At 41.7% G+C, this 260,039-nt stretch overlaps 3 protein-coding genes and 1 long non-coding RNA gene across 8 annotated transcripts; 2 read left to right on the plus strand and 2 right to left on the minus strand.

Moving 5' to 3' along the window:
• Nucleotides 1-4,700: 4,700 nt before the first annotated feature.
• Nucleotides 4,701-24,000, minus strand: emc8 (ER membrane protein complex subunit 8). The gene is made up of 5 exons (XM_072595905.1): nt 23,785-24,000; nt 16,696-16,772; nt 14,614-14,683; nt 13,567-13,661; nt 4,701-10,134 (listed from the first exon to the last, which is right to left on the minus strand). Exons 1-5 carry the CDS (start codon nt 23,986-23,988, stop codon nt 9,975-9,977), a joined length of 606 nt encoding a protein of 201 aa, XP_072452006.1. The 5' UTR covers nt 23,989-24,000; the 3' UTR covers nt 4,701-9,974.
• Nucleotides 24,001-41,503: 17,503 nt separating this feature from the next.
• Nucleotides 41,504-56,791, plus strand: cox4i1 (cytochrome c oxidase subunit 4I1). 5 transcript variants are annotated; one of them, XM_072595908.1, is made up of 6 exons: nt 41,504-41,587; nt 46,554-46,600; nt 46,769-46,848; nt 49,178-49,342; nt 53,233-53,364; nt 56,525-56,791. In XM_072595908.1, exons 2-6 carry the CDS (start codon nt 46,593-46,595, stop codon nt 56,659-56,661), a joined length of 522 nt encoding a protein of 173 aa, XP_072452009.1. In that variant the 5' UTR covers nt 41,504-41,587; nt 46,554-46,592; the 3' UTR covers nt 56,662-56,791. The 5 variants fall into 5 exon arrangements, 4 of the variants coding, with proteins under 4 accessions (XP_072452009.1, XP_072452011.1, XP_072452010.1 ...); XM_072595910.1 differs by having other exon boundaries at nt 41,529-41,547; XM_072595909.1 differs by lacking the exon at nt 41,504-41,587 and adding an exon at nt 42,078-42,373.
• LOC140496312 (uncharacterized) lies at nt 50,071-73,739 on the minus strand. Its single transcript, XR_011964237.1, has 3 exons — nt 73,525-73,739; nt 57,540-57,779; nt 50,071-52,120 (listed from the first exon to the last, which is right to left on the minus strand). It is a non-coding gene; the product is annotated as an uncharacterized lncRNA (long non-coding RNA).
• dusp22a (dual specificity phosphatase 22a) lies at nt 72,420-192,098 on the plus strand. Its single transcript, XM_072595906.1, has 7 exons — nt 72,420-72,660; nt 89,594-89,627; nt 96,548-96,630; nt 115,319-115,368; nt 147,227-147,301; nt 147,438-147,609; nt 191,393-192,098. The coding sequence occupies exons 1-7, from the start codon at nt 72,640-72,642 to the stop codon at nt 191,597-191,599; spliced, it is 642 nt and encodes a 213-aa protein (XP_072452007.1). The 5' UTR covers nt 72,420-72,639; the 3' UTR covers nt 191,600-192,098.
• The last annotated feature ends 67,941 nt before the right edge of the window (nt 192,099-260,039 follow it).

Below are 260,039 nucleotides of genomic sequence, written 5' to 3' on the forward strand. Positions count from 1 at the left end.
TTCTGTATGAAACTATTAAACCATCAAGTAAGCGAGGAGGAACATTGACTTGATTACTTTCAAAAACAGGATTATTGGTATTTCTCCGTTTAAATCAATTTGGTACAAATCCATGTGGGAATATTGAATAAAATATAGGATCGTATTAAAATCAGACAAGGCAAGTCGAAGGGGAGAACTTTGAATGAGTAACAGCAAATAACTATTCAACAATTTCACAAGTCCATGAAGCTAAGTATGCCGGCAGATGAGAAGTTCAAGTACAAGTCATTGGCTGTGCCACCTGTCCTCATATTTCATGAATTCTTGGTACATTAGCATAACTCCTGTAAACCTTTTACAATTCCATTACAAAATATCATCTTTCAGCACGTTGCTGATCTTGTCCGCACTGCCCCAACCTTCCCATCTTTCTTTGGCATATCCCCTTCAGAAAGTCATGACTCGTGCTTCAGGGTGGTTTTCTATCCAAGCAATGTTCTTCACGAGCCCAAACAATAGGAGAAAGATACAGGTGAAAGACCATAGCTGATCATCTTTTTCTCATCTGACATCAATTTACATGTTTAGTAGAAGCATGCAAATTATGTGGAGAAACACTGACTAATTTAGAGTCATAGAACTGTACAGCAGGGAAACTGACTCTTTGGTCCAACTCATCTATGCCGACTAGATATCCTAAATTAATCTAGTCCTATTTGCCAGCATTTGGCCCTTATCCCTTTGCACCCATCCTATTCATATACCCATCCAGATGCCTTTTAAATGTTGCAATTGAAAACATTGCCGCTTAGGTCCCTTTTAAATCTTGTCTCCCCTCCCCCCCCCCCCCCCCCCATCCTCCCCACCCACCTTCAATCTATGCCCACTAATTTTGGGCTCCACCGCCCCAGGGAAAATACTTTGTCTATTCACCCTACCCATGCCATTCATGATCTCATAAACCCGAGGTCACCCCTCAACCTAATTCTCCACGGAAAATAGCCCCAGCCTATCCTGTCTCTCCCTAAAGCTCACTCCCTCCTACGCTGGCAACATCCTTATAAATAGTTTCTGAACCCTTTCAAGTTTCACAACACCCTTCCTATAGAGGAGATTAGAATTGCATACAGTATTCCGAAAGTGGCCTAACCAATGCCGTGTACAGCCACAACATGACCTCCCAACTCCTGTACTCCATACTCTGACTAATAAAGGAAAGCCCACCTAACGCCTTCTTCATCATCATGTCTACCTGCAACTCCACTTTCAAGGAACTATGAACCTGCACTCCAAGTCTCTTCGTTCAGCACCATTCCCCTGGACTTTACCATTAAGTGCATAAGTACTGCCCTGATTTGCCTTACCAAAATGCAGCACCTCACATTTATTATTCTCCTTCCTAATCTATTACTACAAGCTCAAACAGCATTCCATCACGATGAAACCAAATAAAAGCACAGCCAAACTACCAAATTAGAGACCTTGTTAATTTAGAGATTACCATTACACCTAAAAAAATGTTTACGAGAAAAAGGTAGCTCCACATCTACAGCTCCTGTGCTTTTCATATGAATCTCATGCAACTTCAAAAGTTGGCAGCATTGTTGATATTTTTATAAATACAAGTCTTTTGTGCAGATTTATCAAGTACCTTTCACTTTAAGGTCATTCTAAAGTGTACTTATAATAAATGTAGTTCTTTTGAAATTGTTGTAGGAAATGTCTACCAATTCATAAAGTCTACAATCAGAAATTAATTAAATGATAAGATTTTATTTGACAATGTTAGTTGAGGGACAAATGATAGGTTGAACAGTGGGCAGATTTCCCCTGCTCTTTGACAAAGACACGGAATGTAAAATAACCCATACTACTAAGGGCAGCCAGTTTAATGGCACATCCAACAGACCAGTGCTCCCTCAACTCTTCACTGGAGCAACTGCTTAGACTTTGCTTCTAATCCCTGCAATGCGATTTCAAAAAGGACGTTGTGAAACTTAAAAGGGTTCAGAAAAGATTTACATGATGTTGCCAGGGTTGGAGGATTTGAACATTCGGGCGAGGCTGAACAGGGTGGGGCTGCTTTGCCTGGAGCGTCAGAGGCTGATGGGTGACTCTATAAAGGTTTCTAAAAGCAGGAGGGGCATGGATTGGTTAAATAGACAAGGCGTTTTCCCTGGGGTGGGGCAAGTCCAGAACTAGAGGGCATAGGCTTAGGGTAAGAGGGGGAGAAATTTAAAAGGGAACCAAGGGGCAATTTTTTTCATGCAGAGGGTGATGTGTGTATGGAATGAGCTGCCAGAGGAAGTGGAGGAGACTGATACAATTGCAACATTTAGAAGGCATATGGATAGGTATGTGAGTAGGAAGGGCTTACGAGGGGTATAGGTAAAGTGCTGGCAAATAGTACTTGATTAGGTTAGGATATCTGGTTGGCACAGACGAGTTGGACCAAAGGGTTCATTTCTTTGCTATATATCTCTATGACTCAGTCAAGTCATTTACCCACTGAACCAGGTAAATGCTAGTGCTCATTGAATATTTTTTATTAAGTCCATGATTAGAGAGAGGAAAATCCTTTTGCCTTTCCTCATGTGGAAAACCATTGTTTGGTTGGTTGCGAATGAACCTCTGAACCCTACTTAGAATTCTCATGGGGTGGAAGCTAAAACTCAGTTGGTGGCATTTCTGCCAGAGGCAGACGTTGTAGATTCAATCCAGACACTTGTGCACAGAAATAACACAAGTGCAGTACAAAGCAGGTTTTCCCTAAATTCAAGGGAGTTGGAGGGAGGTCTTACTGCAATTTTACAAGGTGCTGGTGAGACCACATCTGGAGTACTTCTGTTTCTATTTCTTATGGGTGTTGAACTATTGAAGGTATCATTCAGATGAAATGTCAAAATGAGGCTGTTGTCAAGTAGATTGAGATCATGCCAGGGGATTTTTTCTTTTTAAGTAAACTTACCCCAGGTGTCTTACCTAATGAATGTTGATTGATCAATCAATATCACTGAAATTATCTGGTGGTCATCACATTGCTATTTGGCAGCTTGGTGTGTAAAATTCACTATTTCTTGCATTACAAGTGATGAAATTTGCAAGTTTAAAGGAATTGACCATAAAATCATTTAAGATGTCAAGATTGTGGGAGGCACTAGATGAATGTAAATCTTGTTTTCTACACAGTATTGCGTTGGGATGTTGATACTAAATTATTGATACTTAAAACAAACCAAGAGCACATGCATATCCAACTGCATCCACATACCTATCACAAACGTAGAAAATAGTAGCAGGAATAAGCCTTTTGGTTGTTCAAGCCTGTTCTACAATTCAATATGATCGTAACTTATCATCCAACACTGTACCATGGTCCCTCCTTCTCCCCATAACCTTCAATCCCTTTTGCCCTAAGAACTATATCTCTAGTATAGATGGGTGAATTGTTTCATCATCTCAACCAAATAAAAACCATATCATCGCCTTCACCCAAAGATAGCTGTAGCTCAGGACACATTTGTACAAATATCTTATCCTTTAGGCCTAGTGGGGAATTATTCAAAGTCTCAAAGTACACCAAAATACACAAATAAGCCATTCAATACATTTACACTGTACTTTAACATCCATCCTTAACCATCAGGACAACTCTCTATTTCCTTTCACCTCATATGCTGGCTGGTCTCATCCCCTTAACATATTTACACTGGTCACCTCAACTAAACTCAGTGATGGAGAATTCCATAATCCTCTCCAGATCGACAAGTTTTTTGAGTGTTCACAGATTCCCGAGACAAGGATAATGGTTCTGTATGTTGGTTTTCCCACATATTGGACATTGTCCAAAATTATTAGAAGCTTCAATAATAAAAACTCTATTAAGTCACCCCTCAGGCTTCCTGGAGCTTGTTAATTATTTCCTGATAATTATATTCAAGTTCTAGTATTGTTAGAAATGTTCTTTACAAAGAACATGAAGGTGCTGATGTGGGTGGGAAAGTACAGACAGATAATCATCGGACTGTAAACATAACAGCACAGCCGTGATGCTTTCCAGAAGGAGACACTCATTAGTTTATGAACTGAAGGGACAACTTGATGTCTTTCCTCCTGTCTTTAGCTCAAAATGCCCCCTTACCTCAAGATCAATTGTCATATTCCAGATTCAGTTCTGTGCAACTCAGAAAATCAAACATTACATTACCAAAAGGCTGCTGAATTTTCTATCACAGTAAGAACAAAAAAAAAGCTGCAAGTGCTCATACATTTGTGGAGGGGGAAAATATTGACTATGATTGCTGATAACTATAATAGCTGAGCTGATTTTAAGCTGTGGAGAAGCTTAAAAGGTTGTAAAGGGTGGGGAAGAACAAACAGAAGTACTGATTTAAAACAGTTCTCTCCAATGTTTATACAATTCTGACAAAAGATGAACCTAAAATGTTTACACTCTCCCACACAGCAACAAGCATTTCTGGCCTTTTTGGTTTCCATTGCAGAGTTCCAGTTCTGCAATATTTTGCTTTTGTCTTATTACTGACAGTTATTTTTTTTTTCCATTTGATTCAACTCCTGCACTTAGTTTTTTTTTGTGGCTTGATATTCAATCCAGGCTCTCCAAACTTACAAATAAATATATAACTCCAGATTCTTTTAATGCTGAATTATCCAACTTGAAATTAATCTTTGTAGCACATTTAGTAAATAATGTCAAATTTCCATTTCAATCCTTTATTGAGGTTTCATCACAGTCTTAAAAGTGACAGCATTGATGTTAATGTATTACAATTTGGTCTATGTATCTTCCATATAATTGAGTATCAGTGAAGTACAATGAAACATCTTTAAATTGCCACACTTGAAGTTTACCCATTTGAAAAGATGCTCATTGAGATGGAGGTTGATACTTGGACCATATTTTATTTATTAACCTATTCAGGCAGCAAGATACAGGTCCAGCCTGAGGAAAAAAAACACTACAACATCTTCAAGACAATTCAGCAGGTGGTCATATCTAAGTGCAAATGCAAAAGATGGAATCCATCCCTTGCTGAGTACACAAAGGCAAGTAACAATCAAGACAGAGGTCCAAACTCAGGCTTACTAGTGGAGTATTTGCACAACCATCACTTTCATCAAATTGGGATTCACGCACTGTGTAAGTTAGATACATAGCCATTTACAGAGGGCCATGTATAACATGTGCTAGAGCAACTGGAACAGATTCTCACTATCCTGTGCCTTCTGGTTTCAAATATTTCTGCAAGTCAGCTGTCCTTCAAGTATAAAACAGGTTCAGCTTCAGCTTCAGCCAACCCCCTTCGGGCAAGCTACTGCATGTTCAAACAACCTTGTGTATTAAAGATTTTTGTAACAAAAGGATCAATAACAAGTTTGAGGGTAGAATTTAGTTATTGAGCTAGCACTGTCCTCCCCCACTCCTCCAGCCACCTGGAAAATTAAGGTTAGCTTCTGACTCTGCACTTGTCTAATTGGTCCAAGAGGCCAAACACTAGTCAACTGGCCATTATCAAGTGATTGCTGCAAGTAATGCAGAGGCCTTTACCAGGGATCACTCTAGATCCCCAGAGACAGCTTCATTGCTTGGAAAGAGCAATAAAAAGAAAGATGGGGCCAGATTCAAGGATAGTGGGTGGCCTTCAGCACCCACAGCATGAATGCCCGATAGCAAGGGATCCAACAGACCAATGACTAAGCCAACAGGATTTGCTCCACAGGATGAAAAGAGTGAGATATCCATGCAAGTCCACTGAAACCCTGAACCACCACTGAATGCCTATTGGCTCATTAATGAGACACATTGCTGAGTGTAATTGACAGTACCCTCATTCTCCCACTAAATTAAGGATAGTTTTCTGACACCATCAATCTGCTGCAGAATTAGCAAGCAGACTGACTTCCTAATAGAACATTGGTATGCGTTACGGGGGAGTGAACACAGCTGCAAGGATGTCTCACTGCAGCTGTACAAGACATTACTGAGACCATGTGGATTCTGTCTCCGCATCAAAAAGATATAGACAGAGGAAGTTCAGTGTAGGCACACGCTGATTGGTCATTCAAGGTGAGATTGAGTTGGCTTGGTGTGTATTCAGCAGAGATAAGGAGGATGAGAGAAGTGGATTGAAACAAAATTGATACTTGTGAAGAGACTAGATATACAGGATAATGTTCTCCATAGCTGGGGTGTAGAACAAGAGGTCATGATCTCTGGATACAGGTAAGTCATTTTGGCCTGAGACAAGGAGAAATTTCTTCAGAGGGTTATGATTGAGGAATTCTCTACCACAGGAGACCAATATGCAAGAATGTATTTAAGATTAAAACAAATGGGTTTCTAGAAACTAAATGCTTCAAGGGGCACAAAGAGAGCTAGAGTACAATGCTTAATATGATCGTGGCTGATCATCCTAACAGCAGAACAGATTTGCGGGCTAAATGGCCGACACTTTTATTCTTTCTTACTGTGTTTTAGATGTAGATACTCATGTTCATTCTCCTAACTATCCCATCACCATGTCTACTCCACTGAGCTATATTCGACTTTGCCCATTAGGTTTGGATGGCCTGAGAGGTTTAAGAAAATGAGGACTGCAGATGCTGGAGATCAGAGCTGAAAAATGTATTGCTGGAAAAGTGCAGCAGGTCAGGCAGCATCCGACGAGCAGGAGAATCGACGTTTTGGGCATAAGCCCTTCTTCAGGAACAATTTACAGGTACCTAGATACAGTGGCTTTGTACATAAAGACTTGCAAAATAAAAATAAATGGAAGTGAAAATAATCATCTCAGTATGTAACAGTTCAGGAATTATAGCGTACAAAATAATGCATTAATATAGTGCCTTTCACAATAATGGGGCATCCCAAGTCTCTTGACTGATAATTAATAAGCACAGTCACTGCTGCAGAAAAATGCAGCAATTTGCAAGAGGCCTGAAATAACCAGATTAAAAAAATATCATGGGAGTTTGAGAGATAGTTGCTGACAGAAGAGCTTGATTTGTTTTCAAGTGTGAAAAGATTTTTAAATTTAGAAACAGCAACCCCAGGGATGGAGGAAGATCAGGATTCTAACAAAATGCTGTTGCTAAAGTACACTACTGATACAACACTTCAAATTGTCAGGTAAGGTGGTGGAGATCTGTGGAGTGTTGTGAACAAATTCGGGAGCTACCACAGCACTACAATAGAAATTAAGAGCTCAACTGCATGAGGTGACTGCAGAGCAAGGCTTATGCCCATTGTCCTGCCAGGGTTTGATACAGCAGAGTTAGACACTGTCATAGGCAAGTAGGATTAAAATTTGGTTGCTCCTGTAAAGAACACCACCAGCACAAAACTAATTCAGGTGAATGCTGCACTTGTTTTAAAGGGCTAATTCTTTGGAACTAAAAATCAGTAGAGCGATCTTATCCAAAAAGAACAATGATCAACTCAAATTTGAAATAAAAACTGTGCCAGAAACATAGCAGGTCACTCAACACCAAGGAAAAGACAAGAGACACAGTTAACATCAAAATTCATCCCCACAACCTCAAAGGAGTGCAACTGAAGCTGTACATGTGGATGGTGTTTTGTGAACACTCATAACAAAATTGCAGGGCAAACTCAATCATGCAAAACTATCATGGATACACCAACAAGTTACGTGTCACAATATGCTTTCAACAACAAAAGCAAATCCAACTACCCAGCAACTTGCCATGATGGACCATTTTCAGAAATGGGTAGGCTCTCATCCTGAGAAAATTTAATCAATCTCCAATCCATTGGAATTCAGAGCCTGCCTGGTAGCAAAGATGCAACCGTTCCCACAACAGAGAACTTAAAGCATCTTTTCTAATATCACAAACAGCAACTTTACAAACACTGATTGGAGTTACAATGCCTGACGTATAGGCAGCAGGGAAACAATACATTAGTACTCAGATGTGCTGTAATCAAATAGGAACCCTGTTTAGTATGCTCCACTTAGTAGCCTAGGAAAATTTGCAGGATTATTTTTGCATTTTTACAATCAAATGTTTGAAAGTAGTTGGTCACAAGGCTAAAGGCAGCTCAACTGCTGGCAGCCCTGCTTAATGAAAAGGTTGGAGGCAGTGATTTTAAAAATGCAAATACTGTACATGCAATGTCCTTTAGTTTTAAATTGTTTTAAACGAACAGCAGAGTGGCTTCTGTTTCCATTATTCATCTCCCACGCTGCCACAGAAACAGAAACGCAAGTTCAATTCTGAAGACTTGGAACATTCCATGCATTTACTTAAAAATAATTTGGAGAACAGAATTTGAAAAAGGGCATGAGCTCAAAGTCAACATAAATATACATGCCATGTACTGATGCTTGGATTTGATATTGTTCTTTCTGTACTGTTCAGAAAGTACTACAAATCTGTGATTAAGAATCAAACATGGGCCAGAGTTGTAAAACCCATAAATGACCTTAAGAACAAATGGGACAGTTAAACAAAAAGCTCAAGCTTATACAATGGGTTATGGGAGGGTATCAAACTGCATAAGAATTGTAGTAAGCACTTTAAATTAAATTCAACTCTTCAAATAATAATTTGTACCATTTAGCTTATTACTTGGTGCTACAGTATTAACCGTTGGAGATGGGGAACAAAAAGAGAAAACTAGATTTTGAAAGCTGTCACCCCTGCACTCAAAATGACCAGAATAATGTGAAGCTACCAAAATAATTACAGAATAAAACCAACTCAAAACAATGTTAAATCAATCCTGTACCATGGGATTTGTTCAACATAAAAATAATGTACAAGTCAGTTGCTCAGATGACAAGTAACATACAGATACAGCAATCTGCATTATGCTGGTTGGTAAATAAAGCTGATATTGAAACATGAAAATCATCTCTCATGGATGAAACTTATAGTACATTTTAAACTAAACCTGCACAGATGTTTTATTATAAAATGGTTTCATTCATGGAGCTTTAAATAAAAATGTTAACGTTTTTACAACACAAAGGATAGGACTCTTATTCATACAGATGTCTAATGGTTGTGCAGCCAGTAACTTGCAATGTTGAGTGCAATTTCAAGAATTCAAAGTTCAGACTTTGGTGCTGTAATATCTAGGATTTCAGTTACAAATTTAAAAAATGTAACTGTACTAAATATTTTGCAAATGTGAAAACATTTGAGACTCTGATTTATACAATATTTCACAAAGTTAGAACTTTCCAAAATGTTTCACACCTAGTGAAGTACTTTAAGTAGTTACTGTATTAAATTCAAATCACATTAATTTTGCAGTTAATTTATTGCAACATACACCATTGCACTTTTGTACAAAATGGAATTGAATCCACGACTTATTCAATTTTGAGTACCTGTGTCTAGGTAAAAGTTTTTCCATTTCATACAAGCTTAAGCTGCATGGCAAAAATAACGCCATTATTTTAGTGAGAACAAATTAGTTGTTATCTTTTCTTGTTATCACCCCACCAATTTATTTGCAAATTAGAGTCAAATCTCAAATTGGGGCTGAATCACATTAGCAACTACAGTAATAAAATTAACCAAACATGCTGCAGGATATTCAGACAAGTTTAAACTTTCATTTAATCAAATATTCTAAAAGTATTTCATTTTAAACAGACAAAAATGTTGAGGGTGCAAATGTTAAAAAATTACACATAATTCACTTGTCTCCTTTTGAAATACCCAAAGTTTGATTTATGACTGAAACTATTAACTAAAATATGTTATTTCATCACAAACTTATTGTCCTGTTGTGAATACCAAGAGATCTATGGCTCAATTATTAGAAGGCATAAATCTTATCTCTCAGCACAGTACGCTGGTATGCTTATTGTTTCCATTCTTTAGTGAATTAGCACTCATCAGGTTTCACATTCATTAAGGGTCACCCTTTGTCGTCAAAAGCAGCTGCAGGTCCCCAGCTACCAAAAAATGCCCTAGAACATTCTTAGAAAGCTGTCTCAGCAAAGGTGAAGAATAGATTTGTTGATCTCTGGGTTTGTCCAGTCATTCCTGAGATCATCCATGTGGTTATCAAAATCCACTAAGGAGTCATAGGATTTACCATCCAGGAGACAGTTCATGATTCGCTGCACCTCTGACCAATCTTCACAAAAATCACTGAAAAAGAAACAAAAATCAACTAAATGCACACAAAACATGACAAGTTGTAAATGCACAGTTCATTTCAGGTGGTATCAACTAGTGATGGGGAACATGTCCTTACAATCCTATTATCCCTAAAGAAGGTGCTTCCCTCTTCCCCACCAAGTCTTAGTCAAAATTCAGACTAAAAAGTATACAAGGACTAACCAATGTCTTTTTTTTTCTTCAAATGTGGAAGAAAATACCTTTTACTGAAGGAAAGATGTACTCAAAATAAAGAACTCAAAACACCAGTTAAAAAACCCATAGAATTTTTAAATCGTTGAAGACCAATAGTGGTTTACAACATCTGACAAATGTGTTTTCAGGATCCAACTGTCAGATTCGACTAAACTAAAAATATTGCCTCCTGCTTCTTTCAAGCCATGAAAAATATTTTTAGATAAAAAAATCTGTTTACCTTCAACTACTTTCCATTAAAAAAGACACATGCTAAATGTTAGCTTATCCACTTATTCTCATCTTAGACATTTTATTTCCCAACTTGGAAACATCTACCACATGAAGGTCAGTGTTTAATACTTTACTTGTTACTTACTTCAAGCAGTATATCCTATTTACTTGCCAAAAAAATGCATTCCTACAGAAACCATATTTCTGTAAACGATTGAAATGAGCAAAGGTTTCTCCATATAGTCTTGCAATTACTTCTATGAAACTAAAAATATAGTTTTGCATGTGGTAAATTAAGATTAGAACATGGCTAGAAGTTTAATATTAATGTATGACCAAATGCACCTTTCACTGTTATTGAGCGGAGACAAGTTCTTTTTAAAATAAAACATAGAACTTCCATATAAATGAAGGCACAAGAATAGTAAATTCAGAGGCCCTCCAAGGTAAATCTCTTCAGTTCAGAAACCCATTGTTTGGAAAGATTAGTTTCTTGGAAATTGAATGTGCCCATAGCATTGTTTTAGTAAGTACTTGGTCACAGAAATATGAAAGATTTTTGTACTTGGATCAGTAAAATAAATTTTCTTTATCAAAAAGTAAACAGTGGATGCTGGACATCTGATACAAAACAGAAATGGATGGAAATAGTTAGTCATCAGATTAGACAATATTTGTGGAGGAAGATGCAGTTAACAATTCAGGTATGTGACCCTTTATTAGAAGCTGGAAAAGTAGATATGTAACATATTTTAAAGTATGGGTGTAACGAGGAGAAAAAGGTCGGTCAGTGATTGGGTGGAAGACAGAAGAGAGAGTTCTCTAGTCCTAAAGGGATTGGAGATTGTGAAGAAAACCAAAAAAAAAGTGCTTATTACTAGCCTGTTGCTGGCTGAATGCAAGAAAAACCAAAGGAAATGGGAATGGAAAACAAATGGGGAAGAGATGTCTGAAATTGCTGAATGCTACATTCCAGCCTCCACACAGACTCCTGGCCTAGAGGTGAATCAGGAGCAGACTGCCAGGTGGAATGACTTATTTTGAACACTTTCATTTTCTAATTTACTTCTTTAATTTTGTACTTTTGTACCTAGGAATGCTGTGAAGGTCTAAAATGCTAGGCTTTTCATTGCTTTATTTTTCAAACCTTTCCCTAAGAATTTGTACTTCAGAATCTTTATCTAGGTACATTTGTACTAAGATGGTGCTGCAAGTGACAACTTGTAAATTGGTCACTATGCTCATCAGAATTATAAGCATGGAAACAGACCCTTTGGTCCAACTCGTCCATGCTGACCAGATAGCCTAAACTACTCTAGTCCCATATCCCTCAACCCCTCCTATTTATATACCCATCCCGATGCCTTTAAAATACTGCAATTGTACCAGCCTCCACCACTTCCTCTGGCAGATCATTCCACACATGCACCACACTCTGCATGAAAAAGTTATCCATTTGGTCTTTTATATCTTTCCCCTCTCACCCTATGCCCTCTAGTTCTGGACTCCCCCACCCCAGGGAAAAGACTTTGTTTATTTATCCTATCCATGCCCCTCATGATTTTATAAACCTTGATAAAGTCATCCCTCAGTCTCACTCCAGGGACAATGGCTCCAGCCTATTCAGCCTCTCCCTGTAACTCAAATCCTCTGATGCTGGCAACATCCTTGTAAATCTTTTCTGAACCCTTTCAGGTTTGACAATATCCTTCCAATAGCCATGTGAATACATGCAACAATAAAGCTAATTCTAATACTAAGAGCACAATGGAAAATCAAAATGCCTAAAACCTCATGGTCACATTTGCAGAGCTAATGGAGGCATTTTGCAGAGTGGAATGGCTTGTTTGTGTCTTTTACACTTGTTTTGGTCCCAGTCAGCAGCACACCTGCTCCAGGTACACCTTTTATGTTTTGGTACCCTAACACCTTTGGCCCTGGAAGGCTAGCTTTTCTGTCATTGAATCTCTCCCATCTTTTATCCTTGTGCTACCCATTCCTTGCTCAACATATGCAACTTTGCCCAATTCTAAAAGATCAAAGACTTGAAATGTTAAGTTAATTTTTCCATTGGTGCTGCAAAACCCGAGCATTTTCAGGACTTCTGTTGTTATTTTAACCAATTTTTGTGTTATGTAACATTTAATCACTTAGGTAAATATTTAGACATACAGTGCTTTCCAGTTTCCCTCTGTGTGGTTAGGGCATTCTATAATCCAGAAAATTCAAAGAAAAATTACTTGGTCCCTAGAATTCAGAACAGGAGCAGATGCATATATGTTTTTTAAAGATGTAGGCACTGACATATTCAAGTTAAAAGCAAACATTCTCGTTAGCAAATCCTAGATCATAGTTTTAAATTATTTGATGATCAATTTCTAATGTGTTACTTTAAAGCAGGCCATTCCCCTGATATGTACAACAGCCTCTTCTGCAGACTGCACAAGGATACATTCTAGATGTGCTTAATCTGTGTAAACTATTCACATCTATACTATTAGCTTTCATTTTTAAAGGACTAGAAAGACAGCTTGCAGTTAAACGAGCTCCTTTCACATCCTCAGATATCCTAACTTTGTCACAATACTTAAAAACTGGCTGTTAAATATGTTGGAAAAATTGGCAGCTGATTTGCACATAAAGATCCCACAAACAGCAATGACAAAATCACATACTAAACTGTGTTTAAGTCATATTAATGAAGATATAAATGGAGCCAGCACACTGGCTGAATTCCCCTGTTCTCCAAAGAATGCCAGGTACAAACCTATTTGAGGGGACAGTATATCTTTCAGTCTTATTGGACAGTGCAATGCTCCATCAGATTTTTTGCTCCACTCTATAGAGGAGGACTTCATTTAAATCACTTTGATTCAAAGAGTGCTCTCACTAAGCCATTGCTGATGAAACCAAACAAGAAATCCACCATCTGTAACAATACAAGTGCAACACAAGTTCAATACCCTTGTCTGTTTCACTGGAGTAAAAACTCACATGTTAGGGTCTTTGCATCGCCATTTATTTTCATGGTGTTCATATACTACAATTGATTGTTCTTCACACTCCATAGTAAATTTGAGATTGTCCACCTATTTAAAAAAAAGGACAAGACTTAGCACTAGAAGTCAAATATTACAAACAACCCTGTAGATTAATATCTGAAATGGATGAAAACTTAGTTTTCCCTTCTCTTAAATCAGCTCTGACTAGTGAAAGTGCTCAGACTTGCTCAACTACAAGTACTGGCAGTGATCCAATACCCTGTCCCAGTGCCCATGAAGATCTGCCAGAGTAGAAATGAAATCCAGAAGTTGGTTTCAAATATGATCAAGTTCAAAAGCAGAATTTGTACAGGGCCCTGGTGAGACCGCACCTGGAGTACTATGTGCAGTTTTAGTCTCCAAATTTGAGGAAGGACATTCTGGCTATTGAGGTTCACAAGGTCAATTCCCGGAATGGGCGGACTATCATAGGTTGAAAGATTGGAGTGACTGGGCTTGTATACACTTGAGTTTAGAAGGATGAGAGGGGATCTGATTGAAACATATAAGATTATTAAAGGATTGGACACAGTGGAGGCAGGAAGCATGTTTCTGCTGATGGGTGAGTCCAGAACCAGAGGACACAGTTTAAAATTAAGGGGTAGGCCATTTAGGACAGAGTTGAGGAGAAACTTCTTTACCCAGAGAGTGGTGGATATATGGAATGCTCTGCCCCAGAAGGCAGTGGAGGTCAAGTCTCTGGATACTTTCAAGAAAGAGCTGGATACAGCCCTTAAAGATAGTGGAATTAAGGATAATGGGGATAAGACAGGAACAGAATACTGATTGTGGATGATCAGCCTTGATCATAATGAATGGTGGTACAGGCTCAAAGGGCTGAATGGCCTACTCCTGCACCTATTATCTATTTCAATCCATATTTGAACGTTTTCCAAAGCTAACATTTCAGTAACTGTCTTGAAAGTCAACACACTGAATTAACACTTCTTCCTCTGCAACTTATGCAGCAAGATACACGAGAAATCGCACAGTACTGTACCATGATTAGGGCAGCATCACTGAAGTTTTCTGCAATCCGAGAGGCAACCCTTTCAGCAACCTGGTTTGGGCTGCAAACAAAAAAAAAAAATAACGGAAATTACAACAAAACTATCAGCCTGACACATGCTGCAGGTTTTTCCTCACTGGGGTCAGAAATGTACAAGGCATCACTGTTGGGGCAAAATAAAACACTGGACACTCATTGGCACTACTGAATACTCATGACAATTATTCTAAAATACAAACTTATAACAATGCAATTATTCTCATTTCACATTGAATTGATTTAACCAGAGTAAATGGCCAAGGATGCAGTCAGGTCTCAAGACTGTGGATCTCTACCTATTAGAACTATCTCACAATAAGATCCTCAGAGGAGACAATGGTTTGAAGCACAGTCCCCAGGAGGGAAGCTCAACAAACTGTGAAAGCACTGCAACATTAATGCAAACACAAATTAAGCCTTTAAAATGTATAACTCAAAAACCAGTGTGACTATTTTATTACTCCCCCCACCCAAATTTTAGATCAACAGTATCCCTACACATATTCTGTGTGAACAAGCCTGTGCAGGTGGTGTACACAGGCATAATACTGAACCTTACATCTGAAAACAGGTAAAAGACTAAAACATGCAAGTTGATAACGAAGGCACAATACTTAGATTAATGTTGCCGAGTACAAATGAAGCAGTGGTTTTCGTGTTGGGATCAAGTCATCAGAATTATACCACAATCAAAACATCTGACACAAAACATGAAATGTAGGGTGTCATGCTGGGATCTACTCAAGTATTTCTTACTTTCCATTAACACTCATTTCTCAGACAGTAATATTTCAGCATGTCAAACATTTAAAAACACAATCTTGAGTTCTGGGAGAATTGTAATCATGAGACCACATACACAAAGACTTGCAGGTAAAATAAACCCAAATAATTAGGGTCCTAAATCAGAAATAGAAGATAGAAAATAATGGTGTGAACACAGGCCTGTAGCAGGCAATCTGATTGATACATTCAACAGAAAGAGAGGAAAGAGATTTAAAATCACAAGATTTGACTATGAGAACATGAAAGGATTGGCTTTGCATTTTATTCTACTTTTTTAAAAAGCTCATGACAGAAACACATCAGTTGGTCTCAGGCCTTTGACAACATCATCAAGCAAACAATCAAGAATCCGTTCAGTGATTGTTAAACAATAGTCACAGAATCAGACTCCAGGATGTGTCTGGTCCTGATCCACATCGAGCCCTTTAGAATATTAAAAAACTGGGCTCAGTTTACGAACACAAAAACTCGATGCTTAGATCACACATTAAGTGTGTTTGCCTCTGGTTCAGCATAATTACAAAATTCCCCATAACAAACCTCTATATATTTAAAAAAAAAATATGCGTTGGGCATTTGCCTGTCAGAACAAGCAAAGGCTGTACACTGAACCATCAGAAACATTGCAAGATAGGGACTTGGGACAGATTAAAGATTTCCCAAGCTTTGTCAGAGCACTGCCTATTAACAATGCCAGCAGATGCCTATTACTTTTGTAACCTCTCCACTTCACTGCTTCCTTCCAATTGCTAGCACCCAGCCCAGAAATCATTCCTGTTTTATCACTCAATATGTAGTAATTACAGGTACTATAAAGTGTGAACTGTGGCACAATTGCACAAACCTTCCTAAAGTGTCTCCAACTCAAAACAAAAAGAAAGGCACAAACAGTGACTCAAGAGGTGCATTCATGGACCTTTGGGTGCTGAGCCCATGGGATATAGTTTTTTTTAAATATTGAGCTTGTGAATCATCTTACCTCCCCCCCCCCGCCCCCCACTCTCTTGGGTACATAATCCAATAACAAACAGGAAGCCAAGCCAAGCATGTTGTTTTTGTACATTTCAGGTGCATTAATTGCTGAATCTCATTCACAGGAATTGATCAACCATCCTCCCTAATCAAAGAGGGTAACAGGCAGAGAAATGTGAAAATTTGATAACATTTTAGTTAAAAGTTAAGCTTAAGACTTTTAAAACTTGTTGGTACAATATAGCTCATTCCGCATCCATCACAACATTTACACACCTGGTGTCCTTCATACGCTCATTTGCCTGGTAATATCCTGCTATTATGTAGTTATTCTCTTTGCACCAAGAGTCAACCTGAAAGCAAAATGAATAAAAGAAATTTAGAAAATAGCTTTCTGTAGAGTACCAGCAGTTATGAGAGAAAAAAATTACGGTATTTTATTTCATGCATTATATTTCACAACTCTTTGGGTCTCCAATTTCCAGAGAAGATCCTACAAAATCTTCAGGCTTTTAAATAGAGACTGGATTGAGTTGTCAGGGGCAAGCATACATACAACATGAACAGATAATCAGAGAAACATTGCTGTTTCGCAATATTTGAGGGGTGGAGATGGGACTGCAGAAGAGAAATGGAAGAAATGGATAGGGTGACCCAACAATCTCAAAAGCAACTTCGGGATAGCTGAGAAGAGACTGAAAAGCAGCGACAGTTCCACAGGATCAAATGTTACTTTGGCTGTTGTAAACTTAGCACTATGACCAGTGCAGAAATCAGGTGGGACAGGACTGAATGTGAAGTGACGGAGGAGTGCTAATTCTGTGATTGAGGCGAATGCTTGCTTTGATCCTGGAAAATGAAGGTCAGGGATTGAACAGCGCTTTATGGTCTAAAGAATATGAAGGGCAATATAACCAAGGTGCATAGAAGCAATTAAAGACTGATCATACGCAATATATGAATTCAAAGTTTGGTAGAAGATTTGTAACCACTCGTTGTTGTGGTTCTGTTCAAGACAAATTCCCAGCTCGGCGAACAGAACCACAGCAGTATATGAATGGCAGAAATGACTCCAGGGACTGAATGATATTATGCTGCTCCTTTTCTTTTAAAAATGGCAAAGGACTAAACTGGAGGTAGAGTGAAAACATGCACAACATTTGGGGGATAGGATAGCTGCCTTCCAAGGCAAAAAGCATAGTCAGTGAATGGAGGCACTATTCAATAACAAACCTGGGCAATTATGGATTGCAATCATCTTGACAAATTTCAGATGGCAAAATCAAGGAGGCAACTGTGTAGAGTAGGAAAAGGGTTATGAAAGAGGAAATGGAGTGAAAAAAGTTGTGTTGTCAAGAATGAAAAGTAATCTAGAACAAGCTATTTACTGATTGACAGTAGGAAGGTTTAGATGAAACTACGGACCTGAACAGTTTAGGAGAATCCTAAAGGAGAGAAGGATTGTGTGTTACATCTGAACATGACTTAGCTGGAGTAGCAGAAACATTAGCACTGATGCGCAAACATGGCAAGTATTTTCAAGTATCTAGCTAAGTTTACATGAGCCATTTAAAAAAAAACTAACGGAGGACATAGGACAGTGCACAGTGCAAGAGACCACACTTAAGGGACTGTCTGAAATGGTGGAGTTATCAGGGAGGTTAAACAGCTGTAACAAAAACATGTTATTGTCATAATGTTTGAGAGAATGACATCTAATATGCTTTACCGTTTTGTCAGTGTGACACCCTCTCTAACCCCAATTCATTATCCAGTTTCCATGTGATTAATAGAAAGAGTGATTAGAAGATCCCAAGTCCCAGCGTCTGCAGCTTATGCCAATTCTCATCCAAAGAAACTTGCCTAACTTTATCAGTTATTTTAAGAAAAGGTACTTGCCCCAACAACTTTACTCAGCAATATACTCCTTGAAGCAGATCTTTTCTGCCACCACCCTGCCATCCACCCCCAACAAACCTACCTAAGTGAACCAATTCTCACCTTAGTAATTGACTCTTGACTTCAGTTTATTCATTTGAAAATCTTAAATCATATCCCAACCTCTGCTTCACTAAGAAATCCAAACCAGTGAACATGTTTTCTCTCCATTCCCTTATACGTTAGTTCTTCATGGTACCTTGCCCAGTTAAGTCACATCATTCTTAGAGAGTGAGTACCAGACTTGTATGGAATTCAAAGGCCTTGGCATTGTTCAATTGAGGATGGTTTGGATCTACATTGTCTTTTGCAATTTAACATGAATTAATCGAGTTATTGGCTTAAAGAGGAGATGCTTATCTCATTTCACCAGTCAATAATTTCCCTGTTCACCCTGTATTTCTTTGGCTGTCCTGTATTCCCAAAATATAAAAACGTAGTTATCTGCATTAAAATTGCACATAGAAAATTTCTGCCCACATCCCAATTCGATCTAAATTCATCATCGCTGGTTAAGTCAATTGAGCTCAGCTCACTGTGGGACTGCACTTTATACATCCTTCCATTCAGAATAATTCCCAGTTACATGTACCAACATACATGAATGACAGGCAGTAAGAGCAGGAGAAATTCCTAGCCAGTCATGCTATAGCTCCCAGCTGCAACATGTGCCTACTGCCACATCTACTTCCCTCCAGAGGGATCTGTGAAAGCACTACAACGCAAACCCAATGCTTTCCCCCCCCACCTACCCCAACTCAGTCAGCCAGTTTAGTGGGGGGCTGTCAATATCAATTCCATTTATCTCCTGGACTAGACTTCTCATGAGACACCTTATCGCAACAAAGTCTGTCCATCATCTTAAAAGACAAGTCAAGAGTGTGATAGAATATTCTTAATGTCCTGAGGAGCAAAGCTTCAAGCAGCTGGACAACATCCTGGTCAAAGCAACCAGTTTGACTGGGAGCTCATATACCAACTTCAATATGCAATCCCCTCAAAGTGGCAGCAGAGTGCATCATTTCTAAATATGAGCAGCAATAATTCAAGGTTCCTCAAACAGCATTTTCCAAACCCATGACCTGAACCAGGAGGTGGCAGCAGGTACACAAGACTACCACCACTACCTGCAAGTTCTCTTCCAAGCTACATACCATCCTGACTTGGAAGCATACCACTGTCGTGGAGTCAAAATTCTGGAACTTCCTATCCAACAGCACTGAGGGTGCCTCCCATCATCAGTGGTTCAGAAAGTAGCTTACCACTGCCTTCTTTGGGACAATTACAGATATACAACAGATACTGACCTAGCCAGGGACACACTCATCCAAAGAACAAGAAAAAAAAACATGGATTTCAGAAGTGAAGCATTCTTCGCGATAGTCTCCATATGCAATAAGGCACTATACAAAGAATATCTCTATCAGTCCTGCCTAAATGGAGTGTTGGGTTTTTAAGATTAATCAGCACTGATAGCAATACTTTAGAACATTTTACAACATGCATTTACAACACTTGGCAAAAGTCGACTTTTCGGACAGAAGCCCTTCATTAGGAATGAAACTTTTCTAGCACCACTCTTCCACTCTGACCTCCAGTATCTGCAGTCCTCACTTTCTCCACAGGACAGATTTGATAAAGTGATCAAGGCAAGACTGATAAAGGAAACTCATGTTGGAAAAATGTTTACAATGAATCGGAGAACTAAGATTTAGAGGGAATTCCATAAAATATGAAGATTCTGACAAAAGCATTAAAAGTCTGCCTTCAAAAACCAGGGTGAAAGGAGGAGGGAGAAGATACTCAGGTGGCAACAGCTAAAAAAGGAAGATATCCGGTTGGAGAACAGTATTTAGGTAAGGGGGGGGGGGGGGGGGGGGTCAAGCAATAATGATATTTTAAGAGTGATAGAAATAGCATTTTGAGCTACAGAATACCAATATAGATTGTCATATGGAGCTTAATATGAAACAGAATGGAGATCTGGGCAACTAGCAAGAAGAGGAGAACCCAGTATTAGGGTGTTACTACATATGACAACTGATGGAACGCGTGGGGTGGCGGGGATAGGGGAAGAAAACAACTGACATGGTCAAATGAAATATGTGGAAATACATGAATTTGCAGCTGGAGATGATACAGGGGCTAAAGCTCAGCTCAATCGCATTTGACAAGCACCATAATAAAACCTAGATGTTGTGGTAAGCAGTAAATGAAGATCACTTGTTTTTTCCATCCATCCTCTGGGTTTTGTTAACTGCAACTTGCAAGTTAGAAACTGGATACAGTACACTGCCCTCTACAGGAAATCTGGGGAACTGATTGTCATCAGATCTCGACCAAATCAAATTGAACAAACAGATTATGCAGTATCTGAACCATCTATACGGCGGCACGGTGGCACAGTGGTTAGCACTGCTGCCTCACAGCGCCAGAGACCCGGTTTCAATTCCCGCCTCAGGCGACTGACTGTGTGGAGTTTGCACGTTCTCCCAGTGTCTGCGTGGGTTTCCTCCGGGTGCTCCGGTTTCCTCCCACACTCCAAAGATGTGCAGGTCAGGTGAATTGGCCATGCTAAATTGCCCGTAGTGTTAGGTAAGGGGTAGATGTAGATGTAGGGGTATGGGTGGGTTACGCTTCGGCGGGGCGGTGTGGACTTGTTGGGCCGAAGGGCCTGTTTCCACACTAAGTAATCTAATCTAATATACCTAGAATGTTTAATTCAATGTCAATGCGTTTAAAAATAACTGAAAAGAGAAGTGGAAAGGAAGATGTGATTAAGAAAGTTAAAGGAAAATGTCCAATAATTGAAGGTGGAGGAATAAGACTCCACATTTTCAACATTAGAGAAGTTGCTCAGGAGGAGAAGAGACCGATCATGCTGGTAAAAATCCATTTATCTTTAAAAGTGCCTACTTATCACAAAATGAGAGGTGTTGCATTTTAGTAAGGCAAATCAAGGTAGGACTTATACATTTAATGGTCGGGTGCTGGGGAGCATTGCCGAATAGAGATACCTTGGGGACTGCATGTTCATGGATCCTTGAAGGTGGAGTCACAGGTAGACAGGGGAGTGATGGAGACATTTGGTACACTTGCCTTTATTGGTCAGTACACTGAGTATAGGAGTTGGGAGGTCCTGCTGTGGGTGTATAGAATAGCTTAGGCCACTCTTGGAATAATGCGTTCAATTCTGGTTTCCCTGCTATAGGAAAGATGTTGTTAAACTTGAATGGGTGCAGAAAAGCTTGGGAGGATGATGCTGGGATGGAGTGTTTGAGTTAATAGGGAGAGGCTGAATAGAGCTTGGGCTATTTTCTCTAGAGCATCGGAGGCTGAGTGACCTTACAGAGGTTTATAAAATCATGAAGAGCATGGATAGATGAACAGTCAAGTTTTTTTTTCTCCAGGACAGGGGAGTCCAAAACTCGAGTTTAAGATTAGAGAGGAAAGATATAAAAAGGGACGTAAGGGGCAACCTTTTCACACAGAGTGGTGTGTGTATGGAATGAGCTGCTAGGGAAAGTGGTGAAGGCTGGTACAATTACAACATTTTAAAGACATCTGGATGGGTACGTGAATAGGGAGTGTTTAGAAGAATATGGATCAAATGGTGGCAAATAGCGCTATATTAATTTAGGACAGTATGAACAAGTTGGATCAAAGGGTCTGTTATATGCTATTCAACTCTGACTTTAAGGTATCAGCAAGGATTAAGCAAGAGTGGCCCTAATTTCAGCCCAACATCCAGACTTCTGCATTAATTGAGAATGTCTGAAGAATCAAATTCACTGCTCAGATGACTCCTTAAATTTGAGTTTTGACAGCCACCATTTTATCCTTAGCCAGAAATCTAAATGGATTGCTTTGGTCATCCTTGTGATCATCTGAAGGAGACAGAGACTCATCCAAGACTTAATCCTTAAGTGATTATTTTCAAACAGAATTGAAAAGTAATTAGAACTGGTTGTCAGCAGCAAGTGGAATCAATGTCATGTTTGCTGGTGACACTACCAACTAGTAATGAGAAAAATGAGGTACAGAAATGTTAGTTATGAATCTATAAATTATATGTGGGGAAGGCCATTCAGCTCCAGTGTTCAATATGATCATTGCTAATCTGATTATAATCTCAAATCTGCATTCTCCCCTATCCCTGAAAAGCAAGGACAGGAACAGTTAACAAGGATTGAATGCACCTCTGACTTTAAAATATTCAAGGACTCTCTTCCTCAACATCACTTGGAAGCAGAATTTCAAAGACTCTCAATCCTCAAAAAACAAAAACATCCCATTTCTGTTTTAACGGAGTGACTCCTAGTTTTATATTCTCCTGCAAGAGGAAACACCCTCTTCACATCTAAGAGGACCAATCAGCAAAAGGTAGTTATTTTTCAGATCCACAGAGAGCCCAAGTTACTACAATAACAAACAAAAACAGAAATTGCTTGAGAAACTCAGTATGTTTGGTGCATCTGTAAAAAGTTTTATATCCAGTGATCTTTCTTTCATATGACCCTTCACAGGAGTGTCACAGGACTCAAGGTTAACTACTTTCTCTTTACAGGTGCTACTATACAGGCTGAGTTTCTCCAGCAATTTGTTTTTGTTTATTTCAGATTTCAGCACATGCAATTGTTTGGTTTAACGACAGTAATGTAATTTTTTGTGCATGTCGTAAACTAGAGTTACAAATAATGACAACAGAGATGCCAACACTTCTTTCCATCAGATGCCTGACTAGGAAACCTGCCTGCTCAAACTGGCCATTTGAATCTGTAGGTTGATATGCTGTTTGGCAGCTTTATGTAAAAAACATGCTGTGACCAAAGTCCATGCCAGGACTTGAAGTTTCAGGCTGAGAGGCAGATTCAGTACATACTGAATCAAGACCTCCAGGTGTCATTCTAAACAATGTGAAAGAAATCAAAATTACATCAACTAAGCACAAACTACTTCTCTAGAAACAGTATGGAATTGCAAAGACCTATATTTAGGTAGGATGCGATTACATCCTCCACCAGCACTTAGACACATAACATACAGCAAATCAAAGAGATTCCAACTTGGAAACATTTACACATGAAATTCTAGTGATGACACTGGTGTGCGGATGTTTGCAGGTTTATGGAAAATGCTGGAAATCCAGAACAGGTGAGGCGAAGATAGGTTAACATTTTGAACTGGGACGAAAGGGAAAAGGGGGGAAAAAAAGTGGCATTTCCGAGTACAAAAAAAAGAAAGCCTCTCCTTCCTCTCGACCCCCTCTCATACAGGTACTCCAGACTCTGGCAGCAACGTCCCTTTGGCACAACATGAGCCACAAGAGGTTAGCCTAGGACTCCGATGCTGCCAGGCCTGCTGCTGGGGAGGGGGGGGAAGACAGTTCCCAGCAGCTTCCCTCTGACCGCGCTGCTCTTCTCTTACCAGAGTCAGGGCCACCTCCAGCATGGGTGCGAGGGCCAGGGTGCCATGGAAGAGGGGGACGCAGTCCACGAAGAGGACGGGCTGGCCGTCCTTCCTCTTGTGCTTCTCGGCCACCAGGATGCCGTTGACGGCGCAGTGCGGGTACTTGGCGGCGTGCAGCAGCATCTTGCAGTAGGCCTGGGTGGTGAGTCTGAACAAGGTCATGGCCGCGGGTGGGGGGTGGGGGAGGGGAAGAAGGGTGTGTATGTGGGAGTGGGGGGGGGTGGGGGGAGTGGGAGTGGGGGGGGTGGGGCTGTAGTGGGAGTGGGGGTGGGGGCAGTGGGAGTGGGGGGGGTAGTGGGAGTGGGGGGTGGGGGGGGTAGTGGGAGTGGGGGGTGGGGGGGTAGTGGGAGTGACGACGACGCCGCCGCCCTCTCTCCTTCCCTCAGGCCCGGCCTCTGCGAGCCTCCTCGAGTTACTCGATCGCCTGTTAACGCACGGTCATTGCCCGCCCGCTCCCTTTCTCTCGCTCTCCCTCGGGTTGGGTGCGGTGGTAGGGGGGGGGGAACACACGGCCTCTCACATTCCCCTCCCCCTCACCGATCTCGGATACCCGAATCCCCGCCGCACGCTCTGAAGGCAGCACCAGCTCCACTCACCAGGCCCCGGCGCCCATTCACCGGTAACCGCCGTAAACTGTCAAAGAAAAAGTCGCAAAGTCTCCAGTCGCGGCCGTGACAGTTTGAGGGCGGGGCTTCTGTTATGGACCAATAGTAGCGAGGTGTCCATTTTTAATGACCAATAGGAGTAAGGGAGCAATACTATCTAGACCAATAGGATTGTAGGTCTATATTTATTGACCAATAGAGTCGAGGGACCTGCCTCTAAGCACCAATTGGAACAAAGGAACTATTTTCTATTGACCAATCGGATTATCGCGCTATATATATATGATCCAATAGTGTTGGGGCCTATTTCTAAGGACCAATAGTAATAAAGGAACTATTTGCTATGGACCAATAGGATTGCGGGGTCTGTTTTTATGCACCACTAAGAATACATCAGACACTTTTATTGACCAATAGGATTGAGGGGTCTATTCTATGGACCAATTGGAACAAAGGAATTATTTTCTATGACCCCAGACGATTAGCCGAACCAGAAGGATTGAAGGGTCTGTTGTTATGCCCCAATAGGATTGAAACATCTAATATTATCAACCAATAGAATTCAAGTGTTTGTTTCCATCGACCAATAGCGTTAAAGGATCTATTTTAACGCCCCAATTATATTGAAAGATGGTGGATTCTTGCCTGAAGCTCGATTCTCCTGCTCCTCAGAAGCTGCCTGACCTGCTGTGCATTTCCAGCACCATCGCAGTCCCCACTTTCTTCCAGTCCATTGAAAGGATGATTTGTTTCGACCAATAAGATTAGAGGACCATCTTGATAGCCCAATGGAATATGAGAGGCGGAAGTGGGTACTACAGATGTTGGAGATTATAGTCTAGATTAGAGTGGTGCAGCAAAAGCACAGCAGGTCAGCCAGCCTCCACATAGCAGGAAAATCGACGTTTTGGGCAAAAGCCCTTCATCAAATGGGAGTCTAGTTGTGATGAGCCAATAGCAGATGGGAACGTATGGAGTAAGAAGTGAAGTTAGTTTAGGCCTAGTTTAATGGATCAGTGAATAACCTTTTACTTTTATCACACTAGAATCCCTACAGTGTGGAAGCAGGTCCTTTGGGTCAACAAGTTCACACTGACCCTCTGACGAGTAACCCACCTAGACTCATTTTCCTACATTTATCCCTGACTAATGCGCCTAACACTTTAGCATAGCCAATTCAACTGACCTGCACATCTTTTGAATCGTGGGAAGAAACCAGAGCACCAAGAGAGAACCCATGCAGAAATGGGGAGAATGTGCAAACTCCACACAGACAGTTGCCTGAGGCAGGAAGTGAACCCGGGTCCTTGGCACTGAGAGGCAGCAGTGTTAACCACTGAAGCCACCATGCCACCTGTTACTTGCTGGATCAGTAATTTGATAGGCTTTTCCTGTTAGACTAATTAGGCAAAAAATACTATTTTGACATGAGGGAAGGGTCAATTTCCACAGACCAATATGACAGAGTCAGTTTTGATGGACAAATACACTTTAATACAATAATTCAAAATCACACAACACCAGGTTAAAATCCAGCAGGTTTATTTGGAAGCACTAGCTTTCGGCGAGTGGCTTCTTCATCATTAAATACAATATTTTGTTATACTAATAAGAGAAGTGGACCAATTTTAATAAACCATGAACCATAAATGCCTAAAAACAGCCCCTTTTTGATGGTCTCATGGGAAATGTGGTTTGTCCCAAGGACACCAAAACATAAATCCACACAAATGTTTATTTAGCGCATTACCAATGTAAGAAAACAGTTAATAACTTCTGAACTTAACAAAATTCTATATGAACAAGAGCAAAGGAGCCATTGCAACCAGATTACAATGTCAAGTTAGTTGGGCATCTTGCAATTTCTTCACAAAAAGCATAATACTGCAGATGTTGGAAATTAGAAACAAAAAAAAGATGCCAGAAATAGTCTGGAACTAGTCAGAACTAGTTGGAAAGAAACAGCAAAGAGCCAAGACATCCATTAGTCTGTTGAAACAAGTGTACACAGGGGAAAAAAATTTACTTGAAGAGGTATTAGAAATCCTGCAGAGTGTGAAAATAGATAAGTCCCCTGGGCTGGATGGGATTTATCCTAGGATCCTCTGGGAAGCCAGGGAGGAGCCTTTGGCATTGATCTTTAAATCGTCATTGTCTACAGGAATAGTGCCAGAAGATTGGAGGATAGCAAATGTGGTTCCCCTGTTCAAGAAGGGGAGTAGGGACAACCCTGGTAATTATAGACCAGTAAGCCTTACTTCAGTTGTTGGTAAAGTGTTGGAAAAGGTTATAAGAGATAGGATTTATAATCATCTAGAAAAGAATAATTTGATTAAGGATAGTCAGCACGATTTTGAGAAGGGTAGGTCGTGCCTCACAATCTTATTGAGTTCTTTGAGAAGGTGACCAAGCAGGTAGATGAGAGTAAACCGATTGATGTGGTGTATATCGATTTCAGCAAGGCGTTTGATAAGGTTCCCCACAGTGGGCTATTGTACAAAATGCGGAGGAATGGGATTGTGGGAGATATAGCAGTTTGGATCAGAAATTGGCTTGCTGAAAGAGGACAGAGGTGGTGGTTGATGGGAAATGTTCATCCTGGAGTCCAGTTACTAGTGGTGTACTGCAAGGGTCAGTGTTGGGTCCACTGCTGTTCATCATTTTTATAAACGACCTGGATGAGGGCGGAGAAGGGTGGGTTAGTAAATTTGCAGATGACACTAAAGTCGGTGGAGTTGTGGATAATAACGAAGGATATTGTAGGTTACAGAGAGACATAGATAAGCTGCAGAGCTGGGCTGAGAGGTGGCAAGCGGACAAGTGTGAGGTGATTCACTTTGGTCAGAGTAACCGGAATGCAAAGTATTGGGCTAATGGTAAGATTCTTGGCAGTGTAGATGAGCAGAGAGATCTCGGTGTCCATGTACACAGATCCTTGAAAGTTGCCACCCAGGTTGACAGGGTTGTTAAGAAGGCATACAGTGTTATAGGTAAAAACAATGCCTGCAGATGCTGGAAACCAGATTCTGGATTAGAGTGGTGCTGGAAAAGCACAGCAGTTCAGGCAGCATCCGAGGAGGAGGAAAATCGACGTTTCGGGCGAAAGCCCTTCATCGGGAATACAGGCAGAGTACCTGCAGGGTGGAGAGATAAATGAGAGGAGGGTGGGGATGGGGAGAAAGTAGCATAGAGTACAATAGGTGAAGAGCTTTTCTGCAGTCATTGTTTTTACCTAGTTGATTTTAACCCTACTATGAATCCTCTTGCAAGGACGCCTGCCTTGAAGAAGTTTTCTTCCTCTCTCTACAAGAATCTCAGGGAATCCCTCTCCCACTGTAACTCCCAGGTCATTTCCTCCGCCCTGAAGCTCTTCACCTATTGTACTCTATGCTGCAGCTGTACAAAACCCTGATGCGGCTGCACTTGGAGTATTGTGTACAGTTCTGGTCACCGCATTATAAGAAGGATGTGGAAGCTTTGGAAAGGGTGCAGAGGAGATTTACTAGGATGTTGCCTGGTCTAGAGGGAAGGTCTTACGAGGAAAGGCTGAGGGACTTGAGGCTGTTTTCGTTAGAGAGAAGAAGGTTGAGAGGTGACTTAATAGAGACATATAAGATAATCAGAGGGTTAGATAGGGTGGACAGGGAGAGCCTTTTTCCAAATATGGTGATGGCGAGCATGAGGGGGCATAGCTTTAAATTGAGGGGTGATAGATATAGGACAGATGTCAGAGGTAGTTTCTTTATTCAGAGAGTAGTAAGGGTATGGAATGCTTTCCCTACAACGGTAGTAGATTCACCAACTTTAAGTACATTTAAGTTGTCATCGGACAAGCACATGGACGTACATGGAATAGTGTAGGTTAGATGAGTTTCAGATTGGTATCACAGGTCAGCGCAACATCGAGAGCTGAAGGGCCTGTACTGCGCTGTAATGTTCTATGTTCTAACTGTATTTTCTCATATTTGTTTGTCAAATGTATATTTGCACATGAGAAAGGAATGCCAAGCACTTGTAGTTTCTGCTATTGGTATTTTAAAGTTCTAGAATTGGTTGATCCCTTTATGGCCATTGATCACAGCAGAGTTTTAAAGAAAATTATGAATGAATTATATTTTCACAACACTTCTGCATACAACCAAGTACAAGGCTTGTGGTTCTGTACATGTTTATATGAATTCAGGATGAATGGACACAGGAATGTTATGATTTGGCATGGAAGATATGGGGGGGGCTAAAGGAGGTACAGTGGATGGGCATGGCCTAACATGGAAGATAGGGGGATCTTTGGGGGTAGGTAGGAAAATGTTTTTTGGCATGTATTGCGTGAGCAGCCACTGGATGTGGGCGGGCAGTATGAGTTAGTTCAGGGGCATAGGTTAAGAAGTCTTGAAGTTATTTTTCAATGGTACCCTCTTCTAAACTCCTCTGAGGGGCTGTGGACCACAAGTTCTCAAAACATTGGTTTGACTCCAAGAAAAATGTGAGGGCTAGGATTTGGGTATTGTGCAATAGAACCAGCCAGTCGTGAGTGTTAGTAGTTGGTTCATTGCAAGCATGGTAGGACTTTGGCATATGACGGGAGACAACCAATGGTGGAGTGATTTCAAATAAAGGTACAATAAGTCTCAGGGATACAACCCACAAATTTGTGTTAAATGGAGATAACTGAGGAATATCTCAAAAAATTCAATTTGACTACAAATGTGTTTGAGGTCAAAAATGAAAAATTGATCATGTAAAAATGTGGTAAATGTCTTTATTTTTCAATTTCTTCAAATATTGTCTTGGATTAGCTTGGCAGGGCAATGAAAACTCTTGGGGGTCATATCTGGAAAACATCCAGAAATTTTCTTTATCTTCTTAGTGATTGCCTTCAGATAAGTGTGGGTCAGTACATTGTCTTAACATGTAAGTTAAACATGACCCTTGAGTATTTGTCATGAAATGAGAAAACCTGGAGACTTTATCACTTCACATAGGGAAAGAGGCAGGTGGGTAGGTCGGTGTTCATTGGACTATTCATGGTCACCAGCCTCCTCAGCTGAAACATGTACTGCAATCATGATTGCTTTATCTATTAGTTCCTTTGAGCAGTATGATGTTTTCCATCGACGCTATGTTTCTGTGGTTGTTCCTTAAAGTTATAGAGACATGGAGATGTACAGCACGGAAACAGACCATTCGGTCCAACTCGTCCATGCCGACCAGATATCCCAACTCAATCTAGTCCTATTTGCCAGTACCCGGCCCATATCCCTCCAAACCCTTCCTTTTCATATATCCAGATGCCTTTCAACCGTTGCAATTGTACCAGCCTCCACCACTTTCTCTGGCAGCTCATTCCATACACATACCACCCTCTGTGTGAAAATGTTGCCCCTTAGGTCTCTTTTATATCTTTCCCCTCTCACCCTAAACCTATGCCCTCTAGGTCTGGACTCTCGCACCCCAGGGGAAAAAACTTTGTTTGTTTAACCTATCCATGCCCCTCATGATTTTATAAATCTATATAAAGTTCAACTCTCAGCCTTTGATGCTCCAGGAAAAGCAGCCCCAGCCTGTTCAGCCTCTCCCTACAGCTCAAATCCTCCAACCCTGGCAACATCCTTGTAAATCTTTTCTGAACCCTTTCAAGTTTCACAACATCCTTCTGATAGGAAGGAGACTAGAATTGCACACAATATTTCAAAAGTGGGCTAACCAATGTCCTGTACAGCCGCGACATGATCTCCCATCTCCTGTCCTCAATACTCTGACCAATAAGACCTCTTCACTACCCTATCTACCTGCGACTCCGCTTTCAACGAACTATGAACCTGCACCCCAAGGTCTCTTTGTTCAGCAACACTCCCTCAGACCTTACCATTAAGTGTATAAGTCCTGCTAAGACTTGCTTTCCCAAAATGCAATGCCTTGCATTTATCTAAATTAAACTCCACCTGCCACTTCTCAACCCATTGGCCCATGTGATCAAGATCCCATTGTAATCTGAGGTAACTCTCTTCGCTGTCCACTACACCTCCAATTTTGGTGTCATTTGCAAACGTACTAACTGTACCTCTTATGCTCGCATCCAAATCATTTTTGTAAATGACAAAAAGTAATGGACCCAGCACCGATCCTTGTGGCACTCCACTGGTCACAGGCCTCCAGTCTGAAAAACAACCCTCCACCACCACCCTCTATCTTCTACCTTTGAGCTAGTTCTGTATCCAAATAGCAAGTTCTTGCTGTATTCCATGAGATCTAACCTTTCTAATTAGTTTCTTATGGGGAACCTTGTCAAATGCCTTGCTGTACTCCATATAGATCACGTCCACTGCTCTGCCTGGAATTTCCATGCTATCCTTTTCCAAATGAGCAAAAACAACTTCATCATTGAGTTGGTTGGTCTCATCCTGCACCATCATGTTCTTGGTATTTGTGCATTTGTCGCCTCTTTGAACCCAGAAGCAGTAGGCAATTGTAGCTTCCATCACTGTCTTCCATGCCTTCTTCATGAGCAGTTGGGTTGCACCTTTTTGATGGCCTTGGTCACCTGAAAGATCAGCTGCCTACAGCAGTAGAGCAAGCCTTTTTGTCTTCACTTCACTTTATCTCCAATCAATGGCTCTATTAATCTCCTCTCAGGCTGAGCCAGAATGTCTGAACATTCTGTCAGAGTGATCTTGATGTCAAATGATGCTTGACTGGTTTTCTTTTCACTTTGGTGGGCAAAATTCCCATTAGGCTGCATGGCCACAAGGAAAGTCCACACATGCTGATCGACATGCAGGTGATGGAAGACACTACCACACATGGACCTGCATAGCACCCAAAAAAACTAGAGGGCACATAGCTAATATGGCATAACTCCATTCTGAATGGTGGGTGCTGTCATCAGAAAAACATGCTTGAATTTGGCTAATCTGAAGTTACCAGTTTGAATCATCAGTCCTGGCCATCATTCTATTGGATTTATTATAATTCTGGTAGGAATGACAACTTCTCCCAACTACCATTCCAGCTTATCTGAATTTGATTGTCAATTTACAGTAAAATCACGAATGCTCAAGCATCAGTTTTGGAGGCTTACAGCACTGAAGAAAATGACAGAGAAACAAGGTGGCGAGGCATGTTCTAACAAGGAGGAACATCTTAACATTAAGATTTTTGATGAATCAGGAGCCAGTGTAAATAAATGAGCACACAATGGTGGTGGATGGGCAGGTGGTTCATTGGTGAACAAGATTGTGTGCAAATTACAACACAGGCATTTCAGGCAATCTTAAATTCAAAGAGGGTTGCATGTGAGAAGCTGCCTAGATATATATTGGAATAGGTGAAAGTGAGGACTGCAGATGCTGGAGATTAGAGTCCAGAATGTGGTGCTAGAAAAGCACAGCAGGTCAGGCAGCCTTCCCTGAAACATCGATTTTCCTGCTCCTCGGATGCTGCCTGACCTGCTGTGCTTTTCCAGCCCCACACACTTGATACATTAGAATAGACTCATTTCTAACTCCCTTCTATCACTCAACCCCATCTGTATCTCTTCAATATCTTCAATATCGTGATCTTTCCATATAGAAATTCTCTTATCCTCTAAACCTATATTAACTCTCTCCCCTTTCCCTCAACCTCTTCGATACCATCTTGCCTCTCTTCTCTACCAATTCAGTTGCTTTGTTTTTCACCAGCCATTTTGCTAAGGTCATGCTGGCACTTTTTCACCAGCTCCATCACAGTTTTTCACTCTTTTTAGTCAAGTGTAGCATTTCCTTCCTCATAACCGGGGGCAGCCAAACATTTCATCTTCCCCCAATTCCATTTTTAAAAATTCTCTGAATGTCTCTTTTCTTTCCAAACATCATCCCCATCTCTTCCATTCGTATTCAACCGCTCACACTGCATTCCATTGTCTCCTCTTTTACTGCCACTTATTTACCCCACCTTCGCCTCCTGTCTAATAAAGGTCATGATTGAGAAAGTCTATAGTCTTAAAACTTGTCCTTAAACATTTAGACTAAAATGTAATGTTGAATTATGGAACACCTTTGCTGAACACTAGAAAATAGACAGGCAGGTAGGCTCAGAAAAAGGGGGGAACCCAAGTTATGCAGAAGATAAAAACACTGGTCGTACTCCTGCTCTCCATTCGTTAATACACTTGAACAACTGAACATTTGATAATACTCACTGTTTACAAGGTTCAGCTCTCGCTCTGAGTGGACTCATCATTCACTCACTGAAGTGCACTTTTGGAACTCCTTTTAGCGTTCATTGCATATGCAAAAACAAAGCCTACCCATATTTATCCAATGATTGGTATGGACATTGTGCACTCGTACACATCTTACCACTTTTCACCCTTCACCACGAATTACCTTAAGTAGGTGATGAATGGAACGCCCACCAACATGTGAATCAGTACGGAGCAAAGGGTTGAGGAAAAACAAAACAGGACTTATATAACATCTTCCATCAACACATTTGTGGTGTGGTCTAGATTGCTGGGAGACCTTATTCCTGCCTGGGGTGTTGAGATGGCGCTAGATCAGATAACTGACCTTGCGTAAGACATAGAAAAACTTGCCAACTTGACTGCCCATGCTCTCAAGCTGGTGAACAAAGAGTTACAGGAGACCTGGATGATGATGCTTCAGAATCGGCTCGTGCTAGATTTCCTCCTTACCAAAGAAGGAGGCGCTCATTCAGTCATTGGCCCGCAATGTTGCACCTACATTAATGATTTCTCAAAAGACATTTTGGATGACACAGATGTTATCAACAAAACGGGTCAAGACGCAGGGAAGATACCTGCCCTATCGTCGTCCAATTCATGTGGATGGAGCTTTACTTGCTGGCTATGGTCGCTGTGTGGATGGACCATATGGGACATACTGATAGTCTTTGGTCTCATCCGAGGAATATACATTATTGTCCACTTATACGTGAAATGGACCATACGTTGCTTTTTGCCGAAGTCATAGAGGAATCTGGTTAATCGACCCTTGTCTACCCCTGTACCTCCATGCCTGAACGTCCATGCTGAAATTCAGTATCTTTCAGACTCTGAGAGAAGATGACTCACCAGAGGAGGCACTTGACTTATTGAGAATACAAATTGATTGAATTGACTAATTGTATTTATATAAGCCAAGTAGTTGTCATGAAATGACAAAAGGAGGGAATGAGAAAGTCTATAGCCTTAAAATATGTCCTTAAACATTTAGACTAAAATGTAATGTTGAATTATAGAACACATTTGCTGCACACTAAAAAATAGACAGGCAGGGAGGCTCAGAAAAAAGGGGAACCCAAGTTATGTAGAAGATAAAAACATCTCTGTGGAAGCTGGAGAAGTGATTGCTGGGCCTCTTGCTGAGATATCTGTATCATCGATAGTCACAGGTGAGGTGCCGGAAGACTGGAGGTTGGCAAATGTGGTGCCACTGTTTAAGAAGGGCGGTAAAGACAAGCCGGGGAACTATAGACCGGTGAGCCTGACCTCAGTGGTGGGCAAGTTGTTGGAGGGAATCCTGAGGGACAGGATGTACATGTATTTGGAAAGGCAAGGACTGATTATGGATAGTCAACATGGCTTTGTGCATGGTAAATCATGTCTGACAAACTTGATTGAGTTTTTTGAAGAGGTAACAAAGAAGATTGATGAGGGCAGAGTAGTAGATGTGATCTATATGGACTTCAGTAAGGCGTTCAACGAGGTTCCCCATGGGAGACTGATTAGCAAGGTTAGATCTCATGGAATAAAGGGAGAACTAGCCATTTGGATACAGAACTGGCTCAAAGGTAGAAGACAGAGGGTGGTGGTGGTGGAGGGTTGTTTTTCAGACTGGGCGCCTGTGACCAGTGGAGTACCACAAGTATCGGTGCTGGGTCCTCTACTTTTTGTCATTTCCATAAATGATTTGGATGCGAGCATAATAGGTACAGTTAGTAAGTTTGCAGATGACACCAAAATTGGAGGTGTAGTGGACAGTGAAGAGAGTTACCTCAGATTACAACAGGATCTGGACCAGTTGGGCCAATGGGCTGAGAAGTGGCAGATGGAGTTTAATTCAGATAAATGCGAGGTGCTGCATTTTGGGAAAGCAAATCTTAGCAGGACTTATACACTTAATGGTAAGGTCCTAGCGAGTGTTGCTGATCAAAGAGACCTGGGAGTGCAGGTTCATAGCTCCTTGAAAGTAGAGTCGCAGGTAGATAGGATAGTGAAGAAGGCATTTGGTATGCTTTCCTTTATTGGTCAGAGTATTGAGTACAGGGGTTGGGAGGTCATGTTGCGGCTCTACAGGACATTGGTTAGCCCACTGTTGGAATATTGCATGTAATTCTGGTCTCCTTCTTATCGGAAAGATGTTGTGAAATTTGAAAGGGTTCAGAAAAGATTTACAAGGATGTTGCCAGGGTTGGAGCATTTGTGCGATATGGAGAGGCTGAACAGGCTGGAGCGGTTTTCCCTGGAGCATTGGAGATTGAGGGGTGACCTTATAGAGGTTTAAAAAATTATGAGGGGTATGGATAGGATAAATAGACAAAGTCTTTTTCCTGGAATTGGGGAGTCCAGAACGAGAGGGCATAGGTTTAGGGTGAGAAGGGAAAGATATGAAAGAGACCTAAGAGGCAACTTTTTCATGCAGAGGGTGGTACGCGTATGGAATGAGCTGCCAGAGGAAGTGGTGGAGGCTGGTACAATTGCAACATTTAAGAGGAATTTGCATGGATATATGAATAGGAAGAGTTTGGAGGGATATGGGCCGGATGCTAGCAGGTGGGACTAGATTGGGTTGGGATATCTGGTCGGCATGGACAGGTTGGACCGAAGGGTCTGTGTCCATGCTGTGCATCTCTATGACTCTATCTGTGCTCACCAAGTGATAACAGGATGCTCTAAGGCAATTAAGAACATTTGCCTTAACATCAGTGAATCTGTGTAAACAGGACACTGAGTAATAACATTCACGGCTGTTCCCTTGTGAAATGAATGTCAGAGTTTGATTCTGACCTCAAAACAAAACTCGGTACTATCAAAAGCCGTGTAATTGACGGTCAGGTCCTATCAATTATAATGGATTCTTATCACCCCTTGTAAGCTAGGCTGAAACAGAGGAAAACATATCTTTGCTTTTACAAGTCCTTAACTTGAGAGTTCAAAAGGAACTAGAGAGAGAGAGAGAGAGAGATAGAGAGATCATTTTAGTAACTGGGGCTGCCAGCAGAAAATTAACTCTTTATGTTTACCTGCTATGGATTGAACTTAATTACATTTTTGAGATTTTATGATGATTTTGAGTAGCTATTACTAGTTATGAAATGCAAACTCTGTAAAAGGTAATATTAATGAAGCTTTAATTTACTTGCTGATCTTGCAGACCATCCTATAGACTGCCCCACTATCAATTCTAACTAGTCAGATCTTATGTCTTATTTGAATTTGAATCACAACCCCGAAAAGAAAGCATGTTTAATTCACAACTAATGAATCAGTTTAAATACAACCTTATAGTAACATCTCAGCCTCAGGCACAGATGATTCTGTGCTTAAGAGTAAAAGCAGGAGTCTGACCGAGCTTAAAAAGTATTCTAAACCTAACATTGAAGAGATTCTGGCACAATGTGTCTGGAAGTCATTTTATGTTCAAAACTTTTGTTATCCTTGCTAAGAAGCCATTTTGTAAAAGATTGTATCTGACATGTGAGATGTGCAAGGTTACCTTATGAACTCTCCAATTAGCTCAGACTGGTACCTCGTTATGATACTAACTTATCTCAACAGGCGCCTAACAGCTGGATTTGTTTATCCCACCTGATGAATGGCTTAGGGCCTGTAGGAGTGATTAGTCGAGCGTACACAGACCCGTCAATTAACTTCCCTTCCTTACGAATTGTTGTCTTTCACTGTTGTCTGCCTAATTAAGAACATGCAATGTTTTTGTAAACTTTTTGTATAAAGGAAGACACTTTGTGTCAGTACATCGGAGTAGCCTGCTGGGCTCTTGAAGAGCTGGTGCCCTACTCTTTTGGGTTATTAGAACCTACTTAGTTGAGCTTATAGGTATCAGTGTTATGTTGTAATAGTAATGCTATTGGTAAATAAAGGGGATGACTAAAATTAAACTAAACTGTCTGTAAGAGTCTTCTATTCCAAACTGTCAATGAGAATGATCTCCGGGATGAACAAAGAGAGGCTTACAGGTTGAGTCCATAAGGGATTCCTTGGGTCATCTCAAATCTGTACTTCAACATAATCTGTCACAACTGTGCTTCCAGCACTAATGGCTCATACACGTTGTAGATGAAGGGTTGGTTTACTCACAATATTGTTCCCACCTCCATCTGTCAGCTTCTCACTAATCTAGTCATTAGATATGGGTTTTGTTATGGAGGCTGGGCTAGCATTTGTTACCCTGGAATTATTTATCCTGGAACTTGCTCAGGCCATTTCAGAAGGCAGTTTAAGAGTCAAACAAATTACTTTGGGTCAGGAGTCACATACATAGGAAGGATATCAGATTTTCTTCCCTAAAAGGCATTAGTGAACCAGTTGGTGGTAATTTAATGGGCATCACAATTGAGACCGACTTTATATTGCAGGTTTTTTGAATAGCAATGATGGAATTTGAACTTGTGTCTGGAGAACGAGCCTGGGACTCCTGGATTAGTCCAATGATATTGCTGCTATGCCACCAAACCCTCTCCCCACCATCCAAAAGAAGTAATTACTGTAAAATTAATCAAGGCGTGGGAACCAATCGATTTAATACTAATTCCATGTCTGAGGCTTCAAAGTAAAGCCTAACCTTTTTTTTTAAGTGGAAAGCTGTGAATGGAACACAGTTCTCTGTGAGAACATCTTTTTTATTACAGCATAATGACAGACTCATTGTAGCTCAGTTCTCTTTAAACTTCTGCCAAGTATTTCCTGAAATGTGGCAAACAATCCTTGGAAACTAAATAAAAGAATCCAGTTTCCAGAATTGATATCCCTCACAAAAACAGATGCGCTAATGAACTCAGCTAGTTAGTGTAACCCTGTAGACATCCCACAGAGGTTTTAGTAATTAGATTGCTCTCATCAAATTAGACACATAATGAATCACAAATGTTCCATCAAAGCAGCCCAATTAATATACTGTTGTCCAGTGATATTTATACTCTGGCTTAAAACATTTGTCTCCACATCACATTTCAACTCTGGCCAAGTCATTGCTTCACAGACATGACACATCTGGAGAGACTACCTCACTAATTTCAGTACTTGACATCTCTGGATTTAGAATATTTATTCGGATATGCTCCAATGAGGTGAAAGAGATGCACTTGACATAAAAGCAACATATGACCAAGTGTTGCATCAAGAAGCCATCGTGAATCCAAGAATGGTTGAAGAGACTATGTGAGTGTCGTTCATTGCTGTCTCTGAGTCATCACCAATGAACACAATAAATACAGTCTGTACTGTTACTGCAATCTACTTGTTTTTAAACCATTCTGACAGTTTAATACTACAGCATAAAACTGTGTCAGGGTACAAACAAATCTGCCTCAGACTCATTACTGAGACTTTGGTATTACTCACACTAATGAGGGAGAGCTGGCTGGGCTTCAGTCAAGCAGCTAGGTCTGTCCTTCTTCTCTGAACTCTGTGCTCAAGATCCTGCTTCTGCAATAGTTATTCCTAAGTTACATGGCCGATGTATTCAAAATACTTATTTTTATGTGTTTTCTCTTTCAAAGTTCCATAAATTTTGATTCCTACCCAAAGACCCTTGTGACTCTAAGACCATCCATCCAAGGGTTGTATAGAAAAGATACATCTGTCTCACTGTCCTGCCTTCTTTCTTTAATTTAGAAGTCTAGATAACCACAAAGGTCAAGCAGCCTTAGGCAGCCCCAAAACACCAAATTCCTGCTTAATGAGCAATGCTTGGCTCTGTTGTTCACAGCAATTGTTCCTCTGAAGTTGGCCACTTTTTCCCATCAACATTGTAGATTCTTAGCGGTTCACGATTCTGGTACAGTGTAGGAATTAAATGCAACAATACAGTTACATTTCACCCTTTTTATCCCATCAGCGTCCACATATGTATTCACCATTGCTGGTCTGACCCATTCCTTTCATGAGTCAATGCTTACATAGTTTACATACACAGTATTAATCATTACATTTTATAACATCTGCACTCAACTCCATACATTGTCACAGTAATTTAACTGACGCTTGGTCTGTGTTAACCATATAACCATCCTGTTATATTCAATCCCACATACAGATGGTGAGGATATTCCATACTCACTCCACTCACATTCTATATGAGGATATCTCAAACCCAGATCGTAACATTGTGTACAAGAATATCTCACTCCCAGTCCATATAAACTTGGTATGAATATTTCTCACACCAAGAACATATGCACGCTATGTAAAGATATCTCACACCCAGTCTAAAGACACAATATGAAGCTTTCTTACTCCTAGTCCTATAGACACTCTGTATGAGGCTATCTCACACCCAGTCCATATACTCATTGTATGAGGATATCTCACACCCAGTCCATATACTCATTGTATGAGGATATCTCATACCCAGTCCATATACTCATTGTATGAGGATATCTCATACCCAGTCCATATACTCATTATATGAGGATATCTCACACCCAGTCCATATGCTGTTTGAAGATATCATTCAAGATGGCGTCAGAATAACAGGGCTGAGCCCAGGTCTTGTCCACTTGTGCCTGCATTTTTTTAAATGTTGCTTTGTTTTTAACTTCTGCTCTTTTTCTTTACTTTTCTCTTTGTTTTCTTTTTCTTTAAAGACATTTGCAGTGATTCAGTGGCATTTGCACTGCAGTGAGACTGGGATGTGCATGGATTGGTAGCCTCCCGGCAGTTGGAGATGGTGGCGGGATGGGAGACAGTGGCTTCCCGAGTGGCAGAACAACATTGGCAGCGATAGGGGACCTTTTGTGTAATGACGACAGCCTCCAGGCTAGTCCTGGTTGCCTGCATAGTGGATGAGTTTTCCAAACACCTTCATGGAGATAAGTCTTTAGACTTTCCGATCTGGATGTTTTCTTACTTTATGGCTCTTTTTCAAATAAAAATTGTGTTGTTTTTAAATTCTGGTTTTGTAACTAAGATGATGCTGAAGATTGGCAATGTGTCTGCTCTTTTCACTGTACTACTGTATTCCTATACTTGAGTACACATGACAATAACATTTAATTTTAATCTCACACCCTGTACTATATATACTTGATGAGGATATTTCAAAGCTAGTGCACATACACAATTTGGATGAGGATATCTGACACCCAGTCCACATACAATAGACTACAGGTGCAGGAGTAGGCCATTCGGCCCTTCGAGCCAGCACCACCATTCATTATGATCATGGTTGATCATCCACAATCAGTATCCTGCCTTATCCCCATAATCCTGGATCCCACTATCTCTAAGAGCTCTATCCATCTCTTTCTTGATGTACATACATTCTGGATGTAAGACCATAAGACATAGGAGTGGAAATTAGGCCATTCAGCCCATTGAGTCTGCTCTACCATTCAATCATGGCTGTAAAAGTTTCTCAACCTCATTCTCCCACTTTCTCTCTGTAACAGTTGATCCCCTTGACAATCAAGAACCTATTTATCTCTCTTTTAAATAGACTCAATGACCTGACTTCCATAGCCTTCTATGCCAATGAATTCCACAGAATCACCGCTCTCTGTCCAAAGAAGTTTCTCCTTATCTCTGTTCTGACAGATCTTCCTTTTACTCTGAGGCTGTGTCCTCGGATGCTAGTCTCTCCTGCCAAGGAAACATGGATGAGGATCTCTCACAGTCACTGCATACACACTTTGTGACAAGATTTCACACCCAATCCATATACACAATGCATAATGATCTCTCACACCCAATGCCTATAAACTGCGTGGATATATTTCTCACCCAGAACATACATGCTCTACAAGAGGATATATCACACCCAAGGAATGTACTCACTCTGTATGGGGATATCTTACACTCGGAGCTGAAAAATGTGTTGCTGGAAAAGCGCTGCAGGTCAGGCAGTATCTAAGGAACAGGAGAATCTTCAGGAATCTCACATTCAGTCCATATACATTCTGTATGAAGATATCTCCCACCCAGTGCATGTACACACTCTGGATGAGAACATCTCATTCCCAATGGTGTGCACACTCTGGATGAGAATATCTCACACCCAGTTCATACACACATTTTGTAAGGAAATCTCACACCCTGTCCATATTCACACTTTATAAGGATATCTCACACCCAGGCCACGTACACAGTGTATGAAGATATCATACACCCGAACCTTGCAGATATTTTATGGGGATGTTTGACATCCAGTCCAGAAACACATTTTATAGGAGTGTCTGATATCCAGTCTGTATACACCCTTTATGAAGATATCTCACACCCAGTCCATATACACCCTATATGGTGAAATCTCACACTCAGTCCATATATATCCTACATGGTGAAATCTCACACCCAGTCCATATACATCCTACATGGTGAAATCTCACACCCAGTCCATATATATCCTATATGGTGAAATCTCACACCCAGTCCATATACACCCTATATGGTGAAATCTCACACCCAGTCTGTATACACCCTTTATGAAGATATCTCACACCCAGTCCATATACATCCTATATGGTGAAATCTCACACCCAGTCCATATACATCCTAAATGGTGAAATCTCACACCCAGTCCATATATATCCTATATGGTGATATCTCACACCCAGTCCATATACATCCTAAATGGTGAAATCTCACACCCAGTCCATATACACCCTATATGGTGATATCTCACACCCAGTCCATATACATCCTATATGGTGAAATCTCACACCCAGTCCATATACACCCTATATGGTGATATCTCACACCCAGTCCATATACATCCTATATGGTGAAATCTCACCAGTCCACATACATCGTGTATTTGAATGTGTGCGCAACATACACCCCCTACCGTTCGCTCCCTGAACTGCTGCCTGCCGCCTGGGATGCCATTTGACCCTGACTTCCGGCGGGGTGGCGTCAGTTCCGCTCTCTCCTCCCTCGGTAACTGGCTTTCCCGTTGCTGTGGTGACTGATCGCTCGAGTGAGTGGCCGCCTCTCTCTGTCAGTCCGGGGCCTCGGCCTGGGCGGGGGGTGGCGACGGTGGATTTAATCCGCGGTGGCCGCCCTCCCGCCTTCGGGAGCCGCTGGAGCAGGGTCTCAGGCCTAGGGCGTGGGGTGTAGGGGGGTAAGGGGTGTAGGGTGTATAGGGGGTAGGGTGTGTAGGGTGTATAGGGGGTAGGGGGTATAGGGTATAGGGTGGGTAGGGGGTGTAGGGTGGGTAGGGGGTGTAGGGTGTATAGGGGGTAGGGGGTATAGGGGGTAGGGGGTATAGGGTATAGGGTGGGTAGGGGGTGTAGGGTGGGTAGGGGGTGTAGGGTGTGTAGGGGGTATAGGGTATAGGGTGGGTAGGGGGTATAGGGGGGGTAGGGGGTATGGGGGGTGTGGGGGTGTAGGGGGTTGGGGTTGGACGTGGGGGGTTGAGATTGGGACGGGCCTGTCTGACCCAGGGAGGGACATTGAGGGGGTGATCAGTGACCCGACTGCCCCATTTCACAAGGTCTGTCAATGAGGGCAGTAACTCTGCGACTTCAGCACGGTGGGACTGACTGCAATTAAACTGAAATAACCCCACCCTCCTTCCCCGCTCCAAACACATCGATTATATCAGGGTGAGGGAGGTTAGTTATTCTGGGCACTGGGTGAGGCAACATCAGCAGCAATGTGCACAGCGTCGGTCACACAACGGTGTTGGAAGTGGTCCACAAAAGTTTCATCAGTTTGATATCTGGAATTCCCGAGGATGTCCCATCGCACACAGTGAAACTATGTATTTGCCATTGAGCTGTCTGTCTTTTCTTGCAGCCTTTAACGACTTAAATCAGGATGTACATGTCGGTATTATTGTAAGGAATTACGGAGCCAAATGTATTTTTCTCTCTCCAGCACTGAGGTGTTTATCATGAGATGGACCAAATATTATTATTCTGAAACCCTGCTCATCTGATATAATCATTCCTTAGTTCCCCCAGGCTAATCTGATGTCAGCGGGTTTTCTGAACAGATCATGTTTGAAAGAATGACGATACTTTCAGTACAATTATCGACTAATAATAAGGTTGGAGTGCAAGATTTGAGAGCAGAGCATAAGTATTTGTCAGGATTATTTTAAATCTTCAAACTAGAATTCGTTACATAATTAGCAGTTGACATTTGAAATATTTATTAATCTTTTGATATTTTATTGAGGTTAAATTGCAGGCATAGCTAATGGATCATCCATTATATGCACTTTGACCTTTCACCCTAGATGCTGGCAACATGAGTTGTCTACAACAGCCCCAGTTGAAGTCATAGAAACAGGTGTAGGTAGGCAGTGCTGCCCAACACAATACTGCAGCCTTTTTTTGATTTAGGAAGAAAGTACACTGAAATGATAAAGTCTACTCCAAATATCTGCTCCTTCCTCATAGAGTCATAGAGATGTAGAGCACGGAAACAGACCCTTCTGTCCAACTCATCTATGCCGACCAGATATCCCAACCCAATCTAGTCCCACCTGCTAGCACCTGGCCCATATCCTATTCATATCCCCATCCAGATGCCTTTTAAATGTTGCAGTTGTACCAGCCTCCACCACTTCCTCTGGCAGCTCATTTCATACTCGTACCACCCTGTGTGTGAAAAAGTTGCCCCTTAGGTCTCTTTTATATCTTTCCCCTCTCACCCTAAACCTATGCCTCTAGTTCTGGACTTCCCCCACCCCAGGGAAAAGACTTTGTTTATCCTATCCATGCCCTTCATGATATCATAAACCTCTATGAGGTCATTCCTCAGCCTCCAATGCTCCACGGGAAACAGCCCCACCCTATTCAGTCTCTCCCTAAAGCTCAAATCCTCCAATCCTGGCAACATCCTTGTAAATCTTTTCTGAACCCTTTCAAGTTTCTCAACATCCTTCCAATGGGAAGGAGACCAGAACTGCACACAATATTCCAACAGTGACCTAACCAATGTCCTGTACAGCCGCAACATGACCTCCCAAATTGTATTCAGTACTCTGACCAATAAGAGAAAGCATATCAAATGCCTTCTTCACTATCCTATCTACCTGCAATTCAAATTTCAAGGAGCTATGACCTGCACACCAAGGTCTCTTTGTTCAGCAACACTCCCTGGAACCTTACCATTAAGTGCATAAGTCCTGCTAAGACGTACTTTCCCAAAATGCAGCACCTTGCATTTATCTGAATTAAACTCCATCTGCCACTCCTCAGTCCATTGGCCCATCTGATCAAGATCCCATTGTAATCTGAGGTAACCTTCTTTGCTGTCCACTACACCTCCAATTTTGGTGTCATCTGCAAACATGCTAACTATACCTTCTATGTTCACATCCAAATAATTTATATAAATGACTAAAAGTAGTGGACCTAGCACCAATTCTTGTGGCACTCCACTGGTCACAGGCCTCCAGTCTGAAAAACAACCCTCCACCACCACCCTCTGTCTTCTACGTTTGAGCCAGTTCTGTATCCAAAGGGCTCGTTCTCCCTGTATTCCATGGGATCTAACCTTGCTAACCAGTTTCCCATGGGGAACCTTGTTGAATGCCTTCCTGAAGTCCATATAGATCACATCTACTACTCTGCCCTCATCAATCCTCTTTGTTCCATCTTCAAGAAACTCAATCAAGTTTGTGAGACGTGATTTCCCATGCACAAAGCCATGTTGACAATCCCTAATCAGTCCTTGCCTTTCCAAATACATGTACATCCTGTCCCTCAGGATTCCCTCCAACAACTTGCCCACCACCAACGTCAAGCTCAATGATCTATAGTTCTCTTGTCCTTACCACCCTTCTTAAACAGTGGCATCAAGTCAGCCAACCTCCAGTCTTCCGGCACCTCACCTGTGACTATCAATGCTACAAGTACCTCAGTGAGGGGCCCAGCAATCACTTCCCTAGCTTCACACAGAGTTTGAGGGCGTACCTGATCAGGTCCTTGGGAATGTACCCACTCTTGTATTTCAAGACATCGAGCACTTCCCCCTCTGTAATATGGACATTTTTCAAGATGTCATAATCTGTTTTGCTATGTTCTATATCTTCCATGTCCTTTTCCACAGTGACACTGATGCAAAATACTCGTTTAATATCTCCCCGATCTCCTGCGGCTCCACACAAAGGCTGCCTTCCTGATCTTTGAGGGACCCTATTCTCTCCCTAGTTACCATTTTGTCCTTCATGCATTTGTAAAAACCCTTTGGATTTTCCTTAACTCTATTTCCCAAAGCTATCTCATGTTCCATTTTTTCCCTTCCTGATTTCCCTCTTAAGTATACTCCTACTGCCTTTATATTCTTTTAAGGATTCACTCGATCTATCTTGTCTATAACTGACATATGCTTTCTTCTTTTTCTTAACTAAACCCTCAATTTCTTCAGTCATTCAGCATTCCTTACACCTACCAACCTTTCCTTTCACCCTAACAGGAATATACTGTCTCTGGACTCATTTCTGAAGGCATCCCATTTTCCAGCCGTCCCTTTACCTGTGAACATCTGCTCCCGATCAACTTTTGAAAGTTCTTGCCTAGTGCCATCAAAATTAGCCTTCCTCCCGTTTCAAACTTCACCTTTTAGATCTGGTCTATCCTTTTCCATCACTATTTTAAAACCAATAGAATTATGGTCGCTGGCCCCAAAGTGGTTCCCCACTGATACCTCAGTCATCTTCCCTGCCTTATTTCCCAAGAGTAGATCAGGTTTTACACTTTCTCTAGTAGGTACATCCACACATTGAATCAGGAATTCTTCTGTGCAGTTATTGCTTATTTGTTGCTGGCATGCATTTTGCAATTTAATTTTGCTTTGTTGCCCTAGAACCATGATGGATGTTAATTTTACAGGATTATTTACCTCTGTCTTTATTATAGTACCTTTTTTAATGATTGTGGTCTAGTCTACCAAGTGTGAGCTACAAGTGTCAGTTCAAATGAATTACATGTAAATTGGGAAATGAAAAATCACAGAATCAAATAATTATAATTTATTACAGTAGATCTTTTGGCGAAATGATTAAACTGGACACACTGGATTGTATAGGAACGTTACAATATAATTTCACTTTAGCATGGGTGTCTGTCTAAAATTATCCATAAGTCAATACAGGGTTTTCTTTACAACTCTGCTGCAGATATCTATTGCTAACATAAAGTTACCTTGCAAGAATTGCATTTGATGTTTATTAATCTGAATGCTCAGATTATGTGTGTTATATTTTTGTGTATTTACACATACCTTTACTTTGCTATAAGACCATGGTTAAGTAGTCTGCAGTAAAACTGGAAGGTTTTTCTGAATTTAGAAGGGAGGACAATCGAGGAAGTGATTGTGGTCAGGCTGTGAGAGGTTTCCCTGTCCCTTACATTACTTTCAACCATTATTCATTACACTTAATCTCTGAGGAGTTATATGTAATTGATCAATGTCAATAATGATCTTTAGCTCTACAGCTTACAACTCTTGTAATGAAGTTGTTAAGGTGCAAAATTTGACCTGGGAGAGCGTTAGACTGAAGATTTACTGGTCCCTGGTTCAATCCCAGGTTTCAGTACGAAGAGCATTTCCTGACCGCTCCAGCCTTTGTTTACCTAGGTTCAGGGTGAGAGGGGAAGGAAATAAAAGGGACCTCAGGGGCAACGTTTTCATGCAAACGGTGGTGTGTATGTGGAATAAGTTGCCAGAGGAAGTGGTGGGGGCTGGTGCAATTACACCATTTAAAAGGCATCTGGATGGATATATGAATAGGAAGGGTTTAGTGGGATCTGAGCCAAGTGCTGGAAAATGGAACTAGATTAGGTTAGGATATTTGGTTAGCATGGATGAGTTGGACTGAAAGGTTTGTTTCCATGCTGTACATCTCTATGACTTTTTCATTAATGGAAGAAGCTTGGAATTATGAATGTGACTGGATGTATTTAATATGTTGAGTTTTGGTTTTACAGGTGAATCTTCATTTCTCAACATTGGTCTTCCACTTTTTTATGAAAAGGTGATCTTTAGAACTTTGGCCTTGATTGTGAATTGTTAAAGCGTTGGTAGTTTGGAACTGGAACTACGTGGTGTACTTGATGCTTCAGACTTTTACTTTATAAAACTTTCTATTGTGTCACTGACAGACACACGACTCTGACAAATGTTCTTTGTAAAATCTTTGCAGAATGTTGACTTTAAGAGCTCGGAGCCTGATCACCAAGTGTGGAATTTCTACTTCTGTTTGTATCCAAGCCCGTGGACGTAGTAAGTTGTAAAACAATTGTGGTTGGAGGATCTAAATTCTAGTGCTACATTTGATGATCCAATATTGATTGTTTGCATATTCTGAATCTCCATTGCTGATTCTTCGTCTTAATTCACAACCTTAATGTTGCATGTTTTGGTAACAGATAAGATTTCAATAAGGTTTGTTTGGTTTTAATACAATGTATATTGTCTATATACCATAAAATTGATTATGTTTTGGGTGATACCACATTTTATAATATTTTATTGACCTTTGCCAGGTAAATTTCAGCTATCCATAATTTACTGAGATACCTCTCCTTTCACTTTGTGAAGGAGCAGTCGCAGCATATTTGCATCAAAATTAGTCTAGATATTTCTGTGCCTAACCTTTTTGAAAAGATGCCTAAATTAAAACAAGGAGCCAGTTGTATAGAGCTTGGATTAATAGTCAAAGTGTTTAGCTAACTTTATTCAGTCAAAATTTGCATACTTATGTCAGTGTTCAGCGAGTGAATTATAGCTGTGCTGAAAGTTTGAAATGTGTTTTGATTTGAAAAAAGATAACCTTACAATTGCTAATCTTTATAGCAGAGACAGTGGTACTTAGGAGCAGGCCAATCAGCCCCTCAAGTCTGTCCCTCCATTCAATGAGATCATGGCCGATCCATAGCTTAATTCCATATTCCATATTGGCCCAACTCCGTATAATTCACCTTGGCCCATATCCTTTAGTAACAAAACTTTAATCTAAAATCTCTAATTTAAAATTAATAACTGATCTAACATCAACTGTCATTTGTGGAAGAGAGTTCCAAACCACTGCCACCCCTACTGTGTCGGAATGTTTCTTAACTCCTCCCCTGAACAGTCTGGCCCTCATTTTTAGGTTTGGCCTCTTAGTTCTAGAATCTTCAAACAGTGGAAATAGTTTATCTTTGTACTGCTAATACTCTTCAATGGTTTTGATTTGGGCAGGTGATTAAGGTGCAGTGCTTTTGTTTTTTGTGCAGCTATGAAGATGCTGTAACTTGTGTGTAGCCTTTGCGGGTATTTTGAGTCAGTATGAGGGTGCGTAAGCTTGTCTGAGCGTTATTGAGAACCCTTTACATTGTCTTTTGGAGTTGAAATACTACCTACGACAGGGTTAACATCACTCAACTCCTACCACATGCACAGCTAACATCCTAATCTTAAATTTGCAATGAGTGTATCATGAGAATGGTACCTGTGTTTAAAAGAAATTATTCTGTTGACAGACCTGAAAAGTAACATACTCACAAGGACTGGACATCTGTTTGAATATTTTAACTCTGCAGTATCCAATTGCACAGAGTGTATATCTCTAATCATTTTGTATCTACTTCATTAGCCAGATGTTCAAAGCTGGGTTTCCAAATACTAATTTAAAATGCCGTCAAGGTGTGGTTGTTGGATTCTTATTTGCACTATTTCATCTTTCATGCAAACTGCTCGGGACCACCTTTACTTTTCCGTTTTAGACAGTAATCCTTGAACATCTCTAATCACGAAATCCAGTGTGTCATCATTGTAATTGCAATAAATTTTGTTCTTTTGTGGACCTTTTGAAATGTATGCTAAATGTGCTTCAGTGCTTTTGTGCAGTGCAGTGCACAGAATTAAGTAATCTAAATGTGGACTGACAAAACCATAATCTCAAGATATATTATAGTGTTCTGCCTATATTCTCCTGCTTCAATTGTTTTACCACATTTACCTGTCTGGATACTAAAAGTGATTAATCTTCTTCATTCTAAGTATCTTCCTCTTTCAGTCCTTTTTTTAAAATCTTGTATGTATTAGCACAATGTGGAAAACATCAAGTTTTACATTTAAATTAAATTGACTTTTCAAGCCCTTTTCTATATTGTACGCTCCATTATATTTTTAGTGTGTTAAGGAAACCTGAACTTATGTTGGAAATCCATATTTCGATTGTAAATGTAGATCAGAAACTCTAGCATTCTTATCAAAATACAATCTTATCAAAAACACAAATAGCAGGAAAATCACTACAATCATTAACTTATAGACTGAATATAGCAGATGATAAAACGCAAGTGAAACTAGTCACTAAATTATAATTTAGCCAGAGGCTTTTGCTTAGCACTCTTTGCAAGTGATGTGAATACTGAACTGTATGATAAATAACTGGTTTCAGCATATTTTAACCAAGATTTACAGATATTTATCAAAATACTACAGAAGGAAACCCATGAGGTGATCAGAAATATTTTTAACACTGCTTTTCCTTTGTGGGTGTGTATGCCTGTTTTTAATGTTATTGTGTGCTGATGTAATTGAGAAATGTCCTGGTTTTCTGTAGGTGTAGCAAAAGTTGGAGCATGTTCACTTTCACCTTACTATGATCGTAAAGATGAACCACTTACTGCTGTTGACTTTGTGGAACAACTGTCCAGAGATCAAAAGTCCCTGAAGGAGAAGGAGAAAAGTTCTTGGGTTTCTCTTTCCACTGATGAGAAGCTGAAGTGTAAGTAACTGAAATGGTGTATAAACTGTATGTTGGCATTGAACCTGTCTGAGTAGTGGGAGTAGTTGAGGAGGGAGAATGCGGAGTAATTAATTATGGAGGAGAATGTGGGGCAAGAGAGGATGGAGACTGATTTTGCTCCATTCACTTATGATTTGACTGCATGGATTGCTAGGTGGCTTTGCTTAGTACAGGACATGAATATACTCAAGGAAGAGATCTGTTTACTTGAATTATTAATATCCAGAATCAAGGTCTGAAAGCTCATGTTAGTATGTCTTGAGCCTCATTCACTGGCAACGGAAGCATTTTAAAGTTATCGATTGTTTTCACCATGCCTGAAGGTGCTGAGAAATCTCTGTAGGCACAAACCTGTCTCAGATGTCAAATTCCTGATATCTATTTGGTGAAGAAATAGATAGAAGTCAGTCTTTACTCAGTTTTAGATTTGTTCATAGTGAAATACCATAACTGTATAGGTCCTATCTCTATTACCCAACTCCAGTGTCAGTAAATGTTTCACTAAAATAAGACAAAAATCTGCTAGTAATCTGAAATAAAAACAAAAATTGCTGGAGAAACTTAGCAGGCCTGGCAGCATCTGTGGGGTACAACAGGGTTAAAGTTTTGAGTCTAGCCACCCTTCATCAGAACTCATTCTGTTAACTCTGTCTCCAGATGCTGCCAGATCGGCTGAGTTTTCCATCAATTTCTGCTTTTGTGTCAATAAATGTTTCTGTATTTAAAATTATCAGCCTATTTGGACATGTTATGACACAACTCTAAATATTGCTACCCTGAAAGTTTCATTCTCTGATTGACAGTTAGAGATCCAGATCTTCACCACGAAAGTTAATCGACCTGCTTTGATATACAACTGGGATAATTAGGAGTTGAACCTGGACCTTCTGGCCCATTGTGCCACATTCCCTGATTGCTTGATATATTTTCATCCAGCGTATTGGGACATACTTTGGCGCATCTCTGGGCCAGGGTGGTCTTGAACTTGTAACTTGTAGCCCCGAAACAGGGGCAATAGCATTGTGCCATAAGACCCATTCCAGTAGGCAAGCTTAATTAGTCATCATAGTCAGTTTGCTGTGTCTGTCTCTACTGAACCTTAATTGACCAAGTACTTCTTTGTGAGTCTTGATGATTAATGGGCTATTTGACTGTGGAGACCATTACAGAAGTTCAATCCATCATCACCTGGCATCATAGTACTATTTTGGGGTAGATTCATTCGACAGTATTAAGTATTCTTGGGATAAGTTAGGGCTGTTTTCCCCGCAGTGACGGAGGCTGAGGGATGACCTTATAGAGGTTTATAAAATCATGAGGGGCATGGATAGGATAAATAGGCAAAGTCTTTTCCCTGGGGTTGGGGGGTCCAGAACTAGAGGGCATAGGTTTAGGGTGAGAGGGGAAAGATATAAAAGAGACCTAAGGGACAACTTTTTCATGCAGAGGGTGGTGCATGTATGGAATGAGCTGTCAGAGGAAGTAATGGAGGCTGGTACAATTGCCACATTTAAAGGGCATTTGGATGGATCTACGAATAGGAACGGGTCAGAGGGGTATGGGCCAGGTGCTGGCAAATGGGACTAAATTAGGTTAGAATATCTGTTGGCATGGATGAGTTGGACCGAAGAGTCTGTTTCCATGCTGTACATCTCTATGACTCTGACTCTAAGTTCAGAGAATTTCACAGAGTTGAATGACAGCAGTCAGCCTATCGATGATGTGCTGATGGTTTTCAAGAACAATGCACTGTCTTCAAAGTATTTCCATTTCCATTACTGTGAATTTTCCTTGTCCTGCACCTTGTAGCCCGCTAGCTAGGCTTGGAATTTAGATCGATAGGCCTTAAAATTGCTCAAGCTCAATGAATTATATATATTATATTTGAATAACTGCAGGTATACAGATGATTTTCAATACTAATTGCAGAATGTTAAAGCTGTGCATTTAAACAGAACAACGACCACAACCAAAATAATTTTTGATAATCTTGTCAATGTTTTACAGTTGATCCTCCACTCAGTTCATCCCTCCAGTAATATTCAGATAGGATTCATTTGAATCAAAGTTGATGTTTTAACTGTCCTCAGTAATTGCAAACCATTTGTTTTTATTCACTCGTGGAACGTGGACGTCGCTGGCTGTTCAGCATTTTATTGTCTGCCTCAAGTTGCTATTGAGAGAGTGGTGGTGAGCTGCCTTCTTGAATCATTGCAGTCCACATGATGTAGGTTGATCTATAAAGCCTTTTGAGTGGGAATTCCAGGAGGCCATTAATGTGGAACATGCAGACATGAGATTAATAACATAAGAAATAGAAACTTGCAGAGGCGATGCAGCCTTTTGAGTCTTTTCACCCATTCAATATACTATGACTGGCCTGCTTCATCTCCACCTTCTTGCGCGATTCCCTTGTTCCTTATTGTCAGTGGTTTCCAAATAGTCATTGATCTCAGTCATTGAATATACCCAACAACCAAGTATGCACACTTCTCTGTGGTAGAAAAGAATTTGCTCTGATGTCAATAGGAAGTGGCTGACTCCTTATTGTGAGACTGTTCTATGCTTCCCAGTCAGGTGAATGATCAAGCATTAAGCATCTTAAAAATTTTCTTTCAAAAGGATCGCCCTTCATTCTTGTTGATATTGTGCTAAGTATCTGAACACTTATTTGTGTCCTACCTTTCTACCCCTTTTCATCAGTCAAATGTATCCTTAATTTGATATTTAATTTTCAGGCTTCTTTCCAAATCATAACTGAAATATGAAATTAAAAAAAAGACAATTACTTGGTTACATATTTTGAAATATTTGTGTGGCAGCTGATTTTTAAAATCCACTGCATTTTTTGTTTGCTTCTCTGAAGTTCTTTCTCCTTTGTGGTTCTAAGAATTAGATGTATAGGAACAAAAGTACACTATTTAGCTGCTCAAACCTGTTCTTCCATTCAGTAAGATTATTGCTGATTTATAACTCCATTTATCTGCTTTTGGCCTATATTGTTTAAGGCCTTTGCTTGACAAAAATTTGTCTAGCTCAGATTTCCAAGTGACAACTGACTTAGCCTCCACTGCCAATTGTGAAATAGTGTTCAAAGCATCTATCACCCTTTCTGTGTAGAAGTGCTTTCTAATATTGCTCCCAAATGGTTTAGCCCTAATTGTCAAGTTATTCCCCCTAATTCTAGAACCCTCACCCAGTGGAAATAGTGTATTGGGCAATGGTTATGAACTTGTTCCAGGGCTTTTGGTGATAATTAATTGATTCTTCAAAGTGAAGAGCCCTTACATTGAGACAAAATGCAAAATTCTTCTCCATCTCTCCTCAAGTGCAATACCTGACCCACGCATGGCCTTTTCTTTTCTAGTAGCCTGGCACACAAACAAAATAACTTCTAACAAGCAGGTGGAAGTGAATAAAGTTGTCTTCAGAACATATTGATTGTGTAACTATACTTTATTGCATTTTGGTTTTAAGCGTAGAGTAATGCAGAACTAAAGATGGTCATTTGACCCAGTGCACCTGTGCTGGCTTCCTGAAATTGTTTTTGGGGTAGTCTTATTCCCATTGCCTTATTTCTTCAGCAATGTAACTTTTTCCCCTTTATTATTTATCCTATTTGCTTTTGAAAGTTATTAAATCTGCTTCCACCATCCTTTCAGGCAGTCTGTTCCAGCTCATAATGTGCTGCATTACAAAATAACTTCTCTTTGTGGCTCTCGTTCATCTGGTAAATAAGGCGTCCAATGGTTTCTGACTGCCGTCGGAAGCAGTTTCTTATTATTTCATCAAATGTTTTCTCATTTTGTTCACTTATATTAAAGCTCTAACCAAATTCTTATTCAGATAGTTTTTGTTTATTTCTTCAGTATATCGCATTCGCTTTCACCAAAGCTTTGTGGAAATGGGCGAGGGATCAAATGAATGGAAATCTATTATTGGTGGAACTTTATTCCTGTTAGGTTTAACTGGACTGTATTTTGCCTGGCAGAAAATGTATGGTAAGTGAAGCTAAGTCAGCTGCATAAGATTAGTGAAGTTATGTAAATGATGGCACTGAATGATACCCTGTATTGGGAAGACTGGTTTGACGCTGCAGTTTGCTTACAAATCAAGGCATTTTTCAAATTTTATTTTTCTTCATTATTTTCCTGGGATGATAGTGTTGTCCATCGTCAACTGTCTTTGAACGGACTGGCTTGTTATACCATTTCAGAGGTCAGGTAAAAATCAGGCATTGTTATATCTGAGTCCCTTGCAGGCAAGACCAGGATACAATGGCAGATTTCCTTCCCGAAAAGGATTTTAGTGAACCGAATCACTTTTTATGACAGTCAGTATTTTCGTGCTCACCATTACTGTGACTTGCTTGCAATTCCAGATCTTTATTCATTGAATTCAAGTTCCACCAGTTGCCTTGGAGAGATTTGAACCTATGTTTCCGGAGCATTAGCCTTAGGCTGTGGACTCCTTGTCATGTCACAGTACACCACATTTTCTGTGTAAATGAAATTTTCAAGCCACAGATTGGTTAAGGGAGATTGTACAGCAGATCAGGGAGTGGTAGGTTGTGCTGATTATTGAGGCCAGATTGGAGCATTAATGCTGACATGGATTGTTGAGCTGGGTTGGGTATGTGCTGTATATTCTATATAGTAATTCTGCATCATTTCAATGTCAAAGACTTCATTCTATTTCCAAATGTCTGGGCATATGAAAATGTCATTGAGTTAGGAATATGAACATTTATACTTCTCATTGCCACAGAAAGGCTGCAACATCAACATCATCAAGGATCACAACCACACCAGTAACACACTCCTACAACCTGTTCCGTCAAGCAGAAGATACAGAAGCTTGAACACATGCACCAACAGGTTCAGGACTGGTTTCTTCCCTGCTGTTATTAGATTGATGAATGGACTCTCTAATTTCAAATAATGTTGAGCTTCTTAATATTGCTCTGTGCATCTCCTGTGCATTGTTGCCTGTATGCGTCACTCTTTCTAAACACCCTATGATCTGTATACCCCTGCTTACATTGATCTGCCTGTAGCGCTTGCAAACAAAGCTTTTCACTGTACTAACACACACATAGAGACATAGAGATGTACAACGTGGAAACAGATCCTTCGGTCCAACCCGTCCATGCCAACCAGATATCCCAACCCAATCTAGTCCCACCTGCCAGCACCCGGCCCTATCCCTCCAAACACTTCCTATTCATATGCCCATCCAAATGCCCCTTAAATGTTGCAATTGTACCAGCCTCCACCACTTCCTCTGGCAGCTCATTCCATACACGTACCACCCTCTGCGTGAAAAAGTTGCCTCTTAGGTCTCTTTTACATGACTACAATACATCAAATCAAAACAAAATCACTGGCAACATTTTCTATTGTATAAAACTGTCAATATTCCCTTCCTTTGCTGTAGTGACACATGTGCTTTATGAAGTAAACATGCCTATAATAAAACAAATTGAAATCCTACCATTGGTAAAGGTCAAATCACTAACAAGCCGGCAAGATTTCCAAGCAGAGGAATTACATATCTATATAGAGTCATAGAAATGTACAGCATGGAAACAGACCCTTTTGTCCAACTTGTCCATGCTGACCAGATATCCCAGTCCCATCTGCGACCACCTGGACCATATCCCTCCAAACCCTTCATATACCTATCTAGATGCCTTTTAAATTTTGCAGTTGTGCTATCCTCCACCACTTCCTCTGGCAGCTCATTCCATACATGCACCACCCTCTGTGTGAAAAAGTTGCCCCTAGGTCTCTTTTCTATCTTTCCCCTCTCACTCTAAACCAATGCCCACTAGTTCTGGACTCTCCCACCCCAGGGAAAAGACCTTCTCTATTTATCCTATCCATGCCCCTCAGGATTTTATAAATCTCTGTAAAATCACCCCTCATCCTCCGATGCTCCAGTGAAAACAGCCCTAGCCTATTCAACCTCTCCCTATAGCTCATATCCTCCAACCCTGGCAACATCCTTGTAAATCTTTTCTGAACCCTTTCAAGTTTAACAACATCTATCCGACAGGAAGAAGACCAGAATTACACGCAATATTCCAACAGTGGCCTAACCAATGTCCTGTACAGCCGCAACATGACCTTCCAATTCCTGTACTCAATACTCTGATTAATAAAGGAAAACTTACCAAACACCGCCTTCACTATCTACCTGCGACTCCACATTCAAGGAGCAATGAACCTGCACTCCAAAGTCTCTTTGTTCAGCAACACTCCCTAGGACCTTACCATTATGTGTATAAGTCCTGCTATCCTTTGCTTTCCGAAAATGCAGCACCTCAAATTTATCTAATTTAAATTTCATCTGCCACTTCTCAGCCCATTGGCCCATCTAATCAAGATCCTGTTGTAATCTGAGATAACCTTCTTCGCTGTCCACTCCTCCTCCAATTTTGGTGTCATCTGCAAACTTACTAACTATACCTCTTAGGCTCATATCCAAATCATTTATATAAATGACGAAAAGTTGTGGACCCAGCATCGATCCTTGTGGCACTCCACTGGTCACAGGCCTCTAGTCTGAAAAACAACCCTCTATCACCTCCCTGTGCCTTCTACCTTTGAGCCAGTTTTGTATCCAATGGCTAGTTCTCCCTGTATTCCATGAGATCTAACCTTGCTAATCAGTCTCCCATGGAGAACCTTGTCAAAAGCCTTACTGAAGTCAATGTAGATCACATCTACCATTCTGCCCTCATCAATCCTCTTTGTTACTTCTTCAAAAAACTCAATCAGGTTTGTGATTTCCCACACACAATGCCATGTTTACTACCCCAATCAGTCCTTGCCCTTCCAAGTACATGTACATCCTGTCCCTCAGGATTCCCTCCAACAACTTGCCCACCACCGACGGCAGGCTCACTGGTCTATAGTCCCCTGGCTTGTCCTTACCACCTTTCTTATACAGTGGTACCATGTTAGCCAACCTCCAGTCTTCCATCACCACACCTGTGACTATCGATGATACAAATATCTCAGTAGTAGGTCATACGTAACTTTCTCAATTATGCTCATTTAACTTCTGATTAAAAGGCTGAACAGCTTTTAGAAGTGTTAGATTCTAGCTGGAGAGTCTCATTATTGTCGGTGGTCTAATGTGTGTTTCTATTCACAGTGTGTGCGGGTGTTCCTCACACTTTTTCTAATGAATGGAAGGCTAAGCAGACCAAGAGAATGGTGGACATGAGGATAAATCCAATTCAAGGCTTTGCTTCAAAATGGGATTATGAACACAACAAATGGAAGAAATGAACGTGCACTGAACGTTTTAACTATTTCTCGTTTAACATTTCAAATACTAGCTTGTGCGTTTAGGAAGTAAATTTAACAGTCTAGAGTTAAACTGCAAAATTTTGATAATAAATTTGACTGGTTCATGTGAGTTTGTCTGTGAGCTGTAATCTTTTTAAAAAGCAGTAGTTCTAACTTTGGTTGAGAGGGATGAGATGGGCAAGATTAAAATTTTAAAATTTAAAGTTAAAAGCACAGCCCTTTGGCCCATGATGTTGTGCCGAGATTTAGATTAGATTAGATTAGATTAGATTGCTTACAGTGTGGAAACAGGCCCTTCGGCCCAACAAGTCCACACCGACCCACCGTAGCGTACCCACCCACACCCATTCCCCTACATTTACCCCTTCACCTAACACGACAGGCAATTCACCTGACCTGCACATTTTTGGATTGTGGGAGGAAACCGGAGCACCCAGAGGAAACCCACGCAGACACGGGGAGAACGTGCAAACTCCACACAGAGAATCGCCTGAGGCAGGAATTGAACCTGGGTCTCTAGCGCTGTGAGGTAGCAGTGCTAACCACTGTGCCACCGTGCCGCCCATTTAATCCTAGTCTAAAATATAATAACTTAACTTGCGCACCCCTCAACTCACTGCTATCCATGTGCATGTCCAGCAGTCGCTTAAATGTCTCTAATGACTCTGCTTTCACCAGCACCGCTGTCAACCCATTCAATGCATTCACAACTCTCTGCGTAACGAACCTACCTCTGATGTCTCCTCCAACCTTTCTCCTAATATCTTAAAACTATGCCCCCTCATACCAGTCAATCCTGCCCTGAGGGAAAGTCTGTGGCAATTCACCCTATCTATTCTGCTCATTATCTTGTATACCTCAGTCAGGCCTCCTCTCTTCCTTCTTCTCCCCAGAGAGAAAGGTTTGAGCCGATTCAATTTTTCTTCGTAAGGCAAGCCCTCCAGTCCATCCTGGTAAACCTTCTTTGCACCCTCTCAAAAGCCTCTGTATCTTTCCTATAGTAGGGCGACCAGAACTGGACACAATATTCCAAGTGTGGTCTCACCAGGGACTTGTAGAGCTGCAGCAAAACCTCACGGCTCTTAAAGATGCAGAACCTATAAACAAAACCCAAGTATTTTGTTACACTTAAAAATTTTTGTTACAGTTTTTTGACTACAGAGTTGAAATGCTTCAATCTGTTTTTCTACATAGTTTTTCAATGTGTTTAAAGACTCTTTCTTGGACTAACCACTGACTTATATTCTCTAACATTTTTTATAACACCACATAATGGTAGAAGGGGAAATTCCTTTCAGTTTTGGTGCCAGTTTCAAGTCCTATTGCCAGAAATGAAAGCAAGGTGGGTTTTTTTCTCATTTGTTTAATGTAAATAATTTCTTTTGAGCTATGAGAACAATTGAAGCAGCTTGATGTGAGTCATTGACATTGCATAATTTGGAGTGACACTAAATGCTTCTGTGAATGTTTGTAATGTTGGTGGGCTAGATGTACATATATCACTTGTGATGTTGGGGAGTTTTATTTCTTACCCTCTAAAACATCAAAATTGTACCATGCAAGGTACAAGAGAGGTTATTTGCCTGTAAAGTATATCAGAGCTGAGCCCAGCAGCTATGCGCTCTGAACAACCACAAGCCAGCCAGTTTAACTTCAGTGGTGGAGTAACTTCTAGGAACAATAGTCAGATAGGTTGAGCAACTTAGTGCTGACACTTGTGTCATGATGCTTTTGGGAGGATGAACAAGGCAAGAGAATGCATGTTGAATGTAGGACCTTGGGCAGTACAGAGACTCAGAGGGACCTTGTTGTGCATGTCCACAGATTCTTGAAAACAGAAGGAAAGGTAGATAAGGTAACTAGAAAGGCATTGGATTACTTGATTAGTGGAGGTATAACATATGAGAGCAAGGTGGTTATGGTGAAGCTGTATGTAACATTAATTAGGCCACACCTGGAGTACATGTGTATCTCTAGTCATCACACTAAAGGCTGAATCTGATTGCACTAGAGTGGGTATAGAAGAGATTCACCAGGATTATGCCTTGTTAAGAGCAATTCTAATCTGAAGACAGAGAGAGGGTACTTACACTGGGGTTGTTTTCCTTAAACAAAGAAGGCTGAAGGAAATCTGACTTGAGGTATACAGTACTTAGTTATAAAGCACAAACACAGGGGAGATGGGGTGAAACATTTCCCCATATTAGAGGGGTCAGTAACCATAGAGCAGAATTAGCAAGTTTTGAGAAGATTTGTAGCTCAGGTTGAGGTTCTGGATGTAAGTTTGCTCACTGAGCTGATAGGTTCATTTTCAGACATTTCACCACCATACTAGGGGTAACATCTTCAGTGAGCCTCCGGGCTAAGCACTACTGATGTTTCCTGCTTTCTATTTATATATTTGAGTTTCCTTGGGTTGGTGACGTCATTTCATGTGGTGACTTCATTTCCTACAGTGATGTCACTTCAAGTTTTTTTTCTCAGGGGGTGGTAAATGGGGTCCAAGTCTATATGTTTGTTGATACATAAATAGAAAGCAGGAAACCTCAGCAGTGCTTCGTCCAGAGGCTCACTGAAGATGTTACCTAGTATGGTGACGAAACATCTGAAAATGAACCTTCCAGCTCAATGAGCAAACCTACATCCATGGAGTAGAATTTTAGGGTAGAAGGTTTAGAGGGGTTTGGGTATCTGCAACTCACTGCTTGATAGGGTGGTAGAGGGTGGAACCTTCATGACATTTAAGAGCTATTTAGATTAAAAATTCAAAACGTTGTAGCATACAAGGCTACATGCCAGTGCTGGAAAATAGAAATTAAATCGATGGGTATTTGATTAGAATGGACATGGGGCCAAATAGCCTCATTCTGTGCTGTAAAGATTGTACTGACACCAAGACACTAAAAATAATTCAAGACAAAGTTAATATTGACGTGGACACATGCAGAGAAATTAAGGAAAATCAGTTTAGATTTGTTAAGGGTTTTTTTTTAATTAGCTGGAGCTTTGAAGAGAAAACAGTCAGGGTTGATGGGGCAATGTTGTTGATGTTATGTCCATGGACTTCCAAAAGTCATTTGATACAGTGACACAACAGAGAAAATTAGACCTCATGGGAAAAAAAGGGGCAGTATCAACAAGAATGCAAAATTGGCTGAGTGACAGGTAAAAAGGTTGTGGTTAATAGATACTTTTCAAGCTCCAAGAAGGAACGGAGAGGTGTTTCAGTATTGGGATCCATGTTTTTTGTGATGTATTAATGACTTAGACTTTACACTCTGGTGGCTAGTTTGCTCAGCAGTCGCAGACGGAATGGGCTGAATAGTTTCTTTCTGTGCTGTAATCTTTGTGGTTCTATGATGTAGGGGCTCAATTTCAAAATTTGCAGATGATACAAATCGTGGAAGCAATGAGGAACATATTGTACTTCAGAAGGATGAGTTGGTGGAATGGACAGGTAGATGACAAATGAAATTTAATGTGGAGAAATGACAGTTGATTAATTTTGGTAGGAAAAGCATGGGGAAGTAACTTAAAACAGTACAATTCTCAAGGGATGCAGTATCAAAAGGGCCTGCATGTATGAATGAAGATGTCAGGACAGTGTGAAAGCATAGCTGATAGCATCCAAAAAGATCAATTAGAAATAGATAGTAAATGCCAAGAATGGCCAGATTCCAAGAATGAATTTAAAATAGTATTTAAAACACGAACATGCTATAAAATGGAATGTTTTCTACATGAATTATTTCAACTTTCTGATCTAAAGAATAAAATGAGATAGAAATGATTTCATGTCCAAATGAGAGTCTAAAGCAGCTTGAAGTATAATCCTATTGAAGTGATAATTTTCTGTTGTTGGAAGTTGTGTTGAATGGATTTTATTCGTTTTGACCTTGTATGTTGCGGTTCACGATATTCTTGCTTTCCTTTTTAAATACAAACTGTAACATTGGTCTCACTTCCAAAGAGCTGATAAAGTTATTGCGACGAGAAAAAAATTGGATCTTAGGGTCAAATTAACATATGGTGAAAGCTGATTCTATGAATTGTTTGAAAAAGTACTTGAAGACAAGATTTAAATAACGAGTTCTGAGAAGATTTGTAGTTCAGGTTGAGTTCTGCATGTAAGTTTGCTCACTGAGCTGGAAGGTTCGTTTTCAGACATTTTATCACCATATTAAGTAACATCTTCAGTGAGCCTCTGGTGAAGCGCTGGTGTTATGTCCTGCTTTCTATTTATTTGTTTAGGTTTCCTTGGGTTGGTGATATCATTTCCTGTTCTTTTTCTCAGAGGGTGGAATGCCATGTTTCTATCAGCAAACACATCGATTTGGGGGACCCCATCTAACACCCTCTGAGAAAAAGAACAGGAAATGACATCACCGACACAGGAAATGATATCACCAACCCAAGGAAACCTAAACAAATAAATAGAAAGTGGGACATAACAGCAGCTGCGCTTCACTGGAGGCTCACTCATGATGTTACCTAGTATGGCAACGAAATGTTGGAAACGAACCTTCCAGTTCAGCAAGCAAATTTACATCCATGAGATTTAGATAGCTAGAGCAAACAAAAATGACTAAGCATAACAGCCCTTTCAAAAGCTGAGCGCATGCATTATGAGCTGCAAGGTTCTGTGACTTCAGTCCCTTTACCACTGAAACCCTTCCTGGTTTATACCAGTTGCAGCTTCAATTTCAATGCACAATTGTTGATGTCCAAAGGTGCAAAATACAGCTTCCTGTCCCAATCACCTATTACCAAATATTGCAGAACAAGTTTGAGAGGCTCGGAGCAAATTACTGCAGATGTTGGAATCTGAACTGAAAACAAAAAATGCTGGAAATCACAGTGGGTCAGGCATCAGGGAGAGAAAATAAGCTAACATTCTGAGTGTAGATAACTCGAAACATCAGCTTGCTTTCTCTCCATAGAGCTGTGATCTCCAGCACGTTTTGTTTTCAGGTTTGACTAACTTTACCTAATGATATGATTTCTTCTGGTTTCTTCTCTGACAACACAATCAGTTTAAAATCCTTGTTTAGAATTTTTAAACTAAACTGGATGTTGACTCTTTGGTGACAGTACTCTGAAACTTTGTAAAGTCTTGCCTTATCTCCTTGTTATTTTTTGGTTTTCTATAGGTTTCCACTCCGTTAATTTCACTGATGGTGTAACCTTAAATTGTTTTATCCCTACTCTCTGGAATTTCTGCTTTAAATAATCACAAGCTGCTTTTAAAAAAAAATATTCTCAAGTTTTTTAAATGTAATTCTTCTTGGCTCAGCTTGGTACCTCTATTTCTTCAAAATACATTGGGAAGTCTTTAACATTAAAGATCCGATATAAATTCATATTAATATCCAACTAAAGTGTATAAATCTGGAGTGGGTCTTCTGTTTGTGATGCAACCAAGATTCTTTGCAACTGTAAAGCTCCTTAATTACTAACAAAGTGCATTTGATATTCCAGCTATTGCTTTAGTTGTTTTGTCAAATTCAATTACTGGAGATGGCATTTTGAAACTAGTAATATGCTTGTAAAAATGTAGCCAATTAATGAGTTTTTAAAAAATATCTCAGTGGGGCATGACAACTAAATATTACATCAAAGGTGACTCATTTGTGCGACAACATGAGGTACTGACTACCACTTGTGATTTTTCTCACATTAGGATTGAAATCTTCACCAGTGAGCCTTAAAGAAAATCATAGTGAGATACTCTTGCAGGGCTATGGGATTAGAACATGAAACTGGAACTAATTGGACAACAATTTCAGAGTTGACACAAACATTTCATCACGCTGCACAAGTACTTGTAGTACAAACAAGCTGTTAAGCACAATAGTTTTATATCCACATGTTCTTTTCTCCATTGGATTATCCCACTTGCTCCTGAAACATCTATGCCTCAACTACTTGTTGCAATAGAAATTTCCAATCTCTGAAGAAAGTTCCCCATAATTTTTTAATGAGCTCAGTGACTACCTTATTTCCAGAGCCCCTACGTTTCGTTTGCAATAACCCTACAATCTGTTCATGTCTTGATGTAATTTGTTGCTGTTCTCTATTATTTAAACCCCCAATTTGTTAACATATAAAAATTTTAGGACTATACATCCAACTCCTGTGTAAATAATGAGTAGCTTTAGGCAAGACTAATTCACAACTTTTGCCAGTCTTATGGAACTTTGTGTAACACATTGTTTTTTCAGTAAGGAGACAGGTTGCTAATTGCTCTGCTGCCATGTTCACTGACTCTATGTTCTTGCTTGCATCATGAGTCTATTAGCATGGAAGTCTTTACTATATTGAAATTAGTTTGAAAATCAGAATTTATTATGCCTACTGCATTGTGCTTCCTTATTCTGTTACTTAAACTGATTCAATAAGGTTGGTTAAGTTTGACCTCTTTTGAAATCTGTGCTGATTACTGTATTATATTCTCAGGTTCTTTATAATTTTCCATGAGATCTTTAAATAAGGACTAAAATTATGTTTCCTATGTTACGACATGAAGGTTAATGAAGCCCAGACACCCAGAAAAGCTCACCTCGCTTTGTTATCTGTTAAAATATGAATGCCAGCGAACTCCCAAATTCCACTATTTAAAGAAAGTAACATCAATTTATTATTTAACTCTAAAAGTGAACATTAAACAATAACTATTCACAAATCTAAGTCCCCTTTTCTTTTAATTGCTTATTACCTGCCTCCAACTCTATGACAAGATGCTCTTCCAATAAGACACTTATTAAAATTACATCAACTTAATTTCAAAATCACACAGGCGCTGTCATCTTCTGTGACTTCACTCTTCCAGCTGCTGAATTCTCTGGGTCATTGTCTTTCTTTTTACTGTGAGTGTGTTTCATGTGAAAAGGTACCCTTGATAGAGAGTGTTTCCTAATTTCTTAGGTTTGTCTTGATGGCAATTACTCTCTTCCCAATTTTCAAAATATCTATTTTTATATCCCCAACATCAGTTCGTCTCATTGATTCGATGTTGGCAAAACAATAAATCCATCTCAACTGGTTTTAGTATCCTGGATATCATTTAAATTGATTGCTTAAATTTGAATTGTCGTCAAAACAGCAACCAAAACTCAGGTATCCATTTCACAGCTGAATGTTACATATTTTCAATTTCCAGTACACTATGAGACTGCCATCTAGTTATATATGCACAGTTGCTTGTAATCTGTCAGATCATAACAGCATTCACTCTCTCTTAAAGGTCTTGTACACATCTTCAACTTCATAACACCGATCATTGAAGTTAAGATAATTGGTCTATAATTTACTGGACTTGTTCTACCAGTCATCTAGCACTGTGTTTTCTAATGATTCTTAAATATGTTTTAACAATGTCTCTGCAAACATTTCTCTCACTTTTAATATGTATGGAGGTAATTCATTCAGATCAAGATTTCTGTCAATCCAGATTTATTAATGATCTCTCCCCATTCTCCCTTAAGTGCATTTCTGTTCCTTTTCATCTCTTCTTCGCTTCCCATTTATGACAAGGGCAACAAGAAATCCATGAGGACATCACCTGGTAATTCCCTTCCAAACCACACACCATACTGATTTGAGATTATATCCTTAGTTGTCACTGGATTAAAATTCTGGAGCTCCTTTCCTGGCAGCATTATCTACCTCTTGCCAGGGATGCAGTGATTGGAGAGTGCAGCTCAGCACTATCTTCTCTGGGGCACTTAGGGATCTGATTCTGATCTAGCAAATGACATCCACACCCCATGAACCAGTATAAAAAATGCCTACCATTTAGGTTATTTTTCTGGTGAATATCAATGCAAAATAATTAATATTTTTGCCTTTTCGCAGTCATTAGTTAATTGTACATCTATAAGTGGCTCTTTACCTATTCCCATTTTCCCTTAGTTAGTTTTGTGCTTGTTAAATAACTTGCTATTCCTTTTTGAACTCCTGTATCATTTTGTGTTGTGGTTTCTTTATCTTCAATTTTTAAAACTTATTCCTGATCTCTCTGTATTCCCTTTTGTTGAGCCCCCCTTTTTTGAATAGTGTTTGCCTTTTTAAGATTTCACTGTTAACCTTATTTCCTGTGCATCCTTGGTATGTCATCACAGGCTAGTACTTGCCATCAAGTGGAATTTATTTAGTCATAGTCATAGAGATGTGCAGCATGGAAACAGACCTTTGGTCCAACCCATCCATGCCGACCAGATATCCTAACCTACTCGAGTCTCTTTTGCCAGCACTTAGCCCATATCCCACCAAACCTTCCCAATCATATACTCATCTAGCTGCATTTTAAATTTTGCAATTGTACTAGCCTCCACCACTTCCTCTGATAGCTCATTCCATTCATGTACCACCCTCTGAGTGAACAAATTGCCGCTTAGGTCTCTTTCATATCTTTTCCCTCTTACACTAAACCTATGCCCTCTAGCTCTGGATTCCTCCACCCAAAGAAAAAGACTTTGTCTATTTATCCTATCCATGCCCCTCATGATTTTATAAACATCTATAAGGTCACCCCTCAACCTCTGATGCTCCAGGGAAAACAAACCCAGCCTATTCAGCCTCTCCCTGTAGCTCAAATCCTCCAACTCTGGCAACATCCTTGTGAATCTTTTCTGAACCCTTTCAAGTTTCACAACATCCTTCTGATAGGAAGGTGACCACAATTGCATGCAATATTCCAACAGTGGCCTTACCAATGTCCTGTCCAGCCGCAACATGACCTCTCAATGCATATACTCAAAACTCTGATCAATAAAGGAAAGCATACCAAACACTGCCTTCATTATTGTATTCACCTCCTACTCTACTTTCAAGGAGCTACGAATCTGCACTTAAAAGTTTCTTTGTTCAGCAACTCTCCCTCGGACCTGACCATTAAGTGTATGAGTCCTGCTAAAATTTGCTTTCCCAAAATGCAGCGCATCGCGTTTATCTAAATTAAACCACCAAATGGAATAGAATTGAAGGCTTTGGGGTGTTTTTTAAAGTTGCGAGTCACACATACATGGCAGTGAGTTACACATTGGAATCTAATTGAGTGATTCATATAACCCCAACAGTGGGGAAACAAACCCTTCAGCGCAACAAGACCACACTGACCCTCAGAAGAATAACCCATCCAGACCCATTTCCCCACATTTACCTCTAATGCACCTCGCCTACACATCCCTGAACACTGTGGGAAATTTTAACAGGATTTGGATTGAATGGTTAACAGATACCCAGGAGTGTGATACAGACTGGAACCTAATCAAAGGATTGAGGTGGCTAATGTACAGAGTCCCTTAAAAATGGAAGTCAGTTACAGATTGGAATATTATCAAGGGGATTCGGGATGATTATGTGTAGAATAACAGATACCCAGGAGTGAGCTGCAGACTGCAGTCAAATTGAGGGGATTGAGTGATTTATAGGCAGAGCAATGGGATACGAGAGGGAAGAAAGCAGAGGGGAAAGTACCCACCATGGACCAACTCAACAATGAGCTGAGCCAGACAGGATTCAACTGCTGTATGTGGAGGTTTCCATGTGTTCTGAAAGATGGGAGAGAAACAGGCAGATACTCACATTTTCTATGATGTTGCAGTCAACTATCTGAAGGACAGGGAATCCCTTAGCAGAGACGCAGAGTTAAACTCAGTTGAAACTGTCTCCATCACACACACCCACACATAGAAACTGAATTTATTCCCCTGGACTTTATTAATTATCGCCTTAAATGTTTCCACTTCTGATTCATTTCTTTGTTTGTCTGTAATACTTGCTCTTTTGTTTTCCCTAGTTTCGTTCTCATCCCTAAGAATCGCTTTGGGTCAGAATTAAGGGGTGCGAATTTAAGATCTCTGAGAGGATTGAGAGTTTTTGGAACTCCTTGCAAAGAGAGCTGTGAAGGCAGAGTCCTTGTGTATATTTAAGGCTTAAATCAGCAGAGAATCAAGGGTTACAGGAAAAGTGCAGGAAGGTGGACATGAGTAAAGTCAGATCAGCCAAGATGCTACTGAATGGCAGAGCAGTATTGAGGGGCTGAACAGTGTACTCCTGTTCTACTATGTCATGGTCTTATGGCCGATTATTTTGTTTCTTATTTACTCTTTTGAAATGTCTAATCTTAATGTTTATCTTAAATATTGTTATTGTTATAGCCCCACAGTCCCCAATGCATCCTACATTTTCCATTTCTTTTCCTATCATTAAATCCAGCAGTGCTCCCTCTCAAGGGTGTTTTACATTCCAGGTAAGATAACTACAGTCTACGTGCTACAATCCATCATAAATGATCAATTCTCTGTACTCCTTTTAGTACTTCTTGCCAATTTATTTTGGTCATTAAAATGGGCCAAATGGCCTCCCTTTGTTCCTATAGAAACAGTTATCTTGTAGATAGATTCTGGCTGACTGCCTTCAGTCCTCTTAGAGGTACATTAGAGAAACCCATGAATAAAATAGTAATAAAATATTCCTGCATGCCTAAAATGATCTTTGAATCATATGATGCCTCTCAGCTCTGGATCCTTTACACATGTGGTTGGGAAATGTTAATGTACTGTGGCCAATACAATACGCTTCTCTTCCAATAATCTCCATCCTGTGGTTATGATAGGAATAGGTTCTAACTCTGAAACGTTGGATGGAGAATGGTAAGTGCAGCTGGTAAAATGCCTGGCAATGAATTGCACTTCAGTATGCAGGAGAGAGCTCTATTGGTACCTTTTCATGCATTCCCAAAACTTTGAAAATAGTTTGAGTTAACTTCCAGGGGGCCAAGGATCTCTGAAGATTTTCTTAAAATTCTGAATGTGATGCCAGATTGAAGTCATGCTCAATATATGATCATGCCACTAGACAGTGTGAGGTATTCTTTCCAAGCAATCCCAAAGTCAAATGAGGAAATGATTCTGTCATTTTCATCTTTATGTGTATCTGAAGCTCCTCTATATTAAAAAAGATGCTCTTGTGGTAGCCTTTTCTCTCTCAGTATTGTGGTGGTGACTCTGCATTAAGCGTCATGTAGTGTAGTCTGAGTTCTGAGGAAGGGTCACTCAACCTGAAACATTAACTCTCATTTTTCTCCACAGATGCTGCCAGATGTGCTGAGCTTTTCCAGCAATTTCTATTTTTGTTTTTGTTTTACCATGTCCACGGTCCTTTATTAGTTTTTATCACCTGGAGTGGCTGCAGTCTGCCTCAGCTGCCTCACAGCGCCAGAGACCCGGGTTCAATTCCCGCCTCAGGCGACTGACTGTGTGGAGTTTGCACGTTCTCCCCGTGTCTGCATGGGTTTCCTCCGGGTGCTCCGGTTTCCTCCCACAGTCCAAAGATGTGCAGGTCAGGTGAATTGGCCATGCTAAATTGCCCGTAGTGTTAGGTAAGGGGTAAATGTAGGGGTATGGGTGGGTTGCGCTTCGGCGGGGCGGTGTGGACTTGTTGGGCCGAAGGGCCTGTTTCCACACTGTAAGTAATCTAATCTAATCTAATCTAAGCTGCTGAAGAGGAAGACAGTGGGATGAGAAAGTGCATGATTCACTGGACTCTGTTTTCCTGGGCCATTAGCTCAGCCATGTGAGTTGTTTGTTTCTGGTCACCTCTTCCAGTACCCTTCCAAATAGTCTGCCTCCAGAGGTGTATCCAGGGTGGCACGGTGGCTCAGTGGTTAGTACTGCTGCCTCATGGTGCCAGGGACCTGGATGATTGTCTGTGGAATTTGCACATTTTCCCTGTGTCTGTGTGGGTTTCCTCTGGGTGCTCTGGTTTCCTCCCACAATCCAAAAGATGTGCAGATAAGGTGAATTGGCCATGCTAAATTGCCCATAGTGTTCAGAGATGTGTAGGATAGGTGTATTAGTTAGAGGTAAATGTAGAGTAATAGGTTCAGGGTTACTCTTCGGAGGGTTAGTGTGGACTTGTTGGGCTGAAGGGCCTGTTTCCACACTGTAGGGATTCTATGATAACATTTTTTGTCAATATCTGTCATCTTAATATCTTCCTTCTAGTGGAAATTTAGATGCCTAGGAGGTCATAACTCAGTGGCTAATTCACCATAGGTCTAGGTATACAGCTATCGCCCATTATTAGCCTGGCAATGACTGTAAGTTGATAAAATATGCATGCCCAAGGAACCCTGAGTGATGATGTTGTCTTATCGAAAGATGCTGAGAATACATCAACAGCATCAGGACAAGAAAGGCCATGGTCCAACATGTTGGCATCGCGCTATTTATCAGCATTGACAAAAATGACACTGGTGGTTATTTAGATATATTCACATATGTAGGCTCCACAATTCTCAACTGTATGTCACTTGTTGCTGAAATCAACAGATATATCATAAAAACTGGAGCAGCCATATCCCGTTGAGTAAGAGTGTGAACCAATAGCAAAGTGACTAAAAAAAAATTAAACGTTTTCCTTGTCAGTCTTATCGACGGTAGCGAGACCGGGACAAAATATGCTGGAAAGGCAAAAAGACTTAATCATTTCCACTTTTATTATCTCAGACATATCATTGGATTTCCTTGGTAGAACATCAACTGTACCCTTTCAGTGAATATTAATATCAAACAAAATAAAGATTTTAAAGTTCACCTGTATTCTTTATTATTTTTCATACATACAAGCCAAATTTATACCCTTACATATTTCTGTGCAAAATTATGTTATATGTATATGTTATATATATATATGTAAATGCAAACAAGGACTCAGAGACTTAGTTCCACCAGTAAGACAAACAAGAATCCAAGGCCTTTACTTCTTTATAATTTTCAAAGTTTGGGAGAAGATTTGTAGCTCGGGTGCTCGTTGTTGTGGTTCTGTTCACCAAGCTGGGAATTTGTGTTGCAGACGTTTCGTCCCCTGTCTAGGTGACATCCTCAGTGCTTGGGAGCCTCCTGTGAAGCGCTTCTGTGATCTTTACTCCGGCATTTGTAGTGGTTTGAATCTGTCGCTTCCGGTTGTCAGTTTCAGCTGTCCGCTGCAGTGGCTGGTATATTGGGTCCAGATCGATGTGCTTATTGATTGAATCTGTGGATGAGTGCCATGCCTCTAGGAATTCCCTGGCTGTTCTCTGTTTGGCTTGTCCTATAATAGTAGTGTTGTCCCAGTCGAATTCATGTTGCTTGTCATCTGTGTGTGTGGCTACTAAGGATAGCTGGTCATGTCGTTTCGTGGCTAGTTGGTGTTCATGGATGCGGATCATTAGCTGTCTTCCTGTTTGTCCTATGTAGTGTTTTGTGCAGTCCTTGCATGTGACCTGCATCCATGAACACCAACTAGCCACGAAACGACATGACCAGCTATCCTTAGTAGCCACATACGCAGATGACAAGCAACATGAATTCGACTGGGACAACACTACTATTATAGGACAAGCCAAACAGGAAACAGCCAGGGAATTCCTAGAGGCATGGCACTCATCCACAGATTCAATCAATAAGCACATCGATCTGGACCCAATATACCGACCACTGCAACGGACAGCTGGAACTGACAACCGGAAGCGACAGATTCAAACCACTACAAATGCCGGAGGAAAGATCACAGAAGCGCTTCACAGGAGGCTCCCAAGCACTGAGGATGTCACCTAGACAGGGGACGAAACGTCTGCAACACAAATTCCCAGCTCGGTGAACAGAACCACAACCACAAGCACCCGAGCTACAAATCTTCTCCCAAACTTTGAAAATTATAAAGAAGTAAAGGCCTTGGATTCTTGTTTGTCTTACTGGTGGAACTAAGTCTCTGAGTCCTTGTTTGCATTTACATATATATATAACATATGTTACATAAGGAAAATATCCTGAAGTAATGGACTATGGATAGAATAAAGCCATAGTAGGCTGTTTTATTTGTAACTTGTGGATAAATTTAATTTCATAATTATGACGGGTGTTGGGTGTAGGTTTGCTTGCTGAGCTGGAAGGTTCATTTTCAGACATTTCGTCACGACACTAGGTAACATCTTCAGTGAGTCAGCCTTTGGTTGAAGCTTCCTCTGGAGGTTCACTGAAGATGTTATCTAGTAGGGTGAGGAAACTTTTGAAAATGAACCTTCCAGTTCAACGAGTAAATCTACATCCAGAACTTCAGCCTGAGCTACAAATCTTCTCAAAACTCACTATGACGGGTATTATTAAACCAATTTCAATATCTACAATGCAATTGAAATGATTTGGTATCAAACAGCTGGATATAACCCTGGGCTTTGAATTACTTTCTAAAATACTCTTCCCTTAGGTTTGCACATTTAAAACTTTGGGCTAGTTATTCACAGTGCTGCACACAAAGACAAAATGTATTTTTCAGGTCAAGTATAGGTAGAAGGCAGAAGATACTTGGAGCAAGGCATATTGTAATAAAACTTTGAAGATATGTAGCATTATTCATATTGCATTCTTCATGCAGTAATGTTATAGAAGTGTTACAGCGTAGGAGGCCAATCAGCACATTATGTGTGCACCAGCTCTTCACATAAGCATCATTACCAGTGTCAATTTCTTGCTTCTCCCCCTTACTGCTGCAAATTATTTCTTTCAAAATAATCATCCAATGCCCCCCTGAATGCTTCAGTTGAACCTGCCTTCCCTACATTTCCAAAGTGTATTCTAGACCCTAACTACTCACTGAGTGAAAAAGTTTTTTCTGGAATCGCATTTGCTTCTATTGCAAATGACTTTAAATCCACGCCTTCTGAATCTTGATCCTTTTATGAGCGGGATCAGTTTGTCCTTATCTACTCCATCAAGCCCGGTCATGACTTTGAAAATCTGTATCTGATCTCCACTTAGCCTTCTTCCCTGCAAGGGGAAAACCCCCAACTTCTTCAATCAATCCACAAGACTAATTACTGGAATTCTTCCTGCAAATTGCTTCTGCACTCTCCAATGTGTTGATATCCTTCTTATAATGGGGTGTCCACATGCTGAACAGGAGTTAAAACAAAATGCAAGGATCATTGACCTGAGACATGAAGTTTTATCTCCTCTTTCCCTCCAGATGAGTTGACCAACTGTCTGAGTATTTCATAGCGCTTCCCTAGGAAGGATGAGAAAACATTGGAGAGAGCACGGTGGCTCAGTGGTTAGTACTGCTGCCTCACAGCACCAAGGTCCCAGGTTCAATCCCAGTCTCAGGTGGGTGGAGTTTGCACGTTCTCCCCATGTCTGCTGGGTTTGCTCTGGTTTCTTCCCACAGTCCAAAGATGTGCAGGTCAGGTGAATTGGCCATGCTAAATTGCCCATCGTGTTAAACTGCAATAGTCAGAGGGAAATGGGTCTGGGTGGGTTACTCTTCGGAGGGTTCGTGTAGACTTGTTGGGCCAAAGGGCCTTTTTCCACACTGTAGGGAACCTAATCTAATCCAAAGAACCCAGAAGCCATTTGCAGGAATAATTCCAGGAGTAAGGAACTTCAGTTATGAGGATTGATTGAAGACGTTGGGGCTGTTCCCCTTGGGAGAAGAAGACTAAGCGGAGATCTGATAGAGGTTTTCAAAAGCTTAGAGATGTACCAGCAGATTGTCTGGAAGTACAGAGGCAGATTGGTTATACGGCTTTGGGAGGAGAAGAAGTAAAACGTGGGGCTGGATGAGAGGATGAAGGGCAGGAATGAGTGAAAAGTGTTAGACAAGGGAAAGATGAAGACCATGTTGTGTCCCCTTTAACTGAAGTTGGAGACACCTAGTGGTGATGTCACCGCGCTGATGTATTTTCCAGGGAGTGCGGAAGCGGATCGGAATTTCAGCTCCAGCTGAAGGAAAAACGGGTGGCATTGGCACGCTGCAAATCCGAGTTTCAGCCCGGCACCGGTCTCAAAGCGGTCCATTAACGAAAGCAGTTCTCCAGCGCTCAGCGCCGGGCTCCCTTTGCACCGAAAGCTCGGCGGTAGCCTTGAAATCTTTTATTTTGGTAACTGCAGCTCCTGTAGGAGCCCGAGTCTGCGAGCCATGGGCACTGGAATGAGTAAGGTATGTGGTAGATATGGGGCGTGTGTGTGTGTGTGTGTGTGTGTTGACAGTGTCGCCGAGAGAGAGGGAGGGAGAGGGTGGAGAGAGATAGGAGAGACAGATCGTTACAAATCGACTGGATTCCTCGGGTGAAATTGCAAGCTCTTGCCCTTTGGCGGCTCGCGTTTCCCACCGATGTAATGAGAGCAATTGCTGACATTTCCAAAAACACCACGGCATTTGATCGGAAGTGAACAGGGTGTCTCCGCTGCGTGTTTGAGCCACCGCTGGAAGGAGCCTCGCGAAAAAGTTCACCAATTGCCCCTTCACCCTCTCCCATCCCACCCTCCCCCCCCAAAAAAAAACTCAAACAAGAGTTTGTGACGGTCGGTAGAAACGATCTGGGTGGGTGGGCAATAAACAGTGCTTTTAAATCACCCTAAATTTAGGATTTGCTTTGAGACAGATCTCCTCCCCGCCCACCACCCCCTTAAATGTCCCAGACAGGAAACTAACATGTTGTTCACCCAGCGTTGCCTCGGAATGGATTTGTTGTAGCAACCAACAAAAATAAAACCCAAGAGTTCACAGGAAAGGTTAAATTTGAAATCATTGATATGTTTTAAGGGGTGAGGCGAGGGAGAAGATCTGAACCCCTCTATCCATTTCGCCCGAGGGACCTGCATTTTTGGTCAGCGTCCAGCCAAGGTCGTGATGGAAATGTGACCCGCAGTGGAGACAGCAAGGACAGTCCGACTGGTGTCAGTCAGGGAACACACTAGTCTTGACCCACGCTGTCCTTGAATCTAAACCCCTCCAACACTCTTCCTTGATTTCTCCCCACTCTACTCTCGTTCCCTCAGAAATGAGCGGATGAACACCCACCTGTCGTAAAAGAGGCAGGAGGCTCTTGTGTTTCCAGGAGCAACCAGTGGAATTCAGACTTCACATTCTGTTCAAAACGAAACGAGGTTAAGTGTGTTGTGCCTTTTAAATAAAAACATGAGTGCACTGGCCTCACTACTCCGCGTTTCTCTGCTGCACAGACGATATGCAGTAATTTTGTTGTTCAACAGTGCTGTTAGCATTTCTTCAGTGAATGTATTTGGAAGTTAGCACGCCATTGTGGTGCTGCATCTGATCTCAGCAGGCGACTTGGCAGTTGTTCATGCGGCAGGCTATTCTGGGAGCTTGGTCTGTTTAAATATATCTCCATGTACTCAGGCCTTGTGATACTTACTGTGAGTGCAGTAACAACAACTTTGATCTTCAAAGACCTGAACGAGTCCACGTTTTATCAGCCCAGCGTAATTAGGAACAGCGTACAGGTTAATAGAAAATAACTAATGATGCTCATTTGAAGAGCTGGTGCAGACATGGTGGGCCGATTGGCCTCCTTCTACACTGTAACACTTCTGTGATCAGTGCTAAACTTCTTTTACTCATTCACAGGATGAGGGTGTCCCTGTCTAAACATAATTGTCCAGAGGGCTGTTAAGAGTCAACCCCATTGCTGTGGATCTGGAGTCACATGTAGGCCAGACCAGATGAGGATGGTAGTAGTTTCCCTTCCTTAAAGGACTTTAGTGAACCAGATAGGTTTTACTCTCACAATTGGTAATGGTTTCATGGTTGTCATTAGATTCTTAGTCCCAGACTTTTATTGAATTCAAATTCCACCACCTGCCATGGTGGGATTTGAACCCAGGTCTCCAAAACATTTCCTGGATCTCTGGATTAACAATCAAGGCTATCACCTCCATGGGACTGTTCTTTGGCAAAAAAAATGGGGTTGCTTATATAGTTGATTGTACAAAAGATTGATTGATCAGAAACTGAACTGGCCTAACCAGATGTAAATACTGTGGCTGCAAGAGCAGATCAGAGGCTGCGCATTCTGGAACAAATAATACACCTCCTATCTTCCAAAACCTTTTCCAATGCCTACAAGGCAAAAGTGAGGACTGTGCGGAAATAATCCCTACTTGCCTGAATGAGCACCTTTCTAATGTAATCCAACATGTTCAACCGCACCAAGAGAAAGTGGAATTTTGTCCTTGACCTTGCTCTCTCCACCATTGACAGTCTGCAGCAGCAGAATATTATCATCCACAAGACATACTACACCAAAGCTTCTTGGCAGCATCTTTAGAAATTGTGACAATTCCAATCTCGATGGAAAAGGGCAGCAGGCCTATTTGAACAGCATCAAGTTTCCCTTTAAATCATGCATCATTATGACCTGGAAGCATGTCACCAATCCATGATATACATTGCTTCTTGTGGGAATCCCTACCTAATATCACCTTCCCATAAAAACTTCAGCGATTTAAGAAGCTGCCTCACCACCATATCCTTAAAAAAATGAGGGATGGGAAATAATGCAAGCATTTCTCAAAATGCTCACATCCCATGAATAAATTGTAATATAAATCTTTTTTTCTTTTATTATTTAAGAGCAATGCATAGGGTGTTAATTTTGTCTGCCCATGCTATCAGACGGTGGACTCAATTATTAATAGTACAATGGGAAAATTGTCTTAAAGCTTCCTGACTGTTTTGTTTTCACCAGGTTTCTGTATATCTGATGAAGGGCTTTTGCCCGAAATGTCGATTTTCCTGCTCCTCGGATGCTGCCTGACCTGCTGTGCTTTTCCAGCACCACTCTAGTCTTGATTTTGCATATCTTAGATGATTGAATTATCTTAGAACAATGCAGTGATGACTCTAGTTCTGAGTATTTGTTTGTAATATTTTTAAACATCTCAGCTTATAGGATTTCCAGCACAAATAGTCTTTGTTAGTTCCCAGATAGTTTTCTGAAAGATGTCCAGTCTGGTATTGGCTCCACTTGTAGTTTTAGGCAATCTACAGGGATCTGTGAACCAAACTAACCAATGAAACTCAGAGGAATTCAGTTATTAAATCCTATATGTGGGTGGCACAGTGGGCGACACGGTGACACAGTGGTTAGCACTGCTGCCTCACAGCACTAGAGATCCAGGTTTAATTCCTGCCTCAGGCAACTGTCTGTGTGGAGTTTGCACATTCTCCCCGTGTCTGCGTGGGTTTCCTCCGGGTGCTCCAGTTTCCTCCCACAGTCCAAAAATGTGCAGGTTAGGTGAATTGGCCATGCTAAATTGCCCGTAGTGTTTGGTGAAGGGGTAAATGTAGGAGAATGGGTCTGGGTGGGTTGCGCTTCGGCGGGTCGATGTGGATTTTTTGGGCCGAAGGGCCTGTTTCCACACTGTAAGTAATCTAATCTAAAAACTAACCATTTGGGGACATCGCGGGAACAGTGTTCAGCTGTTGTGAGGCACGCCTATTAGACCTCCTGCCTGATGCATGTAGCAAAAATGAGCCCTTGTCCCTCAGTCAAAGTGCTGCAGTTATAGATTTTGGATCAAAAGATCATAATCTATATTGGATACCAAAAATATCAGCAAGCCTTTTACTCAGCTGTTGGATTTAGAAATGCAGGAAGAGGAGTGGGCCATTTGGCCCCTTGAGCTTGCTCTACCATTCAAAAGACCATGGCTAATCTGTGCCCTAACTCCATATTCTTTGATACCATTGCTTAATAAAATGTGTTCACCTCAGATTTAAGCTTAACAAATTGAATTAGCCTCGAATGCTGTTTAAGGAAAAGAGTTCCAAACCTCCATCTTTCTTTGCATGTCGAAATGCTTTCTAGATCTCCCCTGGTCTGACCCTAATTCTCAATCTATACTCCCCATTCTAGGATCTTCAACTAGTCGAAATTGTTTATCTTTAACTACCCTGTCTCTCCTGAAGATCTCGATTAGATCACCCCTTAACCTTCTAAATTCTAGAGAATTAAAGGCCTCATTTGTCTAATCTTTTTTCATAACTTAACCCCTGAAGTCCAGATATCGCCTTGTGATCCTGTGTTGAACTCCCTCCAGGATCAAAATATCCTTCCTAAGGTGTGCCGCCCACATCTGCTAACAGTATTCTAAGTGGAGTCTAAATTTTTGATTACCGCAGCACAATACTTCAGCACTTTAATACTTCAGCCTTTTAGAATTTCATGAGTCTTCTTGATTACTTTCTGGACCTGTTTGTGGCATTTTAAAGACCTAAGCACCTGAACCCCCAACTCCCGTTGAACATCCACTATGTTTAACTTTGTGCCTTCTAAAAAAAAACCTCTGATCTATCCTTTTCTGGTCTGAAATAGATGATCTCACACTTGCTTATATTAAAATGCATCTGCCACAGCTTTGCCTGTTCACCAAATCTATCCATATCTTCTTGTAATTTCATCAACCCTGTCAACAATGCTGCCCAATTTTATGTTGTCAGCAAATTTGGATGTTTGACTTCTTAACATAGTTATCCAAGACGTTAATGAATATTGTGAATAACTGAGGCCCCAACACAGTTCACTGTGGAACATCCCTTGTCACTCCCTGTCAATTTGCGTACTTACCCATTATTTCAAATCTCTGATTTTTTGCCACTCAACTAATGTTCGATCCACATCAGTAATTTGCCCCCAGTTCTGTGCCCTTCAACCTTAACTAACAGTCTCTTGTGTGGTACATTATTAAAAGCTTTCTTGAAGTCCACATAAATACCATCCATCAACCTATCTCTGTCCACCACCTTTGTTACCTCTTCAAAAAACTCTACGAGGTTTGTCAGACATGACTGACTCTTCATGAATCCATGCTGACTCTCCCTAATTAACCAAAATTTTTGAGGTGATCAGTTCCCCTATCCTTAATTATAGATCCCAACAATTTCCCTACCACATGTCAAGGTAACTGGTCTGTAATCTCCTGATTTCCCTCTGTGACCTTTCTTAAAGAGTAGAGCTATGTGAGCAACTTTCCAAACCAGAGGTATGACGTCTAAATCTAGGAAACTCTGAAAGATTCTTGTTTGGGTATTAGTAATGTTCTCCCTTACCTTTAATGCCCATGGTTGGGCATTAAAGTCCTGCAGATTTCTTATTCTTAACTTTCATTAATTTCCCCATTACTGATGGTTTACTTCAGCTAATTTTATTTAACCCTGTCCCTGATCCTCTGTTAATTTCTTTGGAACGTCCAGGAAATTGTCCTCCTTTTCTGCTCTAAATACTGAAATAAAATAATCACAGAATTTCTATCATGCAAAAAGAGGCCATTCAGGCCATCAAATGTGCACTGACCTTCCAAAGTGCATCCCATCCAGACCTAGCTCCCCATCCTATCCCTGTAACCCCTGCATTTACCATTGCTAACCCACCTAGCCTATACATCCCTGGGACACCACAGGGCAATTTTAGGGTGACCAGTCCACCTAACTTGCACAAGCTTGGAGGGTAGGAGGAAATCTGAGCACTCAGTAGAAATCCACACAGACACAGGAAGCATGTGCAAACACCATGCAAACAGTTGCCTAAGGTTGGAATTGAATGTGAGTCCCTGGCACTGTGAGGCAGCAGTGCTAACCACTGAGCCACCATGTCACCCATTATCCAGTATGTCTGTGGTCAATGCCAATATTCCTGATTATTATTGCTCTGCTTTTGCTTCATGATTGCCTAATATCAACATTTATCTGATCTCCTACCAGGTGGTCTATTGTGGTTTTAGATTAGTGGTGCTGGAAGAGCACAGCAGTTCAGGCAGCATCCAAGGAGCAGCGAAATCGACGTTTCGGGCAAAAGCCCTTCATCAGGAATAAAGGCAGTGAGCCTTTCTTTTATGATTCCTCACATCCCATAAGGCCTCCACTGGGTGCTTTCCCCTCATTACATCCTCCCCCACCATAGAAGTGATTCTGTTTCTAACACGTAATGATACTCTACCTCCTTTGCCCTTTTCTCTATCCCTTCTGTAAACCTTTATGAAGTGGTATGTTTAGTTCACAGTCCTGACCACTGTGCAACTATGTCTCCATAATGGCTACAATACCACAGTTTCCATTTTGAATCTGAGTCTGTAGCTCATTTACTTTGTTCCTTACACTCTGTGCATTTGTATAAAGAACCTTAATTTAGACTGTACAGTCTATTCTGACCTTCGGCATCTTTTTATTATTTCTCCCTCCTGTCTTTCATGATACATTTTTTATAGTCCTACCTTATCCATTAAACTGGTTCCGCTTCTTTATCTTATTAACCTCTACCATCTCATCACAAGTTGACCTGCTGCTCCAGTTTCCACCCCTTTGCTACACGAGTTTAAACCCTCCTGTGTGGCTCAAGCAAACCTCCCAGCAAGGATATTGGTGCTCCTCCAATTTAGCTGCAACCTGTCCTTTTTGTACAAGTCCCACCTACCCTGGAAGAGTTGCCAGTGATCCAGATATCTAAAGCCCTTCCTCGTACACCAGTGTGATCAGCTGTACTATTTTCTTATTTCTGGCCCCACTAGTGGTATCGGGAATAATCCCGAGTACACAGTTCCTGACTACTACCTTTCACCTGCACTTTGAGCCTCCCTGCTGTACAACAGAGCCAGCTGCCGTGCCACTGATTTGACTGTTGCTGTCACCATCTTATGACAGGGAATACCCCCCAGCAGTAACCAAAATGGGGTACATATTAGAGAGGGGGATAGCTACAGGGTCTCCTCCACTGACTCCCACCCCTTCTACAGTCACCCATCTATCTGTCTCAATCTTGGGATTGAAACTTCCATCTAAGACACTTTCCACCTTCTACATGCTCCTAAGTCTAAATGACGCTCCAACCAATCCATGCGGTCTGACAGGAGCTGCAGTTGCACACATTTGCTGCAGATGTAGTTGTCAGAGATGTTTGAATTGTCTTGATTTCCCACATCTCACAGGAGAAGCATACCACCCCACACAGGCTACTGGGTTTAAAAATAATTACTTTAATAAAGGAATAAATCTTATCTAGTTATTTAAATTACAGTTATTACTTACTAGCCAAGAGACTGACCGAATATATTGTCTTTCAAACAACAGTCCAAGTACGCTACCCTGCACGACAGTCAAATTCTCAATACTTCAAACCTGTAAAGCTGTGAAAGAGTTAAAAATTTGAACATGGGGGAAGAAAAGAAATCTCTGATTAATACTCATTTTTAAATTTCAACACATAGTTTGCTCATAAAAATATTCGGTTGTGGGTAAAGTGTTGGAAAGGGTTATAAGAGACAGGATTTACATTCATCTAGAAAGGAATAAGTTGATTAGGGATAGTCAACACGGTTTTGTCATTGGGGAGGTTGTGCTTCACAAACGTTATTGAGTTCTTTGAGAAGGTGACCAAATAGGTGGATGAGGGTAAAGCAGTTGATTTGGTGTATATAGATTACAGTAAGGCATTTGATAAGGTTCCCCATGGTAGACTATTGCACAAAATACAGAGGCATGGGATTGAGGGTGATTTAGTGGTTTGGATCAGAAATTGTCTATCTGAAAGAAGACAGAAGGTGATGGTTGATGGGAAATATTCATCCTGGAGTTCAGTTACTAGTGGTGTACCTCAAGGATCTGTTTTGGGTCCACTGCTGTTGTCATTTTTATAAATGACATGGATGAGGGCATAGAAGGATGGATTAGTAAATTTACGATGACACTAAGGGTGATAGAGTTGTGGATAGTGACGAAGGATGTTGTAGATTACAGAGGGACATAGATAAGCTGCAGAGCTGAGGTGAGAGGTGGAAAATGGAGTTTAATGTGGAAAAGTGTGAGGTGATTCACTTTGGAAGGAACAACAGGAATATAGAATACTGGGGCTAATTGTTGGCTAATGGAAAGATTATTGGTAGTGTCGATGAGCAGAGGGTTCTCGGTGTCCAGGTGCATAGATCCTTGAAAGTTGCCACCGGGTTGATAGGGTTGTTAAGAAGGTGTACTGTGTGTTAGCTTTTATTAGTAAAGGAATTGAGTTTCGGAACCATGAGGTTATGCTGCAGCTGTATAAAACTCTGGTGTGGCTGCACTTGCAGTATTGTGTGCAGTTCTAGTCAGCACATTATAGGAAGAATATGGAAGCTTTGGAAAGGGTTCTGAGGAGATTTACGAAGATGTTGCTTGGTATGGAGGAAAGGTCTTATGAGGAAAGGCTGAGGGATTTGAGGCTGTTTTCATTAGAGAAAAGAAGGTTGAGAAGTGGCTTAATTGAGACATATAAGATAACAGAGGGCTAAATAGGATGATCAGTGAGAGCCTTTTTCCTTAGATAGTGATGGCTAGCACAAGAGGACATAGCTTTAAATTGAGGGGTGATAGAAATAGGACAGATGTCAGCAGTCTTTCTTTACTCAGAGAGTAGTAGGAGTGTGGAATGCACTGCCTGCAACAGTAGTAGACTCACCAACTTTAAGGGCATTTAAATGGTCATTGGATAGGCATTTGGATGAGAATAGAACAGTGTAGGTTAGATGGGCTTCAGATTGGTTGAAGAAGGGCTCATGCCCGAAACGTCGATTCTCCTGCTCCTTGGATGCTGCCTGACCTGCTGCGCTTTTCCAGCAACACATTTTCAGCTCTGATCTCCAGCATCTGCAGTCCTCACTCTTTCCTTCAGATTGGTTTCACAGGTTGCCGCAACATTGAGGGCCAAAGGGCCTGTAATGTGCTGTAATGTTCTATGTTCTCTGTCCTAACAGAAGAAAGACAAACATTACATTTGGTTTTACATCATGAGGCATAGAACACAAAAACAGTGATGGTATGTTGAACTTGTGGCACAACGCAACATGCCCTTTCAAATACATGTTGTAGCTTGGAGCCAAGGTCAATGCTCCAACGATCTTTCCACTACATAGTTGACCAAGAATCTCTCCTATTCTTACTACTTGTCATTAGTGTATGATGGAAGGATTTGGTGATTGATGCTCAATCTGTGGGCCAGAATTATGAATACACATTCCTTATCCATTAAATCCTGGAGTAGGATTTGAGCCTGCAGTTTCTGACTCAGAGGCATGGATGTTTGCCACTGCACCACCAAGACCTCCTGTGCTGAACTTTAACAGGCTGCTAATTATATTGCAGCTGGAAAACTGCAGTTTTTCCAACTCCATTGTTGGTAGGATGTAATAACACTTAAAAATATAGACCAATTCACTTTGGGCTACTGAGGAAGTCTGAAGGATATTGATTAAATGTCTAATTGAAAAGATGACTCCTCTGTTAAGGCACAAGTCCCTCAGTACTACATAGAAGTGTCAGTCTAGATTATTTACCCAATAACCTGAAGCGAGATCTGTACTCCCAATCTCTGATTCAGAGGTGAGACTGGTAGGATTCAACTCTGACAACACTTCAAAATATTTGGGTGAATGTAAAGTACTTTGGGGCATTCTGACATTGTGAAAGGTGTCACATAGATGCTTGTTTTCCCACCTGAGCTAAGACCGATATGTATCTTGTCATTAGCAGCTGGGAGCAGATGATTTTTGTTTGATGGCAGAATGCACAACTTACACACAATGAGCACAAAACATTTGTTAAACTTGACCTGTAAACTGGCCAGAAAGCTCATTTTTCAAATCAGTGACATTAAAATAGAGGCCTTGCATCCCAGTTTAGATCATGTAGATGTCACAGTAGACGAACTATGTTACTTGCTGACAGTGTGTGGTTGGTTGAACACTTTGCATCTCGGAATATGCAGCCAAGGGAGAAAACCGAGAGCATTTACAATGATTGGAAGTCCATCCAGGGTGTGATAATAAAAGCTGACTGCAAACATCTTCTCCTTTCTTGGCAAGTGCTTTATCTGAGATAGTCTGGCAAGTTAAATGCATTTCTTTGTAAAGGTCAGTTTATGGTCAGACTGCCATGCATGTTCTAGAAGTTGCTGGAGCATTAGCCAAGAAGTGTCTGTTTCACAGGGTATGCAGCTCCTGCATATTGAGGACAGAATGCTTTTTTTTCATAATGCTTGCCTCAAAGATGCACTGTTCACTTGAGTGCATTGCCACAGCAACTAGATGTGGCTTCCTGTCCATGGCCATTCATGGGCATTAGCACAAATCACAGATGCTTTTAGGCTGTGGTGGGAAAAATAACCTCATTAAAGTTGGCACCTCCCCAGAGGCACTTAGCAGCAGAACTTGCTGGATGTTTGGCAATTCTACATCTCACATTTTGACCAGGAGAGGAGGGACCAATTGTAGTTCCCCCACGCTACTGTTCTGACTGACCTCAGCAAACCTGGAACAGCATGGGAACCAAGATATGAAACATTCATATGGCACCATTGACATAAGGAAATGTTTGCAAAGGACATCACAGGAATGTAATCAGGGAGAATTTGACACTGAGCCATAAACAAAGAACTTTATGACAGGTGATGAGGAGCTTGGTCAAGCATTAGAGCAGCATGGAGATGGCAGGATTTTGATGGAGCTGGAGAAGGTAACCAAGATAGTGAGAAGTGGAGTCATTGAGGGATTGGGAATCAGGGATTGAAATTTTAAAATCAAGTTATGACTTAATTAGGCTTTACTTAGGAGCAGTGAGCACAAGAGTGACGGATGAGCAGGACTTGGTGAGAATTAGGCAGCAAAGGATTTCGAGTTGAGAGTGTGTTGCTGGAAAAGCACAGCAGGTCAGGCAGCATCCGAGGAGCAAGAAAATTGACGTTTCGGGCCGAAGCCCTTCCTGATGAGGTTCAGGTCGGATCATTTTTAACGTCATAATAAACCTCTCCCAATCTGAGCTTCAGATACCATGCTGGGAGCTAATGATGTATTACAAGTTGCTGCAGAACCTAGCATGCTGTGTGGATAAATATATGGTGTAAATTGAACTCTAGCTGCTGAAGGAGTGAGGTGTCAGATATTAAAGTGATGGTTTGACATCTGTTAGGTCACTAGCATATTCCTGTGAAGTGCAATATGACCTGTCACTCACTGCATTGATATGAAGGTGTAGTTGGGGTGGGGGTGGGGGGGAGAGGGTGCACAGGTGTAACACAGTACAACCATAAAACTACTCCTTGTTTAGCTGACAACTGAAATAAAAATCTTCAGTCCAAAGATCTGTGGGGTTATGTCCTTCAATGCTAGACAGAAAACATTTACCTTTGTAGCATTGTGTTATTGTGGCAGTTTTTAACATTGCACCAAGTGTAATTAGAGGACAAGGACTAAGTGGACTAGGATGTGCAAATAGAATTTAAAGTTAATATTCTTATTTTATATTAAATATTAAATATGATAAGTTAGGGATATAAACGAGAGGTATTTCGAAGATGGAGTGTTGGCAGACACAAATCAAGGGGCTACAGTTCCACCACAGTCAGTGCATTGTAATTACAGGAATGACATCTTCAACAGATAGTTTCCATTGTAAATGTGGATATGAGAATTTTTAAGGAGAAAATTGACCTAAAAAAGGAGACCGAACATGATAACAGACTGATGGTATCCTATTAATTCATCTGATTCAGTTGAATTTATGTAGCCTTACTAGGAAATGTGTGAATAGGTAAAAAGAAGTGTGTATGGATCTGACATATTTAATACATTGCAGGTGATAGCACACAATGCATGTTGAAATAAATCAAGCAAAATTATCTTTTAACCACAAAATAATTTCATTTGCATTTAGAAATGACATAAATTGGAGTTGGTCCTTAATGAATTTGCTACATTGATTGATTGAAAATGATTAATCGCCAATGTACTCATGTACTGAATGAGCATTCATCCCAATCCAGAAATGTTTGTGCACACTGACAAGTGCATACTCAGCGTTCACTCTTTGACACACTCTGTTTGCTCACTGCCAAGGTAACATACATAGACACAAAACATACTTACTCCACACCTTACAATCAGCCACAACCTCATCCGTTATTTTTCTAAGACCAAAAGAGCATTTTTATGGATTTCTTGGCCCTCTTTTTTGCTTCCTCAGAGCTATAACTTCATGGCGAATGAAGAGAAGCCCAAGTATCAATCTAGGAGTAGGCCGTGAGCATCAACTCTAGTTTTCAACTGGGAGACATAGCAAAATTGGACAATGTTACTTCTGGTTAGCTAAATGCAGGACTTCACATCTGGCCCTATGGAAGAGGAGAGTTTATACATGAAGCCATGATTACTGCAAATACTTAATGCTGACAAAGTTCACTCATAGGACTGAATTTAATGAGATGGGATACATGGCGAGTGGGGTGAAGGAATTGGGTGGGAGGTGGAATTTGAATATTATGCTGGTATGAAAAGTAAACTTAATGGTGTCACATGACAGATCAGGGTTGATGCTGGACTGTTGCAGGTGCTGACCTGTAATATGTTTGCATAATGTGAATGCTCATTATCTTAAAACTTTACAAACCTTTCAGATTAAGTCAGTATCACACAGGAACCACATGACACTCATATCTGTGCTGAAGCTGACAAACTCATCGGGATGATGGCATGATTAAAAATGGTGGGCACTAATTGGCATTGTGCCTGAGGTGAATGGTTGAAATTGTTAATTTCAGCAGCACCAAGGGAGGGGACCTGGAGAACGACAAATTGAATGACGGGGTCAGGACAGTCAAGAGCAAATCAGGAATGAGGAGGGTTCAGTCAGGGCCATGGACAAAACCAGTAGGGTTTGGGAAGAACATCAGGTCGGCTCAGGGCATGGAGGAATGGAACTGGGCTGTGAAGGAGGTCAGTAGCTGGGATTGGGGTGTCCGATTGCTGAGTGGGAAGGGTCTTGATTCTGATGATGGGAGTTATTAATGAAGGTTAATTAAATGTAGGGCATGGTTAATACAGTCGTGTTTGAGTCAAAATCAAGATGCTGTCAGGCAGATGGAATGCTCAGTCACAAAACAGTTTTGATTTATTAATGGGACAACATCAGTCTGAATATTTGAAGATTTGTCTAGATTAAAGGAGGAGTGCTGATGAGTTAGGTTTTGGCTCATTGAGAGGCAATAGTATGTCCATCTCCATGATGAAAGAGTCCAAGGTGATGATTGGAATTTCAAGGTGCCAATGATATGCCCACAGTTGTCATAAAGTAACCTCAAAGTTAAGAGTGGCACTTTGTGGTCTGGAATACACAGGTGATTCAAAGGGGTGGCCGGTGGTTTCTGCCATCGTTCCAAAGAATTTGACAGTATCATTACAGATGAGGATCACCCATTACCAGGGCAAAGGGCTTCTCTGCCTTTCCTTGGAGTAGGTGGTACTCAAGTCTCCATTGGAACTCCCTTAGAGCCACTAGCAACATCAGTAAATAATCAGTGACATCATAAAGTCTGTACAGTGTGGAAGCAGGCCATTTGGTCCATTGAGTCCACACCGACCGTCCACAAAAGGATCCTGCACTGACTCACCCCTGTATCCTATAACCCAGTATTTTCCATGTCTACTCCAGGTAGCCTGCACATCTTTAGACACTATGGGCAATTTAGCAAAGCCAATCCGCCTAACCTGCACATCTTTGGACTGTGGAAGGAAACTGGAGCACCCAGAGGAAACCCACGCAGACGCAGAGAGCATGTGCAAATTCCACACAGACAGTTACCCATGCATGGAGTCAAACCCAGGTTCCTGGTGTTATGAGGCAGCAATACTAACCACTGAGCCAACATGCCACTCTTTTTTTTGCCACAATCTTGGGAGAATTTATTTTTTTCTCTCTGGAAGAACCCAACTGAATAATGTATTTTACACTTACTTTAAGGACATACATTTGTTGTGCAAATCACTGGCTGCTGATCATACAAGAAATTCTGAATTCTCCTTGATAACATTATCAACATTTTAGTTTGTTATCAGTGTACTTATGTAACAGAACAATACGATACTTATAGGACCTGAGGCCATAATAGGACTTAGTTCAGGAAGATCAGAACAAACGTTATGATTCATAGATGTAATGTGTGAGTTGAAAATACAGGACCATCATAGCAGTTAAATTGTAAGGGCAAATTTCATAAACTTGACTTGTATTGCCTGGAGTTTAGAAGATTGAGGGTGGAGGTAATTGAGATATTTAAAGTGTCATAAGAGTTCAAAGGTTGGATTCAGATAAACTATTTACCCTAATGAGTGAATTTAGAACAAAGGACATAAAATCTGAGCTAGATGAGTTGGGAGATAAATCAAAATGCATTTATTTTCTCTACACAGAGGATTGCAGCCATATGGAATTTTCTCCCTCAAGACGGTGTCAACTGGAAGGATTTCCATTGTCTAGCCATCTAATCGATTTGCGACCACAGACAATGAACCTTGCAGTCATCCTCATGTTTCCCCAGGAGTTCTCAGTTGTGTTCCTGCAGAGCTCTGCTGCTTTCAGAGCTTTGGAAGGTCCCAACAAACCCAGATTGATGGTGGGACCTTCCAACAGCAACCTACCCTGGTCATGGAATTGTACGTGTTTCATGTGTTTGCTGCTGGCCCTGTTAATTGTACCATTTGCTTCTGATTTGAAACTGGAATGCGGCGATCAAAAAACCAGCAAACAGGAAGAGTAAACAAGCTGGGGTTCATTAGGACTTGTCAGGAACACAGCAGGGAGCCATTGTTGCTGCTGAATTAGAGTATTGAAAGCAAAAAGTGTTATTCAAACCTAGGAGGTCAGTTAGTGGCACAAAATGGTCATCATTTGAATGGATTGCCTCTTTTTCCATTTATTGCACTGTGGTGCTGCTTGATGTTTGCCATCATGTCTGCTCCATTCAGCAAGGTGATGGCAAGCTGAGTCATGTCTGCTGTTTGCCATTTAGCATTGCTTTGAGAGTCAGTTCCTATTCCCAGACATTGCCCAGCACCACAACTCAGTGCTGAGTTGGCCTCTGGCTCAACTGGGAGTTCTGCAAGTTTGCAGATTTGTTGTGGGGCTGGAACTTAAAGGTGTTCCAGGTGTTGGGTTCCTGACCTCAGATTGAAAATCCATTCCCTTGTCTCCACGGTGGAGTCCTGCAGTTGAGGATACTCTGAGACTTGCTCAGTGTGTGACACACAGAGGAGTGAGTACCTTGCATGTAGGTGCTGATGCTAAAACTAGTCTCTGTGCCATTTCTGTATTTAAGCTAAGGCAGTTACCTTTGCACATGTTTTATGATGGATCAGGACATTTAGTCCTGAAAGGTACAGAAGACATTTAATGTGTGAAGGATTAGTTCAGCCTGGTTCTTATCCATGTCAAGCCATTCACAAAAGAGCTGAATCTATGAAATTTGACAAAAGCCATAGATGTGAGCAGCTGTTGAGGTATACGAGCTGCATGTGAAATATCTTCAAATCCACATGTTGAGTCATTGCTCAGAGATTGTGTGGCTGTGAATTGTCAGCAGCAGGCAGCCATTGATTAGGATAGGCATCGGGCAAAATTTTAAGTAAACCAACTAGAAATCATGACTTAGAAAGCTTGTTACTAAAGGCTGTTTTCTCTGAAGTTTCCAATATTCCTTGTTTCATGCTTCACCTCCTATGACAAGGACTGTTTGGATCACTTGTGTAAAACACCTTAGTCCCAGTTTTGATGTAGTATTCCTTAAAGAGTTATGTCTATGTTTCTAACGTAAAGCAGATGTGAGGTATGTGTCTTTTATATGGTAGTGGTCTAAAGAACATACTGTGCAGTGAGGAGATGTGCCTTTGTACAGAACCATCCTTGAACATAGACTCCACATTATAATGTTTCTGATCCTGTCTTGGGTAGTCGGTACCTTGTGCATTGTGGTAGCTATCATAGAGCTTCAAAACACACTACGTTGCTCACTCCCAACAGTTCTGCCACTAACCACCAAATTTTAAAACTGAAATTGAATCTTCTAACCTGAGCACAATCTTTGCTTTCTCACCTACACTTCCTCAATCTTTGTTGATTATGTTCTGTATACAAGCCTTGAGCTTTCTGTCATCAAAGAAATGTGATCGCTGAATTGACTAATGTAATCAAGAGACTTTCACAAGCAAACACATAAAATTGCTGGAGAAATTCAGCAGGTCTGGCAGCATCTGTGGAGAGATGAAAGAGCAGGGCTCCGAAAGCTAGTGCTTCCAAATTATCTTGTTGGACTATAACCTTTTGTTGTGTGATTTTTAACTTTGTACACCCTAGTCCAACACCTGGCATCTCCAAATCATGTGGAGAGAGAAATGTTTCAAGTCCGGAAGTTCTGAAGAAGTCATTGCCGACTTGAAACGATAATTCTGTTTCTCTCTCTCCAGAGATGCTGCCAGACCTGCTGAGTTTCTCCAGCATTCTCTGTGTTCATTTCAGATTTTCCGTATCCACAGTATCTTACCTTTATTTGAGTGTTTAATTCACTCCCACTTCTCTGTCAGATATGTTCACTTTGAAGAAGTTCTGCTTTTCTCTTAAATACACCATCATCTTGAGCTGCCAGTACCCAGTTGGTGCCTTAAGTAAATGATCATTCCTGGGATTTGAACCTGGGCACTGACATTGTCAGTCTGCTCGTTCATGTAGGAAATCATTGCTGAACTTGATGTTTCATTCACCTGATCCATATGTAGATCCACCTTTTGTGGAAGTTGCCCTCTGGCAAGTGAGAATAGACACTGCGAGCTGTTCCTTTATTCCTCTTGCCACCACGAGTCAAGCCAAGAATCAAGAGTGGCTTTATTTTTCATATACAACCGATACAGTAAAAGTGAGATAGCATTCCTCCAGGACAAAAGTGCTACATGGACAGCACAAAGTACACGATCATACAGAGAGTGGCATAAAGTGCATCAGAAGTGCAAAACATGCAACACCAACCAACATTTACCCTGGAACGTTGTCTCTGCTGGGATTCATTAAGAAAGTGCAGACTGGTTAATCAAAGTTAGTGCCATGTTTCTGTTTGTCAGGCTGAAAACCACACTACAATGCATATCAGTCTTATTTTTGATGGATGTGTTTGGTGTGCAGTGCAGAGCTGAGCTTGCTTAGAAATTAACTTACTTGTATCACTGAACTCACTGTAAGTTGTGCATCTATGCATTCTTGATTTAATAAAGAAATCTTCTTCTCTTACTAGGTTTTAGATGGTCTCTATCTTGGAAATATTAGAGGTAAGTGTGGCTATCATTTCTTAACTTGTTATCATGGTTACCATGGACTTAAACTGCATTATTGGTTCTTTAAGTTCTTTTGCCCACCATTAGAACAAAGCTACCAACTGCTATAAATTACAATGGCCAGTGCCTTTTTTACAAGTTAATAATATTTCAGTCAATAGACCCATGGATGCTCCTAGACCATTTGGCCCATCATGTCTGAGTCTGCTCTTTGCTGGAACCATCCAAAACTAATAGCAGCTTCCAGCTCCCTTCCAGTCACCGTGATTCTTCCTCCACTTCAAGTAGTTACTCAGTCTTCCCTTAAAACTATCTCTGCTTCAATCACTTTCTGTGGCAAAGCATCTAATTTTCCAATAATCTGTCTGTAAGAATGTTACTTTCTGATTCTTCATAACAGTATTGATCAATCACACCTCAGCCAGGAGGAATAATAACTCAGAGTTTTGTCAATGTCAATTTCAACCTCAAAGTTGAATTTCCATTTAGAATGTGTGTTGAGTATTAGAGTGATTCCTTCTTATGTTTGTTGGCATAAGTGAAAAAAGTGCTAGATTAAAATGGATGTATTGTTAGATTAAATGAATAAATTCAATAACAAATTCAGGAGGAACTCCATTACTGAAAAACTGGTGAAATTGTCGAAATAGACGGTGAATGGAGTGGATCAGGTAGACAGTGTAGGAGCATTTAAGGGGAAATAAGATGGGTGTCCAAGGAGAAAGGATTAGAAGGTAATGCTGATAGGGTTACAAGTGCCAGGCAATGACTATCTCCAATATGAGATAAACTAATCATTGCCTGTTGACATTCAACAACATTACCATCACTGAATCTCTCACTATCAACATACTGGAGCTACCATTGACCAGAAACTGAACTGGACTTGTTCCATGAATACAGTGGCTATAAGAGCAGGTCAGAGGCTAAGAATCTTGCAGCAAGTAACTCACCTCCTGATTTCCCAAAGCTTGTGCATCACCTGCAAAGCACAAGTCAGGAGTCTGATGCAATACTCTCCACTGCCTACATGGGTGCAGCTTCAACAACAGCCAAGAAGCTTTACATTGTTCAGAGCAAAGCAGCCTGCTGGATCAGCATGACATCTACAAATATTCACTCCCTCCACCACCGGCATTCCATAGCAGTGTGTACTATCTACAAGATGCACTGCACAAATTCATCAAGTTTTTTTGATAGCACCTTCCGAACCCACGACCACTTCCATCTAGAAGGACAAGGGGAACAGATACATGGGAAAAAAAACTGCAAGTTCTTCTCATAGCCATTCACCACCCTGACTTGGCGATGTATTCCTTCAGTGTTGTTGGATTGTAATCCTAGAATCTCCTCCCTAATAATATTGTGGGTCTACCTACAGCACATGGACTTCAGCCGTTCAAGAAGGCTGCTCACCACTACCTTCTCAAGGGCAACTAGGGATGGGCAATAAGTGCTGGCCAGTCGGCGAATCCCATGTCTCATGAATGAATAAAAATATGCAGTAGAGCAGAAGGAGCATAAACACCAGATATAAATTTTGCTTTACTTTCTATGTAATAAAATGCATGTAGTAGCAATGTACACATCTTTCAAGTATTTTTCAATGCTTAATTGTTATTGAGCTGCTGAAGACTGGACAGCTAAAAAGGTATGTATAACTTAATTGTTCTGTTATAGCATGCACCCAGTCTCCATTTCAGAGAAATGCTATAGAAACAGACTGAGGAGATTTTGTGTTTTCAGCCAACCATGTATAACTGAAGAGCTGGAGAATTTTAAAATGTTTATATTGCCACAAAAAACAACCCCACAAATTTTGCAGGCAGATGAATTCAGAATGAAATGAAATTAATTTAAAAGCAGAACAAGGTTGTTGTGGGATGACCTTACTTGAAGAGGTGTATATTTGACAAGCCCATCAATCAGCAGTAAATGTTATAATTCCTGTCAGACCTCTCTTTTAGTGGGTACTTGAGCTAAACCATCAAGATGAAATTGACTATGATAGCCTTTTGGAATACTGCATTTAAATCTGGTCTCCCAGCTATTGTTAAACTTGAAAGATAAGATTTATGAGGATGTTGCCGGGACTGGAAGGTCTGAGCTATAGGGAGAGGCTGAACAGGCTGGAAATACAGAGGCTGAGTGGGTGACCTTATAGAGGTTTATAATATCATGAGGGGCATGGATAGGGTGAATCGCTAAGGCCTTTTTCCCCATTGGTGGGTCAAGTCTAAAAGTAGAAGGCATAGGTTTAGAGTGAGAGGGGAAAGATTTGAAAGGAACTAAGGAGCAATTTTTTCAAGCAGAGGTTGGTGTATGAAATGAGCTGCCAGAGGAAGTGGTGGAGGCTTGTACAATTACAACATTTAAGTGCATCTGTATCGGTATATGAATAGGAAGGTTTTACAGGGATATGGGTCAAGTGCTGGCAAATGGAACTAGATTCATTTAGGATATTTGGTTGATATGGACAAGTTGGACTGAGGGACTGTACACCTGTACTGTTGTAAATTTGAAATGCTCCATACTGATGAAGGGTTTTTGCCTGTACCATTGATTTTCCTGCTCCTCGGATGCTGCTTGGCCTGCTGTGCTTTTCCAGCACCACTGTAATCTAGACTCTGGTTACTGTCACAGTCGGGAGTCTATCAGAATGATGCAGACAGTGATGGATGTTAGAGGGTACTGGGATGATTTGAAGAGAGAAGCACATGACACATATTGGAATAGTGAATCTGCTGAGGTGGGACCCTCAAAGAGAAGTTAAAAATAACAGACATAACTTGAAGGCATTATTTTTTAAGCAGCAGGTTTTTCTGATCTTACACATAGCCGAGAAAGCATAATTGAAATTGTATTCAGTGATAACTTTCACAAAGCTATCAGATAAGTGCCTGAAGGGGTGTGTTTTGTAGGGCAATGAGGACTGAATGGGGGAGTGAGAGCGATTGGATAGTACTTTCAAGTGCCAGCACTTTTACCATGGACCAAACAGCCTCATGTTGAGAAGTCAGTCACCTAGTGGTATTATCACTAGACTATTGATCCAGAGACTCTGTGGTCTTGGGTTTGTGCTAATTGGTGTAATCTGAAATCAACAAAAATCTGGAATTAAGAGCCTAATGGTGACTATGAAGCCATTGTTGATTGTTGGAAAAAAACCCATCTGGTTCCCTAACAACTGTAGGAAAGGGAACTGCCATATTTACCTGCTCTGGCTGACATGTGCCTGTAGTCCGACAGCAATGTGGCTGACTCTCAACTATCCTCTGACCAATTAGGGATGGGCAATTGAATACTGGCCTGGCTAGCGATGCTGTCTTCCTGTGAATGATTAATAAAAATTCTGTGCTGTATTCTGTATATGATTCAAGAAATAATATGTGAAGATCTACACTAACCTCTCTCTACTGTCCCTAACTCAGAGTAGCACAATCTGTTGCAGCTCCATAAAACAGATGGGTGTTTTTTTAAAAATTGTTGATTCTTGGGATGTTGGTGAGACCATCATTTACTGCCCATTAGTATATCCATTGAATGGCTTGCTGGCTTTTGCAAAGGGCAGTTAAGAGTCGACCTATGGGTCTTGAGTCATGTGTAGGTCAGACTGGGAAAGGACGGCAGATTTCTCTCTGTAAACGAACATTAGTGAACTAGATTTTCATGACAATGAGTTAGCTCATGGTTCCCATTTAATTTGCATTTGGTATGTGTGCTGTGCTTAAAGGCATATCCATGTCTAATGCTTTAGTTTCTAAATGCAAGATTTGTTGAATTAAGTTCCCCAATTACCATAGTGGGATTTGAATTCATGTCCCCAGGGCAGTAGTGCAGGAACATCACCATTATTCTCTGATATCCCACTTTAATCTCGTACCAGGCTCACAGTGAACAATTCATCTCCTCATTTTATGCACAAATAAGATATTTGGTTGCCTCATCTAGTTTTAGATAAATCTTTGTCACCTTTCACGTTTCACTGATAAATAATGTTTACTGGATTTACTTCCTCTAGTGGGAGATCTCAGAATAAAATGCTAAATGCAAGTGGTAATTACGTTGAGGAGAAATTCATGTAGACAGATGGTAGAGGCTCCCCGTTTAGCTATATTTCACTTTGAAAGCTCACCACTTGTCCTGTGAGGTTTTCAGTACTTCCTGTGTGTATATTTAGTGTTATTGTGTAACTGTCAGCTTTAAACAACAGGATGTTAATCAGAGCTCAACCCTATTTGACTCCACATTACTTTGTCAGCTTTCTATCTGCTGTCACTCCCTAAATTACAGTGGGCCATTCAGCGCTGCGAGCCTGTTCTGTCATTCAGTTAGCTTGGGGTTCATTTGTCCCATTTACCTGCCTTCAAATCCTTTCGTATCATAACCTGACAAAAATCTATCAAACTCAGTTTTGAAATTTCCATTTGACCCTCAGCCTCACAACTTGTCGAGTTTTAGATTTTCATTACCCTCCATGTGAATAACTGTTTCCTGGTGTCACCCTTTAATGGGCAAACTCTAATGTTAAGAGAATATCTGCTCACATGGATTTCCCCACAATAATAAATATAGCAAACTATTTATTAACTGGTGCCTACAGGACCAGAAGTGTGCAGGTTGATCAAATACTCCAATTAATCAATATTAAAAACACACTCAGTAATGGAAATGTAATGCAGGGAGTATACACACCACTGTTACATTTTACTTTGGGCATAAATCACTTAAATAATAATGTAGTTGTTTAAATAATAATAACAATAGCGTTTCTTTCTCTATCTCTACACCATTTAATCCCTTAATCGTTCTAACTATTTCAAAGGGATCAGCACTTAATTCTCTACACACAAGGAATTATCAACCTACATTTTGGGATATTCCAACATTTCTTTTCCCAATGTGCTGCATGAGAAAGAGTTGCTTACAATTGTTTGGATTTGCTGTAAGCCACAGAGCACCTGAGCTAAGCAAGAGACATTGGTCAGACTGCAGCTGGAATACTTTGAAAAGGTTTAGTCCCCTTATCTAAGAAAAGGTGTATTGGTATTGGAGACAGCCCAGAGAAGTTTCGTGAGACTGATCCCAGGTGTGGAAGGATTTTCATTCATTCGATAATCAATGGAGCTTCAAAGATTGGGAGGAGACCTCATTGAAATGAACTTAGACATTTCAATCTTATGGGACTTGACCAGGGCAGATGCAACAAGGTTATTTTTCTGTGGGAGAGTCTAGGACCAGAGGGCATAATCTCAAAGTAAGGAGTCGCCCATTTAAGACAGAGATGGAGAGGGATATTTTTTCTCTTGGAGGGTAGTGAATGTGTGGAATTCTTTATATAGAAACTTGAGTGCTTAAATAATTTCGAGATTGGGATAGTTTTTTTTGTAAATATTTTTATTGAGAAAAAGATTTTGAATTTTTAACAAAATTACATAATTACTACAAACAAGCGAAAAAATCTTATAACAACAATAACAGTAACCAAACTACTTGTCTACTCCCCAAACAATTTGGAAGAAAAAAAAGAATAAAGAGAAATATAAACCTACACAAACTACAATTCAATAAATGACTAAATCAAAAAGCAACTGAATGAAAGCGAATTGAACCAAGGCAAATTAAACTGTGTTAAGTTACAACACTCAGCATAATCCCACCAAAGCTCCCCACTACTAGGAACATCAGTTGGCAAAGCCGTAATTGTTTGGAATTCTTCCTCCCAGGGGCCCCCAGCCCACCAGACACAGCTCTCATGGCTACACAAAGGCCCTGACCAATATAGCTGACAAGTCTGTGTCTGTACAGTTCAAAAAGGACCGCCATGTACTACGGGATAGATTTTTAATCAATAAGGAAATCAAGGGTTATGGGGAAAAGGCCGGAAAGTGGAGTAGAGGATTATCAAATTACCCATGATCCAATTGAATGGTGAGGTAAACTCGATGGGCTGAATAGCCTACTTCTACTCCTCATAGTCTTATAGGAGGAAAACAACATCAGCCTGAAGTCCTGCTCCTGACCACCCTCTGATGGCTGTTGAAGAGAGCCAATGCTCCTAGATTGTCAGGTTTTGGCTCCACTGAGTTGACCCCCATGGTTGTTAGCTCCTCGTTAAATATTGGGAGAGAGTGATTCATACCCTCAGAACCGATCCCCAGCCAAACGTCAGTGGCTTCAGGAGAGAAGCAGAGAGAAGTAGTGGAAAAGGAAACAATTTCTTTCATGTATGCTTTGAAAAAGACAGCCACAGAATTTTAGATGCATTGCACAGTGACTTGAGTTAAGGGTCACACTGTTCTCCTGGGCTCTGGCTATTTCTTGCTGTTTTCATTATGTGATAGTGTTCATTTATTAATGAAATAGAACCATGTAAACAATTAGCTCAGGAGGATCCTGGAACAAGCAATGTTGTTGCCTTCTGTTCAAATGCTCAAGAGAATAGGAATCCCTTCTCGTTGTGATTTATTTTTGGTGCATTTTACTAACATACAAGGATCAACAGGAAGACATATCTGCAGCCCCATTGTCTTCTGACACAGATTAGGTGGGATGTTTCATTTTGACAAAGGGTCCCACCCAAAACACATACCTTCAAAGGTCATCAATTCATTGTGTATTTCCAGTTTTCAGTTCTATTTTTAAGATTTCCAGTGTTTGTGTTTCTGTTTTATTGCCTATTTTGATCTTGGCATATTCCCTTTACTGCAAACTGTGAAATGAGTTAACACTTAATTTTCGTAGAATGTCTCCAAATTAATGGATGCTTTCACTAATTATAGTGCTACCCACATCCCACATTGTAGAATTTGATTCGCAAAATTGCAACTCGCTCTTATTCTTTGCACAGTGTTGTGCTTATGTGGGTGTTTAGTCATTATGAATGTGGTTTTTGTATTTGCTGTCGCCCACAGACTCCCAGGACAAAGATAACCTTGTAAAGAATGGAGTTTCCCATGTCCTGTCTATCTGCCACAATGCCAAGCCTGTACTTGAGGTAAGCATCACAATTAGCAAGAGCTGCAACAGTTATATTTGTCCTATAGTAATTTTCTGACATCAATGTGAAGGTATTACTATAAAATGGGTTTTGGATTGGATTGGCTTGTGATTAAGTGTTACCTGTGGTTCAGTGGGAAGATCTCTCACTCGACTCAGAAGCTTACTGGTTCAAGTACCACTCCAGCAGTTTGAGTACAAAGCTTGACAAGGCCTGAGGATGGTTCTCTAGTGTGCCCTGAGACAGTGCTGCAGTGTTGAAGTGACGGTCTTTGGGATTGGGCATTAGGTGGATTCAAGAGCTCCCATGACAATCTAGAAGAAGAGCAGGAGAGTTACTCTTGGTGTCCTGGCCAATATCTGTTTTTTTTTGATGTTACTAAAATCGTTATCCGGTCATTATCATATTATGTTTTGTGGGAACTTACTGTGTACAATCAGGCTGCTATGTTTCCTCCATTATAACAGTTCTGAAGTACCTTGGAACATTCTAAGGTAATGAAAGGCTTAACACATACTGTATGTAGATTCTTCCTTTGATTAGCTCCCTCTTGTCCAAAATGTCACCTTAACATAATGTTGGCTACTATCTACGGCAACCCACCCAAATAGTTTGGGTGGGGTGGGGGGATTATGGAAGCTTGCTGAGGACACTATTGGCTGCCTTTCAGATGGCTACTTCTGCCCTTTAGGAATAGCCCATCTCCCCTCAAAGAACTGCTGGCCATTCAGGTGGCTGCCTCTAGTGATACCATACTCAAGCAAGGAGGAGATGATCTGCATTCTGAGGAAGAGTTACTGGACCAGAAGCATTAACTCTGATTTCTCTCCATAGATGCTACCAGACCTGCTGAGCTTTTCCAGCAATTTCTGTTTTTGTTTATAATTTCCAGCGTCCACAGTTCTTTCGGTTTTTATTCATGAGGTGAACTGCGATTGATTAGAATGTTGCAAGCCTCAGGGGGATGGGGAGGGGGGTTGCGTGGGGATTTAAGGGATCCATGGGGAAAGGTTTGGGGGTGAGTCCTACATTTTTGCCCACTGATGGACCAATGGGGCCAGATTAAATAATTGGGACCCCTGGTGCCCAGCACCAACCTATGCAGGGAAACCCACCAGCTTGGTTGCTCAGTTTGGGTCCCTTTCTCCATCAATTCAGATCCAAGTGATGATGGGAATGAGACTAGAAGTGGCTCACCCAATGCTTTGCCTGCCTAAAGCAAAATTGTAGTTTGTGTTGGTCGTCAGATTGGTGAAGAAGGGGTTTGTGGCATTGATAGCATGGTTCCCTAACCCATCTGTTTATATACTCATGTAAGGTTCAGCCTCACCAGAAGCTGTCCACATTTGATTTGCGCTGAGATTTAGTTCCTTAGCCCCTGAGTGTTGTCGATGACTCAGACTTTGTACCAAAACAAGTCACATGGTGCTCCATTGCAATCTGTATATCCATCCCAAGGGAACTGATCACAACCAATTCATCGCATCCCAACCTGTGCACGTCATCTCCAAGCACTGGACAAATTCACACAGCCATAGGGCATTTATAGAGCAGTCCCTGACTAACTGGAAGAGGAGGTGGTCGATAAGGGTAGATTAACAATAAGGTTGGGTTGGGGTTGGGCTGAGGAATTTGAGTGGACATTGAGTTCACTACAGCTTCCAGTCAGAAGAAAAGGAGAATGGAGTGTCTCATGACAGAGCTCAAGAATCTATGACTCTTTTCAATTCTGAAAAATGATGCAGAAGCTGAAGAGAATATTTAATACAATTCAACCTGATTTAAAATCTGTAAAAAAAGTGTCTGTTTCTCTTTGCAAACTATTTTCCTTCTTCAGATCTCTTTCACATTAAAATCTCACCACAGCCGTTTCCATGTGGACTCTCCCAGTGCCTCCCAGTTTCTGCCAATGTGAGAACAACTTATGGTCATTGATCATTATGTTGTTTCCTTCGTCCATTTTCCTAGGGAAGGAAGGGTCTCATGCTGTGTCATCCCAGGTTGGAAAGACTGACATGAGTGGGGGCATTTTACTGTGCGATGGAAGCAGCCACAAATCTATAAACCATCACTCAACACACCTTTTAAAGAGATAAAGAGCTTATGCCCGAAACACCAACTTTCCTGCTCCTCAGATGCTGCCTGACCTACTGTGCCTTTCCAGCGCCACACTTTTCGATACCCTTTGAAGAATCTTATTTCTATCATTTTAAGCAGAATACCCATTATTGCCTACATGGAAAGGGGCCACCGCACAACTTTACAGAGTCAGAGGGTTATACAATGCAATGGGCGGCTGTTTGGCCCATCACAACCATGCTGGCTCTTTGAAAGACCCATCCAGTTAATCGTTGTCCCTTGTTCCTTCTTTGCCTTTCTATTTTTAATGTTCTACCTTACACATAGTAAGATAAGATGTTAAGATATTTAGTTGGTTGCTAATTTGGTCCAGGGGTTTGCTGAAGGAAGCTAAATTCCAGTACAACTGCTATTTCTTTGAGGTAGAGTCGAGAGTGTGGTACTGGAAAAGCACGGCAGGTCAGGCAGCATCTGACGAGCAGGAGAATCGACATTTCAGGCAAATGCAGTCAGTGCCATTGCTCACTAACTCGGGATTTCACTGTCCGATTTAGCTGCAAGTCTTGGTTGTCCTGGGAAAATGCTTGTGAGTATTTGATATCCTCTCAAGGATACAACATCATGATCAATGACCATTGGCAGAAACTGGGAGGCACTGGGAGAGTCCACATGGAAATGGTTGTGGTGATTCCTGACAAAGGGTTTTTGCCCGAAACGTCCACTCTTCCGCTCTTTGGATGCTGCCTGACCTGCTGTGCTTTTCCAGCACCACACTCTTGACTCTAATCTCCAGCATCTGCAGTGCTCACTTCCTCCTGTTTCTTTGAGGTGTACAACTCCTGGGCTGTTTTATATGCACAGTTTACCATCCCAGCGTCAAATTGCTTGTAATGGATTTATTGCACATCAGTTGAGAACCACACAGTTTCAGGATTTTAAAGACCTGACTATGGTTTTCCGAAGTGCAGCTGTTTCGAATCAAATGTACAATAAAAAGGATGCAAGTCAATTTGCAGCAACATTTGATTGGAGCAAAACTGCTCACTTCCTGATGCTGGTCAAAAGCAAATGCAGAAGCAAATTGATTTGAATCAATCTGGCATAAACAGTTCAATTAGGACCCTGTCTACACAATTTTCTCATCCTGTCTTGACACACCAGAGGGCACGTCAGCTGGGTGGTCTGACAGTTTCCAGTGCACAGCATCATGCTTCATTGCACATGTTAGGGCAACTAAATTGTATTTAGATTAATAGATTTGTATTGGAATGGATTGTATAATGTAATACATAGGAAAAACATAATAGGTCTCTTTGGAAGTAAGCAGGCATGCTCTCCGCCAGACTCTCTCCTCTCTCCCCTAAGCCTCTCCCTCCTGTCTCCATTTCACATTTTCTCATTCTCTCCTACCTCTCTCTCTTCTAGTTCTCTCTGTTTCGGTTCTGTGTCTCCATCCTCCATCCTTCTTTCTCTCTATCCATCTCTCCACCACCTGCCTCTCATCCCCTCCCCTGTTTTCTTAACCTTTTTACCCTGGAACTCTTCTTAATCTTATACCCAATCTGCCAGCCAATGGGAATAGTATTGTGCACACAGTAAAAATCATAGGGGAAGGGAAAAATCACTGCTTCGGAAGAGTATGCATTTTGAGAGTATCTGGCACTTGTTAAAATGTCCAATTTATAAATTTAGACAGGCAGCCATTATATATTGAAAATGTTGACTTGTATCTCCTGGTTTGGAGAGGATATCAAATTCTCACAAGCATTTTCCCAGGACAGCCAAGACTGGTGGTTAAATCTGACAGTGAAATCCTGGGTTAGTGAACAATGGCACTCTCTGCATTTGGGCCTCCATGATTCCAAATGCACAAGTTAATATGTCTCCCCCAGGTACTCAGTTACGTTCTGAAAGAAGGTATTAAAGGAAACACCAAAGCCTTTTTCTTGCAATGTCAAATTTAAATAAAGTTGTGAGTGTTGACTTTGTGAAATTGGAAAAGGTTGTTCAATGTAGGCACCTATAAATGGAAAGTAAGTTTGATTTTATTTTTAATAAGCAGTGGAATGTTTGAGATACCGCAAGAGGCTGAAATAAAGACATATGTGTGAGCGCAAGAGAAAAAGAGATTGATTTTAGATGAGCTGTAAAGCAGGTGATTTATGCTTCAGACCAAGTGTCAGTTATGGTGAGGCGCTGGGTAGTATGTGGGGCTATTCATAAAAGTAATTGGATTTAAGTTGCCACATAGATGTTCATGAAAAGGGTTGGATGTGTCTCGAGCCTTAGGTTCAGGCCATGTGCAGTTCAGTTCAGTTCTACACTGTTTAATGAATTAAATAGGTCCCATTTATAATACAAGATTGGGAAAACCCAATAGACTGTGCAAGTCAGCATTGACTGGAGGTTTTGTCTGTGATTTAATATTGGTTGCAGGCATGAGACAGGTCTCACTATTTTGAGGAATTCTGATCTTGACAATGACTCACCACAAGCTAATAAAGTTTGTAGTGTAGAATTTCCATGCTGTTTTAAATGTAAACATAGCACATCGTTAGAACAAGCAATTTTCTCTTCACCAAATAGGTCAAGAGGAAGCTGTTTTCTGCCCCAACTTTGATTCCCTTCTATCAACACCAGCTTCTGTCATGTCATTTTATCTCTTAAAGTGAACTGTCCAGTCACTCCCTAGTGGCTCCTTTCCGGGTGGCACAGTGGTTATCATTGCTGCCTCACAGCGCCAGAGACCTGGGTTCAATTCCAGCCTTGGGCAACTGTCTGTGTGGAGTTTGCACATTCTTTGCATGGGTTTGCTCCGGTTTCCTCCTATAGTCCAAAGGTGTGCAGATTAGGTGAATTGGCCATGCTAAATTGCCTATAGTGTTAGGTGTAGGGGAATGGGTCTGGGTGGGTTGCTGTTTGGAGGGTCAGTGTCGACTTGTTGGGCTGAAGGGCCTGTTTCCACACTGTAAGTAATCTAATCTAATATCAGTAATGTAGGCAATCACTGTGCAGCTCAGAGTTTCCTTCTTTTACACTGACAGAGCCTCAGAGTAAGCTGGAATCACAAAGCATGGCTCTGACCAGCATCAACCAAGACAGGAGCAGTTTCTGAGCCTGAACAGCGTGACAATTTCTGGCAGCCATTTTGGGGGCGGTGGCGGGGGGGGGGGGGGGGGGGTGGGAGGGGGAGGACACAAACTTTCACAGTGATTTTTTTTCTTTACTGTCTACAGATTATGATTTTAATGCCACAGATCTGGGCTTGCTTCTCACTGTTTCAAAGTTGCAGAGCCCAGAACCTGCCTGAAAAGAAGGATGTCACAATAACCACAAGCGAGACTTTTGCATTTATTTAGCACCTTCCCTCTTTTCAAAGTATTTTACAGCTGATGAACAATTTTCAAATACTTTTAAAAAAATTCATTCATAGGAGATGGGCATCACTGGCTAGGCCAACATTTATTGTCTATCCCTAATTGTCCAGAGGGCAATTAAGAGAAACCCACATTGTTGTTGTTCTGGAGTCAAATGTAACCAGATTAAGTAAGGAGAGCAGTTTCTTCCCTGAACGATATTAATGAATGGGGTTTTTTTTCTGATGATTGATGATGATTTCATGAACGCCTTTAGAATCTTAATTTTTAATTTTCATTGAATTCAAATCCCACCATCGGCCATGGTCGGATTTGAACTCAGATCCTCAGAATGGGTTTCTGCATTAATAGTTGAGTGATAAAAATACCACTGTTGCAAAGATAGAAAACACGGCAACCAGTTTTCACACAGCAAACTCACAAAATCAGCCATGATCTTTTGAAACTGATGTTAGTTTCCTGAGCTTTGCCACTGTGTAATTTCTGACAGTGTACTAAAAGGATGATGCAGTGACTTGGGGGCAAGCAACCTGTTCCTAACCTGAGTTGTCAGGGCCACTATGTTGTCTGTCTGGGGCGCTGTGTGCTGCTAAAATATAATACAGTCTGGAGTCAGTTCTTTGGAGTCTTATTTTCATCTTAACTGAGTATTCATAATTTAGAATCCATGGATTGAAGTAGATTTCCGAAAGAAACAATTACTGAGACAGTTTTGCAATTTCCGATTATACATTAGATATGTCGATTGCAAAATGTTTCAACAGGTGGAATCTCAGAGTGTGCATTTCATATTGTCTCTTGATTGAACCATTAATTGGAGTTGAGTTTCTACAAATGCTTGTGGATCTCATGTGATGTTGACTGTTCTAGTGAGTCTCTAGCTGCTCAGTTATATAAGGAGTATTGTAACACATATCAGATGGATATTCTTTGCTCCTAGGATGTGACTCTGTACAAGATGCTAAATCCAGAAGGTCCAAAACTGCACTGAGATTAATTAGAGGTTAATTCCTGCCGTCAGTGAGAATTCTGACATTGAGCAGGATCTGATGTTCAACTTGCTAATATTTATGAATGTGAATAGATTAGATTCCCTACAGTACTGAGACAGGCAATTTGGCCCTACATGTCCACACCGATCCTCGAAAGAGTAACCCAGCCAGTCCCATTCCCCTAATTAATGCACCTAACACATTGGGCAATTTAACATGGCCAATTCACCTGACCTGCGGATTGTGGGAGGAAACCCATGCTGACACGGGAGAATGTGCAAACTCCCTGGTTGACCAGATCCCTGACACTTTGAAGCAGCAGTGCTAACCACTGAGCCACCATGTTGACTCATGCTTGAATGAACGCATACAGACTGTTGTAGGAATTAGTTGATGTACATTGTCCTAGTAGTACCGGAACACAGTGTGTCATGGTGGTTTCAGAACACATAAGGCTACATTCAATGAGGCACATAATGGGCGTGAAAGCAGGCAGGTGGACCCATACAGTTGGACACATGTCATTGGTGTCATGCCCACACTGCCAACTGCATCCCCAATGTGATTTTACAGGCAACAGGTACTATTTGGTGGGTTGCCCACTTGTGCCCCAATGGGGGGATATAATTGGGCAATTAATGGTCAATTAATAGTGCCATGCTGATTTAATAGGCGATGGGAGGGGCTGAGACTGAAAGTATTGATGGCAGCTTTAACCCTGTGGGCGGGTGGGGAGGGAGCAGATGAAGAAGATGGCCCTTGCATGGTCCCCAAAGACAATCAGAGGGTCCACTGCATGTCCATTCTCTCATTGGGCCAGCAGCTCTATGTGTAGACGAATAGGAGGCTGGAAGAATGCAGCAAGCCAAGCAGCATCAGGAGGTCTCCACCTCTAGGTCTCCACCTCCTGATGCTGCCTGGCTTGCTGTGTTCTTCCAGCCTCCTGTTTCTCTGCTTTGGGTGCCAGCATCTGCAGTTTTTTTGTCTCGAGCAGCACTATGAGGCCTGCCCTCCTACTGCTCTCACAAGCCTCACAAAGCGCACGGTCTTGGGCTTTCACCTGAAAGGTGAAAGTGGACTGAGCCAGCCAAGTAGATCTGGCCTCACTTCTCACATTGACTCTGGGGCGGGGAGTCCACTTTAACTTATAATCCAGTCCATTGTGCCACCACCATATCCTGCCAGGCAATTCGAAATGGGCAATAAATGCTGGCACAGCCAGCAATTCTCCTCCTCACATGAATGAGTCAAAAAACACTGATCAAATGTATTGTAGTGGTATGGAAACTCACTGCACCATGGCACCCTTGATTCCATAGTTCACTAAGGTCCCTCCATACCATTTTACTGAAGGGTAGCATTAACATTTTACTTCAGGAATACTGGCACAGGGAAATATCCATCTGGTTCTGAATGAAATGATGTCTTGCATTTAATTAAAAACTGTGTGTTTTGAAGAAGGGATCAAATGCAATTTCTGTGGAACAAAACCAGATTTTTAAAAACTACTGCCAATGTATTACAACAGGAAGACACTAGGGGACAGTAGTACAAAGCATATGCAGCATTCAGCAGCGTTAATTGCAAGTCAGTCAGCAGATCTGCTTCCCTCCCAATACATCCTGAACAGTGACAGGCCCTTCCCCAAGCACATTCCTTCCTTCAGTGCATCAGTGCTGCACATAGTTCAGAAGAAACATCATCTCCTCAGTATAGTACAAAATGTGAACTGAATCATTTTGTTCTGCAGCCCAAGTATCAACTTGGCAAAATGAAAGTGCAAACTTTTGCAACCCTGGGATTCTGTGTAGTCCAGTAAAGGTGAAAAGCTGGATCGTTGGGTACTGAGCGGCACTGGGCAGCAATGCAGGGCACTTTCTGGACAACACTGTTGACATTGCATATTAGAAACTACAATCCCCCAAAACGTTTACCTTCCTGCTGCAATAGGCATGTGGGTTACTGGTCAAAGTGCACTGACACTCCCCTGAACTACTTTGAAATGTTTTTCTATGTTATGTACTTGCAGGTTGTTAATATTGTTGTAACAGGATCTCACTGCATCAGTTTGAGAAAGTAACCATCCAGCTAAATAAACTGTAAAGCTCCAGGCATTAAAGCACAATAAAAGGCAATTCGGGCTTTAAGGTACGTGCCGGTGTTTAAGCTGCACGTCTGCCTGTTCTCACTCATCTTTATCTAACTCCACAACCTAACAAAATATTTTATGTTCGTGTTAGATTTTGTTATTTGACAGCAGGAAGGAAATGTTCAAAGTTCCATTAATCCTGGATTTAAGTAAGCTCACTATAATGGTTCATTATCCCAGCGTACAATGACCACTATTATTCCTAGATTTGAGAAGAAATTTCCATAAGTGGAACTTATGGAAACATAACCTTTTATGTTTGCATTTCAGCCATTGCTTGATGGAAATCTGTCGAACATTTCAGACATACATTGATTCTACAGTAAAGGTGGAGGAAAGGAAGCATAGAAAAAATAGATTTCAATTCATGCATGAACAGGATGGGCCAACTGGTTATTCCACCCATAGTTGTCTCTGTTGAGACATATATTGCTGTTAATTTAATGGTGACGCTAATAGTGTTAAAATATCCAAATAATTAAACCTGAGTTGTGCTGTTCTGCCATTATTTTCGCAGGTACAGTGCCTTAGCCTGCTTGATGATTGAAACTCACTGAACAATGTGATGTTGCTGCATTTGTGTTGTAGGTACAAACTAAACTTGTCAAATTTCAGACTCTGTATCATTTAAACTTTGTGATCAGTGTCAATTACTACCAAGCAACTTATACTGCTCTAAAAATGAACAGTTACAAGTTTGGAGTTTCATCCTTTGAATATTAATTGTTGCTGCAGAATTAAGAATGTGAAATAAAGTTTTATTTTACTGCCTGTTTCTTTAATTAATCCATTCTCCTTTCCTTCCGTCCTTTGTTTTGGTTCCTAATTTGGAATTACTTTTATCTAAATGAAACTGCACAGGTTTTCACAATCCTTCAATCTGAATTTCTGTGTTCACTCAAATTCCATATGCTCCCCTTCCCCTCATAGCTCACAGCAACTTGCTTTAAAAAAAACTCCTAAAACTTAGATACCTTGTCACAGTAAAATCTGCCCTAATTTATTTATCTTTTCCACATAGTAATACATTGCAGTACTATCACTTTGTCAGAGTGACATCATGTTATGATATTAAATCTTCTTCACTTTGGAGTAGCTCTCAGTCAGGTTCTACAGTTTGTTAAAGCCTCTGATTTCTTCGCCATTAAAGGATTAAGGCATTTGGGAGTGCACTGAGCAATAATTTATTGTAAGGCATTTCTGCAATTGAATGGATAAGGAAATGCTCACTCCAAGGAGGGAAATTTGCAAATGAAAATACACTCAAATGCATGGTTTTGAAGTATACTTTCATATGGATATACCCCTGTGTACCCTTGTGGCCCCACCTCCTATCCAGTACACAGCTCACCAGAAAAAGCAGTGAGACAGGATTGTTTGCTTCAGTGCTGAGGTAGGAATGTGCAATGAGCAGTGACTGGCAGCTGGGAGCGGGCATCCTTGGAAATTGGGAATCTTGCTGTATCTCATGTGCAGCTTGGCACATGTAGAATTGACATTTGGATAAGTGTGTGTAATGGGTGAACCATCAATAACAACTTGTCTTCAACGTGAAAGAATGACAAGAACAGCTTATATTATAGCATCTTTAACATAGTGAAAGACTCAAAGCACTTCACAGTAACATTCCCAGCTAACATTTGACACTGAACCTCATAAAGAAATACCTGAATAGGGTGATCAATAGTTTGGTCAAAGAGACAGGTCACAAAGAGCATTCTGAAAGGTGAAGAGAGAGGTGGAGCTGTAGGGAGGGAATTCAAGGGCTTTGAGCTGAAGGCATGACCGTACATCCGGTGACCCTGACATCGGTGGAGAGCAAGTTGTTGGAGGGAATCCTGAGGGACAGGATTTATATGTATTTGGAAAGGCAAGGACTGATTAGGGATAGTCAGCATGGCTTTGTGCATGCAAAATCCATGACTCTGTTTTTCAAAAGGGCGGCACGGTGGCACAGTGGTTAGCACTGCTGCCTCACAGCGCCAGAGACCTGGGTTCAATTCCCACCTCAGGCGACTGACTGTGTAGAGTTTGCACATTCTCCCCGTGTCTGCGTGGGTTTCCTCCGGGTGCTCCGGTTTCCTCCCACAGTCCAAAGATGTGCAGATCAGGTGAATTGGCCATGCTAAATTGCCCGTAGTGTTAGGTAAGGGGTAGATGTAGGGGTATGGGTGGGTTGCGCTTCGGCGGGGCGGTGTGGACTTGTTGGGCCGAAGGACACTGTAAGTAATCTAATCTAATCTAAAATCATGCTTTACGAACTTGATTGAGTTTTTTGAAGAAGTAACAAAGATGATTGATGAGGGCAGAATAGTAGACGTGATCCGGATAGACTTCAGTAAGGCGTTTGACAAGGTTCCTTATGGTGGATTAGTTAGCAAGGTTGGATCTCATGGAATACAGAGAGAACTAGCCATTTGAATACAGAACTGGCTCAAAGGTAGAAGACAGATGGTTGTAGTGGAGGGTTGATTTTCAGACTGGAGGCCTGGGACCAGTGGAGTGCCACAAGGATCGGTGCTGGGTCCACTACCTTTCATTATTTATATAAATGATTTGGATGTTGGAGGTATAGTTAGTAAGTTTGCCGATGATACCAAAATTGGAGGTGCAGTGGACAGATACCTCTGAGTACAATGGGATCTTGATCAGATGGGCCAATGGGGTGAGGAGTGGCAGATAGAGTTTAATTTAGATAAATGTGAGATGCTGCACTTTGGAAAGGTAAATCAGGGCAGGATGTACATACTTAATAGTAAGGTCTGAGGGAGTGTTGCTGAGACCTTGGAGTGCAGGTTCATATTTCCTTGAAAGTGGAGTCGCAGGTAGATAGGATAGTGAAGAAGACGTTTGGTATGCTTTCCTTTTATTGGTCAGAGTATTGAGTACAGAAGTTGGGAGGTCATGTTGCAGCTGTACAGGACATTGGTTAGGCCACTGTTGGAATATTGTGTGCAATTCTGGTCTCCTTCCTATCAGAAAGATGTTGTGAAACTTGAAAGGGTTCAGAAAAGATTTACAAGGATGTTGCCAGGGTTGGACGATTTGAGGTATAGGGAGAGGCTGAACAGGCTGGGGCTGTTTTCCCTGGAGCATCGGAGGCTGAGGGGTGACCTTGTAGAGGTTTATAAAATCACGAAGAGCCTGGATAGGATAAATAGACAAGGTATTTTTGCTGGGGTTGGGGAGTCCAGAACTAGAGGGCATTGGTTTAGGGTGAGAGGGGAAAGATATAAAAGGGACCTAAGGGGCAAATGTTTCATTCAGAGGGTGGTATGTGTATGGAATGAGTTGCCAGAGGAAGTGGTGGATGCTGCTACAATTGCAACATTTAAAAGGCAGCTGGATGGAATGTGAATAGGAAGGACCAAGTACTGGCAAATGGGCCTGGAGTAATTTAGGATATCTGGTCACCATGGATGAGTTGGACTGAGGGGTCCTTTTCCATGTTGTGCATCTCTATGACTCTATGCTCAAAAAATGAACAGCATAGATACATAGGAATACAGAATCGGCGGAGCTCAGAAAACGTGGCAGGGTTGAGGAGCCAGTAGGTCAGTAGGCAGAGGGTGAGGGTGAATGAGACATGCTGTAACTTTGGATTTGATAATCAGACTTCCGAAAGAGTTTGTGTTCAATAACATGGCAAGTGCTCTGGAGATAAAGGTGGGTGATGAGCCAAAGAAGGAGATGCTGTGATGGTGGTGACCAAAGTATCAGTTAAAAAGGTGCATCTTAATGAAGGAGGACAACAGGAAGAACGGGTGCAGTCAGTAAAAAGAAACAAGTTGCATTTATACGGAGCCTTCCATAAACCCAACGTGTCTCAAAACATTTTTCAGCCAATGTGCTTTTGAAATGTATTTATTATTGCACAGCAGGGGTAGCAATCAGTTCATTTTGCAAGGAAAGCCACTCAGGGATTGAAAAGGGATCTATGACTTCAGATGACAAGTGACATTTGTACTAAATCAAATGGAGCTTTGGGTCAGATATAGAAATGCGGCAGACAGCATGCATAGACCAATGTTATTTAATTCTATTTTTTGTGCTTTCTAGTTCTACTCAACACAGTAGAAGATCGACTCTTAAGTTATTTAATTCCCTTTGGTGATGGTATAATGTGACTATTTGATGACTAACATTCCCTTTGCAAATTTCATCTATAAAGCTGTGTGAGCTACAATGACCTTCTTCCGTGACTTACTAAGTTATTTCATTATATTCCAATGTGGGAAGTTGCCATAACAACTGCAAACCAAAGCTGACTGACTGATTTGGGTAAATGACATTTTCTGAATGTTTGGGAGGAATTGACACCAAAGATAATCTCCAACTTACTTTCCATGTGAGTGAAGCCTTAATTTTCCACAAATTCCAACCATATCAGGAAGACATTAGAGCAGCAAAGTCTCTTATCCTCTTAGGAATTTAATAAAATATAATTAACTAATGACATTCAATATTAACATTAATACTACCTGGGGGATGGCTACCATTGAAGGAATGGTTAGGCACGGTAGCTCAGTGGTTGGCACTGCTGTCTCACAGCACCAGGGCGCCATGTTTCGTTCCAGCCTCATGACGAGTGTCTGTGTGGAGTTTGCACATTCTCCCTGTGTCTGTGTGGGTTTCCTCTGGATGCTCTGGTTTCCTCGCACAGTCCAAAGATGTGCAGGTCAGGGTGAATTGGCCATGCTAAATTGCCCATAGTTTTAGGTGCATTAGTCAAAGAGAAATGGGTCTGGGTGGGTTACTCTTCGGAGGGTTGGTATGAACTAGCTGGGCCAAAGGGCCTGTTTCCACACTGTAGGGAATATAATCTAATCATTGAGGGTAGATTCACTTGGCTGATTTTGGGGATGAAGGGGTTAACTTATCAAAAAAAAGCTAAACAGATTCGGCCTTTATTCACAAGAATGAGGATGGTCTTATTTGAACGTATAAGATTCTAAATGGGCTTGACAGGCTAGGTGGTGAGATGATGTTTCCACCAGTGGGGGCATCTTGAATTAGGAGACATTTTTACAGAATAAGGAGCCATTCATTTAAAACCGAGATGTTAGGAATTTATTCTCCCAGCGGGTAGTGAATGTCTGGAAATCTCTATCCCAGAGAGTTGTAGAGGCTAGATTCATGAAAGTATTTAAATAAGATCCCCCTCATTCTTCTAAAATTACTTCTTAACTTGGGGGGGGTCGGAGGGGTGACATTTGAAATGTTCCAATCCACAGGCAATGTTTCTGGTGTACTTCCTTAAATGTTACTGAAAAATAACACATTTTGTGGAAGCTTGTTGCTTTGCACTCATCACGATATCTTGCAAGAATCTCAACTCATGGAGAAAACCAGCATTTATTCTGCAAGTGAAGAGAATGCTGATTGGTTGGCAAATGGGTTCTGATTGGTGGAGGTGTGCGATGGGCGTGATGATCATATCAAACAGCATGTCCCTTTGGCTGTTTGCAACAAGAAATGTACTGCTGTACCCAACCAAACAGCACTTACAAAAGTCACAACACACTGTCCTACATTAGTTGTGAATCTACAGTTGGACAACATTTTCTGGATAATCCTGAATATGCTAGATGTTTGATGGGTACCAATTTAGACTAATTAGCCAGCTCACAGTGTGGTGTACTTGGACGTTCTCGAAGCTATATGTATTATTATACAGGGCCCTGTGCTTTACAGGTAGAAAGTATATGAATGGATACTGTTTTAACTCAACAAAGTAGGTGACAGCCATTTGCTTGTTCTTTTCTCAGGACAATGCATTGAGCAATCAGACACAACATGCCTGGTTTTAAATTTAAACAAAGCCTGATAGTTAACTGCCAATCAGTATTAGTGGGTGCATTCTCTATGGCAAAAGTTACACCAATTGGTGACTAATCAGCACTGTCTTTTCATGTTTTGTCCTTGAATTGGTATTCTTCTGAAATGTCTTGATGAATGCAGGATGAAAAGCTTTGATAAAATGCGTCTTTTCCAGCAATACTCAAATTAGTTCCATGCAAATGACCATTTTCTTAATTAGAAAGGGCAAGCATCTATGGAAAAACAATGGGACTTAGCTGTGCCTGTACAATAATAATGTACAGACATTAAGATTAGATTAGATTCCCTACAGTGTGGAAACAGGCCCTTCGGCCCAACAAGTCCACACCGACCCTCCGAAGAGCAACCCAACCAGACACATTCCCCTACATTTACTCTTAATACTGCAGGCAATTTAGCATGGCCGATTCACCTGACCTGCACATCTTTGGGTTGGGGGAGGAAACTGGAGCACCCGGAGGAAACCCACGCAGACACGGGGAGAATGTGCAAACTCCACACAGTCAGTTGCCCGAGGCAGGAATTGAACCCTAGTGCTGTGAAGCAGCAGTGCTAACCACTGAGCCACCGTAACTAAAGTCAAAAATGACTATTAGAATGTTGACCTTGATATTAACTGGATTGAATTATAAAATAATGACCCAGTGTTTGAGTTATATCGCGTACTGGTCATATGCCATCTAGAGAACTGTGTTCAGCCTTCAGAAGTATGTGGTTAATTTGGCACCAGGTGCCAATGGACTGTTGTGCATTCCAAATTTTTTTGTGGTTGTTCTGTCTTCATTGTTTGAAGCTTTTTATGGCAATCAGACTTCGTATCCAATTTGCTGTGCAGTTGCCATTTACCCATCACACTGCTTTCACTGATTATGCATTAACTCCGGTCTCAAAAAGTACAGAGTTCAGCAAAGAGTGATCAGGGTAGTTCTGGCCCAACAAGTCCACACCGCCCCACCAAAGCGCAACCCACCCATACCCCTACATCTACCCCTTACCTAACACTACGGGCAATTTAGCATGGCCAATTCACCTGACCTGCACATCTTTGGACTGTGGGAGGAAACTGGAGCACCCGGAGGAAACCCACGCAGACACTGGGAGAACGTGCAAACTCCACACAGTCAGTCGCCTGAGGCGAGAATTGAACCCGGGTCTCTGGCACTGTGAGGCAGCAGTGCTGACCACTGTGCCACCGTGCCGCCTACAAAATGTAGAAAACAGGGGCAGGAGTAAACCGTTTGACTCTTTGGACCCTGCTCCACCATTCAATAGGATTATGGCTGATCATTGGATGGCATAATTGTTAACACTGCTGCCTCATAGTGCCAGGGACCTGTGTTCAATACCAGCCTTGGGAGCTTGTACATTCTCCCTATGTCTGCGTGGGTCTCCTCTGGGTGCTCCAGTTTTCCTCCACAGTCCAAGGATGGTGCAGGTTAGGCAAATTAACCATGCTAAGTTGCCCATAGTGTCCAGGAATGTGCAGGCTATATGGATTAGCTTTGGAAAATGCAGAATTGTGGGGATAGAGTAGGGGTGTGTGTCTGGGTGGGATACTGTTTAGAGGGTTGGTGTGGATTCTATGGGCTGCTTCTGGACTGTAGTGATTCTATGATCCAACATAGTATAGGATAGGGTGATAAGTAGGGAACAGCTGTTCCCCTTGGGTTATGGAGTCAATCATGAGAGGGTATAACCCTTAGGATAAGGGGCAGGAGATTCAGAGGTGATTTGAGAAAGAAAACATTTTTACTCAGAGGGTGGTGGGAATCTGGAATGCAGTGCCTGGGAAGGTAGTGGAGGCTGGAAACCTTACAACCTTTAAAACGTATTTGGATGAGCACTTGAAATAACATAACATTCAAGGATATGGGACAAATACAGGAGATTGGGATGAGTGCGCCTTTAGTAGTAGTTATATAGTATAGACTCGATGGGCCAAAGGGCCTTATCTGCATTATGACTATGACTTTGACTATATTACAGTTGAGTGTTCCCACTTTTTCCCTATACCCTGAGATCCCTTTCGCCCTAACAATGATATCTAACTCCTTCTTGGAAACATTCAGTGTTTTGGTCTCAACTGCTTTCTCAGGTGAAAAAACTTCCCAGCTCAGTGCTAAATGGCCTAACCCCATATTCTTATACTGTGACCCCTGGTTCTGGACTCTAGCACCATAGGGTCCATCATTCCTGCTTTTATCCTGTCTAGTCCTGTCACAATTTTTTTGGTTTCTTTGAGATTCCCCCTCATGCTTATAGACTCCAGTGAATGTAGCCCTAACTAATCCAGTCTTTCTTTCCATTTCATTCTACCATTGCAAGAACTAGTCTGGTGAATCTTCATTGCTCTCCCTCCATAGCCAGTCCTGCCCAAGATAAGGAGATGAAAACTACATATTGTACTCCAGACGTGGCCTCACCAAGTCCCTATACTATGCAGCAAGACATCCCTGCTCTTATACTCGAACCTCTCACTTTCAAGGCCAATGTACCCATTTGCCTTCTTCACCGCCTGCTGCATCTACCTGCTTATTTTCAGCGACTGATGTACAAGGACACTCAGGTTCTGTTGCACCTCCCCTTTCCCCAATCTATTGTCATTCAGCTGATAATCTGCTTTTCTATTCTCTCTGCCAAAGTGGATGACCTCACATTTATCTGCACCATAAGATTGAGGGATACCCAATCATTATCTTATAAAGTAAGCTGTATAGGCAAGGTGGTAAAGAATGATACTAGGGTCCATGCATTTAAGGTGAGAGGGGAAAGTTCAAAGGAGACATGAGGGGCAAGTTTTTTACACAGAGAGTGGTAGGAGTGTGGGACGCGCTGCCAGGGGTAGTGGTGGAGACAGATACAATAGGCATGTTTAAAGGATTTTTAGATAAAGAAATGAATATGCTAGGAATGGAGGGCAAGCAAAAGGGATCAGTTTCATTTGGCATCATGTACAGCAAAACATCGTGTGCTGAAGGGTCTGTTTCTGTGCTGTACTGGTCTATGTCCTATGTTCGAATGAGGTACTTAATAAAAGGGAACAAGTGGATACAAATTTAAAACACACAGTTTTGGTACGAAATGTGGCACAAAAGTCCATACCTACTCTCAAATGTAATAAGGAAGGTGTGCTTATCAGTGGTGCCAACTGTTCAGATTAACATTTAAGATGAAGCCATATCTGCCCTCTCATGTGAGTATAATAGAACCCTGGCACTATTTTTGAAGAACAGGGCATTGTCCCCACTGATCTGGCTAATACTTACATCACATTCAACATCACTGAAAATAAGCAGCTCAATCTAGTGATCATCATGCTCTAGTTTGTGGGAACTTGGTTAATACATTGCTTAGGTGAAAATGCTTCAAATATCTAACCTAACCTGACCATTAGGAAAGCCATGGGATGAGGTGCAAGGCTGATTTTACAGCCTAATTGAACATTCTCGCTATTAGGATCAACAGGGGGTAATGTAAAGCAAAGTGTAAGCCCGACACCATGCAACTAATCTGTTGAGTTAGGATAAAACGACAGTGCCTACTCAATGACTGTAAAGTGTGATGGTACTGTGCCTTTAGGAGAGATTTGTTCTGTCCTGTTTCCTTTGCAGTGAGGCGTTGCTGCAGTGGTGCTGGAATGTCTGCTTCAGAAGCAGCGGGTAAACAGTTTTAAGCTCCCTGAGTGTTTTTAAAAATTAGATGAAAGAGGCATGAATCACGCTCACATAGACTTAGGATTTTAGTTTTGCTTTCAGTAGGAGTTTGGAGCTGGCTCATTGAAGCTGATAGATACAGCTCTCTCCCAGCTACAGGAAAAACGTAAGTTCACTTTCTGCCCCCTAGGTTGTTTCTGTCAGTGTTCTTTTCTCCTGCACTGCAGAGGAAATGACACGTGAGGAAAATCTGTTTTTCTGAATTTGCCTTTGCCAAGAGTGTGTTCATGGGATCTGCTATATTGGAACAGTTGATGAGTAGTAGTTACATAATATGTTTATTAAGTATTTCAACAGCTTTCAAATTATGCCAATTTTTTGTTGTTGTTTGTGTTGTGAGTATAAAGTGTGTTTTGCTTAGACCCTACTAGTTGGCCAATCGAATCACAACTGGGACACAGCATCTTACACTTGCCTTTAAATAACATAAAACAGGAGAAGATTTGAGGGGATTTGGTCTGGACCATAACAAAAACACAGGCAAGTTCAGTCTTTGTCAACCTCAATGACACTGAACTTCTTTTCTTTCGGCAGGACATGAAATACCTTTGTATTGCTGCAGCTGATTCTTCAAGCCAAAATCTGTAAGTATTAACCATGACAAATACATAAAGCCAGGGTGAATGCAGAGCGATTAACTGAGGAATCCTATTCATTATGTGATCGGTGAAAGCATTAACATGCTTGTTGTGCATTTGGGGAAACATTGATCCATTACTCCAGAATCTTTAGTTTCCAGTTTCATTCCTGAAGAGGAGGAATCTGAATTTGATTTTAACAAGCTGATAACTCTGGCATTAAATACTGCAAGGATAAATTGGGTTCCTGTCGTGCATCATCGGCCGATAGTTTCAAATGATTCAAGCACCCGCATGGTACCGTCTGACTTATGATTTTGTTTGTTATTAGGGAAGGAGTTAAGGGCTTCAACCAGATTTGCAAAGAATAGCAAAGAGGATGCAGAATAATGATGAGGAGAAGCCAGACCTATGGATGGTCAAGAGAAAGGAAACTGAGGGCTATGAGAAGTTTCTTATTTTAGAGTATTGGCAGAGAATAAGTTTGAGTAAGACACTGTGGACTGAGGCTTGATTTCAACATTGCTGTAGGCCATCTTAAAGGGCAAATAAGAGTCAACCACATTGCTGTGGGTCTGGAGTCACATGCTGGCCAGAACTGCACATTTACTTCTCTAAACGGCATTAGTGAACCAGTTGGGATTTTACAACAGTCAGTGACAGCCTTTGTGGTTGCCATTACTACATTTCCTCCCAGTTTATTAATTGTATTCAATTTCCGCCAGCTGCTTTGAGGAGTGTTTGAACCCATGGTACTCCCCGCCCCCCCCACCCCACCCCATCACATTAGTCCGGTTTCTGGACTATCTGCCCAAATCAGACTATCCAAACTCAAAATTAGGGAGTGACAATTTTTGCTTCACTAATATTTCTAATTGTGTTTGGGATTCAGGGAAGGTAAACCCATCTGTAAACTTAGCAACCTCTTCATGCCTGATTATTTTCATAAACAGGCCTTCATTGCCTGAAACAAAATTGTCCATCCAGGTGTCAATGCCAATATTTGGCCAAATATAGGAAACATTGTCCTTATCAACAAAAGAGCAAATGGCAACTGAACCACTTGCAAATGGAGAGTTTCTCATGTTCAGTGTTCACAGGAGACAGGGTTCTGACTGCCACCAGCATCTGAATCCCAGGGAGAATTTAAAGATCTGCTCAACAGAATGAACTTGGATTAGTGGTGCTGGAAGAGCACAGCAGTTCAGGCAGCATCCAAGGAGCTTCGAAGCTCCTTGGATGCTGCCTGAACTGCTGTGCTCTTCCAACACCACTAATCCCGAAGCTGGTTTCCAGCATCAGCAGTCATTGTTTTTACCTCAACAGAATGAACACAATGTGTAGCTGAGATGCTGCTAATATGAGATGAGTTGGTTTGGGGAGAGCAAAAACTAGCATAGCAGCATTCTCATTGTAATTGATGTCTTTCTTCTACTCAATCACAACTATTGAACAGGAGTGCTTTAGATTGAAAATACATCTCCTTCATCATACAAAGAGAATGTTCAGAACCTATGAAGAAATGTGTTATGATTTTGCCATTTATGACTTATGTGTACCTGGATCTTTATCACACTAAGAACTAACTGTTACGTATTATCCCTCCACAAGTTCATTTGAGTCTAGTAGAACCTAAATCAATAGCAGTATGTGACTTTACAAAAGGAACGTCAGGAATAAAATGATGTTCGGGGAGCTTTGTTAATATTAGATGGAATAAGTGCAATTGCAAGAAGTTATCTTGGATCAGCTGGTGTAGTCTCCCATGGGTGGGAATAAGAAATAATAAAGGGAAAAAGACACTCGTCTATAGGCTTCCAAACACTAACTGTTTTGTAGAACAAAGAATAAATCAGGAGATAGTGATAGTATGTAAAAAAGGCAATGGATTAATCGTTGGCTACATTAACCATCATGTAGACTGGGAAAGCCAAATTGGTAAAGATAGTCACGAGAAAGAATTTGGAGAATGTATTCAGGGTAATTTCCTAGAGTAATATGTTATGGATCCAACCAGGGATCAGTCTATTTTGAATCTGGTAATTTGTAATGAGTCAGATTTGATTAATGATCTCAGAGTGAAAGATCCCCAAAGTTAAGCTTTAAGTTTGAGAGTGAGAAACATGGGTAAACAAATATGATAAAATTGAACAACTGTTAAATACATAGGAATGAAGGCTGAGTTGTTTGTAGAGGATTGGGAAAAGGGTTTAGCATAAAAGATGGTTGTGGAACAATGGAAGATCTTTAAGAAAATCATGACTCATTGAAAAAAGTTGATAAGGCCAGAGTAATATTTTGGAATTATTTTTGAACTGTTTGGATAATAGGTATTGTCTCGGATTAACATGATCTTCTTCTGCCCTGTAACACTTCTGTGATTTTGTGACGTCTCTCGTGATGAGAGTGATTGATGACATAAAAAAATTTAACTCCAGTCGTGTTTTGCTGAGTCTGTTCTGACTCTCCTTAGGCTTGACTGTCAATTTCAAAAGACAAACAGATTTTCAAATGCTCTCATTGACTACCGGACCTAAAGTAATAAAGTGAATCTTGAAATGGTTTATACAGAACTAATATCTCTATTTACAAGAAATGGTTTTCTGGTCAATGCACAATTTGATTCCTTTTTGCAATCAGAATGTGTCCAGGAGAAATACCACAGGAAGGAAGACATAAGGTCGTTTTTTAACAGAAGTGACCCTTTTCTGCAGTTGTGTGTATTTTTAAATCTGATTTCACAATTGAAAGTCATGCCGACACAAAGAAGCTTTCAAAGAGGCTGACACCAAACACTATGATCGGTTTCCAAAGCTCGACATTTAAACCAGTGCGTTGCAGTTTTAACACTGTGAGCACACGTCATTGCTGGTGGAATGAGAGGTCTGGGTTGGTTAAAGGTGCATTGCAAAATGTTGTGCTGAAAGCAGGTTACTCTGTATGGGCACGTGTATGTGTTAGCCAGACAGTGTCTACTAAAGTTCCTGAGCTGCTGTCACTGCAGCTGTGTGATGTGTGAAAGATGAATGAATAAAGGCTACTTGAGACAATTGTGGCATTTTATGATAAAAGGATGGACATCTATTAAATGTTACATTCCTTGTCATTGTGGGGATGTCATTGTGTTGCATTCCTTGTCATTGTAAAGTGAATTGTAAAAAGAAAGACATTTTGTTAAATCTCAGTTACATTGCACATTTATATGACACCTTCAATGAAGTAAAACATCTCATGGCGCTCTACAGGATTTGATATCAGACAACTGAGCAGAGAACCTCAGTATCAGGGGATATTTGAGCAAAGGCTTGTTTAAGAGGCTTGATTTTAAAGTGTTGCTTGAAGGCGAAGAGAAAAATAGAGAGGTGGAGAGGTGTGTGAGGTAATTTCAGACTCAGGGCCTAGGCAAATGAAGACAACACCATCCACTGTGATTTGCAGGGACGTGTAAGAGGCCACAACTGGAGCTGTGCAGAGTTTTCAGAGAAATATAGGGATGGGAGAGGTTACGTGGATATAGAGTGAGGGGCTATGGAAGAATTGGAAAACCAGGGTAAGAATTTTAAAATGTAGATATTGTGGGAGAGAAGGAACCAATGTCAGTCAATGAGCAGAGTGGTCATAGATGAGCAGGACTTGCTACGAAGTCCAGGAAATGGACATCAGCACTCTGGAGGAGGTTGGGTTTAGGTAGGGTGGTAGAGGCCAACTGGGGGAACATGGAAATGATCAACTGTAGAGGTACTGAGGGATTGAGTCAGTGTTTCAGCAGGAGATATGCTGAGGCAGGGTTGGAGATGGATGATATTATGGAGGTGGAAGTGGGCAGTATTTTGCAAGAGACTATAGTGCTTGTGGATAACATATGCCCTCAGCCACATGCAGTCAAAAACATACTGCCAGTGTACCAGGCAGTTGTACAAAGTTTTTCACTTCACAAAATATTTCCCAAAGTGCTGCATGTAAAGTATATTACTCAAAACTAGAGGGGCAACCCAAAGTGTAACTAGCAAGTTTGGTGAGCTGTATGCATGGAATTGCTGCAAGGAACCATGATATGTTTGGTTTAACAGAGAGGTGACACTAATAAAATGTCAGCTTTGAATTCCGAATATTTTTCGTTACCAAATATTCAAGAATTTAGGGTGTAGGTTTGCTCACTGAGCTGTAGGTTTGATATCCAGATGTTTCATTACCTGGCTAGGTAACATCATCAGTGGCGACCTCCAAGAATGATAGAGAGAAGGAGTTGGCATTATTGCTTGGCTTGATGTTACAGTTCTAAATATAAAGGATTTACTAAGGATGAAACTATTTGGCTTGAGTTGAGGATGGGATTATGTGTTAACTTGTTATAAAATTTATTGCCACATTTCAATATGTAGCAAAAATAGAGTGTTAGGAAACTTTAATTTCTTTGATATAGACTGGTAGAGAGGAAAAGATTTTCAGATATGTGGAATTTTCTCCATCAATATGTTTGCCAACCATCAGGGAAGGAAAACAGTATTGGATGTGGTTGTGAAACTTGAAATTGGACAAGGTAGGATAATGCAAGCTGATTAAACTAACATTGAATGCACCATCATTTGGTTTAAAATAAGATGGAGTCCAGAAGCTATCAAAGCTAAAACATGTTGCACTGGAAAAGGACTAATTCCAGTATAAGTTGATTAAAAACGTAATTCCCAGGGTAAAACAGTAATGGCATAATGGACACCATTCAAGGAAGAGATAGTTCAGGTACAGACCAGGCATTATCTTTTAGGGAGATGGTGGAGCATCCAAAGTTAAAACATAAAGAATGACAAAAGGGTACCTTTGGGGGGGTTGGGTGTGGTGGGGGACTGGGACGGGGTGTTTATTAACGGTGAACTGTCGGCGATCCCCATAATTGAAATAAACACATCGATTTGGACCTCATTTACTAGAGAAAAAGAACCAGAAATGATATCACCCACCTTAACAGACCAAGACACATCAATAGAAAGCCAGATAGAACACCAGTGGAGGCTCACTAGCATGGTGATGAAACATCTGTGAACAAACCTAGTAGCTTAGCGAGCAAATTTACAACCACAAAAAATATTTTTTTCACAAAGAAGAAATTTGCACAGAGTGTGATTGAGCTCTGCCAACATTGCTTTCTGGAAGGCTGACTGTAAAGGGAGTAAAATATTGTCTTTTGGCCCTCCAGTAGTTATTGATTTAGATGGAAGTAATATTTTCCTTTCCTGACTTGGTAGGTCCTTATGTAGATTTAGGGCAGTTTCAAAACGTGTTCACAGAATTACAGCACAATTTGCTTGTAGTTTGGGATGAATGGCAGTCTTGTCCCCAGAGTCTGTAATAATGTGAGATGGAATGGGAATATCACATTAAGACAGAAGCAATGGGCTACTGGATAGCACAGATGCCTTATGCTTTCATCTTCAGAAGAAGGAGAAAGGAAAAATAGAGAAATTTGAACGATGTATATGTATAATATTCAAGGAGGGTAGTATTGTTAGTGCTGAAAATCTGAAGTATAAACAGAAAACACTGTGAAAACACAGGTCAGGAGGCACCTATGGAGAAAGAAACAGAGTTGATACCCAGAATCTTTTCAAAATGGTGGGCATGTCCTGATTCCGAGATTCTGATATTGGAAGTGTCTTTCAAAGATGCGGTCTAATTTGCACTGTGAGCCAGTACCCAGCACTCCCAATGTGGCTGAGATAGACATTCTTTCCAATTTTCATAGAATTTGGTTGTCTTTTTGGAAGAGTTGTAGTTCATGACATCACAAAGAAGTAATGAAACAAAGTCTGCAGTGTGTACCTTTGGAAAGGTAAGTCCAAAAGGTCTTCCGAATGCTTTTCCAATTACCTCCCATTGCCTTCAGGTAATGCCATCCACACACCCCGTAGTCCCTCATGCCAATCAGTGTATGCCCATGTCCATTTTTATACACTTTATGGAATCAGTGAACTCTCTAGTGATAACAGAATGTGTTAAAAAAATTTAAAATTATTCATTCATTTATGTCCACTATCTCAGATTAAAAATTCAGTCCTTTTAAGAAGAGCAATAATAGTGTCAATCATCTGGACCATTTAATAGTATCAATAATAAAAGCTGCAAACACTTGAAACCTTTTAATCTCGTGAAAAAAAAGTGCAATTGACATCAGATATCAGAGATCCAGAGCTATCAATCAAGCCTTGGTTGTCTGGGGCTCAGTTGTTTCAGCAGTCTAACGGATGTCTCAGTTCTCAGCCAAATCTCATTTGGAATTATTATCTCACAATGTTGAAACACCTGAGATCATTGGTTCCAGCTAGTATATAATGGGCGAGTGGTCATGGAAGCACCATAACCTGGCATAGGATGGATGAGGAGCTGTTGTGGGTGGGTGGAGGGGCATGGCCTGGCATAGGGGTCATGAGGTACCAGGGACGGGAAGAGACAAGGGGTACAGCCTGAAATGTGGCATGAGATGGCAGGGATAGGGCATGGGGGAGGGTTAAGAAGTATGAGAGATTAAGGCTAGAGGGCGTTAGATTTTTCACTCTAGTAGGGAAGAAGTCTCACATCACTGAGGCAGGTCTTTTAAACACACTGTCTCAGTTCCTAACAGACTCTGTGGCTGCCTCTGATCTCTTTTCTGGGTCAGCTGGCCTGACATCTTCCACCCTCCACGTCCACAATGACTTCGTGGGCACTGTCCCCTGAGGTGAGTGTGCAACTGTGGGACTTCTCCCCACTCTCACTGTCTGCTTCGCTGGTGAAACTCCAGGCCAATGTCTCCAATCAACAGCTTTCCAAAATCATCCCTGTTCACTAGCACTTTTCTCTCTCGCAAAGGCTCATTGATCAGAAATGTCAACTTGTGTTTCTTTTGCCAGTGGTAATGCTTGATTTGCTCAGCAATATCCAACATTTTATGGTTTCATCTGTAATGTTATGAAACGTGTTCAGTAGTAAATATACATGCTATGAAGCCATGTTTAAGATGTGTATCTAGAAAATCTGGAGAGTTGACCTTTCCAAATCAGAACGTTGTTGGGTTACAGGTAGAGTAAAGGCTTGTTTTGGATAAGAGTGGAAGAATGTCTTTAATATTCATGAAACTTGACCTGGAAATTGTAGGTTAGCTGAAATGGAAAAGTATTCTATTCCCAAAATGACCTCTGCTTCTGTAATGAGCATTAAGGTTCACCAAAACTCTTTCAAGAAAGAAAACTTGGTGGACCAGAACTTGTTTGGTGGGCTGGTGGTGGGATGGGGTGGCACAATGGTAAATATAAGTAAGTGTAGATTATATCATATGTTTGAATCACAGAATTGATATGGTGAGAGAAGAGGCCATTTGTCCCACCTTGCCTGCACTGGTTGAAGCTTCACAATAAAACTGGGGCTGATGTTTATGCCAAATGCAAAAATGGACTGCTGGTATGATGTGGGTAGTTGGCATCTTTGTCATTCACCACCTGGGGGCAATGTCCTGCATGGGAGTGTCTTAAACTCCTGCGCATTTTTGTAACCGAGCCTGAACTGTGTTCACCCCTGGCATCCAGTGATAAGGTACCAGTGAGTAAAATATCCATTTGTGAGGCGAAACATTGCTGCTGATGATTAATGCAGTGTCCTGACTGACAAAGGTAGGTTAGGGGATTGTGATGAATATATCAACTGGAATATATACATGAACATGATTTTGGGAGCGAAAGAAATGAATTTGTTTTATATGCTGGGTCAACATAATTTTAAAAGCATTTCCAACTATTAAACACAGAGGGAATATGACAACACTTAACTGTTAGTGCCGTAGAGATGATTTGGCAGGAATTCATTGCACCAATAGAAGGATACTTAGATTGAAATGGACAAGCCCTAAATTTGGTTTAGTGAGTTTAGTTTGTATTTACGGCAGCAGCATAGGAACTTGCTATCTGGTGCATTTGAATTTTCACGAAGTCAACAATGGATCAGTGTATCTTGGACTGCAAATGATAGATCTTCCCGCTTAATCGCACTGAAGTGCCTAAAACTGTTTTGTGATATGCGTGTGAGAAATTGTGAACATTGTTGGTCTCAGTGTTAGTCTGGCAGGAAGTTCTGGCCCATCAGTTTTGCAACTTTGCCAGTGTTTTGTGTTTTTACTATTTGTTGAGGCACAGATCAGCGCTGACCTAATTGAATGTCAAAGGAGGACTAAAAGGGCTGAATGGCCTAGACTGCTGTGTCTCAATTTCACTTGTGTCCAGTTATTCTAAACCCATTAATCTTTATTACCACATGTATTTTGTCTTATTTCCCAAATACATTTCTTTTCTTATTCCATTATGTAGCTGTTGTAATTAGATATAATTCAAGAGAAAAACGAATCAAAAGGTAACAAAACATCAGCCACTGCTTTTCAATAGTTGACTACAGTAGCTATCTCAAAAAAAGGTGGCACATTATCACAGAGCTTCTGAAAGCACATGTGGAGTTGAGGTCGATCGAGTGAGGAGACAGGAAGGCATGGGTGTAGGAGAGTGGAGATACAGGGTGCAGGTTTGAAACTCAGAGGGTTGGTGGGGAGGGGAGAGGGGCTGCTGTTTACTGACTTAAGTCACTTTGGATAAGGGCTGCACCTGCACAGGAAATGCTTCATAACAACTGCAAGGGCACATTGTGTTGCCCTGATAAACCACCACAGCCAAACGATTATTTATTTGTGTATTAAGCATGAAAGAGAGGCCCCATACTAGAGGGTGAACCCGTTTGGTAGCTTTTCATGCATTATGTTGCTTTCCTTCCAAACAAGCTAATGGAATATGAGTTTTGTGGCTCTCTCTCCTATTTTTACCAGATGATTTGACTATAATGAAAAGCAATATTTTCACTTGGGTAGAGAATGAGATTGGATAGGTAATACTCTTTCCTCTGCTAAGATGTTGCCCCTTCAGTGACTGAGATTGCTTAGTTGATGTTTGGGAAGTTTCAACCACACATTGATATTTAAACTCCAGTTCTCCATGTGTGAATCCAATGGTACATTGCTAGTACCTTGACCTTTTTGCTATATTGACAGCGAGTCCTAAAAATCAAAGCCGTCCCCACCTGTTTCCCCACTCGCCCCAGATTTGATCCCTTTGGTTTCAGTCAAGCATTTAGAGAAGGAAAACTGTCATATTCCTAGAAGAATTAAGGGATTAGTGCTAACAAATACTACTCAGGGGCAGCATGGTAGCTCATTGGTTAGCACTGCTGCTTCATAGCGCCAGGGATCTGAGTTCAATTCCACCCTTGGATGACTGTCTGTGTGGAGTTTGCCTGTTCTCCCTGTGTCTGTGTGGGTTTCCTCCCACAGTCTATGCATGTGCAGGTTAGGTAGATTGGCCAGGGGAAATGCTGGGTTATAGGAATAAGATTGGGAAGGAAGCTTGAGGGCTTGAGTGGCATGCTCTTTAGAGGGTCAGTGTGGACTCAATGGGCTGAACAGTCTGCTTCCACACCGTAGGGATTCTATGACTCGAAGAGGATAGCGTAGGTGTTGGTCCAGATCCCACCCTGTTTAATAAGGTGAGGTCTTTATTCTGGTGAGGTGAATATTAACAAGGTTTATGAACCCGAGTGATATACAAGAGGTAGTCAGAGACGACGTTTTTCTGGAACTGTACAGAATCAGGCTCTAGTTCCTTGATCTGATATCACTGTGACAAAGCTCCTTGTGCTCATGCTCAATAGAGTAGAGGTATAATTTAACCCTTCACACCACAGTGAGGGTGAACAATGACTCAGCTAAGTTGCCAAAACGTGAAAGCTCTCAGCAAAGTTTGAGATCAGCCACAATTTAGCAGGATGTAGAAAAGATTAGAGGGGTGGAATGGCATACTCCAATGCCTATGATGTTGTGCTAGCTCAGGGCAGTCAAGTGAAGAGACTGAAACAATCAACAAGAGTGTGATCAGGGGTTTCCTCTGATACTGTTGTCAGGCTCTCTGAATGCTTAATCTAGAATTGAGTGATACAGAAGTTTCATATATTTCATTCAGCTTCCCTGGGTTTACAGTGGTGACAGTTTTCTGTTTTAGTTTTAACACGCAATTATTTGAATAAGAGTAGAAAGCAAAGAGTTTCATTGAGAATGGCACTGAATTGAGAAGTTGCTGTTAGCTTTTGCTTTCAGAAAAGAATCTGAAGTGAAACATGTTGACTTAAATTGTTTGGCTTATTCTGGATGGCAAAGATAAGCTGATACAAGGTTTGGTTTTAAAATTCTAATTGACATTCCCAGAAATTCATTCTTCTCTCTCCATATAACTTGTTTCAGCTCTAAGCATCTGAGATTATTTTTTAACTAATGCATAACATTAAAGGGCATTAATGAACCAGATGGACTTTTCCCTGACAATCGACAATGGATGAATAATTGAATGCATTATAGAGACCTGTGCTCTTTGGAAAAATCATTTAAGATCAAAGGTTCCTGGAATTCCACTGAGTCACACATTGACCCTCAAAAGAACATCCTGCCCACAGACCTGCGTTTCACCAATCCACCAAACCTGCACATCTTTGGACTGTGGGAGGAAACCAGAGCACCCAGAGGCAATCCACACAGACAAGGGGAGAACGTGCTAACTCCACACAGGCAATCGTCCAAGGGTGGATTCAAACCCAGGTCCCTGGCGCCGTGAGGCAGCAGTGATAACCACTAATCCACTGTGTCACCCCATTTTTACTTCCTTAAAGGACATGTATGAATAATGAGGGTTTTTATGACAATCAGCAGTGGTGAGATGGTCTCCATTAGGCTTACAATTTACTCCAGATTTTTATTGAATCCAAATTTCACCATCTGCCACAGTGGAATTCAAACACATGCCTCCAGGACATTGAGCAGTTCTGTATCATTAGCCCACCACCTCTCCAGACCTTTGGACTAACTTTGGGGTTTGTTTTTGAAAGGGGACAGAGAGAGGAAGATATTTTATTTGGATCCGAGTCCCACACTGGTACTTGTTGATCATAGAAGGTGGTCTCCAGTGGTGGTCAAGCTAATTGATTTTCAGCCTATAAATCCTTCCAGTTTGGCTAATAGCAGGTGATAAGAACAGGAGTGTTGCCTCGTCAGCCACCCTGCAATAGGAAATGGCAAATTACTGCAGTATTTTAGCATCGATTTTGATACCAAATTATACAAATCATATCCACTGAAATGGTTCTCAGAGTAACACTTTAGTTTGAGTATTCCTGAAGAAAGGCTTATGCCTGAAACGTCGATTCTCCTTCTCCTTTGATGCTGCCTGACCTGCTGCGCTTTTCCAGCAACACATTTTTAAGCTCTGATCTCCAGCATCTGCAGTCCTCACTTTCTCCTGCTTTAAATTATAGTCAATATTGCAAATGTTTACACCAGCTAATATGGTGTTTCTTAGACAGACGTTATTCCCATTCAGTTCTCCATCTAGTTGTTATTTCCAATTTTTAGTTAATAAACAACAAAATTCCACTGGCTGATCAGTTCATCTTTGAATGTCTAAGATTTGAGATACTCAAGACACCATCGTCTCACCAGACCAGAGGGCTGCTATCTCATTAGTGAGACATAACTGGTGGTGGTTTAACCTGAGGGCTACCATCTCTCAGGTGAGGGGAGAGGTTGAGAAGGAGAGTTCCTCATGATAAGCTCAGCTGGGACAGAAGTTGAACCCATGTTGTCAGCATCACACTGCTTCACAAATCAACTGAACTAAACTCACCACCACTGTGGTAATAAGGAAGAGATCAGGACAGGGGCAAGACGTGACCTTGGTTTAGGGGACTAAGGTGTAGAATCAGCCTGAAATATGTTGTTAGACAGTCAAAGTAACATAGAGCCCACCTGTTATGGGGCTGTTTGGGTATGACATGAATTAACCTATAAATCCACATGAAACTCCAGCTGGGAGTAGAATGAGGAGGAATTTTTAATTAACTTCACAAGCAATAATCAAATAAATCATTTAAGGTTCATTCTCAGTTATTCTTATTCAGGAAAGTAGTCAGGTTCTAAAAGAAAATTATTTAAACTGCACAAACATGTTCAGACGCTGATGCAGTAGACAGACGGTTTCTGTGAGAGTGAAAGGTGGTTGAACCAGCATTAGTGGAATGTGAGGATGGTCCAGTAACATGCCAAGAAAGACAAAGCAATGGGGTTTATTCAAGGGGTAACGACGTACAAGCTTTACAGAGGAGGAAGAATGACACCTGGGAAGATAGGGAGTGGTGAGACCAGGGGAAACAGGCACCTTGCAACTTTTGCAAGGTGTTACAAATGAAGTGTTTGTCCATAATAGACCAATTCAGAATTCAAGCAATGTATTGCCTATGTGACTTACAATATATAAATATGTGATGGATCCTAGTTGAGTCAGAGTGCTTCCCTGGAATCTTTTCAGTACTGGGTTCTTCATAAACAATAAACAACCATTGATCTGTACCTTGAGGCTCCTGAGATTATTTATTAAAATAATCTACTGCAGCACGAAGAATTTGGGTATCTCTGATAATAAGGATGAGATAAGTACAGCAAGAGAGAAATGATCTGGGTTCAGAGGAGCAATATGGAGAATCAGTTGAGAATATGTTGTTCAAGCGTCAAGAATATTATAGCCCTTTGGCCTAGCGAGTCTATGTTGATCCATCTGAACTAATCTCACTATCAGCACATATTCCATGTTGAAGAAGTCTTGGTGAATTGCTGCAGTAAATCTAACAGATAACACACACTGCTGCCACTCTGCATCAGTGATGGGGGGAGTGAATTTTTTAAGGTGGTCAAAGGGGTCAACTGATCTTCTTTGTTCCAGATGCTGTTGACCTACTTCCATTCTAACAGAGCAGAGTATAGCACATTGAAGATAGTGACTGATGCTCGGCAGATTATAATCTTTTCAATGCTGATAAATATGAAGGGCATGAGGAGCCCACTGGGTGGTGTGGTCAACTGATGGGTGAATGAAGGCTCTATACCACAGAATGCTTCTGGGCTGTACCATTAGAAAGAAGGCAAGACACTTCTTCACTAAAAGGATATTAAACTTAGATGGGGTGGTTTTGGCCTGATGTACATTTTAGCTGTCAGATTCAGATAGATTCTCATTGGAATTTAAGAGGTGAATGACCTTAAGCAGCAACATGTAGAATACCATTTAGACATCATATTATTTAATGATCTATCTCCCATTCACAGGCAACTGTGTTCTCCAAAACCAGTGCCATTGGATCATGGATGATGACTGATACAGTTTAGAATAAGGCCATTTGGTCCATTGAATCTGTGAGAGAGATAATCTCATCCACCTGTTCCCTTTAGTCCTGAAAATGATTCCACTTCATATATTGATCCAATTCCCTTTTGAAATTATTATTGAATCTGCACCTACTGCCCTTTCAAGCAGTGCATTCCAGATTATAACAAGTTGCTGTGTCAAATATTGTTTCCTCATATTGCTTCTGGGTCTTTTACCAAAGGCTTTAAATGTGTTTCCTCTGGTTACTAACTCTTTTGTCGCTGGAAATGTTTGCCCTATCGAAACCCTTTTTAACTCTGAACACTTCTATCAAATCTCCTCCTGACCCACTTCCTAAAATTATGGTGTCCAGATTGGTTCATTGTACTTCAGCTGAGGGCTACGCTGTGTTTTATAAAGGTTTAGCTGGACCTCCTTGTTTTTGTACCCTGTGCCTCTATTTATAAAGCTAAGGATCCCCTAACCTTTTGCTAAACAGCTTTCTCAACCTTTCTCAATTGATTTGGGTATATCAGCCTTTGGGTTGCTGCACTGATGTGAAATTGTATCTTTCAACACCGTAGGGCAGTACTGAAACAAGCTGTAGAATCTGCTAGAAAATTTTCCGCAGCTTACAGGAAACTATTCAAGTTCTGTCAACATGAACTCTGGTCATTGCTGCTTTATGTAATGGGCGTCAGAAGCCGCATCACAGCAGCTTCAGGTCAATAAAGCAAAATATTGGAGTTTGTCCAAGTGAAAGCACTGAAACTTGTCTAAGCCTGTTCTTTTTAATTCAATTATATTTCAAATTCACTGGTGTCTTTTTAGCTCCTCTTGCATTATGGATTGTGACTTATTTTTCTCTGGACCCATTTTGACTTGCCTCCTAGTTTAAATAAACTCAGAATAAAAGTTATATCTTTACTGGAGATTAGCTCCACCTGCTCAGTGGTGGTAAATCTGAGTGGCAGCTACAGCAATCATTTGAAGTTTACAACACTCTATATTGTGCAGATAAGTTCATTGCTAAGCAGCCAAACAGGGCCAAGGATGAAAACCATGAGTCCTGACTCTTCTGTTTCTGAGCAGTTTATTTTGTCCCCTCTCTCAAACCCAATCCCTCATATCCTTTGAATTGTGTACCATAGTCATAGTGGGGTCAAACTATTCTTGAAGGTTGAGCAAAACCTATTGCATGATCTCATTGAATGTCAGAGCAGACTTGATGGGCTGAATGGCCTGCTTCAGCTCCTACGTCTTATATCTTTTGTACTCTGTGCCTCAGTACATCAATGCTCAGGTTTCACACGAATACACTTTATAAGGACAGCTTTGATGGACAATAACATGCAACTTGCCTATTTATATAATGCAGCCAGCTCTGCTTCCTTGAACCTGGCTCTATGCAATGTTTAGACAGTAAGATCTAAAAGCCTCAAACATCACAAGTGTCACAACAAACGATCCTATGTACAAATGAGTATATTTTGAACTAGCAATGACATATGCTATTGACACATGACTCCTAATTTGACTTCCAAATTTAAGAAGTGGCAGAACATTCTAGTAAATTAGCACCAACCGACATTCAGTAATGTGCTATTTTATTTGACTCAAGTGTGCTTTGCTAACAGAAAATTATTATAGAACATAGAAGAATACAGCGCAGTACAGGCCCTTAGGCCCTCGATGTTGCGCCGATCAAAGCCCACCTAACTACACTAACCCACTATCCTCCATATACCTATCCAATGCCCGCTTAAATACCCATAAAGAGGGAGAGTCCACCACTGCTACTGGCAGGGCATTCCATGAACTTACGACTCGCTGAGTGAAGAACCTACCCCTAACATCAGTCCTATATCTACCCCCCCTTAATTTAAAGCTATGCCCCCTTGTAATAGCTGACTCCATACGTGGAAAAAGGTTCTCACTGTCAACCCTATCTAACCCCCTAATTATCTTGTACACCTCTATCAAGTCACCCCTAAACCTTCTTTTCTCCAATGAAAACAACCCCAAGTGCCTCAGCCTTTCCTCATAGGATCTTCCTACCATACCAGGCAACATCCTGGTAAACTTCCTCTGCACCCGTTCCAGTGCCTCCACATCCTTCCTATAGTATGGCGACCAAAACTGCACACAATATTCCAGATGCGGCCGCACCAGAGTCTTATACAACTGCAGCATGACCTCAGGACTCCGGAACTCAATTCCTCTACCAATAAAAGCCAGTACGCCATATGCCTTCTTCACTGCACTATTTACCTGGGTGGCAACTTTCAGAGATCTGTGTACATGGACACCAAGATCCCTCTGCTCTTCCACACTACCAAGTATCCGACCATTAGCCCAGTACCCCATCTTTTTATTACTCTTACCAAAGTGAATCACCTCTTTCGATTGACAAAAGAAAACTTTTCACTTTAAATTGGAACTCAGTACACTTACCAATGTCCAGCATGGTGCTTATACCAGAAGATCAAAGCACTGCAGAAGGTGGAACTCTAAAATGTAAGCAGTAAATATTGAAAATACTTGGCAGGCCAGGCAGCATCTGTGGAGAGAGAAGCAGAGTTAGTGCTTCATAATCTACATGAACTCTGATGAAGGCTCACTGACTTGAGTCTCTCTCTCTCTCTCTGTCTCTGTCTCTCTCTCTCTCTCTCTCTCTCTCTCTGTCTCTCTCTTTCTCTCTCTGTTCAGATGCTGCCAGATATGTTGACCATTTTCAACATTTCTTGTGTTTGCTGGAGCAAAAATGAGCCCTTTTGTCTGCCTTGCAAAAAAGCAATCAGACTTTTTCTCAGTCCCGTCAGCAAGAAACCCAACAGCATCTGCCTGAGATTGGGTCATTAAACATGAAACACAAGTTAAGGTAGGAAGAAAATCTAATCAACTTGTGGAGCAAAAGATAATTAATTGCAAATCAATAAATTGATCATTTTAAAGATGACAATTTAAAAATGTCCAGAGGCAGAGCTAACATAAAAATCATTTTTCTGCAATCCCTACATTGTGGAAGCAGACCATTTGGCCCATTGAGTCCACACCAACCCTCTAAACAGCATCCCACCCAATCCCTGTAACCCTGCATTTCCCATGGCTAATCCACCTAGCCTGCACACTCCTGGATACTGTGGGCAATTTAGCATGGCCAATCCATCTAACCTGCATATCTTTGGACTGTGGGAGGAAACTGGAGAACACCCACTCAGACACCGGGAGAATGGGGAAACTCTATATAGTCACCTGAAGCTGGAATCAAACCCAGGTCCCTCGCACTTTGAGGAAGCATTGCTAACCACTGAGCCACCATGACACCCTTTTCTTGTGAAGTTGAACTACAGAGACACAGACAGGGTTCAAAATCATGGTCAATGGATGGGTAATGGGGCTGAATTCATGGAATTGGATTTAAAGAACACTGACCTTGTGTTTTTCCCTGATGATACACACACTGAGCTGGTCACAGTGGCATTCATATGAAAGTAGGAGTTGGAAGTGAGTTGACTTTTAGTCGGGGTTTTCATCCTCTCTTGGCCTAGTGACCTGCTGAGTTGCTCCAGCACTTTCTCTTTTTATATCAGATTTCCAGCACCCACAAGATTTTACTTTGATTTTGGTGTTGATTTCCATACCGATTGCCAATATCCATCTTTCTATCAGGCTAACCCTAACTTAAACTAAAGAACAGACCGAAGGGTACCGAAGACCGTCTGGTACCCTACCGATAGGATCATCGAAGCTGAGCAGGAAAATAATTAACAATGGAGACAACACAGCCTTTGATCTTCCCTGATATTCACACATACACTAGTTTCTTATGGGGGCTTGCAAAGTGATCAGTCACAGGAACCTTTGCAGAATTCTTTCCTAGCCCGGGGTTCTGACACCAATTCGAAGGTGACAACTTGTGCAAGGCATTGAGGACCCTAAATGAGCCTTGTGAAGATATGTCACAGAGGTATCTATCGTCACAGACGAAGTCATGAAAACTGTGAATGACACATACAGATGTCTTGTGTATCTTAAACTGGACTTCCAGTGTGAGCAGTACATGCTTATTTACTGGACTTTCCTCCATGTAGCACAATGTAGTGGAGTTAGATCTCACCACACTAGGCCAGAAAGTTAGTAGAATTGAAAGAGCACCTGGGTATGAATACACAAAGTAGACTAATCTTTACTTAATGTAAGATCAGAGCCTGGTATATCTGTGATTGCCATGAGCAGCTGAGTTTGCTCCTGTGTCTTATGGTCTTATCAAAAGTTATGGGGAGAAAGGGGAAAATGGGTTTGAGAAGCCTATCAGTCATGATTGAATGTTGGAGCAGACTCGATGGGCTGAATGGCCTAATTTCTGCTCCTATGTCTTATGGTCTTAACTGTATTTAGTATTAATGTATGATAAATGATGTTACTTTGAAGTCTAAGCCTGAATCTAGCTCTTGATCTTGTCTTCTCAAATAGTCTTGAACACAAACTCTTTTGATGTGAATGTAAGACCACATGATAAAAGACCAACTGCCAAATCAGTGGAACTCAGTTGCTTTAGCACAGACTGGGGACCGATTCTGGAACCAACTGGCCTGTTTAATTTAGTGCCATATCATATAGAAGACACCAAGCTGTTGAGAACTCAAATCCCTCCAATTAATGAACAGCTAATTTCGCTTTTTCTTTCACCTTTATTCTCCAGTGATTTAACTTTCTAGATTTTCAGCTGATTCCTCACCAGTCTTACCAAGTTTCCAAGATTATGATCAGAACATGAAAGAAAAGATGTCTGGCAGCACTGTGAATTTGTTCAGAAACATTTACTTGCTTATACATCCAAGATCGGATATTGAGGGTATGGAAAGGGTGATCAGTTTTTGGTGCTTGCTCTGACTTGTCTAGCACATTCAGAAACTTGCAGATCATTTTTGTCAACTTTCAAGACTCATAGTATATGAAAAAAAGGTGAAATATGTGACTTGGTATTATAGGGGAATATATCTTCCAGGAGAATTTCAGTTAAGTTCCAATAGCAAGCAACCATTATTAGCAACATTGAAATTTCTATCTCTACATGTTGAGTAAGTAACTAAAGTAAATGGAAAGATTGAAGACATGACAAGATTAACATCCGAACAAAGGCTCTTGTACAATTGAGAAATGTAGAAATAGCTGGAGGTGAATGGCAAATCAATGTACTGATCCTCTGACCATACACAATTTTTGGAAAAGAGATTTTTGTTAAAGAACTTCTGCAGAAAGTGAAGAAGATGCTCTAATGAAGATATGCCCTCTCACTGCCCCGTAATGATTATTGGGTTTATGCAGGAATGTGGAATCTCAGATTAGCCGTGATCTGATTGAATAGCCGAGCGGGAAAAATACCTTTTCCTTGTTTTTATGTTTGTAAGTACCGCAGTCCTGAACACAAAAAAATGTCAGCCACTTTCTGCACAGGCCATAGTTCCTTCATACTGACAGCGTGAAGGGTGAGGATGATATCTGAAGGATTCAGAGTGGACAGATTGTGACATTAAACAGCCTCTAATTCTGAACTGATGTAAAAGCTTGGATCAGCTGGAGCAGTTAATGCATCCTCTTAGATCATCCCAGCTCTACATGAGGGAGCCACACCCTGAAACCCCCTGCACAAGTGCTAACCATCCAGCCTCTAGGGGAGGGGCTATTGACTTCCTTTTGTTGTTGTAGAGTTAGTGGAATTAAAAAGTAAGAACTAGGAGCAGGAGTAGGCCATCCGACCCCTCGAGCCTGCTCCACCATTCAATAAGATCATGGCTGATCTTTTCACGGACTCAGCTCCACTTACCCACCTGCTCACTATAGCCCTTAATTCCTCTACTGTTCACAAATCTATCTATCTTTGCCTTAAAAACACCCAACGAGGAAGCCTCAACTGCTTCACATGGCAGGGAATTTCACAGATTCACAACCCTTTGGGTGAAGAAATTCCTCCTCAGCTATGCCCCCTCGTCCTAGTTCTAGTTTCACCCGCCAGTGGAAACAACCTCCCTGCTTCTATCATATCTATTTCCTTCATAATTTTATATGTTTCTATAAGATCCCCCTCATTCTTCTAAATTTCAATGCGTATAGTCCCACTCTATGCAATCTCTCCCCATAAGCCAACTCCCTTCACTCTGGAATTAACCCCCAGTGAACCTTCTCTGCACATCCTTTGCACTGTGTTTCCTGTGTTTCCTATGTTTACAGAAGATCACATTGGATGTATAGTACATAAGCAGGCCATTCAGCCCAATCAGTTCATGCTGGTGCTTATGTTCCACTCGAGCTTCCTCTGAGTTCTCTTCCTCTGAATTTATCATTGTAACCTTTTAGTTCCCCCCCCCACCTTGTGCTAATCTCACTTGTACTATACCTAGACTGTTTACTTCAACCATTCCCTCAGTTTCAACTCCCTGGATTAAAAAGGTTTCCTCTTGAAATCTATAGTGGATTTTTGATGACTATCTTACAGTGATAGCTTCCTGTCAAGCCCCTTAGCGCACAACAAAACTCTCTGTATCCACTCTTATAAAAAACCTTTCATAATCTTAAAGGCCTCTAGTAGGTCACCTCTCCACATTTTTTGGGAAGGAAACAGACCCAGCTGGCCAGTCCTTTCCTAATATGTATCCCCACGCATTTCAATAGACAATAGACAATAGACAATAGATGCAGGAGTAGGCCATTCTGCCCTTCGAGCCTGCACCGCCATTCAATATGATCATGGCTGATCATTCCTAATCAGTATCCTGTTTCAGCCTTATCTCCATACCCCTTGACTCCACTATCTTTAAGAGCTCTATCCAATTCTTTCTTAAATGAATCCAGAGACTGGGCCTCCACTGCCCTCTGGGGCAGAGCATTCCACACAGCCACCACTCTCTGGGTGAAGTAGTTTCTCCTCATCTCTGTCCTAAATGGTCTACCCCGTATTTTTAAGTTGTGTCCTCTGGTTCGGCACTCCCCCATCAACGGAAATATGTTCCCTCCTGCCAGAGTGTCCAGTCCTTTCATAAGCCTATACGTTTCAATCAGATCCCCTCTCAGTCTTCTAAACTCAAGGGTATACAAGCCCAGTCGCTTCAGTCTTTCCGTGTAAGGCAATCCTGCCATTCCAGGAATTGACCTCGTGAACCTACGCTGCACTCCCTCAATAGCCAGAATATCTTTCCTCAAATTTGGAGACCAGAACTGTACACAGTACTCCAGGTGTGGTCTCACCAGGGCCCTGTACAGCTGCAGAAGCACCTCTTTGCTTCTATACTCAATCCCTCTTGTTATGAAGGCCAGCATGCTATTAGCCTTCTTCACGACCTGCTGTACCTGCATGCTTGCCTTCATTGACTGGTGGACAAGAACACCCAGATCTCATCAGTTTCATGTATCATCCTTGAAACTTTCCTTTTCCTTGATATCCTTTTCATAATAGGCTGATCACAAGGTGCACACAGTACCCTGAATGTGGTCTAACTAAGGTTTAATACAGAAAAACCAAAGAACTGCAGATGCTGGACTTGTCCAGTTCTGAAGAAGGATCACTGAAACGTTAACTTGACTCGCTCTCCACAAACCTGCTGAATCTTTTAAGCTAGGTTCAATACAAGTTTGGCATAACTTCTGTGGTTTTTGATTCTATTCTTGTAGAAATAAAGCGGGGATCTTGGTTTGATTTTTATGGCCTTGCTAACTTGTGGTGTAACTTTAAGCAATCGATGTATTTACACTCGGGTACTCCTTTATTCATGTACCCGACCTAGATTGGCACCTTCCAAATAGCACCAAACTTGCATATTCTTACTGGCAAAATATTATCAGGGAGAATTTTGCAAGCTTTTTGGGTTTTTCAAGGGAATGGTGCTGGGCCTTGAGAAAGAGATCAGAAGAGTTGGAAAACTTGTCAAAAGAAAGTTTGCTTCGATGCTGGAGACTATGGTTTCAGTTCCTCTTGGGCTGCAGTATGACTTGGAGATTAATTTCAGGCAGTGTGGAAGGGAGCTGAGTGGAATAAAGAGGAGGAAGAGAAGGATGTTTAGGAAAAGGTGGAGACATCCAGGACCCCTTCACCTCTGGACTTCGAACAGATTTGGTTTTGTTGATTTGCCATCCTGCATCACAATTGCTCCCTAATTCATCATCTTCCAATCCCTCTGCTGCATAATATCATGGCCAAAAAACTGAAATAAAGCCGCCAACAAAAAAAAATTCCACAATAGTCTTATCACAACGATACACGCCAAAACTCAACTTTGTATCACTATACCTGTTGTCTTTGCCTGTCAAGGCAGTGAGAATGGCAGTGGCTGAAGTGGAAGCTATGCATTGGCGTGCCAATGGATGTGCTCGGAGCTTACCAGTGGCTGCGTGGTCCATGTGGCATAGGGAACATTGTACCTGTCCATCCACATTCTATAATGTATTCCATCTGAGTTCTCTGAAATGGATTGTCAAAGCTAGTGATGATGTTCCTGGTGTAACTGTATGATGAGGCTATTGCCACTGGCCAGGCAGCATTCGTGAGTATCTGCTGTGAAGATACACAGAAGGGGAGGTTGAGTGCGGTAAAGTGATGGGGCTTGCAGTTCGTTGAAAAGGCAGCAGCTCCTGGTCACACCTTTTGCTTTCATGTCATGTAATCAGTGGGAGGCATTTTGGAAAAGGGGAGATTACGGAAAGTTTCTGTCATCCTGAATATTCTCGAGTTGCTGAATACAGTGGCCTCAGTTGTAATTGATCCCTTGACGCAGACAACCACAGGGCTTGGATGATGCAAGTGTGTCAGTGTTCCCTTGGTTGCTGAGATTGCGAACCACCTTCCCTTGCAAGAAAGAGGGAAAATGCAGTGAACGCTCCAATGTGTTTGGGTCAAGTACTTGCCATCGTTTAACAGCTTGGGGCAAGTGGAAGTTGTGAATGGACGTTAGAAGGATCACAACATTGGGAGGATTGATGGAGTTACATTTGCCATCCTGACATCAGAATTGCTCCCTAATTCATCATATTCTGATCTCTCAGCTACATTTACTGCCCTGCGAGTGGTGGAGGTGAATGCACTGAGCAGCAGGAGAGCTTGATGGAGTGGTGTCTATGAGAAACAGTCACTGCCCATAACCAGTTATATTAGATCATTGAATATTCCCCAGCACTACAGCCAAGTTCTTGGGGGGATAAGACTTTTGAATTTCATTCTCCTGGTCAGCTGCTCCCTTTCCCTTCTCAGTGCATACCTTGACTATCTCCTGATCTCCTTCAGGAACATGTTTCTTTCCATCTCCATCGTCATTATCTCCAGCATTGCATCAGAAAACCTGGCATCTTTTACCCCTTTTCTGTTGCTCCATCTGTTGTGATTTTCCTTCCAGCCAAAGACTGCAGAATTTCCTGTTGCATGTGTGCAGTTCCGCATAAGAAGGCCAAGTCTTTTTTAGATCCCAGGCTATATGTACATTACCAAGGTGGGGGTAGGGTCCCTTGTGGGCCCCAGTCAGCAGGGCATCATGGAGTGGATGAGATGAGCAGGGATAGCATGTAGTTTGCACACTCTACGTCAATGAGATTACGCTGAGAAATGGAGTCTTATCCAGTTAAAACCCCAAGTAGTTCATTAATCTGTCTTTCTTTATTTATTTGTTATCAAACGTTTAGTCAGATTTTTTTTCCATTTGAATTTAAAAGTTCATTTCGTTTGATTTTCTTTCCTCCTGCTTGACATGACCTTGCCTGACAAGGCGGGCCTACTGACCCTGGTCCCAAAGCCCCTCTCAAATCTTGGAACAGCTGGGAAGAGATGTCACCAGAGCCGTCCTGACTGGAATCGCTCTTTGAACTATTGCTCATTGGCTGTCAGGAAGCACCTGCTCTCTGAGCCACTCCCCTCTGACAGCACGGTCCCAATCGACAACTCACCATCTGTTCACGTAGCTGCTGACCTGTTGGAGCAGCAGTGCCCCACCAACACATTGCTGTTTCTCTTGTACTTTTCTTTCCCCCTTTGCAGTTAGATTCAAAACCAACCCACTGAATATTTACCAATTCTCATTTTCTTGGTTAAAGTTCAATAAAAACCCGATTCCTCTTTTCTGTGGGAGTGAGCAGTTGGTGCTCAAACCATATGTTGTGCAATTGAGTATAAATAGCCAATGCTGAAACAAATGAGCCTTCGCTCATTACCAATGACTAGATTCTCTACAGTGTGGAAACAGGCCCTTTGGCCCACACCGTCCGTCTGAAGAGTAACCCAACCAGAACCATTTCCCTCTGACTAATGCATTATGGGCAATTTAGCATGGTCAATTCATCTGACCTGCATATTTTTGGACTGGGAGGAAACCGGAGCACCCATACGCAGAATGTGTGAACTCCACAGTCACCCGGGGCTAGAATCGAACCTGGGACCCTCGTGCTATGAGGCAGCAGTACTAACCACTGAGTCACTGTGCCACCCATAAAGGAGCACAAACAATAAAGTTTTCTGGTTGTGAAGACACACAAGGCATGGATGAGTTGGACTGAAGTGTCTGTTTTCGTGTTGTATGACTGCGACTCTAAGATCGCTATATGACCTCGCTTAAATTTAAAGAATGAGCAAAGGAAGATTCCAAAGAACTGAAAAAAACTAATGTTTAGACAGAAGCTTTCATGACTTTAGGATGTCCTAAAGGATTTCACAACCAGTGAATTATTTTGATGTGTTGTCACGGCAACCAAGTGTACACAGCAGGGTCCAGTGAATGGAAATGCGATAATGTCCAGATGATCTGTCTTCATGATGATGGATGAGGAATAAATATTCACATGGACATTGAGGGTTAACTCTTGGTTCTCTTCTTTTTGCCGGGGGGATGATTATATTCACTTGAGAGATTGTGAACTGATTCATAATTTGTGCCATTACTCAAGGATCGTTCTTGTGAGAAATGAATATGTTAATTTTAATCCAGATGAATATGGATAACACAGAGCTAGTACTAAAGATGGAAAGAAATGTCTTTTCCTGTTAAGTCCATCCTTATTTATATCGGCCAGGTGTTACTCAGTAATGGAGTGCAAGTTAGTTTAACATCAAGGCCATTTTGCGAACATCAGCTACAAAACTTGCAAAGCTTCATCAATCCTGGGAGCCGGTGACAATAGGGATGGCGGAGTTTCCTTCCATTTCTTCCAATAAGGCAGACACTAAACACCAAGAGCGCCAATGCCCTGTGCATGCAGCAGTGGCAGGGGGAATGGGCAGATATAGACATCTGCCTGTGTCTAACACTGCCATTTTGGACCTCATACTTCGTGTTAGTACCATCTCTTGCAGTTGGGTATGTGACTGGCTGCAGGAGGGGGACCATCCATCTCCCATTTAGGGGAACCCTTAGGTGGGATTCTTTTGACATTCTTCCACTGTTGCTGTGTTATTGGAATCAGTGTGTACACTCTTTTTGGAGGAATTGACAGTCCTTTCAGGCAGTTGTGTTGGACCTGTGGAAGGACTGTGGTGGTGCAGACTTGATGGGCTGAAGGGCCTGTCGAGTCACATGAGTTCTCCACTTGGTCATGCATCAGAGAGGACACCAAGATTGGTTCCACCAGGGAATAAGCTTCATTTGCCTTTGGTCCAAGCATGATGAGTGAGCACATGGTTTTATTCAATGGTGCAGAGGTTACTGACTACATGTGCTTAGTCGGCAGGTGTGACATTGCAATGGGGAGATGGAGCTGGAGACCTAGAGAGTTACAATCCTTGAATATGCAGGCAGTGGGTGACCTTGCACAGACCATCCATTTTGTGGATTCTCACTCATGTGTTGGTTATCATCATGTTGCCATCTTGCTTTACTCCATTCGTCTCCAAGCCACCATGTCAAACCAGAGAGTGGTCACTTAGCAACAAGGGTTCCCTGCTCTCAATGCAGCTCTTGACTGACCGAGTTGACGGTGCTACTCCAATGAATGACACGATGCAACTGGTCACCTTGTGGAGTAGACCATTAACATGCTGTGACAATGATTGGACCACTCATGGGGAGCCCTCCATTACTTGCTGGAGGGCGTAGATACATGATACAGCCGGCACAACCGAGCCATTAGGAGAGCACAGCCTTTGGTGAGAAGCTCAGACGGAGAAGAAAGAGGAGAACAAGACAGATCAGAAAAGAAGAAAGCATTTGGAGCATCATCAGTCCAGACAGGCTGACCATAACAGCCTCATCACACTCCAACACACGATAGAAAATCCCCATGTCTCAGATTGTCCAAACTTCTCTGTGCCACTATCATGAACCTTCAAAGATTTTACTGACCTAAAATTCTGAAGTAAGAGATGCAGCAAATGGATCACGCACACCAATTTTATCCAACAACATTTCCCAGACTTGTTACGACATAGAACGAGGCCATTCAGTCCACTGTATCTGTTTTGTTCACTTGCAATAATATAAACAATTTGAACTATTGACCTTCACTTAGTGCCTGCCATGTGAGTGCCTTATAGCCTAGCGCTCCTTCACGCTGGAGGATGGTGGGTGGGGAAGACAGCTGATGTTCTCTAAAGGAGACTGCAGGATGCACTTAAATAGCTCTGGGTCTTGAGGGCTTGGTTACAGACCATAACACGTTGCCATGTGTGGAAGCAGTCTGGACCGGCTGACTGGCAACACAAGGACAGTGTGACGGAGTGGTGAAGGCTGCCATACTGAGAGAAGGCATCATAACCTTTCCACCACTGTCAGTGCCCTAGGCCGTCACCTCATGCTGTGGTGATAGGATACCACAGCTAGGATACCACTCCTCCCAGAATGACTGCCACCAGATTCCCAATAGACAAGGAAAGCACTCTGGGAGACTTATTAGCAATATTTTGAGCAAATCCTTTTGTATAATTCATGCAGAAGCTATGTCAGAACCCTAAGCTCATCAAAACAGTGATCTCATCGCATTGCAAGTACACTTTGCAGCTGGTGTTGCAATAGCATGGAGCATAATATTATGAACCATTCCTGAACTGCTTTTGGGTGTTGCAAATTTGCATGTGGACTGTGCTGATGATCATTGTTGCCAGTTTTCTTATTGATGCCAAGCCTCGTGGAGGGAAAATGGAGTGAGTAGAGGTAGAGTAATAATGGCAACAGGAGCAGTGCAGGTAAAGGGCAGTATTTTGGTATGGCACCAATACTGTTCTGAAACTCCATAAATGAAGTGCATTGAACTGGACTGACATATAGGGTAAAGTAACATACATATACAAAAGTTTTAAAAGATTTGGTAGATTTTGAGGGCAGTGTAGGTTCTTTTACAGCACACTGTGGTTCAGGTAAGAGTCCTTGATTGTGGTGCTGGATCCTGGAGATGCAGAGAACTGCATTTTGACTGCTTTGCCCTGGCAATCAACAAACTGGGCCAGGGAGTCAAACGTGGTTGAACAGGGAAAAGGAAATCTTGGTGATAATGTGAAATGACTCCCAGATTGTTATTCTGCATGGGTTAAACCAGCAGGTCAATGTGTGACATCAGCATTTTCAGAAAGATAAGATCCCCTGGAAGGGTTTTGGACACAGTTAGCAACACTCAACCTCAATAGGTTACCGGACTGCTCTGAGAACCCCTCATATCTATGCCATAACAGCAACACAGGAAGCAATGAGTTTACCTTCCCTGTGCTGCTGGGTAATCGTGTATATGAACTCTGTGCTTTCTAATAGGCCTTTTCCCATATTTAGCCTATTGTGTCATGCCAGGCAAGGAGAGCTTGAGGCATCTGTCTGTTTGAAATTTGATTTTTATGTACCGTTTCGAACCAAAATGAAAAGAGGGCTGACAATGTCAAGCGGACAATCTGCAATTTGAAAGTGTTACCTTTTGAAAGCTGGAGGATGGATGGAATTCGAAGAACCAACAGTTTTTACTGAAGGTGTTTGAACTGATTCCGTTATATTGAATGCATACAGTTCTTGTTTTATATGCAGATTTCTAGAGCAGTAGGCACTCATTTGATATGTTATTGGAAGCATATGAAAGAAAGTAGCAGACTTAATTGCACCACGCTTAGTGTGAGACAGAACTAAGTGCTTTTTTAAAAAACAGTTATTATGCAAATGTTCCAAAAATCCAAATTTCCAATTTACAGTGAGATTACATAAGTGACTTAAATGTTAAACTTTTGGGAACTAAATTTACATGTGTTTGAATTATGAGACATTTAGGGAATCCAGTTGCCATAGAGCTATTGTAACACTCATAGTTTTACTTTCTGATCTTGTAAGTAGAATGGAAGCGATTTGTAGCTATTGGTGACCAACTGGAAAGCACAGCCAACTGGTGGCAAGTGGTGATAACTGGCCCCAATTCTCAAATGCCAACCGAGTTCAACTACACCAGCAAAAAATGGTTTTCTATTTGGGTGAACCGTTTGACTTCTGTGGGCGATACTGGTTCTTGTCAGTGATCTCCAGCTTAATAATGTCCTTCCCATAACAGGGTGACCAGAACTGAACACAGTACGCCAGAAGAGGCCTCACCAAAGTCCTGAACAACCTTAACATGATGTCCCAACTCCTTTACTCAAAGATCTGAACAATGAGGGCAAGCATGCTAAATGCCTTCTTAACCACTCTGTCTGTATGTGATGCAGCTTCAAAGAATTATGTACCTGAACCTCTAGGTCTCTCTATTCTACAACACTAACAATGCCCTACTTTTAATTGTATAAGTCCTGCCCTTGTTTGTTCACCAAAATGCAATACTTTGCATTTGATCACCCTATTGCTGTCTTATGAAGAAAGATTCCTTAACTGCTTGTTAGCTGGCTAACATAGAGCAGGCCTCTTATCTCTGGCCAGGACATATGTCTAGCACATGGCCTGAAAAAAAGATGGGTACTAGTGGAGCTGATACTTGGGGTGGCATGGTGGCTCAGTGGTTAGCACTGCTGCCTCACAATGCCTGGGATCTGGGTTCAAATACCCGTCTCTGGCAACTGTTTGTGTGGAGTTTGTACGTTCTCCCCGTGTCTGCGTGGGTTTCATCCAAATGTTCTGGTTTCCTCCCACAATCCAAATAAAATGTTCAGGTAAGGTGAATAGCCATGTTAGATTGCCCATAGTGTTAGGTACATTATGCAGGGATAAATATAGGGTAGAGGAATGGATCTGGGTGGTTTTCAGAGGGTCGGTGTGGACATGTTGGGCCAAATGGCCTGTTTCCATACTGTAGGGAATCTAATCTAATATGCTAGTGTTTCTCCATCCTCCGATTCTTTGGTGCCGTCATCCCACCATCCCACCCAAGAGGTGTTACATTTTTCCTAAGATGGAGCAATTCCCACTGGAGCTGATTTGTTTGCTTTACATGTGCTTGGAAGTGCATTGCTTCTGAGTCTTTAAATATGTCATCCCTGTGGACCCTTCAGTACATTGCAGTCACTGTATTGGGCATCTGGTCTGAGCTGGTGCCTAAAAGAGAAACCTTTTTAAGGTTAAAAAGACATGCCTCTGAATGAGAAAGAAACTATTAATTCTTAAAGTGAGAATTAAAGGAATATGTAATGTCATTTAGTAATGCATCAGGAAATGGTGAGGCAATCTCTTTAGCTACAGAATGTGAGTTGTTGCTTGTCAGTTCTCAGTTCAAAGAGGAGAGTGATTTATGCACAAAATCAAATTGTTACTTTTGGGATTTGATGGTGAGCGATACACAATTTCAAAAAGGGAAACTGTTGAGAGACTAAGGGAGTCAGTGTTTAATTCAGCTTTGAGCAAAACAAATGGCAGATCCCCACTACTTAAAACACTAAGAAGCTAAATAGCATAAGAGCTAGAGGGGAGATTGGGAGATTTGTGTTGTTGACACATCAAGATCTGGAATACACCTGCCTGAAAGGGTAATGGAAATAGTTTTAAAGCTGGTCTGGATAAATCCTTTAAGTAGAGAAAATTGCAAAGCTACTGGGAAACATCAGGGCATTGAGAATAATTAGGTAGTTCAGTAAAAGAGCTAGTATTGGCACACTGGAAAGTATGGATTGCTCCTGTGCAGTAGGAGTCTCTGGGCTGAAATGTCCCTGGCAATGTGTAGACAACTCTGAAGCCAAGCATTGTGTTGAAGGAAATTGTGAGGAACCAGTGTATGGTGGCCCCTTGGCACATTCCAGCCTCTAGAATGCCTTCCTCAGCGTGGACTTGGATCAAAGTTCATCAACTCACCCCACAGAGGTGGGCAGTATTTAAGACCATTCTTGGAGGCTATTTTCCAAAGGCAGAGACACTTCCTAAAGGAAGAGGGATATTTGTGTCTAAACTAGTTAAAACATAAACTCAACCTAAACCAAAATTACTTCTAGAGACGGGGATGGTAGAAGTGGGGAGGACAGACTTGGCAGTTGAGGAAGAAGATAAATTCTGTTACAAATGCTTTCTTACATTAATGTCACCAGTACAGTACTTTTTATTCATAGACTGAGAGGATTTATTGTAAGTATAAATTCATTCAGAAAAGTTGGACAATTCCCAAAATGAATAATTTTCCAGAGCACGAACACAATTTCTCCAAAAGGGTAGGCTAACAGCAGCAGAAAACTTAGTTCATTTGTATATTATTTTGAATGGGAAAAGGAATGCCACATGAATGTACAAAATATCTTGTGTTCTTGTTGCTAGCCGTACTGTCTATGCTTAGATCTTTTAAGAGCTCATGTCAGTGGATTGCACAAATTATTTGATTGATGGTTTTCAGTAAATATTTTTGTTAGCATCATATTTCCTGAAAGGAATTATGTTCTTAATATTAAATAAAAGCTATTTATTTTCTGTAACTAATTTTAACATGGAATCAGAGAATAGTTAGAACACAGCAGGAGGCCATTTGTCCCCCTCATGTTTCTTCTGGCACTTTGCAAGAGGAATTCATATTCCAACCCAACTTGTCCCAGTAGTCCTACAACTTTTTTTTCATCTTCAGTTGCTTATCCAAATTCCTTTTTAAAACCACAATTGAATATGCCTGCATCACAATGACCAGCTGGTAAGCATTCCAGATCCTAACCACTTGCTCGGTAAACAGGTTTTTCCTCCTATTGTCATTTTATTTTACCTGTCACCTTACAGTCACCTAGAATCTTCCGCTTCTTAACTGTTCCGTCAATATGAGCAATTTCTCTGTAGCAGCTCAATAGAGTCTAATGATTTTGGATGCCTCCATCAGATGTCCTCTCAACTTTCTCTTCTCCACGGTGAACAGCTCCAGCTTCTCCATTCTCTCCTTGGAAATGAAATCCTTCATCCATCCCCCCTTCCCCTCCACTCTCTCTCAGAGGCCTTGCCATCCTTCCTTTTGTCTACAGAACTGAACCAGGGTATTTCGACAATGAGACCACAGAAGGAACAATTGCTGAGCCCCATGGCGGGGTGAAGCAGAACTGATAACCAGTAAATGATAATGTGACTAGTTACTGTTGTATCACGGCAAAATGTCTTCCTCATACCCTGGGGTTTAGGAATCAAAAACACACTGTGTTGTGATTTGTCTATTAGCCCAGATAGTACAGTTGGGGACATGAACTCAAGATGCTTTGCATATTCATAGAACCATAGAAAATAGGAACAGGAATAGGCCACTAAGCCATTTGTGCCTTTTTGATCAATTATGATCATGGCTGATCATTCAACTCAGTACTCTGTTCCCACTGCTACCCAATACCCTTTGATACACCCAAGAACTATATCTAACTCCTTCTTGAAAACATTCAATGTTTTGGCATCAGCTAATTTTTTGTGACAGTGAATTCCATAAGCTCATCACTCTCTCGGTGAAGAACATTCTCCTTATCTCAGTCCTCAATGGCTTACTCCTTATCCTTAAACTATGACCCTGGCTCTGGATTCCCCAATCATTGGGAACATCCTGCTTGCATTTACCCTAGCCAGTACTGTTAGAATTTTCTTGGTTTCAATGAGATTCCCCTCATTCTTCTAACCTCCAGTGAATATAGACCTAACCGATTCAGTCTTTCTTCATACATTAATCCTGCCATTCCAGGCATCAGTCTTGTAAACCTTTGTTGCATGTCCACCATAGTCAGAAATGCTTTCCTCACATAAGACCAAAACTTTAAGCAATGCTCCAGCTGTCATCTCACCAAGGCCCTTTACAATTGCAGCAAGTCTTGTACTTGAATTCTCTTTCTATGAAGATCAAAATACCACTTGCCTTTGCCACTCCCTGCTGTACCTGCTGGTATGTGCTGTTCCTTTTTCTGCTCAAAACGCGAAGCAAATTCATTATGTTTTCTTCTGTTCATAGGTTACCCTTGGGAGATGTTGGTTTGGTATGCGACAGAATTACAATTTTTGTGAAATTGTTCAAAATTAATTTGAAAACTGAGTCTGAAGCTCAATGTGAGGAAGTGTGTTTTACACCACTAATGAAAAGCCAATGTTGCTGCTAAAAGAATGTCACCTTAAGATAATCTCACGATGATAGGATACAGAGGGAGAAAACTCTTGGCGGAAATAGACTACATATTTAGGTGCTTGGCTTGTACTTTTGTCTATGAACTGTATTTAAAAAATATTGTAAATGTTCAATGTAAATCATTGACTTGTGTCTCCTAGGATCCAATACTTTAAGGAGTGCATTAAGTTTATCCATGAATGTCGAATGGAAAAAGGAGGATGCATTGTTCATTGGTAGGTACAGCATCTTAGCAATATCAAATTCGTAAATGAATCCACATCTTTTTCTGTTTTCTTCAAGGAATCATGCAGTAAAGTGTGTTATTAAATGTCTTCTCTTTTGTTCCTCCCTCTGCCTTCATCGGCACAGTTTAGCGGGAGTTTCACGCAGCACAACAGTAGTGGTGGCTTATCTGATGACTGTAACTGACTATGGCTGGGAAGAGTGCTTGTCCGCGGTGAAGGCTGCCCGATCGTTTGTCAGCCCAAACTTTGGCTTCCAGCAACAGCTCCAAGAGTTTGAGGCAACTCTCGTAAAAGAGGTAACTGTAGCCCAGGAGCAATGTTCTTCCATCTCTGAGTATTAGACTGAAATAACCACTGTAAATAAGTCCAATGCAATGTACAGATTGATGAACTTATGTCGAACAGAATTCAATGTATAGACATCCATTGACTGTTAATTAAATGGTATTTAATAGATGTTACTGCAGTTAGAGTCAGAAAAGAGAAATAATAAATGCTTTATTCACTTTGAAGAAACAACTTAAGATTTACTGGATTAAATCACAAAGGCTTGTAAGATTTTGAGGGAATTACAGATACCTGAGGTAATAGTTGACTTTCTATGTATTTTCAAGGTTGTTTATTAAGTTTAGCATAGAATATAAGTTTCAATATGATGCATCAGTTAACTGGAAACATATATAAGATGTGACAGTTGAGGGCGATTCACTGATACCTGAAGTTGAACAGATAGTTGGCACACAGGGTACTGAACTTAGTCATTTGTGATGGATCCTTTGGTGATCCTCCATATTCCTGGGTACACCTTCCATCTGAAGAAGCTGTGTTCCCGATGAGGACATGTTAGTATATTTTATTTCCCCCAGGGGCTGTTAGTTCACATTATGTCGATCATTTGTTTGAACCTTTCCAACCTGGCGACTTAGAATTGCTTATGCCTTTCTAAAGAGAGAAAAATCAATGTGTGCCAGCTAACTCCATAAGAATTCTTTATTATCTCCGAAATGTTATTTATTAAGAATCCTTAAATCTGACAGGATCAGTTTGTTTTCCTTCCTAAAATGCTGGAAGTTGTATGATACACCGATTCTTCATTTTCTAATTCATCGTTGCAATCAGCTTCTGTCGGTCTCCAGAATATCCAGACATGATGTGAGATAAAGGCCACTGGAGAAGTGTGTGCCTTAGGTACTAGGCACATTTTTGGGAATTCTCTTAGAAAAGACACAAAAGCAAGGTGCATTGCAGATTTATTGGTATGTTAAGAAGTATGTCAGATTCCATGATATTATCACTGAGGACTAGATACAGAGCAAGCTCTCTTTGCATAAATATAAATTGATACATTAAAGGGTAACATTTAGCAATGCTGTACAGAGGAACATCAAATCCGTGGGGTTAGGCAGCAACATAGGCCACTTTCTGTACAGCATGTCTCATTAATTTAGAAATCGCTGGAGAAACTCAGCAGGTCTAGAAGTATCTGTAGAGAGAAACCACAGTCATCATTTTGGGCCCAGTGACTCTTCTTTTCGGTTTTTGTTGAGTTTTTGCAGCATTTTCTATTTTTGTTACTGATTTCTATAGTTCTTTGAGTTTTATTTTGTCTCATTATATCATTACATTTGTCTTGATTTACATCTGCTTGGTGCTGCTCAGAGTGGGGCTATACAAACAAATCCTTCTCCATTTCATTCAGGATAAATGTAAAACTAAGTCAGTAGAAAGTAGAAGATGGCTATCTGGATTTCCAGTGTTTAGTTTTCTGTCGATGGCTCGTGCGTTTGGGTTCCTTTGAGTATTAAAGTGTTAATTAGACCAGAAAACCAATGTTTGGATTTTGTAAATGACTGCTTCCTGTGACTTATTCAACCTTGAGACAGGATTGCCAGAGAAAGCATCAATGTTCATTTTTCTTATGTGCGCATTACCTGCATTCTGCATTCCAGACTTTCTGCATTGAAGGCTAATGGAACATAGTTAAGTTTTTAATTGAAAGATCAGAGAGGGGAAGAAAAACTGAGCCAGGAAATGTGGAAAGAAATGATGGTCTCGAGTGGAATGAGAATAGAGTGAATGGTGAATGTGTTTCAATGTTGGTAAATGGGTTCTAGCTGTACTGTCTGCAATTGAATGGGATTTTTTTAAGAAAGGGTCATGACATTTACCACTGTAATTGTATCATTGTCAACCTTGGTCACTATCCTTGGTATTTAACTTTTGTAGCTAAGTCTAAATCTTAATCCAATGCATTCATAATGTGATCCTCATCTTCTGGAGAGAAATATTGTATGGTGTGGCAATCCAAGATGGTGGGATTCTAAAAAGCTGGTTGAGTAGGAAAATGTGGAGACACAGCTTCAAGTTCGTGATGAATGTGATTCCAAATGCAGGAAGTGTACTACAATCATTGCTTATTAAACTGCTGTATAAATTACATCACATTGATGAAGAATGTTATGGTATGTTAGTGTTTTATTACACTAAGGTGTCTGATTACAATTATGAGGATGACCTTGAGAATCTACAGCTTTTTAATGAGTGCTGAGAGAATAAGAAGTACATGGCAGAGGTTGTCAAAATTATTCAAGCTACAGGATGCTGGCCAGAATGTGGAATTCTCTGTTGCAAACTGGTGATGGAAAGCCACTTTGTAAAGGGAAATGTTTGAAAAGGGACTTAGAAGATTGATTGAAGAAGGGAAATGTTAAAATGTACAGGGAGAGAGCTGAATTTAGGATATAGAATAAATGATTCTTGGAGCAGGTGCAAGACATCATGCATCAAATAACCTTTCTCTACATCCTAACATTCTCAGGTTTTGGAATGGTTTCTTTGTTATTAGGTTATGAGGTAGAGCGAATATTGTGGATCATCTGTGAAAAGCAACTGTCCAGGTTTGAACAGGAAAAATACAGGATGTAAAAGTATTTTGCTTTGACGACCATTGGTCATCAGAAACCAGTATTAAACACTTTCCCACATATGATGAAATCAGTAGGACAGAGACGACCCTAGCAGAGTTCTGTATGTGATCTATGGAAGGAGTTGGCTGCATTGTTTCTTTGGCTGCATAAGCTTTCCCCATCCATGACAGAAAAAAAATATTCTCAACCAAGAGTTCTGAGCATCAGTGGATCAATACCTCACTTGATCTGCTATTACCTCACACCATTGTGCTAACCCTCCCCCAACGCTGAAAATGTCCAAATTGTGTTTTTTTTTCGTTGTGGGAATGGAAATTCAGATCCTTTACACATAGTAAGTTATGAATGCCAAAATAAGCAGCAGCAGAATTGAAACTAACGCAAGGGTTAGCAGGTGCTCTCGACTGACAATAATAGCAAACATCTTGGGCAGAACTTGATTAACACTCTGTTAGGGTTGTGAAGTAAGACAGAAAAATAAAGGGAAGACTTTTTAAGATATATATGGCAGTAATGTGCACAGTCAGATATGAATGTATTGAATTGAAATAGAGAATGTGTTCAGAGAAAACCATTATGTGTTTCTGTTGGGCAATAGCTGTTTCAACACAACAGGCTAGATGTGGTTCCTTTCTCAAATTATGAATGATCTTCAGATGAGTTAGTGAAGTCCATTTAAGGTCCAACATTAATGACAGAGATCTTAATGACTCTCTGAACTATTTAATGTGTCCTTGTGAAAGATTGATGGAATGCAGACAAAATTATTATACTGATCTGAACAGAGCTTTAGAAAGTATTTAGCATCATATGATCACAGGAAATAGGAGCAGGCCATGGATCATTTGGCCCCCAATCCTGTTCTGCCATTTAGTAGGATCACGGCTGATCTGACATTCACACATCCACTTTCCTGCCCTTGCCCTATAACCCTTGATTCCTCTCCTGACCAAGTATTTATCTATCTCAGCCTAAAACATACACAAGGAGTACATCAACTAGGTAAAAACAATGACTGCAGATGCTGGAAACCAGATTCCTTTTTGCCCAAAATGTCGATTTTACTGCTCCTCGGATGCTGCCTGAACTGCTGTGCTTTTCCAGCACCTTTAATCCAGAAACAAGGAGTATATCCCATAGCTTTCTGTGGCATGGAGCTTCAGAGACTTACAACCTTCTGAGAGTAGAAATTCTTCCTCATTTCAATCTTAAATTGGCGCCCTTTCATTCTGAGACTTGGCCCTCTGGTCTTAGACTCTTCCATGAGGCAAAACATCATCTCAGCATTTACCTGTAAAGTCCCTTCAGAATCCTTGTTTCAATGAGATTACTTCTCATTCTTCTAAACACCATGAGTAGAGGCCCAAACTGTTTAACCTTTGCTCACAAGACAATCCCTCCATACCAGGGATCTTCCTAGTGAACATTCTCTGAACTGCCTCCAATTAAATATTTTCTTAAATAAGGAACCTAAAACTGCTCATATACTCCAGATGTGGCTTCACCACCACCTTGTTCAGTTGCATTAAGAGTTCCCTATCCTCACTCTCCAACCCCCTTGAAATAGGGGCCAACAGTCTATTTGCCTTCTTGATAACCTACTTCAACTATGTGCTAACTTTCTGTGTTTTATGCACAAGTGCCTCCAAGTCATTTTGCATTGCAATTTTCTGCAGTTTTTTGCCATTTAAATAGTGTTCTGTATGTTTGTTCTTCCTTCAAAATGAACAACTTGGCAATTCCCCGCTTTATATTTCATTTGCCAACGTGTTTGCCCACTTACATAACCTATCAATATCTCTCTCTAAACTCTTTGTCTCCCTCTCACAACCTGGCTTTCCATCTGTTTTTGTGTTGTGTATAAATTTGGCTACAATACATTCACTTGCTGCCTCCAAGTCGATAATAGTTGGGAGGTCATATTGCGGCTGAACAGGACATTTGGAATATTGCGTGCAATTCTGGTCTCCTTCCTATCGGAAAGATGTTGTGAAACTTGAAAGGGTTCAGAAAAGATTTACAAGGATGTTGCCAGGGTTGAAGGATTAGAGTTACAGGGAGAGGCTGAACAGGCTGGGTCTGTTTTCCCTGGAGCGTCGGAGGCTGAGGGGTGACCTTATGGAGGTTTACAAAATTATGAGGGGCATGATAGGATAAATAGACAAAGTCTTTTCCCTGGGGTCGGAGAGTCCAGAGCTAAAGGGCATAGGTTTAGGGTGAGAGGGGAAAGATATAAAAGAAACCTAAGAGGCAACTTTTTCATGCAGAGGGTGGTACGTGTATGGAATGTGCTGCCAGAGGATGTGATGAAGGCTGGTACAATTGTAACATTTAAGAGGCATTTGGATGGGTATATGAATAGGAAGGGTTTGGAGGGATATGGGCTGAGTGCTGGCAGGTGGGACTAGATTGGGTTGGGATATCTAGTCGGCATGGACGGGTTGGACCGAAGGATCTGTTTCCATGCTGTACATCTCTATGACTCTATGACTCTATATATTGCAAACAGTTGGTTCCTAGCACTGATCTCTGTGGAACTCCACAGGTCACCAACCTGAAAAAGAATCTCTTATTCCTACTGTTTCCCACTCATGAGCTAAATCTCTGTCTATGCCAATATACTACGTCCAACACCATGGCCTCTAAGCTCACTTAACATTTTGTGAGCTACCTTGTCGCATACCTTGGAAGTACAAATATAACACATCTACTTGTTCCCCTCTATCCACTTTGGTTGAAACTTCCTCAAAAATCTCTAATAAATTAGTAAGACATGATTTTCCTTCCATGAAACCATGCTAGCTCAGCTTGATTACATTATGATTTTCTAAATGTATTGCTATTACTTCCTTAACAATTGATTGCAATACTTTGCCCACAATAGATGTTAGGTTAATCAGCCCATAGTTACCTTCTTTTTGCCTCCCTCCATTTTAGAATAGGAATTTCACACTATCAGTTTTTCAATCCTTTGGCGCTTATCCAGAATCCAATAATTTTTGGAAAACTCCAATGAGTGCATCCGCTATATCTGTTGCTGCGTCTTTTAGGATTCTAGATTGCGATCTATTAGAGCCAAAAGACTTATCTGCCTTTAGCCCCCCAGCATCGTCTAATAATATTTCTCTTGTGATGGTGATGGTACTTAATTCCTTTCCTGGTTTCTTTAGTATTAATGCAATGTTTGAAGAACCTTTCACTGTAACGACTGTTACAAAACATCTATTTAACTCCTTTGCTATTTCCTTGTTGTCCAAAACTGTCTCCCTAGATTCATTTTCTCAGAGGCCTCGCTCTTCCTTTTTATATATTTAAAGAAGCTTGTATTATCAGTTTTTATATTTCTCGCTAATTCTCTCATAGTTCATTTTTTCTTTCCTTTGTTATCATTTCAGTTCTCCTTTTCTGGAGTCTTTGGGGCTTCCACTGACGTTGGCTCCTTATATGCTTTCTGTTTCAACTTAACATTCTCCTTATCTTATTTGCTTCGCCATGGTTGGTTTATCCCTCTCTTCGAATCTTTCCTCTTTACTGGGACGTATTTTTGCTGAGAATCATGAATGACCTCTTTAGATGTATACTATTGCTTGTTTACTGACATTACTGCTCATCTGTCCAGCTCACTTTAGCTAACTCTAACCTCATTTCATTGTAATGCCCTTTATTTTAGTTAAACACAGTTGTTTCCAACTCAACCTTGCTATCTCAAACTGAATGTTAAATTCTATCATGTAATGATCACTGCTTCCTAGGGAATCTTTTACTCAGAGGTCATTTATTAAATCTGTCTTATTACTCAGATCCAAGATAGGCTGCTGCCTAGTTCTATGATATACAGTATTACTATAGGAAACTCTCCTTAATACACTCTATGAACTCATTGTCATAGCTACACTTTCCAATTTGATTGACACAATCGACATGAAGATTGAAATTGCCCATAATTATTGCTCTATTCTTTGTACTTGCTCATATTATTTGTTGAATTACATCCTCTCCCATGGCATGGCCACTGTTTGGGAAGGTCGGTACACTACTCTTACCAACATCTTCTTTTCTGTGCTGTTTATTGCCTCTGCCCAAGTGTACTGTATATTATTCAAGTTTAGGTAATCTCTCACAACTGTCCTCATTTCATTTCTTATTAACAGTGCTTCCTCACCACTTTCTCATCTCTCCTGTCTCTCCTGAAGGCCAAATATGCCTGAACTTAAAAGTTCCCAATTTTGATTTCCTTGTAACCATGTTTCCATAACAGCTATGAGATCATATTCATTCACCTTGATTTGCACCATCAGTTCATCTAACTTAGTCTGAGTGCTTTGTGCATTAGGAGACAACACCTTTAAGTTTCCTCTGATATCAAATTTCCTGATACTCCTATGGTTCTTTGGTACAATATGACATTCCCACAATCTGTCCCTTCCTCTATTTTTTGGTCACAATCAATCCCCTCATTAACCTGTAATCCTACCTTCTTCTTTAACTTTGATTTAATAATTTTCTGCGCAATTGAACCCACCATCCCACTATTTAGTTTAAAGCTGTTTCAACAGCCGTAGTAATGCAATTCACCAGGACACTGGTCCCAGCATGGTTCAGATGGAGCCTGTCCTGTTGGAACAGCTTCCCACTTCCCCAGTATGGTGCTAATATTCCAAGTTATGAATTTGAATCTGTTTCTCCTGCATCAATCTTTGCTGCAGGACGTTTTGCTTCTTTAATCTTGTTGATGCTGTGCCAATTAGGTTGCAGCTCATATAATAATCTGGAGATTCTTTCCTTTTTTGCTTCTGCTTTTTAATTTAGCCCCTGGCTGCTCATATTCCCCCAGCAGACTCCCACTGATAGAAAACTACATGAATGTGCAAGTTGACAGTCCATGAATGGAATATTTGAAGCCTTGCTTTAACACTGTAAGGTATAGTGCATGGCATGTGACCACAGCTGATGAGAAATTGCATAGACGTGGATAACTGAGATGAATGTGGGCCAGTATATATCTGATTTTAATCACAGTTAGGTTCCTTAAAATACAACATATAGCTCCTTTGTTCATGACTGATTTTAGGAACAACTTATAAACTGCACGGTGACTCAGTGGTTAGCAGTGCTGCATCACAGCGCGAGGGACCTGGGTTCGATTCCAGCCTTGGGCGACTGTTTGTGTGGAGTTTGCACATCCTCTCTGTGTCTGTGTGGGTTTCCTCCAGGTGCTCCGGTTTCCTCCCACACTCCAAAGATGGGCAGGTTAGGTGAATTGGCCATGCTCAGTTGCCCATAGTGTTCAGAAATGTGCAGATTAGGTGCATTAGTTAGGGGAAAAGTCTCTACTTTTCCCCTAACTAATAGGGTGGGGGAATCAGTCTGGTTGGGTTACTCTTTGAAGGATCGGTGTGGACTTGTTGGGCCAAATGGCCTGTTTCACACTACAGTGATTATATGACGATGAACTTCAAAGAAAGGCAAAAGGCATTGCCTGAGATTGAACAAAGGCAGGTTGGTCAAATACTTATCCTAGATTCTGCTATTGTATGGAGTATTACTATAGTCATCCCTCTTGGTTCATAAAAGTGGTTCCTGTGCAGATGCTTCAACAGCACAAGATCTCAGTGCTCCTCCAATTCAAACCTTTTGCACTTGGCCAATTTCCGTCTCTCCAGCCTTCAGTTACCAATGTCCTCCAGAGTACACTTCCTAGACCTTGCTCTTCCCTCTAGCTCCATACGGTGCTCCTTAAAACTTACCTCTTTGACAAAACATTTGGTCACAAACTCCCTGCATGTAGCTCAGTGTCAGAATTTTCATGGAATCACAGAATTGTTAGAATTCAGAAGTAGGTGATTCAGTCTGTTGTGTTTGCACTGGATCTCAGAGTGTTTTGACTTGGTGCCAATTTGTTGCCTTGTTCCCAGAATGCTGCATCGGGTTTCTGTTAAATAATCATCGAATGCCCTTTTGAATGCCTCAATTGGACCTGCCTCCTCCGCACTCCGAAGCAGTGTATTTTAGGCTCTAACTTGGGAGCTCTGTGAAATTTTTATTTTCCCATCTCACATTTTGCTTCCTTTGCAAAATAAAGCTTTAAAACTGCATCTTTTGTTTCTCAATTCATTCACCAGCAGGAACAGTTTCTCCCTATCTACTCTGTCCAGCCCCCTCAAAGTTTTGAAACCTTCCATTACATCTCCTCTCAGCTGTATCCTCTTCAAGAAAAACTGTTCCAATTTCTCCAATCAGTCCTCATAACTAGAGTTCCTCATCCCTGGTACCACTCTTGTAAATTTCCTCTTTTGTTTGTTAATGCCAATGGGAAGTATTTTCATACATTTTGCTGTGTTGAAGATGCCATCTGAACCATTTTCTAAAGGAGTTAACGAGTCAATAGGCTGAAGAACAGCAGACCCGAGGTGATGTCCAAAGTCTATGCGACGTTGGTAACTGCAGTTTTCTATGAAGCAAATCTGTGTGGTTTGCTCAGTTTTTACATGGAATCAGCAAATATTCCAGGTTGCTTCAGATTTATTAATGCAATTACCATGTGCCTAAATATGTCAACTAGTAGACTAAATATGTCAACAAGGATTGTAAAGGATTCTCTCATCTTCGTAACAGACTGAACTGTCAGTCAAGCACAGTCACCAACTAAAGACCCCAAGGCTTTATAAGTGTAAAAGAATCCTATGTTTGCACTGGAGAACACTTGGTTTAGACCAGTAAGGTCACAATTAAGGTATCTGCCACGCAACTTAACATGACTGATATGTTGGCATCCGGCATGTGCACAGTGATGTTGAGTGTATGCATGGACTCAGTTTTATACCTATGACAGCTCACAGTGACTTGCAAAAGCACTGGAATGTAGAAGAATGAGGGAAGGTCTCATAGAAACATGTAAAATCCTGATGGGACTTGACAGGCTAGATGCAGGAAGCATGTTCCCAGTGATGGGGAAGTTCAGAACTAGGGGGTCACAGTCTAAGAATAAGGGATAAGCCACTCAGGAATGAGCTGAGGAAGAATTTCTTCACTTAGAGAGATGTGAACCTGTGGAATTCTCTCTCACAGAAAGCTGTTGGGGTCAGTTCATTAGATATATTCAAGAGAGAGCTGGACGTGGCCCTTGTGGCTAAGGGGAATCAAGGGATATGGGGAGTGAGTGGGAATGGGATACTTGAGATTGGATGATCAGCCATGATCATAATGAATGGTGGTGCAAGTTTGAAGGGCTGAAGAGCCTATTCCAGCACCTACTTTCTATGTTTGTATTGCCTGCCCTCATATTTGAGGTGAACTCCTCCAATCTCTTTAGCAATCTGTGCTAATCCCACTTTGAATACTTGGCTGCGCATTGCACATTAGGCTGTTGGTGCTGAATGATGCCTGTCATTATTAAGACACAGCATTGTGGCCAATTGGGCAGAATGTGGACAGGGCTGTGCCCTTTGACACCAATTCTCCACCGCTGACCCTGACCCCAGTGTGAGCTCTCGCTCATTTGAGCAGTGTGAATTGCAAAGGAAAAACCTACCCATGTGTGCCCGCTGATGTGTGTGCGTCTGAACTGGTGCATAGTCTGAATGGATCCTGTCACGATGCCACGATCAAGAGGACTCTGCTGCCCTGGAGAATCGTTGTTGATGACCTCCATTGAATTCTGATGCATATGTAAAGACTCTGCAAGACATGAATTAGTCCTGGCAAAATAAAAATATGCCAGAAGTTAAACCCCATGATGAAGATGATCAGATTGCATTCATTGTTGCAATTAAATCAATCTGACCGAGTACAGTGATATATAGTTGTGTCATCAGGAAGGAGAGGAGAGATGTATAGACATAATGACGTATGTTCAGCTGTTAGGCTGCATTCATTGAAGAGGGTGATTTACAGTGAGAGAGACCTGACACTGCATAAGGATCAGGGTGAGTGGGAGCGGGGTGTGGATAGACAGTGATTAATGAGAAAGCATACAGAATGAATGGATGGATGAATGTGCAGGTAAGTGGAGATGAGGAGTGATTGAATAGGCTTGACAAGGCTGTTTGTGGTGTGATGACTACAGGAGGATGTAGAAGAATATGCAACAGTGCTTACCTGTCCTGACCATCTTAGGCCGCTATAGTGCTAAATTCAGGGGTGTGGCATGATACCCCCACTGCTGACCCTTTCCCTAATGGCTAACCCCAGCCTCTGCTTGCCATGGTGAAAATGATGGAAGAAGTCAGGAGTCCTATGTTCCGGGATCTCTCAGTTTTTCTGCGGGAAGGATTGGGCAGTGGTCCTTAGTTTGCAAAAGTGGTTCCTGGAGGTAACTAATGACTTAAATGATCAGCTGCCTCCAATGAAATCAGATGCAATGATCGTGAAGGAATGGCAATGCAGTTCCAAGTCAGCGAAATCAAGTAATGTGTGGCTTGGAAAGGAACTTGCAGTGGTGGTGTTCTTCATCTGTCTCTGTGCTTTCAATTGGAAGAGGCCACAGGTTTGAAAGGTGCCACAAGGTCATAGGAGCCTTCATGAGTTATTGTAGTCTATTTCATAGATAGTAGGTAGATGCTGCTGCCACTGTGCATTAGTAACAGGCTGTGCGTATTGAAAATGGGGGTGAGGTGCCAATACAGCAGGATGCTTTGTCCTTGATTGCTTCCTGATTGTAGTTGGAGCTGCACTGATCAAGGCAAGTGGAGAGTATTCTATTTAACCTTGGCTTATGCCTTGCAGACAGTGGACTGCCTTTGGGGAGTGAGGAATTGAATTACATGCTATAGACTCCTTAACCTCTGACCTGCTGTTATAGCTAAAGTATTTAGGTGGCTAATCCATCTCAGTTTCTGATCAATGGTAAGCCTCAGAATGTTGAAAGTAGGGGATTCAGTGATTGTGATGCCATTGATCATCAAGGGGAGATGGTTAGATTCTGTCTTGTCCGATGGCCATTGACTGACATTGGTGTGACACAATGTTGCTTGCTGCATATCAGTTGTTGTCCAGGTATTGCTGCGTATGAACATGGGCTGCTTCAGTTTCTGAGGAGTCATGAATGGTACTGAATGTTGTGCAACCATCAGTGAACATCTTCACTTCTCAACTTATGATGGAGGGAAGGTCATTGATGAAGCAGCTGAAGATGGTTGGGCCCCTGAGGAGCTCCTGCAGAGATGTTGTGGAGCTGAGATAACTGACCTCCAGCAACTACGACCATTTTTCTTTATTCCAGGTATGGTCCTCATTCCTGATGAAGAGCTTATGCCCGAAACGTCGATTCGCCTGCTCCTTGGATGCTGCCTGGCCTGCTGTGTTTTTCCTGCACCACATTTTTCAATCCTGGTACTACAGCATCTGCTGTCCTCACTTTCTCCTAGGCCATTTATAAAGGTCAGCTTTGTAGGTCTAGGATTCCTTTCAGACCTCACCTGGCAACAAACTTCAGGGCCTTAGTCTTTGTTTAAAATTATTTTTGAATTCAGTTTTGGGACATAGGGGTGACTGGCTGGGCCAGCATTTATCGCCCATCCCTAACTGCCCTTGTGAAGGTGGTGGTGAGCTGCTACAGTCCCTGTGCTGTCAGTAGATCCACAATAGTATGAAGATTTGAGTTCCAAGATTTTAACCCAGTGACACTGAAGGCACTACCCTTTTCCTGCTGTGGGGCGTTGTCATTGTTTGGAAGGCTCTGTCTAAAGAACCTTGGTGCACCTGTTGGTGGGACATGTATTTCTCTCTTACCCCTCACAGTCGCTGGGTTAAAATCTTGGAACTCACATCCTCATTCTATTGTGGGTCAACTGACAGCACAGGGACTGCAGCAGCTCACCACCACCTTCACAAGGGAAATTAGGGATGGGCGATAAATGCTGGCTCCAATGACCCAAAAATGAATTTAAAAATAATTTGAAACAAAGACTAAGGTCCTGAAGTTTGTTGCCAGGTGAGGTGTGCAGAGGTGAGAGAAATCCTAGACCTGCAAACCTGTCGTTTATAAAGCATGTGCCATTGAATTGAGATGCAGCGTTTTAAAATGCGGAGACATTGGCCAATTGCTTTTGTTTTGTTTGCAACTCCCGACCCCGTCAAGTTATCTTTGGAATATGTCTTCAAATGCGGGAATTGTAATAGTATCCTGCAGGTCTACATTCACAATCAGTGCTGGGTCCTCAGAGTGTATCATCACAGGAGTTCACTTATTCACATTTGATTGGGAGCAGGGAGAAATCAAGAAGCGAAATTGCAACTTTTTTTGTTGTTTAAAAATCCACTGACAGAATCACTGCACCTATTTGTAGGATTGCTATGTGCTGTCAGATACTCCTACCTTTTCTCTGGAGATTATGAAAGTTACATGAGCAATGAGCATATTTGAATTGTTTGGGGTGATTTGACTCAGTGATCCAGCGTGAATACTTTGAGTGGACTGTTAGATGAGTTTCCAAAGAAAGGCAACAATCAAAATTTCTGCCTTACCCTGAGATGTCAATATATATATTCCTCTTCACTACCTGAAACAGTGAAAAAGGAGCTAGGCTTTATTCTAGTGGTTACCAAGACCGCATCCAATAAATAATAAAACATTGTCAGAAATGCAGTATTTTTGTTTCATTAACATCACATTCAAAGTTCACAATCTCCATTGCCTTGAAAAGCCAGTACAACTGATACATGAGAACACCACAACATGCAACTATGCACTATCCTGACTTGGAAATATATCACTGTTCCTCCAGTGTTGCTGGGTCAAAATCCTAAAACTCCCTCCCCAACGGAATTGTGTACCGACACTACACAGACTGCAGTAGTTCAAGAAGGCAGCTCACCACTACCTTCTCAAGTGCAAGAGACAATTCTCCTTCCCCCTTCAACTTTGCATAGCAAGCTAAAATAAAAGTCTCTCTCCCCAGAGAATCATTGACTGAAATCCATTGAAAAAAATCCCAGGGTGCTTTCCTACCTTAAATTTAATTGAACCATATAATTTAGAAACTTCTGATCTGAAACCTTTGGGTGGGCCATGTGCAGTTCTTGATCTGTGATTTCCCGCACACCAAGCTCATGATCTGAATCACGTAACTGGGTAATTAGCAAGTGGAAGTCAAACATATCCCCAAGGATCCTACAGGTTCAATAGAATTAGATTACTTACAGTGTGGAAACAGGCCCTTTGGCCCAACAAGTCCACACCGACCCTCCGAAGAGCAACCCACCCAGACCCATTCCCCTGCATTTATCCCTTCACCTAACACTACGGGCAATTTAGCAAGGCCAATTCACCTAACCTGCACATTTTTGGACTGTGGGAGAAAACCGGAGCAAACCCACTCAGACACGGAGAGAAGGTGCAAACTCCATATAGACAGTTGCCTGAGGTAGGAAATGAACCCGGGTCTCTGGCGCTGTGAGGCAGCAGTGCTAACCACTGAGCCAGGTTGCTTACTGTCCGAAAGATGAGATGGCTTTTCCTCCTGGTGGTATTTTCATGACTTCATAGGGAATCATACGATGATATAACTCAGAAGGAGGTCAATTGGCCCAGCATTTCTGATGAAGGGCTTTTGCCCGAAACGTCAATTTTCTTGCTCCTTGGATGCTGCCTGACCTGCTGTGCTTTTCCAGCACCACTGTAATTTGGACTCTAATCTCCAGCATCTGCAGTACCCACCTCCGCTTATTTGGCCCAGCGTGCCTATGTCGAACCTTTGTAAGTGCTGTCTAATGAGTTACACTCTCTCACTCTTTTACCATTCCTTCATTTTTTTCTTTACAGGTATTTATGAATTAAATTTTAACATTAATATTGACTTTGTTTCCATCATCCTTTCCTGCAGTGTGTTCCGGATCACAACAATTAGTTGGTTAAATTTTTACCTAAATTGACTGCTGCTATATCGGCATCCTCATCTGAATCCCCTGTATCATGACTCATCAGGCAGTGCCCCAGTACTCCTGGCACATTCTGCTTTACCTTGGCTTTGTTACAGCCCACTCATGCTCAGTGACTTACCATGCACTGATCTCAATGTTCTACTGGACATCAAATGGACAGTGGGGAGACTTTAGCAGTTGGCGACACAAGTCATGAGACCTCTCTCATCTCCCCTCTTGTTACCTCAATCCTAACAGACTCCTAACACTGCAGATGGGCACCTAGAACCCTCTCAGTCCCTTTGCCGCAATAGTATTCAGCAATACCCTGGGTAATTCAGTGTAGCTTCCTTGTTAAAGGTACAGACTACCCCTTTAAGAACAACGCTGGCTTATTGTGTGCTGTGCACACACTACTGCTGAGCCAATCCACAGTGTGACAGATGCTTAACTTTGCGTTATAATCAGGGAGATAGATTCAAAGAGGTTTCCAGCGTGGAACCAGCCCTTCGGCTCAACGCGACCATACTGCCCAGTTTTCACAATGAAACTAGTTCCGTTTGCCTGCATTTGGTCCATATCCATACTGTGGTTACAAGAGTAGCTCAGAGGTTAGGAATCCTGCAGTGAGTAACTCACCTCTTGATTCCTTAAAGCCTGTCCACCATCTACAAGCACTAGATTTCCTCATGAAGGGCTCCTGCCCGAAACATTGATTTTCCTGCTTCTTGGAAGCTGCCTGACCTGCTGTGCTTTTCCAGCACCACTCTAATCTTGACTCTGATCTCCAGCATCTGCAGTCCACGCCCATATCCCTTCATACCTACCCCATCCATGTACTTGTCCAATGTGTCTTGATGATAGGACAGAATGTACTTAGCTCCACTTCAGGAGACATGGGCAGGTTGGGAAATGAGATTCCCACGCCCAACAAAAAATGGTGTGGATGAATTTTTAGCTCTTGAACTTCTATGTCTTGACTGAAACTGAGATTAAGGATAGCGACAAGGAAGTATTGTGGGACCACAGCCCTTAAAAAGAGGAAGTAAATACGTTGTTCCCAAGGGGATCTGTAGAGTAACACCAGAGTGCTTTGTAAATATTTGGTACAAAGACAATTAAATAAGCCATTTAAGTAACCTTTTTGGAAGAAGTGATCTACAATGCAGAGGATACAAACCAAACTCCATTATCCAGTATCTATCACAGGGCCATATTAATTGCTTTACTGATATGTTTTACAAAGTCATTTGTACAACAAACAATCCAAAGTCTTATCTTTAGTAATATTTCTGTGGAAACATTGGAACTGCTAGACGAAAGAAGAACAAATTCAATGTTGTTAACCTACCATCCTGACTGTTGTATGGCAGTGATAACGCACTTGTGGACTAATCCACACTCATGTCACACAAGTGCCATCTTCAACAAGAGAGAATCTAACACTCTTGTTAGAGTGCCCTTGACACTCAATGTTATTACCATCACTTAATCTCCCACTATCAACAAACTGTGTGATACCATTGGCCAGAAACTGAACTGGACTAGCCATACATATATACTGTGTATTGTGTTCTGAAGAAGGTTGAGTGAACCCAAAACGTTAACTCTGCTTTCTTTCCACAGATGCCATCAGACCCCTTGAGCTTCTCCAGCAATTTCTGTTTTTGTTTATAAATACTGCGGTTACAAGAGTAGCTCAGAGGTTAGGAATCCTGCAGTGAATGACTCACCTCTTTATTCCCTAAAGCCTGTCCACCATCTACAAGGTATAAGTCAGGAGTGGGATGGAATACCCTTCACTTCCTGGAGTGCAGCTCCAACCACAATCAAAAAGCTTGACACCATCCAGGACAATGCAGCCCAATTTACTGGCACCACAAACATTACTTTTAGCATTCTTTTCCTCCATTTGTGCATCTAAAAGTGAATTGCATAAAAATAATGCTTCTTCTACAGCACCTTCCAGGCCCACTATTTCTGCCACCTAGGAGGACACAGAGAGCAGATGCATGGGGGCTCCAGCACCTGCAATCCTCCCGCCCCCAACAAAATCAAGCCCAATCATTAATGAGAATGACATGATAGTTCCCTCAATGTTGCTTGGTCATAATCCTGGAACATCCTTCCCAACAACATCACGGGCATACCTACCCCCACACAGACTGCTGCAGTTCAAGAAAGCATCTCGTCACCACCTTCTCATGGCTGAAAAATGCCGGCCTAGCTAGCAATGCCTACATCCATGAACAAATGAAGAAAAAGTAACTCCATCAATATTAATTTATAACAGAAATTATGGACAAGAAATCTCAGTGGTGAGGGATATTTGGGAAACCACATCAAAATCAAATCAAAATTGACCTTTACATTTGCAAACTCATTATAATAAACACATAATGCCTCAAATTAGTCACATAGTATATCCCAAAATGGCACTTTCTGAATGAAATCTATTTGAATTATGTTTAAATGAGTCAACAATAACAGCCTCTATCTTTGCCCAAAGTGATCCGTTCTATAGATGGACAACGCCTTCACTGAAACAGTGGGATTTGATGTTAACTACTCAATGGCAAGAGAGAGAAGGTGTTTGAAAAGTAAACATTGCAGAAGCTGCCCCAACAGACTGTGAATGCGTAGCAGATTCAGAGCATCTAAATGCTGCACTCTTCAGAGATAAGATACTGGTTGGTGTTTGAATCCAGGCTCCAACAATTTAACTGGCTGTCAGTTTTGAACTCCACTTGTGTTGCATGGGTTCACTGAGGGCTGCGAATCTTGGCAGTGTATGGAGAAGGGAGCTGCTGCATCTGCAAGGCAAGCTGCCCCTTCCACGCCCACTGTTGGCCCAGGGGAGCTGGAAGCCTCTTAATGAAACCATGGGCCTTCACCATTCCCCAAACTCCAGCCGCTTGGACTTGGGTGCCCCCACCCTGCACCCCACCCACCCGCAGCTCTCAATTACCCGTTGAGGATTCCTGTCTTGATGCCAGATCACAAGTCTTCCCCCACCTGCTGATTGCCAGGGACTATTGCCAATTATCCTCACTTACCACCTTATGCCAAGCGTGTTCTCTCGTGCCCATCAGCCACACTGTCCATTTGACAGGAGGTGGAGCTATAGAGTGTGGTCAGGGCAAGCAGAACCATGTTCATTCCATCTTCCTGTGTACAATGGGATTCCTGCAGATTCGTTTTGAATATGCCCTTACTTCAAGTGCAGGCTGTGTTTGCTGGACAAGATGAATAATTTTTCATGGATAACATTATCCAGTCCTTCTGCAATCCTAAAAATGATAATCAAACCTTCCCCTTCCTGCTGTGAACAGATCAATTTACACTATTCCTTCTTTGTAGTCAATTCCATTGTTCATTCTGGTTGCTTTCTGATGTGTGTTTTCAATGATTCTAATATTCTTTTCACACTGGGACTCTACACAGAGCTCTGAAATTTAGTTTCATGAAAGACCTCTCATGTAGTAAGGTTACCTCTATTTTTTGGCTCAGTATTAATCTTTTAATTCATCCCAACATCTGATTTTTTTCACTCATAAACACTGAACATTGTTGCAGTAGCTGCAATTGATTAATGAATCTTTTTCATTTTCCACATGTAATTACTTTCATCATAGAACTATCTGCTGTAATGTGTAAAGTCTATTCTGTAGATTTAATTTAAATGTGCCATTGTAATGAGTTTGACTAATTTGAGTTTGCAGCATTCAGTTAATGTTTATGGGAATTCCTGCTTTTTTTCAGATAGACCAATAGAGCAAGTATATATTCTTTTTTTCTGTTCTGTATCTACAGGGTATAGAGAAACCTGATTGTAAAACAGACAGTGAACTGGTCTCTGCCTTCATTTTGTAGGGAAAAGAATTTTATAACTACCTCACCATGTGAGAGTGGATTACATCCCGGAAATTAATGTGGGATTAACTGGCTGTAGGAGGTTTAAATTCCACCTGTCAGAACTGAATGAACAACTGTCTTTTTTACAATTTCAAATACATTTTGACTACTTTCAATGAAGTGATTTTCTTAATGTCCAGTCCCATGGCAATCATAAACAGATTTCTCAAAAAGAAAACTACTCAAGTTCAGATTCTGTTTCCATTGGCGATGGAACAGAGAACATTAATTCAGATTTAAACAATGATTTAGTATTATTTGCACAGGACTTTATGAATCTGAGTCATGGATTCCTGAAATGTCTAGCAACTCCTTTTTCTAGAACATAAAATGGGGTTGCTCTCTCTTCAAATCAAAGAGCCGAGTTGAAGAATTAGTCTGACATTCTTGTTCAAGAAGCTACTGAATTTTCAAGGAATAGTGGTGAGAAATGTTAAAGCAAAGAATATATTGAAAGTAAGTATTAACTTAGTGCTTAGAACTGCAGCCATAGCCAGTCTTGAAGGTGGGTGGTGCTCAGTCTTGCCATATAAATGATCTGAGAGCTGAAATAATATAGAGTGAGAACATAGAACATAGAACATAGAAGAATACAGCGCAGTACAGGCCCTTCGGCCCTCGATGTTGCGCCGATCAAAGCCCACCTAACCTACACTAACCCACTCTCCTCCATATACCTATCCAATGCCTGCTTAAATACCCATAAAGAGGGAGAGTCCACTACTGCTACTGGCAGGGCATTCCATGAACTTACGACTCGCTGAGTGAAGAACCTACCCCTAACATCAGTCCTATATCTACCCCCCCTTAATTTAAAGCTATGCTCCCTTGGAACTTTGGAAAAGACCCCAAAGTGTCAAAGCTCCTTCCTGATCTCAGATATCTTATCCTGAAACAAATTCTGTTGCAATCATTCAGATGTTTTCTTTAGCATGGAGATGCTCCTGTTCTATGTAGAAATGGGAGTGGATTTCCAATTTCCACTCTGGCTTAGAACTAGTCAAAGGAAATGGATACCATACAATTTCTATAATAGTGATCTGTCTACAGCACCAATGCAACCAGTAGAAAACATACTCCATAATAAGATATCAGTTATAAGAGCAGAATTAGGCCATTTGACCCATAGATAGAGTGGATAGCCAGAGAATTTTTCACAGGGCAGAAATGGCTATCTCAGTGGGCATAATTTTATGATGATTGGAGGAAGGTTTAGGGGAGATGTCAGAGGTAGGTTTTTTTACACAGAGAGTGGTGGGTATGTGGAATGCACTGCCAGCGGTGGTATTAGGTCAGATACATTAGGGACATTTAGGTGACTCTTTGATAGGCACATGGAAGATGGTAAAATGACGGGGATGTAGGTTAGATTGATCTTACAGGGGGATAAAAAGGCTGGCACAACATCAAGGGCCGAAAGGCCTGTATTGTGCTGTATAGTTCTATTTGTATGTTCTATGAATCTGCTCCACCATCGTGGAGTACATCACGTTTACGTGCACAAGGGTCCACCTCTGATGTGATATTATTTGTGAAGGTTCCCACAATTTAAAACTCAGATGGGGTGATTTCAGAACTCTGTACGTTTTTATATAGACTTTTCAAAACAGGGATCATAGATTAATTTCCAGATTTTCTAAAGCTGTGATTGCTCTATCTTTGTTTTTGACTGTGTTCTATCTTTACATTTATTGTGCTGCCTACTTAGAGCAAAGATTTGAGATATGTCCATGACACCACACTTTCGTGCTGTGTCAGACTGGCAAAGTCAGAGGCATTCCTTGAAGAAGCACATCATCGGCAATCACTCACTATTGAGTATGATTGCCCCCCACCCAAGAAATTCCATGTCACTGGTCTTGGGTTCTGTGGGTCCTTGTATAGCTGATGAGTCTGATCCTAGAGCCGTATCCCCAATTACATGTTTGGCAGGTGTTTCTGGGAGATGAAAATAGCCATTGATCTTGAGATGGTTGGCATTCCTTTTTCTGGGTTCTTTTCCAATCTTCTTGTTTCTGATGGTAGCCTCAAAGAATTGCATCCCTTCAGACAGGAGTTTCCTCCAAGTTGGTTTCTCCTCAGGGACTCCTGTGCATTGGCATCTATTTTGCTTTTTTTAAGGGAAGCCTTCAGGGAGTCATTGAAATGCTTCCTTTAACCATCTCTTGTATATATTAAAATGAAAGTAGCAAGTAATTTCTTTGAATACTTTTCCTGAATTTCTTCCACTGAAAGGTTTTTGCCACCATTGTTACTAGGCCAGGGTAGAGAGACCAGTGGAGAGGGGGACCTGGAATGGGGAAACCTCCTATTAAGCAGAATCCACAACTCTTTACCACCTATCAGCCTTTGCAGGGAATACTATCTGGTTGGACCTTAGCATGGTCTTTCCTGTCCATGAGATCATAACAAAGAGGAAGAGGAGTCGGCCTTTTGGCCCCTCGAGCCTGCTGTGCATTCACTTGGGTCATGGCTAATCACATTCATCACGTCCACCTTCCTGCCCTTTCCCCATACCCCTTGATTTTCCTATTGAGCAAGAAACCATCTATCTTAGCCTTAAATATACGCAGGAGTTCTGCCCCCGCAGCTCTCTGTGGCAAAGAGTTCTAAAGACTCACAACCTTCTCATCTCAGTCTTAAATTGATGCCTTTATTCTGAGACTGTGCCCTCTCGTCCTGGACTGTCCCCTGAGTGGAAACGTTCTCTCAGCACTTACTCTGTCAAGCCCCTTGAGAATCTGGTATGTTGCAATGAGATCAGTAAACGTAGAGTCCCAAACTGTTCAATGTTGCACATAAGACAATCCCTCCAGATTATCCCAGTGAACCTTCCCTGAACTGCCTCCAGTGGAATGTTACCTTTCCTTAAATAAGACATCACTAGGTAATCCTGGCAGCAGCAGATTAACTTTTTAAAAAATTTTATTAAGCAGTACAAAATACAGTTGACAATAAACAGAAAGCAGATTCTGGATTAGTGGTGCTGGAAAAGCACAACAGTTCAGACAGCATCCGAGGAGCAGTAAAATCGATGTTTCGGGCAAAAGCCCTTCATCAGGAATAGAGGCAGAGTGCCTGAAGGGTGGAGAGATAAATGAGAGGAGGGTGGGGGTGGGGAGAAAGTAGCATAGAGTACAATAGGTGAATGGGGGTGGGAATGAAGGTGATAAGCCGGGGGGAGGGTGGAGCAGATAGGTGGAAAAGAAGACAGGCAGATAGGACAAGTCATGGGGACAGTGCTGAGCTGGAAGTTTGGAACTGGGGTGAGGTGGGGGAAGGGGAAATGAGGAAGCTGTTGAAGTCCACATTGATGCTCTGGGGTTGAAGTGTTCCGAGGCGGAAGATGAGGCGTTCTTCCTCCAGGTGTCGGGTGGTGAGGGAGCGGCGGTGAAGGAGGCCCAGGACCTCCATGTTCTCGGCAGAGTGGGGGGGGAGTTGAAATGTTGGGCCACGGGGCGGTGTGGTTGATTAGTGCAGGTGTCCCAGAGATGTTCCCTAAAGCACTCCGCGAGGAGGCGTCCAGTCTCCCCAATGTAGAGGAGACCGCAACGGGAGCAACGGATACAATAAATGATATTAGTGAATGTGCAGGTGAAACTTTGATGGATGTGGAAGGCTCCTTTAGGGCCTTGGATGGAGGTGAAGGAGGAGGTGTGGGCACAGGTTTTGCAATTCCTGCGGTGGCAGGGGAAGGTGCCAGGATGGGAGGGTGGGTTGTAAGGGGGCATGGACCTGACCAGGTAGTCACGGAGGGAACGGTCTTTGCGGAAGGCAGAAAGGGGTGGGAAGGGAAATATATCCCTGGTGGTGGGGTCCGTTTGGAGGTAGCAGAAATGTTGGCGGATGATTTGGTTTATGTAAAGGTTGGCAGTGTGGAAGGTGAGCACCAGGGGCGGTCTGTCCTTGTTATGGTTGGAGGGGTGGGGTCTGAGGGTGGAGGTGCGGGATGTGGACGAGATGCGTTGGAGGGCATCTTTAACCACGTGGGAAGGGAAATTGCGGTCTCTAGAGAAGGAGGCCATCTGGTGTGTTCTATGGTGGAACTGGTCCTCCTGGGAGCAGATACGGCGGAGGCGGAGGAATTATCATTGTTTTTAACCTAATTAACAGAAAGCAGCAGTTCACAAAAAAAAGCACTATACACAGGGGAAAGGGCAGCAAAGCCAAACCCCAAACCCCACTGTTCAACCAGTTTTCAGGGAGATGAGGATAAACCTCAAATCCCACTTCCATTCATCACAAAGATAACAGTAACAAACACAGACAAGACAGTGCAATCAAATCAGAAACAGTGCATAGAGTACAGACCCAATGTAGCTATAAAAGACACCTGACACCTGTCTGCACAACATACTGATCAGACCGTCCTTGGCTAGCCTTCCTGCAGGACAGTCGCCAGTCTCTGGTTTCTGGCCACACTGTGTACTGACCAACCCTCCGCAGGCCTGCTTTCCTCCATTTTGGTCGTCAACCACCCAGTTCCCAGTTGCCCCGCATACTGACCGGACTACCCTGGGCCGCTTTCCTTTGAGCTGTAATTTGGCCTCAGATTGACTTTAATTAGCCATTCAAGGAGCTTGATTGGGTACAGGCAGATAGATTATCTGATTCCCCTTGTGGCTGGAGCAGGGGTGGGCAGGTAGGCAGTAGGCATGTATTTGATGGGCCCACCCAGTGGGAGACACTGTGAATTCTAGCCCAAATATTGCAGCTTAATGCACTCTTGCCAGGATTGTTAGGCCAACATTGGAACTAACCAAGTCAATGAACAGACATAAAGGAATACATTTGGAATTTCTCTGTAAGAAAGATCAAGCCAATCTATCATGTATTCCAAGTAATCTGGGGATTATGTCACCTGCTTACTAATTTTGAACTGAGCTAATGAATTCACTTGCCAACTCACAATGCTGTCTCTGATCAGGAATCTTAAAAAGTTGCAGTTTGTTTAGCTGCTCTGCACCCACAGATACATTGTTTGGATACATGATCTGGAACATTCGTTTGAGATCATTAAATATTTTGTGGCACTGTCTCCGGATCAGAATGTTCCCAGGGCTTTTAGGACGCTGAGATCAGGTTTGAGTTAGGATCCCAAACACCCCCCCCCACACCAACAAAGTGCAATCTTCTGAGAGGCAGCCACCTCATTGACCACCTCTTGGTATGAGCTTGGTGTGAGGAGTGTACGTGTGTGCATGATGCTGCAGGTCCTGTTGGATGGACAGAGCTCCAGAGTCTTGGCAGATCCACTTGGATCAGCACATGACTATAAGAGACCACAGTTGGTCTGCACATTGAGATTTACCTCACTGGGTAAATCAGGTTGGAGGAGGAAAAACCCCTGGCTGGATTGGTCTTGATGAGTTCCGACTCCACAGAGTCCAGCTCCATTGAGCTGGCTGGAGGGCAATATATCATCAGCAAAATGGCACACAGGTTACAAAATGATTCATACTTAGGACCTGAATAAATGAAGTAGCTTTATTGTCACATGAACTCAAAGAGTACAGTGAAATGCTTATAAGTTACCACTTACAGTGCCATCTTAGGTACAAAGTGACCTGGGTACAATCCTTTGTTCCAGAATAGAGGAATGAAAGAAGAGTTACATTACACAGTGTAACCAAGGTCAGAGAAAACAAAGTTAAAAAGGTAAACATCACAGTCTCTCTTGAAAGACTATCTGCAGCAGGCCAATGCAGGGGATCCTCCCACGTTCTGACCAGTGGCTGTCACTAAGCTCTGCAGCGGGACACTGGCAACTGGTGTCCGTACTCTGAGCTGATGGTCACTGGTGTCCCAATCTGGGCTGACGGTCACTACTGTCCCCACTCTGAGCTAATGGTCAGTAGTGGCCCTGCACCAAGCTGATGGTCACTAGTGTCCCCAGTCTGGACTGATGGTCACTAGTGTTCCCGCTCAGGGCTGATGGTCACTAGTGTTCCCGCACCAGGCTGATGGTCACTGGTGTCCCTGCACCAAGCTGATGGTCACTAGTGTCCCTGCACCAGGCTGATGGTCACTGGTGTCCCTGCACCAGGCTGATGGTCACTAGTGTTCCCGCTCTCGGCTGATGGTCACTAGTGTCCCCACTCTAGTCTAATGGTCAGTAGTGTCCCTGCACCAGGCTGATGGTCACTGGTGTCCCTGCACCAGGCTGATGGTCACTGGTGTCCCCACTCAGGGCTGATGGTCACTAGTGTTCCTGCTCTGGGCTGATGGTCACTAGTGTCCCCGCACCAGGCTGATGGTCAATAGTGTCCCAACTCCAGGCTGATGGTCACTAGTGTCCCCACTCTGGGCTGATGGTCACTAGTGTCCCCATTCTGGGCTGATGGTCACTAGTGACCCCGCACCAGGCCGATGGTCACTAGTGTCCCCACTCTGGGCTGATGGTCACTAGTGTCCCCACTCTGGGCTGATGGTCAGTAGTGTCCCTGCTCAGGCTGATAGTCACTAGTGTCCCTGCACCAGGCTGATGGTCAGTAGTGTCCCCATTCTAGTCTATGGTCACTAGTGTCCCCACTCAGGGCTGATGGTCACTAGTGTCCACGCACCAGGCTGATGGTCACTAGTGTCCCCACTCAGGGCTGATGGTCACTAGTGACCCCACTCTATACTGATGGTCACTAGTGTCACCGCACCTGGCTGATGGTCACTAGTGTCCCTGCTCCAGGTTGATGGTCACTAGTGTCCCCACTCTGGGCTGATTGTCACTAATGACCCCACTCTATGCTGATGGTCACTAGTGTCACCACACTAGGCTGATGGTCACTAGTGTCCCTGCTCCAGGTTGATGGTCACTAGTGTCCCCACTCTGTGCTGATGGTCACTAATGACCCCACTCTATGCTGATGGTCACTAGTGTCACCACACTAGGCTGATGGTCACTAGTGTCCCTGCTCCAGGTTGATGGTCACTAGTGTCCCCACTCTGGGCTGATTGTCACTAATGACCCCACTCTATGCTGATGGTCACTAGTGTCACCACACTAGGCTGATGGTCACTAGTGTCCCTGCTCCAGGTTGATGGTCACTAGTGTCCCCACTCTGTGCTGATGGTCACTAGTGACCCCACTCTCTGCTGATGGTCATTAGTGTCACCGCACCAGGCTGATGGTCACTAGTGTCCCTGCTCCAGGTTGATGGTCACTAGTGTCCCCACTCTTGGCTAATGGTCACTAGTGTCTCCACTCAGGGCTGATGGTCACTAGTGCTCCCGCACCAGGCTGATGGTTACTAGTGTCCCCACTCAGGGCAGATGGTCACTAGTGTCCCCACTCAGGGCTGATGGTCACTAGTGTCCTTGCTCCAGGCTGATGGTCACTACTGTCCCAGCACCAGGCTGATGGTCACTAGTGTCCCTACTCCGGGCTTATAGTCACTAGTGTCCCCACTCAGGGCTGATGGTCACTAGTGTCATCGTACCAGGCTGATGGTCACTAGTGCCCCCACTCTGGGCTAATAGTCACTAGTGTCCTCACTCTGGCTGATGGTCACTAGTGCCCCTGCACCAGGCTGATGGTCACTAGTGTCCCTGCACTGGGCTGATGGGTCACTAGTGTTCCCACTCTGGGCTGATGGTCACTAGTGTCCCTGCACCAGGCTGATGGTCACTCCTCTCCCCACTCAGGGCTGATGGTCACTAGTGTCCCTGCCCCAGCCTGATGGTCACTAGTGTCCCCACTCTGGACTGATGGTCACTAGTGTCCCCACTCTGTGCTGATGGTCACTAGTGTCCCCACTCAGGGCTGATGGTCACTAGTGTACCCGCCACAGGCTGATGGTCACTAGTGTCCCTGCCCCAGCCTGATGGTCACTAGTGTCCCCACTCAGGGCTGATGGTCACTCATGTCCCCACTCTGGACTGTTGGTCACTAGTGTCCCCACTCAGGGCTGATGGTCACTAGTGTCCCCACTCCGGTCTGATGGTCACTAGTGACCCCACTCTGTGCTGATGGTCACTATTGTCCCTGCTCCAGCCTGATAGTCACTGGTGTCCCCACTCTGGGCTGATGGTCACTAGTTTCCCTGCTCCAGGCTGATGGTCACTAGTGTCCCCACTCCGGTCTGATGGTCACTAGTGACCCCACTCTGTGCTGATGGTCACTAGTGTCCCTGCTCCAGCCTGATGTTCACTGTTGTCCATACTCTGGGCTGATGGTTACTAGTGACCCCACTCTGGGCTGATGGTCACTAGTGTCACCGCACCAGGCTGATGGTCACTAGTGTCCCTGCTCCAGGCTGATGGTCACTAGTGTCTCCACTCAGGGCTGATGGTCACTAGTGTCCCTGCTCTGGGCTGATGGTCACTAGTGTCCCCACTCTTGGCTAATGGTCACTAGTGTCCCAACTCTGGGTAGCCAGTCTCTGCCGAACCCACTCCAGTCTCTGGCGTCTCCACCAAATCCACTCGGACACCGAGCCAGATGTCTGAGACCAAGAGAAGGGAAGATAGAGGGAGAAAAGTTGACGGGACAGAGGCGCTCCGGCTGGAGCATCCTAATCTGCCATCACCTGACTGGAAGTTTTAAATATTAACTTTAATATTTAATATTAATATCCTGAGCAGCTGATTCGCTTCATCCTGTGCCCTTCAGAAAATCCTCTGGCAATGGAAATAAACTGGGGAGATGACCCAATGAGGGTTCCTTCTATTTTCTCACCTTTCAGTGATGAGGCTGGAATAACTCAGCCTCAAGTCTTTATAGCTTGACAACTGGTTTTGACTTGCACGGCTATCTGGTCCCATCGCCTCTGATTGCATAGCTGGGGTGTCTCCGGAATTCCTGTTGTTATAGAACATTGCTATAAAAATCCCCCCACTTCCCGCAAAGTTTCCCAAATCCTTCATGTCAGCTTGTGGCCATCTACTGTCCCTCTCAAGGTTCCTGATATCCTCCATGCCAACTCCTTACATTTCCATACCCATACACCCTGTATTCATAAGCACTGTGTAGGACAACAAGCCTTGTACTCTCAATGGTATATCTGGAAAATTTTATGAAAACACAATTAATTCATAACTTACTTTCAAAATCTGCTGTGACGTCAACCTAATGAAGGGGTCAACCAATTCTAGAACTTTAAAATATCAATAGCAGGAACTGCAAGGGCTTGACATCACTGTATCTTGTGCAAAAAATAATTTGGAGTCATTGAGCATGGAAACAGACCTTTCGATCCAATGTATCCACACCGACCAGACATCCCAATCTGGACCTCGTCCCATTTGTCAGCATTTGGCCCATATCCCTCTAAACCCTTTCTATACATATACCCATCCAGATGCCTTTTAAATGTTGTATTGTACCGGCCTCCACCACATTTTCTGGCAGCTCATTCCATACAAGCACCACCCTCTGTGTGAAATGTACCATCCTCTGTGTGAAAACGTACCCCTCATGTCCTTTGTAAATCTTTCCCTTCTCACCTTAAACCTGCGTATGTCCTCTAGTTTTGGACTCCCCTAACCTAGGAAAAGATGGTTAATGCCCCTCATGATTTTTAAAATCTCTACAAGATCGCCCATCAGTCTTCGATGGTCCATTGAAAAAAAGCCCCAGCCTATTCAACCTCTCCCTATAACTCAACCCCTTCAGTTCTTAGTCAGTGTTTCACAAGGTTGGGTTCACATGGTGCATGACTGTCTCAGCCTCCTCCAGCGACAGTGTAGCTTCTGTTTAAGAGGTTGAGACTGGCATGAGGACACAATGAATGTCGGGTTCAATATGAAACCCTATGATGCTGTACAGTGGCTCAGTGGTTAGCTCTGCGAGGGACCTGGGTTCGATTCCACCCTTGGGTGACTGTGTGGAGTTTGTACATTCTGCCTGTCTCTGTGTGGGTTTCATCCATGGGCTCTGGTTTCCTCCCATGAAGATATGTAGGTTAGGTGGATTGGCCATTCTAAATGCCAGTACTGTCTGGGGATGTGCAGGCTGGGTGGATTAGCCATGGGAAATGCAGGGTTACAGGAATAAGGTGGGGGTGGGGGTATCTGGATGGGATGCTCTTCAGAGGTTTGCTGTGGACTTGATGGGCTGAATGTCCTGCTTCTTCACTGTAGGGATTCTATGATTCTATGCAGCCAACCAATGAGCATGGATAGTGCTGGCTGGAAGCTGCAATCACTGAAATGAGCAAGCCTCAGGAGGTTGGCATGTTGCCTTTGTTGCAAAAACCCAGCACAAGCTAATTGTGTTTTACATTCACCACATCTACGTTCGGAGGCCCTCACATCGTTCCTGCACGAAGAGAGTTCAAGCTTACAGTGTCACGACCTCCACCTGGGCTGGATAATGGAGGCAGGTCCTGAGTGCATTCCAGACAGACCAGGAATCAAATCCCAGGCTATTGACCCCAATGTAATCCACACAAGCGAGCAGATCAAACCTACCAGCCAAGGAGTCCCAGACACTGCCAACATACAGCTTTGTACGTGGGTTGTAGCTTAGAGTTACAGAGGGTGAGGCTCCAATTCCATCTATCACATGGCTGAGAAGGAATTGGTAGGTGCTGGATGGGTTCACAGATTGAGAAGTAACTTTTTTTTTAACGCAGATATTTTTATTAAACTTTTCTTCCTTTAAAAAAACATAAAAAAGGAAGATAAATTACAACACTAGCAAACATTATTCTGTATACATATAACAATGAAAAAAAAGAGGAAAGAAACTCACCAACAGCAACAATACACCCAAAACGCAACAAAACCTATGTGCAAAACAGACTAAAACAGACACAAATACAACGCATTAAAATATTTTTCCTAGCCCAGAAAGTGAGGATATTAAAAAGTTTTTTTTTCATGAGCATCCAAAGAGGGCATAGGGGAGAGATATAGGGGCCGTGTTAACCTTAGCCCTCAAGACCCTCTCTATAGACCCTGCTATAGAACCCCAATATTTACAGAACCTGTGGCAAGACCACAAACAATGTTTATCTTATACTTTGGCCAAACGGGGGAATGCTACCACCTTAAACTCTGAGAGACTGTCTGGGGCCAGATAGACACTAAGCAAAATCTTTAGCTGTATGGCATGGGCCCTATTAAAATCAAGATCTTCCACACATTTTCACAAATGTCCCCCCATGCCTCCATAGAAATTTCAACCCCTCTTCCCTGTCCCAAATCCTGCAAAGCCACTCAATCTCTTCTGAAGAATCACTCCCCAGCATATGATAAAGCGTAATAATACAGAGAGTACTTTTAGCGTAAAGTACCCTCTTCTCCAAAGTAGATCCACGGGGGTTGATCAAGAGTGTGCTCCCTTTCTGAATAAAATCCCTGACCTGAGAAAAGTGGAAAAGGTCTTTGCTAACTAGACCATATTTACAAATTATTTACTTTTTCACCTTCAAATAAATCACCCAAGGACAGGTGCATCTGCAACAGCCACATTGGTGGAGATGAGGTGAAGTATGTTTCTCCTTCTCGTTGCCTGCTGTGAAGCCAGTCCATGTAAAAACAAGGACTGCAGATGCTGGAAACCAGATTCTAGATTAGAGTGGTGCTGAAAAAGCACAGCAGTTCAGGCAGCATCCGAGGAGCAGGAAAATCGACATTTTGGGCAAAAGCCCTTCATCAGGAATAGAGTCTACCAATGGTGTCCTTTCAGACTCAACCACTCAGTAATGGTGCTGCCAAGCCACTCTTGACGATGGATATCGATTACATTCTACACCACAGGGACTTTCAGTGCTTTGTCCAAGTGTTGTTCAACACAGAGGAATAATGATACATCAGCTGAGAGGGTGGGAGAGCTTATGTATTTTATTATCTGTGTCAAAATTGAAGTATTCATAAATACAGTAATATTTTACTTTTACTTGGCATTGGTCTCCATGGTATTTCAGCTGATCTATTTAACATTTTTTCTTTCTTTTGCAAAATTAAATGAGTCTCTTTTAGTACAGTTAGTCCTCCCATGTAGATAAACCATAAACCACTTGTAACTCCTTCACTAAAACAGAAACTGGCTTGAATCACCACTTTATAATACTGTATGTTGCTTCCAATAATGTCACTCTAGAGAATCTGTACTGCGCCACTTGACCCATTTTTGCTCTTTCTCAATGCAGACTGTTATGAATCCTCTGGCTGTAATAAACAGCTTCTTCTTATCTGAGGGAGGTATTTTTGCATTAGGGCATTTCTGACAGCAGCAGTATTTGAACAAGTAGCTTATATAAACGTGCTTACAAATGCATTAAGGTTTCAACTAAAGCCCGCACCAGAAGAAAAATGCTTTCTAAATACATAAACCTTAGCCAATAATTTGTAAGAATTGCTTATTACTTTTTGCAACTAACAAATTAATCTTTATTATTAAAATATTTCACTCCCTATTTTCTCACACTTCACCGTCCACTCTGTTGATGTTTGCATTACACCTCTGACAAAACAAAGATAATCACTTTGTCTTTGATTCCAACTTCATTGATATCACAGGGACACATTATTTACTCCAGCTTTCTCTTTTACAATCTACTGGATTTGACTGGTTCAGTTGGGTTTCAAACCAAACTGCTACTTCCTTACCTCTCTCACTTTCTCTCTTGTTTTTTTTTGTCTTGGGGCCATCCTGTGTTTGGGGGCAAGGTCCTTTCTCTCGGTTTCCTAATGTCATAGTATACTTTTATAAGCTACTAAGAGCTTCAGAACAGTTGCATATAGAGGCAAAGTAAGTTCAGAATCAGAGCACTGAAGTGAAAATGGCCAAGCAATTACAGAAGCAAATGCCTCAATCATCTTTGCATTACGTGTTGACGTCTGATTAATGAGGTTTGGTTCAGACTGCTTGCAAGTTGGGAAGGCTGAATAGATAAATGTGCAATGCAGCTATGTATTTCTAGAAATCTTTTGGAGACAGCAGGTGAGTCCATAGAAGTAGCTTGTTGCTCCTGTGTACAAACTAAAATTTGACAGGCCGAGGTCTTATTGCACAGTGGGTAGTGTCTGTGTGTCAGAGTCAGGAGCTTCAAGTTCCAGTCCCACTCCAAGACTTGATAGTCGAGGAAGATGTGATCATAACATGATCAACAAGTTCCTTCTTGTTGTGGGGAGTGGATTTCCCAGATCATATAAGATACCAATTAAGTTCTCTTCTATCGTTGGTTAGTGATTGGGCCTGTGAAGACCTGGAATCAAAGTGACTAGATATTGAGGCCTCCCAGACAAAGTGTCCCCTCCTCAGCCTTTTATTCTGAGATAAAATGAAGATGGCCATGAAATATTGCCATAATTTGATTGTTATTAATACTATTAAGGCATGGAGGATAATGCAGCAGACGGAGGGTACCATGTCCAAAATGTCATTTCTTACCCCAAGAGTGGATATGCCAGGTTTTCAATGGGAGGTAATGGAACCCGGATTTAAGCTCTGGGCAGCCAGGGAATCTCCCATTTTTACATGGACTGGCTTCACAGCAGGCAACGAGAAGGAGAAACATACTTCACCTCATCTCCACCAATGTGGCTGTTGCAGATGCACCTGTCCTTGACAGCATCAGTAAGATTAATTGCCGTAGAGTCCTTGTGGATATAAAGCCCAGTTGTCATGTTGGGGATAATTGATTCTAAAACAAAGATGATTGAGGTATTTGCCTCTGTGGTTGCTGGCTACTTTAATTTCACTGCTATACACAACTGCTCCCAATCTGTTAGCAACTCATAAAAATACAATATAACAATAGGAAACCTAGATAAAGGACCATGTCCCAAATTCAGGATGGCACCCAAGGAAAGATGAATGAGAAAATGAAGTAATTGTGTTGTGTGGCACTGCCACTGCACTAAATCAAATAGATTTTGGACAAATTTAGCAACTCAAGACTGGGCATTCACAAGGTACTGTGGGCTATCTGCAGCAGCAGAAGAATTGTACTGCAACACAACCTGCAACCACATAGCTCGGTATATCCCCCTACTCCACTGTAACTATCAAACCAGGGGATCAACTTCATTTCAATGAAGAGTGCAGGAGGGTGTGGCAGGAGCAGCACCAGGCATACCCAGAAATGAAATGTCGAGCTGGTGAAGCTAGAAAGCAGTGCAACTTGACTGCTAAATAGCATAAGCAGCAAGCGATAGCCAGGGCTGATCAATTTCACAACCAATGCATCAGAGCTAAGCTCCACATTCTTGCCATATCCAGTTGGGAATGGTGGTAGACAATTAACTCACTGAACAGGAGGGTCCATAAACATCTCCACCCTCAGTGATGGATGAACTCATCATCTAAGTACAAAGCATAAGGCGAAAGCATTCACAACAATTTAGCCAGAAACCCTGAGTGGATGATCCATCCCAATCTCCTTCAGTGGTCCCAAGCATCGCAGATATCAGTCTTCTCCAACTCAATTCTCAAGATCTCAAGAAACAGCTGACGGCTCTGGAACATTCAACAGCTAAAGCTCTGACAATATTCCGACAATAGTACTGAAGGCTTGTGCCAAGATGTTCCAGTACAGTTACAGCACTGGCATCTACCCAACAATGCAGAAAATTGTTGAGACATGTGCCATAGACAAAAAACAGGAAAAGCCCAACCCAGCCAATCAGGCCCCTGTCAGTCCATACCCGATCATCAGTGAAGTGGTGAAAGAGGTCATCAACAGGCAGCACTTGCTCAGCAACAACCTGCTCACTTACAGCTTTGGTTCAAACATGGATCTAAAAACTGAAGTCCTGAGGGGTGTGAGAGTCACTGTCCTTGATATCAAGGTCACATTCAACTGAATGAAGGGGTCAAGCAAAATTAGGACAAATGGGAATCGGGGAGAAAACTCTCTATTGGTTGAATTTAAAGCTGGCACCATAACAATGTGGTTGTGGTTGTTGGACATCAGTCACCTCAGCTCCAGGATATCTCTGCAGGGGTTCCTCGGGGTAGTCTCCTTGGCCCAACCGTGACCAATGATCCTCATTTCTTCATAAGGTCGGAAGTGGAGGTATTGGTGATGATTGTACAATGTTCAGCATCATTCACCCACCTGAAGGCTGTGCAGGGACTGTGAACTGATTGATGTTGCTGATGTCACCTGTTATATTGTGGAGTAAGCCTGTGACAGAGATTGAGAGTCACTCACTACGATATTCAGAGTCACAGAGAATGCAATGTGTGCACGATGATATGGCTCCGATCATATTGCATAATGTGACTGAGGTGAGTGACAGCTGACCTGCTGAGGCACAGCACCCTCACACGTTCTTCCCCTGCCACATGTCGAGGACCAACATTCTGTTTTGGAAGGTCTGTGTAACCCCCTTTGGCTGTTGGCTCCATCACCATTTTCTTGGGGAAGATCATCCATACAGATACTGCCTCTATGGCCATCACAGTGGCTGATTGAGTGGCAGTCCCATCTTTCTTGATAGTCCTTCAGCTAACGGGATGGCTGAGATAGAATCAATTTTGAACAAATTTAGCAACTCAAGAATCAAAGCACGCCTCTGTATTTTTATCTGCTGCCAAAACCCCAGTCAAAACACCTGGGCAAATGACTCCAAAAGTTACCAGTGCTCAAACCTGACTTTCCAGCCCCATGTTTGAGATTCGGATCTGTTTTAATCATGCTGCTTCAGCCAATTTTGCAGGTGGGGGCCCTATGATTGGAAACTGAGTTGCCCCCTGATGTTTGGGGGGCAGGCTGATCACTTGTAAGGTGTAGGTTGATGTGACTTACCCATAACATTTCTCCGAGTGATGTGGCAGTAGCTGAAGCAACTTCTGCTGCTGAATTGCTGCTGGCATTTTGTAGACATGGCAGGGTTGTTTTCAGGCCACGAGGCACAGGTTATTCAAAGCTGTGTCTTAATGGCAAACTTATTCTTGCAAAGTCATTATCAAGATGTACAAAGGGATGAGGTCTGGTGCAGACGAGGGGGTCAGGAAATCTTCAAGATCCCTCCTCCCCCATCACATAGAATGAATGTACACACACACACACACACACACACACACACACACACACACACACACACACACACACACACACACACACACACAGAAAAATGTACTGACCTTACATACATTATTGTGAGCTTTATGTCCCTTACATTATTCCCACAGTTTTGGGCATGCTCCTTAATGTGATATTGTCTTGGTAGTTATGACAATCATTTTGCTTTGGAATGAAGGAAGATAAATGTCAGCCTGATTAACGGCCCCTCCTCCCCTTCATTTACAGTCAATCGACAGGGAATTAGTCTAATACAAGAAACAGATAATCTTCTTGTGGAACAATGTTACACTCAATGGAACTCATTGCTGTGGAAGGTTGTGGAGGCCAAGTCATTGATTGCATTTAAGACAGAGATAGATAGGTTCTTGACTAGTAAGAGGATCAAGTGTTTTGGGGAGAAGGCAGGAGAATGGAGTTGAGAAACATACCAGCCATGATTGAATGGAGGAGCAGACTTGATGGGCCGAATGGCCTAATTCTGCTCTTATATCATATGGTCTTATGATTTGCTGGCCCACCTTATTTACCTCTCTGCTGTCCGGATGGTTGTATCCAATGTTCTTTAAGATATTTGTCCAATTTTATCTTGGAACATATGTTCGCCTGCAATAGCTCTTGTTGAGCCATTCCGAGCCCAAAATCCCCCTCAAAAATACTTCCTGATGTTGATTTGATGATTTTACTCTGAAATGATGCAATGATACCTTCCAATGGGGTTGATATTATTCTTGGGTGCAATTAAAAAAAAAATTGCCGATGATTTTTTCTTGGGGCTTCACAGTCTGTTATTGCTTATCAGCTTAAACAGCATATGTATGAGAGAGAGCCCGAACGTATTCATCAAGTTAAACCATTCATCACTCACAATGCGATATCGAGCCAAACATTAGCAGAGGGGAATTCCATTGGAAATACCGTTGTGTGATTTTACATTAGGAAGTAAAGGTCTACTGAGGCCACTATACCATTACATGTTAAATGCTGCATTGCAAGTTCAGCCTTGTTAAACCAAGATTCATTCAGAACTGCAGAACATTTCTTTAAAAGCATAATTGATGTTGATCCATAATTGAAAGAAATCCCTGTAGGACTAAGTATATCAGCTTATTAGCATCAGAAGGTGATACGATGTCCTTTTATTGTATTTTCTTTCTGGAATACCTCATGGCATTGTTATTACCCTGAGTTAATGTTATGTCTTCTTTTTATAGTCTTAAGAACTTTCTTAGGTAACCTCACAGTTTCCTCTTTTCCAAAGAAAGCTAGACCTCTTTTTTTCATCTTTCCTCAAAACTTAAATTTCCTGGTACCCAGAATTGATGTTTGCATTTGTATTGAGTAGAGCAGCAATCCCTCTCCACATGGTATTCTCGTGTTCAGTGTAGTCACAAATAGAATCTCTTTTGCTATGTATTTGGCCCCTGGGCAAATTTAACCCATTACCTTGTTCCCTCCTTGTAACCACAGGCAGGAACTGGTAGTCACAGTGACAGTCCAACAATGCTCAGCATCGGCCTGACATATTCGCTCAATGTCAAGACTGTGGTGCTGGAAAAGCACAGCAGCTCAGGCAGCATCTGAGGAGCAGGAAAATTGACGTTTCGGGCAAAAGCCCTTCATCGGGAAACATCAGATTGCTGATGAAGGGCTCCTGCCCAAAAAGTCGATTTTCCTGCTCCTCAGATGCTGCCTGACCTGCTGTGCTTTTCCAGCACCACACTCTCGACTCTGATATCCAGCATCTGCAGTACTCAGTTTCTCCATATTCGCTCAGTGGCTAACACTGCAGCCTCACGGCACCAGGGACCCAGGTTCGATTCCAGCCTCAGGCCACTGTCTATGTGGAGTTTGGACATTCTCTCTGTGTCTGCATGGGTTCCTCTGGGTGCTCCGTTTCCTCCCACAGTTCAAAGATGTTCAGGTTAGGTAGACAGGCCATGCAAAATTGCCCATAGTGACCAGGGATGTGCAGGCTGGATGGATTAGCCATGGGATATGCAGGGTTACAGGGATAGGGTAGGAGGATGGGTTGCTCTTTGGAGGGATGGTGTGGACTCGATGGGCTGAAAGGCTTAGAGAACATAGAACATAGAACAGTACAGCATAGAACAGGCCCTTCAGCCCACGATGTTGTGCCGACCATTGATCCTCATGTATGCACCCTCAAATTTCTGTGACCATATGCATGTCCAGTAGTCTCTTAAATGTCCCCAATGACCCTGCCTCCACAACTGCTGCTGGCAACGCATTCCATGCTCTCACAACTCTCTGTGTAAAGAACCCGCTTCTGACATCCCCTCTATACTTTCCTCCAACCAGCTTAAAACTATGACCCCTTGTGTTAGTCATTTCTGCCCTGGGAAATAGTCTGGCTATCGACTCTATCTATGCCACGCATTATCTTGTATACCTCAATTAGGTCCCCTCTTCTCCTCCTTTTCTCTAATGAAAAAAGTCCGAGCTCAGTCAACCTCTCCTCATAAGATAAGCCCTCCAGTCCAGGCAGCATCCTGGTAAACCTCCTCTGAACCCTCTCCAAAGCATCCACATCTTTCTTATAATAGGGTGACCAGAACTGGACGCAGTATTCCAAGTGTGGTCTAATCAAAGTTTTATAGAGCTGCAACAAGATCTCACGACTCTTAAACTCAATCCCCCTGTTAATGAAAGCCAATACAACATGTGCTTTCTTAACAACCCTGTCTACTTGGGTGGCCATTTTAAGGGATCTATGTACCTGCACACCAAGATCCCTCTGCTCCTCCACACTGCCAAGAATCCTATCCTTAATCCTGTACTCAGCTTTCAAATGCGACCTTCCAAAATGCTTCCATTTTGCTTCCATGTGGCTTGCTTCCACATTGCGGGGATTCCATGATTCTGTGAAAATAAATCTTCCCTCGGACTGAATCCAGGGGAAAAAAATTGGACAAGGAGCAAGGGATATACAAGCTATCGCCAGATCAATTTCACTTTTCACTTGCCTTAACATCAAGCTCCATACCTCTATATTGAAAATGGCTCCATTTCTAGTTTTGCAAGAATATATAGCTAAGACAGTTTATCTATGCCATTCCGTCTTTCTCTGACAAAATAAATGCTTTGAGAAAAAGATTTCCATTTCAACCATTTTGGCTCAATTTTTAAATAAAAGTCAACTCCTTTTCTGTGATGAAGTCTTTAGACTTTGTCACATAGTCACATAAAGGGAAATGGGGAACCACAGAGACATCAGTGGAATCGATTGAGGGGCACGTTTAAAGAGTAACTGCGCAATAATAACTGAATTAAACCAATAGCAACGTGGATTCAGAAGGGGAAAATTCTGCTTAACCAAACCCCTTCACTTTAAGGAACTAGGAGCCCAAGAGAACATTTGATGAAATGCTATAGGAAGGCAGCGCAGTTTCGGGGTAAATCCATGGAATAGACAAGAAACTTATCAAAAGGTAGATACGAGTGAATCCTTGTTAGACCAGCAGTTTTCAATATTTTGTTTTTGATAAAGTAACACTAAAAAGTATTGTGAAATTTTGTTAGAGCCCCAATCTTCTGTTCTTTCTCCATTCCCGCTGTATACATTTGAAAACAAAAACCAAGACAAAATTAGGCAAAAACAAATGAATGAAAATGGAAACACTTTAACTGATTATTTTTCATTAAATGTGATCACAATGAATGTTGAAAAGAAAATGGTACAGTTTCTGAATAATCTGAATCATTCAGACATACTGACAGAACCTTTGTCTTCCCAAAGAATCCTGCTTGAAATCTACTGCACTTTAGCCACTGTATCATGTTGGACAAAAGCACTGAATGGGCTGCTCTGAGATTTGGTATTGTTCTCGCTTCTGTTTCTTACTTACCGAAATGACTTGGAGTCAGAAACCCAATTCAAGGTCATAGAATCATACAGGAGAAAGTGAGGACTGCAGCCCTGGAGATCAGAGCTGAAAATGTGTTGCTGAAAAAGCGCAGCAGGTCAGGCAGCATCCAAGGAACAGGAGAATCGATGTTTCAGGCATAAGCCCTGAAGCAGAAGGGCTTATGCCCAAAACGTCGATTCTCCTGCTCCTTGGATGCTGCCTGACCTGCTGCGCTTTTCCAGCAACGCATTTTCAGCATAGAATCATACAGCATGTAAACAGATCCTTCGGTCCAACTAATCCATGCTGACCATGTTCCCAAAGCATACTAATTCCCACATGTCTGTCTTTGGCCTATATCCCTCCAAACCTTTCCCATTCATGGACTTTTAAACGTTGTAACTGTACCTGCATCCACCACATCTTCTGGCAGTTCATCCCACGCATGAACCACTCACTGTGTAAAAATGTTGCTCCTCATGCCCTTTTGAAATCTGTCTCCATTTGCTTTAAAATTATGCCCTTTAGTTATGAACACCTCACGATAGGGAAATGACCCTTACTATTCACCCTATCCATGCCCCTTGTGATTTTATAACCCTTATAAAGTCACCCCTCGACGTTTTATGCTCCAGTGAAGAAAGTCTCAGCCTATCCAGCCTCTGCTTGTAACTCAAACCCTCCATTCCCAGCAACATCCCACTTTGAGTGCAACTCTTCATCAGATGGTGGCTATGTGCAATATAGATGTTTTGTTAAAAGAAGAAGGCAGGCAGTAGCACTAACATTTTGGTCAGATTTGCTGATAAAATCAAACTAGAGGAGAGTCTAAAATCAGAAGAGGCAGCTTAGAATATTCAACTGAGTTGGACAAAGTGGAAATCGGTACTAAATGCAGACAGTTACAAAGTACCGCATGTAGGATGGGAAAACAAGCAATATGTACGTACATACAATGAATGGTGCTAAAACAGAAGGAGATAGAGTAGTCTGGGTAGACTCTACTTCTTTGGGAAATTTATCCAGTCAATTAATGAATTGATAAAAAGATCAAACAGTAGGCTATAAGTTAAGGTACAATGCTGATGAGCTGACATATTCAGGAGTGGGTCTGGTTTAGATTGCTGAATATGTTCAAAGGTTGGAGGAGAAGTAGGAAGGAAGCATGAGATGAATGAGGAAAGTGATGTGATTTTGTGAAGGAAGTAGATGGTGAGTAAAATATGAATCCAGAGTGTTAGAGTGAAGTTATAGAGTGGGAGTAGGGCAAGGAGCTACTGGTCCAGATTAGTAGAAGTTAACTTTATGAATAATACAAGAGGCTTCTTTGTTATGTGCAGAGACCAAAGCTTCATGTGGATTTGCAGATAGAATTGCATTTAATACAGGAATAGATGCTGCAATGGAGGTACTGCAGAACGCTTCCCCATGGTCTACTTTAATCATAATTCTCACAGAAAGAGGATGTAGCCTGACAGTACTAGTTTGTCTGCAGTGAGTGATGGTCTCTGCTGCTTTCTCTCTCTCCCCAAGTATGTCTCCTCCACTCTATGGATTTGTTTTTAAAGATTTATCCTTGAGGCAAAGTAAGTGCTCCTAACATGGCCAGATTTAAGTTGAGAATGGTATAGCTGCTGCAGATCATTTGATGTGAGCCCTTATGGATTTTATGGAACCTGTCTGATTTTGGAAACTTGGTACATAAGCAACCATATTCAGAGATCTGTAGAGTGCTTTTGCCTTGGTGAGCAGGTGTGAAGACTATTGACATTGTTGTCAAACTCGCCATTTATATGAACATTGTAAAAAATACTGTTGATTTGAGGGTTTTGCGGAAAAATAGATTTAAAGTTTTTTTCATGAGTTGTGGGCATTACTGTCCAGTTCAGCATTTATTGCCCATTCCTAATTACCCTTGTGAAGCCAGTAGTGAGACATTCTCATATACAGTTGCCGAAGTGGGGACACCCACAGTATTGTTAGGAAGAGAGATCCAACATATTGATCCAGTGACAATGAAGGACTAGTGATATAGTGCCAAGTCAGTGTGGTGTGTGGTTTGGAGGAGAACTTGCAGGTGGGGGTGTTCTCTGAGGATTGCAGTGACTCAAGAAGACAGCTCATTGCCACCTTCTCAAGGGCAATTAGAGATGGGCTATGAATCTTGACCTAATGAGTGTTTCCTACATCTAATGAACAAAACACATAAGTTAGATAGAGATCAAGATTGGAACTTGCTTTCCAAAGAGCCTTGTGAATTATATGTATTGTAAATGTGTTATATCATTAAATTGACTTCTTCAAGCACCACAAACCATGAGCTTTAATTTTTAAAAAATTTGGAAGATGTAATCTTCAAAAATCCCAGAGTTATCACAAGGCAATAATTGCCGAAAAAAGACTTGTAGTTCTGTGTTAGATAAAAATATAGCCTATTCTAATTAAATGGGTGATGAGCATATTTCCCCATGTGGCATGCAGACCAGGGAAATGCCAGGATTGATGCTGATGGTTAATCTTAGCCAAAGTGGTGGTGGTGATACTACATAGAACATAGAACATAGAAAAGTACAGCATAGAACAGGCCCTTTGGCCCACAATGTTGTGCCGAGGTTTAATCATAATGTAAAATATAGTAACAACCTACGCACCCTTCAACTCACTGCTATCCATGTGCATCTACAGCAGAATCTGCTTCTACCACCACAGTTGGCAACACATTCCATGTATTCACAACTCTCTGCGTAAAGAACCTACCCCTGACGTTTCCTTCATACCTTCCTCCTAATATCTTCAAACTATGACTCCTCGTACCAGTCAATCCTGCCCTGGGGAAAAGTCTCTGGCTATTGACTCTATCTATTCCACTCATTACCTTGTATACCCCAATCAGGTCTCCTCTCTTCCTCCTTTTCTCCAGAGAGAAAAGTCTAAGCTTATTCAACCTTTCTTCATAAGGCAAGCCCTCCAGTCCAGGCAGCATCCTGGTAAACCTTCTTTGCACCCTCTCCAAAGCCTCTGTATCTTTCCTATAGTAGGGTGACCAGAACTGGACACAATATTCCAAGTGTGGTCTCACCATGGACTTGTAGAGCTGTAGCAAAACCTCATGGCTCTTAAACTCGATCCCACTGTTAATGAAAGCCAAAACACCATATGCTTTCTTAACAACCCTATTCACTTGGGTGACAACTTTGAAGGATCGATATACTTGCACATCCAGATCCCTCTGTTCCTCCACACTGCCAAGAATACTGTCTTTAATCCTATATTCAGCATTTGAGTTCGGCCTTCCAAAATGCATCACTTCGCATTTATCCAGGTTGAACTCCATCTGCCATTTCTCAGCCCAGCTCTGCATCCTGTCTATGTCACACTGCAGCCTGCAGTAGCCCTCGATACTATCGACGACGCTTCCAACCTTTGTGTCATCTGCAAATTTACTAACCCACCCCTCAATCTCCTCATCCAAGTAATTTATAAAAACTACAAAGAGCAGAGGCCCCTGGTGCCAGGGGAAAGAGAGAAGCAAAGTCAAATTAATTGCTGCTCCAAAGGTTATGCTGTGATCCTGTTGAAAGTGTAGATATGGAGTGAAGACAGGATTGGTCTTAATTATTAATTTAGAGGTCACTTGACTGGCTGTATGTCCATTGGAGCAATGTCGAGAGTGTGGTGCTGGAAAAGCACAGCAGGTCAGGCAGCATCTGAGGAGCAGGCAAATAACATTTGGGGCATAAGCCCTTCATCAGGAATTCCTAGTTAATTAGAATAGGCTATATTTTTATCTAACACAGAATTACAAGTCTTTATTCGGCAATTATTGCCTTGTGATAATCCTGGGGTTTTTGAAGATTACATCTCTAGCATCTGCAGTCCTCACTTTCTCCTCTGGGAGCAACATGCATGATGCAGGACATTCTTGAAGGACCAGTGAGATAATTGTCACCAGTCACTCAGATAAAGGCCCAGCTTTTGGCTTAGGATGGAAAATGAACTACCTGGGGAGGCTCTGTGCAAGATCCAAGGTCGCTCAACACAACAGCTTTTAGATAAGATTCCCTACAGTATGGGAACAGGCCCTTCGACCCAACAAGTCAACACCAACCCTCTGAAGAGTAACCCACCCAGACCCATTCCCCAAATTTACCCCTGATTAATGCACTTAACACTATGGGCAATTTAGCATAGCCAATTCACCTGACCCGCACATCTTTGAATTGTGCGAGGAAACCCACGCAGACACAGGGAGAAGGTGCAAACTCCACACAGACAGTTGCCTGAGGCTGGAATCGAACCTAGTACCCTGGTGCTGTGAGGCAGCAGTGCTAACCACTGAGCCACCATGCTATCCCAAGAAATTTTATATTTAAGCCTCTACCATTGCTTTGTGGTCCTTAGATAGCTCCAGATCATGAGGATTCTCTAGCTGCTGATACCAATCAGCAATCAAAAGCTCACAGTCTCAAGAGTTCTGACAGGTCACAATACTTTAATATGCTGCCACTTATCAGTGCAATGTATCCACAGACATAATAAAGAAGGACTCACTTTTGAAAACCTCGGAACACCTCAAAACACTTTGCAACCAATGAAGTCCTTTTCAAATGTAGCCATTATTCTAATGAATGAAATGCAGCAGCTATGTCATGATAATAACTATAAAACCTTATAATCTTAATAATATTTGTTGAAGAATTAAAATTTCTAGTGTTACCTCAGTTGCTAACATACTTATCTCTGAGTCAGAAGGTTTTGGGTTCAGGTCTCTCCAGGGTTTGAGTCTAGAGATTGAGTTGACACTTCAGTGCAGTCTTAAGGCCAAGCTACAATGCTGGAGGTGCTATCCTTGCAGCCACATCAGACCAAGGCTCCAGCTTCTGCTTGGGAAGCTGCAAAAAATTTCTATTGTGTTATTTTGAAGAAGGGCATGGTAATTCTCCACCCTGTTCTTGCCAAGATTTTTCTCTCAATCAAGCAGATTATCTGGTCATTGTCAAATTTCTGTTTGTGTCAATTTGCTGCATCTACACTGGCCTTTTGTGTTTTCCTGCATTATAACAGTTATGACGTGTCAAAACTGCTGTAAAACTCCTTGAGATGTTCCAGGTATGGTGAAAAGTGCTATATAAATGCAAAACTTCCTTTCTGTTCAACTCACCTACTATTCTTTACAATAATACCATGGGACTTTTTAATGCACACCTGAGGGTGCAGTGTGGCTCTGGTTTAACGTCTTAAAGAAAAAGAAACAGCACTTGTGGCAGTGCATCACTCCCTCAGAAATGCACGAGAATGTTAGCTTCGATTTAGTGATTGCCAGCCTTCATGTGAGGATGTTACAACATGCCCCAGCTGATGGGGCAGCTGAAGCAATGGCACATGGTTTTGTCATTTTTTTATATATAGGCTGGACTATAGCTTTTGGTTCGGGATGAGAAATTCTACCATTCTATCATTGGTGACTTCTCAGAAATGTGTCCTCGTGGCATCAGGGCAAAAAATACAGAATTTTGACATGTGCTTGTTTTGTTTCAGTATCGGAGATGGCTTCGAGCGGAATATGGTGAAAATCGATTTAATGACAAGCAGGAGGTTGAAAAGCTGCTGTCTCAGTACAATGAACAGCAAAAGCAACAGCAGTTGAGACTCGGGGAGCGCCACTGGACAAACCATGCATCGTCGGTCTATCCCCTTCCCTACAACGCCTATGGCAGTACGAGTCGCAGCTGGGTGAACAGATAAGAGGACTGCCAGAGAAATACTGCTGAATCATTTTATTCATTTGCGAATCAGCAAGAATATATACAGCCATATGTACCAACTGTGCAATATGAAGCAGGAGAACGGCATATAATTTATATATCATTGTTTCTTCTTTTCCTATTTATCATTTTCAAGTGTGTTTTCATTGGCTACAGTGTGCGAGTTGTGCCTTTCTTTAAACTAAAGTGCCTAATTAAGATTGCAGTGTTAAATTGTGCTGCTTTGGATTTGTTTGGCACCTCCCTTTGATCCAGAATGGATGCTTGCTGCAGTAACTTTGGGCAGTGCCATTTAGGGCTATAAATTATTTAACAGTCTATAAAGTTGCTACTTTTACCTACAAGCATTGACAATGTTGTTAAGTGGACATGAAACCATATAAGTTTTTTCAGTGCCGCATGTGTCAGTAAATGTTTACTTTTACTCATTAAGCTAATTGAATTTTAAAATGATTAAATAAAATGGAAAATTGGGTTTACAGTGTTGTACCTTTTTAAGTAAGTTGTGGAGTTTGCATCTTGTCCCATCAGGTACTTCCTCTTGGCCACAATTGGTAGTCGCGCCCTCAGTTACTCAGCCCTTTTAGCCTGGAATCCCTTTTCTAAACTTCTCTGTCTCAGAAACCAGACCCAAATGATCATCCCCCATTTTTAAGATCTCCTTAGAAACTACCTCTTTGACCCAATGTCTTATGACCTTATTAATAGGCAACCTTGGAATGCTTCCTGATATTAAAGGTGCTGTTGCAGTTTGCAGTCAGTTTACTGGTGCTGCCGTTGGGGATTGGTTCTCACTCCTGGGTGATATCTCAGTGATTCATCATTGCACAGTCATGAGTCGTAGGTACCTACAACAAAAGGCCTTTGGTTCATTGATTCTATGCCGGTCAAAGACAAGCACCAACCTATTCTAATCCCATTTTCTAGCACTCGGCCCATACCCTTGTGTGCCTTGGCATTGCAAGTGCACATCTAAATACTTCTTAAGTGTTATAAGGATTTCTGCCTCTACTACCCTGACGGTAGTCTACAATTTTTCTGAAATTTTCCTCTCAATGGGATACCTTACTGCTGGAAGACCTAAATTGCCCCCTCAGTCCTTATACGTTAAATGTTGAGAGTAACGGTATATTTGATCATGGGAAGAATTGCTTTGTGCAAAGGCATCATAAATGGATTCTGAAAGGTGCTTGAAGTGCCATGTAAAAACCATGGGCACTTCCTCTTTGTCAAGACAGTCTTATCACAGGGATGTGACTATAATATACTGGCCTAGACTAGCAATCCAGACATTCATTTTTAATCACCTGGAGACACTGGTTCAGATCCCAGAGCCGCAGTTGATAAACTGTTTGTTAATTAATAAATTCTGAATTGAAGTGTCAGTAATGGCGACCATGAAACAATTATTGTTTAAAAACCCTTCTGGGTCACCGATGACAGAATTGAACAGAACTTATCTTTACGTGGGTCTGAATCTTGTCATATTTTGGTAAAGTGTTGGTTATGGTGGGTTTCTCTCCACAAGGCCTGGTGAGTTTTCTCATGCTGTCTTCCCAAATCCATTAACTACCTAACACCCACTATTGCACCCATCTGATCCAATACTAGACTGATTCTACCGCTCACTGTAGCTGGAAGAACTCGTCACCACTAGAATATCCTGAAACAAATTGTCAGTACTGGCACAGGTGCCGTCTTTACAAGGCCACTGTGCATCCTGAAAAACACAGCTAACCTGGATCTGCCCTGCACTGTTCCTGTCATTTGCTGCAGACATGGTGGAGAACTTTGTGGGCGAGGACTTGGATATCCTGATGGGTGGGTTCTGCAAAGGAGGATGTCCTGTTCCCTCAGGACGGCCTGAGGAGGTTATGACACTGGACAGTCTGGTCTGAGGTTACCACTCAGGTCAATGCAGTCTCAGTGTCTACAGGAACACCCAGCAATGCAAGAAGAAGGTCAATGACCTTTACTACTCCCACCAGCATAAATGTTACCTCACACTCACTATCTCTGTGACTGCACACACTTTCTGCTAAGGCTTATTCTCCATCACTCTCACAATGTATACATCCAGTTTTCTCACCTGCTGTCATCACCCATTTCCCTCATGTAACTAACTCCACATTGCCTATTCACTCACTTGAAACACTCCACCAAATTTCCTCCCGTCCCCTGCACCTATAGTAACAGCTGCACCAGCCACTTTTGTCTCCCCTGATACCACCTTATCTCTCATCGCAGGAGGAAGCAGCCCCCAACAGGGCAGAAAGAGTCAAGACAGATGACAGCCTGTCCAACATCCAGCTCCTTGCCCCTTTACAAGATGAGGATCCAGACTCTGACCACCCTGATCAGTGCCTGGACTGTGCTGGGGTCACCTGGCTGAAGACTATCTCCCATGACTGAGGGCTGTTGACAAACATGGGCACACTTCCCAGCTTTGTGCCTGCACTAAACAACAAGATGATACTGGAGTACTCTGAGCCTGATACTTCTGGCTGTGGGAACATATCACACAAACACAGGCACGGCAAGGCAGGGAGGCTGTGAGCACCTAGGTCTGTCCAAAGTGTTTTAGTGGCCAAGAGAACAAGTCAGCAGATCTGACCGATCCAACCAGTCCAATCCACGAGTTGGTGCCTGCCCTTGTTTACAGTCTGTTCTTGCAGCAGAGAAGCAATGATGGCTGCCACTGCATGCCAAGGTTTAGTAAATGAACCAGAGATATGCCATAATGGCATGGGAAGGTGGACACATATCAGATGCCATTGTCCATGGATGTGGAATGTCTGCAGCTGCTATATCGAACCCCTACAATATAGAAACAGACCACTCAACCCATCAAGTCCGCACCAATCCTCTGATGAGCATCCCACCTAGTCCCACACCATCCTTGTAACTCCCTTGGCTAGTCCACCTAGCCTGCACATCCCTGGACACTGTAGGCAATTTAGCATGACCAGTCCACCTAATCCACACATCTTTGGACACTGGAGCGTCACCATAGATGATGACATCAGGTTTCCAAGATGGTGATCGAGATGAACAGGTCATCAGGTGCCTGTCCCAACTTTAATGTCAGGCATTGTTGACATTTGATTTCCTCATGGCGGTGACTGGATAGAACTAGTTGGCCAATGGGAGGAATGAATCCGCTTGAAGGGAGGGGGAGGGTTTGGGAAAGATGGGGAGGGAGGTTATTTGAAATTGGAGGACTCAATGTTGAGTCCTCCAGGCAGCCTACAGCATAGCTACAATCTCCAGGAATACAGCCCGAAGGACTCAACATTGAGTTCTCCAATTTCTACTAACTTTCCTCTCCATCCCCTAACTCCCTTCCCAGCCCCTCCCTCTCCCTTCCACTCCTCCCAGCCACCAACCAGATTAATTCCTCCCATTGACCAACCAGATCATTCGCTCTGCCTGTCTTCACCTATCCCCACCATCACCCTGCCCCCAACACCCACCCTCAGTCCTGAAGAAGGGTTACATCCAAAACGTTGACTTCTCCAACTCCTGATGCTGCCTGGCTTGCTGTGTTCTTCCAGCCTCCTGCCTGTCTACTTTGGATTCCAGCATCTGCAGGTTTTCTGTCTGTACAGTGATCAAGGCTGGGAACTCAATAAGGAAGAGTATGTGATTCCTGAGATGGCAGGCAGGCAGGAAGGAAGGAAAAGGTAGGTGGGGTAGCTTTGTTCATATGGACTGGAATAAGCACTGCAGCAAGATTTGATAGAGTCATAGAGATGTACAGCATGGAAACAGACCCTTCGGTCCAACCCGTCCATGCCGACCAGATATCCCAACCCAATCTAGTCCCATCTGCCAGCACCCGGCCCATATCCCTCCAAACCCTTCCTATTCATACACCCATCCAAATGCCTCTTAAATGTTGCAATTGTACCAGCCTCCACCATATCCTCTGGCAGCTCATTCCATACACGTACCACCCTCTGTGTGAAAAAGTTGCCCCTTAGGTCTTTTTATATCTTTCCCCTCTCACCCTAAACCTATGCCCTCTAGTTCTGGACTCCCCTACCCCAAGGAAAAGACTGTCTATTTATCCTATCCATGCCCCTCATAATTTTGTAAACCTCTATAAGGTCTCCCCTCAGCCTCCGACACTAAGATGTAGAATCGATATGGGTGGAGATAACAAATACCAAGGGAATAAAAGGCACTAGTAGGAGAATATAACTGCTCCTGCTTGACCTCCATCAATGGCTATAGGTAAGACAAAGAATAAATCAACAGATAATGAGGGCATGTTAAAAAAAAATTACTTTAATCAAGTGTAACTTTACTTTTCAGGTGGATTGGAAAGTCAAATTGGTAAACATAGTCATGAGGAAGATTTCAATGAAGATTTTCAGGACAGTTTCCTCCAACATTTTATTGTTGATTCAACAAAGGATCAGGCTATGGTGTTGTGTAATGAGGCACGCTTAAAAGATCTTGTCAAAAACATTAACCTTAACAGCGTTAGAATTTTGCACTCAGTTTGAAATGGAGGAACTTTGACCAGCCATAATTGTGCTAAACTTAAATAAAGATAATTATAAAGGACTGAAGACAGTGCTAGCTGTGGTGGACTGAGAAAGGTGTTCAGGAGCAAAGGTAGTTGCCTAACAATGGTAGCTTGAAAATAACTTAAGAAAACAGTTCATGGCTTAGAAGAAAGATATATGCTGGTGAGGAAGATGGATCTATGAAGAGGATATGCAACCACCATTAACCAAAGAAGTTAGGAATTGCATCATAGAACATAGAACATTGCAGCGCAGTACGGGCCCTTTGGCCCTCGATGTTGCGCCGACCTGTGAAACCAATCTGAAGCCCATCCAATTACACTATTTCATTTTCATCCATATGTTTATCCAATGACCATTTAAATGCCTTTAAAGTTGGCGAGTCTGTCACAGGCAATGCATTCCATGCCCCTAATACTCTCTGAGTAAAGGAACTCTCTCTGATATCTGTCCTGTATCTATTACTCCTCAATTCAAAGTAATGCCCCCTTGAACTAGCCGTCACCATCCAAGGTAAAAGGCTCTCACTGTCCACCCTATCTAACCATGTGATTATCTCATATGTCTCAAGTAATTCACCTCTCCACCTTCTCTTTAACAAAAAAAGAGCCTCAAGTCCCTCAGCCTTTCCTTGTAAGACCTTCCCTCCACATCAGGTAACATCCTAGCAAATGTCCTCTGAACCCTTTCCAAAGCTTTCACATCCTTCCAACAATGCGGGATCATCAATCTGATAAAATCTGTGGCAAAGATTCGTGGCAAGCCAGAGTTTGGGAAAGTTTTAAAAACCAAATGAAACTCAACCAAAAAAAAATGTGAAAACAAATTTTGAGGGTAAATTTGCAAGTAATATCAAAACTGACAGCAAGACTTTCTTTAAATATATAAAAAGAAGTGAGAAGCCACTTAGAGAATGAGGTGGGGAAATAATAATGGGGACCTTGGAAATGGCAGGGGGAGTTGAATAAATACGTTGCAGACAATATAAATAGCATTCCAAAGATACTAAACAGGGAAGTCAAGGGGTAAGATTGGAAAGGAAGGAAATACAATAATTATTGCTGGGATAAAAAGAACTAGGAAAACTAATGGTGCCAGAGATTGATAAATCCCTGGACCTAAGAATAATAGAAGAAGTGCCTGCAAAGATAAAGGATGTACTTGCAGTAACTTCCAAAAATCATTCGGATCTGGAAAAGGGCCTGAGAATTGAAAGACTGCCTTTGTGATGAATTTTTCAAAAAGGGAAGGGGACAAAATACTAGTAACTGAAGACCAGTTGGGCTTAACATCAGTTATTGGAAAAATGTTAGAGACAATGATTGAAGGTGTAGTAGCAAATCATTTAAGAAATGCAGAAAATAAGCAAACAGAGTATTCATGACAAACTTATTAAAATTGTTTGAGGATCTAATGAGCAGAAGAGATGTGTGGATGTGGATGTGATACATTTGGATTTCAAGAAGTTGATCCGGTACTGTTGGTGGAATTTTAAATCAATAGTCCAGAGAACATTCATTAATTTGATCCTGGTATGGATGGATTTTCTTATGAAGAGGGTTGAGTAGGTTAGACCTGTATTCATCAGAACTCAGAAAAAAGGAGAGGTGACCTTATTGAAATATACATGTATCTTAGGGGACTTGACAGGCTAAATGCAGAAAGATTGATTTCCCCTTGAGGGAGAGTCTAGGACCAGGAAATAACTTCAGAATAAGGGGTTTGCACATTGAAGACAGAGTTGAGGAGGGATTTTTTCTTTCTGTTTTCAGCAAATCTATAGAAACCCTTACCACAGAAAGACATTGAGGCTGGGTGGTTAAGTATATCCAAGGCCAGGATAGGCAGAGCGCTTTAGGGAACACCTCCGGGACTCCCGCACCAATCAACCCCACCGCCCCGTGGCCGAACACTTCAATTCCCCCTCCCACTCTGCCGAGGACATGCAGGTCCTGGGCCTCCTCCACTGCCACTCCCTCATCACCCAATGCCTGAAGGAAGAATGCCTCATCTTCCGCCTCGGAACACTTCAACCCCAGGGCATCAATATGGACTTCACCAGTTTCATCATTTCCTCTTCCCCCACCTTACCCCAGTTCCAACCTGCCAGCTCAGCACCATCCTCATGACCTGTCCTACCTGCCAAACTTCCTTCCCACCTATCCACTCTACCCTCCTATCTGACCTATCACCTTCATCCCCACCTCCATCCACCTGCTGTATTCTTAGCTACCTTCCCCCCAGCCCCACCCCCCCTCCTATTTATCTCTCCACCCTGGAGGCTTCCTGCCAAATTCCTGATGAAGGACTTTTGCCCGAAACTTCAACTTTCCTGCTCCTTGGATGCTGCCTGACCTGCTGTGCTTTTCCAGCACCACTCTAATCTAGACTCTGATCTCCAGCATCTGCAGTCCTCACTTTCGCCTAGACATTTAATCAGTAAGGGTTATGGGGATAAAGCAGAAAAGTGAAACCGTGAATTTATCAGGTCAGCTATGATCTAATTAACTGGCAGAGCAGACTTGATGACCTGAATGAGCTATTTCTGCCCTTACGGTCTAAAGGGTTCAATTGAGTTTGTAGACATGGCCATTAAGGGCGATGTATTTTGCATTCTCATAAACACTGCTGAATTAATGCTTTGTGAGCTTAGCTTAAATTCTCAGATCTTTTTTTTTGGGGAAGATATTGCGGTCAGCTTGTGTGGAAGTTCATTGTAAATGGTACATGATACGACTAGAGAAGTGATATTATGTGCATTGGAAAGTAAAAGTACCTTGTCGATCTTCCTCCTCCCTGCATTGACAATGTCACCTCTTACTGATTCTCGACACTGGAATGTTCCTCTTCTTTTTGCCTACACTCTAAACTTTAAATTTCAAGTGTAGCAGTACTGAACTTGGTGAATTAGTTGTTGTGAAACTTCTCCTTAGTGAGGGCAGCATCCTATACGCTATTTCTGAGCCCCTCATCCAAACTGTGCATTGTGTTTAAGATGTTTAGACAGGATATCAGTCAGTCTGTCCATCTATTGTCTGTTTTTGGCAGCAAAAGTCTAACTTTTAAAGGATAAATGTAACATGAAGAATGCTTCCAACCAAAACAAAATAACAAATACAGAAATGTTCCTTAATATCACTCTTGAAAAGTCACTAATTCTTCAATTATATTTAAATTCTAACCCTCCAATTTTAGAGAAATTGTTTCAATCCACCTGATCACTTCCCCTTAATTTACTGAAACTTCCAGCAAATTAGTCCCTAAGTTTTTGGATTCCAAAGAATACATCCCCAGTTTGCATAACTTCTCCTCAGAATTTAGCCTCTGGCGTCCAAGTGTCACCCTGGTAAATTTATGCTCCATGTCCACTGAAGCCAGTATTGCCTTCCAATACAAATACAAGTAGTCTCACTAGACACTGACCTGACTGGCTCTTTTGTCACATCTTCAGAAAATTCAACCCGGTTCTTCAGGCATGAGTTATCAGTTACAAAACTATGCTTTGTCTGTCTGGTCAGTTTTCAAGGTTTTCAATAACTCTATCCTTGCTAGAGACACTAGCAATTTCCTGCTAAAAGGTATTAGGTCAAGTGATTGATAATACCATGGATTCCTTCTTTCAATTTTCTTAAAAAACAGTGTTACATTGCAATTTTTCAAGATTCTAGGATTAAAAGAACTTTGGAACATTTTAACTGGGGCTATGAATATCATTTACTTTATTTTCTTCCATATTTTTTCTTATAGGCAGAAATACTGAAAGCTCATCTCTTCACTTGGAGCTAGGTCTCCAATTTGTCACTATATCACAGCTCCATGTGACTACTGGTGCTGACAATCACCAAGAATACTTGTTATGTCCTGCGCACCGAGAGACACACATGCACTCAAATCTAGTAAGGTTTGTTTCACATTTAAACTCTGCCTGATCACTACCATTTCTAAATTAGCTTTATTCAAAATCCATTTATTGCTCCTTTCATAGAGTCATAGAGATGTACAGCATGGAAACAGACCCTTCAGTCCAACTCATCATGCTGACCAGATATCCTAAATTAATTTAGTCCCATTTGCCAGCATTTGGCCCATATCCCTCTAAGTCCTTCCTATACATGTACCCATCCAGATGTCTTTTAAATGTTGCAATTGTGCCAACCTCCACCACCTTAGGTCTCTTTTATATCTTTTCCCTCTCACCCTAAACCTATGCCCTCTAGCTCTGGACTCCCCCTTCCCAAAGGGGAAAAGACTTTATTTTTTAATCCTATCCATGGCCCTCTTGATTTTATTAACTTGTATAAGGTCACCCCTCAGCCTCCGACATTCCAGGGAAAACAGCCCCAGCCTATTCAGCCTCTCCCTGTAGCTCAAACCCTCCAACCCCGCAACATCCTTGCAGAACGTTTCTGAACCCTTTTAAGTTTCACAGCATCCTTTTTTTGTTGTGCTTCTTTCTCTTCATTCCATACAGTTGTGGGTAACCTCCTGTAAAAACATTGAGCTGAGCCCTGTGGAGTAGCAACACAACCATCTTTCACAGCTCCTTTCTTACCGTGAGCTGGCTCCAAAGCTCAGGATCTGAACAACTGTGGTAAGAGACTCCTGCTCACCTCCTCAACCCTCACGAAACAATCAGGAAGTAAAATGTGCAAGATACTGTTGTTGAGATCCTGAAGCATATTGCTCAGGAATATGGATTGGCATTTATATTCCCAGATGGAATCATTTTCAGATCCTAGTCTGGAAAATCTCAAAGAACAATTGAATTTGATAATCTCTGTACACTTGCTCGCAGCTAGCCAAGGAAAATATTAGAAGGAATTCTGAGTGAATAATTTACCCTTTATTACATCTGGGAAATGGTTTGTAGATTGTGGTACTTTTAAAAGAGAAGAGAACAAGTGCATATGGATGCCGATAGATGTTTTTAAAAATAAAATAAGTAAATAGCCTACTATAGAATCATCAATCAGCACCAAATATTAATCTTCTTACCTGAATTATACAAGCCACATACCCTGATGTATCGACAGGACAATTTTTTCATGCTATTATTCCAGTGTATCATTACTTCTTAGTACACAAGATCTGAATTGTGGAACTCCAGCTACCGGTTCCTTCAAACAGAACTAGGTCAGATGTGTATGTTGAACTATGGTCAATGATAGGCCAACTTTAATCACAGGCCATGGGTTAACCTACTTGCACAACACCACTGTTGTACCACACTTTGAAAATATAGCACAAAACACCTGAGGTCAATGTCATGAACCCAGTCCTGAAATAAAACTAATACTTAATATCTTGACTGTAACTATTTTATTTCACTGGACTGTGAGATCAGGTTTGCCAGCTGCAATAATTTTGTGTTTATGTTGACCATTTGGTAGATTGAGCAACGGCATGACTTATTCCACATTGTGCTAATAGCGGTTCACTGCAGGTGAACAGGAGACAAATTGCTTGCCTGAAAATCTATGAGTACCTTATCCTGCAAAAGGTCATAGAGTCATTTATGGCACAGAAGAGGCCGTTTGACTGCTTGAGTCTATGTCATGGAGCAATTCAGTCAGTTTCATTCCCCCTTTAGAGTTATGGACTGATGTAAAATTTGGAACTTTGAAACCACATCAGCAAATTTAAAATAATAAGAAGCTTCATACAAATATTAACATGTAACCCATGAAGAAACACGAAGTAGTTTTATATTGCACTTTTTATGACTTGGACTGTCCCAAATTCTTTTACTGCCAATTATGCACTTCTGTAATGTAATTGCTATTGTCCTGTAGAAGATAACTACGTGTGCTCAGGCACTGGTATATGACAATTTTGATGTGTCTATGCATTACTTTCTGTACACCTTGTCTCTCCAACCTGAACAGATTTATTGCAGTTAACTCGGTTTTTAAATCCTCTGTCACACACAATTCACAAGGACAAAATATTTTAGATTGAGGTGAAACCACTTCTAACTATTTTTATGAAGCAATTCAGAATATCAAGCCCTACAATCAGCTCAAAGAAATGATGAAAGAATATTTAATAAATCACTTCTGACATCTGTTGAATATGGTATTTGTCTAAACTTGTTATTATCCCAATACCAGGCACGTTTAATTTTTGATTCTATCGTGGGATTTGCTCATATGTTTAAATATATATTTGCATCATAAAATGTATTCCTTACAGATAACAAAACACCTCGTATTTCTTACTCGCTTCCTGTTAAACCGAGTTACCGTGCAACAAAATAAAAATATTTTCAGAGAATTGACAAAGTTACAACTCAATACTGACGCATGCCATTTCTATTACCATGGATAATACTGCATTCTGTATACTAATTTTCCAGGTAGGTATTCCCTGATATTTTACTTTCTACCCAGTTTTCAATCTGGAAAAGCCCTATTAGATTGGCCAGTGTCTCTTGAGTGAGGTTAGTTGATGATTTTTTCTTTATCCTATAGTACAATTTGCAAACACATTAGACCTTTGACCCCTGTAAATGAGGCTGAAGCATTTCTAATCAAACTTGAAAAGTGGGGAAGATTGCAATGAGGAGTGAGGAAATGGTGGATGGAATAAACATGCATTGAATCCAAAATTGCTTTCAAATGGAAGCGTGCATGTAAACTGTTCATCCTGTCTCAACAGACAGAGAGGGTTAATGGAGTGGTTTGAAACTGTCATTCAGAAACTTCAAAAAAAAGGATGCTAAGAGGTGATGAGTCCATGTTCAAATGTTAACTGGTTAGAGTTTAAGGATCTGAAGAGTGATTGTGGTCAGTTTTCATTTGTTTCTTTAATAGTTTTAAATAAATAATAGGAAATGGGAGCAGTCTCAATATGAACCCTTTGTTACAGTGTATGTTTTTGGTTGTGTGTTTTTATTGACAGTGTTTGAACACATGACAAAGTCTCAGAAACATATATGTCTCTTGATTAAACTTAAAAATGTAAGCCATAAGTATTAAGTTAGCCTGGAGCAGTGTTTTGTAGAGGAATACGACGATCCTATTTTCTGGGTCTGTAGATTGGAAGAAGCAAAACTGGCCCTAAGTAGAGTGATATGCTCTTGTCAGATGTGGGAGTTCAGGGAGAGTTTATATTTGCAATGAGTGCTGTTGGGTGTGAATCCTACCAGATCGAATGGATTAGTTGGAAATACAGATAGAGGCGATGAGGAATTTACAAGCACAAGTGGGAGTGATGGATGACAGTTGTAGGAAGGGAGAAAAGTCGCAGATACAGTCAGATAGATGGGTTAACTCCAGGAAAGGTAAGAGAGGTAGGCAGTTAGTGCAGGATTCTTCTGTGGATATTCTCATTTCCAACAAATATGCTGTTTTGGAAAATATAGGGGGTGATGGATTCTCAGGGGACTGTACCATGAACAGCCAAGTTTCTGGTATTGAGACTGGCTCTAGTGCAATGAGGGGTATGTCGGGTTCCAAGAGATCAATTGTGTTAGGGGACACTCTATTCCAAGGCACAGACAGACGTTTCTGTGGCCAGCAGCAAAAGATCAGAATGGTGTGTTGTCTCCCTGGTGCCAGGATCAAGGATGTCTCAGAGAGGGTGCAGAATGTTCTCAAAGGGGAGAGTGACCAGCAGGAGATCATTGTACACATTGGAACCAATGACATAGGAAGAAAAAAGAATGAGATCCTGAAGAGAGGATATCGAGAGTTATGCTGGAATTTAAAAAGGAGGTCCTTGAGAGTAGTAATATCTAGATTACTCTCATGCTACATCTAGTGAGGGTAGGAATAGGAGGATAGAGCAGATGAATGCATGACTAAGGAGCTGGTGTATGGGAGAAGGATTCACATTTTTGGATCATTGGAATCTCTTTTGGGCTAGAAGTGACCTGTACAAGAAGGACGGATTGCACCTAAATTGGAAGGGGACTAATATACAGGCAGGGAGATTTGCTAGAGCTGCTTGGGAGGATTTAAACTAATAAGGTGTGGGGATGGGACCCAGGGAGACAGTGAGGAAAGAGATCAATCTGAAACTGGTACAGTTGAGAAAAGAAATAAGCCAAACTGTCAGGGCAGGAAAGAATAAAGCAGAGAACAAGGTATGACTGTTAAATTAAACTGCATTTATTGAATGCAAGAGGCCTAACAGGAAAGACAGATGAACTCAGGCATGGTTAGGAACATGGGACTGGGATATCTTAGCAATTACAGAAATGCGGCTCAGGGATGGACAGGAATGCCAGCTTAATGTTCCAGGATGCAAATGCTATAGGAAGGACAGAAAGGGAGGCAAGAGAGGAGAGAGAGTGGCATTTTTGATAAGAAATAGCATTACAGCTGTACTGAGGGAGGATATTCCCATAAATACATCCGGGGGAGTTACTTGGCTGGAACTGAGAAATAAGAAAGGGATGATCACCTTATTGGTATTGTATTATAGGCCTCGCAATAATCAGCAGGAAATTGAGAAACAAGTTTGCAAGGAGATCTCAGTTATCTGTACGAATAATAGGGTGGTTATGGTAGGGGATTTTAACTTTCCAGACATCGACTGGGACTGCCATAGTGTTAAGGGTTTAGATGGAGAAGATTTCGCTAAGTGTGCACAAGAAAACTTTCTGACTCAGTATGTGATGCACCTACTAGAGAAGATGCAAAACCTGACCTACTCTTGGGCAATAACACAGGGCAGATGACTGAGGTGTCAGTTGGGGAGCACTTTGGGACCAGTGACCATAATTCAGAGTCTAAAAATAGTGATGGAAAAGGATAGAGCAGATCTAACAGTTGAAGTTCTAAATTGGAGGAAAGCTAATTTTGACAGTATTAGGCAAGAACTTTCAAAAGCTGATTGGGGGTGAATGTTCGCAGGTAAAGAGCCGACTGATAAATGAGAAGCCTTCAGAAATGCGGCTCCAAAGATAATATATTCCTATTAGACTGAAAGGAAAGGCTGGTAGATGTAGGGAATGCTGGATGACTAGAGAAATTGAGGGTTTGCTTAAGAAAAAGAAGGAAGCATATGTCAGATATAGACAGGAGAGATCGAGTGAGTCCTTACAAGAGCATAAAGGCAGTAGGCTTACGTTTAAGAGGGAAATCAGGAGAGCAAAAGAGGACATGAAATAGCTTTGGCAAGCAGAGTTCAGGAGAAACCAAAGGACTTTTCCAAATACATTAAGAACAAAAGGGTAACTAGGGAGAGAATAGGGCCCCTCAAAGATCAACAAGGCAGCCTTCGTGTAGAGCCGCAGGAGATGGGGGAGATACTGAACGAATATTTTGCATCAGTGTTTATTGTGGAAAAGGACAGGGAAGATATAGAATATGGGGAGATAGATGTTGACATCTTGAAAAATATGAGTATTACAGGCTGGATGTCTTGAAACACATAAAATTGGATAAATCCCCAGGACCTGATCAGGTGTACCCTAGAACTCTGTGGGAAGTGAGCAAAGTGATTGCTGGGCCCCTTGCTGAGATATTTGTATCATTGATAGTTACAAGTGAGGTGCTGGAATAGTGGCTAACAAAAATAACAAAGAGGATTGATGAGGACAGAACGGTAGAAGTGATCAATATGGACTTCAGTAAGGCGTTCAACAAGGTTCCCCATGGGAGACTGGTGAGTAAGGTCAGATCTCATGGAATACAGGGAGAACTAGCCATTTGGATACAGAACTGGCTCAAAGGTAGAAGACAGAGGGTGGTGGTGGAGGGTTGTTTTTCAGACTGGAGGCCTGTGACCAGTGGAGTGCTGCAAAGATTGGTGTTGGGTCCACTACTTTTCGTCATTTGTACAAATGATTTGGATGTGAGCATAAGAGGTAAAGTTGATAAGTTTGCAGATGACACCAAAATTGTCAGCGAAGAAGGTTATGTCAGATTACAACAGGATCTTGATTAGATGGGCCAATGGGCTGAAGAGTGGGAGATGGAATTGAATTTAGATAAATGCGAGGTACTGCATTTTGGGAAAGCAAATCTTAGCAGGACTAATACACTTAATGGTAAGATCCTAGGGAGTGTTGCTGAACAAAGAGACCTTGGAGTGCTGGTTCATAGCTCCTTGAAAGTGGAGTTGCAGGTAGATAGGATAGTGAAGAAAGCGTGTGGTATGCTTTCCTTTACTGGTCAGAGTATTGAGTAGAGGAGTTGGGAGGTCATGTTGCGGCTGTACAGGACATTGGTTAGGCCACTATTGGAATATTGCGTGCAATTCTGGTCTCCTTCTTATTGGAATGATGTTGTGAAACTTGAAAGGGTTCAGAAAAGCTTTACAAGGAAGTTGCCAGATTTGAAGGGTTAGAGCTATAGGGAAAGGCTGCAGAGTCTGGGGCTGTTTTCCTTGGAGTTTTAGAGGCTGAGGGGTGACTTTATAGAGGTTCATAAAATCATGAGGGGCATGGATAGGGTAGACAAAGTCTTTTCCTTGGGTGGGGAGTCCAGAACTAGAGGGCACAGGTTTAGGGTGAGAGGGGAAAGATATAAAAGGGACCTAAGGGGATTCTTTTCATGCAGAGAGTGGAACGTGTATGGAATAAGCTGCCAGAGGAAGTGGTGGAGGCTAGTGCAATTGCAACATGTAAAAGGCATTTGGATGGGTATATGAATAGGAAGAGTTTGGAGGGATATGGGCAGGGTGCTGGCAGATGGGACTAGATTGGGTTGGGATATCTGGTTGGCATGGACGAGTTGGACAGAATGGTCTGTTTCTGTTCAGTGCACCTCTATGACTCTATGACTCTAAACATGGCAAATTCTTCATTTTAAAAAATTTTATGCTCCTTCGATGACACAAGACAATGACACCAAGCTGGAACCTTTTATTTTGCGTGCGTTGTCTTGCACATGCCCTAGTTGGTACATGCATCCACTTACAATGCAATAATGAAACATGTGGTGATTGGTATGAGAGAAATACAACCAGGAGTTGCTGATCCACTTCAATCACTTCACCTGAGAATCATGCTAGCTCATGAGATGAGAGATTACCATTGATAAACTGCCTGTAGGAATGGGCTATGCAGTAATGGTATATTTCAGCTTGAGCTTTGTTGTGCAAATGATAAGCTCGACAAGATAAATGGGCTCAAACTTGTTCAAAAACAGGAGTGTCATGCAATTGTGCCAATCTGGATTTAAATTCAAAAACTTTTTCAATTATATTAGCCATGATGTGGAGGTGCCAATGTTGGACTGGGTTGGACAAGATAAAAAATCACATGACACCAGGGTATAGTCCAACAGATTTATTTGGAAACACAAGCTTTCAAATCCTCGCTCCTTCTTCAGGTGCTAATGAGAGAGGAGACATTCAACACAGAATTTATAATTAAAGATCAAAGGGTCATACAACTGATGCAAATTTATTTAATATACCTAAGATGGTTGTTAAATCTTTAATTAGTTAGAATGGTGATGCAGGTGATCCACAAATCCCAGATTTTCTTTCAAGTCACTGCCCCGAGATAACTTAAGGTTTTATCAGTATAAAAGAGGTGACATCTCAGGTCAGACAATGCATTTTAGGTGTAAGGCCTTGTTTAGAATCTGTCTGTGTCTTAACCTGGAGTCAGATTGATCTATTTCCAAAGTAGGAATTTATAAATTCGCAGATTTGTATGTGTAGATACATTCTATTTTGTTCCAAAAGCACACAAATCTGTAAGCAGTCAGTCAATGTGGCATTTTATAAATTCCTACTATGGAAATAAATCAGTCTGTCTTCAGGTTAAGACACAGACAGACTTATACAAGACCTCACACGGTCTGACCTGAGATGTCACCTCTTTCATACTGATAAAACTTTGAATTATCTCGGGGCAGTGACTTGAAATAAAATCTGGGATTTGCATATTAATCAGTCGAAACCTGCATCTCTATTCTAACTGATAAAAGGTTTAACACCCATCTGAAATATGTTCAATACATTTGCATCAGTTGTATGACCCTTTGATCTTTTACTTATACATTCTGGGTCAGATGTCTCCTCTCTCACTAGCACCTGAAGAGGGAGCAAGGCTCTAAAAGCTTGTGTTTTCAATTATTTTAGCTCCATCAATTGCTTTCCACACCAAACAGTCAACATTAGGCATTAGCCACTGTTGAGTCTTCCAGGGTATCAGCAATCATGTTTGCAGACGTGTAAGCTTTGGTGATGTATTTTGTGTTTTAGTATTTTGTAGATGCTTTAAGATTGCAGATGTCACTGACTATAGTATTGAGGACACCTCCCATCTCCATAATTCAACCAATCTGCATTTATTATTACCATCACTTCTACTCACACACTGGCCATTGAAATTTTAATCTGAGTGTTGGAAGATATTTCTGATAGCTATGGCTTATTGTGTGAGCTTGTGACTCTGAGCATCTCCTGACAACATACCGAAACTTCCTCTATTTGGTGGTCAGGCCATATATAGGCAACAACTGTGTGAAAATTAAGTGGTGCGTGCTGCTAAGTAACTAACAATGTAAAATAACGAAAACAAATGGAGTGGGGATTCAGTGGAGTGTATCCCTTTGCCATGCTACATTAACTCAATGTTATTACAAATATGTAGTTCTTTCGTGGGGCTGTTCCCTGCCTGGTTGATGTTCAAAACACAAAGTTCAAAAATAAAATAATCTTGTTAACAACATACATTTCACCAAGAAGGTCTCAGGCCAATCCACGTCCAACAAACTGCCCTAAAAACTCTGCTCACATATTGATGACTGACAAATTCCAGTAAGACAGCTGAGACAATCTACAACACCCTAAAATAATCAACAGCATTCTAAATCAAATAATGTCTAACTCTCTAAGAAAAAGTCAATTTTCCCTATCTGCCAACGTTAATGTATCTTAAAGATTACAGCATCAAGACCAGATCTGCATTGTCAGTGAAAATTAAGCAAGTTCTTTTTTTAGGCCATTTCCTACATGTCTACTAAGTTTTATTGAAATTTGAAAGTCAGTAGCTGTAGAATTCTCAGCATCAAACCTGTTCTTATAGCACCAGTATTTAAGTGGATGGTCCAGTACAATTCCTGGTCAATACTAGCCCTGAGGGTGTAAATGGTGAGTGATTCAGTGATGGTACTGCCATTGAATGTAAAGGAGAAGACCATAGAACATAGAGTTTATAGTAAAAAAAAATCAAAGTTTTTGATGTATATTCTGTGTCCTATGATCCAGCGCCACCAACCACTTGATGAAGGAGCAGCACTCTGAAAGCTGTACTTCCAAATAAACCTGTTGATCTATATTCTGCTGTTATGCGATTTTTAACTTTGTCCACCCCAGTCCGACACTAGCACCCCCACCTCATGACATTTAAAAGGCATCTGGATGGGTATATGAATAGGAAGGATTTAGAGGAATATGGACCAAATGCTGGGAAATGAGACTAGATTAGGTTAGGATATCTGGTCGGCATGGATGAGTTGGACTGAAGGGTCTATTTCTGTGCTGTACATCTCTATGACTCTCTGACTCAATATTAGTAAATAATATTTTGGAGAAGCTCAAACAGGTGGCAGTAAACCTGAAAATAATGGCAATTTGATTTGAAGATTGAATTAATGTGCTAATGTAATTGAAAATGCAAGGAACACTGTGCCAATGCTGAATTGTAGTACTGTACTTCATTCAGAACAGAATTATGACTAATTCCCAGCATGCTAGTTTGACCACTGGGATGATGTAATGCATATTGATCTATGACTTTGCACTGTATATCTAGATGCATTGTGCAACTCAGTTCTCCATCTCATTGTCAGTTTAGCTCATTATCTGGCATGGATAGAAACCACAAATACTCAAAGGAAAATTGCAATACTCAGAAAGCTGGTGATTGCTTCATGAAGATCTTCGAAAGATTTGGTGATTTTTCAAGAAGACATCTTGCACAATAAAATAACTAATAAATGACAGTTATCAACCACATTTCTTTCTATAGGCTCAAATGTACTTGACAAACTGCAGGATCCTGTTTTATCAGAGAGGAAAATCTGCATGTTAATGGTAATGGTACAACATGGATTGTACAACAGTGCCCAGTGACGCTGCTGCATAGGAAATCCACTCAGTGGAGAGTGGAGATAGAGTAGCTTTTTATTTTACCATATAAAACGGATACAGTAAAAACGAGACAGCATTCCTCCCAGGACCAGGGGTGCTACAGGGTTGTAACAGGGCATACCAGAAATTCAAGGATCTTCAATCTTTGTTGAAAGACAAAGGAGCCCACTTTCATAGTTTCATTGTAATGGAAGCAGGAGTAGGCCATTTGACCCATCTAGACTGCTCCGCTATTCATTAAGATCGTGGCTGATCTATCCATTGTCTCAGCTCCTCCTACCTGCAATATCCCCACAACCTGTAATTCCCCTACCATGCAAAAACTCATCAACTGTGTCTTGAATATATTTAATAAAGCTGCCTCTACTGCTTCCTTGGGCAGATAATTCCATAGATTCACTACTCTTTGGATTTATACTCGATGGTGTTCAGAAGGATGAGGGGGGATATAATTGAAGCATACAGAATACTGAACAGCCTGGGCAGAGTAGATGTTGGGAAGATGCTTCTGTTGGTAGAAGAGACTAGGACCCTAGGGCATAGCCTTAGAGTAAAGGGAAGACCTTTTAGAACAGAGATAAGGAGAAACTTATTCAGTCAGAGAGTGGTGAATCTATTGAATTCATTGTCACAGAAGGCTGTGGAGGCCAGGTCATTGAGTATATTTAAGACTGAGATAGATAGGTCCTTCAGTATCAAGGGGATCAAGGGTCATGGGGAAAAAGTGGGAGAATGGGGTTGAGAAATTTATCAGCCGTGATAGAATGGCAGAGCAGACACAATGGGCTGAATGGCCTAATTCCTGCTTCTATGTCTCATGGTCTTATGTGAACACCACAGCGAGGGATTGAGTCCAAAATTAAAACTGGAAGCACTACTCCTAAAGTGGGGGCAAAAAAGGAGAGGTCGTCATCCAAGAGCATGGCTCCTACCACAAAAAGATCCATGTCAGGAGTTTCAACGGAATGTCAACAAAACCAACTCCACAAGTCCAGCAGCTTCCTGACTAGACAGGAAGCTATGAATGTTGCTGCAGTCTGAAGTTACTGAAGGTTCTGTTCCTGCAGCTCACACCGAGCTTGGTGGAGCTGGTCGAAGATCAGAGTTGGGGATGAGTACTCACATCATCGCTGATGCCACACGCTCAGTGACTTCCACCATCCCTACTGCCATGATCACCACCACTTCCGCACCACCAGCGCCACTCACCTGCATTCTGCTGACACACCCCCCACAGACTCCACTGTCATTATCCCCACCCCCCAGAACCCTGAGAGGAACATTACCCCTGCTCACAACTCCACCCCCATTCCCCCCAACATCACACCCATTCCAGGTACTGGCTCCGACCCCACTCCCAGCTCCACACCCAGACCAGATCCCAGCTCCCAGCCCTGCCGAGTTTTCACCATCTCTCCAGACCTCCCACTCACTGAGGACGAACGATCAGTCCTCAGCAAAGGACTCACCTTCATCCCCCTCCATCCATGCATCAATGAATTTAATACACGTTGTGACATCGAACACTTCTTCCGTCGCCTCCGCCTCCGAGCTTACTTTCACAATCAGGACTCCCGCCCACCTTTCAAGGACCCCTTCGCCCACCTCCAACACACTGAATCCACCTGGACACCCCGTGCTGGCCTATTACCTGTCCTCGACCTCTTCATTTCCAACTGCCGCCGGGACATTAACCGCCTCAACCTGTCGACCCCCCTCCCCCACTCCAACCTCTCACCCTCACAACGCGCAGCCCTCCAATCCCTCTGCTCTAATCCCAACCTCACCATTAAGCCAGCGGATAAAGGGAGCGCAGTGGTAGTCTGGTGCACTGACCTCTACACCGCTGAACCAAATGCCAACTCGAGGACACCTCTTCCTACTAACCCCTCGACCATGACCCCACCCCCCATCACCAAACCATCATCTCCCAGACCATACAGAACCTCATCACTTCAGGAGATCTCCCACCCACAGCTTCCAACCTCATAATCCGGGAACCCCGCACTGCCTGGTTCTACCTCCTTCCCAAGATCCACAAGCCTGACCACCCTGGCTGACCCATTGTCTCAGCATGCTCCTGCCCCACTGAACTCATCTCTACCTACCTTGACACTGTCCTATCCACCCTAGTCCAGAAACTCCCCACATACGTTCGAGACACCACCCACGCCCTCCACCTCCTCCAAGACTTCCGTTTCCCTGGCCCCCAATGCCTCATCTTCACCATGGATATCCAATCCCTCTACACCTCCATCCGCCATGACCAGGGCCTCCAAGCCCTCCGTTTTTTTCCTCTCCAGACGTCCCCAACAGTACCCTTCCACTGACACTCTCATTCGTTTGGCCGAACTGGTCCTCACCCTTAACAATTTCTCCTTTGAATCCTCCAACTTCCTCCAGACCAAAGGTGTAGCCATGGGCACACGTATGGGCCCCAGCTATGCCTGTCTCTTTGCTGGCTATGTAGAACAGTTGATCTTCCGTAATTACACCGGCACCACTCCCCACCTCTACCTCCGCTACATTGATGACTGCATTGGCGCCACCTCGTGCTCCCACGAGGAGGTTGAGCAATTCATCAACTTCACCAACACATTCCACCCTGACCTTAAATTTACCTGGACCATCTCTGACACCTCCCTCCCCTTCCTGAACCTCTCCATCTCCATTAGTGACGACTGACTTGACACTGACATTTTTTACAAACCCACCGACTCCCACAGCTACCTGGATTACACCTCTTCCCACCCTATCTCTTGCAAAAATGCTATCCTGTATTCCCAATTTCTCCGCCTCCGCCGTATCTGCTCCCAGGAGGACCAGTTCCACCATAGAACACACCAGATGGCCTCCTTCTTTAGAGACCGCAATTTCCCTTCCCACATGGTTAAAGATGCCCTCCAACACATCTCGTCCACATCCCGCACCTCCGCCTTCAGACCCCACCCCTCCAACGGTAACAAGGACAGAATGCCCCTGGTGCTCACCTTCCACCCTACAAACCTTCGCATAAACCAAATCATCAGCTGACATTTCCGCCACCTCCAAAAAGACCCCACCACCAGGGATATATTTCCCTCCCCACCCCTTTCCGCCTTCCACAAAGACCGTTCCCTCCGTGACTACCTGGTCAGGTCCACACCCCCCTACAACCCACCCTCCCATTCTGGCACTTTCCCCTGCCAGCGCAGGAACTGTAAAACCTGTGCCCACACCTCCTCCCTCACCTCTATCCAAGGCCCTAAAGGAGCCTTCCACATCCATCAAAGTTTTACCTGCATATCCACTAATATCCACTAATATTGTATCCTTTGCTCCCGATGTGGTCTCCTCTACATTGGGGAGACTGAGCGCCTCCTAGCAGAGTGCTTTAGGGAACATCTCCGAGACACCCGCACCAATCAACCAAACCGCCCCGTGGCCCAACATTTCAACTCCCCTTCCCACTCTGCCGAGGACATGGAGGTCCTGGGCCTCCTTCACTGCCGCTCCCTCACCACCAGATGCCTGGAGGAAGAACGCCTCATCTTCCACCTCGGAACACTTCAACCCAGGGCATCAATGTGGACTTCAACAGCTTCCTCATTTCCCCTTCCCCCACTTCATCCTAGTTTCAAACTTCCAGTTCAGCACTGTCCCCTTGACTTGTCCGGACTTGTCCGGCCTGCCTAGCTCCTTTTCCACCTATCCACTCCACCCTCCCCTCCTTGACCTATCACCTTCATCTCCTCCCCCACTCACCCATTGTACTCTATGCTACTCTCTCCCCACCCCCACTACCTCTCCACACTTCAGGCTCACTGCCTTTATTCCTGATGAAGGGCTTTTGCCCGAAACGTCGATTTCGCTGCTCGTTGGATGCTGCCTGAACTGCTGTGCTCTTCCAGCACCACTTATCTAGAATTTGGTTTCCAGCATCTGCTGTCATTGTTTTTACCTCGATGAGTATAGATGGGCAGGTCAGTGTCGGGGAGGTCACAGGCTGACCAGTGTTACATTTATAGATAGAGTGAAGATGTTTGAGCAAGTAATCAAACACTTGCTCTCATGTGGAAGTGATCACGCTGTGAGCCATTACACATAAACTCTGTCCCAAAAGATTCTGCTGAGGACTGTATTGCTCCATATTTACTTTGCTAATCAGAAATAAAGACGTTAAATAAAACATTATTTGATTGCATTGATCGTGTGAAAGTTGTCAACTTTAAAATATATGAGACACTTTTTAATGTCTGGCACCTGATGAATTAGTACTAATTGGATAGATTTTGCATGGATTAGTTGTAATTCCCTGTATTTTATGTCAACAAAATGCTTTTGGACCAATTTCATATCCTACCCCACCAGTATGAATCTTTGCAGGTCTCCCAATAGACACCTTGTGACTTCTCTGAGTCAAAATGACAATTAGTGCCAAGTGGGTGGTACGGTGGCTCAGTGGTTAGCACTGCTGCCTCACAGCACCAAGGACCTGGGTTCAATTTCCACCTCAGGTTGTCTCCCTGTGTCTGCATGGGTTTCCTCCCACAATCCAAAGATGTGCAGGTTAGGTGAATTGGCCATACTAAATTGCCTATTGTGTTAGAAAAGCAAGCAGGTCAGGCAAATCCGAGGAGCAGGAAAATCGATGTTTCGGGCAAAATCCCTTCATCAGGACTTTTGCCCGAAACATCGATTTTCCTGCTCCTCGGATGCTGCCTGACCTGCTGTGCTTTTCCAGCACCACTCTAATCAAGAGAAAAATCCAGCATCTGCAGTCCTTGTTTTTACCCTGCCCATTGTGTTAATCAGGGGTAACTATAGGGTAGGGGAATAGGTCTGGGTGGGTTACTCTTCGGAGGATCGGTGTGGACTTGTTGTGCTGAAGGGCTGTTTCCATACTGTCGGGAATCTAATCTAATCTATTCAGGTGGACATCAGTATTTATACTGCTGACATTCCTTGAGTTTTAAAGTCCTGATGACTGATTGGATTGGTGGCAGGCATCCCAACAGTTTGGACTGAATTCAAATCGTTTTCTGCATACTAATGCTGCACTGGTTCACTGCCCTACCCAGTCTCTATAAAGCTAAAGTTACACTTTATCTTTTCTACTGCTGTTGATTTATAGCATTTTATTTGAAGTGATTTACAACTAAAGGCGCCCGATGGTAGGTGGGTGGAGTACAATATAAATGTACATGTAATGCTTACTGGAAATCATGATCTGATCTTCATTACTGGCATCTTTTGTTTTTTTATTACTGACACAATAACCTTTCTGTTATAAAAAGTAGTGGATGATTAGTAACAGATCTGAGAAGTATTAATGTCCAACCTTCTTGTAGCTATTAAATTTGTGCAAACACGATAGTTAATTAATACTGAACATCCACAGAACTTGTGAAATGCTTTCATTAAAAAAAGAATTGCCTCTAGTTTTGTATTTAGGCTGTACTGTTTGCTTGTCAAAACCAATTCAATAGTTCTAGACTTTTATTCACAGCATTTCTGAATAGGTTGATTAGAAATTATCAACATTTTGCATCTGAAATATGAAACTTTCTGATTCAGTCTCTAATGTCTTTTGCAATAAATTTTAGGAAGTAGATTAACAGATCCTAGACAAAAAGAATAAGGTAAGATCTTCCCAATCCTACTGAAGGAGCTTGATGTCAGGAAATGCAGGAAGCTCTGAATTGGTTAACTGGCTCAACATGTTCTGCCTCCAGAGAATCCTACCAGAGGTGAACACGACCAGCAATGGTTACCTGCCCAAAAGCACTTGAGTGATTAAGTGAAACTATTGGAGAAGCTTAGCAGTTCTGGCACATCTGTGCAGACAGAAAACAGAGTTATTGTTTCAAGTCCAGTGATGCTTCATCAGTACTGGACTCGAAATGTTAACTTTGCTTCTCTCTACATGGATGTTGCCAGACATGCTAAGTTTCTCCACCCAACTGCTGTTTTTGTTTCAGATTTTCATCTGCAGACCTTTGTTTGTGTTGAGTGATTTGGAGGCAGATTGCGATGACAATGAATTGGCCTCTCACTGAGCAGGGTGCCCACAGTTGGCATCCAAGAGATGGTAGGCTTGGGGTCTGGAAATGCATTCAGTCCTCCCATCCCCTTCCTCCACCCCTTCCCAACTCTGAGCACCTCAGCAGCAGGGATCAGCAGTGACTACAGGTCACCTTCTGCCAGAGACCTGGGGTATGCATTCAGAGCTTATTAATTATTTAACAAATGAGGTTGATTCACAAAGTCCTATTCTTTGACTTCCTCTGGGAAGACCCGACAACCCTGAGGGAAAAACAACACAGTTAGAAAATTTGATACTTGGAATTGAATGGGTGATCCTGGACCCTCATTTTGAAGTATATGAAACAGGTTGAACCAATATGCCCCCATTGACCAGTTTTACTGCATTTTCTCACCTGGGAGGCAGGTGGGCTTTTACCAAGGCTGTCGTGTCATGGCAAGGAATGAGATTAGTATTAAAAGGCACAAGATTCCAACTATTGCATCTCAGCCTTCTTGCAATTTTGTTCCCCACTTAAGTTCACTATGTGTCTTTCTATTTGTCATCCTATTCCCTTCTCTCTTTTACAGAGTGGAAAGGGACTGTGTCTGCGCTGGGCATCCAACACCAATCTATTATAGTCCCATTCCCCAACACTTGGTCCATAGCCTTGCATGCTACGGTGTTTCAAGTGCTCATCTAAATACTAATTTATGATGGTTCCCGTCTCTGCCACCCATTCAGGCTGTCTGTCATTGTATTTTCTTGTTTATTTTTTTGCTTAGTCTTTGTGTCAGATTTCCCTTCCCTCTATCTTGCTACACATTCTGTTGTTGATGTGTCCATGACTTTCGTACGTGCTTTTCCACTGGTTTGGATAGAAGGTAACAGGGATATTATGATTACAAGAACTGGGTGGTGCGGCTGAATAAACAAAGGCAGAGCAACAAACACATCGGCATCATGCCAAGAAGCACTAATATGCAGGATGCATTCCAGTGAATCTGGAGAGGATTAAACCAGGAACAAGCAAGGCATTCAAGTTGGGGTGCTTGAGGGAATGCGAGGGAGGAATAATGGCATAGGATAGATGGGAAGGGACTTGGCCTGGCTGTTGTCAACAGAGATGGTCAGGGATTATTTTGGAGAAACAGTCGAGGAACACTCATGGCTAGGGCTAGGGCTAGGGCTGAGTGAGCCTGGGAGTAGGGAATCATAGCATGGGAACATGTTGAATCGTGTAGTGCTACTGAGACTGGGTAAGGATTACCTGCTGAGTGCAACTCATTTGAACTGAAGAACCTTGCATTTCCTTTTTGCTTCCTTTAGATGTTAGATACTTTCAGGCTATAGTGAAGGTCAAGGGTATCCTTCTGCCAAGCTTGACTGAAAATTCTGACACTAGTGCTCTCAGCCTCCAAGAAAAATAGTTTACTTTCTTAAAAAAGAACTTAAATTCTGCTCTTCAATCATGCTGTAACCTGTAACAGCATCTTATTGTTTGTTTCTTTCTCAGTTATCTAATCAATGATCAAATATTTCTTCGATGCTGCCATTTGTGCAAAGTTACAGGGCAGGTTCATACTGATTAAATATGTGACGTAATTTTGCCGGCAGCTATTGAGATTAACTGCATTACAGATAAAAGCCACTATTGAATTAACCCTTTAACTCTGGAGAATGTTCAATAGATTATATAATTATTATACATTGTCTTACTGTCTGTAAAAGAGCTGGAAACTAATTAGCCAGGAACTAACTATGCAAGTGTTGTGGAGAGGATGATTTGGAGATGCCAGTGTTGGGCTGGGGTGTACAAAGTTAAAAATCAAACAATACCAGGTGATAGTCCAACAGGTTTATTTAAAAATACGAGCTTTCGGAGCGCTGCTCCTTCATCAGGTGGTTGTGGAGTATAAGACTGAGTATAAGAAAACTGAGTATAAGACTCCACAACCACCTGATGAAGGAGCAGCACTCCAAAAGCTAGTGCTTCCAAGTAAACCTGTTGGACTATAACTTGGTGCTGTGTGATTTTTAACTTTCTCGAGGTGCACATTTATGACTGCAGTAGAGCATCAGGTTATGTGTAACAGGACATTGGCCAAAGGTTCTAAGGAGATGGCGCAGCAAATTGGATAAAAATCAAAGAGCTTTAACCTCTTCAAGTAAGAAGTGATATTATTTTAAAATCTGGGAACCACAGACAACCAAATAACAACATGGTGGCAAATGTTGTTAAAACATTTTGAATTAAATTGAATTCTGATAAGCAAAATTGGCCCAAATTAGTGCAAGACAGAGGGAGAGAGAAATAAAACTGAGCAAAAATCGATAGAACTTTGTATGTTGGAAATCAGAAACAAAAACAGAAATTGCTGGAAAAGCACAGCAGGTCTGGTAGCATCTGTGGAGAAAAAAATCAGGCCCAGTGACTCTTCCTCAGAACTGATGGCAGTTAGTAAAATGTTTTATTATGTAGAAGATAGGATGGGACGAGGGGGTAATGACGAAATAATAGGTTGGGATAGAGCCCAAAGAGAGAGAACAACAGTTGGACAGACAAAGGAGGGGATAATGATCAGTCTAGGAGGGTGAGTAGCTGTTAATGGGAGTGAATTTCTTATGCTAAAATATAAAACAGCACGAGGACCAGCACAGCAAAAGCCCATAATGCATTAGGATTTTGATGACATCATATAGGTATTTGGAAAGTTTAAACACAAGTGCATACAGGTAGTCAGTAGATTCCTACTGGCAATGCACAGAGAGTCAGCTCTATCATTCTGTAGACAGGAGACAAATCTACAGCTGAGATCTGACTGAAGAGGTCTGCAGAAAGGAGACAGAGGGCTTGGTGTTGTGGTGCAATGATAACAACCTCTCCCTCAATGTCAGCAAAACCAAAGAACTGATCATTGACTTCAGGAAGAAAGATGAACACACCTCTTTTTACATCGACAGTGTGGAGGCTGAGAGGGTTGAGAGGGTTGACAGCATCATGTTCCGAGGAGTGATGATAAATGACAACTTGTTCTGGCCTTTCCATGTAGATGTGATGGTCAAGAAGGCACAACAATGCTTCTTCTTCCTCAGGTAGCTTAGGAAATTCAGCATTTCCGTAAGGACCCTCACTAACATTTATTGATGCACCATAGAAAGCATACTGTCCGGGTACTTAACGGCTTGGTACAGCAACTGCTTTGCCCAGGATTGTAACAAACTACAGAAGGTGGTGTGCATAGCCCAGACCATCATAGAAGTCAACCTTCGATCCATGGGCTCCATTTACACAGCTCACTGCAGAGAAAGGCTGCCAACATCATCACTGACCCCTCCCACCCAGTAACACACTCCTACAACCTCTTCCATCAAGCTGAAGATATAGATGCTTGAACACATGCATCAACAGGTTGAAGAACAGTATCTCCCTGACATTATTAGATGGATGAATGGACTTTCTAAGTTCAAATAATGTTGATCTTGTTAATGCTGATCTTGCTTCCTGCTCCACCTGTGCAGTGTTGTTTGTATGCCTCACTCTGTCTAAGCACCCTATGATCTGTATGTCCTTGCGTACTATGATCTGCCTGTACTTCTTGCAAACAAAACCTTTCACTGTACCTAGGTACATGTGACTGCAATGAATCAAATCAAATCAAATTAAATGCTGGGGCTTTGAACATTGTACCTTCACTGAAAAACATCCTACAAACAGATGCAAAGAAGGCCTGGTGTAAATATGCCCACAGTGGTTCAGTGAAATATTTTGGAGATTTTGACTATCACCTCATCATTGACCCAACAATGAAATCAGTGATGTATCATACATGTAACGTACCAATGGAACAAAAATGAGTATTTGAAAGAGAGCTCCAAGAGATTAAAGTTAGAATAGTGACCACCAGGCAGAAACGGCCTACAGATCAGGTAAACTCCATTGCAGTGAGAGAGAAGCCAAGTGTACAACTCAAAATTTGCTTGAATCCCATGGATCTTATTCAGACCATAAAGAGGGAATCACAAGCCTATTCCAACCCTGGAGGGTTGAAATACTAGCATTAACAGAAGCAAAAGTGAACTTAATGTCTGAAAAGATTACTGCAATGTGAAGCTAGGCCCAGCACTGTTGACAACACTCAACATAATCTTTGGAGAGAACAAATTCCTGCCTCTGCATTTTGGCCTTAAATTGAGCCAGCGTGTATTCCAGCAGTAGGTCTATGATGCATACAGAGGTTGCAAAGGAGCAATTGAAATAGAGGATGATAGCCAGATACAAGGTACAGAGGATAAAGATCATTTGCACCTTTTGCATGAAGCTATGGAGAAAACTACGGATTTTGGAATTAAGTTAAATGTAGTCCAACACATTATGAAGGTGACAGAATGCCAGTTCTTTGGAGTGGTATGCACACTTGATGAATCGAACTAAATCCTGAAAGAATTCTGGTTATTTCTGGGATGAAAGCTTCAAGAGATAAGAGAATTGAGAAGTTTCCTTGGCTTCATCCAATTCTTGAGATCCTTCTTACTGCGTATGTCAAAACACACAGCAAAACCGTGAAAGGAGCTGATGAAAGAAGCTGCAGGTACCAGTGGCCAAAGTCATATGAGTTGCAACAAATGCAAAATAATAACATGCAGAGAGATAAATCTGTCATACTGCACCAGAAAAAAAAACCCTGTCACTCTGTAAGTAGATGCTTCCAAGAAAGGACTGAGAGCAGCCCTGGCACAACAGCAAAAGCCAATAGTGTTTACAAAAATCCAATTTCAGGAATGCCAGTGTAGAAAGAGAGCTCCTCACACTCGTGTATGGACATGAGAAATTCCATATAGACCTCTCCAGGAGAAATTTCTTAATTGAGAGTGATCATCATCAACTGGAGCTAATCCACAGGAATAATCTGTGCAAAGCACCAGTGATTCTACAGAGGTTATTCTTAAGGCTTCAAAGTATTGATCTCATTCTTAAATACAAACCAAGAAGTGGTACTGGCAGATAGCCTATCTTGGCTGTTATCATAGGAAAGAAACATGTGATCACATGTCTAGGTGTAAAGATTTATTATTGGGTGAATGCAACACTACTAAATCCTAGTCAGATTAGAGATAAGTTCCGCAAAAACAATGCTTTCTTGCTCAATAAGTAATCCAGGAATGGCCTGGAGAGATACAGTGAACACATCCAGCAGTAAGGTAATACAGGACCATCAGAGCTGACATCACGATGGAAAGTGATGTACAACCATTTGGATCTAGTGTCAAAACTGCTGCTATCAATATTGTGGGAATTGCTGTTGACCAGAAACTGATCTGGACCACACATTAAAATATTGTGGCTACAACAGTAGGAAAATCCCAAGGCATTCTCTACATATATATGGAGCAAGAGGGCAGCTAGGGAAAGGGTAGTTCTACTCAGGGTCAAAGGAGGGAATTTATCTATTGAGCCGGAGGAAGTAGGTGAGGTCCTGAATGAATATTTATAGAGGAGAAGGACATTGCATATGGTGAGTCTTGAGAGGGATATGTAGATGTTCTAGGCATGTCAATATAAAAAAGGAGGAAGTATTGGGTGTTTTGAAAAGCATTAAGTTAGACAAGTCCCCAGGACCTGATGGTATCTATCCCAGAATGCTGAAGGAGGCAGGTGAGGAAATTGCAAGATACTTGCATGAAATCTTTGTCTCCTTTTTCATCACAGGAGGTTGCAGAAGTGTGGAGAATAGCAAACATTGTTTCGTTGCTTAAGAAGGCAATAGGGATAATCCAGAAAATTACAGGCTGGTGAGCCTCATGTCAGTGCGAGAGAAATTATTGGAGAAGATTCTTAGGGGTGAGATTTACTGACATTTGGAAAAACATGGACTTATTAGCAATAGGCAGCATGGCTTTGTTCAGGGAAGGTCATGTCTCACAAACCTGATTGAGTGTTTTGAGGAAGTCATAAAGATGATTGATGAGGGCAGGGCAGTAAATGTTGTCTACATTAACTTTTGTAAGGCCTTTAACAAGGTCCCTCACGGTAGGTTGATACAAAAAGAAGTCACATGGGATCCCCATGGGCTGGTATGAGGATACAGAACTGATCAGTCACAGAAAATAAAGAGCGTGTAGAAGGGTGTTTTTCTGACTGGAGATCTGTGACTAGTGGTGTTCTATTGTTTGCAATGTATATAAATGTTTTGAAAGAGAATGTACGTGGCCTAATTAGTAAGGGTCTAGATGACACAAAGATTGGAAGATCTGCAGATAGTGAGGAGGTTTATTAGAGGACACAGCAGGACATAGATAGGCTTGAGATTTGGGTGGAGTAAATGGAATTTAATCCAGACAAATACGAGGTGATGCATTCTGGAAGGAGGGAAATATGCAGTAAATGGCAGAACCCTGAGAAGCATTAATATAGAGAGGGATCTAGGTGTACAGGTCCAGAGTTCACTGAACGTGGCAACACAAGTGGATAAGGTAGGCAAGAACGCATTTGGCATGCTTGTCTTCATTGGTCAGGACATAGAGTATAAAAATTGGCAAGTCGTATTGCAGATATGAATAGAACTTTAGTTCTGCCACATGTGGAACACTGCGTACAGTTCTGATCATCACACTACCAGCAAGATGTGGAATCTTTGGAGAGTGTACAAAACAGGTTTACCAGGATGTTACCTGGAGAGTATTAGCTATAAGAAGAGATTGGACAAACTTGGTTTGTTTTGACTTGAACATAGGAGGTCAAGCGATGAACTGGTAGAAATTTACAAAATTATGAGAGATAATTAATAGGTAGTTGGGGGCTTTTTCCCAGGATAGAAATGTCATTTACTCTGGAACATAGGTTTAAGATAAAAGGTGGTGAGTTTAAAGGAGATGTGAGAGGCAATTTTTTTTTAACATGGAGGGTGGTAAGTGCCTGGAATGCACTGCCAGAGGAGGTGGTGGAGTGGAAACATTAGAAATGTTTAAAGGTATCTTGACAGATCTATGAATGGACAAGGAATAGAGGGATACAGACTATGTAGAGGCAAAAGGTTTTTAGGTTAGAAAGGCATTGTGTATCAACACAGGCTTGGTGGGCCGAAGGGCCTGTACCTGTGCTGCACTGTTCTTTAAACATCAAGTCAGAGACTATGAACGTTATCAAGAGTAACTCACCTCTTGTCACCTCAATATCTGTTGACCTTCTAAAAGGTATAAGTCACAAGTGTGATGGAATGCTCCCTGTAGTACATCACAACAAAAATGACATCTCCAAATTAGATCTTTAAGGGTTAATTAGGGATAGTGATAAGCCATTGCTGGAGATCAGAAACGTCTATGAGAACAGGCTGTTTTGCAAGAAGATGGCCTTGCTGTGAGAAGAAGCTGTATTGCAGCATGACCTGGATTTGTTTTTCACCAAGAACAGAGGAATACTTGGGAAAAGTATTTAGAAGGGAAGATTCAGCACATATCATCAAATCCAGTATACCATTCATGTTGGAACATTTCACAGTTCAATAGGCTGGGTTTGTGACTGATGCCGTGGAAAATGAGATTGAGATCTATGTGCCAGTATCTGACTTCCTGACAGGTGAACAGATAGGAGACTGACTTGTTTGAATACATTTAAGCAGTTTGAACTAGTAATTAGTTCCAATATATCTAAAGCAGTATAAGATAACATTTAGTTCCGACATGTATAAAGTAGCTTAAGCTAATAAATTTGCTTTACAGCAATAAAACAAAGAATTGTGGATTATGGAATCTGAAGGAAAAGCAGTAAATGCTGGAGAAACTCAGCAGTTTTGGCAGCATCTGTGGGAAGACAGCATTTTGAGTCCAATCACTCTTCATCAGAGCTGTCAGCACCAAAAGCAGAGTTTCTCCAGCAATTTATGTTTTCCCTTTATATCATGGATTTTTTTATTACATTACTTACAGTGTGGAAACAGGCCCTTCGGCCCAACAAGTTCACACCAAACCGCCAAAGCACACCCACCCAGACCCATTCTCCCTACATTTACCCCTGCACCTAACACTACGGGCAATTCACCTAACCTGCACATTTTTGGACTGTGGGAGGAAACTGGAGCACCCGGAGCATCCCCACACAGACACGGGGAGAATGTGCAAACTCCACACAGTCAGTCGCCTGAGGCGGGAATTGAACCCGGGTCTCTGGCACTGTGAGGCAGCAGTGCTAACCACTGTGCCACTGTGCCGCCCACTGGATTTCTTGCACTCATTTTGATTAGATCTGAAAGAACTAGGTAAGGCATTTCAGGATTACGCTAAACTACCCACTTGCCTGGAAGAAGGCAGCTCCAACAACACTCAAGAAGCTCAACTCCATGAAGGATAAAGTACCTATTTGCTTGGCACCCCTTCTAACCCCTTCAGCATTGACTCCTTTCATGCTTAGCAGCATCAGTGGGTAGATCTACAAGACACACTGAAGAAATTCACCAAGGCTCCTTCAACAGCATCTTCCAAACCCGTGACCTCTATTACAAAGAAGGACAAGGGCACCAGGTACATGGGAACACCACCAATTGCCAGTTCCCTTCCAAGTCATACACCATCCTGGCTTGGAAGTATATCAACATTCCTTTACTGTTACTGGGTTAATATCTTGTAACTACATTTACAAAAGCACTGTGGATGTACCTATACATCAAGGATTCAACAGTTTTCTGTTCATTCACACCCAACTTCTCAGCTTTGCTTGACAGTCGCAGTCTTAGTCAATGCTGGTGCTGATTTTGTCAGCAGAGAATACGTTGCTGGTGATTATTGGTCCAAGGTGAATGAAGACTATCAATAACTTCTAGAATGGGGTTGTCAATGTTGAAGTAAGTTGGATGTAATGATCACAATGAGGTGGACCTCATAGAACATAAGTTCCCTAAATGGGGCTGTTAATCTGGTCCAATCAGGGAGTCCTGGCTGACAGCTATAAACAGGAGAATCAGTTCACTCTGAGAGCTGGCTCTGAGGAAACTGGTTCAGTATCAAGTTTTCTCCAAATGTAAATAAAGGGTGACTTGGTGATGGGACACCAGCATGTGTGTAGTTATTTCAGTGGAGTCTTTACATCTTGGCCCATAACTTTGGTCTACCTGATGCTGATTGCCAGCCCAAACTCCATGCAAGCCCAAGAAAAACTATCTCCAAGGTGATACAAACATATTTCAGAATGGGATTCCTTTGCAATGGCATCAGCAGATAGACAAGGATATCACACACCTTGTTTTTGGTGTGCAGTCTTGTCCAATTAATCAATTTGCCATGAACCTTTGCATGCAGGTAGACACCCTTATGCAAGTCATCAAAAGCATATAATAAGAGCATGGAAGAAAATACGCCAAAGAAATTTGGTGCCCAAAGAATGCATGGCTTTAAGGCAAGAACTGAATTGCTTCTGGCCCAGTTTTTTCTTTATCTCCAAACCTTTTTTATCATAAAGACTGTACTTGGTAGTGATTCCCTGTGTTCAAGGTTAAGGAAGATCAACTAGTCCTATATAAACAATGAATTTCTGCCAGGAATCTACTAACTGCCAGTTAAGACCATTGTTAGTTATGGCCTCAGAACATATTGCCTGGCCTCACCCAAATTTCAAAGAAGCAACGTATATGCATCAGAAATGTAAATCAGAAGAACATAAAATTATGTAGCATGGAATCAAGCATTTAAACATCAATTAATCATGTATTAAATTTAAAGCCTCCTACATTGTGACCACACGTGAACCATTTACTTTGCATTTCCCTCTTTGCTTTAGGTGAACTGATTGCAGCATCAAGGGTCATGTGAGGGTCATTCTTCCTGTATAGAGAATGTATTGGACATGCTCATTATTAATCTTTTTGAGGATTTGTGCTTAATAGATGATTGGCAGGAGTTCATTTGAAAACAGCTTAGGGGATGACTGGATGTGTTTTCTCAATAAGCATCATAGAAAGAAATTGGATTTTTTATACTCATACTTCTTGGATCTCATTATAGCTGATTGCTTTTAATTATAGGAAATCTTATACCTGTGCTTATAGCTGTCAGGAGTAAGTTTTTGATTTGTTTGGAATTCAGAAGATGCATGCGCTCCTGAGAATGAAGCTACCCTGCTTGTCCTCTGCCTTTCTGAGAGAACTCTGAACATCCAGTCTGGTAACTGAGGCACTGATCCAACAGGTCTCCTAAAAAACCCCTGAGAGAGTTCTTCTCAATTATTCCTGAAAAAAAACTGCATTGGCAAAGACTGCAGTGATAACTGCTTGTGTTTAGTGACCCCATCTACATGTGCCAGGATGCTGACTCTCAGCAACCTCAAACATTTCATACCTACCTTAAAAACCAATGACTATTGACCACAATGTTTTTTTTTCCAACTTGCTCTGCAGAGAAAGTTTATTTTTTCTAACTATGTGTGAGTAGGTTTTGTTAGGAAAGGTAAACATTTATACTTTCATATTTCAAATCGCATGTTAATTAGCTTTGTATCTTGGTCAAATAAAACTTATATTTATAATTAATCAATAATTTTGTTGGCTATTAAAGAAGCCTCGTTGATACTTATTCCAAACCTAATATCAATAAAGGATTAATTGTTCATATCACTTAGGGTCAAGGTTTAAATTTATATTGCATCTATTTGAGTGTTGTAATTAGAGAAAGTCAGTGCACTCTCCATTCTTGGTACAATTATGAACAAGAACAATACAATCATCAGCCTGATCTTGATATTTGAGTTAATTTGATATTTGAGGTTGTATTTAACTGTCTTGGCACAGACAAGGCTAAATGACCTTGTTCTGTGCTACAGAAAGTTATGTTCTTATGATTTCTTGTACATGTACATTGCTTCTTTGAAGTTTGGATGAGGCCACAACTGACAATGAGCTTAACTGGCAGTTAGCAGATTCCTGGGAGAAATTCATGGTGACGAAGCCAACAATTTCACTTCCTCTGTCTGAGGAAAGAGCTCACCCTGCTTATGTCCCACCACAACAGATCAGAAACTCATCGTGTGAGGAAACTTAGCCGCAAACCCGTTTCTTACCAGGCTTTAGCACGGCACATTTCTGTCAGTGCCAGAATTATGAAATGTCCAGTGGGCCCACAGCTTTCTGTTGATGCTTTTTTTCCAAAGATGCACAATCACCTTTGAATGCTTGTACATCTCCGTGGGCAGTTTTGTTCTATTGAACTTGATGATGGACATCAGATGGGCTTTACAAATGATACATGATTTGACTGTTTCGCTATTGTCCTGGTAGTGCAGGTCATAATACACTGTCCCATTGTTCTAAAAGAATTTCATCGTAATCTTAAAGAATTTGGATCGGACTAGCAAAATTCTGATTTTACCAACCTTATAGAATCTGAGTAAATCCTCTATGAGAAGCAATGACAAAAATACAGAACAAGAATGTATGACAGTACAGTAACATTTCATTGGAAGGTACCTATGGGACACTGAAATGATGATCCATCCAATTACTTTAATTACTTTTGCTAGGTATATTTCAAAAAACAGCAGGAATATGGGCCTAGATAAGTTGTGTCATAGATGGATGAAGTTTAATAGACCAAAAAGATTTTTTTTGTCATTAGTCCAAAGTAGAGAGTAAAACAAGATGTGGGTGTAAATTATAAATGTTCTCTGGATTTATATAATTCTCAAATTACTTTATCCTCTCTAGTATTTCTGTGTATTTGACATTTGACAACCGTAATAGCTTTGTGAATGAAACAGAAGTAATCGTCAGATAAAAGCAACAGCTAATTGCATTTCCCTGGCAGCTTTTGTAACCAGAAAGGGTTGCAGTAAATTCCTATCCTTATAAATTGCTAGCAGATGTTTTAAGTTCTGAAAAATAGCGGGTGACTGACTAACTGCAACTCCCACATATCATCCTTGTCAGACATGCTTCTAAGAAATATAGTTTTGGCTCTCATTCTTAGCCTTGGATCTTTACACAGCCCATGTCAATTCCAGATTTTCGTGCAGCTCCCATATCTGGTGAAACTTTTCCTGGCTTTCTCACACATTCCTTGAGAGGAAGAGATTAATTTAGCACTGGATATTCATTTTGTCACTTCCAGCCTGCAACTCTGTCTGTGTTGCAATCCATCTTGTCTTTCTCTTTTTCAACCGCAGCAAAAATGGTTGCCCACTAGACTCGTTCCATCTGAGCTCTAAATATACAGTCAGCCTGTTCTTCCTCTTTAATGCATCTTTGCTGTGTTGAAATAAAGACTCACCACATTGGCTCCCGTTCTAACTCATTCTTTCCCAGAACCCTAACACTTGCCACCTTCCTCAATCTTTCTGTCATCTTATAACTTTTTCAAACAACTACTTAAAATCCAACAATGGTGTTAAAGAATCATAGAGATTGTTATGTAGAAAGAGGTCATTTCACCCATCACCTCTCTGCCCATTCAGACGCCAAACTAACGTATTCAACTCATCTTCATGGCTGTTCTTTTCAACAGATCATGGCCCTGCAGCTGATTTTCAACTGGATTTTTCCAGTGTGGTGATCTGTTATTGTATGATAGCATTATCATTAGTTGTAACAGATGATAGTGTTTTCTTGGTCTTACTTGAAGCTCTTGGTGCTTCAACTATCCGCTGTAGGTCAGCATATAGCTATCTTACATATAAATCTCAGCAGTATAGTTCAGAAGCACAATATAATTATTGTTACTTAACTATTCTTTTCAGCTTGATACACTCAATTCCTGAGCTATGTGGTCAATTTCAGGTAGTGACCAATATTGACAGAAATTGCGCCTGAAGATCCAAGGAAAAGGATATTGGAGGGCATAAAGATATGGACCACCTGGGGTCAGCTGTTCTTATTTCAGATGGGTTCATTAAATGATTTAAAAGCCGTGTTGTGAGACTTGCTTATAGATCATGAGTCTTGGCTGTTTGAGGGTAGATGGTGATGTAACATCATGCCACTCTGCTGCTCACCTCATTAAGTATGCACCGTGGTGCTGCTGTTACACTACCTTGAGTTCAGCAGTTGTGAAATGCTCACCACTGTTGCAATCTATCGAAGTTCAACCTGTGGGCGCCACAGGTTTAAGCCTCAGCTGTGCACTATGTCAACTATGACTCTATGACTCTAAGGGCTGGAGGCATGGTCTGAAATAGCCATCCATCCAGGCTCTGGAGAAACGTGCAGCAATACTGCTGGAAGTTTAATTTACTTCTGCTCACTGCAAGCGCAAGTGGCACCATCTTCCTCTACTACTTCACTCTCACTCTAATTCTGCAACCACCTCTCACTGCAGCACATTGTCCACCACTCTCAGCATTACATGCAGCAGGTTCCTTCAACAGGTGTCATCCACCCTGTCCCCTCAAATCTCCGATCCATGCCCCTGTGGTTCCTACTCAATCACTCGGGGCACCTCAGCACCTTTCCTGAATGAAGATGGACTGGACCCGCTGACTGACTATAGTTCCACCTTGACTGTCTATTGCAGCTAGCATGACAAGCTACCTGGTTACCAATCTGCATTAAACAGCAAGACAAGACTTAGATGCTGTAAGTCTCCAAGTAGATGTAAAGTGAACAAAAAAATGCAACCTATGAGACGGGTGCCTGCCTCTGTGTGTGAAGGGGCAGCAGCATTGCAATGGGAGGTGCTGGTGAACTTTGAGTGCAGCATTGAGTTGGTGAACCATACTATAAGTGGGTCAGTGATGTGCCATGACCATGTGGTGACACTGGTGTGTGTCACCTCTATGGATGAGGCATACAGATGGTTGCTGCTTTAGGCACTGTGGCCTGAGGTGCTTGGGGACCACTGGCTAAGGTAGAGGCCCAGCGATGAGCTGGTGCAGCTAAGTATCCACTCAGACTTTCAAGCTGAGAATTATTGCCATCTAGTTTCTCTCCACCACCTGAGAAAATACCAAATTGTATTTAAATGAGGGGTGAACATAATGAAATATAGATGGGTGCAAATAGGACCCTGTGCCATTCTCTTGTGAGATTCCTATCACACCATTGAATCCTTGGGTGTAAAATTGGGCTTTCTTTTCTCAAAATCAAAAACCTAATTTCTCCATTCTCATCATATAATCCAATTGACTTACCATTTGCCATGATGTTCTAGATAGGGAAGATTCTGACCTATTTCAGAAAAATCATTAAAACATGAAGTATGCCCATTGGACACGTGTACTTTTTTTATCATTCATTCATAGGCTGTGGGCATTGCCAGCATTGATTGTCCATTCCTAATTGCCACAGGCGCAACCTCATTGCTGTGGGTCAGGAGTCACATATAGACCAGAACTGCTGGGATTGGCAGACTTCATTCCCTGAAGGATGCTGTGGCAATTGACAGTGATTACATAGTTGCCATTAGAATAGCTTTTCCAGATTTTTGCTAAATTTATATTTCACCATCTGCCATGGGTGGGGTTTGAATGTAAACCCTCAGAATTTTACCCAAGGCTTCTGGGTTATTAGCCCAGTGATGGTACCATGATGCACCTGCCTTCCCTAATGTTCCAACCTAAAGCAATGCAATAATTTAGGTTTACTGCCATCAATTCAGGTCCCAGAATGAAATCTTACTTGATGGATCATATTTTTAAAAACCCAATGTAGTCAAGATGGCTGTCAGTCTCTGTAACATAGTCACAAAGCCTGCATAATTTACTTACCAAATGAACAGAGATTTATCATACAAAAGATTATCTCTTTGAAAAGCTATCTCAAAATAGAACACAGTTAGAAAGATCTTAAAACAAAATGTTAGCCTGTTCCTGACACTTATAGAAAATAAAGTCCAGTTAAATTACTCCTCTATAAAATCATTAAATTCTACTTAACTAATTCTCCCTAGTTTCTTTCCTATGAACTGAGGAGACAATTTGATGAATCTTTTCTCAATCTGTCAAGAAAATTGACTCTTCCACAACTTTGGGACCAAAACCTATCTTCTTTCTACTAACCTGCAGATTTCGAGCCAAACCCTCTTTGATTAAATGTTTCACAAATGAAACACTTTGTTGGAAGGTGACTTGTTTTCCCTGAACTGTCCTATACTCCTGTAAGGAGACAAAAATAAACTTACTTCTGGCCCTCGTTAGGTCTGTTCCAAATTGCTCTAAAAAGCTTTAATCTCTGGATTTTCTAAACTAAAATCAATTCTTTATTATCCTGAACTGAAAACAAACTAAAGATCTTCAACATGTTTTGCCAATAAAGCAGGCTGCATTGACCTGAATGGCATCAAGCTGCTTGAGTGTTGCTAGAGCTGCACCCATCCAGCCAAGTGCAGAGTATTACATAGCACTCCTGACTCTTGCTTTGTAGATTGCACAATAGTTGGACCATGTTCAGCACCATTCATGACTGCTCTATACTGAAGCAGTCCATGTTTGAATACAGCAAGACCTGGACAATATCTGGCTGAAAAGTAGCAAATAACATTCAAGCCAATGGTAAGCAATAACCATCTCCAATAAGAGACAATCTAACAACTGTTCTTTGACATTCAATGGAATATCATCACAGCACTCTCCATCATCAACAACCTGATGGTTATCATTAACTGGAAACTGAACTGGACTAGCCATATAAATATAATGGCTACAAAAGCAGGTCAGAGACTAGGAATACTGCAGCAAGTAACTCATCTCCTGATTCTCCAAAGCCTGTCTGCCATCTACAAGGCACACATCAGGAGTATGATGGAATACTCCCCACTTGTCTACATGGGTGCAGCTCCAACAACACTCAAAAACATCCACATTCAGTCACTCCAATACTGATGCTCAGTAGTGGCAGTGTGTACTATCTACAAAAGGCACTGTGGAAATTTACCAAATATCCTTAAACAGCACCTTCCAAACCATGAGCACTTCCATGTAGAAGAAAAAAGGGCAATAGATAAATGGGAACACCACCACCTGTAAGCTCATGGGCAAGCCACTCACTACTTTGACCTGGAAATATATCCCTGTTCCTTCAGTGTTGCTGGGTCATAGTCCTGGAATTTCCTTCCTAACAGCATTGTGGGCATCCCTCCAGAACATGGACTGTAGTGGTTTAAGAATGTAGCTCACCTTCTCTAGGGCAACTAGCAATGGGCGTTGGATGCTAGTCCAGCCAGTGCTATCCATGTCCCATCAGTGAATATAATAAACAAGCTTTGAAGAGCTCCTAGCCGCTGACCTGCTTTTGTAGCCATAGCTTTTAGATGTTAGTCTAGTTCAGTTTTTGATCAATGTTAACTCAGAAAAAGTTGGTAGTGGGGGATTCAGCAATGGTAATGATATTGATTGTCAAGCTTTATGTGAGCACCAGTCATTGCAGTTTTGTGAAAATGAGAGTAGGTTATGTCCATCATAAGTTCAGAAGTATGGTGTTCACTAATGGTTACACAATATATGGACCACTTATGATTTGAATTGGATTGGATTCCCTCTCGTAAGAAATGGTGCTTGTCTTACACATGTATTGCACAAATGTTACTTATCACTTAGCCCAAACATGGATGTTACTCAGGTCTTTCTGTAGATGAAAATGGCCATTTGTAGTAGAAGAATCATAAATGGTCCCTACATTGTGTAATCATCAGTGAACACTGACAGGAGACTGGTGAGTAAGGTTAGATCTCACGGAATACAGGGAGAACTAGCCATTTGGATGCAGAACTGGCTCAAAGGTAGAAGACAGAGGGTGGTGGTGGAGGGTTGTTTTTCAGACTGGAGGCCTGTGACCAGTGGAATGCCATAAGTATCAATGGTGGATGCATTACTTTTCATCATTTACATAAATGATTTGGATGCGAGATAAGCGGTGTATTTAGTAAGTTTGCAGATGACACCAAAATTGGAGGTGTAATGGACAGCGAAGAAGGTTACCTCAGATTACAACAGGATCGTGATCAGATGGGCCAATGGGCTGAGAAGTGGCAGATGGAGTTTAATTCAGATAAGTGTGAAGTTCTGCATTCTGGGAAAGCAAATCTTAGCAGGACTTATACACTTAATGGTAAGGTCATAGGGAGTGTTGCTGAACAAAGAGACCTTGGAGTGCAGGTCCATAGCTCCTTGAAAGTGGAGTCACAGGTAGTTAGGATAGTGAAGAAGGCGTTTGTATGGTTTCCTTTATCAGTTAGAGTATTGAGTATAGGAGTTGGGAGGTCATGTTGTGGCTGTACAGGACATTGGTTAGACCACTGTTAGAATATTGCATGCAATTCTGGTCTCCTTCCTATCATTCTGAAACTTGAAAGGGTTCAGAAAAGATTCACAATGACGATGCCAGGGTTGGAGGATTTGAGCTATAGGGAGAAGCTTAACAGGCTGAGGCTGCTTTCCCTGGAGCGTCTGAGGCTGAGGGGTGACCTTATAGAGGTTTACAAAATTATGAGGAACATGGATAGGATAAATAGACAAGTCCCTGGGGTGGGGACTGCTTAGGTTTAGGGTGAGAGGGGAAAGATATAAAAGAGACCTAAGGGGCAACCTTTTCACGCAGAGGGTGGTACGTGTATGGAATGAGCTGCCAGAGGAAGTGGTGGAGGCTAGTACAATTGCAACATTTAAAAGGCATTTGGATGGGTGCATGAATAGGAAGGGTTTGGAGGGATATGGGATGGGTGCTGGTATGTGTGACTAGATTGGGTTGGGATATCTGGTCGACATGGACAGATTGGACTGAAGGGTCTGTTTCTGTGCTGCACATCTCTATGACTCTATGACTTTATGACCCTCCTTCTGAACTTTTAATGGACATAATCTACTTTCATTTTCACAAAACTGCAAGGACTGGTGCTCACATAAAGCTCTTTCTCTTCTCAGGTTTAAACACCCTTCCCTCTATGTATTCCACCTCATTTCACTCTCATTGTGTTGAAACATCAATTGCAATTGGCTCTGTTGAAGTAATACTTTCCATAAGCGTTAATATTCTGGAATGTTACCTCTCTTAGGAATCCTCCCCATGACAAACTGTAGACTCTTGACTCACAAATTTGCAAGAATCCAGCCATGGATTCATGGTTTGCCTCATGTTCTTGTATCAGTTTAGACCCCAAAACCATAGTACTTAATTGTTCCCTTGGGTGCCTCAGTAAGAAAACTCTCAGTAGCTCATTCCCAATATGGTAATAACACAACCGGGAGAACCCAACAATACTGTACCAATAATTAAAGAGGTTTATGTAAAAACCATGAACAGGAAGAAAAACTCCTAAACATCACTTGTAGGAAGTAATTACTGTCATGTGATGGCAGGAGATTACTTCTATTATATAGTGTCACAGTATTTCTCAGATAAGAGAGCAGTCTTATAAACCACGAACCCAAGCTGACTATAAGTAGTTTCATTTGTATGTCAAAGGATGGACCTGAGCCAGAGATGCTGTCACAGATGAACCGCTGAATATATTTACTCTCTCCTTTTATGTATCAGTTCCATGCTGCAATAAACTGTCCATTATGTATAATTTACTATTGGCAGGGTGTTCCTTTTGCTGTAAGAGCATTTTTGCTTCTAAGATGAAGCAGTGTCAAATAACTGGGCAATGGGAAATTGTCTGGGTCTGAAATCTTCAAAATCTTGATCAGCTACTGGACATCTCTTGGCCACAGGAGCTGACACTATGAGTGGGGATTACATCTGTTGAATGTTGAGGTTGATAGAGTCACAACAGAGACACAGGATAGATCTAATCCTTTGGCTGAGTGTTGGAGTACCAATCTAATGGGGGAATCAATAATTTTCATATTGAAATGTTTTGATTCTTTGCTCAAAAAGGAAAACAAAGATGGCCTGCCATCTAATGTGAACCAATTCTCATAATTCCACCTATAATCCCTTCCTTTGGCCTGAGGAAGTCATGCCATTTGACAACTGCAAACAATGCATTTGTTGGGAAGTATTTTGAAATTGTTTGGGTGGACCTGCATTGAGTACATGTCAGCTTAATTCTGGCATGGCTTTCTCAATACTCAAAAATTCATGGAATAGTTTACATCGCGTGGAACTGTGCTTCACGGTCTGACCACAAAGCTGCCTGTACATGTTATGTAGGGAAGTGGAGAGGCAAAGAATGAAGAGTCTAATGATGACTGCGAATCCATTCTTAATTGTTAGAAAAACCCATCTAGTCACTAATGACCTTTAAGGAGGGAAACTGCCATCCTTATCTGGTCTGGCCTACATGTGACTCCATACCCACAGTAATATGGTTGACTCTTAACTGCCCTCTGGGCAATTAGGATAAGGCAGTATATAAACCTAGCCAGTGACACCCTCATCCTGCAATTTAATACAGAAGGACTCCCTGTGGATTAGATTAGATTAGATTACTTACAGTGTGGAAACAGGCCCTTCAGCCCAACAAGTCCACACCGCCCCGCCGAAGCGCAACCCACCCATACCCCTACCTTTACCCCTTACCTAACACTACGGGCAATTTAGCATGGCCAATTCACCTGACCTGCACATCTTTGGACTGTGGGAGGAAACCGGAGCACCCGGAGGAAACCCACGCAGACACGGGGAGAACGTGCAAACTCCACACAGTTAGTCGCCTGAGGCGGGAATTGAACCCGGATCTCTGGTGCTGTGAGGCAGCAGTGCTAACCACTGTGCCACCGTGCCGCCCACTGGAGCCCCATAGGAATCAGGAATGCAGAAACCGAGTTCCTGGCACTCTAAAACAATTTAAAAAAAATTATGTTTTTACTTGAACAGTAGCTCATCCTAAATTACTTTACATTCACTGTCAGGATAACATACCACTACAGTCAAATGTGAATACTTTGGATGCAAATCACACTTCCATGTAATGCCTCGGGAGAGAGTTGCCCACCAGATGATACAACAAGACAAAAAGTTTACTTTTATCGTCTTTACTTCTCCATTATCTGAGATAGTGGTGTATAAATCAAAGACCACTTTTTCTTCTTCTCCCTTACATGAAAATTTGAAAAGCTTTTTACTGTATATGCAAAATGCCATTCTTCAATAATTTAGGAAGTTTATGCTTTATCAAAACAAAAATGGAGGAAGTTCCTTCAAATTTAGTACATGAAACTGGATTAGTGCTGCCAGACAGAAACCTTTTGCCTCATCACTTTTACAAGTCTGTTATCTAATGCCTCCTTTATACATTAAACATGGTGCATGTTCCAAATCTTTCTGAGGTAGAGACAAGGTAACATGACCCAAATGGCTGAGTTGGACAAAACCTTCTGCGTGCTCACTTCAGTTTAAAAGTTTAGAGGGTGGTCAATCTAAGGCCCTTAAAAAAAGATAATTCAGTCGTGTCGGTACAAAGAAACTACTTTCTCTGGAAGGGGAAATCCAGAACAAGGGGGCTTAATCATAGAATCGCTACAGTGTGGAAACAGGCCATTTGACCTATCGAATCCACACTGACTCTCCAAAGAGCATCCCACCCTATCCCTGTAACTCTACATTTCCCGTGGCTACTTCACCCAGACTGCACATTCCAGGACACGATGGTCAGTTCACCTCACCTGCACATGTTTGGTTTGTGGGAGGAAATCAGAGCATATGGAGGAAACCCACACGGATACGGGGAGAATGTGCCGACTCCACATAGACAGTTGCCCGAGGTTGGAATTGAACCTGGGTGCTGCAGGGCTTCAAATTATTGTTAGAGCATTTAGGAGTGAAATCAGGAAGTGGTGGAAATGTGGAACTTTCTCCCTTAAAATGCTGGGTCAATTGAAATCTTCAACAACTGATTTTTTAAAAATCAAAAATGTCAGGAAGATTGGAGCAAAGGTGGGTAACTGGAGCTGAGATGGAGACCATTCATGATCTAGTTGAATGATGCATGTGCTTAAAGATCTGGATAGCTTCCTTCCATTCCTACGTTCTTATTGATAACACCAGTAACTCTCAAATCATGAAACCATTGGCAGAATTAGTTGACAGCTCTTTACAGTGTTGCAATGATATTCTACTAAAGCATTTGTCTGCTGAAATTAATTATGATACTATGGAGACTTAAGGGTTCTCAAGAAAACAATTTAGTTCTCTCTAAAACTGATTAAATTTGACTCAGAATCATTTTGGATCTTTCTAAATGGCTCAGTAGGCAATTGTTCTGTGCCATTATAAGGAATGAACAGGGTAGCCTGGGATCTCTGAGACATGCTACTTTCATTTGGGGCTGCAGTGCAATGACTTCATCCTAAGGTAAATTTAAGGCCATTTTCAGAATAGGGAACAATCCTGGAAGAATTGAGTTCTTTCCAAATTCTGATCTCTGACAGGTGGCCTGCCTGTTTAATCCTGTCCCGACATCGCAAGTTCAGAGCTTCTGTTTCTCTTACCAATTGTATTTTACTGTTTTACTCTGCAAGATGATTTTTTTCAGTGTCTTTAACCTAAAGTTTTATTGAAATGAAGGACGGCAAACACTTTACTTGAGAAAAAGAAACTACCTTCAGCAGCCTGCAGAGCAAGTATGATGCAAGGTTTTCTCTACACATCTCTCCCTGGCACCAGCTGAGAACATCCACTTGTTGGGATTTAGATGTTGGTGGTAAAGCTGTGGAATCAAGAGATTCATGTAGCAAGAAGGAAGAACAGGAGTAAAGAATGGATTCTCTTCCTTTCTTTCCCGTGTAGTTTGGGCAATTGCATTGAATTGTGCTTTTTCGGTTACACTCAAGTGTATAACATATGTTAGCAAAGCCCTGAAATTTTAGACCTATCTGGGACCCAGTGTTGCCCAGGCAGTTTTCAGTGACGAAAGAATCCAAATCTGTAGACTATCTTTCTTGCGTTAACTGCATTTGTTTTTAAACAAAATGAAGAAACTAATCACTCCAATTTTCATTCTAGGGATAAGAAAAGCCCCAGGAAGGCTGTCATTTTCTATCGAAAGGAAAATTTTGTCAAAAAACCTCAAATTGATAAGATTCTATCCATGTCGTCATTTGTGTTTATTTTCCTGAAAGAGGTTTGCTCTCAGCTGGCTTCCAGACCTATTTATGATTGTATTTCTATTAAAAAGTACAGAGTTATTACAGAGCAAGGTTAACTCTCTCTTCATCAACATGGATATGGCTAGCATGGATGAATAGAAACTAATCGAATAGCAGAAAATAAGTTCCCTGGATTCTTCATTCTATTTAAGTCATGTATTATTAGTTATATCACTGGGAAAAAAAAACAGTGATGTTAATGCTAGTATGTGAGAGATATGTGTAGGATGTGCATCAGCTCCTTTTGCATTGTGGGTTTCAATTCTCTTTCATTTCTATACCACTGGTTTTTGTCACTTTTTTTAGCATTATACTGTTGCTGTTCTCCACTTGTCTATGGGTCTTCCATTTCAGAATGAGATAAGAAATTTTTCCTCTTAGAGGGTCGTTAGGTTGTGGAATTGTCTTTCCCAGAAAGCAGTGGAGTCTGGGTCATTGATTATACTCAAGGCTGAATTGGACATATTTCTGATCCTCAAAGGTGTCAAGGTTAAGGTGATAGACAGGGAAGTGAAGTTGAAGCAATACTCAGAACTGCCATGATCTGATCAAACCATGGTTCAATATTAGGGGTCAGATTCTTGTTGTCTTGGTTGCAGCAAAATACTCAGTTTTAAAGTTGAACAATTTAGACACTTCACTATACTTTACGAATGAGGCATTAAGTAGGGGTTCAAGTTCAAAATACCCATATATTTCATTATTGCAAAGTTTAGAGCCAGAATGAATAACTACAGACTTGTACAAATCTATGCCACAATATGCCCTCCATTCTTCTCCCAGTCAGTAGTTGCTCCCCTGGGTATGACTGGAATAAAATATCAATATTATGAATTTCTTGACAGGATATAACATACATTGTAAGGGTGCATTTACCACATGGGTAGAGAGTAATATAAAACATAATTCACATTCATCAGAATGCGAGAATGAGATGATGCAGTGATGGAAGTGAGGAAAGGGAAAATGGGTTTGGTTTCCATTCTCAATCATATTGTTTGTTGCCCAACTTTGTTGTTAAATTATGTCGGACTGGCACGCGTAGAAGTCTTGAAGAAGGTCCATGAGATGTTTATCCTGATGTAAAATGGCTAATGTCACTTACACAATGTAGACACCTACCTAAGATAAATACAGATGCTGTAATTAGCAGTGACTATGTTACCGCTACTGCTACCTCCTCCTTAAGTTGGTCTAGATCTTCTGTGCACTGGAAATCATCATTGGATAGCTACTCTTTTTGTATTTTTGCCCAGTTTAAAGAAGCTCTACATTTCAAGCAGGCACCTCCTAGTTTGATTTCTGCAGAAATGCAGAGTACATAATCGATCAAAGAATTCCACTGTAGTGTTGTCACATTTACAGAAAGACAAGTAATGTTCCTTTATTATTGTATTGGCAGTCACAAAGTAAGTTCAAATGTCTAGTGTGAATGTTAGTGTATGAGTGATTAGGTGAGTGGTTGAATGAGACACTGGGTGGGGTAAGTGATGAAATAATAGTGGGTGAAGTGAAATGAGTAAATGCTGGGGGCTACACAGGTCAGATTGGAGGGGTTTGTCAAATGATGGAGAGTAGTCAGGTGTGTTTAGCATGTTCATGAGTCAGTCAAGACTGGTCAATGGTGAGCTGGATTTGTCAGTGTGTGCAACTGGTGGAGGGCTTCAGTTGTATCATCATGTAGGAGGTGGCTTAGGATTTTTGTCTGACGTTTCCTGGGTAACTGTTGAGCTATGTACAATGACTTGAAGTCAGAATTGGAGACCATTGCAGATGGTCCCAGGGAGAAAGGAAAACTACCATCAGAAGTTCAAGCTTGCTGGTCAATTCCCATGGATGTTAGTTTAGCTTGGGTCACATAGTATCTGAAAATCCAGACACTGGAAGATCTGGGCTATTGTGGCTCAATAGATCGTGACCTTCCTTAAATAATACAATGGAAAGAAATTCTTCCACTGACAATGAGAGATAAATGAATGAGCAATAACTAATTGAAGAAAAATGCGATGGTCTCTGTCGTCAGGTATGGTAAGGTACTATATGGGTGCAGGTACTCTGTTTCATTCAGGTAGTAAATGACAACAAAAACCTGGCACTTCCGCCCACCAAATTATAACCACAACCCCTCCATTTTGCTTTATTTGCATGAAGTACACACTTGCTGCTCTTATGTGGTTGCTGAACCACATCAACACTCTAACTGATACCAGTGGCAGAGACTGGATAAACCCACACATCAAAATGACACATAACCAGGGTTCTTTACCTTCAGTTTTTGATCTTTAAATAAAGAGCAGAATTTTTCAGTTTGCATTCAAAAAATTTAAATGTAAGCAACGATACTTTCGGAAAACAAAAGGCAATTGTCGGATAAGACAAGGAAATCCAATACTCAGTAGTTAAGAGCATAGCATCGGTCCTCCATCTATTGGTTTTGGTAAAGCTATGGATGGGAATAACAAACATTGTTCTCCATTAATTATTCATGTCCATTTAAAATCTAGCTTTTAAATGTTTTCTCTGGTCGTAAGTCTGTGTTAGTGATGCTACATAAAAAAACTACAGAATAAGGTGCTGCGCATTTAAGTCCGAAATAAGGAAGCATGTCTACGGAATTCTTTGTTGCAGAGGGTTGTTGAGGCTGGGTCATTCAGTATGCAAGGCTGAGAGAAATAGCTTTTTACTCAGTAAGGCAATGGGAAGGATAATGGGGAGAAGGCAGTAAAGTTGAGTTGAAGAGGATCAGATGAGCCATTGTCCCATTGAATGGAGGAACAGACTTGATGGGCTGAATGGCCTACTTCTACTCCTATACACTGTAATCATAGAATCCCTACAGTGTGGAAACAGGCTATTCAGCCTAACATGTTCATACTGGCTTTCCAATGAGCATCCCATCCAGACTCACTCCTCTATCTCTGTCACCCTGCATTTTCCATGGCTAATCCACTGAGCCTACACATTTTTGGACTGTGAAAGGAAACCAGAGCATCTGAATGGTGCCCACACAGGCTCAGGGAGAGTATGCAAGCTCTACACAGACTGTGAGGCTGGAATTGAACCCAGGTCTCAGTGTTGTGAGGCAGCAGTGCTAACTACTGAGCCACTGTGCCACTCTATATTTTCTGGTCTGCCATAAAAGGAATCAGCAAAGTCAATCAGTTCATCTATATTTGCATTTTAGGTCTACCTACAGCATATGAACTGCAGCAATTCAAGAAGGCAGCTCACTGCCACCTTCGCAAACATAACTGGGTATGGGCAATAAATGTTGGCTGGGCCAGTGATGCCTATGTCCCATGAATGAATAAACAAACTTCAGATTTAGAAACATAACTAATTGCCCATAATTGATAGCAGTGTCTAAAGTTTAAAAAACAGGGAATAGATCTTATTTGCAATTTGTGGAATAAGGAAATTCCTTTTCAATTTCCTAAACTAACCACGAATGCCAGAAGCCTACAGCTATTTATGATTCATTATTAGAAAGACCTATCCTCCAAAGATTAGAAATGGGTCAATTCCTTGGGAACATACACCAGTGATTTTCTTTTGTGTTCTTACAGTTGACATTGCTGGAAAATTAGTGGAAACCCTGGACACATAGGTAAACTGACTTCCCACAGTCTCCTAATATTGCACTGTGTTAAAGGACATTTTGCATCCGTTGGAGTCCACTGATCTCAGCAGCAATAGCTCCTGATTGGACTGAATTTGATCATTAAATTGTTTATTGACTTAGCAGGTATTGTATTTTCTTAGTTCACTCATGGGATGTGGGTATCACTGGCTGCTCCAGCATTTATTCCCTGTTTCTAGTTACCATTGAGAAAGTGGTGGTGAGATGCCTTTTTGAACTGCTGCAGTCCATGGGTGCATGTAGACCCACAATGCTGTGGGAGGGAATTATATTTCCAAGTCGGGATGGTAAATGACTTAGAGGTGAACTTGAAGTTAGTGTTTTTTGAGCACCATGGATGCAGCAGAAAATGGAGTTCAGAAGAGTCAAGGAGATAGAAAGCAGAGACCAAGACAAAGCAAAGAATCTGTGGGAAAGAGGGAAATAATTAGCGAGTTTTGAGAAGATTTGTTGCTTAGGATGAAGTTCTGAATGTAGATTTGATTGCTGAGCTAGAAGGTTCAGTTTCAGACGTTTCGTCACCATACTGGGTAACATCATCAATGGTAACATAGTACTAATGATGTTACCCAGTATGGTGACAAAACATCTGAAACCAAACCTTCCAGCTCAGTGAGCAAATATACATTCAGGGAAAGAATTAGTGAGACTGGGAATTTTCAAACTGCCAACAGTCTCTCACACAGGCAACATGTAGTATGTAATGAAGATGGTAATGACTGACTATTGATATAAATAATCCGACCAGATGACATTTTATTGCTGAGACGATATAGTGGGAAAATCCAAAACCTGAATTTCACTTTCTGCAGGTCATGTGTAAAACTAATAGCGATATACTGCAACAGATGTGTGAATGAAAAGAAAGGGGAGGAGCCACAGTCCCATCTATCTCTATTAGAGAGAGAGTGAGAGTGGGAGAGAGAGAGAAAGAGAGGAAGAGAGGCAAGTGGTCATGTATAGCTTGAGGGTCGACAGTCTTCAAATCTGGGCAAGGTAAGGATCCACAGCCTGTGACCTACCACAGCTGTTGGAGGAACTGAACCCATCCTGTTGGCTTCACTCTGCATCAAAGAACTAAAGATGTACCAACTCACATTGAACTAGGTGTCAGAAATGACAATATAAGGAACAGCCCTGTCAGTAGAAGGTGTCATCAACATTACTGTCAAGCAGCACCTGCTCAACAATAACCTGCTCAATGAAGATTGATGAGGGAAGAGCAGTAGATATGATCTATATGGACTTCAGTAAGGCATTCGACAAGGTTCCCCGTGGGAGATTGGTTAGCAAGGTTAGATCTCAAGGAATACAGGGAGAACTAGCCATTTGGATACAGAACTGGCTCAAAGGTAGAAGACAGAAGGTGGTGGTGGAGGGTTGTTTTTCAGACTGGAGGCCTGTGACCAGTGGAGTGCCATAAGGATCGGTGCTGGGTCCTCTACTTTTTGACATTTACATAAATGATTTGGATGCGAGCATAAGAGGTACAGTTGGTAAGTTTGCAGATGACACCAAAATTTGAGGCGTAGTGGACAGCGAAGATTACAACAGGATCTGGCCCAGATGGGCCAATGGGCTGAGAAGTGGCAGATGGAGTTAAATTCAGATAAATGCGAGGTGCTGCATTTTGGGAAAGCAAATCTTAGCTGGACTTATACACTTAATGGTAAGGTCCTAGGGAGTGTTGCTGAACAAAGAGACCTTGGAGTGCAGGTTCATAACTCCTTGAAAGTGGAGTCGCAGGTAGATAGGATAATGAAGAAGGTGTTTGGTATGCTTTCCTTTATTGGTCAAAGTATTGAGTACAGGAGTTGGGAGGTCATGTTGCGGTTGTACAGGACATTGGTTAGGCCACTGTTGGAATATTGCGTGCAATTCTGGTCTCCTTCCTATTGGAAAAATGTTGTGAAACTTGAAAGGATTCAGAAAAGATTTACAAGGATGTTGCCAGGGTTGGAGGATTTGAGCTACAGGGAGGGGCTGAACAGGCTGGGGCTGTTCTCTCTGGAGCGTCAGAGGCTGAGGGGTGACCCGATAGAGGTTTACAAAATTATGAGGGGCATGGATAGGATAAATAGACAAAGTCTTTTCCCTGGGGTTGGGGAGTCCAGATCTAGAGGGCTTGGTTAAAAATCACACAACACCAGGTTGTAGTCCAACAGGTTTAATTGGAAGCACACTAGCTTTTGGAAAGCTAGTGTGCTTCCAATTAAACCTGTTGGACTACAACCTGGTGTTGTGTGATTTTTAACTTTGTACACCCCAGTCCATCACCGGCATCTCCAAATCATAGAGGGCATAGGTTTAGGGTGAGAGGGGAAAGATATAAAAGAGACCTAAGGGGCAACTTTTTCACACAGAGGGTGGTACGTGTATGGAATGAGCTGCCAGAGGATGTGGTGGAGGCTGGTACAATTGCAACATTTAAAAGTCATTTGGATGGGTATATGAATAGGAAGGGTTTGGAGGGATATGGACCGGGTGCTGGCAGGTGGGACTAGATTGGGTTGGGATATCTGGTTGGCGTGGACAGGTTGGACCGAAGTGTCTGTTTCCTTCTTCCCTGTCCACTACACCTCCAATTTTGGTGTCATCTGCAAACTTATTAACTATACTTCTTATGCTTGCATCCAAATCATTTATATAAATGACAAAAAGTAGAGGACCCAGCACCGATCCTTGTGGCACTCCACTGGTCACAGGCCTCCAGTCTGAAAAACAACCCTTCACCACCACCCTCTGCCTTACTGAAGTCCATATAGATCACATCTACTGCTCTGCCCTCATCAATCCTCTTTGTTACTTCTTCAAAAAACTCAATCATGTTTGTGAGACATGATTTCCCATGCACAAAGCCATGTTGACTCTCCTTAATCAGTCCTTGCCTTTCCAAATACATGTACATCTTGTCCGTCAGGATTCCCTCCAACAACTTGCCCACCACCGAGATCAGGCTCACTGGTCCAGAGACAGGCCCTTTGATCCAAATTGGTTCATGCCAAGCAAAATGTCCATCCACACTCACACCATTTCCCTGTTCTTGGCCCATATCCTTTTAAACTTTTCCTATCCATCTATTTATCTAAATGCCTTTTAAATTTTGTTAATACAGCCCCCTCAACTACTTCCTGCTGGCAGCTCATTCTATATGCATATCACCTTCTGTGTAAAAAAGTTGCCCCTCAGGTTCCCTTTTATTCTTTCCCCTCTACCCTTAAACTGACCCCTCTTAGTCCTTGATTCCCCAACACTAGGAAAAAGACTGAGTGCGTTCACCCTATTCAGAAGTGGAGGAGTTTGCCAGTGTTTTCACTATGTTCAACACCATTCATGACTCCTCAGATGCAGAAGCAGTCCAGGTGCAAATACAACAAGACCAGGACAATATCCAAGCTTGGGCCGATAAGTGGCAAATAACAGAAAGATGTAAGCAGTCTAGGATAATGGAAATGGAATATTTAAATGATCCCTGATATAGACTTTGGTAGTAACAATGTGAATGGTAAAGTGGCAGAAGAATTCTTAAAATGTCTTCGAGAATGCAGTGCTGGCACCATAGGTAGTCTTTGGGATGAACCTGTCCACTCCAGGCCGCATTCTGTTTCCCTCTCTCCTTTTCATCTTTTTTCTGTTTTTTTTCTCTTTTCTTCAACTTCCTGATGTTGTGGGATGGCTGGAGTGATGTTAGCTCCTGGTGACTCCTGGAATGTTAGTGGGGAATCTGTTGCAGTGATGGCAGAGCAGGGACGCCTGGCTGTGGTACCCAGAGCATGGATTTCTTTGGCGGCATCAGTCATCAACCGCAATGGTGTCAGTGCCTGGTGCAGGGACCTTGCAGAAGTCCAGGAGCCGTGTTTGGGGCCATGCCAGTGAAGATGAACTCTATTTAAGTACTTTCTTTTTTACTCTTTTGTACCACACAATGGTGCTGGACTGTGGCGACAGAACATGTCTTTACAGTATCTCCCAAGATATATGTGACAATAACTCATTTATTCATTCACATGTCTGCAAAAGAGCTTTGCTAATCGATGTATTTCTTGCTCAGTGGAGAAAGAAGCAATGCTTGATTTAGTTCCAGAGAATGGAGTAAATAATGCCTATTTGAGCAGGGGCTCTTTTGGGGAACAGTGATCAGAGTGTCATCAAAGTTAGAATAGCTGTTAAAGGATGAGTAAAGCCAGACGAAGTGGTAGAGGCTGGTATAATTACACCATTTAAAAGGGACCTGGATGGGTACACGAAGAGGAACTGACAAATGGGACTAGATTAATTTCGGATATCTGGTCAGCATGGACGAGATGAACTGAAGGGTCTGTTTCCATGCTGTACATCTCCAAGACTCTAATTAATTTCACTCATTTAAGTGAAATAAGATTAATAAGGCAACTGTGAATCTGGCTGACAAGAATTGTAATAAAAAATTTGGAGAAAAAACAGCAATGGAACAACAATTGGCCTTCCAATTGGGACTATATCAGCTGGAGTATTTTGTACAGTTCTGGGCACCACACGATAGGAAGAATGTGAATGCATTGGAGTATAGAAGAGATTTGTAAGAGTGGTTCCAGAGATGAGAAACATCAGCTACAAGCTGGAAAGGTTGGGACTATTTTTCTTGGGGAGGGGAATAGCTAAGAGGGGATCCAACTTGAAGTTTTCAAAACCATGAAGACACTGGACAGAGTCCAGGGAAAAAAAAATTGTTCCAGCTCATGAGAGAATCAAGAACCAGACGGCAGATAAAGTGTTCTGCAAAAGAAACAAATGCAAGGTGACAACAGGCTTTTCCACTGTGAATGGTTAATATTGTAATGCACTGCCTGGAAGTGTGGTGGAGAAAGGTTCAGCTGTGGCATTCAGGACAGCATTGGTGAGAACTTGGATAGAAATGGAGTGAAGTGAAAAGTAGACACAATGGACTGAATGGCCTTATTCTGCACCGTAATACTCCTGTGATTCTGAGATTTTCAGTAGAGAGTAGCTGCAATCCTGCAAAAGGGAAAAGCACCCAAAGCTACAGCTCCCTGGATGATTAAAAAGACAGAGATAAAAACAAAATCGAAGAAAGGAGGCTTAAACAAACAGGATACTGTGTTGTAATTCAGTAGAAAATCAAGCTGAACACAGAAGGTGTAACACAGAGAGTAAAGACTGAGCATGACATTTGCTTAGAGATTACCATAAAATGAAAGCCAAAAATCCTTTAAGTAGTTTCTATATTAATGGGACAGCTGAGGGAAAGGTGAGATCATTTAGGGACCAAATAGAAGACCACTGTGTGGTGGCAGAGGGTAGATATTCCTGTCAACCCATTCAGAGTAATTATTGCTCACTTCTGGAGCAGAATGGACTTGAACCCTGGCCACCTGCCTTAGATGTAGGAACACTACCACTGCCCCATGAAATTCCTAAGATCCTCTGACAGTATTGGAAAAGATGGGTGTTTTCACAGTAGGTATTTTCTAATCAGCCTGTTCAGAGATGTTATAATATCCACTGGAGCAGATGAGACCTGAACCCAGGTATTCTGGCTCAGAGTTAGGGACACTGCCATTTTTCCAGAGGGCAGAATTAAAGTTGTAAATGAATATTTTTCAACTCTCTTCATTGTAAAGGAGGATGTTGCTAATGTAGCATCTTCCAAAGGAGGAGGCAGTAGTGGAATTGGATCAGATGAAAATATATAAAGAGAAGTACTTAAAGGTTCTTCGTACCCAAAGTAGTAAATTGGTCTGAATGGGATACATTTTAACTAAAATGGGAGATCATGGAAGAAAGCACTGACCACAATCTTCCAAACTTCCTCAGTTATTGGTGGGAGTGCCAGAGAATTGGAAAGCTGAAAATATTATACCCTGATTAAAAAAGGGGAGAGTGGCAGACTTGACAATTGTCAACCAGCTTACCTAATGTTGGTTGGAGACATTAACTTCAGACAAAGTTATTTGTCAACTGAAAGACATTTGTTAATAAATAAAAAAAAACACTGATTTATTAAAAGCAAACTTTTTGACTAACCTGATTGAGTTCTTTAATTCATGGAAAGGCTGAATGATGGCTTTCAAAGTTGTTTCATATATCACCACAAAATAATTTTGTTGATAAATTTAAAGTTTTTTGGAATAATGGATATAAAATTAGCTAAGGAACAGAAAACAGAGGGCACCAAAGGGAATTTTCAGAAGTGTTCCTCAAAGATAACGACCTGGATTTGGCTATGAAGGATCATGGAATTATTGAATATAGAATGATTATAGCACAGGAGACCAATTGACCTCTGGTGCTTGTGCTGACTCTTTGTAAGACCTATTCAGCTGGTGCCATGACCGTACCTTTTCCTTGCAACTCTACAGTTATCTATTAATTGTTTGCAAGTTTTCCCTCCATTGATGGAATTTTTCAGCTCCATCAAATCTGTTCTCAACCTTCTTAACTCTCATGAAAACAGTCCCACTTTCACCAATCTATGATGTAACAACTCTGGACCACTCTAGTGAATCCTTTCTAGAACAGCTCCAGAGCTTTCACATCCCACCGAAAGCATAGTGCCCAAAAATAGACACATTGCTCCAGTTTGAGATTCAACTAGTGTTTTATGTACATTCACCATAACCTCTTTGCTTTTGCATTTCATGCTTCTATTTATAAAGTCCACGATCCCATATACTTTTTTAATCACATTGTTAACCTCCCTCGCTAGCTTGAATGATTTGCATAGGCTGGCCTTGTGCCCTCTCTAGAATTGTATCTGTAGTGATTGTAATGAGGTCAGCCAGGTGGACCACATAGAATATGGGAATGTTAATCTGGTCCAGTCAGGGAACCTGGCTGATAGTTAAGAATAGGAGTGTCAGACATTCTGTTCACTCTGAGAGCCGGTTCTGAAGGAGCTGGATCAGTGTTAAGGATTCTCAATGTGTAAATAAAGGGTGACTTGGTCGGGGGATACCAGCCTCTGTGGAGTTATTTGGTCCCTTTTGTTTCATATTGAATTTTTTCATTCTCCCTACATTCACTTTCTTCTGTAAAAATGTCCATTTACTCCAAGTGTTTGTCTATGTCTAGTCTTTGTCTATCACTATTCTCCTCACAGTTCACAATACATTTCAGATTTTATATCATTTACAGATTTTGAAATTGTGTGCTTTCCATCAAAGCCTTGGTTATTAATGCACAAACATCAGAACTTGATGAGAAGTGGACATCATATCAGTGAAAACGGATGAACATTGATTTTTAAAAAAAACTTATTCCTTCACAGGATGTGGGTATCATTGGCCAGCATTTATGGCCCATCCTTAATTGCCCAAAGGGCCGGTAAGAGTGATCCACATTGCTATGGGTCTGGAGTCACATGTAGGCCAGACCAGTTGAGGGTAACAGATTGTGTTCCCACAAGGACATTAGTGAACCAGATGGGTTTTTCCTAACAACTGACAATGGTTTTGTGGCCATCATTAGACTTTTAATGTTATTGAATTCAAATTCCACCATCTGCGATGGCTGGATTCAAACCCAGGTCTCCAGAACGCAGGGTCATTGAGTAATAAAGATGGACAACATGGAAACAGACCCTTTGGCCCAACCCGTCCATGCCGACTAGATTCCCAACCCAATCTAGTCCCACCTGCCAGCACCCAGCCCATATCCCTCCAAATGCTTCCTATTCATATACCCATCTAAATGCCTTTTAAATGTTGCAATTATACCACTTCCTCTGGCAGCTCATTCCATACACATACCACCCTCTGCGTGAAAAAGCTGCCTCTTAGGTCTCTTATATTTTTCCCCACTCACCCTAAACCTATGCCCTCTAATTCTGGACTCCCCCACCCCAGGGAAAACAACCCTCCACCACCACCCTCTTTTTTTCTACCTTTGAGCCAGTTCTATATCCAAATGGCTAGTTCTCCCTGTATTTCATGAGATCTAACCTTGCTAACCAGTCTCCCGTGGCGAACCTTGTCAAACACCTTACTGAAGTCCATATAGATCACATCTACAGCACTGCCCTCATCAATCCTCTTTGTTACTTCTTCAAACAACTCAATCAAGTTTGTGTGACATGATTTCTCATGCACAAAGCAATTTTGCCCCACCCTAATCCTTGCCTTTCCAAATACATGTACATCTTGTCCCTCAGGGTTCCCTCCAACAACTTGCCCACCACCGACGTCAGGCTCACTGGTCTATAGTTCCCTGGCTTGTCCTTAGCACCCTCTTAAACAGTGGCACCATGTTAGCCAACCTCTAGTCTTCCGGCATCTCACCTGTGACTATCGATGATACAAATATCTCAGCACGAGGCCCAGCAATCACTTCTCTAGCTTCCCACAGCATTCTAGGTTACACCTGATCAGGTCCTGGGGATTTATCCACCTTTAGGCGTTTCAAGACATCCAGCACTTCCTACTCTGTAATATGGACATTTTTCAAGGTGTCACCATCTATTTCTCTACAGTCTATATCTACCATATCCTTTTCCACAGTAAATACTGATGCAAAAAACTCATTTAGTATGTCCCCCATTTTCTGCGGCACCACACTGATCTTTGAGGGGCCCTATTCTCTCCCTAGTTACCCTTTTGTCCTGAATGTATCCCTTTGGATTCTCCTTAATTCTATTTACCAAAGCTATCTCATGTCCACTTTTTGCCCTCCTAATTTCCCTCTTAAGTATACTCCTACTGCCTTTATACTCTTCTAAGGATTCACCCAATCTATCCTATCTACACCTGACATATGCTTCCTTCTTTCTCTTAACCAAACCATCAATTTTTTAATTCATCCTGCATTCTATATACCTACCAGCCTTTCCTTTCACCCTAACAGGAATATACTTTCTCTTGATTCTCATTATCTCATTTCTGAAGGTTTCCCATTTTCCAGCCGTCTCTTTACCTGCGAACATCTGCCTACAATCAGCTTTTGAAAGTTCTTGCCTAATACCGTCAAAATTGGCCTTTCTCCAATTTAGAACTTCAACTTTTAGATCTTGTCTATCCTTTTCCATCACTATTTTAAGTCTAATAGAATTATGGTTGCTGGTCCCAAAGTGCTCCCCCACTGACACCTCAGTCACCTGCCCTGTCTTATTTCCCAAACGTAGGTCAAGTTTTGCGCCTTCTCTAGTAGGTACATCCACATACTGAATCAGAAAATTGTCTTGTACACACTTAACAAATTCCCCTCCATCTAAACCCTTAACACTATGGCAGTTCCAGTCCATGTTTGTCCATCCCCCTTTTATTTTTACAGATAGCTGAGATCTCCTTACAAGTTCGTTTCTCATTTTCCCTCTGATTATTAGGGGGTCTATAATACAATCCCAATAAGGTGATCATCCTTTCTTATTTCTCAGTTCCACCCAAATAACCTCTCTGGGTATATTTCCGGGAATATCCTCCCTCAGTACAGCTGTAATGCCCTCCCTTATCAAAAACACCACTCCCCTTCCTCTTTTGCCTCCCTTTCTATCCTTCCTGTAGCATCTGTATCCTGGAACATTAAGCTGTCAGTCCTGCCCTTCCCTGAGCCATGTTTCTGTAATTGCTATGATATCCCAATCCCATGTTCCTAATCATGCCCTGAGTTCATTTGCCTTCCCTCTTAGGCCACCTACATTAAAATAAATGCAAAATAATCCTATCTTGTCCCTGCCTGCCCTGACTGTTTGATTCACTTCTGTTCTCAACTGTACCAGTCTCAGATTGATCTCTTTCCTGGGTTCTCCCCACCTTACTAGTTTAAATCCCCCTGACCAGCTCTAGCAAATCTCCCTGCCAGTAATCTGTCCTTCTTGTACAGGTCACGTCTACCCCAAAAGAGATTCCAATGATCCAAAAATGTGAATCCTTCTCCCAAACACCAGCTCCTCAGCCATGCATTCATCTGCTCTATCCTCCTATTCCTGCCCTCACAAGCTTGTAGCACCAGAGGTAACCCAGATATTACTATTCTTTAGGACCTCCTTTTTAAATTCCTGCCTAACTCTCTGTAATCTCCCTTCAGAATCTCAACTTTTTCCCTTCATATATTGATGGTTCCAATGTGGACAATGACCTCTTGCTGGCCCCTCTCCCCCTTGAGAACGTTCTGCACCCTCTCTGAGACATCTTTGATCCTGGCACCAGGGTAGCAACACACCATTCTGATTTTTCACTGCTGGCCACAGAAATATCTGTCTGTACCTTGGTCTAGAGCATCCCCGAACACAATTGATCTCTTGGAACCAGACGTTCCGCTTGTTGCATTACAGTCAGTCTCAATCCCAGAAACTTGGCTGTTCGTGTTACGTTCCCCTGTGAATCGATTATCTCTTACATTTTCCACAGAAGACTCCTGCACTAGGTGCCCACCTCTCTTACCTTTCCTGGAGTTAACCTATCTATGTGACTGTATCTGAGACTTTCCCCCGCCTTCCTATAACTTCCATCCATCACATGCTGTTGCTGTTGCAAATTCCTCATTGCCTCTAACTGTCTCTCCAACCGATCCATTCACCTGATAGGATTTGCAACCAATAGCATTTATTGCAGATATAATCCACAGTAACCCTTAAACTCTCTTTAAATTCCCACATCTGACAAGAAGCACATATCACTCTATTCAAGGCCATTTTTGCTCCTTCACAATCTACAGACCCAGAAAATAACACTATCTTATTCCTCTACAAAAGACTGCCCCAAGTCAAGTTAATAGTTATGGCTTATATTTTAAGTTTAATCAAGAGACATATTTCTAAAAGCATATAATCAAGAAAGAACCCACTCTTCTCACTACTGCAGACTTGCTGTCGGCCATACGTAAAACCATTCACTTATCTATTTCTGAGCTGTGAACTTCACCCAAACAGTTCATCCTGAGATCACTTGTGAATTTCACTGTTTGTTAATTTTCCCAGATGCACCCTGATGTCCAGCAATATATGAATTCAAACAGCAAAGGCAGTAACTGTGCAGGTTCACTGTGGTGTCAGTTTCTTTCTCTCTCTCTCTCTCTCCTGCACTGACCTCACCATGTGCTTCCTTTGTCTGTTCTTCTCCCTTTTAAATCTGCTGTTGTTTTGACTTTTTTTCCCCCAAAGTTCCAAAACAATGCAACAGCATATAAAGCAGTAATTGCTGCTCCTGGAATTCAAGGAAATCAGGGTCTCTGGGTTAACAGTCAACCAACAAACCAATAAAGCCATCACTTTCCCTATATGTTTATCTATGTACACTAGGATACAGAGGCATGGTGCAACAGGACTTCACTAGAGTCTTCTTCACTCAGATCCCAGTTCCATGTGATCTGACATCTGGCATTGCAGATGATTCAGAGTAAGCTATTAAGACATTATACTGCATCTACCTCCAAATTTGCACAACAAACAATTTATATTTTAATCATACTTCTCCATCCCTTCCCCAAAGTCATTTTCACCAAGTATCTCAATCTCTAACAGTGGCCTCAGCCTGTTTTCAGGAAGCATGGGATGTATATGTTCTGTTATTTCCTCCTTGGAAAACAAATCCATTGGCGGACAGGGATGCCAGCACATCACAGTGTGACACTCTTGACACCTTGAAAGCAAAAGCAGTGATGACAGATCAAAGATGAAATTATTCAAGAGAAGACTCTTTGGGACCTGAACCCTCAGAAACCCATAGACATGGAGACAACTAAGATTGATGGGCGACACGGTGGCACAGTGGTTAGCACTGCTGCCTCACAGCGCCAGAGACCCGGGTTCAATTCCCGCCTCAGGCGACTGACTGTGTGGAGTTTGCACGTTCTCCCCATGTCTGCGTGGGTTTCCTCCGGGTGCTCTGGTTTCCTCCCACAGTCCAAAGATGTGCAGGTCAGGTGAATAGGCCATGCTAAATTGCCCGTAGTGTTAGGTAAGGGGTAGATGTAGATGTAGATGTAGGGGTAGGGGTATGGGTGGGTTACGCTTCGGCGGGGCGGTGTGGACTTGTTGGGCTGAAGGGCCTGTTTCCACACTGTAAGTAATCTAATTCTCCTTTGCTGCTTTTGCTTCCCCTCCATTGCACACCGAGGGAAGGTTAAAATTTAAACAAAAGTGGAATACTTTCAGCTCCCATGAAGGTCTCCACAGTTGTGTCATCCACAGCTGGAGCCACTGGCAAAAGAAATATTCCACACCTCATTCAGGAATGAAGGGGTTTGGCAAAAACAAGAGTGAAGAACATTGTGAAAACAGTTTTGAAGGTGAAAAAATGTTGATTTTTCTCCTACTGTTAGGGCAAAAATTTCCCTTTCTGAAGGCAGTGGTATCATTTCCATGCTCTCTTCAGATTGTGGCTGGAGTGCAGGTTCATAGCTCCGTGAAAGTGAAGTTGCAGGTAGATAGGATATGAAGAAGGTATTTGGTATGCTTTCCTTTATTGGTCAGAGTATTGAGTACAGGGGTTGGGAGGTCATGTTGCAGCTGTACAGGACATTGGTTAGGCCACTGTTGGAATATTGCGTGCAATTCTGGTCTCCTTCCTATCGGAAAGATGTTGTGAAACTTGAAAGGGTTCAGAAAAGATTTACAAGGATGTTGCCAGGGTTGGAGAATTTGAGCTATATGGAAAGGTTGAATTGGGTGGGGCTGTTTTCCCTGGAGTGTTGGAGGCTGAAGGGTGACCTTATAGAGGTTTAAAAAATTATGAGGGGCACGGATAGGATAAATAGACAAAGTATTTTCCCTGGGGTGGGAGAGTCCAGAACTAGAGGGCATAGGTTTAGGGTGAGAAGGGAAAGATATAAAAGAGACCTCAAGGGCAGCTTTTTCATGCAGAGGGTGGTACATTTATGGAAATGAGCTACCAGAGGAAGTGATAGAGGCTGGTACAATTGCAACATTTAAAAGGCAATTGGATGGGTATATGAATAGGAAGGGTTTAGAGCCAGATGGGCCAGATGCTGGCAGGTGGGACTAGATTGGGTTTGGATATCTGGTCAGCATGGACAAGTTGGACTGAATTGTCTGTTTCTGTGCTGTACATTTCTATGACTCTAATAGCATATACATGATGATTTAAGGAAACTAAATATTGGACACCTACATCAAGATTAGGAATTATAGGAAGTTCCTCCATAGTATCATGATTTGCAGACTTACTGAAAGACTCAGACGCTTAACACTGACATCAACTATTTTCTCCCCAAGACCTCTGTTGGTATTAGGCAGAACATCTAGTTTGGACATTTCACCACTTTATCAGAGTTTTTCTGTTGATTGTGGATGTCACTGCTACATAGTGTTTTCAGTGGAGAGAACAGACAGATTCACCTCTTTCGGAGAAAGTGAGCACTGCAGATGCTGGAGATCAGAGTCGAGAGTGTGGTGCTGGAAATGCACAGTAGGTCAGGCAACATCCGAGGAAAAGGAGAAGCGATGTTTCTTCATTGTCCTGATGAAGAGCTTACGCTCAAAACATCGATTCTCTTGCTCCTCGGATGCTGCCTGACCTGGCTGTGCAAACCCATCTCTGTCAGCTTCTTCAACAAAATGCAGATTCTCCTCAAAAGAGATAGCAAAGCTATAAGACCAGAAGACATGGAGGCAGAAGAAGGCCATTCAGTCCATTAAGTCTGCATAGCCATTCAATGACATCATGGCTGATCTGATAATCTTCAAATCCACTTTCCCACCTTTACTCCATAATTCTTGATTCCCTTACTGATTAAAGCTCTGTCTTGAACACATTTAAGTCCAAACATCAACAGCCCACTGTGGTAAAGAATTCTGTACAATCAGACCTGACTGAGAGAAGAATCTCCTTCTCATCTCTGTCTTCAATGTGCAACCCCTTATTCTGAGATTGTGCCCTCTGGCCCTCAACTCTCCTATGGGGGAAACACTGTTTTTGCATCTATCCTGTCAAGTCTTCAGTTATAATTTGTGCTGCCTTCAAACAGTAAAGCAAGATTCAGGGTCGCTTGGTCCTATAAATCATCTTCATTCCCACTCTCTCTGTTGTGATAGAATAATGTAAGATCCAAAATGTTATCTGGTGGCCTGTGGCTTTACTGTTCTCCATAATTGACAAATTCCATATCATATCAAATAAGGCAGCAGATACAAAAAAAAATTAATGGCATTATTTAAAAAAGAAGAGGAAAACAAAGTAGTGGAAAAAACTCAGCATGTCAGGCAGCCTCTGTGAGTGGAGGAACTGTTAATGTTTTATGTCTGTGATTTTTTCATCAGAGGTGAGGAAGTTAGAAATTTAACAGTTTCTGAGCAAGTGGTGGTGTAGTGAACAGTGAAGAAGGGCATCTCAGAGTATAACAGGGCCTTAATCAGATGGGCCAATAGGAAGAGGAGTGGCAGATGAAGTTTAATTTAGATAAACGTAAGATGCTGCATTTTGGAAAGACAAATCAAGGCAGGACTTTTACACTTTATAGTAGGGTCCTGTGGAGTGTTGCCAAACAAAGACACCTTGGTTTGCAGGTTCATAGTTCATAGAAGGTAGACAGGCTAGTGAAGAAGGCATTTGCTAAGCTTGCATTTATTGGTCAGTACATTGAGTGTAGGATTGCGAAGTCATGTTGCAGCTGTACAGGACTTTGGTTAGGCCAATTCTGGAATACTGAATTCAATTCTGGCCTTCCTGATATAGGAGGAATGTTGTGTAAGTTGAAAGGGTTCTGAAGAAGAGCACAAAGTTTCAGTGAACAGAACAATGCCAGGAGGCATTCGACCATTTGAAAGCAGTATTAACCCCTGCACCAGTTTTAGCTACACCAAACTTTATGAAAACCTTCAAAGTTGCCATCGATACTAGTGATGTAGAAGTTGGAGCTGTACTGCTACAGGAAGATGATGACGGGATTGAACTGTCAATTCAAAGAAACTCCACATCCACTGGAGAAAACACTCCATGATTGAAAAAGAACTGTTGAGTTTGGTACTGGCCTTACAACATTTTAATGTGTATGTCATGAACAATATATCAGAGATGGTTGTGCGCACGGATCACAATCCTCTTACATTCTTGAAATGCTTTAAAGACAAGAATATGAGACTATTTCATTGGAGTTTTATGTTACAGACTTTTAATTTACAAATTATATCTGTTGCTGGCCATGAGAATATAATGGCAGATGCATTATTGTGGATTTAATTGATAAAGTTTAGACGAGATTGATATCTATTCAAGATTTTATATATGTGGGAAGAAATTAGTATGAACTTAGATTAAAGTCAAGTGTATGCCATGGTAATATGATTAAGGAATAGAAAAAAAACCATCTTTTCATTATGATAGTTCATTTTTTCTTAAAGGGGGAGGTGTTATGAAGGTGTGGGCATGTATCATACCTTTAAGAGAGAGAAGAAGCTGGCAAGGTCTGACTGAAAGCACAGAGTGTGCTGAACAGTTTGAAAAGGCAACATTTGGTTGAAACAAATAACTGGAGTTGCATTGCCATGGAACAAAAACAAATTCACATTCGGCCAATCAGTTTAAATTATACCCCAGATACCAAAATCCAATCCAATTTGAATTTTACTGTTTGGGATGACATCAAACCAACGAAATGATCCTATGTTTTGGGATATAAAACCAGACATTTTGAACAGTTAGGGGAGAGCTGCCAAGAACACCAGCCACTATAGACTGCTAGCCAAAGAGCTCTCCGAAAGGTACCTGTCCATAAGACATTTGTGCAGCAGGAGACCGAAGCCAACCTAGAAAAATCTACAAAGGAGAATCGACAAAGCTGACTGGTTTTGAGGCGGAAATATTTTTTGTAAATCGCATATCGGGTTTATTTTTTATCGGACCAGTGTTGTAGACTGGGAAGTAAAAAATAGGTTTAAGAGAAAGAATTGTAAATAGCTGTTGTTTTAATTTTCTCGGTTGGACTTAAAGAATAATGTTTCTTCAAAGAGTGATATTTGTGATAGTTCTTTGCCTCTCGAAATTTAACAGATTTACGGCACGAGGTGAGCTTCTCTGCATGTCGCATTTAAAATAGCAGAGCGGTTTACACCGTGTTGTAACATGGTAATCCAAGACTAGAGATCAGAGGTTTAAGGTGAGAGAGGAAAGGTACAAAACGGACCTAAAGGACAACCTTTTCATACAGAGGATGGCGTGCGTTTGGAATGAGCTGCCAGAGGAGGTATTGGAGGCTGGTACAATTACAGCATTTAAAAAGCATCTGTATGGGTATATGAATAGGAAGGTTTGGAGGGATATGGGCCAAATGGGACTAGATTTATTGAGGATTCCTGGTGGCATGGATGTGTTGAACCAAAGGGTCTGTTTCCAAGCTGTATGTCTCTATGACTGTTTTAAGTGAAGGTGGGGTTGTGTGTTGTGGGATGGATGGGAGGTCCATGATAGGGTGGAAGGCAGGAGAGATTGAATGATGAAAGGCTTTATGGTGCAAAGGTCAAGGAGAGTGTTAATAGATATAGTAAAAGAACAAAAGATTTATCTATAAGAGGTGAAAATGGCTGGAAAGTTGCTGCCTGAAAGAAATTGAATTAAGTTAAAAAAAGAGAGAAAAACACAACTTGCAAAAATATTACTAAAATGGAGGTGAGGTTATATTGAAAAAAATTGAACTCAGAGATGAATCCAGAAGACTTTAAGTGCAAATTTGAAAGAGGAGCTGCAGTTTCACTGAAACACTGCAACAGGCTGAGGACAGACAGGTCTGGATGGGAGCAAGGTGGAGAATTGAAATGACAAATAACATGATGCCTCGAGTTGTCCTCAAGGATTGAATCAAGGTGTTCCACAAAGCAGTGCCCTGGTGTAGAGGAGATTGAATTATGAGCTGCAAATACTTTATTCAAAACTGCAAGAATACAAATGAATTTCACAGAGTAGGAGTGTTTGTGCCCAGGGATAATGAGGAGAGAGAAGTGGAAGTGTAGATGTTACATCTCCTGCACTTGCATGGAAAGGTGCAGTAGGAAAAGGGGTAACTTGCAGATGACCAAGGAGAGGGCTAATATGTCATGGAGGGAGCTATCTTTACAGAATCCTGAAAGCGGAGTGCTTGGGAAGATGCTATCACTGGACATGGTAAATCGAATGGGATGGTATGTTGAAAACAGGCCGTTGGACAAGAAGTTAGGAGAAGAGAAATCCCATCATTATTCTTTGAGGGAGGGGAAGTGGAGCGAGCAGAAATGTGTGAGATAGATTGTACACGGTGGAGACCTGTGCTTATTAGGGTGATGATAAAATGTGGCACAGCACGTCAGGCAGCATCCGAGGAGCAGGAATCGACGTTTCAGGCAGGACCCTTCATCAGGACTAATGAAGAGCTTATGCCCGATAATGTCGACTCTCCTGCTGCTCCGATGCTGCCTGACGTGCTGTGCTTTTTCCAGCGCCAGACTTTATCGATCGACTCTGACTCTCCAGCACCTGCAATCCTCACTATCTCCTTCTAGGAGGGGAATGGTAGGTGATGAATCCAGCGTTGGATTTAAAAAAAAAGTCAGATTGGAAGTGCTGGTATTGAAGGTTACAACATATGACAGAGAAACTGGGCAATTGGGAATAGGAATCACAGAATTTTGCAGTACATGAGGAGGCCATTCGACCCAATGTACCCTGTGGGCTTCTGAAAAAGCGATCTCAACTCGGTTCCCTCTCTATCTCTGTAGCCGTGTAAATCCATCACTTTCCGATGTATATCCAGCTCTCGAGTCTAATGGTAGAGGGAACAAAGTAAACTGGATACAATGGAGGAAAAGTTGATTCAGAGAAAGGATATTCTGATGGTCTCTTTTTTTCATCACGAAAGTATCAACTTGGTGCACTAACCACTGCTGGACAAGTCAGTTAAAAGTAAAACACCCGTCTGTGGGTGCTGTCCAATGAAAATAAAGTCTGTACAAATGAGGGGGTGGGGAGGGGTTGGTTCATTGGGAATTCATAAAAAAAAGCCTTGAGAGAATTGCGAAAGGGTTCTCATTCCCCGATACTATTACCACGCTGGGACAGGAGGAGGCGTACAGGACCTGGGAAATTCCCCAGTTAAATAGCAGTACATGCCACTCAGTAAATCCCCCTCTCCCCCCACGTGGATACAACCATACGATTGGAAAATACAATGGACTGAATATCAAGAAACAATAAAAAGCGTCTTTCGCTAAATGTGCTGCTGGAAACTGTGAACGGCGGTCCTCAGACCTCCCAGAAAGAGACAGGG

The sequence above is a fragment of the Chiloscyllium punctatum genome, chromosome 26, assembly GCF_047496795.1.
Source record: "Chiloscyllium punctatum isolate Juve2018m chromosome 26, sChiPun1.3, whole genome shotgun sequence".
Taxonomy (NCBI): domain Eukaryota; kingdom Metazoa; phylum Chordata; class Chondrichthyes; order Orectolobiformes; family Hemiscylliidae; genus Chiloscyllium; species Chiloscyllium punctatum.

Coding starts and splice junctions, on each gene's coding strand:
- emc8 (XM_072595905.1), bottom strand. CDS start 23,988: ATGACCTTGTTCAGACTCACCACCCAGGCCTACTGCAAGATGCTGCTG. Junction 13,662..14,613: donor GTGATGCTGCCCTAATCATG/GTACAGTACTGT, acceptor TTTTTTAAATAG/GTGGACAATCTCAAATTTAC. Junction 10,135..13,566: donor CGATGCAAAGACCCTAACAT/GTGAGTTTTTAC, acceptor TTTCTTTTTCAG/TGATTTTTGTGAAGATTGGT.
- cox4i1 (XM_072595908.1), top strand. Junction 46,849..49,177: donor TATCCAAGCCCGTGGACGTA/GTAAGTTGTAAA, acceptor GGTTTTCTGTAG/GTGTAGCAAAAGTTGGAGCA. Junction 49,343..53,232: donor CACTGATGAGAAGCTGAAGT/GTAAGTAACTGA, acceptor TTATTTCTTCAG/TATATCGCATTCGCTTTCAC.
- dusp22a (XM_072595906.1), top strand. CDS start 72,640: ATGGGCACTGGAATGAGTAAG. Junction 96,631..115,318: donor ATGCCAAGCCTGTACTTGAG/GTAAGCATCACA, acceptor TTCTTTCGGCAG/GACATGAAATACCTTTGTAT. Junction 115,369..147,226: donor GATTCTTCAAGCCAAAATCT/GTAAGTATTAAC, acceptor TGTGTCTCCTAG/GATCCAATACTTTAAGGAGT.